Here is a 245,163-nt window from a genome sequence, read left to right on the forward strand (position 1 = left end):
TTGAGGGACATCGTATTTAAGCTTCTGTCTCATAGTTCAGTCTAACTCAGTCATTAGTGCTTATGGTAAAGGCGTTTCCCTCCAAATAGAAACATTCCCCCAGTGAGAAAGGCAGCAGGTAAGTTTGGGGGTGGCGGTGGGGCGCTCCGGAGCCTCAGGAGGTGAACAAAAGTCACATGTCTGGGGGAACACAAACTTGAAAGATTCTTGAGGGCCCCTCCACAGCAGTATAAAAAAAGGCAGCAAACAATGGCGGTGGGGGTAGGTGGCAGTTGGAGACTTTTAACCACAGAAGAGTGGAAGAGGGAGATTTGACTGGCGGAGGTGCATGCAGCTATGCCAAGGGCGACAGTGTGGCAGCTTTAATTGCTCCTCTGCCCTATCTCCAGCCCCCACCTCATTCTGTCCCTAAGCCACGCCCCCTGTTATGTGGCCTTTTCAGTGATGCGGTTGCTCATCCTGCTCCTTATAAGTAACCCTTCACCCATATTCCTGTTAGGAGAGCCAATAAGAACTCATTGGTTGACTAAGATGGACATTGGGGAAATTGTATGGATTGGTCTGGGTTCCCTTTCTGGGGTGTGTAGACGCGAGCTGCATTTCCCCACATAACCTGTCACACAACCCTGTTTTCTCTGAATCATCATCCTTCATTTTTCAAAGTTTTCTCCTCAAACTAATTTTTCCAATCATTTTGAAATATCTTCATCTAAAACTATTTAGAAACTTGAGGGAAGATAGTTTGAAAATTTTATGCAGTATTACAATATTATATTTTTTGACCTTTTGAATAGATTGAACTTCATTTTGTCTTTATGAACTTTGAATAATTTTCTGTAGGAGTGAGAGTGGAGAGACAGTATGGAGAAGCCATGAAGATGCAAACACAGTACATATCTGAGACAACTGCTTCTAAGATATTTATAGTGGCCTGCAGATACCAGGTCAGTGGTAGCACACAAGCCTAGTATGCATGAGGTCCTTGGGACCAAAAAATAACATCTGTGGAGTTTAAACAGCTCAAACCCAAAGAAGCAAACAAGGATAAGATATAGCTGTAAGCCGGGCGGTGGTGGCGCACGCCTTTAATCCCAGCACTTGGGAGGCAGAGGCAGGCGGATCTCTGTGAGTTCGAGACCAGCCTGGTCTACAAGATCTAGTTTCAGGACAGGCTCCAAAACCACAGAGAAACCCTGTCTCGAAAAACCAAATAAATAAATAAATAAATAAATAAATAAATAAATAATAAATAGTACAGCTGTAGCTTGAATAGGAGAAAAGAAGGAGGGTAAGAACCTGGGAGTGACGTGGAAATCTGCCCAGATTTGTGGGAGGCTTTGTAAGTCCACATAGTCAATGATAGTTAAACTGGCTTAATAGCAGTGGAGTCCAAGCATGCGGTGATACACCTTTCCTGGTGACATCATCTCCAGGGGTGGAGCCCAGCCATGTGGTGATAAACCTTTTTTGGTGACATCATCTCCAGGGGTGGAGCCCAGCCATGTGGTGATAAACCTTTCTTGGTGACATCATCTCCAGTGGTGGAGCCCAGCCATGGGTGATACACCTTTCCTGGGAATAGAGAGGAAGTATAAGGACCCCCAAGACTAAACTCTCAGCACAAAGTAGATTTATTTGCCCCAGAGGGACAGAGGGCAGGAAATAAGAGACAAAGACAGGAGATAGAGGATGGGGGAGAAGGGAATGAGGGGGAGGGGCAGGGATATTTGTCCTGAAGTGGGACAAAGGGCTGCCTCTGGATAGAGAGAGAAGATAGACATGGCCCACAGGGAAACCTCATGATAGGATGAGATGTTTAATAGGGAATATTAATTAGGGCAGCTAACAGTGGCTTTAGATTACTATCAATACTTTGATAGCTGGACCTTGGCAGTTGGCCTCAGAAGGAAGAATGTAGTGATATGAGCAGCAGACTGTGGCCCAGCTCCCAGCCACCTGGCTCCCAGCCACCTGGCTAGCTTATGCCCTGAAATAACAACACACAAATTGTATTCATTTAAACACTGCTTGGCCTATTATTTCCAGTCTCTTAATGGCTAATACTCACATCTTGATTAATCCATTTCTATTAATGTGTGTAGCACCACGAGATGGTGGCTTACCGGGAAGCATTCTAGCCTATGTCCATCTTAGGCCGGAGATTCATCACGTCTGCCTCACTTCTCTTCTTCACAGCCTTCTGTTCTGTCTTCCCCGCCTACCTGTGTTCTAACCTATCAGGCCAAGCAGTTTTCTTTATTAATTAACCAATGAAACAACAGATAGATAGATGACCCTCCTCCATCAGAAGAAGTGGTCTTATAACAGAATATATTTGGGGAGTTAGCGTAAGTAATGTATCCTAATAGTTTTTTGCAAGGCAGAGAGAATGGGGAGAAAGACAAGGCCTGCTACGGCTATGTTTGTCAGGCCCAGACTGACCAGAGTCCCTTCAGGAAGGTCACCTGTGCTTAGAGATGATTAAGAGAGGTAGATGAAGAAAATTCAAAGTTGACAGTAACTTTAAGTAACTTGATTGTCATAGTCAATCTATAATACCTGTAGATTAGTGCATCACTCAACCTTTGGCAGAGGAACTTTCACTTGCAACATATGGCGATAAACACAGAGACCCACAACTGCTCAAGGAGCAGAGAACGCTTAGCCCTGATTGGAACATCTACTGCACCCCCTACTCCCAAGGCTCAGGGACCAGAGGTAGAAGAATAATACAAGAAAACAGTGTCCACTGGACACAACAGGTCAACTCGACATACTAAATCACAGCAGCAGACAGAATGCACAAGCTCCCCAAGAGCTCAAGCCTCGTCAAGTATCCGCCTGGAGAGGGGAGGTAGACAGGAAGTCCCACCCCTAGCCAAGTAGCTCTTGCTAGCTTCTGAGAAAGGAAGTGGCCATTTTCCTTAAGAGTGTTTCCCATTGGTAGGTGGATCAGTGCTTCAATGGAAGGCCACACACCCATGATTATATAGGCAGCAAAAATGGACTTGATGTACAAGGAAAAAAGATACAAAGTTGGGTGGTAGGGAAAGGGGAGAGTCTTTGCCAGAGAAGACAGCTTAGACATGAGGTTAAGCCAATTGAAAGTCTTAGCTTTCAATTAGCTGGCCAGCAACTACACTGAGTGTTCAGGATCTTAGTAGCATTGAGTCTTTCTCAGGGTGAGCTTTTAAGTACAAAAGCCATGTTCTGGGCTGACATATTTCAGTTATCAAGGACAGTTAGCCAGAAGCAGAACTACAGAAGTCAAAACGTAAGGTTAATACATCTAGAGACTTTCTCAGAACTATGGACATTGATGGATTAAGCCTTTGCTTTTGTTTTGGCAGATAGTACTGTCTATGTGCTGATTTTATGGCCTGAATGGTATTTCCATCATGGAGTCAGTTATGCTAAGGTCTGGGAGCCTATTAAGGTCTAGAGCCCTGTTACAAGCCCAATTCCATCAGACACTTATTTAACAATTTGGTACAATATTGCAGAAAAGTTTCAGATACAAATGTAGTGATTAAAAACACAGAACAGCTGGGTGGTAGTGGCACACACTTTAATCCTAAAACTTGGAAGGCAGAGGCAGGCAGATCTCTGTGAGCCCCGAGGCTAGCCTGGCCTACAGAGCAAGTTCCAGGACAGCAATGGTTAACACAGAGAAAGCACTGTCTCAAAAATAAATAGATAGGTAGATAGGTAGATAGATAGATACATACATACATAAATAGATACATACATACATACATAGATACATAGATGAACAGATAGAAGCACCGGGCTTGAGTTCTGTTTACTGAGTCTACCTCCATGGCCTTGGGCAAGTATGACAGACTTTGAATCCCCCAGTTTCTTAATTTATAATCTAAAAATAACAGTATTTATTAATCAATAAATACTGATTGTATTGAGAATTAAAGGGGATAACTCAGCCAAAGGTGAAAATGTACAACTGTATTTCAGACAATTGGGGGGTGTGGATATAGGAGGATCGAGCGTTCAAGGCTAGCTTTGGCTACAAAGCAAGGCCAGCCTAGCCAGGTGAATGAGACTTTATCTCAGTAAATAAATGAATAAACAAAAAAGATAAACAGAACAATATGTGTAAATGCTTGGGACAATACTTGGCAACCAAAGAGAGCTCTTGAGAGATGTTAGCAATTTATACATAGGTAAGGTATGCATATTCATAAAATACATAGGAGGGCTAATTCATTTATAAGTGATTATGAATTCCTAGGAAAAGCTGAAAGATGCCGATGTTGCATCTTCAGAGAACAAACATGGAGGCAGAGTGACAGGAGACGCTAAACAGAATGGCAAGTCAGAGAATGGAGCCTTGGGTCCATGAGTTGAAAGGTGAAGCAATTCCAAGGGACAAGAAATCCAGAACAGTAATTCTCCCGAGTTTCTAGAACAGAGAACATGAAAAATCTCCTATTCAGAATTTCAGCCAGGTCTAAGCTTGGTTATCCCACACAGGACTGACTTGTGTATCTGACTGGCAATGACTTAACACCGTTTGGGGATTTCATTTTCTCTGTTCGCTTAGGGGCTCCGGAACTGCGGGTGTCAAAAACCCTTTTATGCTTTCAGTAGGCATGTGTGTATGTATGTGTGTGTGTGTACATAGACCGTCTACCCGTTCTCCAGGGTACTGGGGTATACCCTTGAGAACACCCCTGCTGTTTCAATACGGAAATAGGAAAACTCTTGTCAAGCCCAAGGCAATGCCATTGTGGCTGAGTCACCTAGCCCTTCACCTGGCTGTGAGTTATTTGATTCTACATGCAGAGCACCCTTCATTTACCTCACTAAGAGCTCAGAAGCTACCCGACGCTTGTTGGTATGAATTATACATGCTTATGGGGAAATGGTATTTATTACTAATTCAATGCATAGTGAGTTTTTCTTTCTTCTTACTCTGTGGATATAAGTGACTATTATAAGCATTGAAGTTGTTTAAAGTGTTTATAATGTACTGTTTCATTTAGTAATACGACACTAACATCCTTCCAAGCCAGTGTAAACATATCCACATCAGTTTCAAAGGTTATAGATTTCTTCCTTATTAGTAAAACTTGGGTTTAAGTTTTGATATAACCTTTAGTGAACATCTTTGTAGATAAATCTTTACTCATGTTTATAATTTTTTTCTTTGTGAATAACTAGGAATGGACTTTATGAGGCAGAATTTGTGTGTTATTTTCTTTCGTTGCTCCATCATCCATGGATGGCCTGATTCAGCCCAAAATAGATTGTATGTTATTATGAAAAAGTTACTTCTCCAAAAATGAGAGATCTGTACTGATTTGACTTCCTCATTCTGAAGCGGTCCATGTTTTCCACTACACACAGTGAGAAATTAGTCGAGTCACGCTGATGCGGCGTTGGTGTTCTTTGCAGCGTCTGACCTCAACCTCCTCCTGGAAACCTTCCATCTTCAGCTCAGTTTACATCCTGCCGCTCTGGACGTCATGCCGCAGCATCTCCTTCACTGGTGGGATTTATTTCCTTCACTGGTGGGATTTACCTTTGTGGTTGTCGTTCAGGTCCTGGTGAATAGCCCCGTGGCTTGTTTGATGGGTGCTTAATAAAAGGACTGTTGATAGACTTAGAATCTAGGGAACACAACCAACGGAGCACAGTATATTGCTTTGGACCAAGCAGCACTGAGAGCCCTGACCAGCCATGCACTAGAAGGAGCAGGTCCAGAAAGCTATGGCTGGGACTCAGCAAGGGTTTCTCTATGGAGAAAACAACCCCACAAGTCTGTGACCTTCACAGTCAGGCTGACAGGCCACCTAAGGGACTCAGCTTCCTAACCCATTCTTCCTAGTCCTCCCACCATAGATGCAAGTCATTGGCGTGAGTCGATGGGCAGAACAATGTGGGTGGGGGTGGGCCTGATAAGACAAATAGAGAAGTTCCAACTTACTCCACAATACTGGGTCTCAAAGCACTTTGTGCTCTTCTTAGGCCATTTCACATGGTCAGAATTACACTTGATTTGTGCAATATTTCACTTCCTCAAATATACTAACATCCCCATAAAGAGAGATCTGACAGTTTTCACGTGCATTATGAGAGGATCAAAAATATTTGTTGTGGATTTCTCTCAAAGGGACTCCCTAGGCCTAAGTGATAGCCCAATTGGTAAAGTGCTTGTTCTACAAGCATTAGAATTGTGAGCTCAATCCCCTAGGACTCACATAAAGACAAACAAGCAAACAAACAGAGCATGGTGGTGACTCTTCATTCCTGCTCTGGGCAGGGGTGGGGCAGAGGCAGCTGGATCCCTAGGGCTAGCTGCTTAGACAGCATAGACTTCTCTGCAGCTGTGAGCCAATGAGAGAGAGATCCTGTCTAAAAACACAAGGTGGATGAAGGGGACTTCTGAACACCTTCTGAACATCAGGGGCTTCCTCCTGAACTCTTGATTAGGCGCAAACCACACCCAGACACCTGTTTTCACAGAGAGATTCTTTATTAAACAGGAGAAAAGTGGCTGCTTTCTGACTCAGGCAGAAAAAGCAGCAAATGGCCTTGCAGGTGTAATTTCAGAGGAGAAGAAGGGGAGGTCTGTGTTAGGATGGGCTAGGATGCTGTAGTAAAGGAGATAGGGGATGAGGGAGAAGCGGGAGAAGACAAGAGAATACGGGATTTGTCCCAGAGGAACTAAGGACTGTCTCTGGATAGAGAGAAGACAGATGTGACACATGGGCAAATGGTGGTTTATAAAGGAAAACCCGATGTTAGGATGAGGTGTTTAATTTTACCTGGGCATGTTAATTAGATGAGACAAGAGGCTTCTATGGCTGGACTTTAATGCCTTGACAGTTGGACCTTGGAGGTCAGCCTCAGGAAAAGGAAGTGGCCTAATAAGGGAATAGACTTTGGTGGCTAGCTTTAGGAATATAATCTAAGAGTTTTTGGCAAGGCAGAGGGAATGAGAAGGGTAGAAGGGCAAGGCCTGCCAGAGCCACATGCTGGAGTGGGCTAGCATCCCTTCAGATAGTATCTAAAAAACCACGACTGGAGTAGTCCTCTGACCTTCATATACATGTACCATGTGAAACTTCACACACACACACACAGAGAGAGAGAGAGAGACAGACAGACAGACAGACAGACGGACGGACGAACACAGACAGAATCAGAGACAAAGACAGGGGAAAACTCTCTCAAGCTAGTTGAACCAAGTCCTTCCATTGATTCAGAAGTAATGCTAGAAAAGATAACTACCTCAACAATGGCCACTAGGTGTAACAGAAGGAGAATGAGATACCCAAGATGGTTGCCCACAGCCCTCTGTAAGCAGGCTGTGCATATCCTACTCAGGTTACACAGCATCCAGTTTGGGTCAAGGGATAACTGTTGGAGCCCACGACTATACAGTACATGTACAGCTGACAGACCAATAGGGACATCCGCGGGAAGTGTATATGTCCACGTCCACATGGAATAATGTGTTTTTTGCAGAGCTGCAGGAACACTTGTCTTTTGGAAAAGTCGCTGTCATATCTGTGGAAACCTTGTGAGGCCATGATTCTCCCTTCAAAATGGGATTCATTCCCAAAACATCTCAGTAGTGTGACTTCTCCTGCACGGGCAACAGGGCAACAGAATAACCTTTCCACTCGCCCCCACCATGAGGCCTTAGAGCGATTAACATTAACTCTTTGTTCTCACAGTCATAGAGTCTATTCCACAAAATTACCTGCTAACAAACCACATAGAAATTTCTAAAGAAGACAGGCACTGAGCAGGAAGGAAGCATGTCTCACCTTCGCTAACAAACAATTCTGGGTGTCCCTAAAGCTGGTTATCACAAAAGAGATTGGGTGAGGAGAATAGATGAATCCAGGATTCATGGACATTTGGTAACGTTATCTAATGGTTTGGGGTGGCAGGTATTTCCCCTTGGTTACTGGCTTTTTCCTGTGCCTCTTTTTCGGTGATGTCAGCTGATTTGGAGCACTGTCTTGCTAGGTTCTACCTGACCTTTTTGTGACTTTGATATACATATTACCATTGTCTTTGCCTACGGAATTTTCCACCTCATAAAGTTCACCCCTTATGCTTCTTCTTCTTTTCCTCGCTTCTTCTTCTTCTTCTTCTTCTTCTTCTTCTTCTTCTTCTTCTTCTTCTTCTTCTTCTTCTTCTTCTTCTTCTTCTTCTTCTCCTCCTCCTCCTCCTCCTCCTCCTCCTCCTCCTCCTCCTCCTCCTCCTCCTCTTTTCTTCTTGCTGTTTCTTCCTGCAAAGGAATAAAGAACATGTAGCAGTAACATACTTGATTTATTTATTTTTTTAACTCTCAGATCCTTGCTTGCCATAGGCATTCTATTTTGAGCTCTGAGGGGGTACTGAGAATGGTACTCAAGCCCCCCACCCATAGATAAAAATGGCAGTATCTCTCCAGATAGTTCTATCAGAAAATGCCTTTTTAATTTACGAAATATGATGCTATGGTTTCCTCATTTGCATGAACAAGAGTTTATGAGCATCCAGATAGATGAACATGCTGATCTAGCTTGAGCTGACTGGCGCAGAACTGAAATCCTAGCTCCAGTCCCAAACTGTTCTCAAGTCTAAGTGAACCAACGTCCTGCTACCTTATAGGAAGCCTTCACTGAAATTTTCTGGCACAAGTGAGAAGGAAATATGGAACACGCAACAAACCTGTCCAGGAGTTTATTAGTGGGGTGGATGTACAAGCCTGGGGAAGTCGCTGTGCAGAGAGAGGGCTTGAAGATGGGGCATCCAGCTTTTAAGGGTTGCTTAGCACATGTGCACAGGGGATGACATAGGTATGTCATACGCAGATGACAGAGTTTACGCATGTGCACAGGGGCTCACGCAGCTACATCAGACATAAGTGATGCTACCATGCTGCACGTGGGTTATGCAGGGTCCTTTAAGATCCCTGGGGCCATTAGGCACATCTGCCTGAGGGCTTGTCTGCTTGTGCTTGGCCCTAGAAAGTGTCAGCCATGCTGTGTGGCTGAATCATTGCATTGCAGAGGGTAACTGCAGACCGGAACAAAAGCTCTAGGGACTACAAAGGGATACTGAGTCTCAGCTGGAGTAATGGATTAAATAAAAATGTTACAGGTTCCCGAGTGGCTGCAGTGGGCCATGAGACCATGCCACAGGTCCCTGAGTGGGGACAGGCAGCAGGCAGCAGGCAGGGATCCAGGGAGCAGCCAATCCCAGACAGGGATGGCACAGTTCCCCCAAGTGGCTGCAGCAGGCCAGGAAGAGAGACAGGTGGGCATGCTATAAGGACCATGACTCAAGTCTCTGAAGGCAGCGGGTAAGAGACAGACAGATAGGCATGCTATGCAGAGTGAGGTTGGATATTTATTTAGTGGGTTATGGAGGGGGAAAGGAGAAAGGGAGAAGAGCAGAGAGGCAGAGAGAGAGAGAGAGAGAGAGAGAGAGAGAGAGAGAGAGAGAGAGAGAGGAGACAGGAGAGGGAGATGGAAGAGACTCAGGCAGCAAGCAGGAAGGAAGATCTGCCTGCCTCAGCAGATGTGGGAGGGAGTGGGAGGACTTGTCCCTTAAAGGGACAGGACAGATCATTACACTGGGGGCTCCCTGATATGAGGGACCTAATAATGATGTTGCCAAACTCTGAGTAAAATCCATTACTATAGAGTGCAATCTTCGCTACTCTGAAGAGGGCATAGAGAGCAGTGACCTGAAGGTGCCTAAGCCCTTGGGGCCTTAGATTCCTAGTACACAAACTCCCTATATATCAGGTTTGGGGCCAAGGGTAGTGAAAGGAAATCTAGAAAATTTGGAAAAAGAAAAGATGTCTAATAAAGGCATCCATTGAATAGTAGGGCTCCCAAGCACACAGTTCTCAAGGTAACCTATCTCACTAATCTGTACATCTAACTCTTTTAAAAAGAAGCAAATTGAAGTCAGAACTCCATCATTTCCTAGGTAGAACATCTCAAGCTTGATAACCTTGCCATGCGACTAACTTAGTCCCTCAGGAGAAAATGCAAGATGGCAAAGAATACCGTAACTGAATCACTGGAACGTTCTGAGTGCCATCAAGTGACTTCTCATTGTGTGCCTCAGTGTTCCCATCTGTAAAGTAAGAATGCATAATCAAGGTACCTGTCCCACACAATTTAGGTTTCCGTGTGTCTTCAAGCAGGTTCATTGATATGTGATGATACAATTGATCATTTCTTGGAAGTGAGATACAAGAGATTCAGATCATATAGTTCCAAGCATAGGCCAATAAAAGAAATACAGAAACACACAAAAGATGGCATAGCTGCCCAGAATTCATATCCTGAACTTTCCTTGCTGGTATCTATCAGTCTGCAGAGGCCTTACTGGGTGATAAAGGAGGCAAGCTATCAGAACACAGTCCTAAGTGAAAATGTAATATCAATGGTTCTCAGTATTTGCATGTATAAAATGAGCTTGATTCATTATTTCTAGACTACCTAGAAGCCTCATTAATAAAAACTCAAAGACAAAAATTGGCATTCAACTTTAAGACCAAAAAAGCAAAACAGCCAGACACTGGCTCTTACCTCTATCTCAGTACCAAATAGCATCCTGCTTCCAGGATTCTCAGAATGAGACTGTGTGAGAGCTGTTTCCTCCCATCTTATATTCCTTTCTAGGGCTAGGTATGTATCACTTTCCTGGTTTTGTTGGACTAGAAGTCCAAACGTCAGGGAGGAGTTGCTCCAGACACCACTCACATAACCACAATTGATGCAAAAGCAAGAGGATTTTTATTCTGTCATGACAGGGCCCTTCAGGTTCGGGATATAAAGGACAACTGATAGCTGTTACAGTCCATCTTTTAAAGCAAAAAGCCACAGAAACAAGGGGGTGATCTGTAGGTTGTTTTCCAACTTATTGGATTGGCTTATTCAAGGGTTACTAGCAGTGATTGGTATATTCCAGGGCAAGAGAATAGCTGTGTGATAAGGGAAACATCTGTGGGTTCTTTGCCTCAATTCCCAGAATGGAGTTATGTTTGAAGATTATTGAAGGACACAGGAGGATTAGCAGTCCAGCATGTGTGTGTGGGGACGACTGTCCCTTTTGTGAACTGCTGACATTCTAAGTTTGCCACATATGCGGACTACAGATATCCTGTTCTCCTAAGCAAATGGGATGTTCTCATGAGAGCAGGCCAGCTGCAGGTCCTGAGGGGGTCCTGAGGGTCTTCAAACGAACAAAATGCTCTCATGGGAACAGCTGGCTGCAGGTCCTGAAGGTCTTTCAAACAAAAAGGATGTTCTTACAAGAGCAGGCCAGCTGCAGGTTCTGAGGAGGGCCTGAGGGTCTTTCAGTTTCTATGGCGACTAGTGTGGTTACTGGAATTAAAGGTGTGTGTCACCACCGTCTGTTCTGTAAGGCTAGCCAATGTGGCTGTTTTACTTTTCTTATCCTCAGGCAAGCTTTATTTATTAAATTACAAATGAAATGCCACTATACTACCTTCTTTTTTAAAAAGTCTTATTTTTAATTTAAATTCTGTATGTGTCTGTGTGTGGGTAGGTAAGTACACTTAACCACCAAATCATCTCTCCAGCCCCTAAATTCCTTTTTTTTTTATTTAGGCTTTGATTCCTTGGGGAGAAATTCTTGAAAAAAGTTTCAACTCAGCCAGAAATGCTTATGGCAAAGTGACCACTATTGTAGGAATTTAGCAGAGTCACTGTACCTGGGGCAGATATTAGAATGAACAACCGTTTTTTGTTGTTCCTGTTGTTTGTTTGTTTTTATTTGTTTGTTTTGTTTTTGCAAATACTTTGACCTTGAAGAATCCTTGTGGAAAACAGTGATTGTTTTTGCTGAAGGAGCATTTCAGCCATCCCAAGACTTTGGTCACAAGATGCCTCAGGCACAGCAGAGTCTCTTGTATTATTGTGTATTGTACACAATACATAATAAAGAGCTAGAGTCATGGGAGTATACGAAGCTCTCCTTGAGTAAGACGTGCCAATTAGATTAGGATATAGCTTGAATAATAAAAACCCAGAGACAGATACTGGGGTTCAAGCTGAAGACCAGAAAAGTAAAGCAGCCAACCACTAGAGAGTCCTTTTACCTCTACCAAATCTTCAGATGGAAAGGGCAAGATTCTGTCTCCACAAATCCTCAGACTCCACACTCCACTTAGTTCCTGTCTCTTCCCCTTTATATTCCTCTCTCTGCCCAGCCATATCAGTCCTGTTTCCACCTCCCTAGTGCTGGGATTAAAGGTATATAACTCCCAAACACCTGGATTAAAGGTGTGAACCACCACCACCTGAATCTGTTTCTGGACTGATCTTGTATAGCCCAGCTAGCTGTGAACTCACAGAGATTCGACTGCCTCTATCTCTGAGTCCTGGAACTAAAGGTGTGTGCCACCACTCTCTGGCTCCTAGAGGCTTAACTTTGCACTCTGATCTTCAAGCAAGCTTTATTTATTAAAATACAAATGAAATACCACTACACTAGGGACCATAGTATGAGGAAACATTTTGTGTAACTTTCCATAAATGTTTCTTTGTATAACTGTTCAGGGTCTCTCAGAGAGGCTGAACCTTCCTGCTTCCACATAGGCCTTAAAATTTCACCTTGGAATGCCTTCTTTCTTTAACCAACTGGCGCTACATGGTGAACCCTGACAACCACTGATTGTGGGACCTGGCGCAGCATGGTCACACATGGGGCCCAGGCCATGTGGGACTCAGAGCAGCCTGGCCACACATGGGGTCCAGGGCAGCCTGGCCACACATGGGGCCCAGGCCTCACAGCTTCCATAGCAGGCAGCACTTGATTCCAGGAAAAGCCATAAACTGGCACCTCCCAGGAGCAGACCATCAAAAGGAAATTCCTAACATTCCAGCCATTGTAGATAGGATCACCTACCAGCACACACCCATCGCTTTTCACCAGGAGAACCCTAGACAAATGTCAGCCAATCAGGAGTCCTGAACCTTAGAAATCCCTCACCTCTACCTTTATTACTCTAAAAACCTAACCGCAACTGAGCTCGGGCTCTCCAACCACACCGATATGTTGGATACATGGAGAGTCCGAATTTTGCAAACTTGTGTAAGAAGAAGGCTCTTTGCTTTAACATACAGGACTTAGTCTCCTACTTTGTTTTGGGGGACTCTATGATGTGGACATAACACGAACTTTCTGTATGTTCAGATTTATAAATTTGTTTTGTTGGATATGTTTTAAAAATTTGTTAAAATTAAAATAAAACTAGTTAAAAGTTAATTAGTAACATCGAGAATTGATAACTTAAGATCTAGGCATTGGTAACTTTAAGGAAATCATCAGACATGATCCCATTTTGGGTTTTGGACTGCCATTTTGCTAGAGTTAAAAAGAATGGCCGGGAGGTGGTGGCGCACGCCTTTAATCCCAGCACTCGGGAGGCAGAGACAGGCAGATCTCTGTGAGTTCGAGACCAGTCTGGTCTACAAGAGCTAGTTCCAGGACAGGCTCCAAAACCACAGAGAAACCCTGTCTCAAAAAACCAAAAAAAAAAAAAAACCAAAAAAAAAGAATGGATGCTAAAATTACCTGGCACCAGTGAAAAGGAAACACAGAACACGCAACAAACTCACTTAGAAGTTTATTGGGGGAAGTGTACAGGCCTGATGAAGGTCCGTGTGCAGAGAGAGAGCTGAAGATGGCTCATCAAGCTATTAAGGGCTGCCTAGTGCATGCGCACGAGGGATGACATGGTTACATCATATGAAGGTGATGAAGGTAACACATGAATGCAAGGGCTCACGTAGCTGCGCCATATGTAGGTGATGTAACCATGCAGCATGTGAGTCATACCTGAGGGCTTGTCCGCACATGTGTGGCCCTGGAAACCAGAAGTGTCAGCCATATTGTGGCTGAATCATGACATTCCACCCTTTGGTTTATTATAAAAATTTGGGGCATTTGGGGTCTTTAATGGATGGGAATGGGACATTATAAGGTCTCTTGGGACTGCTTCCTGCTGATTTTGTGGGCATCGTCGGATCTCTCAAGACTACTTTTTGCTGATTTTGTGGGCATCGGAGAGCTGAGATGCTTGACCACGTCCTGCAGTGGCTGATCTGTGGAACAGCCTAGACCTCGCAAGATGTTGGAAAGGCAGAAAATTATGTCTGCAAAAAAATTTAGATACTAGTGTTTAAGGGAGGAGAGTTCCAAGATTGAAGATAGAAGGGTTTTTTTTTTTTAGAGGGGGGTGGATGAGAGAAATTCCCAGGGGTTCTCAAGACCAGGAATGATAAGAGAAGAATTAAATGATACTTATTCTGGGTGAGTCTGGTCCATTTAGGTGGGCCCAAATTGCTCCCTGGAGCTTATGAAAAAATGTTTGAAAATAAATAAATTTCAGACATATTAAAAGCTTATGATTATGATGGTATAGTGTTGGAATACAGACAGTGGGGAGTAGGGAAGAAAATAAGGAGAAATTATTAGAAAGGGGAATTATTAGACCCCTGAATATTTTACCTGAAGCAAATCTTAAGACTCTTGTTCTCTTAACATCAAGGAGACACTGCTGCAGTCAGTGATGAACCTGTTATGTTAAAGTCTGTTTTGTGAGTTTTTGGAGTCTGGGGCCATGAATGTCCCCAAACTCGTTATTGTTTCTTACCACCTGGACTTTTGGCAATCCTTGTACCCCCCAGCTCTATATTTAATGATAGTCCCTGCAATAGCAGCTGAGTGGTTAACTGGAAATTTAGGCATAACATTGGAGATATAGAGAAGTTGGTAAAGTAGATAGGAGAAAGAGGAAAAGGGAGAGTATATGGAGTTTATGGCACAGGAGAGTTGAATACATGATGGAGGAGGGTCATCTGTCTATGTGTTACTTTCATTGGTTAATAAAGAAACTGCCTTGGCCCTTTGATAGGACAGAAAATTAGGTAGGTGGAGTAAACAGAACAGGATGCTGGGTAGAAGGCAGTGAGGCAGCCACTATGGGGTCAGATGCCATGCATCTCCTCTCTGAGACGGATGCAGGTTAAGACCTTTCTCAGTAAGCCACCATCTCGTGGTGCTACACAGATTACTAAATTTGGGTTAAAGCAAGATGTGAGAATTAGCCAATACGAGGTGGAAACTAATCGGCCAAGCAGTGTTTAAAAGAATACAATTTGTGTGTTGTTATTTCGGGGCATAAGCTAGCCAGGCGGCTGGGAGCCAGGTGGCAGGAATGCAACCCACAGCTCCTTCTATAAGTATAGTGATGAAACTTTTCTTTTTCTGGAACTGGAGAAAAAGTGACTGATCTTGGTGTCCTCTGGAACTTAAGGGATCAGGTCCCTGTTTGAGTTACTATATATGAGCGGATATCTTGAGCTGGAAGGAGATAAGTGGATCCAATGAGAGAGTCCCTCGAGCTTGGCAGCTGTGGGAGTTACAAGAATTACTTTAAATGGCCCTGCCATTTAGGGGAAAGGGGATGATGAGCATTGGTCTGTGGGAGAGAATAATACCCGATCTCCTATTTTAATCAGCAGTGGGCATGAATTAAGATAATGAGTAGTTGGTAAAATCCTATAATAGGGAGCAAAGATGAGATAACAGTGGAATAAGCAGGTGATCAGGAAGGGGAGAGGTTTTAGGTGAGAGGCCGGGGTTTAAAACCGGCCACCTATACATGAGTTCAAAGGGCAAGATGGAAAGGAGGTTTGGGGGAAAGCCCTAAATTTAAGAAGGGCCAGAGGCAAAAGTTTTACCCAGTCAAGGTGAAGCTCCTGTGACATCTTAACAAGAACATTTTTTAAGGATCAGTTTGTTTATTCTACCTTCCCTGAAGACTGAGGATGGTATAGGATATGAAAGTGCCAGGGAATGTTAAGAGCCTTCAGTAAAGTTTGAGAAATCTGGGAAGTGCTGGGCCATATCTGACTGAAGAGGTTGGGATTCCAAACCAGGGGATGATTTCTCAGAGCAAAACATTGGGAGCTGTCTGGCTCCTCTTGTTAGTGGTGGAAAACACTTCAATCTACCCAGAAATTGTGTCCACCAAAACCAGGAGATATTTAACTCATCTGACTGTGGACATATAAATAAAATCAAGCTGCCAGTCAGTTTCTGGAAGGGAGCCCCTGGCCTGGTGGATGGGAAAAGGGAAGCTATGATATTTGGTCTTAAGAACCTGTTTTTGACAGATTTTATAAGAGGCAGTGATAGCTTTTAAGAACTCTAAGTCCTCAGGAGTGGGTTAGAGGTGAGCCTTGACAAAATGAAACAGAGCTTTGATATTAGGATGAAAGAGCTGATGTAGGTAGGACAGAATTTGCTGGATGTCAGGGGATATCTGCAAGTATGTGGGCAGTACTGTATGAACCCCCTGAGGTGATTGAGGTAGGTTTGGGCTCTGGAATGTTGTTGTTCTAGCTGCTTGGCCAACCCAGTTATTTTCCTTGGAAATAATAGAACTGTTTGATGAGACCGACAGTGAATAATTCCTATAGCTCTGGGGAGATGGAAGGCTTTTAACAAGTCCATAATGTAATTTGAGTTAGTTATGGATCCTCCTTTTGTTGTAAGAAGCCCATGCTCCTTCCAGATAGTTGCATGGGACAGGAGGATATGAAAGGCATATTTGGAGTCTGTGTAAACATTTAAAGATTGTCCCTTTGCTAACTGGAAGGCACAGGTAAGGGCTATTAACTCAGCCTACTGATTAGCGGTATGGACAGGGAGTGCCTGTGCCTCCATCACCCCAGTATCTGACACTATGGCATAGCCTGCTCTATGGGTCCCTTCACATAAAAAGGAGCTGCCATCTGTGTACCAGGTATAAGTGTCCTGGGACAGTTTGCCCTCCTGTATATGTGAGGGGTGGGGCAGTAGATCCTCTAAGGTTTCTATGCAGGAATGAGATGGAGAATAATTAATGTTAGGTTGAGGTAGGAGATTTGAGATATTAAGGGGTGGGCACCATTGGAAAGTGACTGTGGGCATCTTCTACTCGTGCCACCTACAGGGAAAAAACTTGGGAAGTGGGTAATGTTTGTAAGCCTTTGTAAGTTAAGAGATGGGACAGATTGTGGTGGGAGAAGACAGTGGTGGATGACCCAAAGGTTAGTTTCTTTGACTCACGAATAAGAAGCTCAGTGATTGCTAAAGCACATATGCAGGGTGCCCAGCCCTGAGTGGTGAGGTCCAGCTTCTTCGACAGGTATGCTACAGGTGCAAAAGAAGGTCCCAGCTGATGTCCTGGGACCCCAAGGGCATATTAATCCTTCTCTGTTACATAGAGTGAGAAGGGATGAGCTAAATCTGGGAGATGGAGAGCTGGAGCCTAGATAAGGGCCTGCTGGAGTCTCTGGAGGGTTTAGTAATAAGGTGGAGAAGGGACTTGTGCAGAGAGCTGAGAGCTGCCTTGTATAAGGGGTGGGCAAGGAGAGAAAAAGAGGGGATCCAGGAACTCAGGAAGCCAGCTATTCCTAGGAATGAAAAACACCCCTTCTTTTGTAGAAGCAACTGCAATGGACTGAATTAGCTTTTTTCTGTCTCGGGTAATAGCTTTTGGGGTTGGGGTAAAAGTTAATCCCAAGTAAATGTCCTGAGTGGTAGACAGCTGGGCCTTAGAAGGTAAGATTCTATAGCCCCTTTTGGACAGGAAATTTATTTTATTTATTTATTTATTTTTATTTATCATGTATACAATGTTCTGTCTGCATGTATGTCTGCAGGCCAGAAGAGGGCACTAGATCTCATTACAGATGGTTGTTAGCCATCATGTGGTTGCTGGGAATTGAACTCAGGACCTCTGGAAGAACAGCCAGTGCTTTTAACCTCTGAGCCATCTCTCCAGCCCCCTTGGACAGGAAATTTTAAAGAGTAGAGGTATCAGTTTTGTTGATCTCTAAGGATAGACTGAAAAGTAAAATATCATCTACATACTGAGTTTAGACTTAGGAGCAGCCAAAGCCTGACCAAACAGGTGTGGGCTGTCCAGGAATCCCTGGGAAAGGATGGTCCAGGTGAACTGTGTTTCGAGGTGAGTGTCAGGGTCAGTCAAGGTGAATGCAAAGATGTTTTGAGATTGAGAGCTGAGAGGAATAGGGGAAAAGCATCCTTGAGATCTAGAACTGAGAAGTAGGAGGTTCCTGGAAGGATAGTGGAAAGAAGTGTGTAAGGGTTAGGCACTACAGGATGAAGAGGAACCACTGCGGAGTTAATGAGCTGGAGGTCTTGAACCAGGTGATTAGGTTTTTTAACAGCAAGTATAGGGGTGTTAAAGGGAGAAGAGGTGAGGCAAAATAGCTTTTTTCTTAGAAAGTCAGAGATAAATAGGCTTAAGTCCCATAAGGCTCTGAAGAGAGAGGGGGTACTGAGCTTGGGTAATGTACTTTGTAGGGTCTTGTAATTGGATAATGATGGGGAAATGGCATTTAGTAACAGAGGGGTTTGGGGTGTCCTAGACTTGGGGGTCCACCTGGGAGGCTGGTAGAGGAAAAGACACATTGGAGCTGGGAGGGTGGGAGGCTAGAAGAAGGAGGAGGGGAGCTGCAGGTGAGTGTGGAGAAAGGTGAATGGAAGGAGCAAATGAAATGGAAGCTCCTACTTTTCCTTAAAAAAAAAATGTCTTCCCATAAGAGATACCGAGCAGGTTGGCATGACTAAAAATGAATGAGTGAGATAAATACCCCTAAAAACACAGTTAAGTTGTGGTATTTGCTGAGGTAGATAAGGCTGTCCCACTACCCCAACAATAGGGAAGCTAGAAAGAAAGGTAGGCCCTCAGAATTCCCTCGGTACCGAGTATGTGGCTCTGGTGTCCAAGAGAAAGGAGATGGGCCATTCTGATACTGTGATGTTTATCTGCGGCTCTGTTACAGATGATAGTTGTGGTTGGGTCAAAGGAGCCCAGGAAGCCTCACTTGTCTATGGCCAGACTTAGAATGTCAACTTGGGAATTTCCTGGGTTTGATGTCTCCATGCCACAATGTGCACGAGGACGATTAACTGCCCAATGTCCTTCCCTGTGGCATCTTGGACAAGGCCTGGCAGGACCAAGATGAGGATTAGGGCATGCTCTGGCCCAGTGACCAGTTCTACCATATTTGAAATGAAATACCACCCTGGAGGTTCTCGAGCCCCAGGGGGCAAGGAAGCAGCACAGACAGCACAGATTGGGCATTCTGTCACCTTGGTCAGTTGGAGGGCCATGGTTAGCACGTGAAAGTGATTGTGGGCTTTGTCATTCCTTGCATGGTATACCTTAAAAGCCAACTCTAAGACTTCTGCCTGTGGGTTCACAGGCCTTTTTCCAAACATCTAAGTTTAGCCTTAATGTCAGGGTAGGACTTAGGAAAAAATGAGTCATGAGTAACTGTCTGCCTTCTGTGGTTTCTGGATCTAAGTTAGTATCTTGTAATAGAGCTTTAGTGAGGCATTTCAAAAATGCAGAAGGATTTGCCTTTGTATCTTGAATGACCTCTGAGAGCTTATTATAGTTTACTGGCTCGAGTGCAGTTTTAAGGAGATCTGCCAGAAGGCAAGTCAAAAACCAGTCCCTAGCTAAAATTCTACCTGGGGTGTTATAGTCCCAGTGAGGTTCCTGTTCGGGGACTGACTCAGCCCCTGGAGGCTGTGTTGCATGTGTTTGGTGAATCTCATCTGCATGTAGTCTGGCCTGCTCCCAAACTCACCTGCACTCTTCAGGAAGTGGGTTATTAGATAGGATCATATAGATATCATGAAAGGTGAGATTATAGGATGGGGACATAGAGCTTAGATAGTAAAGGCTTGGATATAAGGAAACTCCTTCCATTTGCCTGTGCACTGACAGTAGTTAGAAAGCTCCCATAGAATATTGGGATCAAAAGTGCCATTAGGTGGTCACTTTAAATTGTTATTTAAATTGTAACAAGGCCATCCGAGTCACTGCACCTGACGCGAATGAGAAGGAAACAGAACACGCAACAAACTGGCTTAGGAGTTTATTGTGGGGGGGGGTGTATAGGCCTGGTGAAGATTGTTGTGCAGAGAAAGAGAGACAGAGCTGAAGATGGTGTGTCCAACTTTTAAGGGCTGCCTAGCACATGTGCACAGGGGGATGACGTGGTTATGTCATGCATAGATGACAGAGCTCACGCAAGTGTTCAAGGACTCACATAGCTGCGTCATACATAGGTGATTCAACCATGCCACACCACACATGGGTCACACCTGAGGTCTTGTCTGCAGATGTGAGGCCCTGGAACCTGGAAGTGTCAGCTATATTGTGGCTGAATCATAACAGATGTCACATGATTTCACCATCATCTTGATTAAAGGTGACCATGTAGAGTGGGCCTAACTACATGGCAACAACAGATCTCCAAGACAGTTTGGATTGAGAGAGATTTTTGTATGATGACTCATGTCCCATTCTAAAAACAAGGTTTAAAATATACATGTATATAACTAAATGATTTGAAGTATTAAAGCTTCACCTCAATGTTTTTATACTCAAAAATGTACCTTCTTCTGAAAGACAACTAGACTTTATTAATTTAATAACCACCCAGGTGACAATGGTATTCAAGACATAAAGGGATCCTAGGAAACAGCTGAGGTTTACAAATGTATGGCAGGACTAGAGCCCCAAAGAACATGCAGTTGCAAGTATGGACCTTAACAGTTTTAGAAATGTCAGTGCCAGGTGATAGTCACCAGAAGCACCAGCTACAGTGAAATGGAGCAGACTGAGTGTAATGGTAAAAATAAAATGTCCCGTTCCTTGAGAGGCGGCAGTGGGTGGTGTGCTACAAGGGGCAGCGGGTCCCAGGCAGAAAGCTGCATGGTGGGTGAGAGACTTCAGCAGGTCAGCCAATTCCATGAGGAGCCATGGCGGGTGAGAGACAGAGATAGATAGGCACTCCATGCAGAGAAAGTGGGTATTTATTTAGTGGGTTATGAAAGGGAAGAAGAAAGGGGAGAGGGAGGGAGAAGGTGGACAAGGAGAAAGGGAAACAGAAAGGGGGAAGAGGGAGAGAGAGAGAATGAGAGAGAGAGGAAGGAGCTAAGGCTAGAAGCTAAAGGGAGATCTGCTTGCCTTGGAGTACAGGGGGAGCTTGTCTCTTAAAGGGACAGGACAGACCATTACACTGAGATCTAAATGACAGGTTATATACATGCCATTGAAGGTGGGGCCAAAGAGGTACTTTATTTTTGATATTGTAGGAAGACATTTAAGAGATTTTAATTTTTTAAATAACAGTTAAAGCTATGGGATATTTGTGCATATAAAATGTTTATATTGTTAATGTTTGGACTTAAAATAAAAAGCTAAAAATTAGGGTCACAGCCATAAACACCAAAAGCTAACCAGAAACTGGGATGTTCATTTCTTGTAATACAGAAAGACAATGACTTAAGCAGTTTGATAGAGGGCTTGGAACACTGTCCAAGGCTATGGGTCTCAATCCTTTGGGGGTTGTAAAGGGGTAGCTTAGGACCATCTGCATGTCAAATGTTTAAATTGAGATTCATAACGTTGAAAAAACTGCAGTTGTAGAATAACAATGAAAACAATTTTGTAACGGGAGAATCACCACAACATAAAAAACTATTAAAAGGTCAAAGCATTAAAGACAAACGTATTTCCTTGCTCAAGGCCTATTCCGGTTTAAAAATGGATGTTTAGCCTCCTTGTCTTTGCTAACTTTGTTGGGCTTAAACTATTTGGATAAACTGAGTAACTGAGTCATATAATGTTTTTTTGTATTGATACTAAGAGGAACATCAATTAAAAATTGTTGTTTTCTAAGGCTTGTACTTAACACATAAAACTACAAAACCCTTTTCCCTCAGGGGGCTTGGAGAAAGTTCTCACTCCCTAAAAAGGGTCCTCTTTAACCTCTACCAAAAGGAACTCTGACCCTTCCCTAATGAGTGTTTATAGTGCCTTAGAATTTATTAAGGGCAATGCTAGCCCCTAGGCTTCCTCCTGTTCCCATTTCACCCTGGGACCTTTCCTGGCCTTCCCTGGAGACAGCATTAACAACTGGATGCAAACTTGTTCTGCTTTTATTACCCTTGGAATGACTAATTTAGTTTCTTTATTACCTTTAATTCAAAAATCATTATTTTTTAAGGCTAAACCTGCAAAATGTAAAGTTCTAGTCTTATGAAAGCTTCTAACTTATTATATACTGTTAGGAAATACAAGTTAGTCAGTAATCCTTTAAGTACTGATATAATTAGTTACAGGAATAAGCCTTATTTAGTTCCCCGTATATGTTTTCAAAGTCAAACTTAAAACAAGGAACTAGAAACAAAGTTTATCTAATCAGATGTACCTAGGCAGCCCTCATACTTCAGAGATCTGCAGAATATGGCATTTAAAATAAGGCTTAAAAAACTTACTATATTAGACAGAGACTCTGAGATCCTAGCAGTGACCCAAGGTCTCCAAAAATTATGGGACACCATGATGTCTCCACCTGGATTACGATGACACTGACCACTAGGCGAGGTACCCCAATGCAACACCTGCTGCCAGGACCCAGTACAGACTGTGAACAAACAGCAGGTCATTGGAGAATTAATTCCATCAGTTTTCCTAGACAAAATAAAGTCAGTCTTTTCCATGCCCCTCTTTCATAGGGGGAAAAAAATCAGCTTATGGGCCTGGCTAAAACTGCTGTTTGATATTTCTGCCTCCAATGCTCGAGAGACCTGGGTATGGCTAACTGTATATGGACTCTGGTCCCTTTATTAGATTTGGAAGCTGCTTGATCTCTACTCAGGTATAGTTTATTTATCCTTCTGGGATCTCTGATAGCATTGACGGCTAGGCCAGCTATAGTATTGTCAGTTTAGAAGCAACAGGAATCCAGATCCTTCCACAAAGCTATAGCCAGATTGTTAGCTCATTTTATAGATATAAAAATCAAGCCTTGCTTTTTTTTTAAAAGCTACTAGGTGTCTTAATCAAAAAAATGTTTTAGGATATATAAAGGTCTGAGGATTTAAAAGCTCATAAGCTTTGAGGGTCTAAAAAATGACTTAAGATGTAGATTCATGTTACAATGGTATAAATATATGATTAAGATATAAAAAATGTTCCTGATTTCTTTCCCCTTCAGCGGTATAGTTCTGATAAGCTGATAGAGCAATGACTACTTACTGTTGGGTCATTTATTTTGGTTGTCATCTAGGCGTAGACTTTAAGGTGTTTCTCATCCGGCCAAAGACATCTCTGTCCAATCCATACCTGGCTCTCTAGACAGAAAAATATACAAGTTTCTAACCAAAATCTGTAGTTTAAGCTAGGATTCAAAGGTATGAGTTTATTCCTGCTGTTTTACAGATATCCGTTATCTGCTTTTTTCTACAATATGGATTGAATATGGGCCTAAAAGTTTGAAATGTATTACTTTCCTTTAAGTACATAAATTATAACTTCTGTTTCTAGTTTAAACTTGTTTCAATAGGTTTTCACGTGCCTAGAAGACATATCTAAGCATCAGTCCTGACTACAACCTGCTACAGATGACTGTGAGCCCTGGCCTTGCTGAAAGCTGAAAGCTGATGTGGACCAGGGCAGCTGATGTGAATGCTCCCCATCTCTTCAACAGAGTCTGTGAACCAGATGCTTCTGATGAGTGTCCCATTGCATGAGTCCCCTCCTTAAGCCTTTAAGCCTTCTTGATCCCTGATAACAATGCCCCAATGTCAGCTAGAAGTAGTTACAGAAAAGAACACATTGTCCCATTCTCCCTCCCCAGAATAGGTTGAAATGCTGAGACAAGGGGGAACTCCCTGGCATGGGGGACAAAATGACTACCTATAGTGCCCATTGACATACCAGAAAAACAGGCCCCAAATTGTCAACTAATAGATTTATTAACAAAAATGGTTCTACAATAAGATAGTACTCTTGACCTTTTGATGCAGAAACAAAAAGGTATTATATGGTCTTTAAATACTATTATTTCTATATAAGTCATTCAGGATTATAATCTGGTTGTACTCAAAGATCAAAGCCACAGGGCTTTAAAATGGCAATAGATGCAAATGTCACTGCCCTAAAAAATCTGTAAGCTAATGAGTGGCACTGAGGTCCCAATAACACCACCTTGAGTCCCTAGGCAAGCAGGGAGTGAACAGAAACAGAACAAACAGAAGAATGAGACGTTTTGTGCACAAGTATGAGATGCCTAGCGGGGTGGGAGACTCATTTTATACACATGAAACAGAACCTTTAGAGGAAGGTAGATGCTCCCAGGTGAAGAGCGGATCCTGCCCTGAGACAGGCTAAGTCTTAGCCATGGTGAGAGGTGGCAGACAAAATTGAAAGCATGGATGGAGGGGAAGGGGGAATCTCTTTCCATCTGTTGGATCCCTGGCAGAAGTTGTGTAGGTCCTATGAAATATTGGTATATGTAGTGTCAGTAAGCAGCCGTTTGGCTGATAGCTAAGAGGTAAGAAGTAGTTCTTATGAGTTTGGTAGAGAGGAGGATCCAAAGGCCTGTAATTTCCAGCATCCCAGAAATTCAGGGAGGATCAGGTGAGAGGGCTGAGAGGGCTGCTCTGTGATTCATCAAACTTACAGAGCAGGGGTCAAGTCTCTAAGCCCAAAACATGTGGTCACCTGGTACCAGGACTTACAGGCAGGCTGAGAGACTAATTTGCACTCATGGGAACAGGGTTAGAATTGGGGAAGGCTTACTGATACTGCCAGTGTTGGATGAATGGGTACAGTGATGCTTTGGTTAGAAAAGTGACTCACAGTTGAGGGTTCTGACGTTCAGGGTGGGCACCAGAAGGGGCATGTCAAGTTTCATGGCACCAATGTTATAATTTAAAAAATGGTGAGAGAGAGAGAGAGAGAGAGAGAGAGAGAGAGAGAGAACAGATGCCAGAGCTTGCAGGTAGAGTTTTTATTGGGGGAGGGAAGGGAGAAGGGAAAGAGAAAGAAGAAAAAGAGAGAGACAGAGAGCCAGAGAGAGAGAGAGAAAGAGAGAGAGAGAGAGAGAGAGAGAGAGAGAGAGAGAGAGAGAGAGAGACCAGTGGGAAAGAGGAAGAGGAAGAAGAGAGTGAACAGGCGGGGTTCTGCCCATTTAAAAGGAATGGCACAGTACATGTGCACAGAGACCACACACACACAGCATGCCAACGTAAGAGCTTATCCATTGGGATGACACACGCTGCCATGTCTCCAGGGGCAGGCCAGGTGTATCTGAATGGTAACACTGTTCCTTGATATTTAATGCTGCACAGGTTTCTCAAACTTATACCAAAACATAACTCTTAATCTGTGTTCTTCCATCATCTAAAGCTCACTCCACTATACCTATTCCCATACCTCCAATGTCATCTAAGCAAGGAAAGCCAGCCTTGATTCTCCCTTTAGCTCACTACTCATGTCTAAGCCACTGACAATTGATGTCACTATTCCCTCTGAAATAATTCTAGCTTCAGCACTTTTTCTCCATGACCCTTGCAGCCATTAGCCACCACCCACCGTTCTTTCTTGTCTAGACTTCTGTAATGGATATCTTCAGTGTCCATGCTTGCAGTTGAAACTAGAGACTACTCTTTTGTTCCCAGGGGCCCAGACACGAATAACTACACAGAAACTATATTAATTACAACAATGTTTGGCCTATTAGCTCAGAGTTCTTATTAGCTAACTCTTACATCTCAAATTAACCCATTTCTATGAATTTATATTTAACCACAAGGCTCATGGTTTGTTACCTCTTGCTTCTTGGGCAGCTCCATGGTGTCTGCCTCCTTTGGCAGCTACATGGCATCTCCGTGACTCCACCTATTCTCTCTATACACCTCTTCCAGCCTGGCTATATTCTTCCATGCTATAGGCCAAAGCAGCTTTATTTATCAACCAATAAAAGCAGCACATATACAGAAGGACATCCCACATCATGCAGTCTCATCTCCCATCCATCTGTTCTCGAATTATCAGACAAAGTAACCTGTGAAGGGCATACAAGTTGTACCAAGTCATTTCATCCATTACTTTAAAACATTCAGAGGCCTGGCAGTGGTGGTGCACACCTTTAATCCTAGTACTTGGGAGGCAGAGGTAGGTGGACCTCTGGTCTATATATCTAGTTCCATGACAGCCAGGGCTACACAGAGAGACTCTGTCACAAAACAAAACAATCAAAAAAACAAAAAAAAAAAACCAATCCCCATTCCCTTCCCCCAAAAAATAGAAAAAGAAAAAAACCAAAAATACCTTACAGTGGACGCTCTTTCTAATAGGGGGAGAAATCCAAATTTGCAGACACACTGAACAGTCTAGCGCTTACCTGCCCTAAACACCTCACTCAGTCCACGTTCCAGAGCCAGTACCCTCCCTTTCTTTATTCCTCACACAAGCCAAGCCGTGCCCCGCTGTGTGGACTACACTTTCTAGCTCTTCAGTTCCTTATGTTCTCTGGATTTGCCAGGTCTCACCTCCCTGTTAGTCGGGGTTCTTCAGAGGGTCAGGATCAACACAGTGCAGAAGAAAGGGTTTATCAACTGGCTTCTGTGGTTAGGGGCACAGGAGTTCTGCAATGGCTACCTGTCAACTGGAGAGTTGAGGAAATCAGTAGGTATTCAGCCCAAGAGTCTGGAAACCTGGGCACAAGAGAGGCAATAATGCGGTCCTGACTTGTAAGCCCCCTGGAGTGCCATCAGTCTGCCTTCAAATGCTGGTGAATCTGGAGATTGCTGCCCTTGTGCTATGGCGGTAACAAAATGATGCATGTGCTCACAAAGGGGCTGTCAGCTGCGTGAGCCTGATGTAGGCATGGCATGCACGAGCTTCCCTCCAGGCCTTTAGCCTATTTGATGAGTCCATACTCAGCAACCATTTTATGCTTTCATTCTGCCGACTGACCCCCATGCTCTCTAGAATCACTCTCACTGATATAACTGAAGTGGGTTTGTCTTAGTTGAAAGGACCGAGAGAGAAGACGCCATCACAGGCTGCTCAGTCTTCTCTCAGTGATCAGGCCTCAGTTTCAGTTTCCTGAGACTGAACAAGCAGTTTCTGAAGAAGAGCCATGAATAAAGGACCATCAATCTCCAACAGCCCTGTCAGAAAGGACCAGAAGGTGTGGAACATGCAGTAATAGACCTGAGCCAACATCACAGGCAGTACCTACTAGGCCAGCCAGCCTCCACAGCAACTGAGGGACAGGACCTGGGCCTTGCCCCGATCTTTCAAAAAATAGAAACTGTAGCTCTAATCAACCCCTAACTTGCCCTACCAATAAGAATGTACTAATATGATTGCCACGTGCTTAAGCCAATCATAGATAAAAATGATGTAACTGTCTTAGGATCTTCCTGTGTCTGTGAGCTCCTAGGGGTCATCATCGTCATCTTGCATCCATAGGAGATGGCAGGCCCCAGGATGCTAGAATAATAGACGCTCTTGCTGATGGCATGTGTGGATGGTGGTCTTTTGTGGGACTTCTCCAGGACTCTAACACTAGTCAGTTTTTCATTGTTGGGATAAAATACTTGAGAGAAACAACTTAGACGAGGAAATGTTTGTTTTGGCTCTCATTCAGAGGATTCGGTCATGGTCAGCTGCATTGTTGCTACACCAGCCTGTGGTGAGGCACGACATCATGGCGAGGGACTGTGGCAGAAAGTGCAGTGGGGCTGCAGGGCAGAAGAGAGAACAAGGGAAGATGTTGGCATCAAGAAAGGTACCTTCTTCATGATGTGGTTCTTCCCACATAGCTACACATCCTCCTTTCCATCGTCTCCCAAGAATGCTACCAAAGTCTGAATCCAAATGCTAGAGAGATGACTCAGGGAACTAGACCCTGGACAGACAGGGTGAGAAGTTCAATTTGATCCCTGGGACTGGTATTTAAAAAGTTGGCATGACAGTACATGCTTGGCATGGCAGAAACAAAAAAGAATCTGGGCTGGCTGGCCAGTCAGGCTCACTGAATTGGCAAGCTTAAGAGTCAGTAAGAGACCTTGTCTCGAACAGAATAGATGGAGACAAAGGAATACACACACACACACACACACACACTATGAATCCATCATTGGATGAATCTACTGCTCAGGTTAGAGCCATCATAATCCAGCTATTTTCTAAGATATTATTTGCTGACAACCCACCTTTTAACATGGGCCCTTTTATATGCAAACATTGTAATAGCTCTTCACCTCTCTTCTAGGTGTTTCTCAATCAAGTTGACAACCAAATACAGTCATGACATCTGTTAGGTCTCAAACTCAGGACAAATGGCTGAGATGCCTATATAACATTTCAAAAGCGGACTCTGGCCCCTAGTCTCCTCCAGGTCCTATTGACTAGTCCCTGCTACAGAGTCATCCTGGCTGACATACCTGCCCCTACCCTAAACTCTCTAGCCCATGGGCATCCCTTCCCTCTGCATCTCTGACTCCTATATGGCTGTGTGTCCTGTTGGACTTCTTGGGTCCCTGCATGTCCTCTTGCCTTCTTGGCCTCTGGGTTGCCAGGTGGTCTATTTGTTCCTTCTCTCCTCTCTTTCCTTCTCCTCTCACTCCCCACCTCTCCTCATGGCCCAGCTCAGTCTGGACTCTTTCAGATGACTCTGGCTGTTTTCTCCCTCATATCTACAACAAACCTTCTCTTTAGTACGTACCTAGGATCATCATGGCCTTCATTTATTCATTCAACACCTTCTCAGTCTGATAATCCTCTCCCACTTTCTCTGCCTTTGCACGTTTGCTTATGGTAGTTGAAAAGTTGTAAATTTACATGTAAATGATTTTTCTTGTTCATTGTCTGTGCCCCACTGTCCCCCTTTCTGGACTGAAAGCTCAATTAAGTCAAGGCAAGGGTGCCTTATCTCTACCAGGCTGTTCCAGTCTTCTTTGTGTTGCTGTGCTACAATACTCATACCAAAAGCACTCCCTGGTCACAGTACACTGCTGAGGGAAGTCGGGGCAGGAACTCAAGGCAGGAACCTGAAGGTGGGACTGCTTGCCATCGATGCAGCATTACTTCCAACCAGGGAACTCAGCCACAGCCAAGGAAGGACAGCAGGAACCATGGACAATGCTGCCTGCCTGGTGCTCTCACCTTTTTTTTTTTTTTGAAAGCCCAGGACCACCTGCTTGGATTGGTGCCATCCACGAGGTCACTTCCTATATCAGTCTATAGCAAAGATAATCCCTCACAGTTATGTCCCACAGACAGCCTGATGAAGGCAACTCCTCAGTTGAGGCTTCTCTCAGATGACTCTAGGCTGTGCCAAGGTGGCAATTAAGGCTAACCAGAATGTTGGTCCAGCATAACCCCCAACATATATTGGAAGAACAATAGTAAGACTAATGGAAGGAAAGAAAGAAAAAAAGAAGGAAAGTGGAAGGAAAGAAGGAAGGGGAAATGTAGGGGAACTCCAGGAGAAGCGTTGTGTCGATGGTAAACATTGGGATGAAATAGCTGTTTACACTGTGTCTAGGGTTAACATCAGAATGAATCATTGTTTTCTAGAAGTACTTAGCCCAGGAAGAAATCATCCTAGAAAACAGTGATTGTTCTCTGTTGTTTCTGGAGCTGTTTTTCTGAGGCAGCACTATGGCCTTTGCATGACCCTGGTCCCAAGACAGACTGGAGCATCCTGCACTACTGGGCACTGCAAACATTAAGGACCAAAGTGGCTGGGGTGTGATGCTTTTCTTCACAAAACATATAGATTAGATCAGGGGCTTTGATATGAGAAGCTTGTTTTACCCATAAAATAACTTAAGTGTAACAATCAAACAACCAATCAAATGCCTTTGTACAGCTATTTGGGGTTCCGTTCCACAGAGCCTGAGTTCCATCTTGGAGTGACTCTCTTTCTTTGATCGTCCCCTGCAATACAGAACACCAACAGAAAAAATGAGAGAAGAAAAAAGAGAGGGAAGAAGACAGAGAGGGAAAGACAGAGAGATGGAGGTGTCCGAGATCAGCGGTACCGGAGACATGATAGATGTTTGGTTAGAGCAGAGGGGAGGAGGGGAAAGGAGGCCAGGAGAAAGCATCCAGAAATGTCCTATTTAAACATCTATCTTGCATCAAATGTTTTATAAATTACTTTGGCTATTTGTATTTAATAGCCAGAAGGGAAAAGATTAAGAATGTTTCCTTTTGACTGCAGTGGTGGCACAGGCCTTTAATCACAGAATTTATTCAGGAGGCAGAAGCAGGTGGATCTCTGTGAGTTCAGGACCAGCCTGGTCTACAAAGTGAGTTCCAGGACAGTGAGGGGAGGGGGGGAATACACAGAGAAAATCTGTCGCGAAAAATAAACAAACAAATAAATAAACAAAATACTTCCTTTGAGCAGTGAGCAAAAAAAAAAAAAAAAAAAACAACAACCCGAACCCCAGCAACATTAAGGAATTTCCTCAAGATCTCTTGCAGCTGGTTCTGAAGGTGAGGGGCCCCTGCTGTCCTAGTAATCCAAGGTGGGAAGACAGTCCCCAAGTCCCATGTGGCTACTAAGCAGCTGATCTGCTTTACAGTCTCTTGTGGGTTGTGAGCAGACAGCTGCTTTTCAATTTCAATTTGATTATCAAATGCTCTTAAAAGTCTACTGAGGACCATACCAGTTAAAACTAAAGTAGAAGATGAAATTCTTGAAGAGTTTGGATGAAAAGCAGAGAGGCAGGCCTGCTCACCAGACCCCAAGGACCTGGAAGCTGAGGCTCATTCTTAGCTTGCCTGGGGAGGAGGCGGGGTCAGTTTCCATGGAGCAAACAAACTAACACTCCAGCCAGCTAAGGTGGCCTGCAGCACAGGGCTCCCAGAAAAGACAGTAAGTATTTTTTATTTATTTATTTATTTATTTTTTATTTTTTATTTTTTGGTTTTTTTCGAGACAGGGTTTCTCTGTGGTTTTGGAGCCTGTCCTGGAACTAGCTCTGTAGACCAGGCTGGTCTCGAACTCACAGAGATCCGCCTGCCTCTACCTCCCAAGTGCTGGGATTAAAGGCATGCGCCACCACCGCCCGGCCGACAGTATTTTTAATCTTAGTTCTCAGTTTAATCTTTTTTTGTTAGGTAAATCCTACTTAACTCAAGTATGTACTACTGACTATTTTCTAAGTCAAGGTACATCTCCCTAGAGGACTGGGGTTCAGATTTACTTGATCAAATTCATAAACATTCATGCAAAGCAAAGTTTGCTAAATTTCAGTAGTTGGGTTAGTGAATTCAGACCAATTTGCATACCAAAAGACTGGGTGTGTTTAAAGCATCCAATTCGGTGGGTGTTAGGATTTCAGAGCTAGGAAACCATTGCTGCTGCAGTCTGATTTTCAAGGGTGATGCCCAGGTTTCTGGTCCCCAAATGAATTCATGGATTCTGATGCAAATTACATGAAGGTTTTTAATATACAAACTCGAGTTTGGACCACACCTCCAGCACACCAATATAGTGAGTGAGGGAAGAGCAGCCAGAGTCCAGGGAAGGGGAGAATTTTTAAAGGGGAAACCCTGTAATCAGGGGGACTCGTGTCCTGTGGTCTTGGGAATGGCTAAGGAGGGCATAGGATAAAGGAGTGTCTGAAACCATTGGTCAATTTTTGGGTACAAAAACCCGAACAAAGGGCCATTAATAACATCTTCAAGGACGGGATGCCTCCTAGGAACATCTGGACCTCATTAATGTTTACAGCCCTGCTCCCTGACTTTTTAATTGGCTATTTTCAGGGTTTCTGTTCAAATTCCTGCTATCGCTGCATGTTTCTGGGGCTGAGATGAGCCTCCACTCATTATATGAGTTAAGATGAAGCCCCTTCTTTAAATCCGAGTTTGCAAAATGGGGTCCTCACACAAGGAGTTCGCCATCCTACCCCCACATGAAATCCTGTGCTTTGCCGGCACTCACTGCTCACACCCACCTACCCCAAACTGATCCTAGGCAACTATTGATTTACAGTTGACTCCAGAGATTTGCCTGTGCCCATGGAAGCATGTACTATGTGTCTGACTTTGTTCACATAACATGCTTCATGACTCGTCCATAGAACATATCACTCTTCATTTGTTCTGTGTGTGTGTGAATGTGTGTGTGGTAGACAGAGAGAACAAGAACCTTGTGTCTTGTTCCTCGGGAGCCATGCACTGTGTTTCTTGAGACAGGGTGTCATTGGCCTATAGCTCACTGAGTAGGTCAGCCTGGTTGGCCAGGGAGCCACAGAGATCTGCCTGTTTCCCCTCTCCAGGTAGAATTAGAAGTGTGCTCCCACAGGGATGGAGGGTGGACACAGAAAGACTGGGAAAGGAATGGGGTTGCAATGTGTGATGTGAAATCCCCAAAGAATCAATTAAAAAATTATGTTGAAAACAAAGAATAGGCCGGGCGGTGGTGGTGCATGGCTTTAATCCCAGCACTTGGGAGACAGAGGCAGGTGTATCTCTGTGAGTTCAAGGCCAGCCTGGTCTACAGTGAGTTTTAGGATAGCCAGGGCTTCACAGGGAAACCTTGTCATACACACACACACACACACACAAATGTCAATTTATTGTTGGTCAAATCCTCTAGGGTAAGGGTTTCCTGTTAAAGTAAATGTCTATTTTTAAGTTTTAGTTAATTTTGTATATATGTATGTATGTCTGTGTGTTTGTGCACGTGTGTGAAGCAAAGGTCAGCGTTGGGTGTCTTCCTCAACTGCTCTCCACATGATCCTTTTGATCCAGGGTCTTCACTGAACTTCTGGTCATCTGTTCTTATTCACAGGCAGGAGGCAGAGAAGGGCTGAGGAGCAGGATGTGCATCCACCTTTGATGTAAACTCACTGCCCCAGTTGAGCAAACCAGACATCTGAAAATCTGCTAGCTAGGGACTCACAGAGAGCTTCAGCAGGGAGCCCGGAAGCTATCTGTGAAAGGAACTTCCTGTAAGTGTGGTGAATAGCAGTTTGCCGAGAGCATCTTTTTCATCGCCAGTTTTCTTTACCATCACCTTTACACCACAGGGTAAGTGACAGCAGAGTGGACAAGGCTGGTGACATTTTAATACTAAAATAAAAACCGTTTTCACTTCATAAGTCCCCTAAACTAAAAATCAGTGGCCTCTAAGGGTTTGTAGATTACAGTGTGAGCACTGGTGTTTCATGGCATAGGATTTTGTGTGTGTGTGCATGTCTGTGTGAGTGTGTGCAGGAGATCTGTGTGTGTGTGTGGATGTGTGGATATGTGTGAGGAAAGATGTGTGTGGATGTGTGCATGTGTATGAGTGTGTGGAAGAAGAGCTGTGTGTGTGTGTGTGTATGTGTGTGAGGAGAGCTGTGTGGGAGGAGAGCTGTGTGTGTGGGTGTGTGTGTGTGAGGAGAGCTGTGTGTGTGTGTGAGTGTGTGGGAGGAGAGCTGTGTTGTTTGCATGTGTGGGGTGTGTATGAGTGTGTGGGAGGTGAGCTGTGTGTATGAGCATGTGAGCGTGTGGGAGGAGAGGTGTGTGTGGTGTGTGCTTGTGTGTGTAGAGTTCAGAGGACAACTTTGGGGCCTGGTTCTCACATTCTCCCATCTTCTGTTTGAGATAGGGTCTCTCATTGACTGGAACATCACCACATAGTTCAGACCACCTGGGAAGAGGGCCTCGGAGACCCACCTGTTTCTCTTTCCCATGCTGGGATTACAACCATGAGCCACCACACCCAGCTTTTTATGTGGGTGCTGGGGACCTGAATTTAGGTTCTCATTCTTGAGAGCCTCTTCTAAGACACCTCATGGCATACCCCTCATACCTGTTTTTAGCTGTTTTATTTGTGTGTTGGCAAGCTGTACTCCTCAAGAGGTGCGGCAATAGCTTTTACTTTCCACGGAGCACTTATGACTTATGCTGGATCCAGTCACCCAGTCCAAACTGTTCATGCAGATTGTCGCTGTCCCCATAGCATCCTTGGAGCACCTATGACTTATGTTGAATCCAGTCACCCAGTCCAAACTGTTCATGCAGATTGTTGCTGTCCCCATAGCATCCTTGGAGCACTTATGACTTATGCTGAATCCAGTCACCCAGTCCAAACTGTTTATGCAGATTGTCGCTGTCCCCATAGCATCTCTGGATGCTTTCCACGCTAGAAAGACAGGATGCAGAACTCCACAACTGTTGTAGGATATTGTTTAAGGTGTGTTACTTTCATTTGTTTAACTCTGTGAAGCTGTGATTCTTTGTCTGTCTAAAACACCTGATGCTCTAATAAAGAACTGAATGACCAATAGCAAGGCAGAAACAGAAGGTGAGGGGGGCTGGCAGGCAAAGAACTGAGGAAGAAGAGGAGCCATGAGAACAAGGGGAGAGGACATCAGGGGCCAGCAACCCAGTTACACAGCAAGTCACGGAGAAAGAATTAAAGAAAGGCATACAGGAATAGAGAAAGATAAAAGCCCAGAGGTAAAAGGTAGATGGGTTAATTTGAGAAAAGCTGGCAAGAAACAAGCCAAGCTAAGGCCGGCTTAACTAAGAATAAGCCTCTGTGTGTGACTTATTTGGGAGCTGGGAGGTGGGCCCCTCAAAAAACCAAAAGAGTAAAACATCACACAACACAGAACCAACTCAAGGTAGCATAAAACTAAGAGATCTCTGAAGTAGGGGTAGGAAGTCACCCTGGAAGATGGATGGAGCGCACACTGTAAAGTACCAGAGATAATTCTGGGTACAGTGGAGGCCATCGGTAGTTTTGGGGTTGGAGAATGGTGGATCTTATCCACAGTTGCTGCTGTCCACAGTTGCTGAGAGTTAGGTACCCTCACAGCAGAACACACAACACACACACACGCACACACAAGTTTATATATGCAAATCCACAAAATAGGAAAGCAGAAACCTGTTTCTGAGTCAGAAATCCAGGGAGCCCTTACCAGGGGTGAAGGGCTGTGTGGACTCCCCTAAATGGCCTGTATCTCAGGCAGATTCTGTCATGGAATTGTCAAAAATGTCAGACATGACAAAGCTCCATCAGGCCGTGGCAGCAGGCGACTACAATTCAGTGAAGAAGATTTTGAAGAAAGGTCTCTGTGACCCAAACTACAAGGATGTGGACTGGAGCGACAGGACGCCACTCCACTGGGCGGCGATCAGAGGTGAGTAGACAATGCCTCTGCAGACCCTTTTTTCCTAGTCCACCTTCACGAGGCCCTCAGTCTGTGTCAGAGAGTGAAATGGACATTTCTTTAGTACTAGATGGATCGGTCCGACCCTGGAATTAACCCTTAGTAGTGATAGCATCTGGACCCTGTTATTTATTGCCTTGGGGGACTCATTCTTCTATATTATGGGGGAAGTAAGGCTGTACTGGAGTTCTTTGGTGTGGAATTCATTAATGTATACAATGATGAGACTGTAAATATGCTCTCAATTGGTCCTCTGTCATCATGACTTCATGAACAGAGTATCGAAGATAATCCATCCCCACCCCCTCCCAGCACATCCCGGTTATATGACAGGAAGTTAGTGACAAAGCTTCGTCTTTAGAAATTAGGGCTGGACAGATGGCTCAGCAGTTAGGAGTGCTCGCTGCTCTTGTAAGGACCAAGTTTGCTTCCTAGCACCCACACCTGCCTCGAACTTCAGCTGCAGGAGAACCAACAGCTTCTGCCTCTAGGGAGCCTACACACATGTGCATGAGAACATGGGCATACAAGCACACACATAAATTCAAATAAACTAAATTCTTTAAAGAAAAGTCTTTAGTGTTGGGTGGTGGTGGTGCACACCTTTAATCCCAGCACTTGCGAGGCAGAGGCAGGTGGATCTCCGAGTTCAAAGCCAGCCTGGTCTACAGAGTGAGTTCCAGGACAGACTCCAAAGCTACACAGAGAAACCCTGTCTCAACGCCCCCACAAAAAAAAGAAAAATCTTTACTAATAAACACCACAAAATGATGTTAAGCAAAGCAGTACTATAGGTAACTTTGGTTCCAATTATTTGCCTCTCTTGTGGGGAGAGGGATTAGGCAGAAAGTAAGACCAATGCAAACGGCTTTGCAAAAATCTATGTAGGGAGCATTGGTAATGATACCAGTTGACCACTGAGGGAACAATTGTGTGGTGGGCATTGTGCCGGGTGTTTCACGTCTGGGAATTTGTCTGTCCTCCTCAAGGATTCAGTGATATTAACGGTACACAGTCCTGATCTGCAAATGAGGGCACTGAGCATTGGTTTTACTTGTTAGTGAATCTGTCTGATTAGAAAACCTGTGTTCTTGAACTGTGTCAGCTGTATTCTAAAGGTGCTCAAATTACTAATTGTAATGAATTTTGCTAGTGTGTGTTTGTACATGATGTGTATTGGTAGAAGTGTGTGGATGTGTGTGTGATGGTGTGGAGGTCATATGGATGTCAGAGGACAATTTTCAGGCGTTGGATTTCTTCTACATTATGTAAGCTCTGGCTCAGGTCATCAGGCTTGAATGATGAGCTATCTCATTGACCCAAGTCTTAAAGTATTTTTTATTTAAAAAATTAATTTCTTTTTAATGCTTAATATTTTTTATTATTTAACTATATTTTGATCATATTATTCCTCTTCCCCAAGTCCTTCCATATCTTTCCTCCTTCCTCCTTTAATCCCAGCTCTTGGGAGGCAGAGGCAAACGAATATCTGACTTAAAGGTCTGTAGAGAGAGTTCCAGGACAGCCAGGGCTACACAGAGAAACCCTGCCTGGAAAAACAAACAAAACCAATACTACAATAATCCCAAAACCAAGAAAGCAAATACAACCACACCCAAAAAGAAAAAAATAAAAACACCAAACTTTTATTTTATTATACAAATAAAACACACACACACACAAACAAACAAAACAAAACAAAACAAAAACCTGTGGAGTCCCTTATATGTTGGTAAACCACTCCTGAACACGAGGCCTGTCCTGGAGTGGTTGATATACCCAGTATCACTCTTTTGGAGAAAATAGATTCTTCTCTCTTCCACAGGTATAAGTGACACTTGTTAACTTTTTTCTAGCTCCCTGGTTATTGGTCACCCAGGGTGTCTGGTATGGGTTCATTCTCATGGAGTGGGTCTGAAGTCAGATCAGTTAGTGGTTGGTTACTCCCACAAGCTTTGTGATACTGTTGCCTTAGCTTATCTTTCAGACAGGGCACCATTGTAGATAACAAGTTTGTGGCTGCCTTGGTGTTCATGTTTCTTTTTTGAGAGCATGAAGAGCACCTTCCTGTACCAAAGAGAATAGGGATGAAGGCTCTGTGTAGGCACTGGCTCCATGTCTCCATCTTCAATGAGTTGTGTAGGTGCTGTCTTTACCAATGGGGTCTTGCTGTCAGTTTGCAGAGAGCAACCTATAATCTTGGTAATAGCTTGGATTGTTTGGGAATTCCTGTGGACCCCCTTTGACCAACAACTCAATTAGATTAACCCAATACTGGTACTAAAAGCTTTGTCTGGTAATGAAATGGCCAATTTGAACTTTAAGCCCCCCTTCATTATTTAGCAATTTCATTTAGATCATCTTCATAGATGTATTTATTTTAGGAAATTTCTACCGTATTTAGGTTTTCATATGTGGTAGTTTAAATGAAAATGGCCCCATGGGCTCATAGGGAGAGGCGCTATTAGGAGTTGTGGTGTTGGAATAGGTATTTGTTGGAGGAAGTGGGTTACTGATGGGGGGCTTTAAAGTCTCAGGAGTTTAAGCCAGGCCTGGTGACTCAACCCTTGGTCTCTCAGCTCCCTCACCTGCGACATGTCTGCCTGCATGCCACCACAATTCCCACCATGATTATAAAGGACTAAACCTCTGAACTGTAAGCTAGACCCAACTAAATGGTTGTTGGTTTTTTTTTTAAAAGAGTGGATCATGCTGTGGTCACATCATTGCTGTGGTCACGGTGTCTCTTCGCAGCAATAACACCCAAACTAGACACCATTCTACCCCTTAAGTGCCCCTTAATTTTAGCTCTCTCTCACTGTGTTCCTCCCACAACCCTTTCTCCTCTGCCCTCCCCACTTGATCCTCCCATTCTAGCCCTCCATATCCATCCATCCATAACTGTCTATTTCCCTTTCCTAATGGGAGCTATCTGTTCCCTCTCGTCCCTTACTCTATAGCTAACCCCTGTGGTTCTATGGATTGTAGCTTGGTTATCACTAACTTCATAACTGATAACCACGTATAACTGAATATATGCCATATTCATCTTTGTGAGTCTGGGATCTCTCACTCGAGATGATTTTCTTCTAGTTTCATCCATGAACATTCCGTGATGGCATCTTTTAACAGCTGAGTAACATCCCATTGTGTAAACGTCTCACATTTCTTTTATCCATTCTTCTGTTGAGGGACATCTAGGTTGTTTCCGATGTTTGGCCATTTATGAATGGAACAGAACATTCAAGACCCATTTGGGGTACAGAATAAGTTCAAAGCCAGTCTCGCAACTTAACCTACTCTCTCTCAAAATAAAAAGTAAGGAGAGTTCTAAGGACTACAACTCAGTGATAGAGACCTTGTGTACGGCATGTGGGGACCTATTCAATCCCAGAAAAATATACAAAATAAATGATTAAAACAAACAAAGAATCTATTGTAGCTGTAGAAGCAGTGAGGTTTGCCAATGCGGAGATGAGAAGAACTCAAGTGAGACTTGGGATAGTAGACAGAAGGAAGGACTGTTCTAGAAAGAATACAGGAGGTTCTTAGAGGGCTCAGGTCTCCGTGGAAGGAGGATGGGAAACTGTCTCCCAGGAAGAAGGATGAAAAGGAAGGGGAATGTTGATAACAAGGCAGAGGTACCTCAAAGGCCCGCCTCCTCCTGCATCTGTACTGTAGGCTGCTCCTGGTCTCAGGCCACGGAGGACATTTGTATCTTAACTCCACATCCTTTCTCCATGGTGTGTCTAAGGGCAAATGGAGGTGCTACATCTCCTGATACAATATGGAGCCAGACCCTGCTTGGTAACTGACGTGGGCTGGACCGCAGCTCACTTTGCGGCTGAGTCCGGCCATCTGAACGTCCTCAAGACTCTCCACGCACTGCCCTCTGCCATTGATGCTGCCGACTTCTTCGGAGATACACCCAAGAGGATCGCACAGATCTACGGGCAGAAAGCCTGTGTGGACTTCCTGGAGAAGTGAGTACTGTTTCCCAGCTGTAGACAGGAGCCTGTGATCTGAGTTTTCATCAATTGACCAATCTCAGGTAAATGAAAACGAAACAAAAAGATCTAACCCAGTGGTTCTCAACCTTCCTAATGCTTTGATCCTTTAATACAGTCCCTCATGTTGTGGTGACCCCCAACCATAAAATTCTTCATTACTACTTCATAACTGTAACTTTGCAACTATTATAAACTGTAATATAAATATCTGATATGCAGGATCCGTGACCCCCAAAGAGTCACGATCTAGAGCTTGAGAATTACTGGACCAATTGACCGGTATCATAATCTTTTAGAAGATTATATACTTTTATGTGTATGAGTGTTTTGCCTGGATGTATGTATGTGTACTGTGTGAAGCCAAAAGAGGGTGCCAGATCCCCTGGAACTGGAGCTACCAACTGCTGTAAACAGCCATATGGGCTTCTAGAAGCACTGCTTTTAACAGGATGAGTTATCTTTCTAGTCCCTATAATAAGTTTCAAAATTGATTTTTTTTGATGATTTTGTAAGAATGACAACTTGAAAGTGAAAAGTACATTGATTTTTTTTGCTGTAGGTCATACAAAAATTATCTCTAATAAGGACTGGACTTAAGTCTGGGACACGGCCTAAGCTTCATGGCCACTCTCAGGTTTTTGAAAGGTACTCGAGCTAGCTGTGTGCTTCTGTAGAGATAAACCAGCCTCCTGACAATCAGTTTCTTCACACTGACAGTGCAGCAGGGGTTGTAGAGATGGTTCAGGTAGGAAGGTGCTTGCCACACAAACAAGAGGACCTGAGATCAGATCATCAGGAGCCAGGTAAAACTAGTCAAGGTGGCCTCATCAGTGGCTCCAGTGTGAGCATTCAGAGACTGAAGGATCCCAGGACAACCAATCTAAGCGGAACTGCAAACTGTAAACGTAGTGAGATGCCCTGTATCAAAACATCAGGAGACAATTCACTTCATTGGCCTCCTGCCTCTGTATGCACATGCACACACAAGCACACAAACACACACAGATATCACACACACACACATACACACACCATGAGGCAAATGAATCTACATTTCTGTTTTTTAACACCTATCTCCATTCATGCATGACTCCCCTGGCATGACTAGACCTTGCCAAACATTCATTCATTTATTTATTAAGTTAAGCAGTTGAATATAATTGAGTGCTAATTCTGTTCTCTGCAGTTACAGCCCTGAGAGGAATGGAAATGAGATGTATGAATCTATAATTTGGGTCAACAAGGGATTCATACAAGGAGACGTTGGATAGCCTGGTCTGACCATGGTTGCATGGGAAGGAGATGAGATGGACAGACGCCCTAGAAGTAATGCCAGTGTGTGGTAGAGAGCAGCGACAGTGGGCCGTCTCCTGTGAGCTTCAAATGCAGTTATTGTCAAAATGTTAAATTAGGACAGGGTGGTCGCTTAGGCCTACCGTGGCAGCTGCTCAAGAGGCTGAGCCACGGAAATTGCCAATGTGAGGCCTGCCTGAGCTACAGAGAGTTCAAGGTCCGTCTGAGCAAATTAGTGAGACTGTCTCAGAAGGAAAAGTAAAATAAGAGCTGGAGCATGAAGCTTAGTAGAGGAGTGCTCACTCAGCCCACGTGAGGCCCTGGGTTCAGTCCCCAACACTGCCATCCCCAAAAAGTTAAACTAATAAAACTGTTGCCTAAGATGAGATTGGAAATCCATAGAAATTCCTCAAGAGACCCTGCCTTGAAATTGTGTCACCATTTAAAAATATCACAAATCATAAATGAGGAGCTGGAAAGAGCAAGCTGAGGAGAGTCCTGTTCACAGACTCTTCTCCTCAGTTCGACGTGTCTTCTAGGTGTCATACTTGGGATCTCTGTGTTCCATGGCCCTGAAGCAGGCAAGCTTCACTGAGTTTCCTACAACTCTAATGCCTGCTGTGTGACACGGCTCCCTCCATCTTATTACTCCTCAGGTCCTCAAACAGGTGTCCGAACCTGAAACCTCTTGACATTCAACATTTTTCTTTCCCAACCTACCTCCTGTCTGCAGGGCTCACTAATTTCCGGGCCATCTGGATGGCATGGTATGGTATCCCCCACCTTCCTTGCCTCTATTCATGACTTTTAGACCCTTTGCTATCTGTACCTTATGACCTAGCATCCCCAACCATGGATGGATCTCTTGATTAAACCGGGTTTCAGCACCAGATCTACAAAGTGAGGACATGACCACTCCAAGGTATGGTTGGAGAGAAGGTTTTTATTGTGGATCTGAGCGAGAGTATAGCCAGAGGCATTCCAGTGCAAAGGAGTAGACTAATCATGGCCAGGAGAGTAGACTGGGCCATGAGAGGAAAATGAGAGAGGAAGAGAAGGGAGAGGAACAGTAAAGAGGAGAGAGGTTCAAGCGGACCAAGAGCCAGGAGTGAGCCAAGAGACACGGCTGGAATAGCAGGCTATATAGGAATGGGACACTGGGTGAAAGGATGCCCTTGAGCTAGAGAAGTTTAGGGTAGGGGTGGGGTGAGAAGGGCTGTGAAGCTCCAGAACACCAGCATTGTAACAAGTATTTATAATGTTGAGAGAGCCTGGAGGTCATGCTCTTTGGTATGCTGACCACAGTAAGCCATTTGTCCCAGTTTGGTTTTTTGTTTGTTTATTTTTTGTTTTGTTTTTCTTTGGGGGGGCTGCCATTTCTGCACTCTCCACTTCTGGGCTTTGACTCTCTACTCCTGGGCTTCACATAAATATTCAGAAACAAGTAAATGAGCATTGGCAGGGAACTAGAGACATATGCTTCTATCTAAGGCCACCTCAGCTGTCTCTGAGACATCAGGAAGGAGCAAGCTTTTTAACAGCTCCCCATCCTTGTACTTCAGGGTCCTACAAATCCCCACATCAGCTCACTCTGGCCTTCCCACCTTTCTGTGTCATGGTGTTCCTCCAGCTAGAGCAGTGATTCTTACCCTTCCTAATGCTGTGGCCTTTAAATGCTGCTCCTCATGTTGTGGTAACCCAACCATAAGATTATTTTTGTTGCTACTTCATAACTGTAATTTTGCTGCATTATGAATTATATGTAAATAAATATTTTAGGTCTTAGGCAACCCCTGTGAAAGGGTTGTTCGGCCCCTAAAGGGGTAACAACCCACAGATTGAGAACCACTGATCTAGAATCTTCACACCTTCTATAAGAAAGCCACCCCTGTGTTATTCTTTGCTTAATTGTCACTTCCTCCTGTATTGTTAGTTATATCTACCCCTTCCCCTCTCCTTTTTGGTCTGTGAAAACGTTTAAGTAGACTTTCTTAAACAAATTAACAGAGCTAGAGGACCCTCCCACTGCTTTTCTTCTCCCCTAGGGCCCTGAACTACTCCGGAGTTCATCTATGGAACCGGTCCTCCTTCCTCATCTCTCGCTCCTCCTTTGGAGATCTTCCCCATCTTTGTATGGATACATTTCTCATACAAGTAACCATAAAGGTCCTGTTGCTAACACAATATTCCCTTCTCCATTCGTAATCTTTCATGCATTTCCTTTCCTCTTCCTCCCTCCCTCCCTCCCTCTCTTCCTCCCTCTCTTCCTCCCTCAGCTCTCCTTTCTCCCTCCCCATCCCTCCCTCCCTTCCCTATTCCTCCCTCTCTCCCTCTCTCCCTTTCTCCCTCCCACCCTCCTTTCTTCCCTTCTTTTCTCCTTCCTCAGCTCCCCTTTCTCCCTCCCCTCTCCCTTCCATCTTGTCACAGCCTCCCTAAGCTTGGTGTCCCTTTCCCAGGAACTAGTATTACAGCCAGGCACCATCATGCCCAGGTTCTCGGTATTTATCCTTACGTGCCTTTCAAATGCTAGAATTCCCCAGAGTCTTGTCCTTGACTTTTTATGGATTTTTTTTCTGAGCAATCTTAGCCCCTCCTTAGTGACCAGATGCACATGACATTTGGTCCAGCATAATGAAAATACAGCGGGCACTGCCATGGACATCAGGCAGGCAATGCTGAGCAGACAAAAATGTCAGCTGTATTATTTGTGAATTCCATCTTCTCATCATTTCCCACCAGAAACTTACTCCCCTTCTCATGTTAGAGGAGTTAGAGGGAAGAATTCAGAATGTAGGTATACTTAGTCTGGTTGGTCCTGCAAATACACCAAAGCCCTGGCAGAGCGAGGAGAGAAAGCCTGCTGGGCTGGGTGCAGCTACCATGTTGGAAATGTGCATAGGTAGAGTGTGCTTGAGAAGAAGGGGAGGGAGTGTGGAGGGAGGAGTGCCCTGGCCGACTGGGTGATCACTGCCAGGACTTGCAGGCTAAAGCAGGCGGGCAGAGGACCATACTTGGGCAAGAAGCCAATGCTAAACTCATCGTGGGATCAATGAGCTGAAACACATGGGCTAGCAAAGTTGCTCACACAATAGAGCATGTGGCAGTGAGTATCTTGTAGTGGGATTAGAGGGTTAGTGGGATTAGACACCACCACTGGGTTCCTTCATAGTTCACATTGTGAGAAGGTATGCTCTTAGGTTATTTTTACTTAATTTACCTAGACAGACAGTCTATGCAATTAACATTTTTCTTCTTGCACATCCAATTTACTTGATTGATTGATTGATTGATTGATTGATTGAGACGGAGTTTAACTCTGAAGCCCGGACTGGCTTGGAACTCACTGTACAACAGAGGCTGGCCTTGAACCTGCAGCAATCCTGCTGCCTCATTCTCCTGGGTGCTGGAATTGCACATGTGCTGTTGGGAGCAGTGAGACCCCAGACCCTGAATTTCTTGTAAACAACTTGTTTTCCCCTGATCTGAGTGCCTACAGCTGCTCTGAGCACGAGACCTTCAGGAGTTCCTGATGGCAGGAGAGTGGTTTCTGGTGGGTTTGACTGGGGCGTGGCTATCTCTATATAATCTGTCCCTGAACACAATAAAGGGGGCATTCTTGGGGAATTCAAGGATGACCCGTGTCTCTGTCTCTCTGTCTGTGTGTTTGTGTATTTTAACCTCCAGCCCCCTTGCCCGAAGCTCGCGAACTGGATAATAGCGCACCGAATGCAGACGGAGGGGGGGGGGGCACCGTGACCGTGGGCGGCAACGTGCCAACCTACACTTTAAAATTTCAAACAATGAACGTGTGTGTGTTGCTTTTATAGTCGGAAAAGTAGAATTAAAAGAAACAGCTTTCCCGTGTCATGTAGACTGTTCTGGAAATGTGGGCACTTTTAACAGTGAGCAGCCCCTCCTCCCAGCTGTCTTTGAGTCGGAGATTCATCACACTCTGGCCATACCAACCTTTTCCATCTTCGGGTAGTTCCTCTGGGGTCTGAGACCCGAGCTTTAGAAGGTTTAGAATGTAGAGTGTGCACTTGGACATATGTGAGCTTGGCCTCCTTGTGTCTCAATTAGACAATGAATGGCCTGCTCTGTGTGTAGTGCTCAGGAAGAAGGGTCAGAGCCAACGCTAGCCGGGCTCCTTCTCCCACACTCACAGGCTGTTCTCTTTGTAGGGCAGAACGGGAATGCCGGGACCACCGCCAGAGAGGGCTGTTGCTTGATGAACAGGACCCAGACTGGGACCTCAAGAAAAGGGAGCTAGAGCTGTCTCTTCCGGCCCCGGATCCAAACACCAACAAAAAGAGTAAGAAAATCCGAGGCTCCACCAAGCTCAGCCATTCCAAGGCCTGGAGGTTATGAGAAGGGAAGCCTCAGGACAGACTCGGGCAGACCTAGGACCCAGCACGGAGCCAGAGTTGTTGCTAGGCTTCCTCGTCTTCACGGGATTTGACTCAGTCACCCTTACCCAGGCTTCTACAGAAAGTCACAGCGAACCATTCAGCTGGAAAGTCTGCAGTGTTCTATCAGAGCCAGTGTCTCTGTGCCAAAACCTGAAAGCGTAAAGCTAAACCCAGAAGTTTGACCCTGAGTGGACCTAGCAGCCTACAGCCAAAGGCTGCTTACATTTTGTTTTAGCGGAGTTTCAGCATGCTCCGCCCCTCACCTACCGACACATCCCACATAGTTACAGAATGTTCAAGATCAAAGAGTTCTTCCAATGTAATTGATTAGTCTGGGGCAGGAAAAAAAAGTGAAAAAGAAAGCAAAACAAAACTCTTAAAAACTTCCCAATATGATGGATTCAATCCATGAATAAAATTTGTTTGGGTCACAAAGACTAAGCAAGAGCAAATGCTTTCGCAATGTTCAGCTTTTTTTTTTCTTTCTTTTTTTGTGGGAGCCCACAGTGCCAGCATTGGCAAATTTTCCTATCATCCCACCCACCTAGGAGCAATGGTATGTGTGATGGACCCACTCAGTGTGAGACAACTGGAAAGCCTGGCATGAGGGACTCTGCCCCACCTAACTGAGCATTGGCAGAAAATGACAAAACATGGCTTTGTTGGTCTAGTTTTTCAGTTGTAGATTTTACAAAAGTTAGACTAGATATTTCCAAGAAAAGTATAGAATCTATCAAAGTTTTGAAGACAGTATAAGAAAAAGTTAATTAAGCTGGGCGGTGGTAGTGCACGCCTTTAATCCCAGCACTTGGGAGGCAGAGGCAGGCGAATCTCTGTGAGTTTGAGACCAGCCTGGTCTACAAGAGCTAGTTCCAGGACAGGCTCCAAAACCACAGAGAAACCCTGTCTTGAAAAACCAAAAAAATAAAATAAAATAAAATAAAAAAAAGAAAAAAAAGAAAAAGTTAATTGCCTTGTTATCAACTTTTAATAATGATTTGCTGAAATATATCAGATGTTTTAATGCTAAGTAAAGATACTATAACAATTTTACTATCTACTTTTTATTTTTATTTGTTTTTAAGTATGAGATTATTTGGTGTGTTGCGAGCCATTGGGTTTCAGCTCAAGGCTCTTTGCGAGCAGTGCTATGAGGACTCAGTGCCCTTCTCCCCAGAGAGTGATGAGCAACCACACCAAGCAAGAGAATTGTCTTTATAATGATTCTTTACTAGCAACTTCAATATCCAATGCATCAATGGACTTTACAATCTTAACACACAGGGGAGGACTGTGATAGGCAACACACAAGCAATTCAATATCACAGTTATCAATCCTACTAATCCTAATACATAAAACCAATTTCTAACTTCCATTTGACTTATCAATTATCTATAAAACACTTCTTAACCTCAATACAACTTATCAATTAACATTTCCTAATCTTATCAATTATCCATAAAATAAAATACTTCGTAACCTTAATACAACTTATCAATTAACAATTCCTAATCTTATCAATTATCCATAAACTATCTCTTAACATTTCACCCACTAAACACACGCATAACATTCTCTTAACACTCACACACACACATTAAATAGCATCATACAACCTGATATTCTTTTGTAGTCCTGAAAAGGACTTTTGGGTTTCTTCAGGCTGGATGCCCGATTGCACTCCCCTTAGTCTGCGTTCGGGAGATAAGGCATTCGATGTCCTGGTCTTAGGCTGGTATCGGGTGCTGGATCAACTCTTGACTGCATAGCCTGTGGTCTGGTGCTAGGAATGCACTCTGCTTTCGGTTGACAGAGTCTCGGGAGACAAGGCTTTTGTAGGATCTGCTATGAGGCTTCAGCAGTGTACCAGGGCCATCTTGATGGTGAGATGACTGTTTTTCTTTTGCCTCTCTTTTATATATACGTTAGTAAACAACTTGTTTACTTGACTTCCAATAGCCAGATGTCCTAGGCTATCGATATCGATTGGGCACAGAGGGGTGAGGTCCCCCTCAAGTCCATGTTTCTGGTAAACATGTTTACCCCAAGTCTGTATCGACTGGGTACAGAAGGGTGAGGCCCCTCTTGTGTCTTACTGAAAAACATGTTTACCTCAAAATGACAAGGGTGTTTTTCCTACATGCTTTTCTTAACATTTTCTCTTAGTAATTTTCCACACCACACACAAGAAGAAATGCTTTTACACTACACCAAGTTGCACTCGTTCTTATTCTATAAATTTCCTGCTCTATCTACACTACAGATTCCCCTCTTTATTTATTCATTCAGAGGAATCTGTTTCCATGCTCATTACAATGGTGGGTTTTTTTTGTTTTTTGTGGTTTTTTTTTTTTTGCATTTATCACATTGATTTTGGAGGGAGCATTGAACATGCGTGTGTGTGTGTGTGTGTGTGTGTGTGTGTGTGTGTGTGTACGCTCTTGGGTGCCAGAGAACAACTTGTGGGAGTCCATCGTCTCTCTCCAGTCTCTCCACTCTCCATCATCTGGGTCCTGGGAATTGTGGGGGCCAGCCATGATAAGCTAAGTCTGGGGAGGTCACCCCAAAAAAAGCTCTTTACTTCCAACCATTATCACCTGGGACTCTGCCACCAATGAATTTAAATGGAGTCTGGAGTCTCAATAGTTTACCCTGAGACAATGCCTGGCTGCAAGAGGAACCACAGACTGAGATTGCCTGACTCCCACCCAAGAGCAGAACATTCAAAGGAAATGCCAGGCATTCTAAGAGCTATAGCTAGAGACACCTCCCAGAGCACCTCAACAGGACAGCCCTAGACAAATGTCAACCAATCAGGGGCCCTAAACCTCAGAGACCCCTCACCCCCACCTCTACTACTATAAAACCCCTTTCTAATTGAGCTAGGGGCTCTCCAGATATTCCAGTATGTTGGACATGCAGAGAGACCAAGTTTGCAAACTTGATTAAAATAAAGGCTCTTTGCTTTTACATACAGGACTCTTGGTTTCTTTTGATGGCTTTTGTGGGGGACCCCATGGATTTGGGCATAACAGGAATCAAACTCAGTGGTCAGGCTTGGTGGCCAGCACTGTTACCCACAGTCACATTGTAGGACCCCACTGGTCTACCCCTTCTCTCGGGGTTCATGGTGAGGACAGTTTCTGGCCAGACTTCTTGTTGCAATTTCTGGCTAAACATCCTGTTTATTCCTGTGCTCCCTCTGCCACCCTGGTGGTTAGCTTTAGGGCCATTGTTTACTCCATTTTGGGTTGGGTAATTTCCCACCTGCCTGAGAGGAACCATTGTGTAGCTGCTAGGTATTTCAGGTTGTTCCTATACCCGAATAAACAGCACAAACTGTACCTTAGAAAGTAACACAGGCGTTACACACATCACCAACTCTGCCTTACTTTTTAAAGCTTATTGAGATGTTTTTACGGCCCAACAAACCTCTCCACCAACAGCAATAATCCAAATCAGATCAAATCAAACCAAATTAGAAAAAGCCCAGGTTTAATGGATGCCAGCGCTCTCAGGTGGCCTTCCAGGCCCCCCAGGGATTGAGGCAGGAAGGAAGACTGGAAAACCAGAGTGGGGGGAAAGAGAACCATAAATAGCCTGTGGTCATGGTCTTGACCCTCTCTGGGGAGGGGTCACTGTTTAACTGGCTTTCTCAGGAGTCTGGACTGAGCAAATCCCAAGGGGAGGAGGCTTAGGGTGGAATTTTCCACTCAATCATTCCAGACCCCTTGGGTATAAGAATGTCAGTGGCTGGGGTGAAGCTTCCATCCAAACATTTATGTCTACTAGAATGCTTAAAAATCCCTATGTGGCTCGCATTTAATTTCTGTTGGCACTACTATAGAATTCAGACATTTGCAGCTTTTCCTTAAGAGATAATGCTGGCATATTTTATACTAATGGCCAGCTTCACAGTCTTTTAGGTCAATTAATTTATTTGCATGAATCAGTCGCCTTAGCTATTCCTACACAATCTTCAGTTAATTTTTTATTGATTTGAGTCAGGATCGGTTTGAATTTTCCAAACTTAAAAAAGAAAGCTTCAGTCCTTTATAGGAAAGTGATGTAGCTATAGAAAAACTTACCCAGTGTTTTTGTCTCTGAAGAAAAGCGATGCCCCCCTAATGCCAGCAGTCATCAATTGGCAATGACTCCTCAGTTAGCGGTGAGACCTTCTCCCATCTGTGATGGAATGCTGACTAGCTTGATCTTGTGCCAGCCTTCTGCAGGTAACCATAGTTGCTATGAATTCATGACCACCATGTCTTGCAGACAGAACTTCAGTGGCACTCGTCCCCATCCTCTGGTTCTTATATCTTTTCTGCTCTCTCTTCCATGATGTTCCCTGAATAGTCTCTCTCTCTCTCTCTCTCTCTCTCTCTCTCTCTCTCTCTCTTTCTCTCTCTCTTTGTGTGTGTTGTCCGTTGTGTGTTGATATAAATGTTTCATTGAGGGCTAAGCGCTTAAGAGTTCATTTATTTCCAACACCTTGACACACTGTGAGTTTCTACATACATTTCTGTCCACTGCATGCTTCCCTAATCAAGGTTGAGAGCAGCACTAATCTTACATGTATAAACAGAAGTATTTAGAAAGCAGTTTGACAACATGTCCATTTGGCAACACAACCGTAGCAGGTTTGCCTCCTGGGGCCTATCGCCTGCTTAGCCATGGACTTTGGACCAGATTTATCGTACCAGGTAAGAATTCCTTCCTTTGCAGCATGCCTCAAATCAAATTAGAAAGCATTTTGTTATCCCCATAATAGTCATGCTACTATTGCACCATTGCCTGGCAGATCAGTATATTATCATGTGGGGGTCTACTGTTGGGAAGTCCATTGATGACTTTTCTCCCTCCGCAGCCTATCTAACACCTACTGGTGGCTCTAAGTAGCCAATAGGGAGAAGGCTCCTATTAAAAATAGCCAACAGGGAGAAGTCTGATTTCTCTACAACCTGCAAACAAAACATGCTATGTCTTCAACAATGGGTCTTACTGTCTAGCTATGGAAAACCAAGAACAATGACAATAGCCTATGTTTGTGTCAGAAGCCTCTGAACATCCCCAAACCAAAAGGTCATAGGGAATTATTTTATGTGTGGCAATGAAACTTTCATTTAATAACCCATGTGGTCTGGGGGAGGCATTCAGAGCACCACTCATCAATGTGTCTCTCCTTTTTCTTTAGTCTAGAACCACAGTCCATGGGATAGGCCATGCACACTCAGAGTGAACCTTCCTAAGTCTCTCTGGAAACACCCTCACATTCAGGCATAAAGCTGTGTCTCCCAGGTGATTCCAAATCCCGTCAAGTTGACAATGAAGACTAACCATCAAGTAACCCTCTGAAGTGCTGCTGATACCATGAATTTGAACCTCTGAAACTGAAGGGAAAAAAGAATATTTGGCTTAAGTGTTGTGGTAATTTGAATGTAAATATCTACCACAGTCTCAGGCATTTGAGACTATGTGCTCCTCACTTAGTGACACTGTTTGGGGAGGCATGGGGGTGTGGCCTTGCTAGGGGAAAGTAAATCACTGAGGCACACTTTGAGAATTAAAATGCTTGCACTATCCCCAGTGCACTCTCTCCACCTCCTTCTCCTGCCATCATTGCCTCTGCTCTACCATTGTGGACTCTATCTGGTACCATGAGCCTAATAGACTTTTCCTTCTAAAAGTTGCCTTGGTCATGGCATTCTATCACAATGGAAAAGTAACTAACACAGTGTCTTATATGTAGTGATTTATTATAACAGTCCTCAAAAACTAATTCAAAAGCCTTTAGATAGCAATATGTGTAATGGTCTGCTCTGTCCCTTTAAGAGACAAGCCACACCCACTCCCTCCCTCATCCACTGAGGCAAGCTGATCTTCAGCTTCCAGCCTGAGTCCCTTCTTTTCTGTCTCCCTCTCGCAGACAGCTTCTGTCTCTCCCTTCTCCCCAATTCTCCCCTTCTCCCCACTCTGTTTCTTTTTCTCTCTCTGCTCTTCCCCCTTCTCCCCTTCCCTTTCATAACCCACTAAATAAAAATCCAACTTTACTCTACATGGTGTGCCTATCCATGTCGCTGTCTCTTGTCCACCACGTGGCTCCCTGCCCAGGACCAGCTGCCTTCGGAGACCTGCAGCATGGTCTTGTGGAATGCCCATCCATCTGTCTCTCCTCATGGGACTGGCTGCCCTGTTGAGGTTTCTTACCCACCACAGGGCTCCATGCTTGGGACTGGCTGCTCTTGGGACCTGCTGCCTGCCACTGCTCAGGGACTCACTGCCGTTGCAGCCACTTGGGGATCCAATCCGTAGTATCCATTACAGAATGTGACAATCTCTGTTTATTTACTGTCACGTTAAGGAGTATATTAGAAAGACTTAGCAGATGCTTTTCCAACGATGCCATTTGGGCCCTATGACTCTTGAAGGGAGAATAAAAACTATATAACATAAGCCTGTTGGTTTCTGATTCAGATCTACATTCAAGACATCAAGAGGATATAATGTTTTGTGTATGTCCTGTTGTGTAGTATTTGTTTACAGTGTTTAAAGATGTGTCACTGTGATAGACTTAATAAAGAACTGACTGGCCAATATACAGGCAGGAGAGAGTAGGTGAGACTTCCAGGCAGAGAGAGGAACTCGGCTGAATCTAGGTGTGTGAGAGATGCCAGGAGAAACCAAAAAAGTCAGACGTACAGTACAGAGGAGAGGCAACTGAGCCACATGGAAGAATGTAGATTTATAAACGATGGTTAATTAACTTATAAGAGCTAGATGGGAAAAGCCTAAACTAAGGCCAAGTTTTCATAATTAACAATTAGTTTTTATGTCATTATTTGTGAGCTGGTGGCCCAAAGAAAAGTCTAACTGCAATGCCCACCACCCAAGGCATGGCTGATAGGGCCTGTTTTGGTCAACCACTGAATTAAATAGAAATCTGCCTTTAGTCATGTGTATTAGTTAGGGTTTCTATTGCTATGAAGAGACACCATGACCATAGCAACTCTTATAAAGGAAAACATTTAATTGGGGCTGACTTACAGTTCAGAGATTTAGTCCATTATCATCATGGTGAGAGCATGGTGTGGTGCAGGTGAAAGACCTGGATAAATCCAGACCCCTCTAGCAGGAAAAATAGACCCAAAAATCTAGCAGGAAGAGAAGAGCCAAAAATCTAGGTTAGCCGGTTCAGTGACTCTGTTTCAGGAACTAGCTGAAGATAAAGTTAGATTATAATCTTGAGAATAATCTTGAGAAACAGGGAGTTACCCCCTTGTGATTATCACTGCTATTTTCGGAATTTTTCAATGTCATTAGTATTTTCGGAATTTTCCAATGATGCCCTCCCTACCCCCTTTGGATGACTGGGTTGTGATTTCTTCCCTTAAATATCCCCTCTGCCAGCTACTCGGGTTCGAACTTTCTACCCCTGCGTGGAAAATGAGTTTTGGCCCCAGTGCACTGGTTCCTCTCCTGTCAATAAACCTCATGTGATTGCAGCAAGGACAGTCTCTTGTGAGTTCCTGGGGGGTCATGTTATCCCAAGACTTGAGTGAGAGTCTCCCCACTTCAGAGGTCTTTTACAGGTGCTGGAGAAGAAGCGGGAAAAGTTCTACATCTTGATCCACAGCCAAGAGGGAGAGACAGAGACACACTTCCTCCTATAATACCATACCCACTTCAATATGGCCACACCTCCTAATAGTGCCATTCTTGTGGAGGCCTGGAAATTTGAGTCTTTCTCCACATTGAACAAAGTTCAGAGAGTTTGGAACTTGCTTCTAGTTCCTTCAAGGTTATTGTGCTTCTATCTCAAAACAGAGGTCCCACCTAGATGTTGGGCAGAGAGTTCTGCTCTCTCAAGTTTATTGTCAACAGGTGTGGCTAATTGCCAGACTTTGTGCTCCAGGAATAGAGAAGTAGATCTGTTCCTATCTCAAAGAAAAGTCTAAGAATCCAACTGAGTTCCAATTCCCTTTATGGAAACAACTTGGGACTCCACCCAGGGAGTGGTTTGCCTACAGAATGCTTTGGTCTAGGGTGTAAGCATGACTTGTTTTGTTCTAGCAACAAAATGTTTAACTATGAATGTAGCCCATGACTTTCAATTGGTATGTTCATTTTCTTTGTATCATGTTAATGCAGTATTTTGTCTTACTACTACCTTTTGGGATCAATGGTATTTTAAGCAGTTGGAAATTAAACACAGGTGAATTTTCAGTACCCACAAAAATTCCCTCTTGATACTATCCTATATGTTTCTCTGTTTTATTATTTTCATTTGCATCTTCATATTCTTTACTATACTTCTAAATCCCCACACCCTTACCCTGGCGAGAAATATTTTTGTTGAGATTGGTACCCAACACATACCTTGTAGGTCAAACATTCAAACACGCAAGTCTATGGGGGCCATTTCTATTCAAACCACCGCAATGTGCATGTCCACATGTGGACAGTCTCGCCACTTTGTTTAGAGTCAGAGGACAACTTGAGGGATACTGGTCTCTCATTCTACAGCGTGGGTTCCTGGAATCAAACTCGGTCTTGGTGGCAACTGCTTTTACTCACTGTGACATCTCAATGACCCTTTAAATTGCTGCTTGCCTTTATAAATTCCATCCTTTTTGAGGGTTAGCCTGCCTCCAGGAGAAAGCTTCAGAGCACCAAGCCCACTCGACCGAGGTCTGCATCATTACCGTTTGATGATTCATTCAATTCACTAACACTGTGCTCTAAGTTAGGAGCCAAAGCCTCTGTATATATTCCTTTGGTTTCTCCAATTGTTGGAGGAAGGGGCCGCTTGTCGGTTCCTGGCTGCCCGGCTAGCTTAGACCTAAAATAGCCACAGAAAAACTGTATTAATTAAATCACTGCTTGGCCCATTAGCTCTAGCTTCTTATTGGCTCTTACATATTAATTTAACCCATTTCTATTAATCTGTGTATTGCAAAGAGGCTGTGGCTTACTGGGAAAAGTTCCAGCATCTATCTCAGGCGGGGCTACGTGGTGTCTCCTTGACTCTGCCTTTCTTTCTCCCAACATTCCATTTAGTTTTCCCTGCCTAGCTAAGTTCTACCCTGCTATAGGTCCAAAGCAATTTTTTTTATTCATTAATGGTAATCATAGCATACAGAGGAAAATCCCACATCACCTCTTCTTTTCTGTTTAAATAAAAAAGAAGGTTTTAACTTTAACATAGTAAAATTACACATTAAGATTACATATCTAGCAAGAATTACAGTTACAATATTTATATCTACTTTATCTTTTATAATAACTAAGGAAAACTATAAATATCACTATAAATTCTTCGACTCCATCAAAGACTCCAGAAGAATATAATATTACCTAAGTAAACAGGAAGTTCATTTTAAGCAACTTCCAAAACTCTAGAATTGACAGAGACATCTTGCTGCCTGAACAGTCACCCAAGGTTCTTCTGTACCATTGAGGCATCCATCTTCAGCCTACAGGCCCATAGTATCCAGCAGACTTTCATGAAGCAGGAAATCTCAAAGACAGTTTTGCCTATATTGGCAGTTTGTCAGTCACTTTTTTTGTCCTGTAGAATGTTTGTCAGACTCTTTCATGTATCAGGAGCCCTGAAAGATCATCTCACCTTTAGGCAAGTTCAACAGTCATTTCTCTGTGGGTCCCACATGTCCGGTTAAGCAGTCCAGGCAAGAGCAGTTTCTTGCCCAAATGGTTAGCAAACTCCATAAGGAGCCTCTTTGATGCCCATCTTCCTCTTGAAGTAAATTAGTGCTGTCAGGAGCAGATGTGTCTCACTGTTATGAAAAGTCCTAAATTCTTAAAACACTTTAAGTGCCATATTCTGTAGTCTTTGCAAAATTTAAAAAATCCCTATCCATCTGAAATACATCTCTGTACATCTAGAAAATCTAACTAACATGACTACAAACTTGACTATTAGAGATGACACTCTCTTTATCAATATTTCTTAATTATACATTACAGTTTTAAATGAGCTGTACAACCACAACACCTTAATCAAGAGCAGAAATATACATATAACAAAATTGACTTTAAATTTTTATCTATAATGCAAGATCCATACCAAAGTAACCATCTATAGCATATCCCCTTTAAATGTAAACAAACATTTATAGACAATATTTGGGAATATGGGCATAGTTCTGTCCAAACTTTTTCCTGATGTTTATTGGACGAAGTAATTTTTGAGAGTATTTAAAGCAACCTTTTAGGGGATCTTGGTCTGCCATGCCAGCACAGCAGCTGTCATTCTTCTGAGTGAGGGGTGTCGGGATTAACATGCAACACAACTTCAGGTTCTTCAGACAAGCCCTTTATTCCACTTTCTCACAAGTATATATAGCCCTCAGCAGGGGAGGCCAAACCAGCAAAAGCAGGAAGCTCATCACCGTAACTCAATGGCTTAGGGGTAAACATCCTTAGAAACATTGGTGAAAACAACAGATTGTTCCTGTTTTTGTTCCTGTTTTCAACCAACCTCAAGAGTGAAAAACAGATCAAGTGGGGGTGCGAAGGCCTGTCCTCTAGGGACCCAACATTGGTCCATTAAACCATATTAGTATGGAAGCAATCCACAGGTTCTCATCCTCTGTGAAAACAAAAGAAGAATCTCTTTTCCAAAACAACATATCCTTAGACTCAAATTTTGAAGTCAAGAACCCTTTAAAATATCTATGCTGATTTAGTTTAGCAACCCATATAATGAAATGTCTCTCTGTACTTTGCTCATTCACAGTTAAAAAATTCAAAGATAATACAATAATATACATAATACAGACTCTCTGTGAATTTTCCATTTTTACCTGGCTTATTTTTCTTTACTCCATTTATTCTATGACTATCTGTACTCTGTCTCTTTAAAGACTTTGTTTTATTTATTTATTTTACTTTTTGAGACAGATTGGACCTATTCTGGAACTAGCTCTTGTAGACCAGGCTGGCCTAGAACTCACAGAGATCCTTTTGCCTCTGCCTCCCGAGTGCTGGGATTAAAGGCATGTGCCATCACTGCCCAGCTGTTTTATTTATTTATTTATTTATTTATTTATTTATTTTTTTAAAAAAACATTTACTTCTTTTTATAACTCTCTGAATAAACAGTAGTGGTGTGGGAGAATTGTCTGTATTCTGTCAATCATGTTTTAAATAAACGCTGATTGGCCAGGCAGGAAGTATAGGTGGGAAAACCAGACAGGAAGTAGAAATGATACAATGAGAACAGGAGAATTCTGGGAAGGAGGAAGTTGATTCATCCCAGTCCTGCACAGACCACCAAGGAAGCAGGACGTGACCTGCCAGATGAAAAAGGTACCAAGCCATACGGCAAAAATAGATCAGAATAATGGGTTAATATAAGCTACATGAGTTAACAAGTAGCCTGAGCTAATGGGCCAATCAGCTTTATAACTTATAGAGATCCCTGTGTGATTTTTTGGGGGGCTTGCTGGCTGTGGGGTACCAGGCAGGACAGAAACCCCAATAAGCAGGCCCTGTTCATGTTACACAGTAGGAAAATGTTTGGACAGAACTACGCCCATATACCCAAATATTGTATATAAATGTTTCTTTACATCCAATAAGCCTTAGTGTGCACACATACACACATGTGTATACACACACACACACAGAGAGAAAGAGAGAGAGAGAGAGAGAGAGAGAGAGAGAGAGAGAGAGAGAGAGAGAGAGAACAGAATATATCCTGACAATCATAGGGTCACAAATGTTTTCTATACAAGGGAGAGGATTCCAATCCCACTAAAAATGGAAAAAAGAAAAAAGCAAGCATTCAAATAAACAGCAGCAAGAAAATCCTTCACAGGCTCTAAGCTGGCGTATGTCAGAAATTAGAAGCTGGTTTTTTTTTTGTTGTTTTTTTGTTTTTTGTTTTTTTTTTTTAACCATTCTCTCTCCAAGCCTGGTGTTTACAGGCAGGCACAAGGTGAATTCTAGCCCAAGTTACTGAGCTGGTTGCAATTGCAAATCCCAGGAGCTTCTGATTGTGGAGCCTTGGTTGCACACTAGGTATTCTGTGGCCTCTTCAGGATACTCTATTGACCCAGCAGACCTGGTGTTTTTATGCCTAAAGCTTAGTGAAGACATTTGCCTGAGATCAAACAATCAATATGTTCCTGTGCAGGGTTGCAGGACATGCCTCCTGTGCTGGACTTCCTGAGGGTACCCATTTATAGAATTTCAAGGCTGCTATTCTTTGGTATTTGCTGATGTTTCTGGCTCTCAATCTTTGTCCAGAATGTACCTGAGGAACTGTTTTGCCATCTTCCTCCATTCCCCCTCCCCTTCTCTCCCCTTTTTCTTCCTCACTTCCCCAAGGCTCCTCCCTTCTCTATTCTTGTTTCCTCTTTCTTCCTTCACAAAGAATGTAAATGCTTTGGGGGACACACTCCAAAAAGAGCAGCTGGCATACTGCTGACAGAAGAAGCACCTATTCGACAAAACCATTTACGATCCCAGTTGGCTCCTTTACAACTTGGTTCAAAGGCCCTGGTTTCTAAAACAGTTGTTATTATAAAAATATACAAAAATGCACCCTCAAACACTGGCACAAAACAAAGCAATAAACATGAAGCCACTGTGGGAGAGGAAGCCCAATTCAATCTCTGTTGTAGTTAGGTTTTATTGCTGTGATAAAACAACAACCAAAAGCAGTTTGGGGAAGAAAAGGTTTATTTCAGTTTATAGCTCTCAGGCCACACCCCATCACTGAGGGAAGTGAAGTCAGGAACTCAAGGAAGGACCTAGAGGCAGGAACTGGAGCAGAGGCCATGGAGGGGTGCTACTTGCTGGCTCACTCCCCGTGGCTGTGGTAAACTGTACACCACAACTCAGACCCATGAATGTGGTTCAGAGGGAAATGTGTGAATTCTTCCCCGGGGAAATATGAACGGTGTCACCGGGCGGTGGTGGCGCACGCCTTTAATCCCAGCACTCGGGAGGCAGAGGCAGGCGGATCTCTGTGAGTTCGAGACCAGCCTGGTCTACAATAGCTAGTTCCAGGACAGGCTCCAAAACCACAGAGAAACCCTGTCTCGAAAAACCAAAGAAAAAAAAATATGAACGGTGTCTGTGCATACCAGAAAGGATACTGACAGACCAAAGGAATGCTTCCATGCAAGTTTCACTTAGGGACACATGTGTTTTAAGTAGAATTACTTATAAGAGTATGACTAGGGGGCTGGAGAGATGGCTCAGAGGTTAAGAACATTGCCTGTTCTTCCAAAGGTCCTGAGTTCAGTTCCCAGAAACCACATGGTGGCTCACAACCATCTGTAATGAGATATGGTGCCCTCTTCTGGCCTTCAGGCATACACACAGGCAGAATATTGTATACATAATAAATAAATAAATAAATAAATAAATATTTTTTTTAAAAGTATGAGTAGGTGAGAGATTACCTCCAGGAACATGGGCCACCGAGGAGCTTCTGTCCTGCTGAGGAAAACCACCTTTTTGTCATCAGCTTTAACCATATATGAGTCCGTGAAGAGAGGTGAGACCATGGGAGCATGTCCTGCTCCGTGACAGAAAGTTAATGATCACGATCCAGTGGTATTGTCCTTCTGTTAATTATAGCTACCCAGAACTCAGCAGGACAACGGCCATGCCATGCCTGGAGGAGAGCGTTCTGCAGCAGAAGACTGAGGGCTTAGCTATAGGATGAGCAGACAGATATTTGGGGTGCGGTATGTCAGCTCCATTCATGGTCCTCGATTGTGTCTGATGACAAGTTGGTTCTGCAAAGGGAAGCGTCTGGCTGTGGTGCCAGAGGTGGCCCCTGGTAGGGGATGACTTTTCTGAATAGCTGTGCTGCTCCCAGGCTTCTGGAAAGTTATTCTTGCTTTACCCACCATCCTTTGCTTCTGTCTGTCAGTGAAACCAGCTTTTTTTCATGCTTCCCAACATTGTTTGTGAGGTCTCTATGGATGGTTAAACACCATGGACTCATTTCTTTATTTTATTTCTCCGGAGAACTGGACTGTTACGGACGGGTTCTACTTGACACACGTGATTCACACAGAGCTTAAGTCAACAGTTTAATGTGTAGAGCTGTGACGTTCACATCTTAAATGGAGCTAGAATGTTCCTGAGGCTGAAGAGTGTCCCCCTCCATTTGTCTTTCCAGTCAGTGCTAGGTCCTGCCCCGTCCTCCCCATATTCTTTTTTGATATCTGTCACTGTAGATTAGCCTGGGCTTTCTTGGGTTTTCTATGAAAAATTCCTTGTCAATGAATCCTTTTATGGGAGGTTTCTTCCATTCCATGTGTTTTGAGAGTCACAAGTTACTGACTGTGCCAGGATCTTATCCTCTGAATATACTACATGTCATTGAATGATTCACCAATTCATGGCTAGCTGGGTTGCTTTCCGTGTGAGGCCATTGGAATCAAACCTACAATGGCTGCTCATTGCTCTTTTACTCAAGTGTTTTTATTTCTCTCTGGTAAACACCTAGGAGTGGAATCATTCAGTCCCTGGTTGTGCAAATGTGGACCTTCACAAAAGCTTTTTCTTAAGTAGCCATGTGTAATGAAACACACAAGCGTCCAGCGAGGTCCTCTCACTAGGAAGGCAGGAGGATGACAATGGTGATGTTAATGACGGTGTGAGAATGACGACCACGGCAATGTTAGTGGGGGCAGGAGGAGAGCAACGATGATGACAGTGGTAACCGTGCTATTCCTGCAGGGCTTCTCTGTAGCTTCATACAAACACGTTCAAGACACTGAAGCCCAGCAACACTTACGTTCTTTAGGTCATGCAAACCCATATTAAAACATACTTCCTACCGTGCGACCTTCTGTAAGAACTGTTCCCTGAAGCTGCTGATTTACTCCCCTAAATGTAATGAAACACCGTTATCAACAGAAACGTGGGGGAGAAAAGGGATTATTTCACTCACAGGACATGCTCTTCACAGTCAGATGAGAATATGCTCTTATTTTTCTATATAACACTAAATGCCTATTTTATGCAATGATGGACTAGAATATTGTCGGTAACTGTTTAGCTTCATCTGTAATGGAATGTCTGATGGTGCCAGTTGATTTATCTTGCTTTGGAAGACCCTGGAAGCTCCTCATCGCTGTAACACGGAAGTCACATGTGCACATGGACACGTGTGTCGGTTGGAGTGACGAAACATGGCCACCTATAAAGTTCTTATTCAAGACTCAAGCAATGAAGTTATAAAGTGTTTTTTGGTTTATTTGTTTGCTCGTTTGTTTAAGACTCATAATTTTTTAAGTGAGTTTGTAATTTTGTGTTGGACCTAATTTATAGCTACCCCTGGGTGGCCTGCAGCCTGTGGGTTGTGAATTGGACCCTTGGATTTAGGTAGTGTTTCAAAATGTCTTTACTGTCTTTGCAGACTGTACATATTAGGAAGTATGACTATCAAGAAGGATATTGGTAATTTAAGGAATTAAGAGATTTCGATAGAGCTATCTGAACATCAAAGTCATATTTTATCTTTTTAGTACAGTGAACAAAAGTCACCTCACTTGCAGAGATAAACTTAAAAAGAAATCCGAAATCACTTGTAGTAAAAATTACCTTTCGAATCATTAAGTTAAAAAAGGTGCTCCCATTTCTTATAATCCTGCACCTGCAGCGATGACTTGGTGCCCTTTCTAGTTGCTGTGGTAGATGACCTAACCAAAGTTATTTAAGGAGGAAAGCCTGGTTTAGTTCACAGTTTAAGGGCCAGTCCATCACTTCCGGAAAATCAAGGCAACGGGTGCTTCAAGTAGCTGGTCGCGTGAAATCTACAGTCAGAAAAGAGCCAAATGAGTGTTTGTGTGCCCAAGCCCAGCTCCTTTCTCCCACTCTGCCTATAGTCCAGGATTCTCCACGCAGGAAACCGCCTTGCTTGCAGCTTAAGACGACTCTTCCCACGCATCATTTAACCTAGTCAAGGCAATTTCCCAGCGGCAAAGCGAGAGACTTGCCCTCAAGGTGACTCTAGAGTACAGCATGCAGGCAACACAAACCATCATAATCATCATAGTGGTTTTCCGGAAGCCTGAGAAAACGGTGTCTGTGAAGACACGGGTGTAATATTTAATTCCCTAAAACGTGGGCGCCCCCTGGTGGGCAATATACAAAACCGCAGACGGGCCTCTGTCCCAGCCTAGCCGCACTCATAAATGTAAGCCCGGAATCTCTAGAAGTGAATTTATTATAAAAGCAAATATTTATACAGAAAACCTTAGAATCCGAAAGTCACACCGTGGATGTATAACGACACCTCACAGTCCAGGAAAACAAAGCTTTAAAAGCTGATTGAACACGTGCAAGTGAAGCTGAAGGGACCAATGGTTTAATGGTGTAACTCAATGGAACTCACATCACAGCTTGCGCGATGAGATTTTTCTCCGTCTTTTGTTTGATTTTTGGTTTTTATTTTAAATTTGGGGGTGTGTTGCAAGAGCGGAGAGCAGATGCTGAAGTGCAGGGAGATGAATGGGATCACATGCATGATATAAAATCCGCAAAGAATCAATAAAAGTAAGAAAAAAAGGCCGATTTCCCTCGCCTCGTTAGATATTGAAATTTGGTGTTCTGCTTGAAACAGAATCCATTCATAAAGCCAGAATTAATATGGCGAGCACCTACAGCATCACAATTTTTAGTCTTTGTAAAGTTGAGAGAACTAAACAGGTATAATTTGGGCTGCGACACCAGTCAGAATTGAATTCAGATGCTGCCCGTGGCTTTCTGGTGGTCTGTGTAAATCGCCGGACTCCCTCGCATGTCTCCCCCGTGGTGTAGATTGGGGCGAAACCACATCCTGTTACATTGTTTGCTACGATAAAATAACAGTCACTTCTTTTGTGTTGCTCACCTTATACGAACCCCCAAACCACGGGGCTGGGACCTTGTAACCCTGTACTTGCTAAACTCTGAGGGACTCAGGGAAAAGAACCTTAGGGTGAGATGCCTTCAGAGGGCAAGGGGTTAGGGACTTTCTGTAAAAGGTTTCTTCTGGGTTCTTTGTGATATTTGTTCTAAGGCAATAACCCTCAGTGCCTAAGACTACAAATGCAAAGTTTTGCGTCCATTGTGGCATCACCCATGATAAACAAGATCGTGTGGAAATAGCCTCTGTACGCCTAGCACAGGCTCAGTTAGGTAAGCGTTGCATGTGCACTTAGGGAATTTATTGCTCACCGCTGCAAAGCACAATGCCCAAGAATAGCAATGTGGGGAAACATTTGCAAGTCAGGCTATAAGCCTAATGCACCGCAAGCTTTTATTCTATATGGTTCAATACATGAAAATCAGTCAATGTAATCCACCATATAAACAAACTGAAAGAAGAAAACCACATGATCATCTCATTAGATGCCAAAAAAGCTTTTGACAATATCCAACACCCCTTCTTGATAAAAAATCTTGGGATAAAAGGGGATAAAAGGGACACATCTCAACATTTTAAAAGGTCAATTTACAGGAAGTCTATAGCTAACATCAAATAAAGTGGAGAGAAACTCAAAGCAATTCCAGTAGAATCAGGAACGAGACGAGGCTGTCCGCTCTCTCCATATTTAGTCAACAGAGTACTCGAAGTTCTGGCTAGAGCAGTAAGACAACTAAGGGAGATGAAGGGGATACAGATTGGAAAGGGAGAAGTCAAAGTATCATTTGCAGATAATGTGATAGTATACATAATCGACTCCAAAAATTCTACCAAGGAACTCCTACAACTCCTAAACACCTTTATTGAAGTGACTGGATACACGATTAAATAAAAAAAAAAAAAAGTAGGCCTACTATATACAAATGACAGATGGACTGAGAAAGAGACCAGGGAAACAACACCCCTCCAATAGCCACAAACAACATAAACTATCTTGAGGTAACTCTAACCAAGCAAACGAAAGACTTGTATGACAAGAACTTCAAGTCTTTAAGATAGAAATTGCAGAATATATTAGAAGATGGAAAGATCTCCTGTGCTCAGGGATTGGTGGAATTACCATAGCAACAATAACATAACATCCTACCAAAAGTGACCTACAGATTCAACACAATCCCAACCAAAATTCTAAAACAATCCTTTAGGACAAGACTTAATTTCATATGGAAGAACCAAGATAGCCAAAGCAATCCTGACCCATAAAAGAACTCCTGGAGGTATCAATCCCTGACTTTAAGCTGCACTACAGAGCTATAGTAATAAAACCCTCATGGTATTTTCATAAAAACAGACATGTGGATCAATGGCATTGGATCAAAGACACAGACATAAATCCACACACCTATGGACACCTGATTTTTTGATAAAGAAGCCAGAAGCACAAAATGGAAAAAAGAAAATACCTTCAACAATTGGTGCTTGTCTAACTGGATGTCAGCATGTAGAAGAATGCAAATCGGCCCCTCTCTATCATCCTACACAACATAAATCCAGACGCACTGAACCTGATAGAAGAGAAAGGGGAAAATAATTTCAAATGCATTGATCCAAGAGACAACTTCCTGAACAGATCACCAAAGCACAGGCTCTAAGATCGACAGTTAATCCATGGGACCTCATGAAACTGAAAGGCTTCTGTAAGGCAAAGGACACCATCAAAACAACAACCTTCCAAATGGGAAAAGATTTTCACTAATTCCATATCTGATAGAGGGCTAATATACAGAATATATAAAGAATGTGAAAAACTAGACCTCAAAAAAAACCAAATAATCCAATCGAAAATGGGGGTACTGATCTAAACAGTGAATTCTCAACAGAGGAATCACAATGGCTGAGAAATACTTAAAGACATGCTCAACATCCTTAGCCATTAGGGAAATGCAAATCGAGACTACTCTAAGAGTTCATCTTATCCTATCAGAGTCTGTAAAATCGACAGTGGATGTGGTAGCTCATGCTGGCCAGGATGTGGAGTAGGGACCACTCCTCCACTGCTGGTGGGAGTGCAAACTTGTATAGCCACTTTGGAAATCTATGTGGTGCTTCCCCAGAAAACTGGGAATCGATCTACCTCAAGCCCACCTATACCATGCTTGGGCATATACCCAAAGGATGTTACCTTGTGTTAACAAGGGAAACAAAGGATCCATGATCTGTTGGAGAGGGGAGTTGGGGGAGGTGGCTGTGGTCAGGATGTATTGTATCAGAGAAGGATAAATAAAAAGAACACTGTGAACAAAGAGGAAAAAAATACCTTGGCCATGTGTGTGGTTTCCAGCACTGGGGGTGGAGTAAAATGAGCCTTTTCTGACTTTGCTTCCCAGTTTTCTTCATTCACCATCTCTGAAATGTGAACAGAGAGCTACTTAACATTGGTCTCTGTCCCTCTGATTTTCTGAGTTGAGACATTCATAGGCAGTGTTGTGGGCAGTACTCCCACACTCAGGTTTGTTCTTAAGAGTTGAATGCTGATGGGTACCCTCAAAAGGGATTATTTAGGAAAACTGGTGAGACCTCAGCCCTGAAACTCCCCCAAAGTCCTATTGGTCAGATTGGAACAGATCTGCATTTATATCATCTTAAAATATGTGGTCACAATGGTTTAAAACTGGATATGTACTCAGTGGGATTCATGCTTTTCTGATTTTTCTAAGATTTTTTTTTTAAAAAAATGACAGTTTTGCTTATTCTGTGAAAATGGCGTGCACGTATAAATGTATTTTGAGAGTCACCCTCCACTGTCCTCTTCAATTTTCCCCAACACATCTGCCCCTTAAGTTCACATCCTTTCTATTTCTAACCTATTTGGGTCTAGTTCGAGCTGTCTAGATGCACACGGGTGTTATCCACTGGAGTGTGGGCAGCCGTCAGTGGTCACTCCTGACACAGGAAAATAACATTTGCTCTTGTGTAGACAGCAGGGCTGGGGTGATGCACTCCTTTAACCCCAGCACCCAGGAGGCAGAGGCAGATGGATCTCTGAGTTTGAGGCTAGTCTGGTCTACAGAGCAAGTTCCAGGACAGCCAGCGCTACACAGAGAAACTTCTGTCTTGATAAACCAAAAACTAAAACAAAGCAAAAGATTAAAAATGTTCCACAGTGAACATTATGTTAGAGACATCTTTTCCCTTCCCAGTAAAGAAGCTGAGTTATCAGGAGGGAAACAGAAAGAAATATAAAGGCCTCGAGAACAAGACTGTGTAACATTCACCTTGGTTTACCCCTCGGCATTCAGCGTGGGCCCAAGTGCACGTGAAGGACCTTGTTAAATACTGGCTGTGGTTACCGTGGCAAGAGGGATTATCTGTAACTGTGCGCATTCCTTCTTCTTAGTGTGGAAAGGTTGGAATTTAGTGGCAATTTGAACTCTAGTTCAAATACAATCAAATAAAAAAATCATGGTGAAGAACTGCATTGAGTACTGAGAAATCACATTTTTGCTTTTTGGGGGGAACAGCCAGCACCGAGGTACTCGCTCACCAGGAGAATTGAGCAGCTTTTTCTAAACACAGCCCTAGCCGCTGTCACCAGCTCATTTTGTTCCATGACCACTGTGTGTCTTGCCCGCCACACCCAGCCACATAGAGGAAGGGGCTTATTAATTATTTCGGGATGTGTGGTCACTGGCAAAGACCTTCAAAAGACATTAGTTCCATCTGCTCAGCCAGTTGATGTCCCAGATTCGGAGCGGATGGGTGATTTTTCCCGAAGCATGCTGACCCGGGACCCAAGGCCTGGCTCAGATTCAGAAGCTGCTCCGTTTAGAAGGCAGTCATCAACAAAATGTTGTGAAAGTCCTCTAAGTGAACTCACTCAAGGCCTCTGAGAACCAGGATAAGGTGATAATCTGCGAAGGAATGGCCACGTCTCATTATTTACATGCCATCTAGAATGCGACGAAGCCTCACCTTGTGCCTGAGTCGTTGAAATCCTCTTCACTTCCTGAGAACCGTAGATTGCTGCTCACGGAACCCACAGAGTCTCCTGGGACCAGTGTCCTGCCGCGCTTTCTATCCTATCATATCACAGTTTATTATTCTGTTTATTACCTGAGTTCACCTCTATACTGGACTGTGCTGAAGTCTCATAGTCTGGCTGTTCACCGGTGTCCACGCTCCTTGAGGCAACACTGGTTCACGGTGAATTCTTCCTTGTCTCTGACTTTACCTCTGTCGCGGGGTGGTCCCTGATGACATTTTATGGATGAATGAACAAATGGTTGAGTGCGTGAGAGCAGCGAGGCCCCAAGGATGGAAAGAAAAGCCCACCATTAAATCATTTCTTTGTTTAGGGGTAGGGATGCAGCTCGGTCAGCAGAGTGCTTGCCCATCATGGACAAGATCCTGAGTTCCAGCCTTAGTGCTGAATAAACCGGGTGTGGAAGCCACTCCTGTAACACAGACAGGAGGGAGGGTCAGAAGTTCAGGGTCATCCTGGGCCACAGGAGGCCCGTTTTGTTAAATACCTGCTTATATTTCTTTATTTAGATATTTTTTAAGCACTATATTGTTGAAACTCTGGGCTTTTATTAAAGTAAAGAAACAGTTCTTACCTCATGTGACGGTTAGGAAGATCAAGAAAAATAGTTTATATAAAGTCACTGGAGTTTAGTGCGGTGGCTCATGCCCTTGGGAGTCAGAGTCAGGTGGAGCTCCGTGAGTTTGAGGCCAGCCTGGTCTAGGTCTATATACTGACTTTCTGGCTAGATAAAGCTGCATAGTGAAATTCTGTCTACAATTTTTAAAAAAAAAAAAGCAAGAAAGAAAAGAGAGAAAAAGCAAACTGCCATATGATTGGTGCCTCCCAAGTCACCAATGAGAAGTAACTCCGGTGAGCAACTTTACCAGGGGTTGGCAATCAGCTATTTCCAGAAAGTCAACTGGAAACCAATGTGTGACTACTTTTCTCCCTTGCTTAGTTTGTAAAGTCATTTAGCCCATCCATGCCAACACAGGCGTTAGAGACTGTCACCTACACGACTACACAAAACTGTCCTCTTTAGTGTGGGATGTGGTAGTGTTTTAGAAAGCAACTGGCCTGTCTCCTTCACCCTAGGTCATTAGATGGTGGAGTCGCCTTGAGCCTGGGGCTATAACGCAAGACATCTCCTTTCCTAATCTATCAGCTTGAACCAATTACCCAGAGAAACTTCCCATGCCTGCCCCTACCCCGGGGGCTTCCTTTACCTTCTCCTTGTTGCTTCTGATGGTGCTGATGGTGATGTTGTTGGGAATGAAGCCCTTGTCCACTTGCACAAAAGAGTTAGCTGGCTAGAAACCAGCGCCATGGTTTTCCAAGGCAATGGGATTCCAAATCCCATTTGTTTCTGAGAGGGCTGACCCCCCCTGTTCTCTGGATGAAGTTCTGTAGGGGACCTAGCCATCATTTTGCTTCCATTTAAGACTTCAAAGCTGAGTAACAATTCCTAGGACACGCATAAAAGAAAAACCCTCTAAACTCTACCCCACCCAATCTTTGTCCAACACCATCTTCTTCAGAGGGATTTCATCAGTCTCAGCCTTGCTGCCCATCGGTGGCCTTGAGACCAATTCTTGACTAATGCACAATTCCTCCTTCAGATGCTTTAAATCCGAGACTCCCCGGATGGCCAGGAATGTGCTTTAGCTGGAGTAATTAAATGTCCCTTATGCAATTGAGTTTGTTTCCTCCCGCTCCCACTTCTGAAGCAAGCGAAAAACAGACATCTCCTCCCTCAGAACCACATTTCTGACACAAGCCTGGCCCAGTTGTGCCTTTGCATTCTTCAAACGTCCCCATGTGTTTAGACACTTCTTCCAGAGACCCAGTCCAGTTGGGCCCCTGGCCCAGTCATTAGCGATGTGCAGAGGGACTTAATTTGAAGTGCTTTGCAAAGTCTGAATGTAACTCAAGTCTTTAGGACAAAAGCCAGTACAGTGGTAGTCCCAGCAAGCTAGGCTCAGCATCCATCCCAATATGCTAAATCAAATAAGGGCGATTACTACGATTGCTCAGTGCTGTGGGAGCGGTCCTGTCCTGGGCTGTGCTCCTGATTGAGTTCAGTGTGATGAACTCAAGCTCAGTGCGAGGGTCAGGGTAATGACACACCTCTGTGACTTTAGCCTTGAAGGGCTGTGAGAGAGATTAGGTAGGCAGGCACTCTTTGAATAAATAACAAGCTGGCTCGCAGAGGGAAGCAAGGGACCCAAAATAAAGAAGACAGATACAGATGAAAGGCAGAGATGCCAGACCTTGGGGGTATGTTCAATTACCTTGTTGACAATATTTTAAAAAGTCAAAATGAAGATGGTTGGCAAAAGATATAAAGAAGCTGCCTGACTGATTTCTCTGCTCACCGAGAAAGAATGAGAAAGTATGTTCTTTGTGTTTCACAAAGGTACAAACCTGAAATTCAATCTGTCAGCTGCTGCCCTGGATCAGGGGATGGCTCACCTGCGTTCTGCCCCTGCATGCCCTTACCCTCACCCATTGTATTGCTCCTTCACACCCTGCCTGCTGGGGTCTCACAACTTCCACACCAGATCCACGCCAGCATCTTAAATCTCAAGGAGTGAGTGGAATACACCCCAGGGACACCTGCAGTGTGGACTATAACTCTGATTCTTTTTTTTTAAACTTTTTATTGAGCTATCCATTTTTCTATGCTCCCCTCCCTTCCTCCCTTCTACCATTCTATCCTCTTCCATGACCCTCACGCTCCCAATTCTCTCAGAAGATCTTGTCTTTTCCTCCTTTCTATGTAAATCCATGCATGTCTCTCTTGGGGTTCTCTTTGTTGTCTAGGTTCTCTGAGGTTGTGAACTGTAGGCTGGTTTTTCCTTGCTTAGTGAGTACATATTATATTTGTCTTTCGGGTCTGGGTTATCTCACTCAATATGTTTTTTTTTCCCTAGATCCATCCATTTGCCTGCAAATGTCAAGATGTCATTATTTTTTATGGCTGAGTAGTACTCCATTGTGTAAATGTACCACATTTTCTTGTCCTTTCTAACTGATGAATACTCCAGGGTCTAAGACGCTGCTATAGTCTTGATTTTTTTTAATGAGAGAAAAACCAGAGGAAGCTCTCTAATAGTGGCCAACAGAAACATTTGTTGATGAAAATCTATAGAGTCCTGTTCATTAACATACAGTTCATAGAACCATGGGGATGACTATTACGAATTTGAATTCTCACCATGCTGAGGTCTGTGGCCCATGCTGCTGGTGGAAACAATGTTGAGGTTCAGAGTCCATAATGCCACTGACTGCTAGGGGCAAGAAGGCATCTTTTGCAGTGGTATCAATGACTGAAAATTCCTAACTGAAAGGGAGAGACATTGAAGGCTTTTTTGCCAACCCAACTCCATACCCCCCCCCAGAAACACTCTAGACAGGAAGTTATTGAAGAGAGTCCTTAAATATCTTGATAAAGACGCTGAAGTGTAGCTCTTCACAGTTGAAGGCTTCTGGCAAAGAGGGTGGGGTGGAGGAGGACTCAGCTATCTTTAAGGGGCTGGCCACTGAGGGTTTTACCATGCTCTAGTGAATATCTGGGCAACACAATTTGAACTTACAGTATTTTTTTCTTTTTGGGGGGAGGGCACAAGGGTAGGAGAGTAGACCTGAGAGGAATGGGAAGCAAGTGTGATCAGTGTGCACTGCATAAAATTCCCAAGTAATTAATAAAAATGTTATGTTGGGGGAAAATAATGTAGATTCCCAATTCTTACACTTGGAGTTGAATCAGATTTCCCAAATTCCAGGCTCAGAAATGCTTACTTAGTAAGCATTAGAGGGGACTTGTAAGGACTCAATATTGTGAAAAAGCTTTCTCTGGAGTTTAAATATTCCTGGAAAACTGAGGCCCCAAGCCTCCCAGCTTTAAGAGATGCATCCAGACTTTGCCATGGCCAGGGACTCTCTGCCCCAGGACTCTGGAGGGATGAAGTGTCTTGGAGCAAGAGAGTAGGGATGACTGAATGAAGAGACGCTGCGTGCTGCTTGCCCTCACTCTGGATGTCACTCTCTGTTCTGCTGTGGAGACTAAAGAGCAGCCGAGACATCCAGCTTTGTGGCTGAGCAGCTACTGGATTCTTGGCCTTCTGTATAAAGACAGCCATTGTTGGACTAGCAGGGTCATAGCCTGGAAACCATTCTAGTATATCTGTGTAAACGAGGATGTGCTTTTATTTCCTAGCTACCCAGACCCGAATAAAACTATATTAATTACCACACTGTTTGGCCAACGACTTAGGCATATTCCTAGCTAGTTCTTACATCTTAAATTAACCCATTCCTATTAATCTATGCATCACAATGAGGCTGTGGCTTACAGGTAATGTTCTGGCATCTTTCTCCTTTGGCGGCTACATGGTGTCTGCCTGACTCCTCCTTCTTTTTCCCTGCATTCTGTTTAGATTTTCCCACCTAGCTATATTCTGCCCTGCCATAGGCCAAAGCAGCTTCTTTATTAACCAATGCAATAAAATATATTCAGAGCATGCAGAGGGTAATCCTACATCAAATTACCTTTATTGCACAGATTTATTTGGACAGTTCTATTTCTCTAGAGAACCTTGGCGAAGAGGCTGCTCTTCCACAGCTTCCTCCTGCAGCACATGGGAGCAAATCTGGAGTCCCACAACAAGATGCTGTGCAGAGAGTGAGAGAGCTTGGAACACTCAGTCCTAAATGGGATGGCGCCATCAAATCTGCCCACTCACGCCTCGGGGAACTCTGTGGAAGAGGAGGTGGAAGGATTGTTAGGTCCTGTGGGGTTGTAAGACACCAAGTAAACAAAGCCTTCTAACACAACACATATGACTCACAGAGATGGTGACAGAGACGGTGACAGCACACACAGAACCTGCGTGCACAGATGGGGTCCCAGCACCGAGAGCAGAAGGGGACGCCAGGCTCCATCTCTCATCTAGAGGACACTTGCAATTGACAATCATTTGCAAAAGAAAAATTACAGTTTTCTCCTAGGGAGTCTCACTGGGTATACAAACCACATTTAAGAGCAGGCTCCATGTCCAGCAGAAAACGACCAACCCAAATGAACAGAAATGAGGGCACCAAATCTCATTATAGATGATGTGAGCCACCACACAGTTGCTAGGAATTGAACTCAGGACCTCTGGAAGAGCAGTCAGGGCTCTTAACCTCTGAGCCATCTTCCTAGCTCCTGCCTATTTGTTTTCTAATGAGATAGAGAAAGAAGAGGTGTGGGTTTGGGTTTGTTGGGAGGTGGGGAGGATCTGGGAGGAGTTGGGGAAGAGAAACTGATAAGTATATGTTGTATGAATAAAACTAACTTTCAATAGGAAACAAACCAAACCAACCAACCAACCAAACAAACAAACAGAAAACGTTACTCTTCTATCAGACCCAAATTAGGGTCCCAGTACCCACATCATGTGACTCACAGAGGCCTGTGTGTCAGCTCTAGGGAGATTCGAACCTTTTTTGCTGGCCTCTGAGGGCACCTGCACTTACATACACAAACACCCCCTACGGATGCCCATGTTTCTGAAAGCTGACGAGTCTCGCCCTGCACATGCCGGAGCCCCTGTCACTAAGTGGATCCTGATAGGAGCAGCTACCACATCTACTGTGTTAGAGCTGACAGTCAAAGTCAGAGCCCCGTTTGTGTGGCAGAAGGAACCCAGTGAGAAGAAGACGACAGCAGAGGTGGGACATGCCATCAACGAGCAGACGAAGGGGGAGGACTTACAAGTTTCCCAGCGCAGCCCCATGGGACCTGGCCTGGGCTGTAATGGATTAGGAGAGCGCTTGGCCGGAGTGGGTGGTTCAACACCTTCAGCTTCCCATTCCCTCAATCGCCACTCCTTACGCTCACTGACATCAGTGGAAGCTGTTCCATCCAACACTTTAAAGGAAGCTGTAATTTGCTCTTTTTCATGCAACAGGCTACCTCATTGCCTACTGTACAGCCGTCACTGGAGCGCACAGAAGAAAGCAAGGACTTTGCCCCCCCCAGCATTTGCATTTTACTGCAAAACCATAAACGCTTCTAAGCAAGGACTTCTGACTCCTGCTTCACTCTCTAGATGCTGGAGGATGATGAACGCACGGGGCTGCAAATAACTAGCAACTAATTAACATCTGCAATCCAGCTCTTAAAGGACTTGAGGAACTCTACACCTTTCCTGAATACTGACTTTTATTCAGTTATATGCAGTGTAAATTTCTTTCTCATATCTGGCTTGTCCTTTAATTATGTGAGATATTTGCCCAAAAGATCAACTTTTAAAAAAGAGTATCTCCCACCAGTATCAAAAGCAATCAGTAGCACCTTTAGCTGAGTCCTGCCTTCTGGCGGCACAGTGACAAGGCTGTGTCGGATGTGATATTTTTGTTAAAGCGATTCCTGCCTCGTTAAACTTTTTTTTCAACATTTTCTTATTTAATTATTGGAAGCTTGCTCTTTTGTGTAAATTTAAAAAGTAGCCTTCAACGCTCCATAAGAACCTTGGTAGGATCTTTACTGAAGTGGCATTGAACTTACAGACTGACATCAGACTTGTCATAGACATTTCATCTTTATAGAGGAGAGCAAGACTATGGAGAAAGAAATAGAGAAAATAAGCAGAGAGAAAAGATGTGAGCTGTGCATTCACGACCTGTCATAATTACAACTTGTAACAATTCCATAAACTCTTAGTTCATCTTTGACTGCCAGTATCTAAGATTATCACTTTGAAGATTATACTCATTTCTGTCACGAAGGGCGTGGTGAATGACTTGTTATCGTACATTTGTTTTACTACTAATTTTTCAAACTTTCTCCCAGTCTCTGGGTCCCAGGATTTTAGAGCAGGCTTCTTTGTACTCACCCACAAAAGTGTCATTCATTCCTGCGGACTGTATTTACCGGCAATACAGTACCTACAGAAGGGTCAAAGTTCCCACTGTGACAGTTAGAACAAGGTCCAGGTTTTTATGGCAAGGAGTCTTTGCTGCGTCTGGCTCATTTGCAACAATGCCTTGGACGAGAGCGGCCTGTGGTCTCTTCCTGATCTTGTTTTCTACCCACATAGCAGCCGTATCGGTAAGTAGGTGTCTCCTTCTATGGATATTTAGAGGCCTGGCTCTAGCCTGAGTCCCTCACTCTGTGTACGTTTATCTCCCTCCAGATTAAGCATCTTGTGAACGGACACGGTAAGAAACATTCCACATGCAATTTTCTGAGTCTTCCTCAACAAGATTAGTAACGTTTTCTTTCTATTTTGACAGACCATGATGCAGATGGTGAACAGAAGGATATTTCAGAGATCAACTTAGGTGAGCTCAGTTTCTGAAATATTGAGACCTTGAAATCCTTGAAAGCCCCCAGAGTCCCAGGGCTGCTGATGGACATCACCATGTCTATCTTTAAAGGATTTCAAGCCCAGTGATGGGATTACACTTTTGAGAGACAAGTTCATTGGTGTCTACTGGCGTCAGAAGTTTCTAGAGAATAACGATGCCTGAGAGAAAGGGGATTGTATGAGATTATGTGTCTGCTCATGTCAGTGTCTACACAGGCATGTGTGTGGAGGCCAGAAGTCAGTTTCTGTTATGGCTCATCAGGAACTGACCACCTTGCTTTTGGAGACAGGATCTCTTTGGCCTGTGTCTTGCCAAGTAAGTTAGACTGACTGGTCAGGGAGACCCAGGGATCCACATGCTTCTTCCTCTTTGGGGTCACAACCACTTCTGGGTTTTTACTTGGGTTCTAGGGCTTGAACCAGATCTTCATGCGTTCTCAGCGTTCGTTTTCCCAACTGAAAACAAACCCAGGCCCTAGGTTAGCTTTTTCTAAGACAACTAATGAGCTCTACTGGATCAAAGAATACAGAGCATGGGTTTTTCATTTATGGGGTTTTCATATTTTGTAGTTTCTAGTTTAAAATAAAAGGGAAGAGGAATGGGCAATTATTCTACTTGCTAAAAATTATAAAGAATAAGCAGATAGTTCTATTTAATGGAAGAAAGAGCCCAAGCCTGAACTGGCCAGTCATATGTACTAGTAACGAGATGACTGGTTGACCAGGCATGGAGAAATGAGTAAATGTATTTCTCTCTGGAGTGCTTGTTTAGAAATGTATTTATCGAGGAAACCCATGCTGTCATTCATGACTGAAAGGCGAGTGATCGAGGTGTCGCCTGTCTTGTTTCTGTGTTCTGCTTCTGGGGTTTCAGAGAAGCCTTTGCACCTTGACATCTTTGACTGGGACTGGTGCCAGCAGAGGGAGACCGGATCACCAACACCTTAGAGTCTGCAAAGACATTCATGTCCAGTGTCACCACCATCTTGTAGTGTTTCCTTTGCAGACGGGAAACTCCCATTAGAGAGCCCGTTCACAGTGCTGTATAGAGGTCACCTCTTCCTTAGTGTGCCCCTCCTCCACTTCCTGCTCCAGTCCAGGTGCCAGGAAATGCACATGTTTGCACACAACAGGCCCAGGGAGCAGTACGGCTCAATGAGCATGAAACACCCCTATGGAAAATCAATTCTAAATCTGTTCGTACTGACGCTGAGGTTGCAATGGCTTGGCAGTTGGTTGTTATTTAATTTTTGGTTACCATGTAACTGGGTTAGGATGGACTGGGTTGAGTACATCTGTGGAATGCATGCATACAGAAGGGGTAGAGCAGGCACAGCCTTTGTCCTGGGCAGGTGAGACCATGCCCTCTTCTATTACATGGCCCCTCGGAGGTGTCCTTTGTAAGAAACTATATGCTTTGTATAATAAGACTTCTGCTGCTACATAGGACTGCGGAGATTGTTCTCTCGATTGGTTTCCTAGTTGTAATCCAAGGGCTGTTCTCAGATTGCAGTGCAAGCCGATGATCCTGTCTGAAGATGTTTATGTTTTATAGGTAGTACTGATTGTCACATAGGTTATGAAAAGTGGAGCTATCAGGCTGGGGAAGTAACTCAGTAGGTTGGAGTTTGATCCTCAGCACCCCCATAATGGGTATTCACTCAGTATTACTATTGCTGTGAAGAGACACCATGACCACAGCGACTCTGATAAAGGAAAACATTTAACTGGGACTGGTTTACAGTTTCAGGGGTTTAGTCCATTATTGTCATGACGGGTGACATGGTGGTATGCAGGCTGACATGGTGCTGGAGAAGAAGCTGAGAGTTTTGCATCTTGATCCACAGACAATAGGAAATAAACTGTGTCTTAACCGAGTATAGCTTGAACATATGATACCTCAAAGTCCACCTCCACAGTGACACGCTTCCTACAACAAGACCATACCTACTCCAACAAGACCATACTTCCTAATAGTGCAGCTCCCTATGGGCCAAACACTCAAAAAGCATGAGTCTTTGGGGAACATGCTTATTCAAACCACCACAAGTAGGATGGCAAATGCTGTAACCCCAGAACTGGGGAGATGGAGGCAGGGAGATCTGAGTTCAAAGCCATCCTTGGCTATGCGAGCTATATGAGATTGTGTTTAAAAAACAAGAGTAGACAAAACTGTAACTCTAGTCACTTAGGGGGGAGAGTGTGGTGTATTGTCATCAATGTTGACATTTACTGATTATTGGGTATTTAATCGTATTGCTTTGATTTTCTTGGTGCTTGAAGACAGGGTTTCTATGTGTAGCCCTAGCTGCCCATGAATTTGCTTTGTAGATCAGGCTGGCCTTGAACTCACTGAGATCTACCTGCCTTTGCCGCACGAGTGCTGAGATTAAAACCCTGTTCCACCATGCCTGTCTGATTATTAGGCATTTTTGCTTGGAGCACATTTTAAAGCACTTTTATAGATAAGATCATTTAGTTCTCATAAGTCTATACATTTCAGAGTATTGTGGTTACTCTAAGTTAAGGAAACATCATGATAATAATTAATTCAAGACCAAGATTCAAACCCAGGCAGGCCTAGGTTGTGCTTTTGTTTGTTTGTTTGTTTTCTTTCTTTCTTTCTTTCGTTCTTTCTTTTTTTTTGTTTTGTTTTAAGATAGAGTTTCTCTGTGTAGCTTTGACGTCTGTCCTGGAACTTGCTCTGTAAATCAGGCTGGTCTCGAACTCATAGAGATCCGCCTGCCTCTACCTCTTGAGTGCTGGGATTAAAGTCATGCACCACTACCCCCCAGCTTAGATTGTGCATCTTTAATACTGTAAAATTAAACTAATTAACTAAGCATTATTTTAAAAGGTAAGTGATGTTCTTTAAATGCTTGGGAAGTGTTTTCCCATGATCTTTTCTTTTAACAACTGTCTTTTCAGAAGTCCTTTGAGGTCAGGATTAAGCAATTCAAGCAGTGTGTTGGGGTCCATTATGCTAAGGATCTGAAAAGCAGGGCTTGGAGATATCACCTTGAGTGGAACTGCACGTGATCCCTTGGTATCCGTCATTACAAGGGCGGAGTCACTGGTTTAGGTTCAAAGGCTGCCATCATCCCCACGGGAGGAAATCAACTCAGTGCATTTACTTAGGTGAAGGGACGGAACAAGAAGGCCTGGGATGGGACACCAGCTGTAATGCCACTTGGACAATGACCTCCGAGTTCATGGAGTCTCTAGGCTTCATTTCTTCCTTTGAAGAAGTGAAGGTTTAGAGTTCATGGTCAACATTATCACTTCTGATTAATCTTAGTTGTAAAGTTATTTTTAAAATATTATTGATTTATATGTATGGATGTTTAGACTACATGTTACAGTATGGATGTGCATGCCTGGTGTGCACAAAGGCCATAACAGCACACTGAACCCCTGGAACGGGCATTGCAGATGATAGGCAGCTGCCATGTAGGTGCTGGGTATTGAACCCAGGTCCACTGCAAGAACAACCAGTGTTCTTGACCACCATGTCATCTCTCCTGGCTCAGTTCTGAGGTTCTTGGAGAAGGACTTTCACTCCAAAATTGAAAAGAGGAGTGAACATGTAATACTTACTGGCTATTCACATGTACTCAGAGGAAAAAAAATCACAATTTCAAAAAAGAAACTACTGTACAGGATGAAAGATGTATAATAACAAAGACCAATTTTACTGTGGCATGTCTTTGATTAACGTTCTTTTCATATATCCTTTTGTTTTTAAATCCACCCCAGCGGCAGGCCTGAATCTCTTTCAAGGGGACATCCTTCTGCCGGTGAGTGCTACCAATGGTATGATACCGTGTCTCGGGAGTTGTGACCCCCTCCCTCCACCCCGGAGCCCAGCCTGTGCTCTGGGCTAGCTCCATGCTGGCCACCGTGGGAAGAAAGCAAACAGGCATATACAGTCTGTATCTATAAGGACTTCCACATAGTTGCTAGCAATAAAACATTAAAAAGCACAGAAAAATATACAATGATCAAATAGTTTATCCAATTCTCCCCAATAAAGAGAGAACAGGAAGTGCTCCAGTGTGTTTGAAGGTGTTGAGGCGGAGCTAGCAGTTACCTGACCCCTTTATTTTGTTCTGGATTCCCAAAAACTACCTCTAAGGAGTTCCCATTGCTTTTATAATGAGAAGACAAATGCCCTGAGTTAGTCCTGTGGAGTGTGTGGAGGGGGGTTAGGAAGGTAGTCTGGGCACTGGGTTTCTCAGACTTTTTGGTGTTGTTGTTTGTTCTCCATTTTTTGTATCAGCACTTAGTTTACAAAGGAGCTGTTTCCCTTATGTTTTTTTGGTTGGTTTTCCTTCCCACCCACGGCATTCCCATTCTCTCTGATCCCATCCATGTTTTCTCCCTCCATCCCCCGGTTCCCCTTTCTACTTCAAATCACCGGTATTCTATTAACCCACCCTCCCATCTTCCTTTCGGCCTTTTTTTTGTTTTCTCATGAGTCCCTTTCTAGTTTCCTAACCCCTGCTCAGACTCACTTCTACCAATACCAAGATATAAATATTAAGAACTAGAAGCCGCGACCTACCTATGGGAGAGAGCAGGCAGCGTTTTTCTTCCCACACGTGGGGAATGTGGCGCGTCAATACAGTGGAATTTTATCAGCTGCAAATGAAAATTAAGCCAGCAGGGAAAAGGATGGAACTGGACAACATTGTGTGCTCTTGTTTTTCATAGAGAACCAGAAATGCCCTGAGAGACCCGACAAGCAGATGGAAGTTCCCCATTCCGTACATCCTGGCTGACAATCTGGGTAATGGAAGTCGTTCTTAAGTGGAAACGGGTAAACTTTTCCCTCCCCTTTTCTCCTGTGCCTCGACTTCAGAGCAATATAGAGCCATGAAGGTTCTTTATCTCACGGGAAAGTCATGACGTTTCCTTACCCAGTCTGCAAGAGCATTAAAGAACAAGTCAGGGTTTGGACAGACAGGTGCCTCACAGGAGCATATGAGTTCAATTCCCAGCATCCAAGTAAAAATGTCTGGCACACTGACTCATGCTTGTAATCTCAGTGCTTGGAAAGTAGAGACAGGTAGGTCCCTGGGGGCCTGAGCTAACCTGGCCAGCCTGCTTGGTGAACTACAGAGGAGAGACCCTGCCTCAAAATAGAGTGAACTGCACCTGAGGAACATGAGCCACAATTGACTCCTACATGCTCAAACTCGTATATGGGTACCCACCTCAACACAAACATGCACACATGTGCACACACAGACACACATGCCCACACGTGTACACACACACACACACGCATGTACATGAGTATAACCAGAAGTTATAGCACATATTAAAACGTTAGTAAAATCAGGAACAACAGAAAGAACAAAATTGTGAGCTCAACCTTGACATCATAACGGTGACATTGTGCCCTTCAGTGACACAGGCTGAGCTGATTGGAGACTGAGGATGCCATTTCCGGCTTACTGAGTTCTTTGCGTTGTCAGAGCAACCTGCTTTGGAGAAATGGAAAAGCATATACTACCTATGTTCAAGTCGTATTTCCTCAACAGTATTATTTTTGACCTTTTCCTTTCTTTTAAGATAAAGATCTGTATAGCTTATGTTTTAGTCACTGATAGAAATATTAATTGGTAGCTAATGAATGACTGTTAGATGCCATGAACAGGTACTGGCTGATCCTCAAGTAACTGACCAGTAACTACCACAACAACTCCTTGCTATTCTTCATTGCTGCTCTCGACATATGTAGATTGTGTTCCAGTATTCTCCCGTCTCTGTTATCAGTGTTGTTTCTAAGACCTTTTCCAGTGAACAGACTGAAAAACATTGTTGTTCTCAGCTATTTATTGGGAAACTAAGTCATTTCCCCACATGTTTCTCTAGTGTACTTGTCAATTCAGAGTGTCCATATTTTCTGGCACATGATTAAAGAAACCACCTTAGAAGGAGTTTTTTGTTTTATGTTTTGATTTTTTTTTTCAAAGACAGGCTTTCTCTGTAGCTTTGGAGCCTGTCCTAGAACTAGATCTTGTAGACCAGGCTGGCCTCGAACTCACAGAGGTCCTCCTGCCTCTGCCTCCCAAGTGCTGGGATTAAAGGCATGCACCACCACTGCCAGGCTGGAAGGAATTCTTTTTTGTTCAATTACCATTTTTCTCTCACCTGCACCACCCCGTATGTGCCAAGCACAATGCCTTCACCTGACGGTTAACTGAGGCTGCTCTGTATCTAAGTGAAGTTTAAGACCAAGTTTTTTAACATGCATAAGATTCCTCTGAGCACTGAAAACCTAGCTTAGCTGGGAACAATTTGCCTAACCTTCATGAAGCACTGGACTGCGTCCTCAGAACCCCACAAAGCAGCATAGTGGGGAACACTCATAAACCCAGAACTTGATAGATGAAGGCATGACGATCCCAAGTTCAAGGTCAGGAAAAGTTCTTTGAATTCATCCTGTGATTCAGGCTTCTTAGATCTGTGAGGTAATATTTAAACAACCAATGTGAGAACTCTTTGGTCATTATTTCCTCAATATCCTTATGTGCTTCTCCTGTGTGCCGGAAACTACCTGCAAAGACTTTGGGCTTGTTGGTATTTTCTCCTTATCCTATTCCTAATTCTAATCCAAATAGAAACACTAACTGAGAAACAAGCATTTGAATGTGTGTGCCTATGGGAACCATTCTCATTCAAACCCCACACCCCACTGTTGTAATAAGAGCGGCAGGGCTGCGTCCCCAGCACCCAGCCGCCCACATGGCTAGTTTATGCCCCGAAATAATTACACAGAAACTGTATTCTTTTAATCACTGCCTGGCCCATTAGTTCCGGCCTCTTATTGGCTAGCTCTTACATATTGATCTAACCCATTTCTAATATTCTGTGTAGCCCCACGAGCTGGCTTACCAGGAAAGATCTTAACCTGTGTCTGTGTCTGGTGGGCGAATCATGGCGACCCCCTCACTCGGCTTCTTTCTCCCAGCATTCTGTCTGTTTACTCCACCCACCTAAGGGCTGGCCTATAAATGGGCCAAGGCAGTTTCTTTATTAAATGAAAGTAATTCCTCCATCACCCCACTTCCTGGCCCTTGTAGACTTGTAACCACATCATAAAGCAAAAGACATTTAATCCAACATTACTGCTTTTTTAAAAATATATTCTAGATAGTGATGTTTTGTCAGAGAAATAGTTTGACAGTTTTTAGGCTGATTCTTTGCTCTGACTTGATTCCTTGGTGGTGTGGAAGTTTCTTAGTTTGACATAACATCACATAGTTTTGCTTTTGATGATCTTGCTTTGGGGTTCTCAGCCAAAGTATACCACTGTCTATATAGGTGTGTTGAATTGATTCCCCTGTGCTGTCTTCTGGCAGCAATGTGGATATTCAGCTTCTCCAGCATCATTTATTGAGAGACTGTCTGTTCTCCAATGCACGTTTTGATGCAAAGGAAAATAATCCAGTGTCCAGAAATGATCCCATGAATTTTGCAGTCAACTGTTTTTAAAAAAACACTAAGGACTCACTCCCCCATCCCTTTCTCCCTCCCCTCCCCTAGACAGAATCTTACTCTGGTGCTGAGGTTGGCCTTGAACTCCACCAGTTCTCACAACTGCTGACATAATATACGTGCGCCACCCTGCCCAGCTAAGGACTTTTTCCTTAATGATGCCGCTATGGCCTTATGGTGCACACTGTGAACTCTCCAAAATGGTACTTTAGGAAATGAAAACCATGATATGATCATTTGGCAAAATGCCAAGGCTTATGTTTTTTTTTAAGTTAATGTCATAAAATGAAATGTGCAAACCCAAGGATTTCATTCCCTATGACTTGGATTAATTTTTAACTGAGCTCTCTCCTTCCAGTGAGTAGATGGTAAGGGAAAAGTGTAGATGAAGTGAAATATAATCTCAGTTCTCTGGGAGTTCATTCCTTTTCCGCCTATCCTTGCCATGGGTAGAACTGTACTGTACATGGTGCTGGCTGGTTGGTCTTCTTCCTACTGCTCTCACAGGGGAACAAAGTAACACCTCGTGTGCTTTTTTTTCTTCGAGAACCTTCACACTTCTTTAACCTGTGCTTTCCTCCATCTAAGGGGGATTTTTTGGAAAACAAAACAAAACAAAAAACCAATGTACCTTATTTAGCCCAGGTTGGCCTTGAACTCCCAATCCTTCTGCCTCCTCTTCCCAAGCGCTGAGATTAGAGGCATTAGCGTGTCTTGTTTACTTGTTTTCTTGGTGCTGAGGATGAACTCAAAGCCCTATGCATGGTAAACACTCTACCAGCTGAGCTGCATCCCCAGCCTGGGAGGATGCTATTTTAGTGTGGGGAAAGGATCCCTCTTTTCTGTCGCTTCTTTCCAAGGTACTTCACCCACGCATACAAAAGTCAGAGTGACTTGAAAGCTGTATCCGTTTCTTGCTCTTTCATGTGACTCTTCTCAGGAAAAGCTCTGGATGAAAGAAAGAAAAGAAGAAGAAAAAGGAAGATGTTGTTCTGTGGTTTAGGTTCACATGCGTGAGCTACTGCCCTGTGGTTGCATTTGCTTGATCAACTAAATTATGAGCCCGCACCATGTATGCAACTAACTCCAAATTCAGTTTCCAATGATTTGGGTTATTGCCCAAAAGAAAAAAAGTCTACATGGAACCTCTGTGTATTTCATATCTGTGGCACAGTCTTCTATAAACAATTATGTGTGTCATCCAAACTGAATAATGCCTGTCAATGTTTTACAGATCTGAATGCCAAAGGAGCCATCCTCAAGGCCTTTGAGATGTTCCGCCTCAAGTCCTGTGTAGACTTCAAGCCCTATGAAGGCGAGAGCTCGTATATCATCTTCCAGAAATTTTCTGGGTTAGTATGCAATATTAGAAAGTGGGAAAAGCATGTGTCCTTCAGTTTGTAAACTGTCACCCATCTGGTCGGAAAGCTGAAAGAAGTGATAAGAATCAGCAAAATCAGTTTTCTTAGCTTCTGAGGCATCTCTGTCGCCTCAACATTCATTCTTGTGCAAGTGGCATTTGAATTAGAATGCAAAGGTACCCAGTGCTAACACTCTCAGCAAGGGGAGTAGGCAGTGTGATCATTGCCAAGCGACTTACTATCCCTGTAACACTGAAATCGACCAACAAAACCCTTCATGTCAGTCCAAATTTCACAGCGCAAACCCAAAAGGAGGTCATTTGTGGAAAATTCTACGTTTGCTAGCGAGGACGGAAACTTAATTTATGAAAAAAGACAACAACAACAAAAGATTTTGGGAAAAAGAGGGTGAGTGACATTCCAGGTTAAACTTAGGGAGTCTGATAGGGTTCCCTAGTCCATCAGTTTCAGAGAACATTTGGGGTTCCTGGTGTTCCTTGGGGTTCCTTCAGAAGGCAGGTAGTCAGTGGGCTGGTGACTTAGTGCTGCCAGCAAGTTCCTAAAAGGAGGAAGGGTTTATTCTGGTTCGCACCATGAGGAGGAATGATGGTTTATAGCAGTGATGAAGGCATGGTGACAGGAGAGTAAGGTGGGGGACATTTCATCCTGAGTCAGGAAGTGGAAAGCAGATAGGAAGTGGAGCTGGGCTGGGAAATCCCATGGGAAGCACTTCTGCAGTAAGAGTCAGCCTCCTAATGCTGTGACCCTTTAAGGCAGTTCCTCGTGTTGTGGTAACCCCCAAACCATAAAATTATTTTGTTGCTACGTCGTATAATTTCCCTGCCATTAGGAATTGTACTGTAAATATCTGATGTACAGGATCCTTGGTATGCGACCCCTGAGAAAGGGTCGTTGACCCCACCCCTGATGGCTCACAACCCAGTGGTTGAAAGTCACTGTCCTAAAGTTTTCACGGCTTCCAAAACAGCTGGGGACAAACACGGAAGCCTAAAGGGTGCATTTCATGATCAACCACCCAGCAGAAGGCAGGGGCATTCCATGACGGAGAGATTCCCGGAATCTGCCAAGAGTTCCTTAGTCTGCTAGTCTCTTAGGGAAGTTTTGGGTTCTCCTTGCCCAGGATCCTTCAGTATGAGGTAGGCACTCTTCCCTGAGTGGTCAGACTCCATCCAGAGCTGTGAACTGCTATACTCGTTAGCTTGCTTTATCACAGCTTTTCGCAATCATGAAATTTGCCTCGGCTCCTTGTAGGGGATTTGGAAAATCCCTAGGGAGAAAATTTAAATCAGCCACAACCATCAATAAGTGACAGTATTTTAATCTAAAAGCAATGGTGTTCTTTGGAGTGCCTATGGTTTCACGAAGGGGAAGGCGAATACCAATTTTCTCTCCTTGATACCTTGTTATGGCAATAGTTTGCCTGAAGGAAATAGAGGCTTTTAAGATGGATTATCACTCTGAATTGGCATAAGAAAACACAGAGGTTGCTTGCTAAGAACATCCCACACTAAATTCTTGTCATTGAGCCGTCAGTACAGAGAAATGTTTTACTTTCTGTTCTTGAAAGTTCCTCTTTAAACATTTTGGTTTTAGTTGATCCAAGCACCCTGTACAGGGGCCATGCTTCCTACATGTATTCCTAGGCTGAGAAACTGGTCCTTAGGTACAAAGTTGTGGCTAGTTCAGAGAAGGAAGCTTTGATGCTCTGAAGGATGTAAACTAAATAGGGCTGACAGTATTGTGTTGGACATTTCCAAACAACAGAAGAGAGCGTTTTGAAGGAGTCTGTAGCCCCAGGTTTAGACATTCTAGAGTATGACTGGCTGGGTCGCTCTGGGATTCTGTCCCTGCCTTCCCAATTTAGGGATTATAGGATGCTCTCCCTCTCCTGGCTTTTTAACACACACTGGGAATTTGAGCTCTGGTCCTCATTCTTGCATAGCAAGTGCTCGACTAAGTAATTGCTCCAGTGCCCAATTAAAAAAGAATAATCAAGCCTAACTTTCTTCTTTTTGTTCTGGAATCTTATAAATTGTAACCATTTGAAATATATAAATTATATATAAATGTGTAGATTATATCTCTATGAAAACATCTTCCTCTCCTCCCTCTTTAAAGGTGCTGGTCTATGGTTGGTGATCAACACGTGGGACAGAACCTTTCTATTGGCTCGGGCTGTGACTATAAGGCCATCATTGAACATGAGCTCCTACACGCTCTGGGATTTTACCATGAGCAGTCAAGGACTGACCGGGATGATTATGTGACCATCCATTGGGATGAGATTCTTCCAGGTATGTATGACTCAGCACAGCCAAGAGACTGCTGTTGTCTTTCGGGCTTTCTGAGACCATCTGTGGGAGACCCAGACTGACTCTGTGGGCACAGGAGTTCTAGCCATTCCAGTGGAAAGAAGGGCTGCACGGAAGTAGCTGATTGAGGAGCTCTCCTCGGACTGTGCTGGTTTGCTCACGACTGGTCTCTGCATGGGAGGACGGGGTGACTCACTGTGGGGGTAAGTCTGTTTTCTTGTTCTAACGGGAAAAAGGAATTAGATTTCAGAGGATATAGGGCTGTTTTCTGCATGGCAGCTTTAGAAGGCTGAGGTGACTTTATGATGATGACCAGAGAATACACTCCAGAGGGTTTTGTGTATGTGTGCATATATCTGTGTGTTCATGTATGTATGTGTATATTTGCATGTATATGCATTTTATGCATGTATGTGTGTACATATATGTGTGTATCTCTGTGAATGTGTGTGTGTGTGAGTGTGTGTGTGCTGGCTAGTTTTTAATGCCAACTTCATACAACATAGGTTCACTTGGGAAGAAAGAATTTTAGTTGAGAATATGCCTCAATAGGACTGGCATATAGGCTAGTCTGTAGGGCATTTCCTTCATTTCCTTGATTGTGACAATTGACTGGGCTGAGCCTATTGTTAGTGCCACACCTGCGCAGATAGTCCTGGGTGTGTAAGAAATCAGGCTGAAGCCGGGCGGTGGTGGCGCACGCCTTTAATCCCAGCACTCGGGAGGCAGAGGCAGGCGGATCTCTGTGAGTTCGAGGCCAGCCTGGTCTACAAGAGCTAGTTCCAGGACAGGCTCCAAAACCACAGAGAAACCCTGTCTCGAAAAACCAAAAAAAAAAAAAAAAAAAAAAAGAAATCAGGCTGAGCAAGCCTTGGAGAGCAAGTCAGTAAGTACCCCTCCTCCATGGGTTCTGCTGCAGTTCCTGCCTCTGGATTCCTTTCGTGACTTCCTATGACAGGACTGTGATGTGGAAGTGTAAGCTGAGGTGAACCCTTCCCTCTCAGGTTGCTTTTGGTCATAATATTTTATCACATCAGTAGAAACCCAGCTAAGACAATGTATGTCTTATGTATGTATGAGTGCATGTCTGTCGATGTGTATATAAGTGCATGTACACATATGTATATTTTTATATGTGCATTGTGTATATGTGCTTTAATGTGTATGTATGCATGTATATGTGTATGCATATGTACACATATATATGTGTGTGTATGTGTAATAAGTGTGTGATAAGTGTATTGCCTGTGTGTATATATGTATATACATGCATATATGTATACATATACATGTGTATGTATATGTATACATATATGTATATGTATATACATATATACATATATGTATGTATGCATGCATGTTTTGAATGTGGGAGTTAGCTCAGTATGTGGAAAAGCATTCTTTCAGATCATAAGTAAATAGTGAAACTTCACTATGCTAGAAACAACTTCACTCAGCACACATAATGTTTTGAACAAATAATTTCCTTGCTCAGAAATTTTTATTTATACTCCACTTTATACATAGGTTCATATATGACTGTGTAGGCAATCATTTGACTTTTCAGGCTCATGAGAGCTGGCTAAGCTTTAATATTAAATTGGAATCCCAGCACAGCTCGTCTGGGGTAAAATGGGCAGTGGTCCTTACAAGACGATGGATAGTTCCCTCACGTATCTGACTTCCCTGTGTGGTTTCTCAGCCTGGGTCCCTCCAACCTATCATAGTCTAATAACTTAATGAAGGTGGAATAATGGAGAAAAAACAGGAAAGCTTTAAGTGTCACCAGCATGCGATACCTATGCTCACATGCGCGCACACACACACTCACACACACACGCACACGCACACACACACACACACACACACACACGCACACGTCAGCAAATCCTGCCATCTAAGCACTGAGGCCAAGTCATTGTCTTCGCAGAGGGTTCCGTAGGAATCTATTTCCCCAAAGATGAAATTTCAGATGATACTTTGCGTGTTTGGTTCTCAGGGTCGATAGTCCCATAACTGGGTGTGCAGGAAAAAGGGGGAATGGACTTGTAGGCTAATGTACTACATCACTGATGAGCCTTAGGGTTCTCTTAGACTCCACCTATATTTGCCTACAAGTCTGAATTTCTTACCTTCCTATACATACAGTTGGATTCGCTGAAAATTTCATTAGCAATAAAAAATGCCTGTTTGTAAGTCTTGAGGAAGATAAAACTCAACGACTTTGAAAGACAGTTTTAAAACAAACAATGTCCAATGAGCAACTCACGCTGGCCGGTGTAATCGGCAGAGTTGCTCAATGGTGGCTGAGTCACGTGGTTCAGCATACATAGAGATCTCCTATCCCTTTTTCCATCAATAAAATTCCGTATATCTAAATCACACCTGCAATCACTGAATAACTGCTCTCTAAGAGGACAGCAAACCCAATGAGCAACAAAAAAGCCAATCTGAGTTCCCAGAGTCACTTGCGCCTTTTATTGTACCTCAGTGCAGTCCCCGCAGCCTTGAGTTTAACCTGAGGCCACAGTGTTGACTATGGTGCAGTTTCTGCTTTTCTTCTCTGAATCAGAATGAGCATTTAGCCTTTTTTGCAAGGGAAAATATTCAACTTCTGAGGTCTAGCAGAGGCTGGCAAGCTATAGTCCCAAGAGATGTGTAGTTGCTTTTATAGTGTGAACAACCATGACCAAATGCATTGTGAGTGTATAATTTTTCTCTCTTCAAGGAGGATATTAAACATTTCCCAACCCTTCCTATCTGAGAAGCTGAAACAGAAAATAATTGGTCAATGACAGGACATTGATTCAGCTGTATAGTTCAGCTCGTCTTGTTGAAACCTATCTTATCTCCTTCTTACTAATCCAACCTCAATAAGTTACCTTTGATAGGAAGCTAGTTTTTTATTCCTATATTGTTTTTCCTTATATGTGTTCTTCCTAGACCAATGGGCATTCTGAACTATTCACCTTTTCCTTTGATTCTTGAATTTCTTTTTCCTAACACACACACACACACACGCACGGACACACACACACAAAACTGGTCTGTAGAAAGATGGACAGACCTGGTGATGGGTGTACTTTGTTATTAAGAAAATATATCTTAAGTATAATCCTGAATATTTTCCTTAATTCAAAAATTTCCTTCTTTTTGTTTATAATTCTTGCCTTGTACTTGCTAGTCTAAAAGAAACACATGTATACCACACTCTCATATATTGCGTGAAGTATTTGTAATGCATAATAATTAATATATAAATATGTATATTAATAGAAAATGGCTATTTTATTGTTGTTCTAACAATCTATTCATACTGTTTTTCAAAACACTGTATTATGGAGTCAATGGATTAATACTAATAATCAACAATGTTTATTCTTTTATATATTCTACTGTAAGATACATATATGTATACATTCGTATGTATTTTAACTAAAGATGCAATGTTTCCCTTCTTGAAATATCTGAGTATCTAAACAAAGAGGACAGTTTGGAGAGGATAACGTGGCTGAGTGGTACCTGAGGGTTCTCTCTCCAACAGACTATGAGCACAACTTCAACACTTACGATGACAACACCATCACAGACCTCAACACACCCTATGATTACGAGTCCGTGATGCACTATGCGCCGTTTTCATTTAACAAGAATGAAAGCATCCCGACCATCACCACCAAGATCCCCGAGTTTAACAGCGTCATTGGACAGCGCCTGGATTTCAGTGCCATTGACTTAGAGAGGCTGAATCGAATGTACAATTGCAGTGAGTACCTCTGGGCCTGAGGACTGGTTAAAGCGACTTTAAGGCCCTCAGCCTCCGTTACTTTTCTTGAATGCTCTGCACAACCTTAAGCAATCTCTCTTTAGAAAAAGATATCCTATAGAATGCTTGTGTTGTACGCACAGTTTATAAGGTACTGGGCAAATATAAGGAGCTGTTATTGCCTAGTTCCTCTGACTTCCTTTCAAAGCACAAACAATTATGGAAAAATCAAGATAGGCAATAGGTTTGAAAGTGTGCTGTGCCCTGCAAAACTCTCTTCTAGGGTTACCCTTAAAGTACTCTAAAGTTTTGAGATGGGGACATTTTCCAAGAGAGCTTTCTAAAGGTATACAGGGGCCTAGTGACTAAAGCCCATTGAGCTAGCTGCCTCATCCTTGGTCTTTACTTCATGTTGGCCTGTCTAGCGAGGAATGATCACAGGTCTTTATTCTGATTTTTCTGAGCTACATGTTTCTGTGTCTCCATTCTAAGAGTGAACCGATGACAGCAAGAACTCCATTTGGGAAAACTTTTGGGAAAATGAAAGGCCTGTGGTTTGGTTTGGTTTAAACAGTGGTGCTTTATTGGCTTAAGGCATTAACTATTTGGAATGAGATGCTTACATTTCTAACCATGTGTCAAAAATATCGTATATAGCCGCAACTCATACCCTGCTGGACCACTGTGCCTTTGAGAAGACAAACATCTGTGGAATGATCCAAGGGACCAGAGATGACGATGACTGGGTCCACGAGGACAGCAGTCGGCCTGGACAGGTGGACCACACCTTGGTGGGGCAGTGCAAAGGTTGGTGATGGTCAAAGGTCATCACCCCGAGGTGGTGAATGGTGTCTTTAGGTTATTGAGCTCATTATCAGACCTGAAAATCTGAACAAGGACAAAGATTAGTTCTCGAATCTTAATCATGAACTCAATAAAAAGTATCCAGGCTGTGGAGATGCAAAAGAACATTGTAGAAACTCCGCACCCCTGCATGCGGGCGACCTTACTTAGACTCAGTAGGCAACACAAAATAAATGACTTAAATAGAAGGAGAATGTGCTGGGAAGGAGTTTCACGGGAGTAGGCACAGGGACGTAGAGGGTACATATTATCAAAATGCATTGTATGCATATATGAAATTGCCAAGGAATACATTTTTATAATTAACAATAATATTTTGTATATCTCAAAGTAGTTGAATGAGTTTCAATGTTCTTAGCACAAGGAAAAAATAATTATTGAAGGTGAATATATGCTAATTACTTTGATTTGATAGTTGTGCTATGTATCTTTCTATATATTTGCATGAGCACATTGGATTTTATCTCACTTCTCTATTTTTATTAATTTTTTTTGTTCGTTTTACACCCCGACTGACATTTCTCCTCCTTCCTTCTCCTCCTGTTCCCTCCAGCCAAGGAATATATTTTGAAATACTTTAAATAAAAATAAAAAGAAAGCTCTGTATGTTTACCATGTCAAAACTGTTAAAAGCATGCCTCATTAATAACTTGACTTTCTAATGGGGGACAGTGTTTCCGGGTCAGTACCCACCAATGGAAACACCATGGTAACCGCATATATAATGCACAGCTTATAGTAGCCTCATAAAAGGCTAAAAGGAAACAGGTAAAAGTCATTTTGACTCAAAGTATTACTATTACTGTATTCAGCTAACATTAAAATGCCTATATGAGATACTTGCATGTTTTGTAGGAAGTCTCTACATTATTACTCTGAAATTTCAGCATTCTAGATGCTAAGCAAGGAGGATCATGAGTTCAAAACCAACCTTACCAATGTAGAGACTCTCCCCCAAAGTAAATCAATATAAATACAACAAAGAGATGCACAGAACGTTGGTGTTAGCTAGCTAGTAACTATGCCTATTGAGAAAGGATGTTTCTATTTCTATTCCTCAGAGACGTTTTAGCTTTGGGTGCCTGATAACAGTTATAGTTTGCTACTTCTCTTTGGGTAGAGGGTTCTGGGTCACAGAAGTCACAGAAGGCAGAGATGGGATGTTGGCTCCTCTCTCCACAGGTGCCGGTTACTTCATGTCCTTCAATACCAGCTCAGGGGTGACAGATGAAGTAGCCCTTCTGGAGTCGCGGATCCTTTACCCCAAGAGGAAGCAGCAGTGCCTGCAGTTTTTTTATAAGATGACAGGAAACCCCGCAGACAAACTCAGCATCTGGGTGAGAAGGGATGACGGCACGGACAACGTGCGCAAGCTGGTGAAGATACAGACCTTTCAAGGTACCTAGAACCTGCCTAAAGCACTGGCTTATGAAAACCTGGGGCCATGGTCCTCTCTATCCTGGGTCTCTCTCCTGTCATCTTTTTCATCCTTCTCTTGCCCTCTCCTTCTCCTTCCATCCTTCTTCAACTTCTTCCTCACCTTCCTCCATCTCCCTCAGACTTTTCTGAAAGCCCACCACAATCTCTGGCTTGTTTACCAGAGTGTTTTAAACATTTGAAAATTAAGGGCTTAAGGTGAGGCTTACAGATACTCTTAGAAGAGGCCATACAAATAGACAAATCCAAGAAAGGAGATGATTCAGAGGTGGAGACACAAAAGCGAAGAAATGCTAAACAGTTGGCCATAACTGGTTTTGGTCCTCTTTCAGGGAAAGAAATGACATCATCTTGAAGTCTCCTTCTTAGGACTTCCCAAGTAGGTTCCAGTTGCTTCAGCATTTACAATAGTGATAGGAACACAGGCCATTGAATTGGCCAACTCCACTGTGGCCATTTACATGCTGAGTGTGTTTCTGGAAGTCAAAATAAAAACCTTTGGCTACCAAGGTAGGCAGTGGGCTGTGAGGCCTAACTCCTTAAAGCTAAATATTAATAGTTATTGTTGTTGTTGTGAGTCTTTCGGAACAAACAAGGGAAACAAACTTTCTTTTTCCCCACCCAACAAAGAAGTCCTCAAAATAAACCCAGCAAGTAAATATCGTTTCCATTTTATTAAATAGACTGCTTTCATTAAAGGGAGAAAACTTCCTGAGATGTCTTTGGGAAGAGTGAGTGTCCAGTCACCTCTACCCACTCCATCATCAGCTGGCTGAGAACTCTGCAGTCATGGCTTTTTCTCCTTTTTGGCATCAGGGGAGAGTCAACTTTGCTGTGCCTGGCTGTAATTAATCAAAGCTACTATGGCGGAAAGATGTTGGCCATATGCTTTTTACTTTTATTTTAATAAATAAAACTTTAATGCAAAGAACTAGCATATAAAAAGCATTATACAGTGAGATCAGTCGGACCCATATAGCATTTTAAAGATGCCCTTTAAAAGTAAAGAATATTTAAAATGAAAATGTGTGGTAAATATAATGATATTGGTGGACTGGTTGATAACCATGTTCAGCTCACTCTGAAAACGTTACCCTGGAAGTGTGAAACGATTCCAAGTGGCATTTAGTTCCTTAACCTGATATGACTTCCCATAGGGAAGTAAATTTTCCCTAAAAATAAGGCATAAATGGATTTTGGAATCAGCCCATTCTTAGGTTGGTCTGTCCATGAAATTTTCTAATTGAATATGACTTGGTGTTTATGGGGTATTTGGCACAAGTTAGTTACAACCGTCTTGGTGTAGCTTGTATCTTTTTTGAAATGCCTATTTTAACCCAGATATTTTCATAAAAAAATGTGTCTATCAATATCTTATCAATATATAAGATAGGAGTCTGCAAGACTTTTATATATAAGCTTAACTACCAATGTTTACATACAAATGTATGACCACACATACACACACAGACATACACACACACACACACACACACCTACACATGTAGAACTTATGTTTATAGTGAGGCCAGGACCTTGAATAGATGACAATCTGAACTACCACGGATGAAATTCGTCTCAAACAATCATCTCAAACAATTGTATCAAATAATTGTGGTTGAATGAGGGAACGCTGTCACTTAGGTAAAATCTTAGGAATTTCATTTCAAAGTCCTCGATCACACGGCGTAGTCTCTAGTCTGCCACTACCCCACCCCACACTTCAGCCTCCTTTTCACAACCTGTATTTAAGACAAAAAATAAAATCGGAGCAGTTACTCAGTAGCAAGGAGGCAACTTCCAGTCTCTTGCCAGAATTCCCACCATCTGTAATCTGCTGGGTGCTTAGTTCACATCTATGTCCCCATTCTAGACTTTCAGTCACCCAGTGCATTTCCTGTCCATGTGTTCTAATGCAAGAGATGACAGCTACATAGATTCCCGTATTACTGGTGTGGTTCATGGACCTTCTCTGCCTCCTCAGTGTGTCTGAGCATGTGGCCAGTTCCACACAGGAGTGTCTCCATGGTCATTCTTAGAGGAACCCAAGAACCAAGAGAGATATGGATGCTCTTGGTTCAGGGAAGAGCTTAGCAATGGCTAGAAGATGCAGTAGCAGACAGAGGCCATCCCTAGGGTCTCCTCTCTACTTCATTTCCGACTGACTTTCTTTACCTGGGCTTGGCATACTGAGTCACTCTGTCTCTACCACTTCTCCGTATCATACTCTGGTTTTTCAACCCATGACCTCATATTCTAGATTGGTCCCTCTCGCCTCTTACTTCAGCTCTTTATCCAAACTTCCCGTTTCTAGTTCAGCCTCAGCAAAAGAGCAAGTAGATCCTGTCTGCTCTTAGACCCAGTCACTGGCTGCTGGTAACCCTAGATTCCCCAGGTCACCTCCATACAAGTGTTTCCAAATCTGTGAGGTAGTCTAGACCAGGAGATTTTAGCAACATGTCCCAGGCTGAGCCATAGGAAATCCATGCATTATTTGATTTTTTTACTCCTAAGATGTCTATTTTCTATGATTCAGATGAAGGCATGGGCATTTTAATGCTGCCGTAGAGGGCAACGTGCTGTGCTAACAGCAAGCTGGCTCAGGAGGAAATTGGTGCCTTTAAAAATAATGAAAAGCAAAACCGATTAAGATTTGAATATCGATTGGAAAATAAAGCCTGGTTTCGGGAAGAGGAGTAGGGAAGCAGGGGAAATCAGAACGAGCAGAAGGACATGCCTGTGAAGTTGCCGCAGTGAAGCCCACCGCTGTGGAGGCTGCCTTTAACTATCACGGTGCGTCTTTGGCAAAGATGTTTAATGTGCCTATGGTAGGATGCCCATGGTAGGAGCTGCCACGAAGAATGAATGAGGGGAGTAATATGCTAGGCTTATTAGTTGTTGACATCGACTGTCATAAACCTTTGTCCTCAGGAGAGTCTGACCACAACTGGAAAATCGCTCACGTGACACTCAGAGAAGAAAATAAATTTCGCTACCTTTTCCAGGGCACCAAAGGTGACCCTAAGAACTCATCTGGGGGTATTTTCCTGGATGATGTCACTCTGACAGAAACCCCCTGCCCGGCTGGAGTTTGGACAATACGGAACATCTCCCATCTCCTTGCAGACACAGTGCAAGGAGAGACGCGCTTGAGCCCTAGGTTCTACAGTTCTGAAGGCTACGGTATAGGGGTGACCCTGTACCCCAATGGTAGACTCACCAGTAATCCTGGCTATCTGGGACTCTCTTTCCACTTGTACAGTGGAGAGAACGATGCAATTCTGGAATGGCCAGTGGAAAATAGACAGGCCATAATGACCATATTGGACCAGGACCCCGATGTCAGGAACAGGATGTCCTTAAGCTTGATGTTTACTACCTCCAGGTCCCAAACATCTGCAGGTACGTACTTTGAGAAAACAACAATAACAACAAAAATGCCCCTTAGTGGATGGCCAGGATCCATGTTAAAGAAAACAGCATTCCCTCAGTTTCTCCTTGTGTATAGGAGTGACATAGGGATGTGAGTGTGGTGTTACAGGCTGTTGTGTGTGTGTGTGTGTGTGTGTGTGTGTGTGTGTGTGTGTATCGGTGTATATGTGGAGGACAGAGAACAATCTTCAGGCACCATTCAACTTTTTCAAAACATTTCTTCTTATTATTAGTAGTAAGTACATGTGTGTAGATGTATGTATCCATTTAAGCCCCGATGCTAGCAGAGGGTGGAGGCATCAGATCCCTGGGAATGAGAGTTACAAGAGGTTATGAGACAGACGCCTGATGGAGGTGTTGGGAAGTGAGCTTAGGTCCTCTGCAGGAGCAGTAACTGCATTCCTAACTGCCGAGCCCCCTCTCTCACATTCTTTTGACACAGGGTGTAGTCTAGAACCAGTAAAGTAGGCTAGAGCGGTGAGGCAGAGACCCCAGGGATCTGCCTGCCACCATTACCCCAGTGCTGGGGTGACAAGCAAATGCCACTGTGCTTAGGGGTTTTGTTGTTGCTGTTGTTTTAGTGTGGATTCTGGGGGTCAGACTCAGTTTCTCCGTTTGATGGTAGACTGAGTCACCTCTACAGTCCTATTATGGTTTTTCAGTGCCATTGTCCTTACTTTATCCTAATTTCCTCATATTTATCTATGCAAAGCTTATTCTGTAACAGACCCAGGGATGGAGACTCAGGCTCCAGGAACTCAAATGGCCCCCTTCAAATTGAACTCAATCTAACTGAGAAGGCAGATGATGTCTACCACAAAGTCAGGTGTCATAAGGCTTTCTATAGTATTGATGTGTTAAGTCTGAGACTGACTGGCATCAGTATATCCATGAGATAAACTAACATCAACAAAGAATAGGTTGCCTTTTTCTTTTTTCCCAAAAGAAACATAAGCCTTAGCGAAGAATCAGCAGTGGTCTCCTTGTGCCCGTTATTAAGGAAGCCACTTGGTAGAAGGCAAACAAGCTGGGCTGTGGTTCTCTGGCCTTCTCACCTCTCAATTTTGAATAAAATCCTAGGGAAAATGGAAAAAATCCCTTTATTTGTGTGTTTTTGGGGTGTGTGCATCTGTGTTTTAACAAACCCTTCATGTTCATTAAAGACAAAATTAGTATAAAAGCTAACGAAACTGTATGCCCCTCATCACTCTGCAGCTATAAATGGCTCTGTCATCTGGGACAGGCCATCCCAGGTAGGAGTCTATAATGAAGACTGTAACTGTTATAAAAGCATTGACTGGGGCTGGGGCCAGGCCATCTCCCACGAGCTGCTGAGGAGGAGACGCTTCCTTAAGGACGACACCCTCATCATCTTCGTAGACTTTGAAGGTACTTTGTTAAGCTTCCTGGGTCAACAGTTCTAGGCTCTGCGTGGCCTATTGATTCACCTTGCTTTTAAAGCAAGTCACGGAGGTGGGAATTCTTTTTGTTGTTGTTGTTGGATAAGGTTTGTTTGGTTTTTTTTTTTTAAAGGGCTGTGTTATAATAGCCACATTTTACTTGTTTGGTCAAAGATTCCTATTTTTGTATAATGTTTGCTTGACACATAAAGATCAGACATAGTCATACAGAGTATACCACGTGATACAGTGGACACATTTGTCTGTTATATGACTAACAACCCAGGGCAAGTATACCTAGCTTTCAAACACCTGTCATTTCTTTGTATTAAAAACTGTAATATTTAACTGTACCTGAAAGAAACCGAAATTCCGTCTTTCTAAAGTGTTGTCTTTGTGCTAGTTTATCGGTGAGCTGACTCAGGTTAGCCTCAATCTATGCTTCCTTCGGGAAACTCAGTCAGCAAACGTGAGGCGGAATAATTTTACAATAAAACAGCTGGCAGCGTGAGATAAGTCATTTTTCTATGTAACATCTGGCTTTGTGGAAGACAGGGGAGGCTCAGGGAACTTGCAGAGTGGGTGTCCATCACAGTCAGTTATTAATCTTGAATCCTCTCTCTGCTGTGGCCTGCTTCCTGAAGATCTCACCCACCTGAGTCAGACTGAAGTTCCAGTTCCAGCCCAAAGTGTCGTCTCCCGAGGCCTCCTTCTCCAAGGTCAGGAGCCTCCTGTCTTGAGAGAACGCTCCAGAAGAGCCATGTTGGAGAAAGCCCTGCCAAGCAGCCTGGACCAGGGACAACCCAACCGACAGAAGCGCTCAGTGAAGAATACTGGCCCCATGGAGGATCACAACTGGCCGCAGTACTTCAGAGACCCCTGTGACCCAAACCCATGCCAGAATGAAGGCATCTGCGTGAACGTGAAAGGCATGGCCAGCTGCAGGTAGGCTCCAAGGACAAGGGTGGCAAGGGGAGGATGAGGTAGCATATCTGAGTCAAACTTGCTGTTCAGAAATTCACAATGACGGGGCTGAGATGTGTCAGTTGGTAGTGTTAGCTGTGCAACCTGAGGACTTGAGTTTCGGTCTGTAGCACCCCACAAAACCAGAGCACAATGGCTCTGTTACGTCTTCTGGGACAAGTGAGACTACCATGTGACCTCTGAGGACCTCAGTGCTGGGAAGGTAGGGACAGGAGACTATATGGAGCTCACTGGCCTGACATCCCAGCTAAATTAGCCAGCTTCCGGTTCAGTGAGAGACCCTGTCTCAAAAAAGAAGGCAAAGAGAGACTGAAAAAGATAATCAGCGTCTTTCTCTGGCAACATGCACATGAACACACCATACACATGTGTTCACAGATAGACAGACAGACACACACACACACCACATAAAAGAACATTATACAAGATACTGTTTGCCTTGACTGTGGCACTAGGGCTCACAAACGACTTAAGGCTTTCTGCTCTGTGACCTCTACAGAGAATCAAGATCAAACTGAAATCTTCATGGACAGCATATGTCTTATTAGTTACCTATTAGTAGTAGCAGTAATAGTTTTTTGAATCCATCAACTCTGCTCTGTTATTATGTTTTCAGTAAGTGTAGAGAGACCGTGTGATTATCATCATATTTCTGCCTGCAGATATCATGTGTCCTCCTTAGCACTGTATGACACGTTCTGAGTTATCTTTTCTGTCCCTGAGACATGGTTCTTCTTACCGTTATCTAGTATATCAGGGAGATGAATGTACAAAAGGTAATTTGTCCCAAATTATCCAAATAATCAATACTGGAGTTGGGCCTTGCCTGTCTGTGCAATCTGTTGTGTAGGAGGGTTATTTTTCTAATATTTGCATAAAAACATAAAGAATATGTCATAAATGGATGTGTGGGGCAAGAGAGCCATCACCTGCAGCTGGCAGGATGAAAGCAGATGTAAGGGCCACACTGCATGCTATCCCCAACGCTTCTGCTTCCGTTCTTTCCTTTCAAGCTTTGACTTGGAAATGATCTTAGGCTTGGAGATACACAGCACACATACTACAAATTTCCCTGTGTCCTTAGAATGGCTTCCTGTCACATTTACAACCAGCAAAGGCCAGACACAACACCAACACAACTCCATGGACCAGACAGCAGACTTCATTCAGCTTCCAACAGCTGAATGTCCCCTTTCTGGTCCCAAACCCCACAATACATTTCGTTCCATGTCTCCTTAGTCTCTGTCAACTTGGAGCAATTCTTTTCTTTCATCACTTTGACATCTTTGAAGGGTGACACCATTACTGTGTAACATTTTCTTTACTTGTATTGACTCTGGATTTTTTTATGATTAGATTGAACTTATGCTTTAAATACCAGAGGCCAGTAGCACATTAATCTTATTATGTTCAGTGCTCCTGGGGACACATCAACAAATGTTCACTCTCCCCAGATAGGGCACCACCAGCAGATCAAAGACACAGGCCTGTACCTCTGCCTGAGGTCCTCAGATGCCACATCCCAGTAGGTCCCCCTGCTAGCCTCACTTGTCCCAGAAGAGAGGCCAGGATTGGCATGCATACTCCAAAGTATTCTTTTTCACAGTCCTGAATCTGGCCCTTTGTGGGATAAACTTGCTAAAAATCACTCAAGCTGGTGCCATTGGGTCAGAAGAAAGATGTGTCTGGTTGCTGTTATTAATATGTAAGAAGCAAATTCTCAAACTAGAGATGAATTCTTTAAAGATTTAAAAAGGGGGAGGGGGCAGATGAGGTGTCTTCTTTTTGTCATTCTGGCACTTGAGAGGCTGGTGCAAGAGGATCATGAGTTTGAAGCCAGCAGAAGCTACATGATGATTTCCAGGCTAGTCTGCGATGTCACAATACCACCCAATGGGGTATCTCAACACTCACCCAAGAACTAAGAAAATAAAACAACTCCCACGCTAATAGAAGGACTTCTAACTCATGAGCACCCCAACCTCATGAGCACCCCAACCTTATGAGCACCCCAACCTGCAGCAGAGATTCTTGGAACAAAGGCAGAATGGTCATTGTGGAAGCTAGGGCTCCTACAGAGCCCTTCCCCCAGTGATTGCTAGGTTAACATTTTCAAAAGAAAACAGTCCCCATGTTTAGCTGTTAGGCCTTTACTATGTGTCAACAGCCTTAACTGGTGTAGGATCTGTTTTTTGGCTTCAGGTGGTAAACACCAACCATGGGACTCAGAGTTATTTATCCTTCCTCGGCTTAAATAACAACAACGAGAAGGGCTGGATTAAAACCCCTACCACAAAATGCCATGGTGTGGCTAAATGAATTGATCCCTATAAAACCCATGAATAGGCCGGCAGTGGTCTGCGGCTGTTTGGTACTGTTATTGCTGTTACTGGTGGGTCGTGTTACTAGAACGCACCTGCAATCCAGGTAGTTTCCACTCTCTGTGCTCTGTTCCACAGGTGCGTCTCTGGACATGCCTTTTTCTACACGGGCGAGCGCTGCCAGGCCATGCAAGTACATGGCAGCGTGCTGGGCTTGGTCATTGGTGGCATCACTGGCTTGATCTTCGTGACCTTTTTCACCTTTACCAACACGTACCAAAAGCTGATACAGTGAGCCTATGCCTGTTGCTGACGTCCACCAGAACGCAGAAGTGTCTCTTCCACCCAGGCTTCCTTCCTGCGGTCAGTGTACTTTGGGATCTTTTTGTATCAAGCGTCTGTGAAAGGGGTCCCAACACCAAAGCCACTGGCCGCGTGTGCGGCTCTTACTCTTTCGTCTCTGCGCAGCTGTGTTAGCCTTCTATGAATTCCTGGGAAATTCTTACATCTTGAGACAGCAGCCATTATATTTTGTATAAATCTTTTGCTGACTTGACTCTCTCCCCTTTGACCACAAGCTCTAGTCAGGTCAGGGCATGTTGTCATAGGCTAGCGCGCTGGCCCTGGTGCTATAAACATACTTGGCAGGTGTATTGTGGGTGCTGAGTATGAAATGAACGAACCAACAAACGAGTGAGTAGCTGTGGCACTGTAGTCTTTTGTTTCTATTTCTAGTTCAGATCATAAAGAGATATATTTAAATTTAAATACAGCATAGATCATAAACAGATTAAATAGATCATAAATCTAAATGCAGGTGCTTTAAAGCAAATAGTTTTTACCACATAAAGTAGTCTTATTGCTCCTTTTATATCCTGTGAATTGCCTTCAAAGATCCCTCTGGTTGGCTTGGGTTTCCATGACCTGTACTTTCTTCTGCTCTGATTTTTAAAAGGCTTAACAAATCCAATAAAGATGGAGCGTGTGTACCCTGTGTCTCCATTTTGTGTGTGTATGTGTGCGTCTGCATGTGTATGTGTAGATGCCCAAAACCTCTTTTTTTTAGATTCTAAAATTACAGAGTTTATTTTTTATTGGATTTGTTTCTGAGCTTGTAGGATGTTTGCCTAGCAAGCATGAAGCCCAAGGTTGCTCCCCAGCCATGCACAACTTGGTAGACCTTGTCCGTAATCCATCATTCAGGAAGAGGAGGCCAGATGATCAAGGTCATCCTCAAGTACGAGTTCCAACCAGGGCTACCTATGTTATGTTGATGATGATGAATGGTATTTTCTATGGTATTCATGCATAATTGTGCTATGTTATTATTGTATTATGTTAACAGACCAAAGGCGTCAGGTACAACTGTAAAGATAAGTTCTTAGCTCTTTGACTTTCTGCAGCCTCGAGCTGGTAAGATGAAGTGCAACAGGGAAGTTCCAAGAGGGACCTAATGAAACGGAAAGCTTCGATTCCCTCCCTAGCCAGCAAAGAGTTGGCTCTTGATGACAGAAGAGTCCCAGCAACCTGAGTGGCCCAGGATTAGGTGACCAGACTTCGTAGGCATGTCATTGCATCTCCATGGAGTCAGCACGCAGTAGAAACACATGTGAGGGTGAAGGAGGGATCCCTTGCAAAAGCAGAAGACTAGCTTGCATGGAGCCACAAAAGGACCTCCAAGGACAGGCACTCTCTGACTGGAGACACAGAAGCCTCCCTGGGAGCAGTTGACACCCATGGCATAGCCCCTCTGCAGAGTTTCTGGTTTAATTAGGTCTTCGGTAGCCTGGTGATTTGTATTTCTAACAGGCTGCTGGGTGATGCCGCTGCTGCTGGCCTCCTCCACATACCTTAAGAAATTCTTTTGGACAGTGGTGATGCACGCCTTTAATTCCAGCAGAAGACACAGGGGGTTCTGTGAGTTCAAGGCCAGCCTGGTCTCCAGAGGAAGTTCCAGGACAGTTAGGGCTACCCAGAGAAACTCTGTCTCCAAGCAAGCAAACAAACAAAACAACAACAAAAGAGATACTGTTGGTCTAGCGACTAGGAGGTGGTCAGCAAGCCAGCATCCTGGATGTAAGCTTGGACCAATCAGCTGGCTAGCTGTGTGTTTATTATAAGAAATCACGCAAGCTGTTCTTGGGTTTAATTAGTCATCAGTTCCGTTCTGCTACGCAACCTCACAATCTCAAGGATGTGTAGTCATCAGAAAAATTCATCTGTGGTTCAGAACCAGTGCTCTGGCTGGATCAGCCAATGGAATCCTCTTCTGAGTGAGGGAGACAACTGCCAAATAGGATCTAGTTAAGTTGGCTACTCTGCACTGGCAATTCAGTGCAAAGGGCATGCCCAGTATTCTTTATGCATATAATGATTTCCCCCATACTGAGTTATTTGTTTTAAGTTATTTTCTTTCCCTCTCCCTCATCATCTCTTTTTCTTTCTTTCTTCGAATAAGAGCTTGCTATGTCGCCCAGGATAGCCTCAAACTCATGGTGATTCCCCGCCTCAGCTTCTCAAGTGCTTGGATTACATAACCATGCTTACCTTCATATTTCTCAAACTGTCGCTGTTGTTTTGAGATTTAAACATACTTCATGCGCTTTAACCTATGGTGGTTACCTTTTGAAATTGATTGCGAATGTCGTACATGCATATAGTATGTTTTGATCAGACCTACCCTCATCTCCTTCCCTCAACTTTCCATCCTCGACAGAATCCACCTAATGTTGCCAGTACTTGCCTGGGTGTGGAACTGTCCTCTGACGTGTGGACAAGCCTATCAGAGACACAGCTCTGAAGAAAATCGACTCCCTCTCCCATCAATTGCCAATGGCTCCTCATTTAAATGTGGGACTTTGTGAGCCCTTCCCTCTCCACACTGGAATTTGTCTGGCTTTTTCAGACTGTTGAGAAAGATCTTCAGACAATAACTTACAAGTATCAGAGTGACTGTTTCTCCTAGGAGCACCCCAGGTACCCCTTGACTTTAGTCATGGTGCATTTTGGCAGAACATTGCCTTTGGCCCATTTATAAGCAAACTGTAGTCTAATCCCTTTGTGTATGAGCCCCTCTTTTCTGCTGGGTTACACTGTCCTCCCTGTGACTTGACAGACTCTCAAGGACACCAAGCCCAGTGCCTGCATTGGAATAAACTGGGGGCAGGCTACAGAGAAGAGATGCAGTAGACAGGCCGCAGGTCACTTAAGGACAGAATCTACTCTCAATGGGTTTCCAAAAAAATTTAAGAAAACAGGCAGCTGTGAAGATGCTTTAAAATCAAGCTAATCTACGTCTGATACTACCTCGAGATCTTTTTCTCTTGTTTTTCTTCATTCCAGATACTGTCCTTTTTGTCTAACGAGTCATCTGTATTTCAACCTGTTTACAAACAGAGCTAAAACAGCTGTTCTTTTATCTTCAATGTTTTCTGAATATGTTTCTCCAAAATCTTTAGGCAAAATGAACTTTTAAAAAAATACATAGTGGGGCTGGAGAGATGGATCGGGGTTGAGAGTGCTTGTTGCAACTGCAGAAGACTGGAGTTAGGTTCCTAGCACCCGAGAAGTCCACAACTGTGCAACTCCAGCTCCAGGGGACCCCACAACAGCTCTCTTCCGGCCTCAGAGGATACCTATATGCACTTACACATACTCACACACGGACACAAAATATTATTTTTTTTTTAAAAGATGTACCATATTTGTTCTATAGTGAGAACTCTTTGACTGGAAAACACTGATGTTGGGGTGAGATACAGTGAGTATGATGCTGGGGGCTGACCTCTAAAAAACACAGATGCGCAAGACAACGACAGAAAAGATTTGCCAGCAGAAGACAGCCCAACAGGGTACTGATGTGAGAGATTTGACAGGGTCAGGCAGCTATACATGAGTGTGTACATGCACACGCACATGTGAGCATAAGAGCACATGTATGTGCTTGTAGGAGAGGGAGCTCAAAGTGAACTTGAAGTCTGGAGACAGTCACTGTCCTTCCCAGCTTTCTTCAGTGATGCCCAGGGTCAGTCCTGGATCCCAGAGTGGATGAGACCTAGATTCATTTGGGTCACAGTTTTCCTCAGGACCTAGACAAATTTAGGACAATTGGACCCACGTTTGACTCGCCAGCTCCTTGGAAAGTAGTAAACTAAAGCAGTGTTAAGATTTCTCTCCGCAAGAGAATGAAGAAAAGGAGAATCTACTCCGGTGTGGCAGTGCCTGAGAGACTCCCAGGGCTAAGGAGAGAGACAACCTGAGGGTCAGGGCTTCAGAGACTTAAGCTACAGAGTGAGTTTGAGTTTGAAGCCAGCATAAACTGTGTATGATCCAGTCTCAAAACAAACAAACAAACAAACAAACAAACAAACCAATAGTAAACAAAGCAGTCTAAAGAGTGAAGAGAGCTGGAAGCAGAGGCAGGTTTTTAGTCATAGGCAAATGGCCACCAGCAGAGTTCTCAGCAATAGAGACCCCCGAACCCAAGCCATCCACTCAGGTCTCCCAGAGCCGCTTCCATCCCCTCTTCCCTTTTGATTTAAGATATCATGGACTTGCAGTAGAAAGGGGTTCACGAGTCCCCATAGGGGAGAGCATGCCAGTTTCCTTTCCACACTTCAGGAGATGAGCACACACCCACAAGTATATGGGCATACACACTGGAGGCACAGTGCTAACAAAAGCAAACAAACAGAAATCAAGAAGACACAAAGTTGTGGGAGGTAGAGGTAGATCTGGGAAGAGTTACAGAGAGAAGTTGGGCATGCGACAAAATCTCCCTCAAATATCATCAAAGTACATTGTACAACATTCTCAATAAAGATATTTTTAAAAGAATAGAGTTATGTATCTTTGAAATTCTTTTAGTTCTTTCTTGTGTGTGATGCCCGCCTGTGTTCATGATCACGTGTGTATGTGTGTGGAAGCTGAAGGTCCATATTTGCTGTCTTCTTCACTCCGTCTCCATCTCTCAGGTGCTCCTGCTGGCTTGAGAAGCACCTTCCTGACTGAGCCATCTTCCCAGCCCCTGGGAGTCTCAAAGACTCCTAACCATAGATTAAATATGAAAGTGGTGAGGCTGTATATTTATTTCTCTGAATGGAGACTCTATATAAACCTCAGAATGTCCCCCAGGGAATGACTCAAAGTGACAATGGCTGACTTTATTCTGTCATGTCTAGGTTCTAGGTTCTAATCTCCTAGCTCTATAAGAATCACTCAGCAATTAGTAGGGATTGTGCCTTCATCATCTCCTTTTGCTTTGTGGAAACGGAGTCAGAGGGTTCCTTTTTTTTTTTCAGAGGGTTCCTTTTCCCAAGCCACCAGCATAAGTTGGCCATGCAAGGTGCATGTCATAGACTGACTTCCCTGCAGCGTGTTCAAGCACCTGCGTCAGCCACACCCCTGTCTACTCCTGCAAGTGAAGCCAGAATCCGATGATCCACACACCCACTGCTTCTGTCTTCATGTTCCAAGGAGAAGCATTGGGTTGCCAAGTCTATTAGGACAGTGTCTCAATCCTCCACACTCTGTGTTTTAGTGCTGCCTCCAAAGTTCACGCTTCATTTCTGGGAAATCACATTTTCCTCCTCTGTGGCAGTCACAACCCTCTGCTGGATAGATCTGTGCTGAGAATGAAACCATCTTCAGCATCAGAGCCGCACAGTTGTACTTGAATGGCAGCTAGGAGGTAAAATGGCAACCAGAGACCAAGATGCTGTGTCTGGGGGATCCACTTGGTGGCTAATCCCAGGACTACCATTTGAAGTGCAATTCTTTGTCATTCTCTCAGACTGACAAAGGAAGCTGAATTTGTTCCAAACATTGGTCACCTGCCCTTGCCTGAAAATAATGAAGTATGATTAAGCTTGAGTTAGATTTAACTTGGGGCTGCAGAGATGACTCAGCAGTTAAGACCACTTGAAAGGTTGGATTGCTACCAGCCACATGTAACACACTAACAACCACCTATAGTTCCAGTTCCAGAGGATCCACGCCCTTTTCTTGCCTCTGTGGACACCAGGCATGTGGTACACAGACATACATGCAGGCAACACACACGCACAACATACAAATTTTAAAAATAAAATAAATAAAAATAAGACTTAATCCTCTACTTTTCCTATCTTCCACAGTGTTCTCTCTCTCTCTCTCTCTCTCTCTCTCTCTCTCTCTCTCTCTCTCTCTCTCTCTCAATTTTGTGGTAACAAAGCAATCACAATAGGTTGGAATACAGTGAAGTTCCCACGTCTCCAGCTAGACACTGTATTTCATACTTACTCTAGAGGTCCATGGCTGTGTGAACTCAGGCAAGTTCTTAATGTATCTGTGTTTACTATGTTTTTAAAATCTGGAACATGAAGTGAAAAAAGGATATTTGCTTATGTCTTGCTTCACTTTCTATTGCTGTGATAAAGACCAGACCAAAGGCAAGTGGGGGATAAAGGGTTTATTTAGTTTATATGGCCTCATCACCGTCCATCACCTCAAGAGGCCAAGGCAGGACTTTGGAGGCAGGAACTGAAGCAGACACTTTGGATGGATGCAGCTTACTGGCTCCCCTCCCAGGCTCAAGTTCAGCTGCCTTTCTTATACCTCCCAGGACCACGGGGTGGGGGTGGCACTGCCCACAGAGGTTCCCTCATCAATCACTAATACAGAAATGCCCCCCCCCCAACAGGCCAATCCAGGAGAAGCATTTTCTTAATTGAGGTTCCCTTTTCCCAGGTGACCCCAGCTTGTAGCACGATGACAAGAACTGAACAGCACAATAGACCTTGTAAAACTGACGCAGGAGCACATCGTAACCAAACCCTGGCCTTCCCTTGTGGTTTATCCACAAGAGCTCATATTAATCTTATGGTGCCATTTTTTAAAGTCCCCTACTTCAACACTTTAAAAGAGTCTAAGTTCTTTTTAAAAGCTAATGTCTCAGCCAGGAGTGGTGGTATACACCTTTAATTCCAGCACGTGGGAGTCTGAGACAGACACCCGAGTTGAGGCCAGCCTGGTCTATACAGCCAGTTCTAATATAGCCAGAACTATACAGAGAAGCACTGTCTTGAAAACACCCCCTTCCAAAAAAGAAAAAAAAAAGAAACAAAACAAAAACCTAAATAAATAAATACATACATAAATAGAATCTAATGTCTCCTTGAAAGTCTGAAGTCTCTCAACTGTGGGTTCCTGTAAAACCAGAAACTAATGCTTATTCCAAGAGGGAAAAAGCAGGGCACAATAAAATCAAAGCAAAACCAATATCCAGCAGTATAAGTCAAATCCTTTAGTTCGATACACAACATCTGGGACTCATAATCTTCCGGGTTCAAGCAGATGCGGGCAGCTCCATTTCTCCATCTCTGCCTTCTGAAACCCAGTTTGTCTCATAGACTCAGGTGGGCTCCACTCAGCAGCTGCTGCTATCCTGGGTGATCATCCCATGGGCTTGGCACCTCCGATATGCTGATGTCATCCCTGCATCTGAGTCTGCACCTTTACCAATGGTCTCTTTTCCTCTATTCAGATACAACAACTGTGCCACAAGGTGCCAAGACTCAACCTCTTCCTGATCTCTTCAGTCCTGGGGCTTCCATTGCAAATAAGGTTGCACCTTCACCCTTGGCTTCTCCTGGACTCTTTTCAGGGACTCTAACCCTGCCACGCAGTGCCAAGTCCCCGCTGCTCCTATGACACCTTTAGCTTTGCAGTTTTTACTCCACCCAAACCAGTACGACCTGGGAAATGCTTACACATTAACAAGTTTATTGCCAGTATGAGATAACATGTCCTGGCCCCCTCTGGACCACAGCTCTGTGTGTTGGCCCCAAGGACATTGCCACGGTGATGTCCTTTTCAACAACAGCTGGTCTCTTAGCCCGAGCTAACCAGCATCAATTGTCTCAGTAAAGAAAGGGTTCACTTCAGAAATCCTGGTCCCTTGCTAGTGGTAGCTTACTGTTCAGGCACAGTTGACCAGAAATTATAGGTTTTTACATTGAAATATATCATACAAATGACCCTGAGTTAGGGTTTCTATTGGTATGATAAAAGACCCACGGCCATAAACAACCTGGGGAGGAGAGGGCTAAATTAATTTCATTTGTAAGCCTCAGGTCACGCTCCATTGCTGAGCTAAGTTGGGGCAGGATCTGGAGGCAGGAGTGGACAGAGTCCATGGAGGGGTGCTGCTTGATGCTTTCTATGCCTCATTTGTTTAGTTGGCTTTCTTACAGTACGCAAGCACCACTCACCATGGGCTGGGCCCTCCCACCAATTAAGACAATGCCCTTCAGGCTTGCCCTCAGCCAGATCTTTTGGAAGCATTTTTTTCAACTCAGAGTTCATCTTCCAAGATGACTCTGGCTGAGAAAAGACTAACGGCACAGGTCCTGAAGTGGAAGAAGTCTTTGCTTCCCTTTGGGGTGTCACAAACCAGGCCTCTGCCATCTGTGCTGTTGTCAGCGTCACGTTGCATGTTCCCACAGAGCAACCACGTAGCTTCAAATACTTAATGGCACTTCAGCTCCAGACATGTCCACAACCCCCTGAGCAATGCGGTCAGGTCTGATGCAACAATAGTCAGTTTTGGATTGCTAGAGACGATTGGTTGCAGACACAAAGAATCCGGTACACGGTACATAGTAAGGGATCAATAAGTTGGGATTGGAGGTCCCTCTCTCGCGCACCCAAATGACACCCTGAGGCTTAATACTAAATACAAACTGTTTGGTCGATGACTCAGGCTTATTATTAACTAGCTCTTACAACTTAATTTAACCCATTTCTATTAGTTTATGTTTGACCACAAGGCTCATGGCTTGTTACCTCACATCTTGCTTCTCCTGCAGCTGCTGGCGTCTCTCTCAACACTGTCTTCTTTCTCCCTGTATTTAGCTTGGCTTTCCTACCTAACTATATTCTGCTTGGCCACTGGCCAAATCAGCTTCTCTATTAACCAATGGTAATAATACATAGTCACAGCATACAGAAGGGCACCCCACAACAATAGATACCATTTAATATAGTAGTAGTTTTAGCAATCAATTCCATTTATGGTTCTTGTGTGCCTCTCTTAGGAAGACTTGCATATTAAGCAATACTTCTGATTGAGATTTTGCTATTTGGTGAAGAAATGTGTACCATAAGAGGAAAGATGTGAGATCTATGTGTGTGGGGGGTATGGGGGCAACATCTCAAGGTATATGATATCTCCCCCAGACACCGAGTAGCTATTATATAAAGCCAATTCAGTTTGTCCCTCTGCTCCTAGTACCAACCTTCTCAACAGCTGACCCTGTTTACTTCTCTTATTGGCTCATTCTCTGACAATGTGTGCCCAGAGGCCAGATGAGAAACTTACCATACGGCTCCAGCTGCTGGCTGGGCTAGAGACAATCCCTGAGAGATGAAGATTCAGTTGGATTGAAAATCTGTCCCAGCTAAGAAGATTCAATGAGCTAATTTAAAACAATTAATGTGTATTCATTGTACAAAGTGGTAAGTTTCATAATGACATTTTAAGATATTTTATCTTTTAAAAATATGCATATATGTGTATGTACATATGGGTACAGGTACTCACAGAGGCCAGAAGAGGGCGCTGTGTCCCTTGAAACTGGTGTTCTGGGTGCTTGGGAGTTGCTTGAAATGAGTCCTGGGAACTGGACTTGAGTTTTATGGAAGGGCAGTATGCTCTCTTACCTGCTGAGCCATTGCCTAGTCCCGATAATGACATTTAGACAAGCTATCATGCACTTTGGCCATATTCACCCCCATTGGCCTCTTCTTCCTCCCTACCTCTGCTCCCTGCTTCTCTCTTCTGTTAGTATTTAGGCATCTGCCCTTGGGGTCCTGACAGGTTATGTCCTCAGCTGCAGCCACAAGCGCACCTCCTGTGCACATTCCCTGTTTTCCCTTTTTAAAGGGCCCTGTCCACCTTCTATCCCTCTCCCTCTCCCTTTTTCTCTCCCTCCTTCCCTCCCTCCCTTCCTCTCTTTCCTTTTCTGTCGGAGACCAGCTTTGACAATATCACTTACCAGGGTAGGTTCATGTGGATTAAAAAATTAGTAAAGAGAACGAAGACGTGAGTGAAAATAACAAAACAGAAACACAGGCTAGCACTGGGAGGGAGTTTCAGTGAATACTGAAATCTGCCGGTGTTTAATTTCCCGTACACTTTTATTCCCCAATACAACAGGAGGAGAGAAGGCAAAAGACCGCTTTAACACAACGCAAAGGACAGATGATAGAATAGTTATTTTAACACGATGCAAAGGACAGATAGAATAGTTATTTGCTTCAATACTTTGAGACATCAAGTCATTAGCATTCTGTTGTTTAGGACCCACCCTAGACCAAGTATCCTGAAGGCAGCCACTCCCAAGGTCAAACCCTCCATCTCAAAAGGAGCAGGAGTGTGCTTGGATATCCTGACCATTGGTTTGGTGGAGTGGATCTACCTATATGGATCATCTTAATGCCAAAAAGACCAAGTAAGCACACCTTAGGTCGGGTGTGTAGCCACACTTGTTGATAACAACTTTGAACGAGCTAAAATTCTCTGACCTACAGGCAAGGTGGAAACAGGCTCACATTTTTGGGCCTCCACACTTTTCTTCTGTAGCTCCTGTCCCCAGAGATGGTCTCCTCTCCCCACTTTTTCCATTCACTTTCCCCCAATAGAAAACCCTCGCCGTGCGGTGGTGGCGCACACCTTTAATCCCAGCACTCGGGAGGCAGAGGCAGGTGGATCTCTGTGAGTTAGAGACCAGCCTGGTCTACAAGAGCTAGTTCCAGGACAGGCTCCAAAACCACAGAGAAACCCGTCTCGAAAAACCAAAAAACAAACAAACAAACAAACAAAAAACAAAAAAAACCCAAAACAAACAAACAAAAACACCCCAAAAAAACCCTCCACATGAGTTGTCTTGTGGAACCTTTCTCTCCCACAAAACTTTGTCAAAATTATAACACCTTCCTCTCCCCAAACAGCCTCCATTTTATTTACGTGTGTTTGTGCGCGCAGCGTGCATATGCTTGTTAAATCTAAATGTTTGTATTTTTTTGTGTGTATGTGTTAAAGCTTGGAGATGTTTGTCTTTTCCTGGGTCAAGCTTATCTTTCATAACAACCATCTCTAATTCCATCTACTTCCCTCAAATGACATAAATTACACTCTTCTTTAGGGCTGCATACAACTGTTCAATAGGCGAGAACATGAAAATGGAGAATCCAAAGCATTTTTTTTTTACAGCCTCACCCATGGAGAAAGTTTGTTCTCATGAAACAAGGAAGGCTCCCATTCTGCCTCCTTAAATACTTTCCAGAAGTCTGTTAGGATGCTAGGATGCCTGCTTGCCCAAGCTTAAGGGGATGAGGCAGAGTGGGTCATCACTTCCAGGATCACCTTTAGTTTTGATTGGTTACACAAATTAGCTTTCATTAGTGATGGAAGAAATGAAAGGCAGAAGGGAGACAGTCCTCACTGTATATATAAGAAGCGTCCTCCCACCTGCAAATTCCCTAAGTACAGTTCAAATGTCTGTGTCCACACTTCTGTTTCCTGACTCATCCCTGCCAAGATCATAGTGTCACGGTGAAAGGAGGTGGGATAGAGAGAGTGATTCATTCTGCAAGTCTGCAGCCTAGGACTTTACCCTGTTAAAGTGACCCAAGTTACATCACTGTGGGTTGTCCACCTGGGGACAGATCAGTCTCCTCACTGCAGCTTTGAGAATCACAGAGGAGGCACATTCACTAATGGCCACCAGGTGGCGATCAAGCTCCAGGAGACGCAAGCCGTGTCCTGGAGACCTCGCTATTGAGGCCAGCTGTCCCTCGTTAGCCCAGCTGGAGATGCCGGCGAGGATGCTGATTCAGACAGCTGTGAAACAGCTCCCGGGGCATGGGAAAACACTCACGGTTCCAGAAAAAACAGCAAATGGATGTAACAATTTTCCTCAGTTAATCAAAATCAAACACTTCTTTCCACAGCTACAGGGGTGGAAGGGGCGGGTGTTGATTGGCAGGAGGGGGACAGAACATGGGACTTATCAAAATTGCTCCCAAAGAGGTCACGCATGAAGACACACGTGGACTCTGCTGTCCAGTGCTGTCGGAAGTGGGCTGTGACAGCAATCTCCCCAGGCCTTGCCCAGTCAGTTCCTGTTGCCTTTCATGCTGAGAATAAGCCCCGCAGCCCTGCTAGATTACTGGGGTGGTTATGGTTATTCTATAATGGTTGCCAGCACACTCCACTTGGATCTGAGTTAACGAATAAAAGCCCTAGGATGGGAACTGGTTCCCGCAGCTCCTGCCCTTCCTGTTTGTGAAGGGGGTCCTGTCTTGGACACTCTTACTTCTCAGTTTACTTAGGGTGGCATTAGGAGTCAATAGAATTATTGGCTTCCTCAAATCCCTTTCAGCTGCCTGTCTGGAAGGAGTGGACTATGGCACTTCTGATTTTAGCTTACCATTGGTTCCATAAATAGGATTTTGATCGTGAGGAAAGAAGCCTACAACTGAGTCCACTCATGGCCACTGCAAAGCCTGCAATGGCCTTTGGAAAGAAACAGCCGGTGTCTGATCAGAGTGGACTTCAGCCATTGGGCGCATCTGCCCTCTTTTTGTGGCCTTTGCCCACTCCAGAGGCACAGGGAGTGGGAGCCTTCCCAACTTCAGCTCATTCTAGAATGTGCTAGAAGATATTTATAGGGCATGAGGGATCTAGCTTCAGCCAACTGAACCACACAGGTTGGAACAGACGTGAGCTGATTTGTGTCCTAGATACTTAGGTCCTGACGGCTTTGCCTCAAGGACACTGTTGGAACTCTCAGTATGGTGCTGGATGCTCACATTGTTCCTGGGAGTGTGGAAGGCGTGACAAAAGCTGCTGGCCCTGTCTAGCTCAGCTGCGAGCCTCTGGCATCCTCAGTGTCAGAAAATGGAAGTCCTCCCTGGGTGCTCAGGGAGTGGGATTGGGCTCTGGTTGGCATGGGAAACCTGAGGCGGCAGCAGCAGCAGCAGCAGCAGCAGCAGCAGCAGCAGCAGTAGCACCTGACCGACAAATGGACAACTTATACAAAGAAAACTCAGTGAATCATTAGCTATTTTATTACCAGGAAAGACAGCATCACTATACACTGACGTATTAGCAGGGCATGGTTTTAAACTCTGAGTCATAATTCTAGAAACCCATGGCATCTGATTGCCACAGAAATGCTATTTCTCTTGTCCTTAAAAATAAGTAAGAAATTGATGTCTGCTCTAGGCTCCTCCCTTGTGGATGCTCAAGGAACCAGGTTTCTATTGGCCTGGATCACTGGCTCTCTCTTTGGGGTGCAAGGGCCCCTTATCACGGCACTTCTACATGCCACCAATTAAACACTTTCTCCCTGCATAAACAGCTCATGTGATTTTCTTCTGTCTTCCTAGCTGGCTGCGACTTTCTGCTCCACTCGCCTGGGATTAGCCCCCTTCCCCGCCCCGTGTCTCCCTCCATGCTGACTGACTGCTGTATTCTTTCTTATCTCCGTGTACATTTCATTCTGACACAGACCTCTCTGGAGCGCCCCACACAAATTACAAGAGGCTCTGGCTTCCCATGGCGTTCCTTCATTTCCTCCTGAGCGATGCGGAGTGACACTTACAGCAGTCCCTGACAACATTGCTGTGTATTAACTGTGTGGTTCTGGATCCTCTAATTTCACAGCCCCTGAAACATTAGCACAGATCTTTTTGCAAGAAGCTGCCTTAATGGAAAGCCCATTATGGAAAGAAAGTTGGAGCCCAAGGAATTTACATTACACAATAAAAGACATGGAGAACGCGGGCAGGAGGGGGCGCTCTCTTAGCAAAGTGAACAGGCTTCACTTGGCGCCCAAGTCACTGCCCACTCCTCTGCCACAGTTCGTGCCCGCTGCTGCTGCAGAACTGGGTGCAGGCTCTGGCTTTCACGCAATACACAGACCCATGTGCTTCCATCTTTTGCAATTTTGGGTACTATGCTTACTTTGTAGTATTGCTTAGAAATGCCAGCGTGGGACCGTGAGCAGAAAACCACCAAGTGCACCTTCGGCGTTGGTCACATACATCTTCTGGAATTTATTTTTGAAACTTTAATTATGTGTAAACACGTGTGCCAGAGAGGGGGATAGGCACATGTAAGTGCCCCCCAAAGTCAAGAGGAGGGCAGCAGACTCCCTCCAGCTGGAATTACAAGTGGTGGGGAGCTGCCCAACGTGGGAGCTGGGAGCCAAACTTGAGATTCCTCTGTAAGAGCAGTACACATTCTCAACCACCGAGCCATATCTCCAGCCGGAATCCAATGCTGTGCCTTGTAAGACTGAGGGGGCTCCATGTGTGCTCAGGTTGGTGTGAATGCGTATGTGTGTGCTCAATGTTGGTGTGAATGTGTATATGTGTGCTCAGGTTGGTATGAATGTGTATGTGTGTGCTCAATGTTGGTGTGAATGTGTACATGTGTGCTCAGGTTGGTGTGAATATGTATGTGTGTTCTCAGGTTGGTGTGAATGTGTATGTGTGTGCTCATGTTGGCGTGAATGTGTACACGTTGGCTCAAAGATGAAAAGCCCCTGCTGAATCTTGCGTTTACATACTAACAAACTTCCTTTAGGGAATTCTGAGCCATTCAGTTGGGGCAGAGATGTGGCAGTTCTCACAAAAACATCTGTACAGGTGTGCCTGTGTGTTTGGGTGTTGCTGTGTGTCCATATGAGTGTGCAGGTGTGTGTGCATGTCTGTGCCTGCCTCTGTCAGAGTGTGGGGTCTGTGTATGAATTTGTGTGTCCGTTAGAGTCTGTGAGCATGCGTGCTGGCAACGGGGGAACGTGTCCCTGTGAATGAACGCGGGCAGAGGGCCAGAGCCACATCCTATGGAATTCAGCTGGAAGTTCCTGCTATAACACTGTTATAGAGGTTTTCTTCACAAGGTCAAATCCAATGGCTCCCAAGGGGCACCAGCGAAGTGGGCCAAAGTTCAGCGTTCCTCGGACTTCTGCACCTTGCCTGGTGCTGTGCCTCCCTGACGTCAAGGCTGCAGTGCCATGCTGTGCAGTAGCCCTGCTCAGAGCTGTATGCTGTGCAGTAGCCCTGCTCAGAGCTCCAAGGAGCTGAGTGAGTCCAAGCCGTTCTTTCTCTAACAACCGATTCTTTCTCTAACAACCGATTCTAAGCCAAAGGATGCCTTATTTAGTCTCTGTTTTCTCTCTACTGAACTCTGTCCTGCTTCAGAGACTCCCTGGAGAACCCGCGTTTGCATATCTACATTTGTTTCCTGGAAGGACTTTAAATAATGAGCCATTAGGTTGGGCCAGGCTTGTGGGGACAGATACCTGTGGCACTTGTATAGAGACAGAGCTCAACGGAAGGAATTTTGTCCCACATTTTCTGTCTCTGTGAAGAACAGAGAAGTAGAATTCAAGCTTAGAACTAAAAGGAAGAGATTTTAAAGTGTTTAAAATATTAAAAATAAAACTTTCAGAACCTAAGTCAATGGGCGACGGCCTGAGCTCAGATTCCTCTCGGCTGTCTTTCTCATGAAGGGCACACAGCGGCTCTCATCCCTTAAAAACCCCAACACTGCCCCCCCCCACCCCGAAGAGCCTGCTGTTTGTTGTTGAACGTGAAATGTCCCCTATGGCTCCTGTATTTGAACCCTTGCCCCGCCCCTCCCACCTCGTTGTTGGTGCTGTTTGGGAAGATTAGAAAACCTTTAGGAGGTGGAGCCTGGCTAGAGGAAGTGTGTCACTGGGGGAGGGCTGTGAGCAGTCACAGACTTGACCCACTTCCTGTTCTTTATTTCCCAACTGCCAAGGCAGTGTGGTAGGCTGGCTTCATGTCCCCCAATCAAGCTTTTTCCACCACAACGGACCGTGCTCTGAAAAGTAGAAGCCAAAACAAACCTCATCTCCCTGAAGTTCCTTTTGATACAGTGTCTTCCTACAGCAAGGAGAAATTCACGAAGACCCTGTCCTTACAGCTACTGTTCCTCTGCGATTCCCCTTGGACATGTATGAACATACATGTATGATTGCTCCGGGGTACTGAACGTGGTGTGTTCTAACATGGATGCAGTTTTAATAAATATCTGTATTTTTGAGAGACACACATACAAAAACCACACGGGCGTGAATTCATAAACTAATCCTTTGGGGGAAGTCTGCCATTTGCTTATCAAAGCAGAGTGTGGCTGGGGGCACAGAAGAGCCTCCTGTATGCTCGTCCTCCAGAAACCGTCCAAGTGGCTGTCATGAACCCAGAACAGACCAGAGGAGCTCTGAATGTGTATTGGCCTGGGCACTTAGAAGACTGGCAACCGATAGCACACAGCTAGCTGTACAGCACAGCAAGGGCCATCATCGCCACAGCCATGATGACATCACAACCGCAATCACAGAAATGTACATGCTACACAGTCATTAAAGTCTATTCTATAATGCACAGAAAGTACCTCGTTAAAGCTGTTACAGGTAAGACAGATACAGGAGTCTGAGTCCAGTGCAATACAACAAATTTGTCAATAACTGGTTATAATATATATATATACATATACATGTGTTGCCTTCGAAATGTCAAACAAAGTAACACACAGTGCTTTTCTGACAAACCATGAGAGTAAATCCTTACTTGAATCTCATAGAGTTGCTGTCATAGCTCCTACATGTGTTCATCCATCTTTGCTCGGGACTTGACATGCAAAGGTTCATATGCATGTCCTTGTCGTGAGGACATGTGTCTCCTTGGGTGCATTGCTTGTAGATAATACCATCCAGCCAGAAGCATCCTCGTGGCATGATGCCCTTCCCATTTCTCCTCTGTCTTGGATTCTACCCTTTTAACTAGGGAAATATCAAGAATGTGCTACTCTTGCCCCCATAACTTCACCTCATTGTCCACTTTTGAGCCATATATTTTCATCCTCAGTGCGTGACATCTGTGTGATCGTATTAGACCTTGATGTGGAAACCTTACAGTGTACTCCCTAATGTTCCCTTCGTTCCTTCGTTCCTTTGTTCCTTCGTTCCTTCCTTCCCTCCCTCCCTCCCTTCCCTTCCTCCTTCCTTCCTTCCTCCCTCCCACCTTTTCCTTCTTCCTCAAATCCACTGAACTCCTGAGTACTTGCTTTTATTTACAGCTCCAGTCAACACTGACCTTTGTAGTCAATGGGTGGGGTAGGGTAGGGTGGGCTGAAAAACTCTCTTCAAAATTCTATTTTACAATACATATAGAAAAGTTGGGCCTTGTGGGGTTTCTTTTAAATACTATACATAGTTGGCATTACACAACGGATGGGGGTGGGAACAAAAATAAACACGGCAATTGCTTTAGTCTGTCCTTACAGAGAAAGTGTCTTCTCTACTGAAAGACTCTCTTCAGTATCTGCTGCAGAAATCTGCAGAGAGAACACTTTACCCACAGATTTGGATGGGTCCCTTTTTCTCGGCACATGCCCCATTTCTGAGCAGTCCTGTGGATTTGGCTTTGTCTGGTCCTAGTTGAGCAGCGAATAAGCACTAGATGAGTTTTCCACAGAAGAACTGGTTGTTTCTGGGGTGGAAACGTTATATGTTCCTGCAACAAAAGGCAAAGCAGCATTTCAGCCTCCAAGACAAACTTCCATGCGCTTTGGCGTGCAAACATCTTCTGAGGAGACAGGATGAGCTCTCGCCCAGCAGCCATGCCTGGAATGGCTCAGGCCTGCCCTCCTCCCTAGCCCAGCGTGCCCGAGAACCAACGAGAGAGTGATGTCCTCAAGCATGCACGGCAGCCACCAAGCACTAACTACTCCACAGTACACCAGCAGCCAGGTTTCCACACAGAACAGCCAGACCTCAACGTGGGCAGCCTCTTCCTAAGCGCCCACATGCATGGCCCTGAGGGCTTCTACGTGAGGGGAACTTCCTGGTCCCCTTGTTTATCTTGACTTGGGGAAGTTCATAGGAAGGAGCTAACCGTTGAGCTGAAGGTTCATACATGGAAGAAAAGGGAAGAGAAGACTAACTCTAAGGGAGGAAGAGGCAGGGTGGGAAAAAGTGAGAGATACCAACAGAAGTACCAAGGACCAGCACAGCAGGAGGGCAGCTGGTGGAACTGCTCAGCCTTGTGTGGGTAGACGGCAGGCACTGTGCGCAGGGGACATACAGAACATACACTGGGCAAGGGAAGCGTCGAAGTGACTACCCTACCATCAGGATGATGGACTGCCACTGCTAACAGGGTTTCCAGCATTGCCTGGGGGGACCTTTGGGGCTGCTGACAACATAAATCAAAGTTACAGTAATTAGCCCCCCCCACCCAAAAAAAAAAACTTATCCAGAGTAGTTTTGTACTGATGGCCCACGCAAGAGTATCCAACAGCAGTGGCCGGGAATCTCAGGCCCTGACACCCCAGGAACAAAACCCACATTCCTAACTTTGGTCTGGATGGTTCGCAAATAAAGAGTGTATTCTATTGGCCTGATATTTTGCAAAGTTCAGATTCAGTAGATTACTTAACTTCTGCTCACTTCTTGGAAATGCTAAATGTTATGAAGTCCAATAGTTCTAGGATTTCCAAAGATTCTGTCTTCTCATGTGAGGTCAAATCAGTGCCATCCCAAGTAAAAAGGGACAGTTCTCTAGCTCTGGAACAGTTCCCCAATTCTCCACTATATCCAGAGACTTGGTCTCCATGGCCCTCTCAGAACCCTCAGATTCAGATATGTTTGATGGCAAATGTGTGACAGCCAGGGTCTGGACGTAGACACAGTCTACGGCTGCATCTGTGAAGTCTGTCTGGTTCTGAAGAGATGAACATGGGGCTGAGGGGCAGCTCAGTGGTAGACTGCTCGCTTGGCACAATTGAGAACCCGATCCCTCCCTAACACAACACTGAGAAGAGCAAAAATGAAAAGGAAAGCATTTGAGTGGCCATTTTCTTATAGGAGAGGCAGTGTGACAGGAATGTGCTCTGAGGGGCAGTGTAACGAGACTGCTCCATGGGGGTGGAGCGATGGGACGGTCCCTGTGGGGCAGACGTGTGATAGAACTGTCCCGTGGGGCATGACAGGACTGTTCCGGGTGGCAGACTGTGATGGACTGTCCCGTGGGGCAGACTGTGATGGACTGTCCCGTGGGGCAGACTGTGATGGACTGTCTTGTCAGGACATGATGGGACTGTGCTGTAGGAGGCAGGGTTTGGGACTGGATTTACATTCTGATTAGCTGAGACCAGTTCTGAAGTCATTAGCATTATTTATTCCCTATTTCCCAGGTAGAAGTTATGATTATCCAATAGAATATCCAGCTTGGACGATGCCTCACATATGTATACACAGTTTGTAAATGGCAATGCATAAAGTCAGTGTTCTCTGTGAGTGGGAGCAGCAACGCTGAGTTGAATCCTACAATCTGATTTTCCATGTTTAGTTTTCGTGTGATACAGAAAAGTAATGTGTCTATTTAATATGATAAAAAGAATTCTGTGTTACACAAAGCCCAGAAGTTGCAGACACTGCTCATATTGGATAGACAGACCTCTGAAGACTCTCAAGTTTCTGAAAACCTTCATGAATTTACATTCGTTGCCATTGAGAGTAGCTGCACTTCTTTAGCAAGCTCCTGGTCGCTTGTGAACATATAAGCAAATTCCTGAATTCAACCTCTCCCCTAAACATGGTTGTTCAGATCTGTGCCACGAAGTGGGGGTGGAAGTCGGGGTGCTAGATCAGGGCCAGTGTGATCTGGTCCACCTGGGAGAACCTGGTAAAATCACTACATACCTGTTTTACCAAAAAGATTATTAAATCTTCTGGATATCGGAGAACTCATAGAAAACACGGGTGTAGATGAACCCAGGGATGTTGACTAGGAGAAAGAGGGAAAAGACAGTCATCAAACAAGTCCTAGAGACCAGAGCTATTTGGCTCCCTTTGTGTGTGGGGGGGTCAACTTGCTGCCTTCTAGTGGTTACTTTCCTGGGTGTCTAATCCTATCCCTTCCTTAGGTCAAGCGGTACTTCCTGAACTGAATAAACAGTTTGCAAATATATATGAGTTAAGTTCTCACTCCTTCTTCCCCTTCTCTCCTTTCCTTCCTGCTTTTCCCCCTCCTTCCCTCCCTCTCTTTTTCTCTTTACCTGCTCCTCCTTCTTTCTTCCTTTTTCCCTCCCTTCCCTCTTTCTTGCATTCCTCCTTCTCTCCCCTCCCCCTTTCTCTCTCCCCCTTCCTCCCCCCCCCCACTTTAGTTTTCTTTGCTAAGGAACCAGTTTAGCTCTTTTTACACATGAATCACAAGCTAAGTTGTATCCTTGTTTAAACGCATGTCTTACTGTTTTGTGAACTTTTTTTTACTTTAACTTTACTATTAGTTTTTCTAGTATATTTTGACATAAAAAAGATAGCCAATCATATTGAAGGAGAACAGTTACAATCTAAAAGAATGAACCATAAAAAATTTCATTATTATTTCTTACATTGTTATCTTCTAATTCCTTGAATTCTGCCCAGAAGCTTCTCATTGAGAATTTGATTTTTCCTTAAAGAGCTCTATAATGTTGCTGTTGGTTTTGGGTCTCACTATGCAGACCTAGCTGCCCCAGAGTTACTTTCTCAGTAGCCCAGGCTAGCCTCCAGCTTATGGAGATCCTACTGAGTGCTGGAATTACAGTTATGAACCACTCTGGCTGAGATGCCACCTTCAGATGATCTGCCATCGAGAGCTGTGGAGTCACATCTTAAAGAGACATGCACGGCACACTGAACCAGAAGACTGGCAAGAAGCAGCAATCATTATATAATCTGTGCTGAAATTAGTCATGGAAGCAGAGGCTTTGCTTATATTTCACCCAGCTGATCATGATCCCAAGGCAATAGCTAGTCTCCTTTCTGGTATCGCACTGATGGAGTCCATGTATGAACCAGGAAGCCTCTTCAGGACCAGGCTTACCTTTGAGTGCTGAGAAGACCATCTTGACAATGAAAACTTATTCAGCAAAGCTTCCTGCACCTGCATGGTTTAAAAGACACCAGCGTCAATTCGATAGGCTGCATCTGGCAGGCTAGACATTGCCAGAAACAAGGGCTATCATTGTTCTTACCTTCTGATCCCAGAGGCAGCCAAAGAGTAAAATGAAGAGCCCCTGTGGGAAGGATTAAGGACTGATTTTAATGGCACATCATCACCCAGTTCCCCAGAAAACACTCAGAAGCAGGTGTTGAGTCGGCCCCCACCTTCTTCCCCATCTGAGTGGATGTGACGAGTCCAGGACATGAGGACATGAAGGGACACAGTAGTGACCCAGTGAGGAGCCTTAAATGATGGATACTAGGGCAATAATTCCTATTTTCCCTCCAACCGTGGACAGGACTATGCTAATACACTAATCTACATTATTCCTCATTTACACCCCTAGGTTGTAAAGACCATCGTGGGATGAGATATTTCTTTCCATGGAAGTATGACTTGAAAACCATTAGGTAAGAACCTTGTAGCCCACAACACATGATTGTTAGGTGTCGGGATTTGTATGGTTTTGCCACAAGCATCCAGGAGTAAGATGCTTCATGGCGTCCATCTTTCTCTTACAGCTCATCTAACAAACTGGCCTCCGCTGTAAGTGACTAGGTACCACAGGAAAGCAAAGAAATGTCTTCAGCTGAACAGAATAAAATAGATTGGTATGTACAGGGCGTTTAGTCTTCAACCTATCTTTCCTGAGGAACTATGTGGTACCCAGTATCTATTTCCTTTAACTGACTTTTGAGAATCGACCTTGGACCAAGGTCTTTATTAGACACGGAGATACAGTGACCCACAGGAAGCCTCAGCTCGCTGATGTGTGCAGAGACTAAATGGAGCCGTGACTTGACTTAGTGGCAGTGCCCTTCTTACTTAGGAGATAAGACTAGGGAAAGATTATCTTGAGTAAACAGCAACATCTAGTTTAGAACGATGACTCCCCTCCTAATTGTACTATGGGGACATTTGGGACCAAGTTATAATGTAGGTGATAAAAGGTTCAAGGTTCCATGGAGGCAGAGGATTGTGTCCCTTAGTCTCCCTGAGTGCTTGAAATTACTGCTTCTCAACACTTCGACCTCCTGTGTGTCCAAACCCTTCCCCATTCCTCCTCTTGTTTGTGTTTCTATCATTAGTTCATCCCACGAGAAAGGGCATTTCCTGAGATGCTGGTGCTTGGCTCTATGGCTTACCTGGAAGGCATTGAGCAGGGTGAAGATGATGTGGAACACGGCACTACTCCCCTGGATCACTGTGGCGAGACCAAAACCCCAAGTGAGCCCTAAGAGAGGCGTGAGGACCCCAATGCTCTTGCTGATCTGAAACAGGCTGCTCTTCTCCTGCTTGCCGGGCTTGTCTCCGACGGAAGGCCTCAGGATCTTGGTGATGACCACAACTGTGATACTCACGTTCACCACCACAATAACCAGTGCTGGGATGGCAAAAGCCAGGAGTGCTCTGGTGTCCTCCCAGTTGAGCCAGCATGCATTCTTCCTCATGTAGACTTCCTGGGGCTGCGTGACCCCCACTGTGATGGATGAGATAACGAGGGGGCAGCCATAGCCGAGGGAAAAGGCAATGGCTTTCTGGGTGGACTTGCTGGCGTCATGTAGAATGAAGATCAGACGGTAGAAGAGCATGAGGCCCAGCGTTAGCATCCAGAAGAAGACGCTGAGGTAGAAGAAGTGAATGAAGAAGGTGGCAGCCACGCAGGCGGTTTCATTGAGTGGGTAGTGACCATCGTGGATCGCACTAGCCACAATGAACCAGATGTCAGCAATCAGAAGGCAGAAGGCGATGTTGACTATGCACATGTGGCGCATATAGGAAGTTCGGTTCTTGGTCACTGATTTCCACACCATGGCTTCTACAACTATACAGGCCGCTAAGCTGAAGATGGAAAAGCCCAGCCCAATGTAAGAAATGATATCCAGAAGGACTTTTAGGAGAGATCCTGGATCTGGGGAGTCTGGGGACATGAGGATGGAGAATGATGTCAGGTGGGTACACTTGCAGAAGACCCTGTCCCTATTGTCCCTGCCATCATCCTCCATAGAACACCCACTGCTGTCCCAGCCCCCTGTGTAGTTGGCGAGGCTGAAGTTCCAGAAGACACACTGAGGCTTGCCACCTGAACGATGGTTGTTCTTGAAAGTCATGGAAATCCTAAAGGGCTTGAGGATGCTGTGGCTGACAGTAGTGGTCATCACCAAGCTGTTGGAAGATGCCTTTTCCTGTCCATCCTTGGCAAGGATGGCTTTGAGAGTCGGGAAGGCCACGGTGACAATAGATGAGTCTGGTTGCAAGTTTCCCAGCTGACACTCATCAATGGCGACGTCACCCCACAAGTCAGAGTCTGTGAAGACAAACTTCTGCTGGTAGATCTGAGGGTGGCCACGTCTTACTACCATGCTCTTCATCTGAACGTTAGGGTGGAAGAGGAACGGAGGGGTGTCGTCTCCCAACCGTAGCGCCTTGGTAAACCTTTCCACCGAATGCAGGAACTGGGAGCTCTGGTTGCTCTGTTGCTGCAGTAACCTCTCCCAGGACTTCAGGGTGGACTTGTCTAAGATGACATTAATGGTGGCAAGCACATCCTGCATGTGACACAGAAGGAGGGGTGGGGGGAACCAAACCATTTTTTCAAGATAAGAGACAAAATAACATTTTTCTGAGTACTGGTTGGGGTAGATAAGTAAGGGTGGGGAGCAGAGATTCTGATGTGCCACAAGCGCATGTGTTCCCTGCTTTCTCACAGCGGAACATGGCAGAGGCAGGGACCATAAGGCTGTGGGACTTTGCTGAGCATTTAGTAACAATGACTGTGAGAATCACCCCCTCACTACTAAGACCTACTTAGCTGGCTGGGTAGGATTTCCTTCTTTCCTTCCTCCCTCCCTCCCTTCCTCCCTCTCTCGATCCTTCCTCCCTCCCTCTCTTCCTTTCTTTCTTTGTTCTTTTATTTTTGTATATATATGCACGTTCATGTGTGTCTATGGGTGCACATATGCATGTGTACATGAAGGTACTGAGGTCAGAGATTAACACTGGGTCTCCTTCACATCTGTTACAGGGTTTCTCACTGAATGTGGAGCTCATTGGTTCAGTGCGGTTACATGGCTGGTATACTCCAAGGATCCTTCTGTTGCTTCCCCCGCACTGGGAGTCAAGCCCTGTGCCCAGCTTTTCAACAGAGGTTCTAGAGACTGAACTCAGACTCTCATGCTTGCTTAATAAATACTATACAAACATCTGCCCAGGCCCTTGACTAACATATATATATATATATATATATATATATATATATATATATATTGCATACAATATTCTGTCTGTGTGTATGTCTGCAGGCCAGAAGTCTGCAGGCCAGAAGAGGGCACAAGACCTCATTACAGATGGTTGTGAGCCACCATATGGTTGCCGGGAATTGAACCCAGGACCTTTGGAAGAGCAGGCAATGCTCTTAACCACTGAGCCATCTCTCCAGCCCCGTGACTTTTTTTTTTTTAAATCATAAACCTGTGAAGGCTTTATGGTAGGTGGCATGTCACCAGTACAAGAAAGTCTCAGAAGACATACTCCAGCCCTGAGCATCAAATGAACTATGTTGGGGCCCACAATTCCAGATCACAGCCTGCTGTGGCAGAGAAGTGCCAGTGGCAGGAGTTAGGAGAACTGGACACACACTATATCCATGGTCAAGATCAGAGTGCAATGGATTAACGCATGCATGCAAGGGATCGCTCACATCTTCTACTCCTATATAACCCAGGATCCCCAGCCTAGGGAATGATGCCACCCACAAATAATACGAAACTTCCTATATTAATTATTTTAATGAAAACAGTCTCATATACCTTCTCTGAAGCTGACCTTAACTTGGCCAATCTTTCACAAGTGTGCCAATTGTCCTGCCTCCTAGGTGCCGAGCTGACACCATCATACCCACCTTGCACATATTTTGTAGCCAGGCACACATTTTGTAACTGTTTTAATTCCTAGTATTCCTAAAAACTAGTAGGAATTCATTCTATTTAAATGAAGAAATGAAAACAGAGATTCTTTAAAGACATTGAGAACCCCCTGATCTAGAAGCCGCTAGCCTCCTAAGCAAATCAGTGCTCTTGAACATGCAGCTGCATGGGGAAGAAGGAATGCTTCTTGAACACAAGTCCAGAGGTGTGGGAAAGCAAGAACCCCCCAAACTCCCACAGGACTTAAGTACACTTACCCTCATCATGTCCGAATTCACTTGGGTTGGAACTGTTGAGAGCAAATCAAGGATGCTGATGACGGCTCCCAGGCTTCCTGGAGACGAGCGGATATCCCATTCCTCCTTCCCAGCACTAACGGAAAGGTCCCTCAGGTACGCAGGGAGCTTCTGGTCCTGGGAGGGGCTCTTGATCAAAGCCTAGTTGTTTGTTTGTTTTTTTTTTTAAAAAAAAAAAAGCAAAAAACGCCAGAACAAATGAAGATATTTTGATCTTGGTGATCTTGGAGTTGTGCTCTCCTTTCTTCTCAATGCCCATAATCAATAGTATATACTGTAAGTTAAAGCCTTCACCCCTTAAACTATCTGTGCATGCCTCTCAGATGGAAAAAGCTTAAGATAGCATGCACAGAGAGCCAAGGGCTAAACATATGCCACCTGAAATCCCAATAGAAACAAAGGAACAATATATGTGATTGCTTCAGAGTTAAAGTAAAATAAACTTGTTATTGTCCACATGGAAACACATCTACCGGACTTTTCCCCCTGTACTACTGATACTTCTGAGTATGAATATGATTGTCCTTCCTATTTCATTGTTCTATATCTGTTATCTCAATATAATTATTAAGAGTGCCCTCTTTTACTTTCATAGTCCTGAAATTTAAACAAAAGAAGTACATACAATGCAAGGTGCAAGGGAGTGAAGCCAACTGCAGTCTTATGTGAAGCCTATGGCCCTTAGAAGAGACCAAGATGGCAAGATGGTTGCAATAATGGCACTCCTATATTGACAGTAACCAATTATTATCTAATTGGAATGAAGGCTCATTCAATAGGAAGGAAATCGGAAATCATGCCTGCTGCTAGAAACCTAGTCAACTCCCTGGGGCTAGTGAGGTCATGGATCTTAGAGAAGAACCATAGACCACCACTTCACTAAACCACATAATTCCTAACTGCATTTTAAATTCTTACCCATATATCCACAGAAAAGTGTAATTTCCCAACCCTCACCAACAAAACTTCTCTTTGAAATAGACAGAAACCATCACAGAAGCCCACAACTGGCCAAAACACAGAGAATGACAGATCACGGGGCATCCAGCCCAGTAGATACATCTACAACACCACTCCTGTGCTCAAGGCTCAGGAAACACTGAGGAAGAAGAGACGGAAGGATTGCAAGAGCCAGGGGACTTGGAACTCAGCTGTGAGACTGTGTCTCCTAGAAAGGACAAAGGAAGCTTCACCCATGGTCCCTCAGTCACATGGCTGCCACAACAAGACCTGCACAAGGACAAGAGTAGACACGCTGACATGTAAAGGGGAAATCTCGTGGAGTTCCCAACCCTGGATAAAGAACCACAGGCAACTAAGAAACACTGAGCGTGGAGGAAGTAGTCTACCCCAAGGCATGAGTTTCCTAAACGGTCATCCAGTATCAAGGGGTCAGCCCTGAAGTCATACACACACAAGCAACAGTGAAGGGTGAGAAGGTTGCATGTATGTATGTGTGAATGCATAAACATATAAAGAGAAAAGGGGAATGTGAGGCATTGGGAAGAATTGGAGGAAGGAAAGGGAATGGGGCAGCATTTTGTGATTATATTTTAATAATAAAAATGCTATTATAAAATAAGAAAGAGTTGTCTCCTTTTATTCTTGGAGTATCTTGACTAAGATGACAGATTATATCATATCATCTATCTGTATACATCTGCTTTCTAACTATCTTTTTAACACTTTAAAAAGAGTGATTTGGGAAAAAAATCTGTCTCCTATAAGAAGCCTTTGATGAGTTTTTCTTCTGTGAACACACAGATATTTGTTTTACTTTAAATACTTTATGCTGGGACATCCCCATCAATGCCATTTATAGCTAATTTTCAATATTTTCCTAATTAGATTATTATTTATTGAACCTTATTTTTATATCATCCCTTTATGAAACTATTATAGCTATTCACTATCAGAGCTACTTAAAAGAGATCACTAAGGATGTATAATGTGTCACCCCTTGTAGATCTTGGACATGAGGAACTGAGCCGTTGAGGTCAGACATCAGGTGATCCTAGAACACAACACACACTTTGTTGCTGTCATATTAAAATGTAACTGGTTTTTAAAGCACTTCTAGGTTTCATTTTTTGAATGGTTAATCTTGATTGTCACCTTGCTGGGATTTAGAATAACCGTGGAAACAAACTTCTGGCATATCTAAGAGGGAGTTTCTAGACTGGGGTAAAGTGGGAGGGGCCACTGTAAAGGTGGATGCTACCATTCCCTGGGTCTGCGTCCTGGGCTGCATGAAAAGGTGAAAGCAGGTGAGCACCAGCATCTTCTGTCTCAGCCTCCTGACTGTGGATGCCATGTGACCAGCCTCCCTGTGCTCCTGCATCCATCCCTTCCCTGCCATGATGGACTTCACCCTCCAGTTGTGAGCTAAAACAACATTTCCTTCCTTAACTTACCTTTGTCATGTTTATGGTATAGCAGCTAGAAAAGTAGCCAAGACAGCATATTTGGGCCATGCATTTTGGAGAGGTGCATGGCCAACTTTCCTAAGCGCAAAGAACTCTGCTGGGCCAGAGGGATAGCCCTCCTCAGTGGCTTAGAGTCGAGGGTTGCAGGTTGCTCACCTTGGCTAACTGGAGCAAACTGTTGATTGGGGCTGAGATGCAGCCTCTTTTCTCCTCCTTCCACTGGGAGCCCACACATTTGTAAGTGACGATCCCACCGATGATCTGGCCAGGGCTTCTGGAAACTTTTGAGAATTGGCACAGCTTCTGAATGACCTTCCCAGGCTCTCCAATACCTATCACAGGATCCCGGCATGTGATATTCTCCCCTGTATCAGAGAGATGGAAACACAAGGGGCAGTCAGGGATTTCTGTCCGTCAAAAGAAGAACGAAGTTACATCGTTTGTGGGTAAATGGATGCAACTAGAGATGACCATACTAAGAACATTAAAGCCATTTCTTAGACAAGTACTGTGTATTGTCTCTCATTTGTGTTCCTAGATTGTATATAGAGTCATAAAATCATAAATTCATATATATATATATAATGCATGAATGCAGAGATGAAATAATCCAGGGGAACAGAAAGGACTATTCGGGGAGGGGAGAAGGAGGAGAGGAAGGAGGCCAAGAGTTGGGGTATACTCAGTATGCACTGCACACTTGTATGAAGCTATCCTCTTGTTATACAGTGCAGTGCACAGTGGAAACTTACAGTGACATTCAAAATAAAAAAGAAAATTCAAGACCAGTGGTTAGGGACTGTATGTGACTTTTAAAAAGAAGTTGACACTTTTAATTTGAAACTTTGAACCCCAAGTCACTCTGAATTCTGAATATTTCCAAGCACCAGCACAGAGCCATAGGTGGGCAGTCCCTGCTCAGAAACCCTTTCCAGCTGTAAAATCTGGCTGTAGGTTTGTTTCCCTGATGATTACTGCCTTGTGCATGTGAGGGAAAATGCTATCTCAGCTGCCGCGATCAACACAGAGCTACTGTGGATGGCAAGAGATCGCTTTACCTGCCTGCCCTGCCCCTGTCAAGATTATTAAAGATATGTATAAGGATTTTCAAAAGAGACAGTTTATAGGAACAAGGAAGAAGAAATCAGGATCAGGCTGCGCAGCTTTTGGTGCTAGAGTTCACACTGCCTTTGCTCCCAGTGGCCTGGCGAGAACTAAACACCTTCATTTTGTTCCTGGCTTTCCAAAGCCCCTTATTGCTTTCACCCCAAAGCCACTCTGCAATCGCTTTCCTCTGTGATCCGTGCCCACCTCTCATCCCCAGGACTCTCAATTTGGATGGAGATGAAATCTAAACCAATGGAAAACACCAAGAACTTAATGTATGCTCATCCAAATAAGAGACTACCCTGTCTGCCAAGGGCCTTAAGGTCATAATGCCTTCCTACTTTGATCAGCAGGTCCCAGCTACCAATAAGGGCAAGAATGTCCACGGGTATTTAGTAAACCAAACAACCCAGGTGGAAGAATTAGGGAGCCTTTGTCTATCAGGGATCCTGTTCCCAGGAAATCATCTTATCAGTCTGCCTCTCTGGTCACCCGGGTGACTTCTTCTACATGAGCTCACATAGAAACAGTCCCAAAGGACATGACCTTTCCCTTTGAGAATATGCCAGGTCACACTGACTCAGTGGTGACAGAGGATGGAGAAGGCAGGTACCTGTTCTTCCTTTCAAAGGGCTCTATCTCAGGAAAGGGGTGCTCATGAGGGCACACCCCCTTGACGTTATCCCCAAGGAATCTCAGTGAGACACAGGCACTGTCCACTCCAGTCTGCCTGCCTCACAAACCACTTAAGCTTCTGATCCAACCCCAGAATGACTTAATCTCCCAAGATGCCGTCCACTGTCAGCAGGAAAGTTCAACCAAGCAGCATCATTGGCCACCCAGAGTAGTTCTTTATGGTTGTCTCAGCAGCTTTGACCACACCTTTAATCATCTCTCTATCTCACCCCTAGGCCAGAGGCCAGAGAACATGGCCTCGACTTCTTTTAGTATTCCCTATGGTTTACCCAAGGCCCGCCACAGGGGATGTATTTTACTGACTATCCAAATGGAGGCAAGGAATGAGGAGTCCCTGGTCATGACTCTATGATTTTAGCATAATTGAAATGCACTTACCCCGAACAAGGGTGAGCTTCATTGAGGGGCTCCGGACCGAGGTGTTGGCCGCATTGGTAAAGTGGCAAAACACGTCAATGTTTTTGGGACACAGGAGTGAATTTGCTGGGAGGCTGTATTTGTAGCATGCTTGCCTGCCGTTGACTTCTCTCTCTAAAGACGGTGTTATTGAAAATGTGAATTCACAACATGAGTAGCCAAGACATACAGGTTGTCAAGATGTTCTGATATAAACAAACCTTCCCCAAACATCCCTAGGAATTTATGACATTTATTTTTAGGGTAGGTTCACATATTTATGTGAAAACAACCTCTGGCTATTAATATAAATTCCTCTTTGACTGAGTGCTAGCCACATGCTGCTCGGTATATTGATTGTCCCTGACTTCACAGTGATTTACAATTATCTCTTTATTTTATACTTGAAGATTTATTTAAAATTTTAAAAATTATGTGTACTCACGAGCGTCTGTGTGTGCGCTTGTTAGTGCAGTTACCTGCAGAGCCCAGAAGAGGGCACGAGACACCATGGAGCTGTAGCCACTGCTGGTTCTGAACAACCTAAGCCAGGTGATGTGAACTGAACTTAAACTTGGCTCCTCGGCAAGAACAGTGTATGCGTGGAACTAAGGCCTCTCTAGCCTGTGGGTCATTCTGTTGTACTAACCCAGAAGTGTCAGTAGAGACAGTCCCCAGTCTCATTTATCTTCATGTCTCCCAGGGCTTGTCTCAATATCTGGCACATGAAAAACGCCCAGTTTATGCATAATGGCATCAGAATATGGAAGTAATGGCATTCTTTAATATCTGGACAACTTCTCTGTCAGCCAGTAATGTAACATGGCCTTTTCTATCTAACTGGAGTCTTGCTTTTCTAAACTTTCAATGCCTTTTCAATCTGGCCTACTTATTTAGGATATTTAGTGTTATACGCATTCCATTTTATATAGCATGGGCCTTTCTAGATGTTAAAATAAATACCTAAATTATTTATTGTTATTATTATTAATTTACTTAAAATTTATGTGTGCCTGCTTGTCTGTATGTACACTGTGTACATGCAGGATCTCACAGATGCCAGAAGATGGTGCTAGATGCCCTGGAACTGGAGTTATATAGATGGCTATAAGATGCCCAATGTGGATGCTGAAAGCCAAACTCAGGTCCTCTGCAAGAGCAGTAAGGCCTTCAAATTGTAGGAGGCTTGTAGGTTTGTGTGTTCACAGATAAGCACTAGGGAACCAGGAATGTTAAATACACAGAGCTGTGCCTTTAAAGGAAGGGGTGCATAGCCTGTCATCCGCCCAGAAGGTTCGGAGCAGAGGTTAATGGCCTGGTGACCTTTGCACTATCTGAATGACCAAGACCACACTGAATCCCTTCCCAGGCCTTTATCATGAGTTCGTTTTTCTCAGTCAATCCATGGGACCTACCTTTATGGAAGGTGTCACGTGTACTTTAAAAAGATGTTTGATCTTTATTTAGCTTATTACAGCAGATGACATACTTTGTTCTTCACAGGAGATTTATAAATGCTTATTGAGCACATGGGATTAATTATCATCAGGGACGTTTTCACCAAATGGCACTGTTTAAATATGCCTTAAATAAACTACTTAGGGTCAGACTCCTGAAGTTTGAATCAACACCAGTTACTTAGTCGTGTTGTACCAAATTGCCTTCTGTCTCCAATGGCTCATTGCTCTGCTGGCCATGGTGGTTGCAGAGACCCCTACATTCAATTATTGAGTCATCTCTATGAGTCATCTAAAAAGGTCGCCTTTGTTCCCCTTTCTCCTTGCCTCTTATGCTCTCAGGCTGAGCAAATTCCCAAAGACAGTCATTGGAAGAATTAGTAAGCTGTGTGTATTTAAGATTTGGAGTTGTGGGACATTTTACAAGAGAGGATTTGAACTTTGTTTTATTCTGTTTTGCAAGACGATAACCAGTGAAGAGCTGGAAGCTAATTATTCCTCAACTTAGGGTTCCTGAATCCCACACAGTGCAAGAACAATGTCCAAAGGGGGGCAAGAGTAAGAAAGCAATACTGTTTCAAGAACTTGCGTGCACCCAGAGATGAAGCCAGACTTCTAATTATGATTAATGACTTTTGTTTTTCTGCCCTAGTTTCTACTGAGCATGGTACCTTTGACGATCCGGCCATTGTGCCAGGAGTGGGATGTGGCAGGCTCAGCCACCATTTAAAAAAGAGAGGCTGGGGCTGGAGAGATGGCTCAGTGATTAAGAGCATTGGCTGCTCTTTCAGACAACTTGGGTTTGGTTCCCAGACACCAATGGTGGCTCATAACCATCTATAACTCCAGTTTCGGGAGACTCAACACCCTCTTCTAACTTCCATAGGCTCTGTACAAATGTGATACACACACATACATACCGGTAAAAACACTTATACATATGAAGTAAAATAAAAAAAATGTTTAAAAATGGTTTGGTTGTTTGTTGTTGTTGTTTTGTTTGTTTGTTTGTTTTTTGAGACAGGCTTTTCCTGTGCAGCTCTGGCTGTCCTAGAACTCACTCTGCAGACCAGGCTGTCCTGGAACTCACTCTGCAGACCACACTGGCCTGGAACTCACTCTGTAGACCAGGCTGGCCTCATGTACCACCACCACCTGGCCTAAAAAACTGTTTTAAAGAGTAAGGTCTTCCTGAGCCCCAGAGTCTGCTCAAGGCTCTGGGATTCTGATAATGCCAAATTCCTTCAGGAAGCATAATTCTTGCTAGAGTGTGGGTCTTTCTTTCTTTTCTTCTGTGGTGCTTGGCTGTTCTTTGCTTTCTGGCCCAGTTATACATTTGGAAAGATTATTGGACCATTTTCTATCAAGTTCTCTTACAACATGGAAGGAGGGGTTATCAGAATATCTGCTCAACCACAATGAGAGAGTGGAGATGAATCTATGGCTCCACCCACAGCTGCTTCAACTAGTGAGTCATCAGTCATATACCACAGCAAGATAACAAAGAAGGCTCCATGATATTTCATCCCTGATAGTCTCTATCCAGTCCTGAGAACTGATCCCATGGTCCTCCCACATGCTGGGCAAGTGCTCTGAAGCAGAGATACATCCTCAGTCTCTTTTCATTTTTTGTTTTATTTTGATACAGAGCCTCACTAAGTTGCCTAGGTCATCTTTGAATTCCCTATGTTGCTTAGGCATTCCCTTTGCGCACAGACCCATCTGCATTAGTTTCCTGAGTAACAGGGATTACATTACATTATATCAAGTGTGGCTCCGTCTCCGGAAACTTTTCAATGTCTGTTTTAAGAATAAAACCTCGTGTCTATGAGCTAACGTGACCTAACCATGGACGGTCTGCGTCTCACCAGCAGGAAAAGCTGAGGAACCGATGTGGAAAGTGACGGAATACTCTTCCCCTTTGTCCTCTTCCACGCAGCACCTGAACTGATGGGAACTGGTGCACAGACCGCTGGCTTCCAAAGGATCCATCATGATATCTGACTCCAGAGGTAGTGGGTGGATGGTGACATCTTTGGTGGCGATACTGTATGAATTCTTGTATCTAAATATGCAGTGGTAGGTACCTGAGGGGAGGGAGCAAAAGGGAGACAGAGTGAAGTCTTCGCTCTTAAAGGGCATCACTGGCGAGAAAAAGAGTCTTAGCTCTCCTTCCCCAACTTGGGTAAGGACGCTGGGAAAGCTTGACTGACTTCCCTCCTAGGAACTTCCCATGTCGTAAGAACTAACCAATAACCTTCCTTCTTTCGCATATGCATTCACTCCAACCAATCAAATTAAATGACTTATCCAAGGGTAAGAGTGAAACTGGGTGCCAAACTTCCTGCTCCATGGTTCTCCCACAACCACGGAAAGAGTGGGAGTCTGGGGGTGTGCAGAGAAGAATGTTTGTGAAGATCTGGGACATGATGGAACCCTGTGGCACCATCACACCCACTTGTCTGTCTAAATGAGTGGTCTCTTAGGCTCCAGGACACCATGCCACCTGAGGACAAACCACCACTGAAGCAGCTGCCCTGAATATTTATATACTTATCACAGTAATTACTGTATCATAAAAGATCCGTGGATCAGCTGCTGCCACACAGGTCTACCAATTCCTTACCACTCTCCAAAACTTGTACTTCCTGGCAACACTAACAACATAGAGATATAAACAAGAAATACAAATACTTCTCTTATTAAAACCAGACATGTAAACACTTCCCAGAGTTTTCATAGTACAGCCGGGTAGTGTAGTACCAAACATCTAGTAAAGGTGTATTATTATTATTATTATTATTATTATTATTATTATTTGTGTGTGTGCATGGGAGTACATGTGTGTGCACATATGCATGTATATGTGTAAACACATACATGTGGAAATCAGAGAACAACCTCCAATGTGGTGTCTCCTAGGCACGTTCCGTTTTCTGTTGGAGACAGAGTCTCTCGTTGGACTAGAAGTTTGCCACGAAGGCTGGACTAGAAGTTTGCCACGAAGGCTGGACTAGCTGGTTAGCAAGCCTCCAGGGATTCGCCTGTTAGGACCACCTCCCCTCACCCCCTGCCAATCACTGCTGAGGTTGCAAGCAGTCACTACTGTGCTGGGCTTTTATGTGGCTTCTGGGGATCAAACTCAGGCCTTTCTTCTTGCAAGGTAAGTGCTCTACTGACCAAGCCGGTTCTCAGGCCCTAGTGAAGTTATTTAGAAACAACTCCTTCTGTCACGATGCAGGAGTGCAGGCTGTGGACCTATACCATCATGATTAATGTTGCATTTGATCATTGTATGCCACATCTATAAACGGGAGAATGCTATCTACCCCTAAAGGACTACCATATCACCCATAAAGAGCGATTAAGATAGTCATCATAGGCATGCCCCAATTCAGAGCCTTTGGAAGCAGCTGCAGCTTGCCATTGCACATTTGCAGGAGTCTAGACAACCTACTGCAGGGTCTGGCCCCTCCCTTACCATTCCACTCCCTGGTGGAGGTCTTCACCGTCAGCACCGACTTCGCTTGATCCCCATGCCTGCTCATGGTATAAAACCTTGGGTGGATTTTAATGCCAGCAGAAGTGTTCCAGTACACCTCATCATAGTTACTCACGTCGCTGCTGCATGAGATAGTGAAGCTTTGTCCCTCAGAAACAGAAATTGGGTCCGGGGTTATTGTTAGGTTGGCTGAAAGAAGGCAAACGGGACAGACAAGACAAAAGCGACAACAAATCCAATGTTTAGTTTTTCGGATGACATCGACACAGGAGTGAAAATTTAAGACAGAGACAGCAACACGGACCGTCCTGACGCTACTCGTGCCAACGCGGGATTGGTACCTTGCTGTTCCTGGGCTTTACTTGTTTCTAGGCTGTTGGCGGTGGTGCTCTGAACTGTACTCACTTCCATCACATGCCTTAGGACCTCGGGCACTTCCCCTTTGTAGCTGGAATTATCTCCTGATGATTAGCAGGGTAAAAGGTTGCAAACTTAGGGATGTTGGCTTCACCCAGGCTCCCCTCCCACCTCCTCTGCGACCCCTCAAGGGAAAGATAGAGGACTGAGTTCTCGCAACGCACATCAACTCTTTAGACATGTTCCCTCACAACACTGCATCACGTCTCAGAAGGGAGCTGTGCTTACCACTGTACCACCAACGTCACACCACTGTGACATGGTTTCACTTCTTTCTGCATCTGTCCCCAGTAAAAGACAGCCTTTAGCCCCTGTTGGTGTGTCCTTAGCATTTACTGATGGTCTAGTATATAGTTAGTGCTTCATAAACAAGAGTGAATTCTTGATCTAGTTTTTCCCTAGACAGATCATAAAGTTCACTATCCAAATAATTAGACTATCTCAGGCAGACTGGGATTGTTTATAGCTATTTGGTTTTAACTATATACAATATTATAACTGAAGTTATATACAGGCTGATGTCATGTTTACTGCTATTTTTGGCATTCTCTCACAGATTCATAAGACATTGTATGTTGACAATGTTGAGACCATTGTGGTTCTACATGCTGATATGAAAATCCCACAGTTTATTTTTCTATTGTTCTATTTCTTTTTCTTTTTCTCTGGGAGCATGTCATTCCCATGATTGACATCTCGAAATGGGCCCTTGCTTTGGCCATCCATGGAGGTGAACTGCTCATTCCTTGAGTCAACCACCACAAGCCTGCCTCTCCAATCAATATGAATCTTAATTTTAACGATGATCCAAAGAAGCCAGTGCTTTCCATAATGTCTTAGTCATAGTTCTCATGTGAGGACACATACAAAAGCGTGTCCCTCACTCTGCCCTCTCTTACCAGAGGGATCTGGAAATGGCTCTCTGAGGGCTAGCCATGTCTGAGCAGAAAGCAAAGCTTCACATGGACCCAGAAATCTGGTTCTCTGGTTCTCTTGTCCTCAGAAGAGGTCAGATGACCAGACCAGGGATTTTCAGCAAGGATTAACAGTGCCTCTACAATATGCCCCTGGGTTTCCAGATAAGAGCTAAGTCTCAGTGTGCCATCAGGAGAGGAACCAGGCACCTGCCCTAGAGGGACTCCTCGGGACTCTGGGAAATTGGCAGTGTTCTGTGGTGAAAACTGCCATGCCTGTGCACTCTTGTTCTAACTCAGAGAGCTGTGCTGTGGACGGGGCCCACACGAGCCTGTGCTGTTGTATAAACAGTGAGTTCCAATAGCAGAACACTCGCAGGAGACAAATAGTTATTGTTGTCATGACACTTCTCACAAAGGCTGCAAATGGTTCCTTTTCATAGGCTTGGTGGAAGGAAAGTTTTTCAGCGGTGGTGACTCTGTAATGCTAGCTGATTAATGGCGTCTTTATTATTTTGATTGGCGTATTATCAGCGCTGTGGTTTGGATGAGAAATGTCTCCCCTAGGCTTGTGTCTTTGGACACTTAGTTTCTAGTTGGCGATATTCTTTTGGGAAGGTTACAAAACCTTTAAGACGTGGAACTTGCCGAAGGAAGTATATCACTGTGGGTGAGCGCACAGGTTTTACAGCCTGCCAACACTTCCTGTTGTCTCTCTGATTCCTATGTGTGGATGTCAGGAGACATGATACTTTCAGAAACCTCACTAAGACTTTGCAGATTGAAACAAAGCTTTTTATTCTACCATAGGACAATGCCAAATGCTCAGATTGTCCTAACTCTCTGCAGTGCTGTTTCTAGAACAGGCAGACCGGGAGAGGAACTGAGGAACAGCGGGGAAGCGAGTGAGGATGTCGGAACTTAAGGAGGGGAACTGAATTGTGAAGGAAAAGGGTTAGCTGTCACGTGAATTCACTGACGACAGAACTAAGCTGGTGAGGACACTGCTCCCCCAGCCCCTCTGCTTTCTTTTTCAAAACTAGGGGATTAGTTTTTCATCACTCTTTCCCACTTGACCCTTCCCAAATTAAAATAGATTCCATCTGACTTGAAATGGCATAGAGGGGCATCCAACCTCCATCCCACTCCCAGGGAAGGCCCAGCTTTATTTAGTCCACTGGTGATCCCAGTTGATTGGCAAGGGCACTCTACATCTTTCTGAACCGTCTATGGCAGGAGTTCTTACCTACAGAGATGAACGTCACAGCTATGTTCTTACTGCCTCTGGCTCCGTAGGGACTGACGAACTCACACGTGTAGGTGACTGTTGTTCCAGAAGACCCGCTAGGACACTGGGTTCCATCTGCCTTGAGGGTGTAAGTGCTGCAGCTCGAGTCTAGGTCTGTTTCTGGGATCCCTGAAACGACACAAGCAGATCTGTTGACGTTACGGTTGTCTGACTCTGAATTAGTAGCAAGCTTTTTAGTGGAAACTTCAGTTTCATACGTTTTCAGTTGCTAGCAGCTTTATATTTCCAAAACCATCATTTCCATTCCCAGAAACAGCCCGCCCTCCAAATCATCTTCCCTGGGCTTCTAGAACAACTCTGTGTATGATTTTTCCCACTCCGGTCTCCATTTCCAACCTTCCCACTTCACCTGCAACTGCAGTCCCCAGACATTCCCTAGACGTTTACACTCTCCCAAAGTGAAGACACAGAGTAAGTTGATGGGTTAGTGTCCAAATAAATCCAGTCTTTCAGCTGTAGCTGGTCAGCTGTGCTGCGCTGGCTAGTTTTACGTCAATCAGACACAAGCGAGGGTCGTCAGAGAGGAGGGAGCCCCAGCTAAAAAAATGCCTTCATAAGATCTGGTGTCAAGCATTTTCTTAATTAGTGATCCATGTGGGAGGGCCAGCCCATTGTGGGTGGTACCATCCCTGGGCTGGTGGTCCTGGGTTCTATCTACATGAAAGCAGGCTGAGGAAGCCATGAGGAGCACCCCATTAAGCAGCACCCCTCCACGGTCTCTGCATCAGCTCCGGTCTCCAGGTTCCTGTCCTGCTTGAGTTCCTACCCTCACTGCTTTTGATGGTGAACTGTTATATGGAACTGTGAGCATAATAAACCCTTTCCTCCTGCAGGTGCTTAGGTCATGGAGTTTTATTACTCCAGCAGTCACCCTAGACAGACAGATGCCTTTATTATTTTGATTGACATATGACCAGTGTTGGGGTTTGAATGACAAATGTCCCCCATAGGACCATAAGTTTGAAGATTGAGTCCCCAGTTAGCACTGCTCTCTGGGAAGATTGCAGAACCTTTAGGATGTGGGAACTTGCTGAAGGAAGTACATTACTGTGGGCTGGTTCTAAGCTTTCACAGCCTGGCCACACTTCCTGTTCTCTCTGTGTGTGGATGAAACATGAGCACACCTGACCTCCAGGTCCTCCCTGTTCTGGTGGACTGTGTCTGCCCTGGAACTGTAAGACAGAAATAAGCCATGGCTTCTACATCTTGGTTTCTTCTCCGGTTATTCTAACAGAGAGGAGAAAAGCAGCTCCTACAACCATCTTTCTACCCAAGGGTCTGTTGGAGTAACTCCGCCCCTTCCCTCTCTCTTTCATGTTGACAAAATCACTTCTAATTCTCTAAAGACGTCCTCTCTCTGCCCGTCCTTTCTTGAGCTGAGTTCTCAGAAGAAAGCCACATCTGTATTAGGGTTCTACAAGGTTGACTGACTATAGAAATTTAAAACATTACCCTCAGACAAGAGTCAAATCATTGACCAAGTCTGCCCACGTGAAAGCCCCCCCCCCCCACTTCTCATGATGTTTCTGCATTTGTTATCCCTGGCTTCCCACTCCCACTTTACATCTTTGAAACTGACGTTTGTCACCCTCTGCTTTAGCAGAAGTATTTCCTGAAAACCAACAGGAGCATCCTCTTTCCTCCCTCCTGGCCTTTTCTCCATACAATCTGCACTGTGTCCTCCCCACTGCCAGCCACCTGCTGTGGCTGCTTGAGCCTTCGGGTCTGTCCTTTATCTTTTTTTTCCCTCGTCCTCCTGGATCTCCTTTCTAAGGCCCTATCCGAGCATCCTTCTCAAATGCATATCCCTGCTTTGTCCTTGGCCCAACCCCCTCCACCCCACCCCGCTCTTGCTCATTTTCTCTTCATTCCTTCAGCAGCATCACAGCTTTGGCTCCTGTCTTAATTGAGATTGGATGACTGCCCACACGACTCTAAGAGGAATGTCCTGCTTGGAAACTTCTGAGGCGAATTCCCAAGTGTTGATTTGACATCTCTGTTACCTTAAACTCAACACATGCGATTTATTTATTTTTCCCCAGACAAAACTCACACATCCAGTGCTTCCTCTTACTGATATTGGCAGAAACACAAATTAAAAATCTTAAAGGCCACTTTAATTACCTGCACTTCCTCACATTGTACTTCCACACACTTGTTTAAAAAAAAATGCTCTTTGAGCTTAAGCTCCTGAAACAAGGCTGTCTCCATCAAAGCAAGGTCACTCTCCCAGGCCCCGCTGTTTGTTGTCTGAACTTTGCAACTGATTACATCTGGGTCTCAATCCTCAGTTAATTCCGTCTTCAACTTACCCATTATGCCACCTGTAAGTTTCATTTTCTTTTTGTAGTTGTAAGACAAGGTCTCACTATATAAGTCAAGCTCGCTTTGAATTTGTTGTGTAGCTCAGGCTGGCCTTTGACTTGTGATTCTCCTGCCTCAGCCTCCTGAGCAACAAGTACACAGAGACACCAGGACGCCCGGGAATGCTTAGTTTTCTAAAGCCCTGATCATCTAATGTACTTGTGTGTATAGTAAAGTCAGATGTTCTTCTTGCAGTGTGTGGCGCTGTGGACTAGGAGTTAGACAGATCCCTAGTAGGCAGACAGATAGGAAGAGGACAAACAGACAATAGAGATGGCAAACTTGCCCGCCCTTCTTCCCTGAGACAAAAGTCTGGCATCTCAAAACAAAGACTTAGTGGGGTTTTTCCTCCCACTAGTTTTTCCGTCCCAACCAACGGACCAGCTCAACAAGTTCAGTGCTGGATTACAGCATAAATATATCTCCAGGCTTGTGAGTCTACCTGACCCCCCCCCCCCGTCTTCATTGCAAATGACAAGCCCTAAATTGAACAAGCAAAACCCCTCAAAGACCCTTAAAACCTCAGTGAGGAGAAACCTGGTTTTAGTCTCCTGAAACCCTCCTTTGCTTTGCAGAAGGTCTTTGTCTTGCTTTCTCTAGATGGGCCTTATTGAGTGTGCTTCTTCTCCCCTCATGAAAGCCTACTTCAGCTGCTGACTCTTCTGTCATACTGGAGATTTCTCCCATTGCTAGCCTTTGCCCTTGATACTTCTTTGCGCCTTTAAATTCTTTAATTGGCAGATGAGACAAACCTGATTCAGACCCCTCGATGGTAGCAACATTTATCACACACATGCCCTAATCTGCCCTTCTCCTTGGCACCTGCCTCTTCATCCTCTCAAAACCCAAACCACACCCTGGCTGCCAACACACCCTTCAGCCTCAGACCAGAGTTTACAGTCACACTTCCCCTTCCTCTTCCTGCTGAATGTAACTCATCCCTAAAAGTCCAGCCTTCTCACTCAACGGGCAAGGTAACGGACCATGCCCAGTGAGACGTGTATAGAAATAGAACAATAGGGATGTGTCAAGGACAGGTACCACAAAAGAAAATTCAGTACAGCAGGCAGGTTAAAAGTGTGGAGGGAGGTCATTTCATATGGGTGTCTACGAAGGCTATCAGAGGAGAGGAAGTTATTCTAAGCTTTAAAAGACAAGTGGGACTTTAATAGCAATCAGGGCTGTGGTGTGACTGAGGCTGTCAGTGTGTTGTGGGTACATAAACCAGCAATCCTCACTGTAGAACTTAGCACCCCATCAAGCTGCTTTGGGGGCCAGGGCTGGGGTCAGGGTGGGAGGATAACAAGCTATGCAGGAAATCCATTGTTGTGCAGGCTGGTCAACCTTGCTGGACTTAAGAAAGTCTGCAAAGGGGTCACCAGAGAGAGAGGTCCCTGAGCATCCCACTGCAGACTTCCTGGTTTCTCTGCCAGAGGGCGAGGTCTTGTCACCTTCTGGGTTGAAAGTTCCTCCACCAGAGCCATGGGAATTGTGCAAGGCCTCTCCTCCATCTGGCAGCGCCTTCAGGATGCCTGTGCCACCTTTTTCTTATAAACCAGGGAAGTGACTAAATGTCCCCTGCCGACAGTTTTCAGGTTTACCAGATGTCTTTCTCAGTCTTTGCCGGTCTAATCAGATGTGTAGGTGAAATGTACTTCACAATCTAGAGGTTCTCAGGAAAGTGTGGGTGGAGACTGACGTGTTCATATTAAACTAGTAATAAAAACACTGCTTAGTCTTAAGGGCAAAGACTTTGTAACATAAACATGTAGCACACTCTCAAAGTGTGTAGAGCTCCATTTTAGTTCAAAGATTTTTTTTCTTTAAATGTTCATACATAATATTATTGTTTGTTAAAAGAAGAGATGACTGTTTTCTCATATGGTCTCTAAATAGCAAATGGTGTTTTGTATCTAACCTGCTGGCAACTAGGTCCAAAGCCGGCTCACCGGATGGAGAAAGTGCTGGTCTCGTGAACTGAGATCACTGGAGAGTCCTAGTTCTTTTCTTTTCATATTGTGATAACCTTGGGAAAAGCAATTTAATTTGGATCCTAATTTCCTTATTTTCTCATTTGAGGTAAAACTACTAACTTCAAACTTGTGATCAAGTTTAGATGCGATCACTAGCAATCATTTTTAAGGGGCTAACATTTGTGCAAAACTGTTATAAAAAGTCACTATTTCTAGTTTAATTTTTTAAGAATTTATTTTATGTTATGTGTCTGAGTGTTTTGCCTGCATGTGCATCTGTGCACTACATGTGTACATGGTGCCCAAGGAGGTCAGTTATTAGAACTGGGGTTGCAAATGGTTGCAGTGTGGGTGCTGGAAACCAAACCCTGGTCCTCTGCAAGAACAACAAATGCTCTTGCTGACGGATGCATGACTTTAGACACCATTGCTGCTTTTCTTTACTATCTAGCATAAACTGGAGGGTGAGGAACTTCAGGTTAGATCTCGGTGCAAAACAAAAGCAGAATTGGGAAGATGGACCAGTGGGTAAAACACTTTCATATATGCGTGAGGACTGGTTAGATCCTCTATAGCCGTATAAATACAGCAACCTGCAAAATCCCAGCATGCAGAAGAAAGATGGGAGATCCCTGGATCAGTCAGCTAGCTATACTAGCAAAATTCCTGATCTGGGTTAAAGAAAGAGAAAGCGATCAAGGAGGAACCTCGGTGTCTGTCTCTGCCCTTTATACATGTGTATCCCCATACCGTATGGCCCAACACATGAAAACACATACGACATGCATACACATGCAAAAAAAATTAATGAGTAAGAACTGATACGTAATAAGTGAAAGAGAAATAAGTCTACAGAGAATGCAAGCAGGAATCAGAGACACGGAAAAAGCTGAAGGAAGTGTGTAAGGGAGTGAGTACACACAGGGACAAAGATGAAAAGCTCCGGTCAGGCCTCCTCCTCTGTAGCTTTCTGCTGAGGGTAGAAAGGAAAGGGAAGATGAGCCGTGCTATGGACCCAAGTCACTAGGGTCACTCCCTCTCACGTCTTGATCTGCCAGGATCTTGCCCACGACGCAAGCGTGATGTTTGCATGTAAGTATTTTTGGAGGTTTGTTTTAGAGTGTCTAGGCTGGTGCTGGAATCAAAACCTAGTTAATGTTTTTTTTTGTTTATGGTTCAGAATATCTCGGGTTTTTTGTTTGTTTTGTTTTTTTTTTTCCTTACTGAGAGGTAAGCAAAGAGCCCTCTTTGCAAAAGGTCTTGATCCGCCATGCTTACCTAGAATTTTTATTTTCCCTTCCTGCTTCCACTCAATCTTGCTCCAGTTTGCGATGTTCTCGCTGCAGCAGTTCAACGAGATAGGGTTGCTGTCGCACACCACCTTCCTCTCCTCCTTGGCCAGAATCCGGATGGGAGTGACATCTAGTCTTCTGGCGTCCCCGTATTCAAAAATATCCAATGTCAGCTTGCAGCGATATTCACCTGCAAAGAGTTCACAAGATTATGAATTATTATCACTCCTATGAATTTTTCTTAATAAAATCGAGCACCTCACATATCATGGCATCCCTGGCTTGATTCAAGGACACCCCTGAAGGAATATTCAGAAACTGTCAAGTCAATCAGGCATTTCTAATGGCATAAGGTAAAAAGTAGTAAAAGGTCTCCACCGCGGCATTCTCAGGACAAGTGTGGGAATATAAAACACAGGGAAACAAAATTGGTAAGTCTGAGAATTGGAGGACCATGGATAATTCTGGCATGCTATTTAATCCTGTGATAAAATGCAGGATCTGCACAGATGTGACAAGCGTTCATGCATGTATAGACCTCTTTATTGTTCGGAATTGGCACTACTGGTTCGGAAGAACAGAATTGGCCCCACTGACATCTGGTTTTAACTGGAGTTATTGAATACTAGAATGTGTTAGGCTCATTATTAATCTCTGAAATTTATGTTCCTGTGGGTGCAGGAAAGGCCAAAGGGAGTGATTACTTTAGGGAACAAGAGAATTTTGGGAGACTAGATGTATTTACCACCTTCATTTTGATGATGCCTTCTCAAGTGTATGTGTCCAAACCTAGTAAATTATATACTTAAAATATGTGCGGTATGTAATATGCCAATTTTATCTCAGTAAACTAAAATTTTATAGGTTAATTAAAATAAAACATCATAAGACTATACTATACACTAGTAAAATTCAAAATATATCAGTAGATTTTTCAGTGTCATTAAAAACATTATCGTGGGTCACTGGGAAGATGGTTCGTGGTCTGCTGTGCAGGCAGGAGGATCTGAGTTCAGACCCTGGAACCCACATCAAAAGATGGAAACGGTAGCGTGCATCTGTAACTCTAAAGGTGGAGACAGGTGGGCCACCAGATCTCACTGCTGAGCAGACTGTTGGGTGCTCTTCAGTGAGAGACCCTGTCTCCAACACCAAGGTGGGGCACAATGAAGAAAGACACTCTGAAGTCTGACCTCTTGTGGATATGTGGGGGTCCCCTTTCCTCAAGGCCTGTTGGCCACCAGTCCATGGGGACAAGGGGCAGAAACGATGACAGAGAACTCTGTACAGCCTGTGTGCACAATGAAGACAGCTCTCCAGGAGACAGCTTCGGTGGATCTGCTCAACTTTATTCCAGTACAGAGAATATGCAGGATTGGGGTTGATGGCTGGAGAATCACCGAGTTTGTATTTAACGGCACACTCCTACATTAAGCTCCCAGTAACCTTTAGTTATCCTCTGTGGAGCACAGCCCTATGGCAAGCCTCAGTGTCTAATGACCGTATAAGCGGAGGGAAAGCTTCTGCAGGGAACTGTGTCCAGGGTCATACTAGAGATAGCCAGGTATCCTGGCCTAGAGACGCTCTCCACATAAGGTCAGACCGAGAACAGGGCCAGGGGAAGGAGTTATCCACGTCATCCATGTTGCCCGAGCCTGGAGAGAGCTGCCAGACCGCCCGTGGTAGACTGCAACCTCCGACTGGCAGGGCATCCAGGCAGATATGCAAACACTCACACAACACTTGCATACACACAAATACACACACAGGAATGCCAGGGGACAACGTTTCCATTTTGGAACATGAGTCATCAGGTTTCTTGTGGACAGCTCGGCCCCATTCCCTGTGCTGTGGGCTGCTGCTCTGAGCACACCATTGAGTTCCTCCCCCAGTCTCAGGTAGGAAGCTCACCGGCATCGCGCTTCGTGAAGTTATAAATGGTGAGGCGGGAGACCAAGCTCATGTTGTTGAGGACCGAGGTGTGGATGGAGAATCTGCCGCCACTCTGGATCTCGGAGCGTTTCTCTCCGTAATACCAAGACGTGTTGGAAGACACGATTTCACTTTCACACTCCAGAACTACGCTGTCTCCCTCGAAGATGACTTCCGGTGTAACCGTGAACTTCGTTTCATCTGGAAATTCAAAGGAAAAGTGGGAGGGCTCCCCTTCAGTGAATGCGAACTGTGGAGCCGGCTCTCCAGACTATGCCTCTCCAGGATTCTTGAGGGCTCTTCTCAGCGTCTGCCAGTCACAATCCTGCCCACAGCCCCCCCTTAACACTCCTTGAGTAACGATGGTCCCACTGCCTGCTGATGAACCAAACAGAGTCCATGTCTGGACCCCACTGGAAGAGAGTATCTAAAGTCATGTATTTCCTACCACTGTTTTAAATGATCTAGAGCAGCAGTTCGGAAGCCTCCCCTTGCATCAGAACCACCCGGGGTTGAGACTTCGGTGAAATACAGATGGGTCTTTGTAGGGCTAGTGTGGTACAAACAAGCTCTAAGAACCACCCTCTAAATCAACAATGGACCCTACTTAGTGTCAGCATCTGCTGTGACTACGGCCCCCATCACTGCGGGGTTAGCCTTGCATTTATGGATATTTTGAATATCTAAACATAGGAAACTCACAGAATTTCTATCATAAATCCCTGTTCCCATCTCCTTGACTCTACGGCTTTTGTATGTTTGTCAAAAGGGGGCAGATGTCACCCAGTGCTCCAGGCCTCCGTCATAAGAAATATCACCATGATTTCCTGGGCCTTCATCCTCTCCCTCTTTTTTTATTTTTATTTATTTTTATTTTTTTTTTGTATACATAGTAGTCTATTTCATTATAGCACTTTTTTTGTTTGTTTGGCTTCATAGAGAAACCCTGTCTTGACACTCGCTCTGTAGACCAGGCTGGCCTTGAACTCACAGAGATTCTCCTGCCTCTGCCTCCTGAGTGCTGGGATTAAAAGCGTGCACCACCATGTCTGGTCTGTTACAACATTTTAGCAATAATTTATTTTGTTCCATCTCCTCTTCCGAACCTCCCTCTCACCCACCACTTCCACCCTGGGAGCTCCCTTTTGCTATCTTGTCACACAGTAACATAGAAGAGGGAACATGACATGCAGTTTTTGTTTTTCTGAGTGGGGTTCACCTGACTTCGTATTTTCTAGACTCATCTATTGTCCTAGAATTTTCATAATTTTATCTTTCTTGACAGCCTAGGAAAGTTCCGTTGTACGAGCTTTCATTACCTGCTTATTTGTTGACACAACCACTCCCTTGATGTTGTGAAGAGCGTGGCGGCACACACCGCCATGCGAGAACCTCTGCCCTGGCTCTAATCAACCATCACCATGCCTACCCCAGATGAACATGTGTGAGGATGAAGCACATTCCACTTACTGCTCGGCGTTCCTTGGAAGGAGCTGTAGTCCATTCTGTAGGTCTGGTTGAGGTTCTGTGTGACATGCTCGTTGGCTTTGTGAATTGATCCGGGCAGTGGTGACGATTTAAACTGGGCCTCGAAGTTCACAATCACACTGCCTTTGCTGCACAGAGACCACTCAGTTCAGTGAAGCAGTATCTGAGCTAGGTGGGGTCTAGATCCTTGTGGCTCTTTGCATGGAAAAGCAAAAGAGCAGAAGCCAATAGTACTATTATCTGCAAGGAATCACTAAAATAAGCCTGTCTTCAAACGTTAATCGGTAGCCCAAGGCAAGACTTACCAGGAATACAAATAAGAAAAGTGACCAGATGGGGAACAGTGAGCTGAACCCACAAGGTTTCTAGGCTCCAGGCGCACCAGAAAACCCTGCAATCCTGTCTGCCTAGCACAATCTTCTAGCAGTGTCTTTAACAATGCTATCCGATATGATTCCGCTTTGACATTTCCAACTCTCAGAACTACAGATGTATTTCTGTCTGCAAAATGCTTGCATGCATGAAACGAGCACACCTTTGTGCTTCCTTGCTGCTAAGGAGATCCATCCCTAAAGGATGCGCCACCGTATTCTCACCTCTATCAAGCTGCTCCTGCCGAGCACCCCCCAATGATAGCCCGAGGATGTTTGATTTTCTTCCCCGGTGGATTGGTTTCTGCCCTCATAGAAAAATGAATAAATGACATCGTTCTTACGTGAAGTGTGTCACAGTCACCGATCTAAATCCTGGCAAAGTCTTGTAACCCTCTCGGAACTAGAAAATAAAACAAGAGAAAGGTCATGTATCAAAGACTAGTGAACAATACCAAGGCTTACACACACTCATGATCAACCTGGGTCCGACTTTATTTTATGTATCTTGTTAGTGGTGGTATTGTCAGGGCCTTGAAGTAGTTTCTAATAATTTATATCAGTTATTAGAGAAGGAAACAGTAGATTAAGTGCACAAAAAGGTACTCAGAAAATTAGGACAGAAGGTAGAGGGGCTGTGAGGGAAGAGAGAGAGATTGAACGATTGCAGCTGGGAGACAGTTACCACTCGCAAAGACTTCTCTGTCTTTAGCTCAGTAACTATAAACTGTGCCCATTGACTTCCAGGGGTAGAGAAGTTGGAAACTCTGAGTTCGAAGTTGGACTTCAGGCTTGAAGCCTTGAGTTGCCCTTCCCAGGGAGGATCCTTATCTATGTAGGAAATCCCTGCCCACTTGGGAGACAGTGCCATCCACTAGGCAGAGTGTTCTGAGCTAAACGAGACAGGAGAATTCTAGAATGCCTGAAGAACAGACCTGAGCTACCTACCTACCTCTCCTGGACCAGGCTCCTAAGCCTCCCAAGAATTGATTTTGGTGAAGTGATATCACCAAATCTTATCTGAATTGTTTTTACTCGGGGAAGAGGGTCAATTGATAGGCCAAGGTGATGCCCTGTCCTCTGAATGCTATTGGATTTGAATACTTCTCAATTTCCCTTCTCAGGTGGGTTTGCATAACTTCACTTACACCTAGATTACACGCATGTAAGCACCCTGTCCACTGGAATGGGCTTGTCTTGTTCCACCTAAACACTTCCTTGGGTAAACAACTCCAGCAGCTCAAACCTACCGCTCTTTCCAGGTCAGTCTTGTAGGACCTATAGAGGGCAGAGGACGAATTCTTGAGGTCTTCTTGAAATCCTATGTTCAGTCTGACTTTGATTTTTAAGGTAATATATGCTGAAAAACACAGGACAAAATGTAACTGTCTCATTGGTGTTTGAATACAGACAATACAAAGAGACATTTGCTTGAGGTAAAGTTGAATACCCATTTAACAGATATTTAAAGAACAATTGCATACCATCAGAGAGCTGGCAGAAAGGTCCCTGGGGAGGAAGTCCTTTCAGACAACTGCAGGAGCGGCCTGACAGGACACCGCCATGCTCTTGACAAGTTAGATTGTGGAGACACCTTTCCCGGGGCCACACATAGCCTTTCTCGCAGGAGCACAAGAGGTCGTTTCCAGCAGGTGTGCAGACTGCCGTCAACCAAAAGAGGAGAGACAAGACGGTCACTGCCCTTACATTTGTAGATTGCAACTGCCTATACTTGCAGGAAATCTTAGCTCAATTCCACATTGACCTTCTGGAGAGTTCAATGAACCTCTCATGAGGTTCTAGAAGGCATATATGCATCACGAAACCATTAGGTGATGTCATCTGAAAGGTGCCGCTTGAGTGGCTTCAGACTAGCAAATCCTTTATTTTTGGATAGACATGTTTTATATGACACGGCCACTAGGTATCTATGGTGAGTGGATGCCATGATGTAGAGCAGTGGTTCTCAACCTCTAGCTCCAAATTTAAAAAAAAAAAAAACATTACAATTCATAACAGTAGCAAAATTACAGTTATGAAGTAGCAACAAAAATAATTTGATGGTTGGGAGTCACTACAACATAAGGCACTGTATTAAAGGGTTGCAGCATTAGGAAGGTTAAGAATCGTTGGTACAGAGGAAGGAGCAGTCAGCTTCCAAGGTGACCATGAGCACCTCTGCCTCTAGGAATTCACAGCCTTTTGTGACACCCACTTATAAACATGGTGAAAGTGATAGTGTCATTTAGCATATTCTTTCTCTCCCCACTCCTTCTCCTTCCCTCTCTGTATTTTCCTCTGGAGAAGTTGACTGCATGGTGCCAAGACCTGTCAGGAAGAGACCACGTGGTAAAGAATTAAGGTCTCTAAACAGTAGTTACTTGGGAACTATAGTTGGCCAAAAAGCACCTGGTGAACTAGAAAGTGGATTTTACAGCCCAATAGGGGCTTTAGATCAGAGTTCCTAAGCTAGAACCATCCACCCCAGCTCCTGCTCCAAGATGTCAGACCCTCAGAAACTTTAAGATAGTGCGTGTCTGTTGTTCTATAGGGCTGAAAGCAATCTGTTACATTGAAATAAATACCAAATGTGGAATGCAAATAAATGCCTTTTACATTTCAAGTCATTAAAACAACCCAAATGGACTCTGATATCACTGGAGACATTTAAGAAGGGAAGAAAACAAAAGTTCTGAAAACAGAGACCCTGAATCAGTGTCTAAAGTAGGAACAAAGAGATTCTTTGGAAGACGCTCTGCAGATGGGTGCCAATGGGATGCTACTCAGAGAAAAGTCACTAAATGGTTACCAAGTTACCATAGTGCTTTCCAATCAACAGAACTATTATAGGACACATGGCAGCCTCATCTATGGGACACGGGTTCTTTGGGGATGGTCCCCTGAGACAAATGAAGAACAGTTTCAAAACAGTAGGGAGTCCTCAAACACAAAGTCAAATCATGACCTGGGAGAATTTTGCTTAAGGTCTTGCTTCTGATTCAGGTATGTGCCTGGCTCCTATTTCCTGACCTATGATACCCCAAAGAAAAGAAGTCACTACTTATAATGTACTGAGACCCTCCCTGCTACACCTACACATTGTTCAAAGGGAAAGGACCCAGTAATTTGTCCGGAAGGGTCTGTCCATACGTTGGGGGTCACTTTATCGCAACCACCAAGGAAATCTCTGGTCATCATTTAAAATAAGGTGATGACTGACTGGGAAATTTACTGCTAGCAAGTTCATTCTGGGAGGTAGGGGGTCATAAAGTCACACAGTCATTATACTTGGCTCCCATGTTTTACTTGATTTAGAGGACAGCAGTCTGCCTTTCTCACAATATGCCCAGCCATCTGGTCTCAAGCAATGTGTGTCTGGCTCACCTGTTGTCATTGCCATGCTCATGATATCCGTGGCTGGGTCCGTGCCATTTCCTTGAATTGGAAAACTGAGGCTGTTCAAGTGAGCTTTGACAGACTCCAGGAAGGAGATGTTTTCAAAACTAATCTCAACTTCCACGGTGTATTCTTCCTCCACGGGACCACCCACTGCAACTGAAACAAAAGTTTCACGAAGACTATGAGCGTTCGTGGAGGCAGGAGAGAGAGCCTGGTGGACACCACAGCAATGAAAGCTAGTGACACATTCTTATAGATACTGGGCACGTCAGCCCATTAGAATTACTAATGGATCCTTTGAGAGAAAAATAAAACTTTGTCTACGTTACTCGCTACTCGTTCCTGACTACTACCCTTAACCTTGATGTCCAAGGTCAAAGACCCTGCATAGAGAACAAAATATGCCTGGGGCAAGACTAGTCATAGCAGGCTGGAAGGAAGGCTCTCACACCTGTGCAACACACCTGTGCAGTGAGTCAGAGTTGTGATCTCCACCTGCAGGAATGAGTTGTGAACTTTATAATATTGTGTAGTTAGTTTGCACACACTCTAACTGCTCAACAGGCATGCACACATGCTTGAAAAACTTCTAGCATTACCCATCCTTTTTAAGTTTCCTTGGCCTTAGCTTGTACACAGGCACACAGTGGGTTCTTTATGTTGCTTCACATCCCCAGGATCCCGAACTTGAATGGCAGTCAGCAAAAGTTTGGTGACATGAAAAATGACATGCAACAGATTCCCAGGTCTTCGTTGCTTTTTCAGATTGTCTCCAGGTGATCAAATGCCAGCTCTCCAAATAAATGTGCTACACACACACACACACACACACGCACGCACACCAGCAGGCTACAGATATGTTATCTAACCTTTGAATGGTTCTTCTCCAGGTTCCAAAGCCACATCATATCCTGACCACCAATTGTAAGCTTCTGGGACAGAAACTGATTCCTTCCTTTCTGGTGACCTTACTCATCTGTCCTGGAGCACACCATAAGGCAAACATGTGCCCGATCACTTTTTACTAAACCTGGCCCCAACACCAAGTCGTATGTTTGCTCCACTGGGCTGACTATTGCTCTAGTCTATTGGAATACACTCCTAGGGCTGAAGGTATAGGCTCAGTTACTACCTCACGAAAAAGTTTGAAGGATAAGATTTTTTTTTTCACACAGAGGTATGGAAAATATTTTAAAAAGAAATGAATGAATACTTTAAAACCATTCTTTAAAATGGAAGTGAAATCACGTAACATGATCTGTATTTTAACATGAAGTTAGAAGTCTGTGTCTTCTACCTAAAGACAATTGCTTTCCTGTGAATCAGAACGTTTATTTCAACCACCCCGAGGACCATTGCTGGGAAACACTGAGACAGTTCAGAATAGAAAACTCCAGTGTTAAATATCTCCTGCTGGAAGCTAGAATGGATGTTTCTTTGGAGGAATAAAGTCCCTTGGTCTTAGGATAAAGCCTTGCTGGAAGTTATTACTTTTGGCGTCACTCTGCCTGCTGCAATGAAACCGCTATTCCTTTAAAGAACTGTGCTGCACGTGTTTTAGGAACGTATTCAATGGTGTATTTCCTCCTTTTACAAACAGAATCAGATGGGGTTTAAGTTGGCTGTGGTGACATGAGATTGTCATCCTACTGCCTAGGCAGTGGAGGCAGCAGGATCATGAGTTCAATACCACCTTCAAATACACAGTGAGTTTGAGGTCCATCTGGGATTTGTGAGACCTTGTCTCAAAATCTAAACTAAACTAAAATTTTAAAAACTAAAATTTAAAAGTTACTTGTAAAATCTTATATTATCTAGTCTTGTATATCATGACATAATAATACTGTCTCAAGTTTCCTGGGTTTTTTTTGTTTGTTTGCTTGTTTTTTGATTCTCGAATGTTCTGTGATGAAATAAGCTGGAGGAGCAGCTAATCTTAACTCCAGACACCATCTTGCCCACTAGGAACATTTCCACTAGGGCAGCTGCACAGTATTTACATCTGCCTTCCAGAACATTCTTTTTTCTGAAAAGTCATATGACCATGTTTATTCTGATGGCAAACAGGCACCTCCTTGCTAACTTTGCTTAGCCTCTTGCATTTTTATGACTTATTTCTATCTACTTAAACCTGAATATCCCAAGGACAGGCAGGGCCCTTGGAGACCAGAAGTGGAAGTCAGATCCTGCAGGGGAGTTACAGGCAGTTGTGAGCTGTGTAATGTGGGTGCTGGGAATGGAAGCGAGGTCCTCCTGCAGAGCAACAAGCATTATTAACTTCTCCAACTCCCTGTCTACCCAATTTTACCTCAATAGAGCGGACACGGGCTTCCTCCTGCCATTCAGAGATAGCAGCTGAAGGAGGAGATGGTACAGTAGCAATGGCAGTGGCCATTTGCCCTTGTCTGGCAGGGTAAAGGGCCATGACGGCGCCATGCTTACCTCTACTGCTCTGTGTGGCAAACCTGGGGCACAGAGAGCTGAAATCCTGCAGTCATTTCTGAGCTAAGATTAAAAAGGACAGTTTGCTGGCTCCAAAGTCCATTTTCTCACGTTTAATCACACCCTGCTGCAACTCTAATAGATGACAAGAAAAGCAATCATTTTACAAAGCCCTACAGCACTATAAAAATATATTATTATTAAATACAGACTTGTAATAAATCAATATTCTTAATTATTTTAAAGTCAAGTTCAAAGCCAAAATTATTAATTATAAATGAGCCAGTCTTGAAAACTTTCTCCAAGTCTGTCAGCACCATAAATGTCTTAGAAATCCAAACTCAGAACAAGGGCATTTGACCACCAGCCTTGCAGGCGTTATATGTGTCTGTTCCTTGACTTACTGATTTTCCTGCAGCTTTACCATTCACTGGGTACCTGTTTCCAAGCACTGTGCTAGAAGCCCCAGTAAGATCTCCTGAGTAAATTGGGAGCATGGGACAGTGAGAGAGGGTTGAAGGGGAGGGGAGAGGCAGGGAGGAGAGCAGAGAAAAATGTAGAGCTCAATAAAAAATTATAAAAAGAAGCAAAGTCCTGGCCTCCTTTCCCCCCTCAGCTGATCAGTTTGTATCTTAATATCAGACTGTTCTGCATGAGGTAGAAGAAGGAGGCGGAGGTAACAGGATGATGATGATGGTGATGATGATGATGGTTGATGGTGATGAAGAAGATGATGATGATGGACAGCTGGGAAATACCTCTTTTAAAGCTTCATGCATGGAATAGAGACTTGAATGAGGAGAAAAAGGCACGAGAAAGCCATCGGAAAAACATTGCTCTGGGAAGAACAAACCACCACGGCTGCTCTGAGTGAGCTGCAGACCTGTTGGCTTCCTAGATGAACATAAAACTCCCTCTCAGGCCATTCCTTCTCCACAGATCTAAGGATGGCATGAAGGCTCCAGGAAGCCGGGCAAATACGACATCTCACCCAGCAGCCCAGGTATCAGTATGATATCTTCTTGCTTCCCTCAGGCAGATGGAATGCCTTGGGTTAGGAATGTCAAACTTGAGGGTCTGGAGATGACTCAGGAGTTAGGAGCATTCGCTGCCCCTGCCGAGGACCTGGGTTTGGATCCCGGCACCCACATGATTGTTCACATCCATTTGTAACTACGTTCCAGGCATCTCATGCTCTCTTCTGACCTCTGCAGGCTCCAGTACACGTGTGAAGTGTACATGCATAAAGAAAAAACACTTAGGCATGTAAAAATAAACAAATAAATCTAAAAACAATTTTAAACAGAAAAAAGAAAGGCCAAACTCTGCCTTTCTGTCCCCTCATGAACCCGAAGACTTCAGAGCCTGGGAAAGTGACATTCTTTGTCCTGCTCTTGGCTACAAGGGACTCCGGAGGGTCAGACCGCAGCCCCCCTCCTTCCGTGTGTGTATCTTTGATGACCCTCACCCTTCTCTGCCATCTGAACCAGCTGCCTCCTGACAGCTCCCTGTATTTTCTTTGTCTCCATCTCCTTCACCCTTTGTGTTGTTTGTCTGCCTTTTTCTGGCTCACACTGCCCTGAGTGGAAGGTAACACATTCCAGGTGTCACTGGTGTCAGACGATGCCCATCCGCTGGCCCGGGAGACACTAACTAACCAGGATTTCCCCTCTCCTTTCCCACAAGTCACTGCCAGCCTTGAAGCACTTATCTGAAAGAGACATTTCTGGAAAGTTGGCCACCAACTGCCACAAGCACTGCTGGGTCTTAATCGCATCTGTTTAAGCAAACAATACTATTTTTGCCTAGCAACTGATGGGAACTAAGGCTTCTCAGCAACAGCACTTAAGTAGATGCATGAATGAATCTCCTGCCTGCAAAAGGACACCTGCCAACCTCATCCAGGAGAAGGGAGCTTGTGTGGCAGGGCAGTGATTCTTCATTGCTGATGACTTCACACACACACACACATGCATACACACATGCACACAAGCATACATATATACACACACACGCACACACACACACGCACACACACACACGTGCACACACGAACACATGCACGCACATGCACATATACACACATACACATACGCACGTATACACATATACACACACATGCACACACATACACACGAACACACGCGCACATGCATATATACACACATGCACACACACATAATGATATGTATCAGTAGTAAAAATAAAATTCACCTTTATTTGACCATATCTGACCCTTTAAATGTTCAAAAAAAAAAACCTCAGAATTTTCAAAAAGAAAACAAAAACAAAGTCAGAACACAAATTATAGTCAATGCTGAGTCAAAAACTGAACCATGCCCTACATCAACCCCCCACATCAGGCAGAGAGAACCCAGCCCTTTCTCACCCCATCACCAATCTACTCACAGCACACAGCACATTATCCCAGAGTGCAGGTCTGAGCCCCCAGGCTCCGTGCTACAGACTCAGAAGTGCTCACTATGTTCTGATCCCAGGTCACAAAGGGCCCATGCACCCAACCTGCCATGACTATAATAAGTCAGGATTTCCTCACAGGCAGCCAGAGACCTGCCCACTCCAGTAAGGGCTTTACTCTGGATGGAAGGTGTGAGGACGCTGCCATGCCCAGCAGCTCCACGCATGCGGGTTCCTCCCTCCCTGCCCTTCCAGTTCCCACAAGTCAGATGATCTCTTTATCTAGTAATTCAGCAAAGACCACCCGGATCATTGACCCTTTCAGCAGTTTTCATCCGTCATTTCTTGATGCCAGCCTCCAGCTGTCCTGGACCCTACTTCCTGACGTGATAGCGACACAATCCTGTGTGTTTTCACCCATTCTTGCCCCTCTTTCTCTCTTAAGCCACACTTTGCTCTCTCAAGGAGCCCCAACCATATTCTTGCCTCTGTTCTTGGGTTCTGTGCAGACTCCTCACCAACTGCATGGAAAGCGTTTTCCTAAAATGCCAGCTAGCATGTCATTGCATCACACTCATGCCTTCGGGCCATCCTCTGGGACTGGTGCCAACTGAGTGCCCTTTCTGTGCTGGGTACATCAGGTCCCTTCAAACAGAGGATTTTGTGTGTGTGTGTGTGTGTTTGTGTATGTATGTGAGCACGTTCATGTATGTGTTCATGTATGTATGCAGGTGTGAGAATGTGAGAATGTCATGCATGTGTTCATGCATGCATGTATGCGTGTGGATGTGAGCATGATCATGCATGTATGTATATGTGTGAGTATGTTCATGTATGTGTGTGTTCATGCATGTATGAGCATGTATATAAGCATGTTTATGTATGTGTGTATGTACATATGGAAGCCAGAGGTCAGCCTTGGGGGTCATTCCTTGGGATTCTGTCCACTTTGTTTTCAGAGACAATGTCTCTCACAGGGACCCGGGATTTACCCAGCTAGGCTGGCAGGCTGGTGAATCCCATGGATCCTCCAGTGCTGGGATTACAAGGGGCCCCAGTCAACCTGGCTTTCTATATGGATGCTGGGGCTCAAACTCAGGTCACATGACTGTGTGGTGACACTTTACCAACTGAGCTGTCTTGTTAGCTCCATGTCTTACAAGTTCTTCAATCATCTTAAAGCCCTTGAAATATAATAACTCTGATCCATGTATAAAGTATATGATGATACATGCATGTGATGTGTGATATATAGGTATATGTGTACATACACACAAATACACATCTCAGGAGGACAATGAGCCTGGGCATCTGACTTGTCACATATGTAGACATCTGTAATGTCCTGAGAATAAATAGGAATATTGATTCAGCCATTAATAATGGATTGAGGAGTGAGGCACGAATGTGATATATATGTGTGTGTGTGTGTGTGTATGTGTATGAAAGATGATTTGTATGCCAAGTTTTAAAGATGTGGTCCAGTGATGCAGATGGAAACTTTATGGCCAGTTTTATTTCTTCTAGAACCTTCATACCTTCTGCTCTCATGGCCTCAGCAAGGGAGGCACACATGTACCAGAACAGGTTTGCTGTCCTGACAACCTAACGCCCACCCGAACTCCTCCCTCAAAGAGCACAGCAGGCCAGGCTCAGGCAGCCGCTGGGTACGGCCGCCTGTAAAGCTCCACCGCCTGCTTCCTTCACTCAGCTGGAGACTCCCATTCTCATCGCAACTTACAGTTCTACCATCGAGGCCCCAGCAGCTGAACTTTCTATGATTATTTCTTACTTTGGTGGTTCTGTAAAAGTACCAAGGCAAATCTATCATCTGCGGAGGACGGGTTGATTCTTTAATACTCCCATTGACGCTAGGGGCCCGAGAACACAGGGCACCGTGGATAATAAACGGAAAACATGTGTTCATGGTGACTTATCATTGTCATGATTGTTTTGAGTGAAAACATGCCTGGAAAAATTTTGGAATGTTCAAATCCCTAGATGTGCGAGTATTTCCTGCCCCGGAACTACCTCCTTGTGTGGCTCACAGGAGTGATAGACAGCCAGGCTCAGAAGAGCTGGGAGACCAACTGCTCCCGGGGGAGCCGGGGGCTGGAGCCCTGGCAGACCTTGGTAGAAACCCAGAGCTGGGACTCCTCCACGCCTGGCTCCATTTCAAACCATGAAAGTCTTCCACAGTACAAATGGACACAGCTCTGACTCAGTGCCTGTCCCAGGGGAGTCCACAGGGTTGAGGGGATGAGGGAGACATTGCGCTTGTTTACAAACACACAGCTAGAGGCTGGCTTCAGGGGAGGAAGCAGAAGGGACATCAGAGTCCATTGGGAGAATGAAGTGAGGACAAAACTGGAGGAGAAATGAAGAAGAGAGCGAGAGGGAGATGGAGGAGAGGAAAGGGAAAGACAGACAAGGGGAGGAACAGGGAGGGCAGGTGGTGTAAAAGCAGGTGAGGATGGAGCTGTGGAGGGAGGTGGTGCTGGAGGGCAACTGGAGAGAGTGACAGGAGGCTGAGAGGGTGGTGATGGGAAGAAAGGGGTGACAAGGTGTCTCTGTGGCCACTTAACACCGTTTGAGAAAGTTGAAAATGGGGTTTCTTATAGTTACTTTTAGCAAAGGAAAAAGACTGTTCCCATGAGTTCCTGGGAGACTGAATCATAAAGAACACAATGTTTTTAAAAAGTTGCCCCATAGTCTAATTTGGAGGCCTGGAATCCCAGCCACTTAGAAGGTTGAGGCAGGAGGATCCCAAGTTCAAGACCAACATGAGCAATTTAGCAAGAATCTCTCTATAAATTACAAACAAACACACACAAACGTTGGTGTGGAGGTGTGAGTGCAAACAGCCCCCATAGGCCTACAGAGAATGGCACTATTAAGAGGTGTGGCCTTGTTGGAGGAAATTTGTCACTGGGGGTGGGCTTTGAGTTGTCAGACGCTTAAGCCAGGCCCCGTGTCTCTTTCTGCATGCTGCCTGCGGATCTGGCCATAGAATGCTCAGATATTCTCCAGCCTCTGGTCTGCCTGTGTGACACCATGTTTCTCGCCATGTTGACAAAGGAGTAAACCTCTAAAGTATAAGTCAGCCCCAATTAATCCTTTTCCTTTATAAGAGTTGCCATGGTTATGGTGTCTCTTCACATTGATAGAACTTGGACTAAAACAGTTGGAAGTAAAGTACTTTCCTTAGCGTAAGCTTTAGGACCTGAGTTCCATCCCCGGGACCCACGTTTACAAACCTGGACATGGTGCTATCACACATTGCTGTCCTAGTGCTCTAGAGGGAAAATTAGGTGGACCTCTGGGGCTCTGGCTGGCCAGCCAGCCTAGCCTGCTGAGGGCTGGGGGTGGAGTGCTTCCTGACCAGTAAGAAACGCTGTCTTGCCGGGCGGTGGTGGTGCACGCCTTTAATCCCAGCACTCGGGAGGCAGAGGCAGGCGACTCTCTGTGAGTTCAAGGCCAGCCTGGTCTACAAGAGCTAGTTCCAGGACAGGAACCAAAAAGCTACGGAGAAACCCTGTCTCAAAAAAAAAAAAAAAAAAAAAGAAAGAAACGCTGTCTCAACAAACAAGGTGGATAGCTCCTGATGGCCAGCACCTCTAACCTACACATACACACGCATGCATACATACATTAAACAAACAAACAAACACATAACAAAAGGGATGGAGATAGTGTGTTTGCCTGGTGACATCAGGCCCATACCCTATATGAGAGACAGGGAGGATCAATTGTAGAGCTACAGCAAATGCCATTTGGTTGGTTTATAAAGGACTCCACCCAAGAAGCGCACAAACCTGCTCGTTTCTGCCTCACTGCTTCTTCCCCGGCTAGGTCATGTTCGTGGAGAATCTGGAAGAACAATTGGAAACACGTTAATGGACACTGGGGAACTCTCTCCCCTTGGTTTCCCACTCACAGTCCGCTCACCATCACACCTGAGCACAGGTGCAGATCTGGGGAGAGAACACAGGTGTGTGTATACACCAGACCCTAGATCCAGCAGCAGAAGAGCTCACCGCTTCTGCGCCTCTTGGCATCTCCGGTCTGTGAGCCCTGTCTGGAACCAGACACCAGACTCCTCTGATCTGTGCTCTCTATCTGAGACATGGGCCCCGAATTGGGCCAATAACCTGAGTCCATCTCCCTACCTCTTCCCAGCATTCCGCCTGGCTGGCTGCAGTATTTCTACTGCTGTTCAGCCTGCTTAACCACCGCCTACTTAGACATGACAGTCCCCTCCGAGGCCCCGTCCTCCTAGACTCCAGATGGCTTCTGTGATCAGACCATGTGAATATGTGCCTAGGCCTCTTTCTAGCTTTGCTGCTGTAAGGAAGTTACTGATACTCAGTGGACCTCAGTTTCCTTTTCTGTGGGAAATAAGGACAGTGTCAATATCATAGGACCGCTACAAGGCTTAAGTGAACCCCCAAATGGTATGGGGTTCTAAGCAAATCTGAGTTATTATGATGTACATTGGTTAAAAGCAAAGACTTGGACAGGGAAGATGGCTTAATAGGTGTAATGGCCACTCTTGGTTGAGGGCTATGGGCGTGATGATTGCTGGTTGACGTAGGAGGTCTGAGCCCACTATGGGTGGGACCATCGCTAGGCAGTCAGTCTGTGCTATATAAGAAAGGCAGCTGAGCGAGCAAGCAGAGGGAGCAAGGCAGGAAGCGGTGTTCCTCCTGGCTTCAGTTTCTACTTGAAGTTCCTGCCTTGGCTTCTCTGGATGGTGGACTGTAAACTGTAAGATGAAATAAACCTGCTCCTCTACAAGTGGCTTTTGGAAACAAACCAGAACAGTGGATAGAAGAAATTGCTGTGCAAGCATGCAAACATGCAAGCATGCAAGTGTGCAAGCATGATAACCTGAGTTAAAATACCAGAACCCCAGTAAAAAGTTGGTAACCTCACACACTTACAACCCCAGTAGAGAGGAAAGCAGAGAGAGGAGGGGAGCTGGAATTTGCTGGCTCCCAGCCTAGTTTTTAATTGAGAAGTTCAGCGAGAGCTTCTCTCTCAAGGGAATAAGACAGAGAGTGACTGAGCAGGGCACCAAACATCCTCCTCTGGCCTCCACACACACAGTCCCATGCACACACTCATGCACATGCCCCTCCCCCCAAAACAAAGACTCCACTGATGCTAAGCTCCAGTCTGAGTTCCACCATCAGATAGCGGTGTGGCCTCAAACAAGTTATTGAACCTCTATGGCTCTCTCCATCAGGACCATGGGGATAAATGTAGGTCATTGCAAAGGTCAAATGGTTACTATGCATATGGAAGAGAAAGCTTTGGTAGCATGTAAGCACTGTCTAGAATCAGATGCCACACTGTTGTGGGATACTTCTCCCCTGTCTGTACAGTGCTACCTGGTTCTTCTCAAGTCCGCCCTTTCTACCACTTATCTATGGTGAATAGTCCATTTTGTGCACGGGATCAGTTTCCACTCAGTAGCTAGTAACAAGCCTTCCCCTTGCCTTGAACTAACATGGCTTTTCTCTTTCCCATTGCTTCCTGCCTGCAGGGAGACTCCTGGGATATCACACAAAGCAAGCTCCCCAAGAGGCTCAGTGAACAAGCTTCGTTTCTTTGATATTTTCCCAGATGGACCCTGCACACAAGGAGTGTCCTTTCCTATGATCGCCCAGACACCTCTGAATACCATACAATGTTAAGCATGTCCGTATCGACTGGGTGACCTGCTGTGACTGTCTAGTTCGCTTGCTGTCACTCAACTCTGAGGAAGACTTGATTGGGGGAGGGGGGGAAATGGGAGGTGGTGGCGGGGAAGAGGCAGAAATCTTTAATTAAATAAATTAATTAATTAATAATAAAAAAAATTCCTAAGATGCATCACACACTATACAGCAGGACAATCCAGGGAGCTATGACTATCCACATCTCACCAATAACGAAGCATTGGTAGAGGAGATCAAATATGTTGCCTAAGATCATTGTGTTTCCAGACCTAGAATCCGAACTTAGCTAGCCTGACTCCGGTGGGCTTAGGAGACACACTGGGAGACCCATAGGACTCCTCTCAGGGAGTCAGTCTTCCCTTGTCATCACTCCCTGCCCTAATGTCTCTTCCTCCTTGTTCTCCCCTTCTCCTTTTCTTTCTCCTTTCTCCTTTTTTTTTTTAATTTTTATTTTTCTCCGGACAGTGTTTCTCTGTGTACCCCTAGCAGTGCTGGAACTCACTCTATAGACCACGATGGCCTCTAACTTGGAGATCCGCCTGCCTCTGCCTCTGAGCACTGGGATTAAAGGTGTGTGCGCCACCTCGCCCTGCTCCCTTTCTCCTTCTCGAGAAACAGTTTCCATGGCCGGTCTCGCACCTCTTTCTAAGCTACAATTCTGGGAAATTATCCACTGCTTTGTGTGTTCCCCACCTTGAAGTCCATAAGAAACACTGACTGGGAACATTACAATGTGTAGGAACTGGGGCTGCGGAGGGAACGTGCACCTGAGAGTTCACAAATGTTCTTGAAGAAACAGACATGATGGATAGTGACTGGAATTTCAAAAGCCTGACTGCTGCTTCCTCTGCAGTGAGGTTGTTGCAGAGGAATGTAAGCGCACAGGAACTGAAGTCACGGGGGCAATGTATAGGGTGGTTCCCGACAGTTTCCCCTGCTGCCGGCTTGGCCCTGTGCCCAGGCAGAAGAAAGCGTCTACCCTGCAGTCCTGTTTCCATCCTCTGTGGGGGCTGGGGTGAGGTTAGACACCTATCTGAGTCCTGAGACGTGTTTGCAGGACTCAGACAAACAAGAGGAGGCAGTCTCAAAAAGCCACCTTTGGGCAGCTCCCCTGGATCAAGCCTTCATGCTTCCTGCTTCCTGGTGGGGCTCCCAAATCATTGCTGCCTGAGGTGTGTTAAAACATCAAGGTGCATTTTACTTCTAATGCAGAGGATCTCAAGCCTTTTTAGTCTGACTGGGCACAACTCCAGGGCCTTGGTGACCAGTACCTCCCACAGGTGAAGGTGTCTTTAAGGAATCACAACTTTCTTAACTCTGCACAGTAACCATCTGGAACTTTCTGAACACATCTTTGTAAGGTACTGTTCCCACATCTTGTCCCCACCCACTCTGCTGTATAACACTGCATAGAACTGGGCTGTTAGGTGCTAGGACCTTGATTTGAACAGGCAAAGGCTAGGATCGCATCACGAGCTGACTCCCACTGCTCCCTCATACTATCAGCTGGAAAAGTCATCCGCTCCTTCTAAGTCCCCATTCCTACATTTGAAACCATAGCCTGTGCAAGGGGCTATGAAGTGCCTGATGCGGCCTGTGACGGTGGTATGCGCTCATGTGTCCTGCTGCCCTGGGCTCCCTGGGACCATCCTTGCCATCCTTAGTCCTCAGAAGGTTCTAGTTGGTTAACTGGGAGACTCCAACAATTGAGTTTTCGACTCAATTTTGCTGTCTGGCTGGAATAGCTAAGGAGGGAAAATTGGTCCAGAGGATCACTCAGCTCTGAATTGTTGTCAGGTTAGACAGCACAGACCCCCCCCGGATCAAAGGATCACACAGCTCAGGTGGTTGTCAGGTTAGACACAACAGCTCCCCCTTGGATCTGTCTCCATTCTCTATGCAGAGCATAGACCTGCAGACCAGGCTCTGAGCCACAAGTGCGTCCACTGGGGATTTCCTGATGGCAGAGCTTCAGCTGGAAGAGACCGGGCCACCAATTCCAGGAAGAGCCCCACCTTTCATACAAGAAGACTTTCTAAATAATTCTTGAGGAAGCGGGGAGACCTGGAGAAGGTAATCAGTCAGGAATGAGAGGTGGTGCCGTGTGTGTGTGTGCGTGTGTGTGTGTATGTGTACACTCATGTGTTTGTGTGTGTGTGTGTGTGTACACATGTGGATGCCAGAGGTTAACTTTGGATGCCTTCCTCAGTTACTCTATACCTTCAGTTTTGATATAGGACTTTTCTTTTTTACCTGAGCTCATCACTTTGGCTAGGCCAGCTCGAGGTGAGTGACAGGGATCCTCCTGTCCACCCTTCCCCAGGGTGCAATGGCCAGCCTGCACTGCTACATGTTCTGGCTTTTCCACACGGATGCTGGGGACCAAACCTGGCTTCTCATTCCTGCCCAGCTTGAAAAATAAGAATGAAAAAATCTAAAGAAGGCAAACAGGATGTTCACGAGAGTCCAGGTACCCCACTTCTCAGACCCTATCACCAGAGCGGGCCACTCACTCCCTTCGCTAGCCTAGCATGCCAGTCTTATCCTTGCTTCCAAGTTGAGTAACTTGGACCTACCTTACCAAGATTCCTCAGAGAATACTAGCAACACCCATCGACTCCAAGGACCAATTCAGAAGCCCTTGGCCTCTGAACTAGCAAAGACGCATATGTCTCAGCCTTACAAGCCAGAGAAAGCAATACTGCTTATTCTCATTTTAGACAGAGGGTGTGAGGTCAAAGATACAAGGAAAGTTAACGAACTCTCTAAAGCTTATGGGGTCGGAGCTGGACTTCAATCCACATGCTATGCCAGGGCCAGACATGCACAGCTTGTCACTGTGAACGTGATCATTGGGATTACTTCCGAAAGAGAGTTTAGGCTAACCTTAATGTGGAATCACCTCAAGTTCTCGCTTGACACACCACATCTTCTGAGTAACCAGTGCTGTACAGGCACAAATGTTCCCTCCTCAATTTAATGAGCGGGCTGTCTCATCCCTGCCTTGGTTACACCGCACAAAAGCTGGCTCATCTCCCACCTTGGTTGTACCCCACAAAGGCTGGCTTACCTCCCTCTTCGGTTGCACCCCACAAAGCCTGGCTCACCTCCCACTTTGTTTGCACCCCACAAAGGTTGGCTCATCTCCCGCCTCAATTGCACCCCACAAAGGCTGGATCATCTCCTGCCCAGGTGACACCCCACAAACTGGGGTTTTGGAGAAGAGACATATGTGCATCGCTCAAGTCATTAGAAAAAGACAAAGGAGACAAAGAAAACATAGACCAAAATAAAGACCCTAAAATGAGGAAAGGGAGCAAGCATATAAAATCATCGAGATGATGGCTCTTCATTGTTAACTTCCTGGATCAAGGATCACCGCAGAGGCGTTTCCAGAGAGGCTTGCCTGAGAGCAGACCCACCATGGAGTGGTTGGCATCACCCCTATGCTAGGGGGCAGTGGGAGTGGGCAGGAAGGGGAAAGAAGAAAAGCAGCCAGACAGCAGCATTCTCTTTCCTAGGTGTCACGGCTGCTGTGGCGCACATTCTGTGGTCTGCTGTGCCATTCCACCGCCAACTAAAGTCTCTAGAGCTGCGAGCCATCACAAAAGCCTTCGTCTTTGTCTTGTCTATGTCAGGTAATTGTTACAGCCTCAAGAAAGTTATCAAGAAAACCAATAAACACCGTGATGAAAGAAAACGCTGAAACCAAGATCGAAGACTCAAAACACACTGTGAATAAATTATGCTCCCTGTACCAAATTCCAGTCTCCTCAGATTAAGTTCAATACAAGAAGAAAATCTCAAAGACAAGTTTTTACTTACCGGGGAATTATTAAAACTTCAACGATAATGACACCCAGACTATAACAGAATATGCTTATGCCTGTTATAAACGTAAACTAATTTAACTCTCATAACAATCATAGGAAATTGGTACTACTATTAGCATGATTCTGTACATGAAGAGAAGAAGATAGGTATTGCACGTCTCTCCTCCCCATCAGCAATGGGCCTTGCCTCTAGCGTAAGAAGTGGGATAAAGAATCCCACGTGGAGCAATCTACCCATCCCTCCCTTTACTTAGATGAATGCCTCCCCACCTTCCAAAGACAAATGACCTGCATCCTTCCTGGGGAAGAGTCTTAGCGCTACCCATGGTCCCTTGGCCACTCTCACCGTTTGCTGTGACACACACAGAGATTAAAGGCTTTAGAACTGTACTGCAGTATGATGCTCAGGTAAAGTCCTCAGCTTTTCAAATCTGCTTCATCACTGCCAGCCTCAATGTGATGCCTCAGCCTAGCGTCTCCAGACTCTCTGAGATGGCAACATGACATCTCACCTACAGAGTTTACCACCAAGAACCATGCCATCGAGTTGCTCGGTTTTTAAATTGGACTGTTTTAAGCAAATTCACAATTTCGGATTATTTTGTATTTATAGCTTTCCTTGAATGCACAAAGCCCACTGTGGGGAGTGGAGATGGCTGGGCTGAGCCATCTCCTGACACTAGCACCTATTTCAGATGGCAGAAAGTTGCAGTCCAGTAAATAAATCAAGGACTAGTTACATTCCTGTACAGAAGAACACCTCAAACTCCCCTCCTATACCGCTTTTTAAAAGAATTGGTTTCTGATTTCCACCTTCCCAGGAAATCAAAGGACGGGAAATCACTGTGGATGTGGACTGACTCACCAAGGGCTGAGCAAGGGGATGAATGCTCTCGCTCAACGTTGCTTCTGAAGAACACGTCACAATAAGCACGAAGCAGAAGGCAACTGTCCTTGGCAATTTCATTTCTTCAGATTCGAGTTGTTTTGCCTGAAATGGAAATATGAGCCCTTAGAGACATGGTGATTGATTTATGAAACAAGCAAAGAATTGCTAACCCCCGTCTTGAAAGCCACACCACACATGACTTTTTCATGGAAGGGAAGGGCATGGATGATCAAAGTATGAAACAGGCATTGTCTCAGTGGGGATATAAACACGTCAGGGAGACTGAGGAGGGGAGGGTGTTTAGGAGTGTTAATGCAAGTAAGTAAAACAAAGGAAGCAAGTTTGGGGGTTCAGTTCCTGCATACATGAAGAAGGGTAGGATGAATGAAAGGGAAAAGAAAATGAGGCTGAAGAAAGAAAACGAGAAAAAGAGATGGACAGTTTTCTAAGAGATACTATTGGGCCTGGGAGATGGTACGGTGCTCCAAGTGCACACTGCACAAACACAAGAGCGGGATTTTGCATCCCCAACACCCAGGATGGTCCAGGCGAGGTGGACCCATCTATAAACCCAGCGCTGCTGTGGACAGATGTGAAATGAAATGAACAGTTCCCGGAAGCTCCTAGCCAGCTAGCCTGGTGTATGCAGCAGAGAACATTAAAGAGGCCCCGCCTCAAACAAGGGAAGGCTGGACACTTGAGTTGTCCTCCAGTCTCCACGCATGCAGCAAGGCATGTGCACACTCCGCATACATAGATATGCACAGAGAGATGGGGAATCTCTTTATTGTAAGCCACTATACAGACCGCACCATTCAGAGAACCCGCCCCACGTTTGCTACACTCGCTGCACTTGGACATTCTCATGTCTACCCTAGTCTATCTCAACCTTTCTTTTGTTTGTTTTAATTCTGTAAGCATTCAGTTGACCCTTTGACCATATTAACTGACTAAACCTTGTTAGTGTTTAGTTATAAAAACACCAGTTTTACTTTATTAGCACCATATCATGGTACAAAACATACATGATGTTAATGTCGTAAAGTATCCTATGAGACAAACTAATTTTTAAACTCTTTATATAATACTGGTTATGTATACAGGAGCCTTCCTATAACCAAATTAATCATTGTTGTATTTGAAAATCAGAACAATATACTCAAACCAAGTACATTCAGGAACCAAGAAAAATGAATTGGTATAGATGGCTTCTTTTCTGTCTTTGTGTGATTGCACAGTACATGCGCAGGTTGGCTCGCCTATGCTTGCACGTGAGGAGGCCAGAGGTCAACGTCGGGAATTTTCCTCTGGAGTGCTTTACCCTATTTTGAGGCAGGTCTTTCACTGAACCTAGAGCTCATCGGCTGACTCAACTGGCTGGCCGTCAAGGCCGAGGACCTGCCTGTCTACCTCCGCAGTGCTGAGATTACGGATGCTCAAGACAGTACTGGGCTTCAATGTGGCTGCTTGGGACTGAATGACATGGTAATACAGCAGGTACATTATCCACTGAGCCATCTGCCTGACCCTCTGACATGATGCGTGCCCGTGAAAAGAGTCACTGATTGAGATGGGAGATCTGGATTAGGGTCTAGGATTAGGGGCATTATTGTGACCTGTATCCTTGATTAAATCTTCTATGTGTTTTGATCCCAATACTTCACCTGCAAAGTATGGGTCATTATACTTCCTCCCTTAATTCTCTCAGAATTTCCTGAGACGCAACTGAGATTTAAAGCCAGGAAAAGCGCCTGAGAAAAGAATTTGGAAATATCTAAGCGCAGCGAACATGACAATGGTTATCAGCCCAATGATCAGTGAAGGGCAGAGGGCAGCCATGAGGGACCTGCAGACAGCACCGGAGGCTCGGGATCAGGATGCCACACTGATGAGGGCCAAGAAGCACCTGTCAGGAAGAACTGCATGTCAGTCGTCAAGAGCCAACTGCCTTTTCCGCCTCCCCAGTGAGAAAGGGAAAGGCATGGCTCTGAGAAATGTTTCAGTTTGCACATCTGACAATCAGTGCATTTTTAAAATTCTTTGGCTCAGTGATTTTAGGGCAATGCTTCGCAATTCCAGTTATGGGGGAAGATGCCACAGGCCAGATGCATCTGCTGCAGGAAACCAGAGGGACACATTAATTGGTCTTTATGTACGTGTTTGATATAGGCATAGGCTGATGAAGGCTGCTGATAGCAGCTATCGCTAAGATGAATAAAGTCCATCTTATATCTCCAAAGGATACTCACTCAGAAGGCAAATCGATCTTCTTAGGTCACAACAGAGTACACTGTATACTGGTCGGCATCACAGTGAGGCAATTAATCAAGGGTGTGGGAAATAAGAGACGAGAAAGAGAGCTTAGGGAGGAACTCAGACACCGGGGACACCAGAGCAAACCTCAGATCTGTACTATCCAAATGTTCCAGTGAAGCTTTCTGTTCATTTGGGTTAGAGTCATGAGGAATTATAAAGTCCCTAAACTGTCACCATGGATGTACTGGCATATAGGTCAGTGGCCAACACAGTCCCATTTCTCTGCCTCTAGCCTCCTTTGAGACTATTCTTGGTAAAGTAGACATTCTTCTGTCTGTTGAGACATTTGGGAAAAAACACAACGATACATTGTTTAACTCGTGTGTGTGTGTGTGTGTGTGTGTGAGAGAGAGAGAGAGAGAGAGAGAGAGAGAGAGAGAGAGAGAGAAAGAGAGAGAGAGAGAGAGACAAACAGACAGACAGACAGACAGACAGGACCCTATCCTACGAATATTCTCTGGTTGTTTGGAAGGAGGAAATCAGGACTCAGAAGGGGAAGCAATATTCTAAATAACTGGCAACTAGTGTGGCGGGGGCTTGGTCAAAGGGAACACAGTGCCAGCTGAAGTTCCCTTCAGCTACTGAGGCTCCTGCTTCATCAGGGAAGAAGTGTGAAGCTGAAATTTCTCCCTGCTTTGCCCCTGATCTTAACGTATCTGTCCTCCAGCTCACAGACATGCTCACCTATGCAGAAACCAGAAGGGGCTTTGCAACTTAGTTAATGAGAAAAATATCCATGCTGGTCTAGTTGAGATCTGGAGCTGCCTCCCGCATTCAAGGCCTTGCATGGTCACAGGGGCCTTAAGTTGGCACGCCCCTAAAAAGACATATCGCTTCTCATATTCCTGGAGCAAAGTCCAAATACTAAAAGACCCAGAGAAAAGAAGAAAACCATCTGCTATCATTCCCGATCCTTCTCTTAAGGAATTAAAGTACTAAACAGTCTCCTATAAGGTACCTGTTGTGGGAGTTGACCAATCATGAGAACAACAGCCGGGAAATGTGGTCTAGCTCCCAGGATTAACCCCACCATGCTGAGAAACTTCCTGATCAACTCAGACACAGTCTTCCTGTCTATGAAGTTTTAAGAGGCAGAATAAGGAAAGTGTGACACATTCCAGGAATAAATCAGGGCTATTCTCAGCAATGCTTGGACCACGTCATGTCTGACTCCTCAGCTGTCAATCAATAGTGATGGGTTCTTCCAGAGTGACTGTGCACCAGAAAAGGCACAGCGAAAATCCAGCCCATTCGTCCAAAACTGAGACCCCCCTACATTGAATCCCAGCAGCGGTCCAGGCTAACTCTGATTTTATTAGAGATGAGGAAGTGGCAAGGGAGAAGAAAACAGAAAGAGGTCTCTTGCAGAGTTCAACTCCTGATCATAAATTGTCACATCTAGGTTGTCTGATGATTCTGTGAACTATTCCAAGGATGCAGGATGTTCTGAACTGAGCCACTGTGGGATGCTTTTTGAAATGATTGGTTTGGTAAACTCCATACTGCCCAGTCTTCCCACGTTCTCTCATCTGCCCCTCACCAAATACACTCAGCCATCTTGGTTTTCAGATGAGGATGCTAAAGCTAGGGCTGACTTTATCTCACAGCTAGCTAGGTGTGGAGATAGTCAGAACCTTAGAAGTTACTTAAATGCCAGCTAATCATATTTTCCTACAGCCTGGTGAGCCACGATTATAGGAATTTGGATAATTGCAGCTGGTGACAGGGCTGATACTCCCTAACCACGAGGGTAGCATACCACAGCCCAGCCTCTGTTAAGGTCTCTGTAAGGGTGATGCTCTCTGGGCACAGAGTACAAGCCTTCCAGTACTCAGGAAATAGAGGGAGGAAGATCATGAGTTTAAAGGTAGCCTCGGCTACACAGTGAGATATCATCTTTAAAACTAAGAGGATTGTCTCATTCAACCCTCTCCATGGTCCTCAACTCTGAGGGACTACTGAACTATTCCTACTTACTGTCCGCATATCGAAATGGGAGCTTTGTTCAGGGCTCAGAGCCATGCTGCTAGTACCTGATAGTGGAAAAACGGATTACCTAGAGACCTATACCACCAGAGAAAGGGCACTGAAGCCGAGAGAGTTTCTTGGTGAAATAGAAATAATAAATGGAGAATTCTCTCAAAATTAACCAGGAAGCTGAAACAGGAATTCTAGCCGCACATTGCCAGCAGTTATCCCTGGGATATGGTGTAGGCCACTTTATCTTCCAAGCCAGAGTTTTCTTATGAACTAAGACAAGGACTTGACAGAACTCAATGACAGCAAGTTCAGTGACAGCAGTTGGCCTTGGAGTGTCTCGGTGACTGCTCGAAACATTTACAACTCCTTACATGCTCTGCATCTCAGATTCAAACTTGCAGATTAACTTCTAAAACCATCTCCATCTGACATGAGTCCTGGCCAAGGCCTCCCTGCCCTACCAGTGTACTCTAGCAACAGTACCATAGCAACAGTACCACAGCAACAGTAGCTTTGTCTTTGGCCATCTCTTCAGAAAGATGAGTCTTTCTGGAGCACCTTTCTCTCTAGTCCTTCCCTGCTGCCCTTATTCTTAATGATTTTCAAACTAAAAGCACTTTCACTGGTACCCAAGGTCCCCCATGACCTGGCTTTTATTTTTAATAATGTGTTTAATAAGCTTTCCCCTCCTGATGTTGGCTGATACAGAGGTATCTAAGTAGTGCAAAAAGTTTTCCAGAGTTCATACAAAAGGAAAAGGGCAAACAAAAAAACATTCTTGAGGGTGGAGAGTAACAATTATCAGCAAACTATTTTTAGGTATTTTACAAACTCAGATAATCCTGCCGTTTACTTGGCTCATTAATCTTCATCTCAGAGGCCTAGCAGTCGCTGTGCATTCAAAATTTACCCACCCGTCATGTCCAGGAAAAGGCTGCCTTCCAACGCTAGTTCCTTGATGCCGCTATAAGTAGCCCTCGACCCGGAACACCTACACACACCCTTGCAGGCCCTGGGCTTCCCTGTCCCATGAGTCCCTCTCCCGTCTATTCATGGGTCCATTTATTAGGTCTTGACAAGTGCCAGGTGTTCTGCTGGGCTCAAGGAAGTGGCAGTCACAAAGACAGTCCTCTCTCCAAAGAGCTTGGAGGCTAATGAAGCAGACAGACATCATTAAAGAATCAATTACTCAAGGCCCTGGAGGATGAGCAGTTCTTGAGCAGTTGCTATGTACCCAATGCTGAGAGCCAACTCTATTTAATCGCTTCATCTTTATAACAGTCCCACTGAAGTGTTTCAGGCATGCTTTTTAATTAACAGCACGATCTAAAATTTACTGAGTCACATAGCGCTTAAACAACTTTGAGAAAGAATTTAAATGTAAGAAGCCTAAATCCAGTGTGGATCATTTTATCAGTATGCTGAACTTTCTGGAAAACAACAACAATGACAAAAAACAAACAAACAAAAAAAAAAACTGTAAGAGGGAGCTGAGCCAGTCTTGGGTTTGTGAAAGGTGTCCCAGGCACAGTGTTCAAATAATCTGAACCGGAAGCATACATTTCAACTATCTTTAGGGGGAGGGAATTAGAAAAGGCCCTGAGGTAGGCGAAATCACAGTCCATTTAAGGAGCTATAAATGGGTCAGAGTGCCTGGACATCAAGACAGCAGAAGACAGGGATTCTGTGAGGTGAACAGAAGCCAGGATAGGCAGACCTGACAATTTTGACAGCAAGATTAGCCAAGATTTAATAAAGAGTCAGGTGGGAGAGGAGGCTGGAACCAAATCCAACAGAATTGCAAACAGTGAGGTCCAGGCCGAGAGGATGATTGCATGCAGTTATTTAGGAATGAGACTTGAGCAGCAGGAAGGGAAAGAGGCCAGCCATGTCGACGCATGCGTATAATTCCAGTGCTTTTGAAGCTGAGGCACAAGGATCTTGTGCTCAAGGCCAGCCTGAGCTATATGTGAGACTGTTTCCAAAAACAAACATAGAAAACTAAAGGACAAAAGCTAGCAGGGAATGATGTAAGCTAGGAAGGTTTGACATTAAGAAGGAGGGGCTGGGCGGTGGTGGCGCACACCTTTAATCCCAGCACTCAAGAGGCAGAGGCAGGTGAATCCCTGTGAGTTTGAGGCTAGCCTGGTCTACAAGAGCTAGTTCCAGCAGAGCTAGGACTGTTAAACAGGGAAACCATGTCTTGGAAAAATAAAAAAGAAGGATGTAGTCACAATATCCATTCTGAGAGGTGCATGAAGAAGGGCTGAGGGTATTCACTGGACCTTCAGACAGGGTAGCGAGGTGGCAATCACCTTGGGAAGAGCTGGAGACTGTGTAGGAGGTAAGGAATTGGAGATGGCACACACAGGACTCCAGAATTTGTTCACAATGGTCTCAAGGGAGTGATGGTCCTTCAGTGTGCACCACCTACTTGGATGATGCTGCACCCACAGTTTTTTTTTTTTTTTTTTAATAAATGGAACAAATTATATTTCACACTAGGGTGATTTCAAGGGAAGTCCTGCCTCTGACTTAACTTGGCTGGGCTCACTAAGGAGACATGCCATTGTCCCCTTTAGAAGTAGTTGAGTAGCTATCTCTTTATATCCCTTACCTCCTTGTCCGAGGGTAGAGACTAGGTTCTTTCTGAAAACATATCCTTACCAAAATCAAGACTTAGACTACAAACAGTATGTTCACTTATGACCGGACCAAAAGAGAATAATGCCAAGCAAAGCTCCTTGCCTAGACGATGGTGCCTCGTTTCAGGAGCAGCTTCACACACTGAGATTATTTCTTTGTTTATTGGGGATGTAGCTCAATGTTAGAGCAGTTGCCTACCTGACAAAGACTTGAGTTTGGACCCCAGAGCTGCAAGAAAGCAAACAAAGAGAAAACAACTCTGGGGCTGGGGGGACGGCTGGATGGGCAAAGTGATTGCTGTGCAAGTGTCAAAGCCAAGTTGCGATCTCTAGCACCTATGTAAGAAAACTCAGCATGTTGTGCGTACCTATAATCCCAGCTCTGGGGAGGTAGAGACAGCAGCTTCCCTGGGGCACACTGGCGGTTAGCCAGTCTAGCCAGCCGATTTGAGAGCTCCATGGTCAGTGAGTCAAAAACAATCCAAAAGGTAGGGAGCTATGGAAACAGACGACCAGTGTTGACCTCTGGCCTCTATATACATGAGGGTGTGCACCTGCACATATGTGTGAAAGTGCATGCACACACACACACAGGAAACAAAAATAAATGGATAGGTAAATAAATAAATAAATAGATAAATAAATAAATAAGTTTTCGTTCATCTGCATGATGGTTGAGAATCTGGTAAGGATAGGGTGCTGTCCATATATAATCTCCCTCCAGAACTACAGAAGCGCAGACTCAAAATCCTAAGTGTAGCTTTAAGAGGCTCCCAACAGACCCGTATTTACCATGGCAGAGTCGATAAGACTTATCTTCGTTGACCTTATTTAATTCAATGACTCATCCCTGGCACATGCAGGATTATAAAGTCAATATTTATTCAACACAAACACAAAACACAATGCCAATTAAAAAATTCTATTGAAGAACATTTTTTTTTCCTATTTAATTTTCCTTTGCCTTGAAATAAGCTTCTGTGGCAGCATTGTGTCCCAGGAGCTCGGAGACCATCTGATTATAGAGCAGCGCTTGTTTGTCCACAATAGGATGGAGTTTTCCAAAACACACGACACATGTGTTGATGCTTGATAACCCTTCGGCTTTCTTGCCTCCTTGTAAGCCACTGGGGGATTTTAACCTTTCAGCGGAGATTGTCATCTTTAAGAAAACATGAAGTTCCTAGCTGGAGTCTTATCTATTCTATCTCATAGCTTCAGTGTTTCACAGAAAGGGTTTCCCTGCATCAGGGAGAACAATATCAAGCAGACATTCCAACTGCAGACAGGGGTAGCTTTGTGGCTGGCCACAGGACCAGATTGAGAAGAAGTAGGTTTCGGTTTTCCAGTCCTGTGGGTTTTCCTGCTGGTGGGTGAGGAGGCAAATAACACTAGTGGCCACCTGCAGCCTGGGGTCTCTGCTGGGCCAGACCTTAACTATTTCATTGCTGTATGTTGGGCTGGGGAGCTGGCCAATTTGGTAAAGTGTTTGATGGGCAAATAAGAGCACCTAAGTTCAATCCCACAGCATCACATAACAAAGCCAGGCTCAGCAATAAACATCTGTAAGACCCTGTGGAGCTGGAGGATCCCTGCAACTTGCTGGCCAGCCAGTCTAGCTGAAGTGGTGACTTCCAGGCTTAGTGAGAGAATCCTGTCTCAAAAGATAAGGTGGGGGGTGATTGAGGAAGACACAGAGAGGTAGAGATCCACCCTCAACACACACTTTCATACATGCATAGACACGCTTCCAGGAATGCATGAACACACACACACACACACACAAATAAAATACTCCAGCATACACATAGTTACAAAGTTATCTTAGCCTTCTGAAGTTGCTCCTTCCAGCCCTGGCCACATCACCTTCTTGCAATGTGGTGTGGCTATCCTTGGTCGTCAACTTAATTCTCTTCAATTTTTATTTCTCCCATGAGGAGAAATTTTTGTTTTGTTTTTGTTTTTTGAGACAAGGTTTCTCTGTAGCTTTGAAGCCTGTCCTGGAACTAGCTGTTGTAGACCAGGCTGGCCTCAAACTCACAGAGATCCTCTTGCCTCTGCTCTGCCTCCCGGGTTTAAAGGCGTGCACCACCAGCGCCCAGCCCACGAGGAGAATGTTAACAATAGGACTATGCCACACAAACTGGGAAAAGAAGACCATAATTATTTCATTTTCTCTCCAGATGTAACTGCAAGACCTTAATGCTCCAAGATGTCTTCACTGGGACCATGAGACTTTAGAGTTTATTATAAGAAGTATCTTACAGAAAAGAACTGACGCTGTGTCTCACCAGAGCTCCCTCTGGTTCCTCACCTTGTCCCCTCTGTGACCTCCCTTCTTCCTCCCCTGTTCCCCTGCTTCTCTGCTCTTCTCATCCACCATAACCACGGTAGCCAGAGTCTCGACAAATGCCTCTCCTTCCATTTCGGCATTCTTCCTTGACATCTTTGCTCTTGGGGAGGTTGTCTAGCTCCACAGTTTGAACAGTCATCTTAGGTGAGAATACTCCAAGCTTTATTTCTGCCCTGGCACATAATTCCAGCTGTACTATTTCCATCTGGGTCTAAATTGGACTCAGCTAGAATCAAATTCGTTGTCTTCTGTGTGACCACTGTCTTTCCTAAAAACCATCTCTTCCCGACCTTGCTTCCTGCCCATTTGCTCTCCAGACATGCAAGCCCACAGACCTACTGTTATTCTTGGGCACAGGAAGCAGATAAGGCTAGGGAGTGACAGCCCACCAACCAGGTAACTGGGACACTCTTGGGTGTCACCCAGTCACATCTGGATGGTGGCTGTGCTCTCCTGAATGCCCCTCCCCCCTTTCCCTGTCCACACAGCCTACACAGCAGCAACTGGTAAGTTTTTTCTGGCTGACCTCTCCTCTAGCTCACCACTGTGTCTAACGCAAGCACGTCAAGCATTTTCAGATGGCCAGAGGGTGGATGCCTAGGCAACCCCTGACAAACCACCGCAATCTAACACCAAACCAGCTCAGCCAAAGTCATCTCCATAATATTTAGATACAGAAAGATCTCACACGCTTTCACAAAAGACGCCACAGACATTAACAGTAGACACGGCTCAGGTGGATTGCCACCTCTGAGTGTCTCCTTGTACTTGACTACTGCCAAGTTTGTTTCTTCCTTTTTGAGTTTTGAGCATTGTTTTGTACACCCCCTCCTTGCCTTTTTTTTAAACTCGATCACAGTGACTGCTATCTTTTATCGAGCATGTCTACAGACTAAGTTTAAGGCTTTAGCCACACATATTAGGCTTACTTACTCTTAATGATCCTATCTTATGAAAAGCACCATTATCCCCCCTCATATGATGGGAAAACCAAAGCCTCGCTGAATCACACAATAAACCCAGGTCACATAGGAAGTGGTAGTGTCTGTTGCCAAACCCCACGCCCTTAAACTCTGTAGCATGCCGTCTCTCATCTCTTCTTTGTAAGATGCCGTCTCTCATCTTCGGGTGTGCATCCTTCCTTGAAATACACACCTGAATTTCTCTACCTGGCTGCTTTTCTGGCCCAGCCTTGTGGATCTCTTGGCACCACTCTTGTGGTTTCTGGAGTGTGGTACAATAATTAGGTTCGTGAACTCTGAAGTCAGACTGCCTGGGATGTAATTACGACTCTATCACCCTCTAGTCTTTCTCTTTAAGCAATTGACTTAACCTTTGTACATTTTCTCTTCTACAAAATCAGGATTATAATAATACAGGCCTGTTGGCACAACTGAAAAAGAGCAGTCTTTACAAGACACTGGGCGTGGTGCTTGGAGCACAGTAAGCACTCAGTAAACATAAGTCCCTCCAATTCTCAATACGGGACAAGAGTGCCTGCATTTTTAACTCCGTGAAACCCAGCAGGCCGCTCAGCAACATCTGATTCCAGTAAGCTGGGGTTTTTAAAGTCTTGATTTGTATGATTATCTTCTAGGAAGTAAGCAAGATTTCAGTTCTTTTGAGGGTGCTGGCCTGAGCCAAACAGCGTGAACTGAAACGCAGGACCGGCAAATCCCTTGTGCACTTACCATGTGCCCACGGCTGGTTCACGCACTTAACTGAGCATATCCTGTTTACTGGGACATCTAATCAGACTCCGTAAGATCTGTAAGTAGCGGGAGTTGATGCATCTGTGTCAAGCCAGTGGGGTCATTTCAGTTTAAACGGGAAAGACAATGCCGCTGTGGGTGGGGACAGGAATGTCCTCTCCATCCTTGCCTGCCAGGATTCTAACTCATAACACTCACAGCCAGGCACAGCCCCAGCTTTTCAGAATCACAACCAGGTAATGGTCTGTATCTCACTTTGACCCCTCCACCCTTCACAGCCCGGATTGCCACTCTCAGCCTTGGGAGCATAATGGAACCCCTGGGGAGATTGAAAGCAAACAACACACTGCATAGGTCCCTTCAACCACAACAGGGAAGTGTGTGGCCCTTGCACCGGCGTTGGGAAGCTCGTGGGCCAACAGCAGGTATCCTAGTCTGCAAATATCCAGATGATGCAATGACTTGATACACTTTTAGGATCCCCAGCAAAGCATGCTGCAGAGCTACCCTGCTCAAGATAATCTAGTCAATTGTTTCTTATCTTTTATCTTCACATTCCTGGCTAAGAAGGGGGCTGAAGAGCTGAAAAGAAATCTGAATTCTCATCTCTGAGCCCCGCAGGAGAGTAGCTGTGTAAAGCTGGACAAATCGTTAGCTTCATTTTTGTATTCCACAAAATGTGAGTGCACTTCTCCGCTTTTATTCAACAAAAACAAGAATCAGACAGAGGGCGGCTTTCCCTGTGGCACACTGAAAGAAGAGGTGCGGGTGTCTTCTGAGGGTGCAGAGGTTATTTATGAGACTGGACTGAGACCTACTGGAGGCAGATCAGCCTTACCACTCAGAAGACGGCAGCCTGCGTGAGCGTCACTGCCCTGACGTGCCAGAGTATGACTACATTCTCCTGCAGCACTGGACTGCCCGGTGTGCCCCTGGGTCAATACAGCGGGTGAGAGCTCTGACGGGTGGGGTGGGGAAGACAGGACTGTGAAACCAAGTTGAGCCAGGTGGTCAGACCCAGCAACCCCAAGTGACCCTCGGTTTCGAGGTGCAGAAGTCTTGGACACGTCAAGAGAATACAAACGAACAACTGAGCAAGGTGTTTTCCAGGTTTCCCTGTCTGCTTCTTCTTTCTGAAGACCCCTCTTGTGCTCTGTGACTCATGAGGAATTGTTCACTGCGATTTTTTTCTTACTCCTTTATCTTTTTACAACACAGAGAGTGGGGACAAAGAGAGAAGGCTGCCTTTTTACAGAAGATTAAAATATTTGGAAGATGACCCATCAAGTAAAAATCAAACGTCCTCTGCCTTCACCCAGTACTCCCTTGGTCAACCACTTAGCTATTGAACGACTGATAGATCTGCGTAGCCAGTTGATCTCTTTATCGTTTCCTCATTTTATTTCTAGAATAAGGCTAACTCTGATGTCCTTCAAAGGCAATGCCCAAACCACTAACTGTCAAAATTTCATCCTTAAGAAGTTATTAATATCGTTAAGTATTATTAAGTACCAAAAGCACCACAAAATAGAAAAATAGTAAAAAGAAATGGCATTTTTTTTCATACTTTCTACGTTCTAGTGAGTTATGCACACCCTTCACGTGTCACGTTATCCCTGGAGAAGGATATAATAAGTGTCATCACAGGATTCTGATCTTGGGAACGTGTGAGACCCCATCCTGGCTCATTCTAAAAACCAGGAGATACAAAAAAAAATAAGCCTTTAACTGGTACCACAGAGAATACTTGGTGGTATAATGGAGGGTGGAGAGAAAACATGCATTGAGGTGGTATGATTTAAAACTGTCAAGAGCTAGTCTTCTACAGTAGGAATGTAGTCCTTTACAATTAGAAAAAAAAATGACTCAATTCTGTCTTCCCAGTGCTCTGGACATAGAGGCAGGAGGATCACAAGTCTGGGGCTAGCCTGGTCCACATAGTAAGTTCCAGGTCAACCAGGGCTATGTAGCAAGACACAAGATCCTGTCTCAAAAACTAGAAAAACAAACAAACAAAACAACAACAACACTGTATTGGGCCCCTTAGAAAGGACAAAGTTATAGTGGAATTGCACAGCTTGGCTTTCTTTAAAAAAAAAAAGGAAAGAAAATAAATTGGAAGCATGGGGATCATGGGAGAAGGAAGAAGGGGAGGGGAGGGGGAACAGAGAAAAAATATATATATAGCTCAATAAAAACTAAAAAAAAGATACAAGCAAAACATCACTTTACCCAGAGATCATTGCCGTTGCCTTTCCTCTGAGCTGCATACTGCATTCTTTTTTATATACTATATATAAATATTCATATTTAATTTAAAAAGGAAAGAAAATAAAACCATACACCACAGAGATTTTTCCTACTTTCTACAACCTTCAAAGCAAGTCTGACTGGTTCTGAGTCCCACACACTCTTACTGAGCAACAGACAAGCTCCTTTCTCCTCAGCCGTGGCCTGGGGGTCTCTGCACCCCACCCAAGCAGCTAAGGGCTGGAGGTCTCTGCACCCCACCCAAGCAGCTAAGGGCTGGAGGTCTCTGCACCTCACCCAAGCAGCTAAGGGCTGGAGGTCTCTGCACCCCACCCAAGCCCTGTCTCAGGACTCCTCCCCCTACTCAAGGGCAACCTCCTCTTGCCCCAGACCACCACCACAGCCCATGGCTACCAGAACAGTACTAGTTCACCAATCCTCCTGACAAGTTTGGGATGGTTCAGGAAATTAATCCCTACTAAAGAGAAAACCCTAAAGAATCCTAGGGAGGCCGGGCGATGGTGGCGCACGCCTTTAATCCCAGCACTTGGGAGGCAGAGGCAGGCGGATCTCTGTGAGTTCGAGACCAGCCTGGTCTACAGAGCTAGTTCCAGGACAGGCTCCAAAGCCACAGAGAAACCCTGTCTCGAAAAACCAAAAAAAAAAAAAAAAAAAAAGAATCCTAGGGAACTGGAGGAAGACCCCGTGAGCAGACCTCACTGGGAACTTCCAACAGTTCCAACAGTGCAATGATCTTGCGCAATCTAAGTTACCAGGATCTGGACAATGCATAAAAAGAATGTCAAAATGCCTCAGGTTGCCAGAGGTCTTGCTACAAAGGGACACGACTACAGAAAGAAGAATAAAAAAGAAAGAAATCCTTACCTGTCCACCACTGCTGTCTCCAGGCGCCTATTCTCAACAGATATCTAGAAACTTCTCTGTTTTTCACTACAGGGCCATTGGCCCACAGCCTTCTAGGGGGGCCTTACAGACAATCAGGGGACTGCGGGACAGGCTTCATTGGGAACAGGACTGGCCACTCCTTTGCTCAGGTTTATCTCCCCCAAGCTGCACTCCTCCTAGTCTCAAGGAGCCATCCGCCAGAGCCTCTCTGCTGTTTGAAAAACAAGAAGCGATTTCCTGGTCCACTTCCCCGGATGGCGTGTGCAATTTCCCTCACGCCCATAGGAAGTCCTTCAGGTCCTCCTATTGAGAAGCCGCTCCAGCTAGTGGACAGACTTGTTTGAGCAATGCCCCTTGTTCTTGCTTTCCTTTCTCCAAAGGAGGGTAAAAAAAAAATTTTTTTTAATACAAATAGTGCAAACCAAAAATGGGTCAGCACCTAGGAGTGTGTGGTGCAGGACACCTGATTTAAACCCTCAAGGTATGACCGTGAACCTAGACTACGTATGGAAAATTAAAATTACCCACCAACCCCTTATCTCCAGCAGGACCAAGAAGTCAGAAGTAAAAAATATCCCAGAAGATGGAGACCTGACTAAGAGCTTTAGGGAAACCTGAGCTTCAAACATGTCACAGTAGGGGATGTCTAGTTCCCAGGGAAACCGAACACTCTAGATCCAGTGATACTCATTCAGGGACACTCCAACATCTTCGCAGCAACAACGGCATTTGACGATAAGGAAACATGGAGAGGGATAGCCAGTAAGCTCCCAGTACAGTTTAGGAGTAAATTGTAATCACAGTCACAGTTTCTGAACGGAAAATAATCCTGCCTGCCCATACTTTAAAGGGGAAGACACCGGAGCTCAAGGAGAAGCTGCGACTTGCCGTGGCTAAAATAAAGATGGGACGTGGTATATTGTCACTAATTAAACTTTTTTTTCGTGGGAAATGCTGCTCAATTCCTGAAACTCTGTCCACACAAAGTTTGAAAAAAGTCCTGCCTGTGAGGGCCCAGGAACCTATGTGGGAAGAAAGCAACCCCAGATGGTCCCAAGTATTAATGAAAACTGTGTACTGTCAGGCCAAGGACCCCAGAGTCCGACTGCAAGGATTCAAACCAGAGCCCACCAATGTCTGTTCACACAGTCCCATGTATATGACTTGATGGTATTGGAACTTAGGTTTACTGTGTGGAACTCTGATAAAACCATATAGAATTCATAGGCTTTGCTGTAGAACCTTTGGAAGAGCTAAAGTCCTAGGCTGGACAAGTCAGGGAGATGAATCAGCATGTAAAAGCTCTTGTCACACAAGCCTAAAGATGTGAGTTCGATCTCTGGAGTGCATGTAAAGGTAAATAGAGAAAATCAACTCCATAAAACTATCCTCTGACCTCTACACACGCGCCCTGGCACACACAGGTGCACCCCTCCCCAAAATGAATTGATAAATAAAAAGTTTAGAAGCCTAGGCTGGAGACGTGGAGCCCACTTCCTCTATCTAGTCTCTCCCCCGTTCCACTCTGTCCTCTTTCTCTCTGTACACCTTGTCTGTTGACCATGCTACCTCTGCAGGACAAATGGTGATGGTAATCAGACTAGAGACAAAAGCTAGGTGACACTCCAAAGTCACAGAGAAACCCTGTCTCGAAAAACAAAACAAAACAAAACAAAAACAAAACAAAACAAAAAAAAGCTAGGTGACATCACTCTTCAGGGATCAGTCCTGGGAGTCCCAGAAGATTGTAAAATCTAAAGAAAGATGCTCAAGATTTATTTTATATATAAAATAGTGTAGCATTCACTCATAACCTATATGTGTATTCCCACATACATTAAACTACCTATATTACTTCTGATAGCCAGTGTAATATAACTGCTACATATTGATTTTGTATAGTTCAGAAAAGAATAGCAAACAAAAAGGGGCTGTACACATTCAACACAGATGGAATTTTCCAAACATGTTCAATCCAAGGTTGGTTGAATTCAAGTATATGAAACAAAAAATATAGAAAACTGTTTGGGCAAAAAGAGGATGAGCCCTATAGTTAGTGTTATTCCACATCTATGCTCTCGCGTGAACTGGGTATATTTTTTTTGCCTGAAGAAAGAGTGTAGACTACTGTGAGATCCTTCTTCTCTCTTTCCTTCCTTTATTCTTCCTTTCTTCTTTCTTACAATGCTCACCTGCTTTAGTGGCGGTATTGCAGTTTGCTCTCTGATGTGAAACGGGAATTGACGACAAAGTGACTTTCCCTTTCCTCCCCTTGCCCACAGCCTCCTGTTGTCACCGGGAACACTCTGTGCTCACTACACACTGTGCAGGGAACACAAAGCCTGGTGGGAAATGGGCCTGCCATATGGTCTCGGCTGAGGCTCAGAGTTGGCTGTGATAGAGCACCTTGCCTTGCTGTGGCTGCAGGTGGCTTTGACTGTCCCAGACACCTTTCTCTTTAATTCTCGAATGTTGCAGTTGCTAGCAAGTAGAACTCAAACTTCTGCAAGCAAACACAATCCATCCGCTGTGTTAGCCATGCCCGTTAACAGAAGAGCCTTACGTGCCAGGTGTGACCATAAAGAGAGAGACCTCCTGCTCTCCCGGGTAAGGTTTCAGAGGCCATCAACATGCATTGTCCAACTTGGATCCAGACATTTTAATCTTCTCTTCTCCCCTTCCTCACAAAATGTTACTTTCTCTCTCTCTAAGTTTAAGGGTCTTATTTTCTCCAAAGACCCTCTTGACTCTCCTACCCTAAGCCAAGTGCCTCCCCCACCCCGCTCCCCAGCTCCACCCATCTCATGCTGTGTCAAAGGAGTCTTTGCTGCTGCTATTCTGTAGCCAGATGATTCGTTGACTGCAGTGACTGTAAGTGCTTCGCGGGCAGGGACTAGTATGATTTATTTATTCGTTGACTGCACTGACTATAAGAGCTTCACGGGCAGGGACTAGTATGATTTATTTATTCATTGACTGCACTGACTGTAAGTGCTTCGCGGGCAGGGACTAGTATGATTTATTTCACGGGCAGGGACTAGTATGATTTATTTTATACCCAGGTCCTATTTTAGAAGTGAGATGCAGTAGATGATCAAGAAGAAGAAGAAGCTGCCGAAATTACATGGGGCCATGTCAGTTCTCACAGCTGGCTCCTCCTCGCAGCAAAGTGCCCCATGACTTCAACTTTGGAATGATTCTCTGTGGACGTGTATCCTGAGGCGATCTCCACTTTGGCTTAAATGTCTGTATAATGACTCACAGATACCTGTCTCTACTATGGACCTGCAACTCTGACCCATATTACCCAACTGCTGATGTACCATTTCCAGCTGAGAACTCAGCAAGACCTCAGGCTGTGTGTGTCCAGAATGAAATCCCTGACCTTCCCTCCAAATGAGCTGTCTCAGGGGTCTTGGTCATCTCCATCCTCCGCCTAACCAACACCCAAACCCTAACAGCTTTGCTGGTATCTCTGGTTACCTTTCTTCTGTCAGAAAATAGGGACCCCAAAAGAAAAAAATGATAACCACTAATTCCATGGAGAAGACCATTAATATTTGAACATAATACACCACCACAAATCACAGCCCAAAGCAGTAAACCCAAAAAAGTCCATGTAAAATCGACTGGGAAAACATTCCCACTTCCACTTCTTGGCTGGCTCAGCCCCCTTTTTTTTCCCAATCCATAAGCAGGTGTTGGCAAGCCTTTTGACCAAAGTGGCCCAGGGTCAGTTCTGTTTTGCTATCTTCACGTCTCTGCCGCTGACCTTTCTCTGTGTGAGGAAGGCAAGGGCAAACAGCTAAGCTATTTTATAACATACAGATGGCTTTGTTGCTATCTGCAGTATGCAGAGCCTGGCAGAGTCTGCACTAAAAGCACCGGACACGCCTGTGCTCAGCGGCCGCCTCCAAGGCTGTGGTCACACTCACTGCGAACACACCCCTTCTTCTAAGGGTCTGCTACTGTAAATCTCTCAGAGAGTGGTGGCCATCGCAGATCCCTTGCCTTCCATCTTATAAGACAGCTGACCAGCTGATGCTTCTTCCCACTACCTTGTGCCTCCGCTAAACCCCAGCCTCTGCCAGAAATCCCAAACACTCTTCAAGTAGAAACCTGCGCTGAATAATGTTACCTTCCTGGCCTGTTCCTGGGAGAGGGAAAGATGAGGTGTGGCTCTGGACAGTTGCCAGCAGTAACCCTCACTTGACTCTTATTGACCTCTACTTTGGGGAAGCCCACATGAACCCTCAAACACAATTTCCGGTTCTCTAAGGTGACATCATTCCTGGAGGGGAAAAAATTGCTGATTGGTCCTATGGCATGACATGTGTCACACACATACTTCAGGTGTGATGCACATGGCATCAGAGTTATTGGCCACTCACTACGTTTGTCACCGACCCTTCCATTCGTTACTTCCTCCCCTAGTATCGTGAGAGCAGGGTCTCTCACATGAAGAAGTTGTGGGTCTCTTGGCCTGGAAAGGAAGCTGTACTTTCCTTCTTGAGGTCTACAAGCTTTTTTTTTTTTTTAATTTTGTTTTGCTTTTTTTTTATGGAAACGGTTTTATTTGGCTTACATGTCCCAATTCACAGTCCATTGAGGGAAACCAAGAAGCAAGAACTCAAAGTGAGTGGGAATCTGGAGGCAGCAGCTGATGCAAAGGCCAGGGAGGCGTGCTGCTTACTGACTTGCTCCTCATGATTTGCTCAGCCTGCTTGCTTATAGAACCCAGGACCACCAGCCCAGGGTGGTACCACTCAAAATGGGTTGGGCCCTACCATATCTATCACTAATTAAGAAAATGCCCTACAGGTTTGCCTACAGCTCAATCTTATGGATGCCCTTTTCTCAACTGAAGTTCCCTCCTCTCAGATGACTACAGCTTCTGTCACGCTGACAAAGAACTAGCCAGCACCATGGACCCTTGTCAGCTTGACACACAAACACACCGCTGTTAAAACATGGCCTTCCCTTTCTTGTTCAATCCCAAGATCACACATTCCTATCAACATTACAATATAAAACATTTTATCCTCTTAAAATGTCTCATAGCCTTACACATTCAAATGCTTTAAAAAGCTGCCTCTTTTAAAATATCCAGTCTCTTTCTAAATACAAAATTTCTGTAAAGCTCCAAAATCTCTTCAAAAGTTTCAAGTCTCTCAACTTAGGGCTCCAGCAAAATCAAAAACAAATATTTTCTTATTCTAAGAGGGCAGAATCTGGACACAGCCACAATCAGATTGAAACCAAATCGAACTCGGCTAGTGTAAATAAATCAGTGTTCAATGTGTGGGGAGGTACACATGTTAATGCCTGTGCACACTGGCCATGCACCTTGGTGCTTTTGTGGTGCATGTTGGGGCAGGTGCTGTGCATCCGCAGATGATGGACAGTGACTGACAGTGGGTGCAGTGTGCAAACACTGGGCTCCAGGTTCTAGACGCACTTAGAAGTGTGTCTCCTGTGCCCATTCCAATATTCTCAGTTCTTTACAGCGCCTTGTCATTTCCCATGAACCACACATCCACAAAAAACAAAAACAGTCTTTTATGATAGGAATTAATTTCCTTCAAATTTACTAAGATGATTAGCATGACTACTGAACAGCCCATTGCCAAGCTACCAGACAAATAGGAGCCAAAGATTCATGTATGGCAAGAGAAAAATCAAAATCAAAAAAGATTAAGGAAGCCAAGGTAGCCAAGTTTCGTTTCTGCCACTGTGATAAAAACACTCTGTCAAAAAAAACGATGAAAAGAGGTTTATATGGCTTACAGTTTCAGGTCATAGACTATCATTTTGGAGGAAGTCAATGGAGGAATTAAAGCAGCTAGCCAAATCGCATCCACAGTCAACCATAGTGATAAACCAAAACACTCTTGATACCTGCTTGCTTACTAGTATTCTTTACGTAATAAGAGTTCGAGCCCAGCCTAGGGAATGATACCACCAATAGTAGGATGATCTTCCTACATCAATTAACATTCAAAACAACCCCACAGAGACACCCACAAGTCAACCTGACCTAAACAATTTCTCATTAAGACTCTTCCAAGTGACTGTCAACTTGACAATGAAAACTAAACATCAGGTGACTGTCCCAACTATCTGTGTTATAGGGAAGCTAAAAGGCTTAACCGAGGTGACAGTCCCTTGTTAGTGTCAGAGCTAGAACAGAATTAGCTCTTCTGTCTTTCCGTGCAGTTCTATTAACTTTATATCCCAGTGGTATTCCCTTCGATCATATTCCCTCATCCTTAATTTCCATGGAAAGGGAAGCAGTTAACAGTGAGTCACAGAGGTAAAGTCATATGACAACTCTGGCCTACAGAGGACAATGGAGTATTTGCCAACATGCATCCCTTCTCTGTTTACTAATACAGACAGTGACATTCTCTATACATGTTCAAACCACAGTTCCCTTAATAACGTCATTTCTGCTGCCAGAAAGCACCAGGGACTCATTTCCTCCTTCTTCGCCAGCTCCTAATCACACACATCACCCAGGTCTCAGCCTCTCTCGAGTTCTCAGAGCAGCAGCACCGTAGAGATAAAGACAGAAAATTCTTTCTCAGACAATGTCCACAACTAAACCTTTCTCATTAGCATGTCAGCCAGCCAGCTTTGTCCCAGAAAGAGCTCCATCGATACAACCTAAGATTAAGAGCAGATAATGCTGTGGGGTTGCCTGGTCCTCCCTGGATAACCCGCGCCTATAGTGGCTCTGTTGCTTCCAGTAGGCTCGCACCGATTCTAACTAGAATGATGCCAGATAGTGGGTGAGCATCACAAGAGCGTGTGAAGTAGAAAGCTGGCCCACACCAGAGTGGATTCTAGAACCAAGCAGAACCAAGACATTAGGAGCCATCCTCGGATGCCTGTGAACCCCTAAAAGCATGGATATTCTCCTGGGCTACTCAACCCAAAGAATCCCCACTCCCCACATCAGTTGTGCCTGTGTTAACTAACTCCGTGCAAAGGAAAATGGAAGTAAAGGAAACAAAGAAATGGGTTTGTGAATTCTGTGGAACACATACAGGAAATGTGAGTGTGACCAGTAAGGGGTCAGGGAGTGATTGAAGATGTATTTATAGAACATGCTTGGAGTGACACCGCCCTGGCAGGGTTTCCATCAGCGCTCCAGTGGATGGCTCTGTGGGCTCACCACCCTTGGTCCAGAGGACCAGTCTCCTCTTCCTTCCCAAACACGACCCTTTCATCAGCTCTTCGTTCTTTGGGATAACAACATTCTATTCTCTATTCCACTAATAAAAACTCCACATTCTCCTCGGACGTCTCAGGGATCTGTCGCTTCAGTTCTCTCTCAAGGACACTGTTAACATCCCTTTATCTCTTGCTGCTGAGTTGCAATATTTCTACATAGATGCAGATAGTCACCCATAAGTGATATCTGAGATGGAAGGGCCATTTATGAATACCGAAAGAGGTGATGCCAAGCTTAGATTAGTCCTCGTCTTTTCTTTATGATTTGTCCTAACTTTTTGTTTTACTTATTTATGTATTTTTAATTGAGAAGGGGTCATGGTACATAACTCAAGCTGGCCTCAATTTCATGGGAATTCTGTCCCAGTCTCTTGGCTGTTAGGATGACAAGCATGAGGCACAGTGCCTGGATTCTTGACTTAATTAGAGCCAATCAATATTATTAATAATAACAGACACATTAAATAAACTGGACAGCTCTTCCCAGAGCCTGCATCCTCCCATGGGAGGATGCTGAGCAGATTTTAGCACGTTGTAATACCACTGACCTGAAACTGTAGTGACCGGCACAATAGTGGTCTGAACTACATGGCGCCATGTGACAGCAGAGCAGAAATGGTCACTTCTGTTACAAGAGTGTGTGTGTGCTTGTACAAATCAGAGGTCAACATAAGGTGTCATCCTTAGTACCTTCTCACCTTAGTTTGTGAGACAGCATCTCTTCCTCAACCTAAAGTTTGCTGATTCAGCTAAACTGGGCTGGCCAGTGAGCCATAGGAATTCACTTGTTCCTACCCAGGACAGGGGTTAAAGATGCCTAGTAGGGTGCCTGGCTTTTATGTGTGTTGGGGGTGAAAAGTCATTGCACCCACCGAGCCATTTTCTCAGCCTTTCAGTGGCAGGATTTGAAGCAAACAGAGAAACCTATGTCCACTGCCTCTCCATATCTGAAACTGTACTTTCAGAAGCAAGTGGTTTTACATGGAAGAAGATCTTGTCCTCTGACCCACAGTTTTGAAGGACTGACCTGTTGTCCATTTTATTACCCATAGGTTGCATATTAATGTGAATTAGTGTAGGTTTGGAATTTATTTTATATAAAAGAACCTTAAGGGACAGAGGGTAAAGAGAAACAAGCAGGTCAGGAGGCAGGAGTTTGAAAAGTGCCTGAGGGCCGCATGGCATTTGCACACACATTCACCCACTTCCTGCTAACTCTCTGTGAAATCTCTGCAGTCACATATCCAAGCCATTCTGTAACTGATGCTGTTTTTCAAACTGGCCACCGCACAGCCCCCACCTCACTCTTAGCAGCCGACTTGAGAAAAGTCAGTTAAATAGAACAGTCCCTTGTTGCTTCACTTGGGTTTTTTTTTTTTTCCCTGTTGTTTAGGACGAAAATGCTCCCACTTCTCCTGATAGCTTCCTTCCTCCTCCATGCTCTGGTCTCACTGCCTTTTTCTCTAGGTGCGAGGATCAGGCCCAACAGTGTGCTCTACAATGGCCTTTCGAACTTTTCCTTTGGCACAGCCCTTTCCTCTCCCCTGACTCACGGCAACGCTCCTCTGTTACTGTCACAGCAACTACCTCTTCTCCAGCTCCATCACCAGTCACCAAAAGAAAAAGTAAGGGTTAGGGAGCTAGCTCAGTTGGTAGAGCTCTGGCTTAATATATTGGTCAGGGTTCTCTAGAGTTACAGGCTTATAAAATGAATCTCTCTCTCTTTCCAGCTCTCTCTTTTATATGTAATATATTATATAAATATAAATAAACATATAGAGATTCATTTTACAAATAATATATAATACACATATATATACATATATACGTATATATGGAGAGAGACAGAGAGAGAATGGGGATTTATTAGAATGACTTCTAGGTTGCAATCTGGTTAATCAAACAATGGCTGGCTGTGAACGGAAAGACCAAGAATCCAGTAGCTGTTCCACCCAGAAGGCTGGATGTCTCAGCTGGTCTGCCAACATATGCTGGAATTCCAAAGGAATAGATTATTGTTCTAGGAAAGGAATGGATGTCCTAACAAGGTGAGGACAAGCAGGCAAAAAGGAAAACTCCTTTCCATGTCCTTCCGGCAGAAGGTGTAACTCAGACTGAAGGCATGATTCTTCCCACCTCAAGATCTGGATTAGAAGTTGATCTTCCTACTTCAAATGGAGCAAATAATCCTTCGGTGATATGCCCTCCATTTTTGGATTTAATTAATTCCAGATGTAGCCAAGGTGACAACCAAGAGTAGCCATCACAGCTAAAATGCACAAAGCCACAGGTTCAATCCCAGCACCACAAACTAGAAGTGGTGTCGCACACCCGTTACCCCAGCACTAGGGATGGGGAGGCAGGATAATTAGAAATTCAAGGTCATCTTTGGCTACACAATGGTTCAATACCAGTCTGGGATATAAGAGAGCTCGTATATAAAATGAAAAGAAGAATCTTGAAGAAAAACTCATTTGCAAACAAGTGTATGGACCAGAATTTGGATCCTTAGAATCCATGTAAATGCCAGGTGTGCATGGTGGCCTGCCTGTAATTTCAACCTCTGAAGGTGGAGACAGGGGATTCCTACATCAAACTGACTAGTTTGGTGATCTATGTCTGAGTTGTCCTCTGACCTTCACATGCTATGGCACATGTTGTAGCTCATGGAGGAACAAAGAAGGAGAGAAAAGAAAAGGTGGTTCAAGATGCTTAGCAACTATTAAAAAGAAGGTGTTCAATTAATGTTTTCCAAAGAAATGAATGAGTGTAACTGGAGATGACCCTTTCATTTTCTGGCTGCCCAGATCTGAATAATCACACAGAAACTATACTAATTACAACACTGCTTGGTCTATTAGCTCAGATTTCTTATTAACTAACTCTTATATCTTAAATTAACCCATTTCTACTCATCTGTGTATCACCACGAGATTGTAGCCTACTGTAAGGTTTGGGCAGCGTCTTTCTCCTTAAGCAGCTACATAGCATCGCTCTGACTCCCCCTACTCTCTCTATATATCTCTGTTCATATTTCCCACCTGACTTTATTCTGCCCTGCTCTTGGCCCAAATAGCTCTTTATTCATCAACCAATAAAAGCAACATATATACAGAAGGACCTCCCACATCAAATGAGTGAATCAAAGGCACGCTTTCTTTTACCTCATCAGTTTTCAGCTTTTTAGGACACCTGCTGTTAGCATAATTCAATACAATCAGGGTGTATTGTAATTGTAATGTCAGGGTGGGACTTGGTGGCTGACTGTCTTAGTTACTGTGGTGTTGCTGATAATAGACACTGACAAAAGCAGCTTAAGTAAGGGAAGCTTCCTTTTGGTTCATAGTGATCATGATGGAGACGTCAAGGCAGCAGTTTGAAGCAGCTGGTCATATTGAGTCTTCGGTCAGGAAGCAGAGAACAAACATTGCTTATGCTCAACTGGCCTTCTCCTTTATATACAACCCAGAATCCTAGCCAAGGTAACGGTGTCGTCCACAGCAAGCAGGTTTTCTTTCCTTAATTAATCCAATAACGATAATCCTTCTTAAGCATCTCTCAGATCAGATAGATCATTGAGATTAACCATCACAATAACATAGCCACACAAGGTTTTTTATGACATTAAAACCCCAATGAAACCCCTATTATTAGAAGAATGACCAACTCTCTATACACAAAGAAGTATACTACCATGTTCTACACACTATTTGGGTGAAGTTAAATTTTTCCTGGGGGAAAGCTCAAACCATAAGCTTTCCAAAATGTACAACACAAGGGTAGCAATAAAAAGTCAGCATAGACTTTGGTCAACCATAAAAGGGTTTCCCAGTAGTAACAATTGCCACCCCACCCACCTACCTAAGGTTTGGCTCCAGGGTCTCTATCTTTGTGTTCTACAGGCACGGTCCTTTACTAACTCATCTCTCAATTCCACGAAGATGATACAGTCTTTCTAAAAAGCTGCTTCAAGAATACATCACATGTGAGGCACCGTGAATATGCTTGCTTGAGACTGAAATATGGGAAGAATTGGCCAAGCACCACTTATATCTATGAAGAACTGCAATGGCTCCAAAATTCAGGGGCCAAAATTAGGCTGACTGAGGAGAAGCCCAAAGTTGTTGTTGGGGGTAGCAGTGGTGAAGATGGAACTCAAAGCACAAATGAAAATCAAACTTTCTGAAGTTTGACTGACTCCTTGTGCTTTTTAAAAGGTCTGGAGATGCCGGGCAATTGTGGCACACTGCTTTAATACCAACACTCAGGAGGCAGAGGCAGGTGGATCTCTGTGAGTTCAAGCCCAGCCTGACTTACAGAACTAGTTCCAGAACAGCTACGGCTGTTACACAGAGAAACCCTATCTTTAAAAAAAAAAAAAAGTTTAAATATTATGAAGAAGAATCTAAAGCCTAGAGATGAGGAAGGCTAAAAATCGAGGACCCACGAGTATACCTTGAGGAAACAGTAAGAAAGGTCCACGGGGAGCAAGGACCCCCCCTTTTTCATTATCTCTTGGGAATCATTTAAGAGATGTGAGGTCATAATTTCTATACTCTATGTTAGTGGCTCACTCGTGTTCAGAACTTGTTGGTTTTCACACTGGGGAAAAGCATTAGTTACTAGTGGCTTGCCTAAAATCCTTTGCCTCCTCAGACCTAAGTCATGGGGATACCCCTGCTTACATGGGCACGGCATACAGGGATGGTGCCTTCTTTGTTCACTGGTACGGGGACCTCCAATGCAGGAAATGACCTTGCGGTTGCCCTCCTAATCAAGTTGGTGACCATGAAGGTGAACTGTCTTTGGGTTCTAGCCCGACGCTGTTTTCCAGGCAGGGCAAGAAGTTAAAGGGAAAGGTGTTTGTGGTGGCTGCTACTGTTCTTTGAAATGTGACCTAGCATTGTGCAAACTGGTGCCTTGCCCTGTGGAGTCTGCCCATCCTGCCACAGTTCTGATGACATACCCCAACACAAGGAAGGGCCTACGTCTCCAAGTTCAAGACTTTTCCTAATTACTTTGACTTTGGTTTATCAGTGTTTGCCTCTCAGGACCAAGAAGCTATTTTTAGACTTGAAGGTTAGTACACAATTATATGACTATTCCAGGCCCACACCCCTCCAGCTTGCCTCATCTGACCTGGAATGCTGATATGGGAAAGCCATTTAGATTTTTAGTCTAGCCACACAAATACATACATGAAGGTACAGATATATGTGTGTGTGTATGTGTGTGTGTGTGTGCTCATGCACACCTGGATCTCACACACAGTCAAATTTCACACTGTAGTTGGAATGAAGGAGGCAGCAGATACACACCTGACTATGGACCACCGAGGATTGTAGTATATTTAACAACCAGACCATATCTTTACCTAAATTCTTCTCTTTTCATTGAGCTAGTCTCCCCTCTCCCCCAAGTGCTAGGGATTGAACCCAGAAATACACGTCATTTAAGTTCTTTAGCACGGTTATATCTTCTGTGATACTCCCTTACTTTTATTTGAAAGAATAATTTTTTTCTTTTTTTCTTTTCTTTCTTTCTTATTTTTTTGAGACAGGGTTTTTCTGTATTTTTGGTTCCTGTCCTGGAACTAGCTCTTGTAGACCAGGCTGGCCTCAAACTCACAGAGATCCACCTGTCTCTGCCTCCCGAGTGCTGGGATTAAAGGCATGTGCCACCATGGACCGGCCAAAACCATAATTTTCTTGGTTAAATTGAAAATTATTAACTAAGATGAAAAAAATTTCTTGTCATAAATGTTATTAATCCAGTGAAATATTTAAGTATGAACTAAAATTTGTACTTATCAAATTTTAAACACAAACAGAAACTCTCACAGTCACAGGGTTTTTGAACTGGAGTGATTCCTGCCCAGTTTCTTTGTCTTTCCAACCCCTTGCTAGTGTAGCTAGCTATTGTTTCTGAAAGAGCCACAGGTAGCCTACCCTGGCCTTGAATACGCTGTGTAGTTAGAGATGATCTTGAACTTCTGGTCTTCCTGCCTCTGCTCCCCAAAAGCTGGGATGGAGGCCACCATACTGGATTTATTTAATGCTGGGGATGGAGCCCTTGGTTCATGTTAAGACAGTGTTCTGTGTTCCTAGCCCCAGAGCTCACTTTAAAGAGGATCTATACTTCCAGGTCCAGGTCCTCTGGAAGAGCAGCAAGTGTTCCTAACTGCTGAGCCATCTGCGTTACCCCGGGACTGTAGGATTAAAAGCAACAGAGTAGCTGAGTCTTTCTGTGCCAGGAGCCATTATATGAATGAAAGCTGTCTGAATTAACTCTAGTGTTGCATACATGCCTTTTTCTTCCCTTGACACAAGGTCTCACTGTGGAGCCCTGGGAGGCCTATGTAGATCAGGCTAAGCTCAAACTCACAGAAATCCTCATGCTTCAGCCTCCTGAGTATTAGGATTAAAGACCTATGCCACCACCCCAGGCTAGAATAAACTTTAAACAAAAAGGCACAGCTACACTAACCAGAAGCTTAGGTAATACTGCTGAACTCTGCTGTGAGCAATTCTTCAGAACTTAGAATAGCAAAGGCTTTATTTGTTTTTAGCACCGTCAAGAAGTGCTACCATGTGCTGATCACCTTTTTCAGACTTTGGTCCCCCTTTCATTCATTTTAAATACTCTGTATCCTCCCCTCTGGACTCCAGGGTCACGGAGCCTCTGAAGGATCTCTTCACAGGAGCAAAGGGACCGACTTTAAAGGTCATCCAGTAGTCTTAATTAGCGTCCTTCTTGAATCCTTTCGGGACTCATATACAAAGGTGGATGGAAGACAGACTTGTTAATGCCAAGTAGGAATGGGGAGAGAGCTCACAGAACAGGAAGGCTATGTGAATCCCAAGACTCACCAGGGTCTACCGTCTTCAGAAGAAGCTAATCCTACCTCTTTCTTTCCCCAGCACGCCCCCCCCCCCCCCACTTCCCCTGACTGGCTCCATCTGGAAACATCTTCCTAACTAAGAGGAAGGAAAGCATCAAAATTCTCAGTTCCAAGCCCCCTGGGCCACTTTTTAAAAAGCGAGGTCTGCAGAGCCTGGAGGCAAACAAGCTTCGACTCCACCTGACCCCGAAGGAAGGAAGCAGGAAGTCTTGCTGGGGAACAGGGGTGAAGGGCCCAGAAGGACAGGCTGTTTCTTACCTCCTGACCCGGTCTCTAATCATGAGTGTGCAATGACCGCCCCAGAGCAGAAGGCAGTGCCTCTGGCAACATTTGGCAACACCTCTCTCACAGTCAGAGGACGGATTTTGTGTGAGAAACAGACCACTCATTGGGAGCTGCAGTTGCCTCTACAAGACCTGCATAAGACCAAGCCAGGAAGCATTCTAGTGTAGAGGGGAGAGGGGCTCACAGCTCCCTCCTCCCCTCCTGCTGCCCCCCTCCTTGCCTCAGGCAGTTGATGGCTCCTGAGGAAGGGAGAGACAGTTTTCTTTGAGGGTGTTGTCCCTGGTAGTTAGATCACGCTGCAGTACATGGCTCCACCCACGAGTATAGCACAAATTGGACTCAAAAACAACAAAAAAGTGATTCGAGGTTGGGAAGGGTGGGAGAGTGGTGGGGGTAAGATATGGGCGGAGTTAGGGAGGAGGAATGGGGTTGAATATAACCAAAGTACATCGCATACATATGAAATTCTCCAAAAGTAATATATTAATTTCATCAATAGATTAATTTATTAATAAATTATTGTACTTATAAAAGATGAAGAAACAGCCCCAGCGGTTGCTACTGCCCTTGTTTACCTTGCCCGTCACAGCGTCAGGTTCCCAACGACCCTCAGATCCTGAGGATGGACCATGTGCATCTTCATTTTATAGATGAGAAAACTCAGTCTCAGCAAGGTAAGGGTGGAACCCTGAGCTTCCTCCTATCCAAGCGGGTGGGGGTCAGCTATGGCTAAATTGTCTCATGTGCCTAGCACAGCAGATATCAGAGCACCAACACCTGGGTGCACGTTCAGGTTCACTGATGCTTTCTTGGCTGGGGACCTTGTTCGGAGTTAGCAAAGTGCAGATGCTCACGCAGTACACTTAGACAGGAAAGCAAAGGTCTGAGAGACTCAATACAGGCACTGGGTCATCTAGATTCCAATCCATCCCTCGTTTCTTCCTTCTACGTCTGTCTGTAGTACTAACCCCAACCAAGATCTGAATGAGTTGAGTTGAGGTCCAGAAACCAAGGAGAAGCGGTAACTATAGCAACAGAAGAGTACTGGTTAGTCTCAGCTTCCCCTTCAGGTCCTTCTTTGTCTTTTTGTGTCCTGTTGAGTGCCCTATTCTATACTACCATGTCCTCAGAAGACATTGCTATAGAACAGGGATGAAGCAACTCTCAGGGAAGGCTCCCCTGCTCCCTGCTGATCCTGGGGAGTATAAGGAAGGATCCCAGAGAGAGAGATTGCAGAATTTACTTCTCTTCTCTCTGACCAGGCTTCAGTTCAGTAAATGATTGCCCACAGCTTCTGAGCCAGAGCAAACCATTTGCCTACAGCCATAGATCTTGCCAAGTTCTTATGACACTCCTCATCCTCCCACTTCCTTGCCATTTTTTGCCCAAGAAGAACAACCATGTGGGCAGTTTTCCCATGCTTCAAGTCGCCTATAGAGTTAGCCGCCTCTTCCGTTAATTTGTCAGAGTGGCATTCATTTTCCCTTTTAAGATCTGACTGAAAGAGCAATGCAGACAAGTAAAAAGGCAATCTCTGTAATTTGATGAGCAAGGACTGTGTGAAGACCACAGAGGAGTGTGAGTGTATGCATCTGAGTGTTGGTGGAGGCATGAGCCGCTCCTTCTTCCCCTCGTGAAACCCACCTCCTGCTCCTTACTCCTCCATCCCTGCTCAGGCCTCTTTGTGTTTTCTAAGACAGGTTCTCCTATATCCGAGGCTGACCTTAAACTGGTTGTGTAGCCAAGGACAACCTTGACTTTCTGATCCTTCCATTTCTAGCCCCAAAGACTAGGATGTCAGGCATGTGTTCCCATGACTGGTGCCACCAGAATTTTCTTAGCTACGTTAAACAGTTTCACCCACTAAAGTGTCTGCTTCCCATGTGCGTCTTGGAGCCTCGCAGCAAAGGGTCCTCAAGGACTGACTGCTCTACTTCCAACGTAATAGTAACTATCTTGAGGACCAGAAAGGTTCCCTACCAAGAGCCGCTTTGAGGAAAGACAATTTTCCATTGAATTTGTGTGTTTGGGAAACATGGACACCCTTAAACCTAGAAAGCCTGTAAAACCAGTTCAAACACCATGTAAATGCTCTGTTAGCCAAATGACTGCATTCTGATGGCTTTGAAAGTGGCATCCCTTTGGGGTTTGGGTCTCTACTTCTATCATGCCAAACTGAGCCATCTTGACAACCCCAACATTCCCCTTTAAATCTGAAGTATAAAAGATTTCAGTTGTTCTTCTGTGGCGTCTGGGGTCCTGACCTGCAACTGAGATATTTGGGAGGGCTTCAGCACCCCCTCTACCCCAACCCCTGTAAACAAAGTCAGGGGAAGGTAAAGGAACACACAGATTTCTCCCCATCCATTCTTCCAATCCTTTCTTGTCAGTGATCTTGGTTTCCTAGCTCTTCCTGCCTTATCTATCCAGGAGGAAAAAACAGCCCTTGGGATATATTCTGTCTCTGCTAGCAGAGCACGCTCAGAGACAGGACACAGACCTCTTGTTTTCACCTCCACGGTCCAGGCCACAAAGACTCCGTTTCAAACTCTCCTGGATTATTATGGAAAGTTGCTTAAACGCTGCAGCGTGAAAGTCCTCCAAAGGAACCGATTGCTTGATTCAAGTGTTTGTTCTGGGCAACAATTGACTTCCTGCTTTGCAAACAGAGGTTTCAAAGGACCAATTCTTAAAATTCCTAAGAACCCTAGAAGTCACCATATTTTGACCCCTTACAGACCAAAATGAACTAGAATATCAGAAATATTCTGGATTTGGGTTTTATTTAATTACAGAAATGTTTAAAAATAAAAGAGGCATTTACCACAAAGAAGAGATTTAGTGGCCTTCCTCTGAGGACATTTCTAAGTAATAAGACCCAAGGATGATCCAAACGATTTTGTGAGGTTCCTGCCTTCACATGAGAGAGAGGGACCAGAACCCACAGAACAGTGGTTCTAGCATGTGGGTGTCAAATGGTGGATTCCATCAGGTAGTGTTGCAAAATCCTGGGGGCCACCCCAGACTTTACAACATAGACCAGCAGTGGGGCTTGGCAACTAGCCGTCTACCAAGCTCCGCGGTGGTTCCAGGGCACACGGGAATTTAATGGTTATGGAGAGGCAGAGGATTGCCTTCTCTAGTTTCTCACTCTTGAGAAGGTGCTGAGGCTGCTTGGCTCCCAGCCTTGAGTGAGACGATCAGGGCCTTGAGAGAAACTCTGGCAGATAGAGGTGCTCTTGAGTTAATTCACAGAGCATCTCTCCTTTCTTCCCTGACATATATGCACGCACCGCAACACGTATGCAATTACCCACACCAGCACACACACACACACGCACACGCACACACACGCACACTTAACTCCAGCTAATAATACCCTTAGTAATTAGAACTTCTGTTTCCACATCCAGCTTTGTCTCCTCCTGTGCTTTGCCAATCCTACCCAGTTTTATCGAGACACAGCTGACAAGAGTTAAACATTTCTGACAGACAAAACGATGACTTCATACATGAATGCCTCCTCCCTTTGCTCTTACCCAAGAGCCCTGCAGCTAATGCGATCCCCTGGCCTAAGGATGGCCTGTGTCTCTGTTGCTTTGGCTTGCCCTGTCCTTTAGGGGCCGGTTCAAGGTTACTGTCGGAATCCTCTCCAGTTGCGAGCACACCCGACTTCCTTCTGTCAGAACACTAACTGAGCTGCTTTGCAAAAGATCTATTTTTAGGCTCTCCGCCTCCCTGCGCCATTCCTACCCTGTCGGTGTTTGCCTACTTTTCAGGCCCAGCACCTTGTAGTATGCGGTCCAGAGAAGTGGATGCTCATTCATGTTTGTGAATGATCCTTGAGGTGGCGTATTATTAGAATCCTAGAAAAAGCAAGAACTTGGCCTGTGGTGCCATGCTGCTGGATTAAAAGCCTAGGTTCTACCACTTATTAACTAAGGAGGCCAGGGAAGTTATTTAACCTCTCCAGTCCTCGGTTTTCTCACCTGTGAAATGGAGATATTAAATGGTATTATGCCCAGGAAGTGCTGAGAGCTAAGCCTGGTAAGTGTTAGGGCTTCCTTGCTAGCAAGGAAAGTTCCAGAAAGACCTAAGATGCTTCTTTGCTTAGATACCTGCACATGTACAGTTGGATTCACACTCTTTTGCCCTTCCTCTCTCTCCTCTCTCTCTCCAAACAATCTCAGTTTTTTCTAGGTCACTAATATTTTTCCTCCTTTCTCCTCTATCTCTGGTACAAATGATGCCTTGCAATCCCGCAGCAAAGACCCCCACATACATAACTACCATAAATTTTTAGCATGTATCTCCATGAATGTATAAGTATATCCATTTACAGATGCTCAAGCTTGATGGGTTAGCTTTTGAGGCTAAAATGGAACCAAGCAATCTCAATCAGCTAGAAATATTAGCCAAATTCTTAATAATGGCTGTGTGTGTTAATTTTGAAGGCTAATCTATCACAATAAATAAGTAAATGTATCATCAAAATTACCATTTATGAAAGCATTTATTTAATGTGGACTTCAAATAAAACAATTCTCTGGTTTAAAAACTTTTAAGTCAGCTATTTGATTTGAACATACAGAAGGCTGAATTGCTGCTAAACTGAGGAGAAGGTACAGACAACACGTGGACTTTTATAGATGCTCTTTCCAAGTGACTGAGTGTCCGGCTGCAATCTCTGTTCACAGGCAGGTTATCTAAGTAGATTAGATTGATTTAATTGTATTTTCTAACTATGCATATGTGCATGTGTGTTTTTATGTGGCTATGTACACAGAAGTGCAGGCTCCTGATAAGGCCAGAACAAGGCATCAGATCTCAGGAACTGGAGTGGCAAAGTGTGGGAGTCTCCAGATGTGGATGATGGGAACTCAGCTTGGGTCCTCTGCCAAGAGGATCAAGTGCTCTCAACTGCTGAGCCATCTCTCTAGCCCCCTATATTCTTAGTTTGTTTTTGAGACAGTCTCACTGAATAGCCCAGCATAGTCTCTAACTTCTATGTAGCGCAGGTTGGACTCCAACTTGCAGTGATCCTCCTATTTCAATGCCTACCCACCCACCCAAGAGCTCAGATTACACACTAAAGCCCCACCCACCCAAGAGCTCAGATTACAAACTAAAGCCCCACCCACCCAAGAGCTCAGATTATAAACTAAAGCCCCACCCACCCAAAGAGCTCAGATTACACACTAAAGCCCCACCCACCCTAAGAGCTCAGATTACAAACTAAAGCCCCACCCATCCCAAGTGCTCAGAGTGCAAATTAAAGCCCCACCCACCCCAATTGCTTACTTAGATAACAAACTAAAGCTCCACCCACCCAAATTTTTCAGATTACAAACTAAAGCCCTACCCACCCCAAGAGCTCAAATTACAAACTAAAGCCCACCCACCCCAAGAGCTCAGATTACAAACTAAAGCCCCACCCACCCCAAGAGTTTAGATTACAAACTAAAGCCCCACCCACCCCAAGAGTTTAGATTACAAACTAAAGCCCCACCCACCCCAAGAGTTTAGAATACAAACTAAAGCCCCACTCACCCCAAGTGTTCAGATTACAAACTAAAGCCACACCCACCCCAAGAGCAGATTACAAACTAAAGCCCCACCCCCCAACTGCTCAGATTACAAACTAAAGCCCCACCCCCCCAACTGCTCAGATTACAAACTAAAGCCCCACCCTCCCCAACTGCTCAGATTACAAACTAAAGCTACGATTTCGGATTCTTGGCAGACATTTATTATTTTTTTAAATCCTACCCTTTTCTCAGTATGGGCATTCACATCAGGGAGTAACATTAATTTGCTGGCTAAACAGAACTGAGTATTTTCTTTTTTCTCTTTGTTTTCAGTCTTTAATTCCCCCTCCCATATTAACAATCAAATGTAGGGCTTTTTTACAAGTTAAGCATGTATTCTACCACCAAATTATTACCATAACATAGAATATTGTATTAATGCTTTAAGAAAGAACCCATCCACAGGTTACAGGTTTCCTAAAATTACAGACTTTCCTGCTGGTGGAGGTGTTACTAGTGATTCCTGTCTCTACTTGGGAACAAATCTCATCATAAGCGTGTTCTGAGCACTTTTGATAAAGCTTTATGTACTTTGTCATTTAACTTTCATAATATTGTATAAATTAGTAAACTATTTCTGTTATGGTTTCCTGTCTCTTTAAGAGACAAGCCACGCCCACTCCCACTACCTCTGACCTTCTGCCGCCATCTTGCTCTCTTCTCTTTCTGTTCTCTTGGGGTGCACATGGATTTTTGTCTCTCTCTCTCTCTCTCTCTCTCTCTCTCTCTCTCTCTCTCTCTCTCTCTCTGACTGATAAAAACAAAGCAACTTTTCAAGGCTTAAGACAAAACACAAAATTACATGGACTGAAAAATCAAACATATTGAAAAAGCTCAGGCAGAATCTGAGCCCCAAATCCAGTTCTCTCTGCTACATTCTATTGTGTTCCAAGACACAAAAGTGCTGAGATGCAAACAACAGAAGGGTAAATGCAATATTACAAAAGAGGAAACAGAAGAAGGTAGAGTTTCCAAATGGTGCCTCAAACCAGGGATACACATTCAGCAGGGTAAATGTTCTAGTAAAGATGAGCCTAGAGTGAAAATCGTGAAGCTAATGTTAAAGTTTCATTTCTGTGTTGAAATATCTGGAGCAGTGGAGGGGGATTTAGGCAAGAAAGAGATTTATTTCCATTTACAATTACAGTTTATAGTCGAGAACAGACAGGAATAAATGTGTGTGTGTTTGCTTGAGTAGCTGCCTGGGCTCAGTTTGATTCCTCGACTCCTCTATGACCACAGCTCCTTGCCTAGGGAATGGGGCTGCCCATAGTAGGCTGAGTCTTCCCACAGTTTGCACAGACATGCTCACAAGGTCAACCCAATGTAGACAGTCCCTTATCCAGCCTCTCTTCCCAGGTGATGCTAGATTGTGTCAAGTTTACAAGCTAACCATCACACCTATCCCAAAGAACATGTGAAGGGGCCCTTATGCCACCACTGTAAACTGTCTGCTAAACCAACATTGGGAGAATTTTCTAGACAACGGTTCTTACACACGAGTAATGTGTGTCAGACTTTGGGGGTACCATAAAAGATGCTACTTGGAAAATGTGCAACTGGCAGCATGTTTTCCTTTCCTGCCTCTCACCCCTACACGCCTATATACATGGTCTGGTTTCAAGGGTCCAGAGGACCTGGGAATCTGCTTTCTGTCCACCACTCTACCCACATCTTATCATACCTGTATTCCCCTTGCCTGGCATCTCTGGTCCTTTGTCATTTACAGTTCTCCTGCACTGCTGCATTGCAAAAACAGAAAGCACGGGCTGGGAGTTGGCTCAGCTAGCACAATATGACTAAAAGTATCAGGACCCACGTTCGGATCCCCAGAGACTATGCAAAAGTCTGGGTGCTGCAGTGCACAGCTGTAATCCCAGAGCTGATTACAGAGAGAGGACAGAGACGGGGCAATCCAGAGATCCAGTTGACTAGACAGTCGAGATGCATTACAGGAAGCTCCAGGTTCAGTGATAGGCCTTGTCTCCAAAGGTAAGGTGGAGAGAGATGGGGGAAGACACTCAATATCAAGCTCTAGATTCCACACACACGCACACACATGTGCCTGCACACATGCATGCACCTATGCACACACAAGCACACACATGCGCCTGCACACACACACATGCACCTATGCACACACGAGCACGCACCCAATAAATACTGTAAAGGGATTAGGTTTATTAAGAACAAACAGCAGTGCAATACTTCCTGCTGACAGCCCAGCAGAGGCTGTGGGATCCCATCCACAACCCATAGCTGGGAGAGCGTGCATCCTTTCAGGCGGTTTTCCATTCCTTCGACTCCTAGGAGAAAGGAGGTCAGGCAGCTGCTGCGCTGACACAATGCACACACTCTATCTCCACAGTCGCCATGGTTCCCCCTCAGACATCCTCTACAAACCACTCTCTGGGCTTTGAGAGGAGAGTAAACAAGCGGCAGAATTCACGCTCAAACGCTCTCGGGATGAAAACTGAAATAGTATGATAGCCATGCTGTCAGTCACTTCGACTGTGTAGAAAATGGAGACTCGGAGAGGAAATGACCAGAACTGTGATTTTAATTAGAGCTAGGAACAAGGGACTGTTTCAAGCCTTCCTCCTAAGGGGGCAAAGTGTGCTTGCACACATGTGTACAAAAATGGGGGAGGGCATGTGGGCACTCACTGTCCTGGTACTTAGAGAATTCCAGACGGTGTTTCTAGAGAACACAGAAGAGTCTCAGGCAAGATGAGAACTCAAGGCCTTCTTCTAATCCTTCCTGTTCTTAGCCTAGATAATTATCTGACATCTTTGCACCCTCACCATGCATGAAAGTGTGTGCCTGCACATGTGTGTATCATATGCTCTAGAATTTTCTAGAACTTTTGCATTTCCTTTGTGCTTAACAGTATTGCAGAAGTATGTTCAATAAATCATTGTAATCCTATGAAAAGGTTTTTCAGTTTGCCATGCCTCTGCTTTAGTCAATAAGTACACTATAAGGTGTGGAACTCGACTCTTATTTGAGAAAGAACTGACACTGAATTAGTGCATATACATGTGTATACACACAAGCACCCAGAATTGCATGCTCGTGAACAGGCATGTTGCAAGAGCACACATGCAGTTGAAATGCATAAATCTTTTACTCTCCAGTGTGTGTGTGTGTGTGTGTGTGTGTGTGTTTTCAGCTATGAGGAGCCACAAGGCAGCAGCAAGGGAGGGTTAAGTGGGGATCTCTAGTAATGCCTCCACTTGTTCTTTGAGGAACAACAAAGACAGGAAGCACGGCCTCTATGGAAGGAAATTCCCAGGCCTCACACGGACCTTTGCAAACTGCCCTGTGAACCCCTGAGGGGTGTCTGATAATAAACACTCAGCCAACAAAACAACCCAGAAAGGCATTTTTACCAGCATTCTTGTATTCTCACTGTGGGGCTGGCAAACGGTTTTCTGCATCTGGGGACCTGGAAGGGACCCGGAAGGGCCACCTGCTGACAAGGCCCAGGGATAGTGGCTTCCACTGACCTGCTCTTTCTACACACAGGTCCCCTTTGCTCCCTGAGGCTTTGACTGTGTTGGGGTTGGGGCTGGGCCTTGAGCTCCTGGAATCATGATCACAGATGGCAGGGGAGGTGTGGAATGCGGCGTGTAGACGTGAGACCCACCTTTTCCTCCCATGAGACCCTCAGACACCAGCCAGGGCACTGAGCCCTGAAACAATGCTGCACAGACCTCCCTTGGAATGTGCAGGGTGATTAAAATACAACGGGCCATCAAGTAAAATAAGTTTTTGGTTTTATTTCAGAGTTTGAGTGTGTGGCTGCGTGCACGCGCACACGTACTTCAGTGAGCGTGCATGCAGTAGGCAGAGGGCAAGTTCGCCTGCCATTCCTCAAAGGCCGTCCACCTTGTTTTTTCACATAGAGTCTTTTATTTGCCTGGAGTCTACCAAGTAGGCTGGGCTGGAGGACCAGCGGAGCATCAAAGACCTGTCTGCCTTTGCCGTCTCAGTCCTCGGGCCAGACAGGCTCCACCGTACCCATCTTTTTACAGGCACTCTATGGACTGAACTGGTGTTCTCACATTGTGAGGCAAGCACATCACTTATCTCAGCACAGCCAGGGTTTAGGAGGTTTTGAGAAAAGATCATTCCATGTAGCTCAGGGTATCCTAGAACTCTCTGTGTAGCCCAGGCTGACTTTGAACTTGGAGAGCTACTCCTGCCTCAGCCTCCCTAGCACTAATATTAGAAGTGTGTGCCCCCATACCGAGCTTAACTGGCATTCTGGGCTTTTTTGCCTACAGTAGTGGAAGCTGGTTGTTAAATACTTTCATAGGAACGACTTATAAGGAACTTTTAGCAAAATAGAACCATACTGTAGAACCTTAAGTGAAACTCTAGTTAAGATCTGATAGCTTGTAATATAGTAGCTTATTTATCTCCAAACTAATAAAATGTGAGACCTTTTATATTTATCTTAAAGATGAACAAATCCAAGCCTACAATAATTACAAAATTCTGGGTGATTCAAGGACCTGTGCTTACATTAGCAAGTACCTATGCATGCGTGTTGGGGCTGTGTGTATGCTCTTATGGCTTTCTTTCTACAGTAATATGCTTAAAAACCCCTTTGTTATAAAATTTAACCTGTTTCCTCAAACGCCACCCCATATCAAAACTCCACCAGATCCAGCATCCAACACTGGTGAGGGGTACATCCTTTGCCGGAAATAGAAAGCAGACCTTTATTGTTGAATTGCCATCACCGCTGTCTGAGATATTTTTAGACGAAATAATCAAACCTATCTCCTCATTTGCATTTGCCCAGAGTGGAGGTTGACCTCCATCTTGACCCCCTGCACTGGGGATCACATTGACTGAAGGGGATGACAGCCTCCATGTTTCCCTCTAGGTGGGGTTAACAAGATCCCCACTCAAGCCTCCTTCTGCCCTTTGTACTGCAACAATGGACGGAAGCACAGCCTTGTTGGAGGAAATTCCCAGGGCCACATTGTGGATGTTAGACAGTTAGCTGCTTTGCTATGCGGCGTAGCCAAAGTGCATCTATAAATAAACACATCGCTCTGCAAAGGTTCTATATTGTGGCCCTGCACTGCTGATTATATTTCAAAGGGAATTTTTATTGCATAGCTGTCTTTAAGAAAACCTGTAGAATAAACTGTGTTGCATCTCTGTTTCTGCAAGACAAACTGCCGCCTTTGTTGGTTCTCTTTTCTGTAGAAGGGACGGTTGCTGTTCTTTTTCCTACCCCTGGGATCTCATTGTGTGAGACTTTAGGAAGCAAAGGCATGCTGGAATACAGCCCAGCATCCTCAGAAGGATGTGAGGGTCCTAAACAGACTGCAAGCAGAGCCAGTTCTCCTGAGTCTATGGAGAATTGAGTATTAGCCAGAAGTTCAGACAGCCTGAGCCCACTTAAGCTGATTCTTAGATCTCTGGGAAACTCCAAGTTACCAGTTCGCAGAGGCTATGATCAATGTGGTCATCTTTATAAGAAGAAAGGGTGTGTAGAAAGCTGGAGAACTTGACGTTAGAGAAGGCAGCTCACCCCAGCTAGCTTTCTTCTCTCCTCAAAGGTAAGACACCAGAATCACGGCATCAGAAAAGCATGGAACAATTTAGCCTCAATATGTCTCAGTCAGATCTCTGAGTGGCTAAAAAGTCTTAGCCTACATGTACACCCACAAAGGACTCCTGTTTCATAGCTGGAGAATGAGCTTGTGACAGTTGCCTGATTCTATGTTGACTGAAAATGGCACCAAACTCGGCAGTTCCCTAACAAATAAGAACAAATAAGAATGTGTTTGTAATGCAAGGGCCAAGACCAAGACACAGTCAAGTTCCCGAGTGACCCCAGTGGTCTCATTTCTTTTTTTGCACCTTTTTCCTGGAAGTCCCACTAGTCTATTGTTGCAAAGGTCCTATTTTTAAATTATTGCAGTCAAAAAATACGGCTAGCAAGTGAGAAGTCAGCTCACGTCACTCCAGGCTAGTGATTTTTTTTTTTTTTTTTTTTTTTTTTTTTTTTTTTTTTTTTTTTTTTTTTTTTTTTATCTGGTGGCTTGGATTAGGGCACTGATGTCATGAGATTCTCAAGAGCGGGAAGGGACCTTCAATGTCATCGCGCAGACCCCACCCAGCCAGGCATCCCTTTGGGAACACCCTGGTCGCTGGTCTCCTGGGGTGCTGGAACGCTGCCCAGGACAGGGTGTTCCCCACCCCCGCAGGACAACTCACCCATTTTTAGACAATTCTAATGGTGGGTAAATCCTTCCACAAACTGAGTTGAAATCTTTTACCCTATAATTTCTACTCCATAATCTGGTGGCTTTCTCTTTTTCCTTACCGGAGACCTTTGAGTAACTGAAGTCAATCTTTACATTTTACACGGTGTAGCTCTTCCTTCAAACACCTGCGTGTCCTTCAGCTATTTATTTTATGGGTGATCCTATCCTCACTCTTACCATCTTAGCCTCTTTTAAGCACTCTTTTAGTCTGTGTGACTCGGTGTGACTGGGTATACACACTTGCACACCATATATGTCAGAGGTGGGCTTCGGGGTGCCCCTCTGTTGTTCTCCGCCTTATTTTTTGAGACGGTCTCCTCACCAAACCTGGAGCTCATTGATTAGGTTGGATTAGGGAGCAGAAAGCTCTGGAGAGCCACTTGTCTCTGTGCCTCTCCTTCCCTGCAGAGCTAAGATTACAGATGTGCACTGCCACATCTGGCTATACGAACTCAGGTTCGCAAGTCTTCCAGGCAAGCATTTTAGCCCTTGACCCATCTCCCCAGCTCTGCTGGTATAGTTCAGCCAAGCAGCTTGTTACATACATTAGCCGGTTCATCTTCTCTTCACCGTGTGTGTTAGCACAAATTTTCAGAAACAGAATTGAGGTTTAGCAAGGTACAACTACTTAGTTAAGGAAGGAAGCAACAACAAGAGATTTAAAACTGGCTTTACCTCTTTTTACCCCACAGGTAAAAGGCTGCAATTAAAAGAAAGAAATGGTCAGCCAGGTGAGGTGCTGCTCAGCTGGAATCCCAGCACTTAGAGGCAGGAAGACCAAGAGTTTAAGGCTCTTCCCTCCTGGTCTATTTATTAAGACGGAGCCCAGCCTGGGCAGCATACAGCTCAGAAAGGGTGGTAGTGGAGAAGGAAGAAAGAAAACAAAGGGGCACAAAAGGGAGAAGGCAGAGAGAGAGAGAGAGAGAGAGAGAGAGAGATCGTAATATATAAACCAATCTATGTACGGTCATTCATTAGAACCCTCCCATGTAGCATAACATCCTTTTATGACTAGCGCTATTGCCTGTTATTTATAGAGAAGAGTGCAAATTTGAGTAGTTGGGAAACGAGCTGAAGGGCTGTTGTACAAAGGTGCAGTAAGTGAGAGGCAAAGAGGTGTGAGCAACAGGAAGCAAGCAAGAGTTCTGAACGTCCAGGAGGTTTTTATGAGAAAACGTCAGTGGTAGAGGATCAGGAAAAAGAGAGTTAAATGACAGAGAGAGAAGTCACTCGAGAAGGTCAGAGTGGCTTGGGTCACCCCAAGTCTAGCGGTTGGGTCTGAGTATACGTAGAAAGTCTCGTTTTCCTGCAAGCTCCCTTGGAGCTGCTGCTATGCAGTGCCTTAGGAAAGGGCACCAAAGGGCAACATGGACACCTATGGCTGGGGCTAAAGCCAGAGCAAGAAGGACTCTCTTAGGGTCTCTTTGAGACTTTGCCTCGGAGAACTGCAGCTCACTGCCCTTCAGATTATAGTGAGAGGTGAGGGGTAACTCAGTTAGTAGTGACCTTGCTTCACATGGTTCCCGGGTTCCAGCTCCAGTATAGTCTAAACTGGGTGTGATAAAGGCAGACATGAGAACCCAAGACTTGAAGGTGGAAGCAGGGGCATCAGAAGTTCAAGATCATTTCTGGCTACATAGTTCAAGGCTAGCCTGGGATACATGAGATCCTCTCTCAAAACAATTATCATTAGCCAATCTGAGAACGGAGGTACCCCAACCTCTGTACAACTGGACACCAATGCTTCCCTGTCCACCACCGCACAAAACCAAGGCTTAGAGAAAGGTTGTAGACCCAAAGTCACCAGGCAAGACAGCCACAGGTGCAGGAGTTTCAGCCAGACACCCCAGAACACAATGGGAGTCTTTCTGCTCTATGTCATCTTAAAGCTCTCGAGGCCCTTACCTGCATATGTTAACATTTGTGATCTCTTTTTTTTTCTCAGTTTCTTTTCTTTCTTTTCTTTAGAGGGCAGAGGGAAGAGAAGGAGGGAGGACACTGAAAGGTCCCTTGCTCAGGGTCACATCGATTCATTTGCTACCATGCTCCTATTGCACCATCAGCCGCCTGAGAGCAGAAGGTGTTCCGTACACACGGCTGAGAGAGTAAATCTCTGAGTTGGTGTGGTAAAGCATGGTGAGAAGGGATTAGCAAGTGCCTAACCAGAGACGTTAGCTATCCAGGGAGATGTAGAGAATTTAAAAAAAAAAAAAAAAAAACTCATGGCACACAGTATATCCTCAAAATACTTGGTGGATAATTGAGTCCAGCAAAGTCTCAGATCAAAGGAGTACGGGAAGATGCTACAGACACTTCCAGCCTTCTAAGCTTCTAACTGTACATCTCATTCTGACCATTAATTGAAATTATTATAGTAGTTCACGCTTTATTTTTTATTTTTTATTCCTTCCTTCATTCATTAAAAAACTCAGATAATACTGATTGACACGAGTGATATGCCAGATGTTGTTTTGAGTGCACCAGAGTCTAGTCAAGGATGAGAAAACCCATAGCAACCATACTTTGTGTGCCATAAAATCTGCAGGCACAGGGTGCTTAGTCGGGGGTGGACTGAATGTGGGGGGCATGAGAGTAAAACACGGCTGTAGTGGGTAATCGAGGGGGACAACGAAGAGAGGTATCCATGCAGAGACAAAAGCACACCGCGTCATAGGTGGGCAGCAGAGGGATCACATGACGAGGGGTGTGGCACTCGGCACAGTTGGGAAGTCAGGAGGTGAGAGGGGAGGCTGGCAGGATGTTATGGAGCAGCCCTTGAAAGAGTCATCTGCCCTCCCTGCAGGCAGGACCTGGCAAGATTTACTACACATGTCACCCACCCAGGAGTGTGGATGAAACACAGACTCAGTCTAGTGAAGAGATGGGTGTCTGCATTTCTAAGGAGCCCTTAAGCGATCCCTGATGCAAACGTTCCCTGTGCCCCTTAGGCAGTAGAGCTGTAGGCAGCGGGGTGTATATATTAGACACAGTTCAGAAGGAGAACCACAAAGGCAGAATTACGTTTGTCAAGAACTCTGTCGCAGGAGACAGGGGATGGGTGAAGAAAGGTAATGCCAAAGCTAAGTATGCAGTGGCAAAAACATAAACAAATGAGGCATCTTAATCAAGGAAGAGAAGGGAAAGAGTTGAGCCCATTGGATGATAGTCTTTGGAATTAGGGCAAATCTCTCTCCTCAAGGAAAGGCTGCTGATGAGGGGGACGTGAAACAATGAAGTATGAGCGCACCCCACCCAAATCAGAACTCCATGAACTGAATCTGCCACGCCTTCCCTGGGACTCGGCTGCACGGTCGTGAACCTCACTGACACCCAGCCGAAGTGGCCAGGTAAAGGACAAGCATCAATCATGCCTGCATAGGATTTCCACACCAAATAGGTAAAGCCGGGCTTTGTAGCTCTCGCTAAACATGTGGCTAAGGGATTCTCAGGAAAAGCAAGAAAGTTGTGGAAGACAACACAGATGTCCACTAAATCCCTGAACAACACTGAACAACATGTCTATTTCAAAAATAAAAACAATATTAAAAGCACGGTTGTGTCAGCGAAAACCACCTATACTGTTGCTAGCACCCTCTCTATCTACCTTGTATATTCTTAACTTGAAAACTAGTTAAAACACTTGTGGTAAAGGTCTGCACAGCAGGGAAAAGGCAAGTCAGAGCACAAATATGTCCCCTTCATCACACAGAAGCCAAAACACACCACCCCCAATGAAATACTCCTCCAAAGAAAACAAGGGTCACGCTTTGTGTCTCATGTTCTTTGCTGGATCACTATTCTCCAGCAAAGACACGCGAACTCAAAACAACCAACCAGAATACCCTCTGGCCACCACTATTTACCCACACAATCTTTAACCCAACGAATCTCCACAGGGCACACAAGTTGAGAACAGGCAGCCACGGCAGAGTGCTGGGTCAACAGGCACCCGTCCATCTGCTTTAGAGTAGCTAGCCTCACATCCAAGGAGACAAAAATCCCGCATGAGCACCTACCTTCCTCTTCAGCAGTGGGAAGCCTCTTCACATCTGCTCCGATATAGAAGCTCTGCCCCCAGACCTCTGAGTGGAGGTGTAACTTAAGGGCGGTCCATTCATTCAGGTAACCTGAGGAGGGTTGAGTTTCTCCAGATCAGTCTTCAGATACTCCCAGGCTTCCAGAACTCAGGGCAGAGGTGAACTGTGAGCTGTCCCTCAGTGCAGGAAGAAACTGGGAGGCACCGTGTGGCTGGAGGTGGAGGCGGAGGCTCAGGAAGGGAAGTAATCTGGGGACTGTAATAAACTAGAAATTCTCTCCACATGATTTCCTGTATTCAGTGCCTCTTGCCTCTCTCAGGCTCCCCAGAGGAAATCAGAAATTTTAAACTTGTCCTTTGGCCACTGAGAGAAGAGAGAATAAACATGCTAAGAACCATGAAAACAAGGAGAAGCAGGCTAACAGGCAAGGAGCTCACAGGCCAGCCGCTTTTATCTTTAGCCTAATCCTTTCTACCTCAAGTTTCTCCAAGTGTTTAACTTTGCAAAAGTCAAGAGTGCCTTCGTCCTCTTCCATGCAGCTTCTGGCCATAGTCCAGATGTTGTGTGGCAGAGCAGCCAGTGAGAAGCGTGCCAGCATGGGCTCAGGAAGAGGGTCTCCCTGCCCTGTTCTGTTTATGGAAAGGCTCATGGTGGTCTTTATTAATCATGAAAAAAAAAATCTAGTAATTCCCAAGCCATTCTTGTGCCAGGGCTTGAAGAATTACTGGTGATCTACTACCCATAAATTGCTGCAAGCAGAGCCCTCTCTACACGAAGTGTGAAGCTCTCACTGTAAGCTAAGAACGAAAGCCATTCATTCAAAAGTGTAAAAATTCAACATGGTGACAGCAGAGGACTCATCTAAGGACAAAGGGAGGCTCTGTGAGCGCAGGGCTCAATAAAGCTGCATGGGGTAAGCCACCTAGCTGATCCCAGCCATAGGAAAATGTTGGGAATGCCAAAAGAGTTAACTTCAAGAGGCTTAGACTCCCCTATTTTGCTTTGTGGGGTGATGTATAATAGAAGCAGGTGCATGGAGGGAAACGTTGAACTGGGCATGTGAAAAGATACATGTATTCGGATCTTTCTTTGGGCCGCCAGTTCATAAATAACAACACAGAGGCTTCTTATTAATATTGAAAGCTCGGCCTATAGCTTTGGCTGGGTCCTAACTAACTCTTATGATTTATTTTAATCTGTTCTATAATGTGGAGTTTATCTCTCTTCTATCTTGCTCCTCCTGTTTCTTCTCCATGTTTGGCTGGCAAAGCTATCTTTCTTTTTTTCCAGAGTTCTCTCTGTCCCCAGAAGTCCTGCCTAACTTCTTCCTGCCTAGCTGCTGGTCATCCGGCTCTTTATTAAACCAGTCACAGTGACACATCTTCACACAGTGTACAAATACCCCACCACAGACACAGACTACAAAGTGTCACTTAAAATCATCAGGTGACTCCTTGCCAATATCTCCCTTTCTTCTTCTAGCTATGAGGGAAATTGTCCTCAAATACATGCTCCATGATATGCTTCCCATGATTAAAATCTTGTACTACCTTAAGCAGAAAAGCCCAACACTCCACCATGACACAGAACAACATCTCCTGCTTTATCTCAAGGATTCCTTCTGTGAGCCTCCTTCTTCCTCCCTCCTTCCCTCTCTCTCTTCACCGATGAGTTACTCCATGCAGACTCCTTGCTCCATGTCCTTTGACTCTCACAGTCCCCAGAGCAGGTTCTCTAACAACTCAACTCCTGGCATTGTTCCCTACAAACTATGATCATTGTCCTCACAACTCCAAAAGCCAGGAAACCTCCCTCCACCCCGGTCCCCCACTGCCGCCATCTCTGTCGCTTTCAGATGTATGGATCATATCCCCAAGACCTACAACTCAGAAATATTTGGTTTCTATAAGTTGAGTTTACTGGGAAGAATATTTATAAATTACCATCACATACAATCTTTGTGAAAGAATGAGAAAGAGAAAGAGAAAATGCAAGAATCAGAAGAAAACACACAATTGCTGTTAGGGTTTTACAGCTTAAACTCTGGCCGAAGGAGTGCAGTTTCTTCATGGGAAACATTACTGGTTTTTCATGTTTACTAAAATGCTATGGTTTGTCATGTCCTTGCAGACTGTGTTATGAGTAGCTGATGGCTAGTCATCAGAAAATGATTCTTTAGGAGTTATATATACTGGGGTTGGAGAGATGACTCAGTAGTTGAGAGCACTGCCTTCTCTTTCAGAAGACACTGGTTCAATTCCAAGCACCCACTTGTTGGTTCACAATGGTTTTTAACTACAGTCCCAAGAAGTTTGACACCTTTTTCTTACTTCTGTGGAGAGACCAGGCATACACATGATGCACAAACATGTATGCAGGCAAAACACCCATGCAAAAATAAATAAATAAATAAATAAATAAATAAATAAATAAATAAATAAATAAAAGTTGAAAGTTAGCTATGCCTCTCAGTAACATGATACTCACATGTTTTACCTTCTACCCTCAACCCAGTTTAACTGACAAGGTGAACACATTTGAGCTGGCTTGGGGAGAAGAGGAAACTATGTTACAAAAGGAAATGTCTTGCGATTATCCCAATTTTCATCTAAAGGAAAAGGAAGAAACAGCATTTCTTGAAACACAAGCCCAGCCATTTTTTTTCCAGGTCTGAGGGAAAAAACAGATAGGGTTCAAGTTCTGAGGATTCCAGAGGGGACTTTTCAGATCCTTTCTTGTAACTTAGCCTGCAAAAAAGAAAAGGTTATAGAGCCAGAGCGAAGGATCTGGCAACTAAGAACACTCGCTGTTCTCCCTGAGTACCTGAGTTTGGCACCCACATGAAGTGACTCACAACCACCTTGTAACTCTAGTTCCACACTCTTTTGGCCTCCTCAGGTCCCTCCGCACTTGCGGCTCACGTGTACATAAATAAAAGTAAATACAAATCTTTAAAATGTTTAAAATGTTAAAAACATTTTAAAGATTCATCTTAAAGATGCTCACAAGGAAAGGGACTAAAGTTAGCTAGGGTGAGGGGAGGCACGGGTCATTAAAACATAAAGAGAGAAGCAGGAAGGAGGAAATGGCAGCGGGAGACTGGGAGAGAAACAATCGGTAAACAAAGGGAAGGAGGCAGGACGAAGATGGGGAAGGCGGGAAGAAGCATGGGGTGAGAAAAGGTTAGAAAACATTACCAGGAGACAGGAAATCAGAGCCCGTCACACACCAGCGTTTCCTGTAGGGGCAGCATCAGGACAGGCTTTCTGCACTTCCGCTTCCGGCTTTACTCCTTCAGAGGCGAAGGGAGACCTGGAACACACCACAGGGGCTGCCGCCTTTTTCTTAGACCGGGACTTTAGTAAAGCCATACAATCATGGGTCTCTTTGTGGTTTAGAACACATCCATGACGGCCACCACTGGAATTTTTAAGCATGTAAATTTGGGTTCCTTCCCTTGGCTCTCCAGGATCAAGAGGCTGCATTGTCTGTTTACAAAGGCTGTTCTTAGCTGAGAAGCTTCACTCGGGGCTGCCTGACTAAAGCACAAGCAAGGCCAGCTCGTGCAAAGACAGTTAGGTCATGCGCACTCCGAGTAGCCAGTTTTGTGCTCAGAATTGGAAAATTTTAAAGTTTTTTGTTGGTTGTTGTTTTAATTTGTGTGTGTGTCTGGGGAGGGGGGTGCACATGCACATGTTGGGAGCCTTGCTGGAGAGGCCAGAAGAAGGGTCAGATCTCCTGGAGCTGGAGTTACAGGCTGTCGTGAGCTCTCCAATGTGAATGCTGGATTTACATTTGGGTCCTCTTGGAGAGCGGAAAACATTTTGAACTGCTGAGCCATCTCTCCAGCCCCGTACACACATATCTAAAATCAAGTAAAGGCATTGGCTAAGTGAGTTATTTGCATTTTTCTTAGCCACTCCTAAGTTTGGCTCCTAGTCAGTGAGTACTATTCACGTTAAAAATGGGAGCCTCAGGAAACACAGTGGAAAACGTTAAAGGAGAAACAAAAACAGGATCATCTTGTCAGCAGAATGTTGAGCGGCCCTAGGAGACCTTTTGGTGAGAAGGTAGGATTCTATAGGGGCCTATCTTTTTTTATTATCTTTCACCATTTTATAATTATTTTTATAGAAACTAGTGGTACAGTAAATAATTCTCATCTTAGAAACAGAGATTCGTTTTGTTTGGTGGAGTTCAGTGTAGTTGATGTTCTCGGCACAAACACTTATTCTGAGTATTATATTTTTGTTCATTATAGGATACTGTCCAGTCGTGCATGCATTAGCAAATCCAGTTGAGCCTTTCTGATTATCTATTATAAATATACCTGTTCTTCAGATTTCCCTTGTGAAAATTTTAATCCCTTACATCCCCTTTTATTAATTCACAAGATAGAGGCAACTCTGTTGTGCATTTATTTTATATTAAGGTAAGAATTCTGATTTTGCTGTTCTGAAAATGATCTTTGGAAGAAGGCAGATGTTAACCTGGCTGACGGTGTGTTGTCCCAACAGTTTCCGATGGCAGGCTCTTTCCTGCAGTGTTCTGGCTGGTTTTTGATGGTCCCTGACTATCTAAACTAAAAGCAGAGAACAAACAAAGCATGTTGACCATTAAAGTAAGATGACAGGCAGACAAGTGGCCAAATGGGAACACCTCGCTCTCACCTGCTTGGGCACAGAGAACCAAAGCAACAGGTGGCATGTTGAGGTCAGTGACTGTGGGCAAGGCCTGGAGATCAGCAAGAGAGGGACTGGAACCTTGTAAAGGGTACAGAGCTGCGATGACAGCAGTGGAAGAAGAGAAATACCCAGCATCTGCCACGCAGGCTCCACACCTCCGGGAGATGCTCTTGTGTGGGCAGGTAGAGAATTCCAGAAAGGTCCGCTAGGGTAGATGTTGGCAGTGCTAGCTGCAAGAAAGCATCATAATTTCCCCAGGATTATAACCCACTAGGTAAGTATCCTGATCTGCACAGGCTCTGAAATCATCATCTCCTGGTGAACGCCAGGGTGTTGTGACAAGGATTGATCTCCCCATTTTATTTTATGTGCATGAGTGTTATGCCTGAATGTATGGCTTTACATTAAGGGGGTGCAGTACCTTCAGAGACCAGAAGAGGACATTGGATTCCCCTGGGACAAGAGTCACTCACAAATGGTTGTGAGCTTCCATGTGAGTGCTGAGAATTGAACCTACATCCTCTTGCAAGAGCAGTCAGTGAGCTCTCCCTCTCCCTCTCCCCCTCCCCTCCAGGGCTTTGCTTTGTAACCTTGGCTGCCCTATAACTCACTATGTAGATGAGGCTGGCCTCAAACTCACAGAGATTCGCATGCCTCTGCCTCCCAAATGCTGGGATTAAAGGTGTGTACCATCACCTCCCTGCTCAGCCAGTGCTCTAACAGCTGAATTACCTCTCTATCCCCATAGGGAGTGATCATGAAAAGAGAGGAAAGAGAGCCTGGATGGGTTCAAAGATGAGTTCATATGATTTTTTTTCCATGCTTCGAAATGACCCCAACGTCATAAACATTCAAGTAAACACTGTCAACTGAGCCATACATCAGCGTTTGCTGTTGGATTTTTGCAGACTTTTAAAGAGGTTGATCCCAGTTCTTCTCAAGCTGTTCCATAAAATGGAGATAAAAGGAACTCTTCCAAATTCATTCTGAGGCCAGCATTACCCCGTTACTAAAACAAGACAAGGATACAATAACAACAAACTATATACTAATATCCCTGAGGAGCATTGATGCAAAATTTCTCAAGCAAAATACTTGCAATTCAAACTAAATAGTATATAAAAATGTCTTTCAGCACGGTCAAGTTGGTGTCTTTCCAGGCATGCAAGGCTGATTAGACATATGCAAGCCAATAAGAGTAACATAATGCATTAAAACAACAGATAAAGATTACTGTATTCTCAATAGATATAAAATGTCATTCAATAAAATCCAGTATCAAGAGACTGAGGATGTGGCTCAATGTATGCTGTGCAAACCTTGGGACTTGAGTTTGATTCCCAGCACCCAAGTAAAGACTTGGTTGTGGTGGCCTGTGTACACCTGTTATCCCAGAAGTGGAAAACAGAGAAAGGTGAAACCTGAGGCCTTGCCGACCAGTCATTCTAGCCAACTCTTCATTGACAGTGACTTCATCTGAATAAAAAACCAATGGAGAAAATGAGAGCGTATGATACTTAATGTGGAACTGTGGCCTCTAGATGAACACACATGGCCATTCATACTTGCATATACATATTCATACATGCCCCATACACATTAGGATTAAAGTTCTGAAATAAGTATAGAAGTCCTTCAACATAGCAAAGATTATAGATGATGAATTCAAAGCCAACACCATAAGAAAGATGAAAAGATCAAAGCATTTCTTCCGAGATTATAATGACAGAGGGATTTCCACTCCTGACACCTTTATTCTACACAGTACTAGACTATTTAGCCAGAGCCATTGGGCAAGAGAGTGAAATTAAAACCATCCAGTTAGGAAGGAAGTCAGTTTATCCCTACAGGCAGAAGAGATGAAGGTACATATACAATAACTTTTATCAGAACTTCAACCAAACAATTACTAATTCAGTAAAGTAAAAGAATGTAAAATCAGCACACAAAGCCCAATAGGTTTTGTACATACCGACAGTAAATTTACTGAGAAGGAAATCAGTAAATCAATCTCATTTACAACAAATGCAAAAATAAATAAATAAAACAACAAGAATAAATGTAACCAAGGAAGACTTCTATAATAGAAATTTTGAAACACTGAAAAAGGAAATTGCAAACCAAAAATGAAGTACCACCCATGTTTCTGGATCAGAAGGATTAATATTTTACAATGGCTACTGCAGGTAGAGTCTGTTCGTAGGTTTCCTGGCCACCCAAATTAGAAATATCACACAGAAGCGGTATTAATTACAATCCTATTTGTCAATAGCTTATGCATATTTCTAACTAACTCTTACATCATAAATTATCTCATTCCTATTATTTTATATTTTACCATAAGGCTCATGGTTTACCCATAAGGTTCCAGCTGCTGTACAGCATCTCTCTGACTCTGCCTTCTTTCTCCCAGCATTTAATTTAGTTTACCCATCTAGCTCTATTCTGCCCTGCCATAGGTCAAAGCAACTTCTTTATTAACCAATGGTAATAAAACATATTCACAGGATACAGAGGGGATCATCCTCTGTCTACATTCAAGGTCATCCACAAATTCAATGCAATGCTTTTATTCATAAATCCTAGAATTCATATGGAAGCACAAAAGACCCTGAATAACCATAGCAATCTTGACCAAAAAGAATAAAGCTGTAAACATCCAGATATCTTCTTTCAAGATATACTAGAGAGCCACAGTGACCAGAATAGCGTGGTACTAGGCACAGAGGCAGAAATGCAGAAAAATTGAACAATCATAAATTTAGGAATAAGTGTGTCAATCCTTGGTCACCTGACTCTTAACAGTGCTACCAGAGGCTTATGCTAAAGAAAGGGCAGCATGCAACCAATGTTGCAGGGAAGACTGGGCATTCACACAGGGAGGTTTGAAGCTCGACCCCATACCTCACCCCATATAAGCATCAGTTCAAGATGGATAGAAGAATTTAATGCATAAGACCTGAAACACAGAACAGAGGAAACACTTAAGGCCATTGGTGAAAGCACTGATTTTTCTGGAAAGAATCTTGAAAGTTCAGGAAAGGAAAACAAACAAATAAACAAAAGGTGGGGACTATGGGGGGGAGAGAGAGAGAGAGAGAGAGAGAGAGAGAGAGAGAGAGAGAGAGAGAGAGAGAGCTTTCTTTCAGCAAAGAAAACTTTGCCTGAAGAGACAACTGGAGAATGGGAAAATGCACCTGCCACTCAAAACTCAAATAACACAAAACAAAAACCTACTTTTAAAAAATGGGCAAATTGACAATACTCTAAAGAAGAAACAACCAACACTGTGTGAAAATTTTATATATATATATATATATATATATATATATATATATATCATGAACTGTCAAGGAGATGTCAATCAAAACTATGATGAGTAACATCTTACCCCAGTGACAGTGACTATTATCAAAAGGGCAAAAAGCAAAAAAAGAAGAAAGGAAAGAAAGAGAGAGGGGGAATGAGGAAGGGAGGAGGGGATGGAAGGGAGGAAGGAAAAAGAGACTGGTAAGGATGTAGGGAAACCAGAGCTCTTACATACGTTAGTAGAATATAAATTGGTACAGCTACTGTGGAAAGCAGGTGTTGAGTCCTTGGAAAACTAAAAATAGATCTGGTATGTAACTCAGGTAGCTCACCTCTGGTTACATACACAGAGAAAAGCAAACCAGCAAAACAGAGATGCCTGTGTGCCCATGTTTATTGTAGCACAGATCACAACTAGGATACGCAATCAGGCTGGCTGTCCAGCAAAAGAAGAATGGGGAAGAAAACTAAGGCTATTACATACATTGGTGCTTTGTGCTATTACACTTAACACTGACACCTGGACTTTTGTAGTAAAATGGATGATATTTATGTTAAGTAACACAAACCCAATATAGGAAGACAAGTTCCCATGCTTTGTTTTGTTCTGTTTCTAGTGTATGGAAGCTGAGAAAAGTTCCTCTTAAAAGATGTGGTGGTCTGAAGAAGAATGCCCCCAATAGCCTCACATATGTGAATGTTTGATCCCTAACATTTGGAACTGTTTCGGGAAGGATTAGAGGTGTGGCCTTGTTGGAGGAGGTGTGCACTGGGGATCAAACCACACCATTCCCGGTCATCCCAGTCCTCTGCCACCAGTGTGTGGATAAGATGTAAGCACTCAGCTCCTGCTGCAGCTCCACACCTGTGTGCCTGCTTCCAAGCTCCCCACCATGATGGTAAAAGATTCACCCTCTGAACCTGTAGGCAAGTCCTCAGCTAAATGGTTTCTCTTAGAAATTGCCTTGGTCATGGTGTTTCTTTGCAGCAACAGAAAAGTGACTAAGACAAGGGGGCAGTCATGATCACTAAGAAGTAGGAAGGGAATGAAGAGGTATGTGCAGGGCCAGCAAGGTCACACCGTGGATAGGGACACTTGCAACCATGCCTGACAACCTGACTTCAACCCCAAGATCCACATGGTAGAAGGAGAGAACCAATTCCCACAAATTGCCCTCTGGCCTCTATATGTGCATTGCATGTGCATGCGAGTACACACACACACACACACACCACTAACAAATACATTATAAATATAAAAAAACAATTTAAGAAGTAGGTGTGGGTCGAAATATCATATTGAAATCAGCTCATGTATAGATAAAATATGTGCCAACAGAAAAAGCACATGGTAGAACTGTCAGCTGGACCACTAGGTGGTTCAGTAGGGACAGATGGCAAAGCATAAAGCAGGACTACATAAGACAAGAGAACAGGAATTTACCAGATCTGGGCGAAGAGGTCCAGGTTTGAACCAAATGACCTTGATAAGATAAGGGCATTTGTTTCACGTGGGCAGGGGTTCTTAAAAGCGGAATTAATAGGCATTCTAGCCATGCAGACAACTATATGGAGATGTCCTACTGACAAGTGGTCATGGCATGCCCAACGACAAAGGAAAACAAGGTTTTTAACCTAATAAACACTTTATTGACTGATGTATCTCCCTGGTCTTTTGTCTTACATTCTAGATCTTTGACTTTATAGCCCATTTATTCAAATAACAAAAATAACAGTACCAAAGATTAGTTAAGACCTTACTGCATGCCATCAGCAGAGGTTAACTGGACTAATTCTCCCTAAATGCAGAGCTCATGGAAGCTTGCAGCGCTTCCTCTCCTCAACAGCCCGTGTCAATCGTACAGAACAACGGATGGGGTTCGTGACAACATTTGCGTTACATGTATATAATGTACTTTGATCACAGCCATCCTATTACCCTCATTTCTGTCACCATTCACTTTTCTTTAGTAGATCTACCTTCCTGAGCAAAGCCCTAACCCACACCCAGATCACACATATGAGAAATATGTACTTGTTTTTCTGAGTCTGGCTTATCATACTATCTCCAATTCTATCAATTTTCTGGCAAGTGATAAAATTTTGTTCTTGTGTATGACCAAATAGCTCTTCTTTAACGTAGAATGAAAATGGCTGGTTGAAGTTCTAACCACTTCTCTCATGGAAAATCTGCCAGGTCCCATATCTCTCAATCCTCTGGGAGAAGGGAGAGTCGCATTCTTCAGTGCCAATCAGCATGGAACCCTAATGAATGACTCACCACATAGCTGTGGTTCTTGGTTTCTGCAACCAAACCCCACAATCTCCCACTTCCCCAAACCCAGTTTGAGTGGAACAGATTTCTACTAAATGTCAGAGAAAGGAGAAAAGGATTGCAAGGTCACACCCCAGAAAACTTTCTCAGTGCTCACTGGTCGCCCATGTCCTAAAGTCCCAGGAAATGGTTATGGCAGGGGCCCTCCTCATGTCTCTGTCCATGTGCTGTGACTGGGGATGATTATGGTGGCCCTCTCCTCAAGCCTCTGTCTGTGGGCTGTGATTGGGTTCCTCTTCCTTTCCCAGGGCTTCCAAGCATCTTTTCTTTCTTTCTTTTTTTTTTTTTTTTTTTTTTTTTTTTTTTTTTTTTTTTTTTTGGTTTTTCGAGACAGGGTTTCTCTGTGGTTTTGGAGCCTGTCCTGGAACTAGCTCTTGTAGACCAGGCTGGTCTCGAACTCACAGAGATCCGCCTGCCTCTGCCTCCCAAGTCAAGCATCTTTTCTTTCTCCCTGTCTGGTCCCATCTGTCACTACTATCTAAAGTGCTAAGTTCTCAAAATCCACAGCAATTCAGTGTCTTTCTGTCCATCCATCCATGCAAGTGTTCAGCGGGTGCCAGTTTTGACCTCTATCCAACCTCAATAGGGTACCTTCTAAAATAAGCATCCATCCGGGGTTGTGCGTTTTAACTTCCTGGTGTGTGCATGTCTTGTCTACATCCTAAGCATCTTGTCCCACACAGTGGTATGTATATTTATGAATGACTGTGGATGCTGGCAGGCATGCGGCCATCAGGTAGACAGGATAGACGAGAAGACGGGAGACTGACTAGTTTCTATTACTGGCTGAAAAACCAAGAAGGCCTCATTTGTAGTCACTGGTGACTCAATGCTGACATATAGAAAAATGCAAACAAGCAATACTGGCAAGGTCTCGAAGTTCCACTCACTTTCCAGAATGTTCTGCTTCTTTGTTTTGGGTCTTGGTTACTAAGTGTTTTCTATAAATACTAAGCAACTTAGGAAACCATTTCCCCCCCCAGTCCTTGATCTTCCGGACTGACAAGTGTTCCGGAATGTCTGCCTTCAGGGTCTCCGTGGGCTGAGCACTCTCTCCAGGATGTGGGCTGCCCTCAGATGGGAAACCACGTCGTGGGATTTGCCATTGTTGGACTCACCCTCACGCTTCACAGGGGACTCACTTATCCTTCACAGGGATGACGCCTCTGCTCTTGGTCTCAATGATCCATCATTTCTTCTCACAGAAACAGTTCTTTCTCAGCTCTTCACTCTTCAGGATCAACAGGAACTTGTTTTACGCTCTTTATTCATGTTTGTGCTGGTTACTTGTTAAGTGTCAACATGCCGCAGTATACATTCACCTGAGCAGAGACTCACAAAGCCATTTCTTAGATCAGGTTTGCCTGCGCATCTCTCTGTGGGTGATTGTCTTGATTGTTAGTTAATGTAGGAAGACCCCGCCAACTGTGGGTCATCCCATTCCCTAGGAGGGGCTTCTGTGCTATGAGAGGGAAGCTAGAAGCAGAAGCGGACAACATGAGTGCATGGCTCTCCAGTGGCTCTCCATCTTGACTATGGCACGACTTGCTGTCTGAAGTCCTGCCTTCACTTCCCTCCAACCCAGGATTAGCCTGGAAGTGTAAGCATAGCAAGTCCTACCCCCTTCTACGTTGCTTTTCCTTTGGATTGTTTTATCACAGCCACAAAATGAAACTAGGGCACGATCTCGGGATTCCAAGGACTCCTCTCTTTAGATGGCTTTCTCTCCCAATGCCTCCAATCCTATCCCCCTCTATGCTGGGTCCTATAGCACCATTAGAAACAAGCAGGACACATCCTGAGCCCAAGCACTTCACAGTTTCAGCCTTTAAATTGTTTCATAACTACACAGATTTAAAAGCACTTTAACTCTAGTGTGCCGACCTTATTAAGATTTTTTTCATGCAACTTGATAATATATCATTTGCAGAGAATTTCTGTCTATTGCTGTCTTAATCACACCCCTCCCAGTTCACATCTGATAGAAATTGGGGAACTAGAGATGCAGATCAAAGACAGAGCAGTTGTGTAAGATGCTGAGGCCCCGAGGCCCTAGGTTTGATCCCCAGATCTAAAAACAAAAACAAAATGAAAAGAAATGAAAGGGATGTAAAGAAAATAAGGGTGGGGTTGTGGCTGAGGATAAGACAATTTAGCCATCATTTCTTTTTCTTTTTCCTTTTATTTTAATTCATGGACCAAGGAGGTGGCTCAGCATATAGAGGGGCTGGTCAATAAGTTTAATGCCCTGAGTTCAATCCTTGATTCCACACATGGTAGAAGGGAAGAAGCAACTCCCAGGAGCTGTCGCCTGACCTCTGCAAACACACACACACACACACACACACACACAGAGAGAGAGAGAGAGAGAGAGAGAGAGAGAGAGAGAGAGAGAGAGGGAGGAATTGGAGAGCCCAATCATATCTTAGGAAATGCAGAGCACATTTTCCATAAATTTCAAACTAAGTTCATTTCTTGAAGAATAATCAATACCATTGCTTATGTGTTGTGTTAAGGACACTTAGCTAGAGTGGATGCTGTGACTTCGCTCAATCCTGAGGACGAGGATGTCCTTTGAAGGAAACAAAAATCAGAGATTATGTATATGGCTCTAGCTGTACTTTAGGAACCTGTGCACTGACTTTTGGATTTCTTTGGGTTAGCAACCACAGAGTAAGAGAAGGAAAGAGTGATCTAAGAGTGAATCAAGGAGTTCCCAAAGAAATCAAATGCCTTTTTAGTTTCCCTAGGCAGCAAAAATTAAACACAGAAAAGTCATTATAATCTTAGTAATAAACTAGTTTTAAAATTAAAATTAAAAAAAAAATCAATCAGCTCAGAGAAGTAGCTACCTCGATTGAAGTAGGATGTCTAAAGGTCCCAATGTGCACAGAGGAAATGAGCAATTTGGGGAGTTACCATGGGTCATGAATTTGCCCTAATTTCACAGGAAACCTGAATTTGCTTCCCGCTAGATGGTGTAACTCCTTACTGGTTTCATCCTGCCCTTCGATTGTCCTCTGTGGTGAAGAGAACCAAGTCTGATTACAGGTGGCAGGGACTTGAGGGTTGTGAATTTGTGAGTCTAGTTTCACATAGCTTTTCTAATGTTACCGTCAAGCTTCCCAAAGCTGGGATGGAAGAAGACAGAAAATGGCAATGTATCTGGCATTTCTTCAAACTGCTAATCAATGGACCCCACCCTCTACATCTTTCGTGACCAGAAAAGCCTGATAAAATTTTTCTCTCAGGAAATCTTTTATTTTTATTGGAATTCCATTTTGTGTCTTATGTAGTATTTCTTACTGAAAATTGGAAAGAAAAAAGCTAGGCATGATGGTGCTGTCTCAAGAAGTGGAGGCAAGAGGATCCCAGAGCCGTCCTTACCTACACAGTGAGATTGAGCTCAGCTTGCGTTAAGTGGGATCATGTCTAAACACATTTAAAAAAACAACTAGAATCTTTTTACATATAAAATAATAAAACATAGATTTTTTTATTTTTGTAATATTTTTAACAGAGCATATGAAAACAACATACAATCCATCTGTCCATTCTAAATAAAATGTGGACAACTCGTGTTCAGATTCCTGCAGCATTTTGCTGGTTGCCATAGACTGCTGTTTGCCTGAAACCTTTGTTGTTTTAGGGCTCTCTGGGGTACATCTGATTACTTGTCTACATTAAATCTAAACTAGGTGTGGTGTCTCACACTTGTAACCCCGGCACGAGAGAAGCTGAAACATGTTTACCATGAGCCTACAAAATTGGGCTAGAGTTCAGTTTCAACATAAAATAAAACAAATTAAAATTTCTTTGGTGGCTTTCATCCCTTGTTGTCACGCTATGTCTGTGAGTGATTACATGACCAAATTGGGCGTTACATTTGCTTTGTAGCCCAGTATGGCTGCAATCTCATCATCCTCCTGCCTCAGTCTTCCATGATGCCAAATTTCATATATGCGACCATTCTCTTACCTGGTTTAGTTTCTTATTCTTCCAACTTTTGGTGGCTGCAAGCAATATATTGTGTTGTCTTTGAATCGTCCCACAGTACTGTGTGCTTGAATTCAGAGTCCATCTCCTGATAACCAACTCAAATCATGTTGAGGGCCAGGGATATAGTTCAGTGTTAGAGTGCTTGCCTAGCATGCATAAGACATTGGGTGCAGGCCCTAGCACTACAGAAACATAAACTGTTGAACATCCATCCTAGCACATTTCTTTTTCTTCAGAAAGCCCCTGAGCTGCATTCTCAACAGACTTTTAAACCAGGGCCTAAAAAGCTAAGCTGAGCTTTCAACTTTTCTAAGATCTGAAACTTACTTCCTAACAGCAGATACAAATCCCAGGAAGCATTTGTAAGTTTTTACTTTCTTGTTTTTTCTACTGGAAGGTTTGTTTTCTACCACGTTGTAGGTGCACAGTTAAGGATGACATTATTTAGTTGGTCATTAACTTTTATGCAGTAGATGTTTTTATTTCAGTAGCTATTATTAACTCTGCCCTTGTAAAAATTCTGAATCTAGGTATGATGATTATTTCTAAACCTAATTTAATGTGTTTGGCTAGTTTAACATCAAATTTCAAAAACATTTCCAGTTAATCTGCAAATTTTTCATTATTTTCTGTAAATATTGCCTTTTGTTGCCACAAAAACATCATTCTGGTTGGGTAAACACTGGGCATGGGGCTGTTCTTCTCAAACTGTCACCTAATGTTCAAAGTTCTATTTCAGTGTTTTCTGTTTATCCAGCTTTTGTTTTTCAGATCCACGAGTTACTGTTTGATGTTTCACATTTGTCCTCCGTGTTCTCTTTCTTGAGAGCCTTCCAGTAGCAAGCATTTTCCCCTACAGCCAACTTTGGGAAGTTGACTCCCAGTAACTTACAGTAGCACATACTCTGTCTTTGAAGTAGAATATATAAACCCATCAGCTACAAATTGATTTTTTTCAAAGATAAGACTTTAATTTATTTATGTTGATTTATTTAGTGTTCCTTGAAAGTTATAATTTTTCATGGATATCATTAATTAAGTATCTTAAGATCCACTCCAGAATTTAGATGTGTACATAATTTTATTCATAGACAAAAGCCATGTTAAGAAACCATTCCGATTATCAAGAAAAATGAAGGCAAAAGTTCTTGACTTTTTCAGGGCAAGTTGACTTTCTTAGACCATGAAAAGTTCTTTCAGAATTACATTCCCTGAGATGCCTATTCTAGTGTTAAGGAAGCCATGTTCCCTGGTACAGCATTCTGTAAACAGGGCCATATCTCCTGTCCTTTGTGCCAGGAATTTAATGTAAGCTCCAACTTCTTCCTGTCCTCTTTATGACTATTGCCAGTTGTCATGTCCAGATGTTTGCATCTTGGTGGTGCCCTTCCTGTTTTTCCTCTACACTCTGCCATCTGTGAATTTCCTAGTGTGAGCCATCCATATACCCCATGTGCAGACTCTGGCAGGGGTTCCCCACTGGGGTGCACTCTCTTCTTCCAAGGTTAAACACTGGTCCACCCCCATTCTCAAGCATCTCAGCTTCGCTTTAGCTCTGGAGTAGCCTGCTCAGTCTTCAAAATCAAGCTTAGGGCTTCCACTTCCAACAATCATTACCCAATCCTCCTGTCTGTCTGGGGAGACTCTTCTCATCTGGCCGCATCCTGATGCAGTCTCCGTGCCCCTCACAAAGACCCTGCATCCGTAGCCTGAGATAACACGAACAAGGCAGTATCACTGAGTTTGCTGAAGTAAAATTACGTGCATAAAAATCAAAACAAAACAAAAACCTTGCTCTAAGACTCCCAATATTCAGAGATCTTCCCTGTACAAGAAATGACTTATAACGCTCTGGGCGTGTGGCCAGACCCTTCCAAGTCACGTGGAAGTGGGTAATTGTCAGGTGGGAAAACATCAGACAGTGGCAGTGACTCGGCTCTGCCCTTCCTTCAGCCTTACAAAAAGGAGAAAGAAAAGGAAAATAAATGCCACTGTTTCCCTGTCAACACGTTCCTGGTCCCCCCAGCCTGAGGGACCTGGCGATAAAGTAGCAATGCCTGGTAGTTATGTCTCATTTAAGGACCCTCAAAGCATTCCTTTACACAATGCACAACACTCATAGAATTGGTTGGTTATTTCAACCGGGCTTTTAAACTGCTCATTTTCAGGAGATAAAGTAGATTGGCAAATGGGAAATTAAGGATCCTATCCATCTACTCATTGAATGAGAATTTTTTTTATTTCCTCACTTTAGATACTATTTCTTGAATTAAATTATAAAATACACTTAATTTTGTCTCAACAACACACACACACAGAGAGAGAGAGAGAGAGAGAGAGAGAGAGAGATCCCCAAATAGAATCCCTTAGATTTTATCTACTTGTGGACACACACGTGGGTTACATTGGAGATACCCAAGGTTTACTCAACTGGATACAGCTTGGTAGTATTTAATTGAGAAGGATTTTATTCCTGATTTACTGAGTGGGAACGTGTACAATGGGTCAGATATGCCTGCTATGCATACAGGCATGGAGGGGGCAGCTCACATTCCAGCACAAGCTCACCTCTCTTGTCTAATGACTAAGTAACGACCTCAGAACGTTCCCCTGGCTGTCTTTTAGACACATGTCTCAGTTCGGATAACAACTAGAGCTCCATGAGGCTCATACTCACACACATACCCACAGCCATGACCCGGTCTCTGCTCTGGGGAGACAGAGTCCTGGAGAACATTTACACTTAACTGAGAATTCTGGAACCGTCCTTTCCATCGCAACGACTGCTACGTAGAATTGAGAGATTATGAAACATACTTGTTTTCCAAACTTCTGTTTGAAAATTTTCAGTGGGAACCACAGTACTGGACAAGAGAACCTCTAAGCACGTTTATTCCTGTTTATTATAATGAAAACATCCTAAGGTTTTGGTTACACAGCTCCCTGTTTCTAGACTGAACGACATTGTGTCCTCAGGAAGGAGGAAAAGAACAAAGCTTGTGCCTGGGAAAAGTGGAAGTAACCTTTTTCCCTAAAGTTAATCTTTTTTGCACAGCCATAAATATGACATAATGTTAATAGAAGGTAATTAATTTTCTCCTCATAGACACAAGCCTTAGCCACTATGATAGGTATTTTCTATTATAGTCTCATACCCAGCTCTGAAGGGCAGACACCTCCAGACAGACTAGAGACTGGCAAGGAAACGCAGAGGGTCCTATCTTGAGAAGGCGAAGGTTTTGAAATTTCCCAGGAAATTTATAATGAAGATAAATGATCCATTTATCCCAACACTCTGCTCATGTCTTCTGAAGCAGTAAGGCAAATATTGACCCAGTCCATCAGGAAATATGACTGTGAGCAACATAAAATTGATTTTTCACTTACATATCAGCTTCTGGTGTAAGTTGTAAAAAAGAGACCGGCGAGTACACGGAGAACTTGATAAACACTGGGAATGGAAAGTCATTCTTTAGTAAGCACAGCAACATTCTTGGTTTGAAAGAAGGGGATTTTTGAACATCAGGGTATAGACTTTGAACAGTAAGCGACAGAGTTTGCTTGTCTAGAGTTATGGCTGTGGTGTGATTTACACACGACTCCATCCCACAGTGTTCTGACTCAACCCCAAATGTTTGTAGAAACAACCATACAATGCACCTGTAAAGGGCAGAGAAGGTGAGCACATACCCTTGAGCTGCACTTCATCCTTGACTGCTTTGGTTATCGCCAGGGGGTCAGCATGACTCTTCTGAGCACCCCTGGCTCCAGCTGTGCCAGACTTTGAGCATCAGTTCAGGTTCTTTCTCTGGTCAGGAAGTTGAAGTGGGAATGAAAAGGAGGGAGGGAGGGAGGGAGGGAGGGAGAGGGAGGGAGGGAGAGAGAGAGAGAGAGAGAGAGAGAGAGAGAGAGAGAGAGAGAGAGAAACTTTTTAAAAGAAGTTTGTAGGAAGGTACCCTGTATGGCTGGGGAAAGGTGTTATCAGGCAGGAGTGGTGGGTCATTAAACAAGGTCTCCAGTTCCAGAGGTGGGGCCCTCCTTACAAGCTGTTGGGAAAGGGACCCCAGGAACCTGAAGAAGTATTCTGAAGGTGAAAAGGATGTAATTGTGACAGAATATGGTAGATTTGGGGAAAGCAAGGAGTTGATGATACTACCCAATACCAGGACTACTGGTAGGTCAGAGGAGCCACTGGACGAGGACAGCTGCTGAGATAGAGAATTTGGTGGATAGGTGTGTTTGGGGAGTGAGTGCAAGTGTGCAGTGCTCATACACATGAGTACATGTATGCATATGGAGGCCAGAGAACAACTTTTGGTGTCCCTCTCCAGGAGACCTCTGCTGTGTTTGTCGAGACATCAACTCTGTCTCTCTTTCTCTCACCAACAAGAACTTGGCAAGTAGACTGGTGAGTCCTGGGGTCTGCCCCTTTCTGGCTATGCTTCCAAGTATGTGCTGCCACGCTCAGCATGGTTTCCTTGAGATTATACTCATGTCCTCTCACAAGCACTTAGCAATCAGCATTGGCATGCCTCTCAGCTATTTAGCCCCCTCATGGCTTCTCAGCTCCTCTCTCTATCAGCTTTCTTAGGAGCCACCTCCATAAGAGCTGCTCTGCTGTGAAATTTGCAGATCCCAGTGAAGAATAAAACATAAGTCCCTTTCTTAAGAAGTTAAGAATTTCTGGACAAGGGCAACACAGAATTAAACCAAGTGTGAGCCCTTCTGAATGTGGAACCCTGTGGGGCTTGCAAGTGCCCATGAAGGTGGCCTGCTAGGAACACACAATATTCTCAGGGCTATGTTGGAGTCAGAGTGACAAGGGTCCTATATGCTTGTTCATGGATTGAACTGTCCAATTTCTTGAGTTCTTTGTATATTTTGGAGAAATTGGTCATCAAAAGAACAAATAAAAAAAAATGGAGTACAGACCTAAACAGAGAACTCTCAACAGAGGAATCTAAAATGGCTGAAAGACACTTAAGAAAATGTTCAACATTCTTAGTCGTCAGATAAATGCAAATCAAAACAACTCTGAGATTCCATCTTACACCTGTAAGAATGGCCAAGATCAAAAACACTGATGACAACTTATGCTGGAGAGGTTGTGGGGTAAAGGGAACACTCCTGCATTGCTGGTGGGAGTGCAAGCTGGTACAGCCCCTTTGGATGTCAGTGTGGTGATTTCTCAAAAAATTAGGAAACAACCTTTCTCAAGACCCAGTAATACCACTTTTGGATATATATCCAAAAGATTCTCAATCGTGCCACAAGGACATGTGCTCAACTAGGTTCATAACAGCATTGTTCATCATAGCCAAAACTTGGAAACAACCTAAATTCATTTGACCAAAGAATGAATAAGGAAAATGTGGTACATTTACACAATGGAGTACTAAACAGCAGAAAAAAATGACAGCTTGAATTTTGCAGGCAAATGGATGGAGCTGGAAAACAACATTTTGAGTGAGGTAATCCAGACCCCGAAAGACAATTATCACATGTACACACTCATAAGTGGTTTTTTAAACATAAAGCAAAGAAAACCAGCCCACAAATCACAATCCCATAGAACTTAGACAACAATAAGAACCCTAAGAGAGAAATATATAGATCTAATCTATATGGGAAGTAGAAAAAAACAAGATCTCCTGAGTAAATTGGGAGCATGGGGACCTTGGGAGAGGGTTGAAGGGTAGGGAAGAGGCAAGGAGGGGAGCAGAGAAAAATGTAGAGCTCAATAAACATCATTTTTTTAAAAAACTGTCAAAAGCCACACATCTATTTTCCTTTCTTTGCTTAGAGGAACATTCTCTCTTGATATACAGCAACTTCCATTAATCATTCCAAAATATCTATACAAATCCTTCGGTGTTTCATATTTGAATACTTTATCCCTTTAGAAAGTGCCCATTTCCTCCAATAGTAGACCTTTGGGTTTAACCTTCAGATGATAGAATGACAAGGTAATAGCATCCCTTCACCCGCGCATCCATCACCCTTCATTTACCCTCTGACACCGCATTTATCATATCTGTCGTGCACATGAGTTTTTGGTGACAGCTGGGGAGCTACTTGGAAGTTCCCATTGTATGAATTAAGGTACTTTAAAGGCATTAATTATTTTTTTGTTTTTCATAGTAAATCCCAATAATATTTCAAGATTTGTATAAGAACTTTAAAAACACTGTTCATGTGTGTGTGTGTGTGTGTGTGTGTGTCTGTGTGTGTGTAGGGGGGCAGAGTGCCTTTGCCTGCTGAGCCATCTTGCTGGCATGGAGCATCATCATCATCATCATCATCATCATCATCATCATCATTCAGAGCTGTATGTAACCCAGACTGACCTCAAATGTACTATGTACTCAAAGACAGTCTTCAACTTCTCATTCTTGTCTGCTGTCTCCTGAGTGCTGAGGCTATATGAACAGACCCCATGGCTCCTGGCTTCATGTAGTACCAGGAATTGAACACAGGGCTTTGTGCATACTAGACAATAACTCTACCAAGTGAGCTATGTCCACCTACAGTGCTGTGTAAGAACTCTCAAGTTCTTGCAATTCTAATAAGTATCTTTGTAACAGAGAGACCGGATTCTGCCCACAGGGTACATGTGTATTGTCCTACCTGGTTCGTCTGAGTGCTTGGGAATGGCTAACTTTCAAAGTTGGCCTTTTCAGTTATTTTGTGTTTTACATTTTATTTATTTGTTTTGTGTGCATGTGCTTCTGCACATGTGTGAGTGCATGAGTATCACAGCACACTGTGGAACTGGAGGACAATGTATGGGACTTAGCTATCTCCTTGCACCATGTTGGTTCTGGGAATCGAACCAAGGCTGTTAGTCTTAGCTGTAGAGCCGTCCCACCGGCTCCTGGGTTATTCACAAGGCTGAGCTCCCTGAATATCAGCAGCAGCAGCTAGCCTCTCAGGAGACCGGGAATCTCAGTACTTCCTAGCTCGCAGACTTGTGAGCATCTTGGATGATTCAAGGTCAAGTGACAGGTACCTTCTAACTTCATTCCCCTCCGCTGCTCACACATCTGTGCGTTGGTTTATCCTGGCTCATTCGTCCACAGAACCTTAAGACAATCACTCTCTCTCTTTTCTCTTCCTGCATTTGCCCTGCTCTTCAGTCCTCCTGAGGAGCCCCTCCCTCAACTCTCCTCAGGAGGACTGAAGAGCAGGGCAAATGCAGCAAGAAAGAAGAGCAAAACAATAGCAAAACAATCTAGAAAATAAATGAATCAATGAAGAGACTCATTTAATCCCTTTACTCTTCCTAAGGCATCTTACAAATAAGATATGCTTAATGTAATTTCATTGCTTCCAAAAGTTATTATTTTAAATCAGTGTCTCACTTTAAAATCATTAAGAACTTGTAACAAAGTAAATATTGACATTGTTTTCCCACCAAATCTATCAAAATCCAACGAATAACTTTCACGTTGACGCCAACTGTAAAGACTAAAGAGCGCCAAGATCATTTTGGGTTCCTACTAGCTATCAGGAGGAGTTGCCAGATTCACGCAGGAAGCATTGGTGTTCATGGAGACAGTTTATTACGATGAGAAGATGGACAGATGGATGCTGGGTGTGATGGCGCATCCTCTAATTCTAGCACTCGGCTAGCAGTTGGGCACAGATGCAGGTGGGCTGGGAGTTCAGACCAGTTTAAGCTATGTGAGACTGTGTGTGTGTGTGTGTGTGTGTGTGTGTGTGTGTGTGTGTGTGTGTGTGTGTAGATTAAAGACAATATGCTGCCAGGCAAAGTCAGAATCAATGAACATTCTAAATGCTTCCATTTGACTTTTGGCCAAAGACTAGGATGCTTAGTCTCCCTGGCAAGTACCTATGGAAATCACTGCACATCCTCAGCCAGCGAGACAGCTGAATTCACGAGTACCCGGAGATTTTAGGGAAGATCAATCATGCAGTCTAAGTGAGCCTCGTGGATGACCCTTGATCTTCAGTCCCTCTGCACATCAAACTAATGAACTTGGTCTCCTGCCCTCTAAATCGTATTGTTAGACTCTTCAGCATGGCCCATGTAAACAAAAATGTTCCTAGACAGGACAAGTGCATGGGGTGTGGAGGAGGTGGGTACAGAACATCTCCCAGGAGCCAAAGGCAAGACAGACAGCTCTTAAGGTCGGATTAGTTATCAATGGGGACACTTGGGTCACTTTCCTGATTTGTGATGCCAATTATCTTCTTTCTTTCTGTTTCATCTGGATTTTGACCATTCATTCACCTTTCAGCCTTATGTTCAGAGACATGCCCCATTTGTATAGAATGGTAGGACAGCCATCCCAGTGGGCCCCAGATGTCTACAGTGACTTTACAGTGGCTTCCCAAGCACCAATTCTGCAAATATCACCTGTTGTAGTTACGGTAAGATATGAGTCATATTTGTTTCGCACCAAATGCAGATGTTTACTTGAAAGAATAAATCCTGCACATTGCTGCGTATTTACATGTACATACACATGCTCCCAAGGTGGAAAGTGCATGAAAGCATTGGGACACAACCTGCAGCAACATGGAAACAAGCCATTGTGTTGTCACAGAAGCAGATCTGGGGGTCTGGGATGCAGATGTTGAAGTCTCCAGTTTCCTCTGCCTTTTTGCCATGAGTAGTACAGAGCTCCGTGCATGGTTACGGGAGAGGGGATGATTTTGCTATGGGGCAGACAGAATGGGGCCTGGAGGTATGCCATGCCTCCTCCCCTGTGCCTTGGCCCGAAAAGGTGTGGTCCCCAAGGACCTTTTAATTTAAGAAACTAATAATTTTCAATTTTAATTACAATATAAATACATCTTTTCCTCTTTCTATTTTTTCCCTCCAATTCCTCTGAAATCTCCTTTCTCCAGTTCCTCCTATGTGCCTCCACCCCTCTCAAATTCATGATCTCCTTTTCTTTGACTATTGTTATTGTACATGTATATGCATAAATACATAAATACAACAGGTTAAATCCATTTAGTGTTGATGTGTGTGTGTATGTGTGTGTGTGTTATTTCGGGGCTGAATGCTTGGTATTGAATGAATCATTAGGAGGCTCATCCGTGGGAAAGACTAATTCTCCCCCTCTCACCTGTCATTAATTATCTGTCATTCTTTGTCTAGGAACCCCATGAGACTTCTCCCCTTCTATGATAGCACATCTGTTGGTGTTATTGATCAGGTCTTGCCTAAGCATCCATATTGTTGAAGTATCATGGGGAGTTTCCCTGTTATTTCTAGAAGACATAATCCCAAAAGATTTCCTGGAAAGTAGCAACTTTTCCCAGGTCTGTAGAGAGCTGCGTGGAGCCGCACCTTAAAGATGGCGCTGGCTTCCGCCTTCCGCGATCCCGAAAGTGAGGGCTCTCTGCGGAAAAACAACTCCATATATGGCAAAGGCCAGACTCTTGCGATCATCACTCCATGATCGTAAGCTGCCTGCATATGCGTGGACCTATGAATGGTGCACACGTGGCTATCCAGGGTTGGTAGCCCAGGCCTATTTAAGGGCTGGGAGATGTTTTGCCTGGGGAGAGAGAGAGAGATTTTACAATTGTTAACAAGGTCCTGAATAAACTGCTCAGCAAGAAGAGCTCCAGTGTTGCGTCTTCCTTGCTGGACGAGGCGGCCGTGACACAGGTCCCTATAATGCAGGCTTTTCTGAGCATGCTCCCTTGACTGAATGAAGCTGAGGTAGAGACTAAGGGCTGCCAGTCTCAACCCCCTCCCTCCGCTGCTACTTGACTATGTCAGTCTTTGGAATTTTTTTCCATTGTTTTTCTGCCTCAATATCCTGTGGACGAGAACAGATAAGATGCCGCCTGTCATAAGAACACATCTGTTGAGAGAGAGAAGGAAAACAGAAAACAAAAATACGTCATTTAAGTTGGCATGGAGTTCAGACGTGTCAGTGAGAAGCCGGTATATGTTGGCAAGGGTGGCCAGAGAAAGAATAAGGAAGTCTAAGGGACCAGAAAAAGGCATGCTTAGCATCTCTTCCAAAAGTGAGAGACAGAAAAAATAAAAGGAGAAAGTCACACTTTTTCTGCCTTGGGAGCCAGAAGGTTGGGAGACCCAGCGGCCCCTCATGGGGATGGGCTGGCTGCAGGGACTGCAATAAGGAGTGGAAAGCCTGGGAAGGAGACATGCAGCATCTCAAGAAAGCGATAGCTAGTCCACCCATCTCCTTAGCATGGCTTACTGTGCATCTGGAACAGGGGTCCTTGGCCAAATAATTGATTTGGCCCAACTGAGATGTCAGGCTTCCACCCAGGCCAGAGGTCCTGATCTCTTGACTGGAAGGGGCTTTTTCCTTAAGGGGCCTTAGTGTTTGACCTCCATATATGCACGGTGGCATGCGCAAATGTATATGCACATGCATGTATGTACACTCACTCATACACCCAATAAACACAAACGAGTAAAGAAAAATTAAACAGACCGCATTTTTATCTCATTTTATTCAAAGGAATATAGGTGCACTTCAAGTTGAATATTAATGAGAGCATATTTGCATTTCAAATTGTAGTTAGAAATTGGCTGCATGAGCCTTGAAAAGATAACATTTGTTTGTGCAAGTAATTGGGTTTTCTGTCAGGGGAAATAACGGTAAATAACAAGTTTTCTTTTAGACTGGAACCATAAAAGCATGAACATACTGAGCAATCCATGGGCAGACCCTGTGTATTCCAAATCAAGCAACAACAACAACAACAAAAGAAATAGCTCTTTGCAAGATGGCTGAGGTTAAGAGAAAGCAAGGAAAGACTCATCAGACAGGGTTAATAGCTGTTGACATGTGCTGGGTGACACAGCTTACTATCACATGGATATGGGACTAGTGACAAATAGAATCCTTCATGGTTGTGATCTCATCTCCCTTATACATCTTGTTACCCCTTTGTTCCTAAGGCCAGAGTGTAATGGTCTGTCCTGTCCCTTTAAGAGATAAGCCCTGCCCACTCCCCAACCCCCCTCACACACCCCCATCCACCACTGAGGCAAATGGATCTTCCTTCTGCTTTTAGTCTGAGTCCCTTCCCTTTCCATCTCTCTCTCTTTTTTCCCCATTTCTCTCCTTTCTCACCTCTCTCTTTATCTCTCTTTTCTCTCTCTCTTTGTCTCTCTCTCTCTTTCTCTCCCTCTTTCTTCTCGTTCCTCTTCTCTCTCCCTCTCCTCATTCCCCTTCCCTTCCATAACCCACTAAATAAATATCCAACCTCACTCTGCCTGAGTGCCTATCCATTTCCGTCTCTCACCTGTCACGTGGCTCCCTGCCTGGGACTTGCTGCTTCTCATGGCCCGCTGCCTGCTGCTGCTACTCAGGGACCTGTGGCATTTTATTTTTACCATAACACAGAGAAGTGCCTAACTCAGAAAATATTCAACCAACTTTGTAAAATAAATGAGTAAGTGAGTCGTTGTCTTAAGGTTTCTATTGCTGTGATGAACACCATGACTGAAAGGAACTTGGAGGGGATAAAGGTTTGTTGTTTTTCTTACACTTCCCTATCACTGAAGGAAGCCAGGGCAGGAACTCATACAGGGTAGGAACCTGGAGGCAGGAACTGAGTGGTGCTGCTTATAGTCTTGCTTTTCACAGCTTGCTGTGTCTGTTTTGTTTTTTTTTATAGAAGCCAGGACCACCAGCCCAGGGGTAGCATCACCCAAAGTAGATTAGGACCTCCCATATCTTTTAGAGGAATGCTCCATGGGTGTGCCTGCAGGCTGCTCTGAGGAAGGCATGTTCTCAGTGTGCCTCTCTCTTCTCAGATAACTACACAGCACAGTCCTTGGATGCTGTATTTAAGGCTCAATTCGGTGTCCAGTCCATACACACCTAAGGGAACCATTCTAGAAAAAGGAGTTAATGGTGTCTACTTTTCCATTTTGTCATAAGAGTAAAGCTGAAGGAACTCAAGAATGTTCTCCTTTCAGAAGTACATGAATGTGGACATCACCTCCAAGCTTAGCTCCTCCCTGCCTAAGCCTTGAAGTGTATATGTTGATAGTTGACCCCAATGTTTACAGGAATGACATTTAAAAAGGCCACGAGAATGCTTACCACTTTACAAACAAGCCAGATATCTTGACTATCTCGTGTGTGCAGCTTAAGCCACAGAGGAAAGCTGATCAAGAGCAGAGTGAATTCAGATGTAGTTAAATCCACCAATACACCTCTAGCTAAATGCGGAGAAAAGACGTGGCCCCTTATTAAGGATAGATTCGTAAGAAGAAAATGTCCCAACTAAGAACACAGGAAGTTGAGATATCATTTTTTTCATAAGCTAAAACAAGAGGGCTGTGTGTGTCACTCAGTGGTAGATGTCAGCGTTTAAGAGGCCTTGGGTTTGGTTCCCAGCAACTGACAGGTGTAGACTGTGTTTTATTTTCTTATCCTAGTACTGCTTGATGCCTGGAATATCTGCCACATTCTGCATGGCTGTGTCTTCCCGCCCAAGTGCTGACCCAGCCCTAGCTCCCACCCAAGTGCTGACCCAGCCCTCGCAGGAAGAGCTAACAACTGTGAGGCCTGCAGAGGGCACCCAGCGGTTAAGGGCTTGCACTACTCTTTCAGACTGTTAGGTCCCAAGCAATTCCTTTCCCCAAAGTCTGGCATTTAGACAAAGACCAGCACTCCCTCGGGGACTTAAGAAGATAATTCCTATTTGCGAATGGGAGTCACTCCCCTTCTCTCTGGCAAAAGGGACGTGTGCACAAATGACTCTTCCTGTTAGCACGCCTGTTAGCTTGTCAAGGTCTGTGCTAGCCTCTAGCTTCCCTCAGTTCTTCCTCACGAGTACCTGTTACAGAACCATCCCAGATGGCACACTCTGCCCCCTACACTGAGTTCATCCCCTTCTCATCCTCTCTTCATCTCCCGTCCTCCCCTCTCTTCTCTTCTTCTCTTGTGTGGTTTAAAAGAAAACAGCCCCCAAAGGGAGTGGCACAATTAGGAGGTGTGGCCTTGCTGGAGGAAGTGTGTCACTGCTGGGGCGGGCTTTGAGGTCTCTTTTGCTCAGTTTACCCTCAGTGTGACTGTCAGTCAGCTTCCTGTTGCCTGCAGGATGTAGCCCTCTCAGCTCCAGCACCACATCTGAGGGCATGCCGTCATGTTCCCCAGTAAGTTCCCCGGTCCAGATGCCTCTGACTGTTCTCTACCTCACATCAACAACCTCCTTCTCAGACACTCCTAGGAGCAGTCATGTCTTCGTTTCCCTTCACAGATAACTTGAGTCCAGGTCCCAGCACCATGTTTGGTGGCTCATGTTGCCTGTAATTCCATCTCCAGGGGATCTGATGCCCTCCTCTGACCTCTGCTTGCACCTTCAGTTCTTTCTGTCTCTGTCTGTCTGTCTGTCTGTCTGTCTGTCTATTCATCTCTTTCTCTCTCTCTCTCTCTCTCTCTCTCTCTCTCTCTCACACACACACACACACACACACACACACATTAAGTAATTAGAGCTTGATAGTTCAGCTTTTCTCTCTCCTTCCCTGATCTCTTCCTTCTGACAGATAGAAGAAGCCACAGAGGTCTTCTATCTGTCAAGTAAACAAGGACCCACAGGCTGCAGTCTCTATGTCTGCACTTGTGAACAAGGACCTGTAGGCTGTAGTCTCTGTCTGCACTTGTGAACAAGGACCTGTAGGCTGTAGTCTCTATGTCTGCACTTGTGAACAAGGATCCACAGGCTGCAGTCTCTGTCTGCACTTGTGAATAAGGACCCACAGGCTGCAGTCTCTATGTCTGCTCTTGTGAACAAGGACCCTCAGGCCGCAGTCTCTATGTCTGCTCTTGTGAACAAGGACCCGCAGGCTGCAGTCTCTGTCTGCACTTGTGAACAAGGACCCGCAGGCTGCAGCCTCTAAGCCTGCATTGGCTTTTCTTTGGAAGACTAGAATTGGCCTTTACATCAGACTCAGTTTCAGCAGCAATAAAAATATCTTTTCTCTTTGGTTAATTTCTCTTCCTCACATGATCCCAACATCCAACACCCGTGGATTATTTAAGCTTCTTTGACTGTGAGAAGGGTCTCCCCTCTCTGCTCCCACCTCCCCGGGGGACACACTAGGAATAAATGTGGTAACTGCTTCTGCTATGAGCTTCCCACTGGGGAAAGAGAGTGCCTTCCCATTAGGAAGTCCAGCCTGGAAGCCCGGCTTCCTGGGGTGTGTCTGTAAGCTGGCTGAAGACCTTGTGCTCTCTTGTTGACATTATTGTCTGTTTTCAGGTCCTAGCAGTTAAAATTAAGAAGGTAAGAATCAGAACTTCTGACAGCCCGAGTAGTTGCTGGGCTACAAAGAATATGAGCTGACCCGGAAACTCAACTCTCAACCACAACCCAAGACTAGCATGGGTTTACTTACCACTAAGCATCAAGGTTTTGTTTTGTTTTCCGCTTGTTTGTTTGTTGCCAGAGCTATATTAGTGGTTTAAAAGAAAAGCATTAGCTGAGGAGAAGCTGAGGAGCCCCAGAAATCTCCCTGGCATTCCTGATTGAGAAGGAGAAGAAAAACTGGAATGAGGGCATCTTGAGTTTGGATCCTGTTTTTGTCACTTTCGAGATGAACCAAGTCTGTTTCCGCATCTATAGGATTGAGTTTGCTATGCTGGACACATACATACATACATACATACATACGAACAGACTGTGGAGCCATAATGGACCCCAAAGGCTGGGGCGAGAGCTTAGCTGTTAAGGTCTTACTGCACAAACCTGAAGTTCTGAGTTTGATCCCAGACGTCATGTGGAAAAGCTGGGTATTGAGGTGTATTTGTAGTCTCAAAACTGAGGAATCAGAAAGAGACGGATCTTTGGGGCTTACTGGTAATGCAGCCTAGCCTGCTTGGAGAGTTCCAGACAATAAGAAACCTATCTTACAAACAAGGTGGATGATTCCTAAGGAACAACTCCCAGGGTCAGTTTTGGCCTTCACACACATGTACACCCACAGAAACACATGAGGGTGTGCACACACCTCCACACACACATACATACACATGCAAACAGACACACATGCACACACACACACACTCAAGAAAACATACAGACATGCACACACTCATGGAAACATACAGGCATGCACACACACTCATGTAAACATGCAGACATGCACACGCTTGCATGCATGCACACACACATAAACATGCAAACATACACACACGAATAGACACCCATGCAAATATGCACACATACATACACACACATATACATACACACACATATATACATACACATGCACACACACACACACTCCTGCAAATACACAGACATACACACACACTGTAGTGCCTTTGCGTTCACCCAGTAAAAGCATTCCAAAAGGAAAAGTGGGGGTTGTATAAGGCTGTCCATCCTTACTTCTTGCTTATAGAAGTTGTTGCCTTGTGCCAGGGTACTGACTGCATCAAGTCTAGATGCCCCTTGCCCAGGTCTGTGTCCTCTGTGTGTTGCTAAATACAGAGCAGCAGCTGATTGGTTGCACTGCCGAGAGAGGTTGGAGTCATCTTTGACTTGGAATTTGGCTTGGCAGGGAAGCTGTGGGGCCTGGTGAGCAGAGCCCAAAGCCAGGGAAATGTGGAGGGAAGCCGAGCAAACACGAGCTTCCCTTGAGTTACCCTCAGGGTCGAGGCCGCACTCTTTACCATCGGTTAATGCTGACATCACTGATTCTTACAAATCAGCAGCTTTGACAGGGGCTTGAACTTTTTTTATTTTGTTTCATTTTGTTGCTTTGGCTACCTTTAAACTCACAGAAATCCACGTGCCTCTGATTCCCCATTGTTAGAATTAAAGGGATGTCCTATCATGACTGGCCCAGGAGTGTGAATATATATATGCATGTGTGTGTATATTGCTAGTAGGGTTTTATTTATTTTACAAAGATTTTATTTTTATTCACTTGTGTGTGGGAGGGTTGTGTTTGTGTAAGTATACACAAGAATGTATATACAGATGCTTATGGAGGCCAGAAGTGGGTGTCAAATTCTGAATTATGGGCAGTTATGAGCTGCCAGACATGCGTGCTGGGACCTCAGGTCCTCTGCAAGAGTCATCTCTCAGCCCAGTCTTGAAAAAGCTGATCTGAACTTTCAAGGTTGTGTCTTGGCAGGTTGAATAGGATGGGGAACTTAGGAAGGGGAGTCTAACAGGGAAAGGAAATTCTGCTGTCTTCTATGCAGTTTTACACTAATAATTAAACGGATGTTAATAGCTAACATATGCTGAGCACTGAATGTGTTTCAGGGATTTTGCTAAATGCACTATTGATTGAATTCTCACAGCAACCCTTAGACAGGCCCTGGGCTCTTCTTATATCGCAGCTGAGGACCTGAAGCTGTGGAGAGATTAATTACCGGAGGATGTAAGTGTAAAAGATGCGGTAGCTAAGGAGCTCAACCACCTGTGCTCTGGAGACGTCCTGAGCTTCCTCAGATGAACAAATAAACAAAAGCAAAATTCCTTTGGGAAGAAAGAGTCCATCCCCCTGCCTCATAGTCACACCTCCTGTGCGTCCTCTGATTATACTCCGGATGGAAGCTATGTTTCACTCCGACACTCAAGCAGACATATATTACCGCCCCGCATGGGCGCTCCCTGCACCTGCAAGGCCAGTATAAGAAAAATACATTCCCATATGGTCTGGAGGAGGGGGAGGCCGGAAAAGGGCTCATGCTGGCATCTGGGCCTCCTTAGAGCAGAAAAAAAAAAGGCAGGGAGAGAGCTGGGTTAGGAAGAAACTTCAATAGATACCTGAGAAACCAGCACATACTTGAAGAGGTCCTAAACCAGTGGTTCTCGACCTGTGGGTTGCAACCCCTTTGAGGGGGTCACCTAAGATCATCAGAAAACACAGGTATTTACCTTACAATTCATAAAAAAAATTACAGCTATGAAATAGCAACAAAATAATTGTATAGTTGGGGTCAGCACAACATGAGGGACTGTATTAAAGGGTCGCAACATTAGGAGGGTTGGAAGCACTATCTTAAATAGAAGTCTTCTTTCCTTCCAACCTTCCTTCCCTCTTTCATCCCCCCTTCCTTTCTTTCTCTCTTTCTCTCCCCCTTCCTTCCTTCCTTCCTTCCTTCCTTCCTTCCTTCCTTCCTTTCTTTCTTTCTTTCTTTCTTATTTATTTGTGTATTTATTTTAAGTGTGTGGTTATGTGTGGACAGAGTATGTGTCCATGCACGCACGCCGCAGACCCATCTGGAGGTCAGAGGACAATTTCAGGAATTGGTCTCTCCTTCCACCGTGTGGATCTTGAGAATTGAACTTGGTCATCAAGCTTGACAGTGGTCACTTTACCTGCCGAGCCACCTCGTCAGCCCTAAAACGTCTGTCTTGTGTTAACAAAGGGGAAAAAAGAACTAGAAAAATTCTCTTGGTTTGTAATTCTTCGGTTTTATTTCTTTTGGCAGACTTCTTTTGCTACTTTAATTTTTACCTGATGAGGGGCCATCAATGTTTTCTATAGAATAACAAACAAGGAATGGTAATATATTTCTTATTCTCGGCCTTTCCCACAGACCTCCCTTCTAGCTTTTAAAATCAGGACTGATTTTGTTTTTTTATGTGTATTTGTACCATGTGTGTGCAGAAGTCCACGGAGGCCAGAAGATGTCAGATCCCCATAACTGAAATTGCGACTGTGAGCCTCCACATGGATGCAAGGAACTGAACCTAGGTACTTGATAGAGCCCTGAACTAACTCCAGCCCTAGCTTTAGGCAGGCATTTTTCATGAATAGAATGCCCGTGTGTGTGTGTGTGTGTGTGTGTGTGTGTGTGAAGCAATTTATTTGGTGTGACCACCATGGAAAGAGAAATAGTTAACAGGGCCCAGTGTAAGGAGACCCCAAATCTATCTTTGGGGTACTGACAGGAGCTTCAGGAAGGCTAGGAGGGAGGGAGAAGGGATGCATAATTCCAAAGTCCTGATCCTGGCGTGGTCCAGGATGTTTAATAGACATTACATTGTCCTTGCGTGCTTGAATACCTGAGTTTGCTCCCCCCACGGAAGCAGACGGTGAAAAGCTGAGGTGCTGTTTAATAATCTGCAGTGCTTCCAGTACCAAACAACTGCTCTATCTACTTCTCCATCTAAGCTTCCCAAGGACCCAGCAAGGTCATTGTCGTCTTTCCCATTTTACAGCTCACGGTACAACAGTCTGCCCAAGGACGTCAGTGGCAGAAAAGAGGCTTGAGTGTGCATTGTCCTCTCAATGATGCCTTTCCTTTAGCCATACCGAGTTACACTAACAACAGAACCGTGTAACATTCTTCCCTCGCTGCCCCTGCTCCCGTTAGTGACATTAATAAGAGCTGCCACTTGTCAGGAGCTCAGCAAGTAACAGGAAGTCTATGAAGAATGTTAAGCGTGTAGGCACCCATGGCTCGGGCCGTGGAATGCAGGCCTCTAGCAGCTCTCCTGCTCTCACAGATACTGACAGGGTCTACACTGAGGCATCTCCTGAGGATATACACCCAGCAGGTTGCTAGGTACTAGGGTTTACATCCAAGAAGGGGTTGATAGTCACACTATGAAAACCCCAGTTCTCAGAAAGGTCTAAGAAAGACTCCGCTTCTGCCCTGTGAGCCCCATTTCCTTCTCTTCAGAGTCCCAGCCATGCTGTCTGTGTGGAGCTTGAACTTGCCTCAAAGCCCCTGTCATGCTGCTGTCTATCTGTCTGTCTGCCCATGGCACTGATAACTCCTCTAAGAAATGTCTTAACTTCAAAAATCCACCCTCATGTCCCTCTTGAACCCTCACCATAGACCTCTTAAAGAACTTCAGGCTTCCCTCCCGTACTCCCATCCAGAAGCTTCCTTAGGATAATGTGCCCAAGGCTTGGCAAGGTAACCGAGTTAGTTCAGGTTCGTAAAGGAGCCAGGCCTCCCATCTGTTTCATCCTTAACACTCATATTACATTGCCTGGAAAACCTCCATGCAGTATCTTGACTCAGATCGTTCCCAACATTCTCTTGACTGTTGAAGCTCAGAGAAATGTCAGCGATGGTAGAAAATCAATCAGAAAGAATGGCTCATACAACTACTACCCCCCCTTACATAGAGGCTTCAGATCCTCCCTTGGGGCCTAATCATGTCTCAGTCTCTAACAGCCTCCTCTAGAGTTTTCAGATTAGTGTCTCTGACCCTGAGGAGGCAGCAATTACTTGAACAGTGTGTGGAAAGGCAGGTCCCTGGTGTCTGCGTTTCATTTTATTTTGCGTGTGTATCTCGGTGCTGGTGTGAATACAGGCGCATATGCCTATGTGTGCAGATGCCAGAGGTAGTATCTAGTCTTTCTCGGTTGTTTTCTTGTTTGTTTGTTTGTTTGTTTGAGACAAAGTCTCACTAAGGAGACGAGGCTGCCCTCAAAGTCACTGCTTCTGCCTCCTGAATGCTGAGATTAAACTTGTGTGCCATCATGGCCTGCTCCACCTTAGTTTCTGAGGCCAGATCTCTCACTGAAACCGGAACTCTCTGAATAGGCTCACTGGTTGGATCGTCTTGTCTCTGCCTGCCCAGCATAGGAATTCCCAGCATACACTACTGTACCAGAAGTTTTTACATGGATTCAGGGAAATCCAGTTTGGGTCCTTACATATTCATGACAAGCAATTTACCCACAGAGTCGTCTCCCCAGCCTACACATGACATTTCTAACAGGTGCTTGATGGTATGGGTGTTGCTGGTCCGACTGAGACCTGGAGAATCATCTTCTAGTCTAAGAGAAATCAGGTCATGAACAAGTCATAGATATATTTTTTTTGCAGACTTTAATATATAAACAATGGTCTAAACAAATTCCAGCTGTGCCTCTGAGGATGTAATTTCTTATTTTTCCTTTCAACATCGGTGGCAAGAGTGGATGCTTCATGGCATTCCCTTCGTCTGATAAAACAGACGGCAGATGGGCTAGTTCTCTGGCCCAGCCAACTCCGGGAACACAGTCACATTATTGCCAGTACCGAGTGAAGCTCTGAGCCAGCACAGTTATCCTTGGCAGTGCCTGGTAGTGTGCTGTTATGGAACTCACAAGCTGCCTTCCCCAGGTCCTGGTGAGGGATGGGGCTGAGATCTGAGAACCAGGAAGCCTTATCCAAAAAACCAATGTGTCCCTTGGCAGCACATCATAGCAAGGAGCTTCTCTGCTGTGGATCAGAGCGTCAGGTCAGAATTCCAATCGGGTGTCACGTCCCATGCAGTTGGCATATAACGTAGCTGTTGGCAGTGCTTGTATCGATGGTCCCTACCCAGCAAGATAAGGCCTTGGCAAACCCACTTGGGCTGGCAGTCTGTGGCGATAAATTTCTCTTCTCCCAGGGTGTTAACTGTGAAGGGACACAGGACCATACAAAGGCGGGAATCCAAGGGACCTTTGAGGTTATCTGTTGAATGCAGGTTTGCAGTTTCACAGACAAGAAACTGAACTGGGAAAACAATAGAGAAAGCTGGGTGTGGGTCTCCCAGGGTTTCCCTGACCCGGAGAAAATCCTCCACCTCACCTCACTGGAGTCGATCTACGAACCGGAATCCTGGCTCATTTAGCGAGGTTCAGACCAGGGGAATTGTGGACCTCCTACAGAGTGAGCGGTAGTGACTGAGGTGCGAGACTCTTCCTATATTTTTCTCCTGATCCAGCTCTCTTTCCACCCGGCCCCAGTTTTCAGGAGAATCTGAATAGGATGCAGCTCTGTTGGTAGAAGGCTTGCCTAGCAAACATGAAGACCCGCGTTCGTTTCTCAGCACAGGAGAGACCAGCAGGCTGTGGTCCCAGTAAGTCAAGCATTTAGGACATAGAACGATCTTCAGTTACATGGAGATGTTATGGCCAGTATGGGATAAATGAGATTCTGTCTAAAAAGTCTGGGGGGAGAGGAGGATATATACTTTGATGGTAGTGTGGTAACATGCTTCTCTGGCATGGGTGGGACCACTGGCTCAATTCAAAGCACACATACGCATGCAAGCTCATACACACAGAATCTGGTGGGGGCGCGGGGTTACCCCATGATTTGGTGTTAGAAATGGCATGCTTTTGCTGTTTGAGCTAGGGTCTTCCTGTGTAGCTTAGATTTGCCTCAAGTTCATGAGCCTCCTGCTCCAGCCTCAAGAGAGCTGAGCAATAACAGGCACTTGTCACCACACCCATAGCAAGAAAGAAATCTTTTCAAAGAGAACCTCCGTGTTCAGTTTTAGCCCAAAAAGACTAAGCTGCATGGTCTTTGCTGCTTCTCTGAGGCAAAGCTGAGCAGGAAGAAGAAGAGAGATCAAGTACAGCCATAGCTGTAGGGTGGTGGGTGGGAAAGATTGAGGTGGGATTCAGGCAACATCATCTTTACTCACCAGAGTATTTATACACAAGAATGTGCGCAATGAAATCTCCCTGGGAACACAGTTAAAGACCTAATACCATTTCCATGGGCATGTGTATGTGTGCTCTACACAGTAGGCAGTCTAGCTATGGGGCACAGGGCCGGAAGGCATTGGGAGATTGATTGTGACTCAACAATCGCAGAGATGGGGGGTGGGATCTGTTGACCATCTCCTGCCCCTGGGGTGAGCCTGAGACCCAGGACAGAGGCCTGAAGAGCGGTCATAAAGCAGCTTAGTTTTCTTGTCAACTTGACACAAACTAAGGTCATCTGGGAAGAGGGACCTCAATTGAGACAATGTCCCCATCAGGTTGGCAGGCTTCTGGTGCATTTTCTTGATGAATGATTGATACAGGAGGGCTCATCCTCAGTGACTAGTGCTACCCCAGTGCAGGTGGTCCTGGATCGTACAAAAGAAGCAAGTTAGCAAGCCGTGACAGCAAGCCGGTAAATTTATTACCTACAGGTTCCTGCCACACATGAATTCAGGCCTTGACTCCCCTTAGTGTTGGGGACTGGGGTAGGGATGGGTAAACCAAATAATCCCTCTTCCCCCCACGTCACTTTTGGTCATGGTCTTTACCATAGCAATAGAAAGCGAAGTCAGACAGGCATTAATGGTCAGCAGCTCTGCTCTCTCTCTCAGGCAGTGCTTGAATTAGAAATCTCTGTTTATACTGCAAATCTTCTGTTTATACTTGTTTGGCCTTAGGAACAGTTAAGTTGGGAGCGTAGCCCCAGCCCCTGGCCTGGGAGTTGCTTTGCTCTGGACTCCAAATCCCAGCATGCCAAGTCCTGACCCCTCCCTGGGTGGGGGTGGGGGG

The 245,163-nt window shown here is 44.4% G+C and overlaps 3 protein-coding genes and 1 non-coding gene across 7 annotated transcripts; 3 read left to right on the forward strand and 1 right to left on the reverse strand.

Annotated features, from left to right (window-relative positions):
- The first annotated feature begins 32,929 nt into the window (after window positions 1-32,929).
- Ankrd66 (ankyrin repeat domain 66) lies at window positions 32,930-45,029 on the forward strand. The gene is made up of 4 exons (XM_057751846.1): window positions 32,930-32,959; window positions 34,890-35,064; window positions 38,849-39,077; window positions 44,579-45,029. Exons 2-4 carry the CDS (start codon window positions 34,902-34,904, stop codon window positions 44,763-44,765), a joined length of 579 nt encoding a protein of 192 aa, XP_057607829.1. The 5' UTR covers window positions 32,930-32,959; window positions 34,890-34,901; the 3' UTR covers window positions 44,766-45,029.
- A 27,720-nt stretch (window positions 45,030-72,749) lies between these two features.
- Mep1a (meprin A subunit alpha) lies at window positions 72,750-98,782 on the forward strand. Its single transcript, XM_057751892.1, has 14 exons — window positions 72,750-72,824; window positions 72,910-72,934; window positions 73,010-73,057; window positions 76,840-76,880; window positions 77,797-77,872; window positions 81,824-81,941; window positions 84,090-84,265; window positions 87,828-88,049; window positions 88,707-88,856; window positions 90,096-90,311; window positions 93,282-93,752; window positions 94,998-95,171; window positions 95,827-96,127; window positions 98,626-98,782. The coding sequence occupies exons 1-14, from the start codon at window positions 72,756-72,758 to the stop codon at window positions 98,780-98,782; spliced, it is 2,244 nt and encodes a 747-aa protein (XP_057607875.1). The 5' UTR covers window positions 72,750-72,755.
- A 16,796-nt stretch (window positions 98,783-115,578) lies between these two features.
- Adgrf5 (adhesion G protein-coupled receptor F5) lies at window positions 115,579-208,840 on the reverse strand. 4 transcript variants are annotated; one of them, XM_057751218.1, is made up of 22 exons: window positions 208,602-208,840; window positions 164,097-164,222; window positions 157,491-157,545; window positions 148,801-148,971; window positions 146,901-147,077; window positions 146,667-146,776; window positions 145,761-145,819; window positions 145,028-145,173; window positions 143,537-143,758; window positions 141,612-141,815; window positions 135,934-136,104; window positions 133,698-133,817; window positions 133,336-133,545; window positions 131,723-131,941; window positions 128,380-128,532; window positions 126,355-126,563; window positions 123,734-123,913; window positions 120,696-122,099; window positions 119,582-119,623; window positions 119,431-119,490; window positions 118,266-118,350; window positions 115,579-116,076 (listed from the first exon to the last, which is right to left on the reverse strand). In XM_057751218.1, the coding sequence occupies exons 2-22, from the start codon at window positions 164,196-164,198 to the stop codon at window positions 115,997-115,999; spliced, it is 4,179 nt and encodes a 1,392-aa protein (XP_057607201.1). In that variant the 5' UTR covers window positions 164,199-164,222; window positions 208,602-208,840; the 3' UTR covers window positions 115,579-115,996. The 4 variants fall into 4 exon arrangements, with proteins under 4 accessions (XP_057607201.1, XP_057607203.1, XP_057607202.1 ...); XM_057751220.1 differs by lacking the exon at window positions 208,602-208,840 and adding an exon at window positions 192,678-192,696; XM_057751219.1 differs by lacking the exon at window positions 208,602-208,840 and adding an exon at window positions 178,262-178,482.
- Window positions 208,841-211,088: 2,248 nt separating this feature from the next.
- On the forward strand, window positions 211,089-211,215 carry LOC130862482 (small nucleolar RNA SNORD22). The gene has a single exon (XR_009055651.1). It is a non-coding gene; the product is annotated as a small nucleolar RNA SNORD22 (small nucleolar RNA).
- Window positions 211,216-245,163: the final 33,948 nt, after the last annotated feature.

This window comes from Chionomys nivalis, chromosome 19, assembly GCF_950005125.1.
Source record: "Chionomys nivalis chromosome 19, mChiNiv1.1, whole genome shotgun sequence".
Classification (NCBI taxonomy): domain Eukaryota; kingdom Metazoa; phylum Chordata; class Mammalia; order Rodentia; family Cricetidae; genus Chionomys; species Chionomys nivalis.

What these genes read in the sequence shown, in the direction of transcription:
- Adgrf5 (XM_057751218.1), bottom strand. Translation starts at nt 164,198, where the DNA reads ATGAAATTGCCAAGGACAGTTGCCTTCTGCTTCGTGCTTATTGTGACG. An exon ending in AGACTGACCTGGAAAGAGCG is followed by an intron (nt 145,820 to 146,666) that starts GTAGGTTTGAGC and finishes TTTATTTTCTAG; the next exon opens with TTCCGAGAGGGTTACAAGAC. An exon ending in TTCCTCAGCTTTTCCTGCTG is followed by an intron (nt 128,533 to 131,722) that starts GTGAGACGCAGA and finishes CACCGTCTTTAG; the next exon opens with AGAGAGAAGTCAACGGCAGG.
- Mep1a (XM_057751892.1), top strand. Translation starts at nt 72,756, where the DNA reads ATGCCTTGGACGAGAGCGGCCTGTGGTCTCTTCCTGATCTTGTTTTCT. An exon ending in GCATCTTGTGAACGGACACG is followed by an intron (nt 72,935 to 73,009) that starts GTAAGAAACATT and finishes CTATTTTGACAG; the next exon opens with ACCATGATGCAGATGGTGAA. An exon ending in GAAGATACAGACCTTTCAAG is followed by an intron (nt 90,312 to 93,281) that starts GTACCTAGAACC and finishes CTTTGTCCTCAG; the next exon opens with GAGAGTCTGACCACAACTGG.
- Ankrd66 (XM_057751846.1), top strand. Translation starts at nt 34,902, where the DNA reads ATGGAATTGTCAAAAATGTCAGACATGACAAAGCTCCATCAGGCCGTG. An exon ending in CCACTGGGCGGCGATCAGAG is followed by an intron (nt 35,065 to 38,848) that starts GTGAGTAGACAA and finishes GGTGTGTCTAAG; the next exon opens with GGCAAATGGAGGTGCTACAT. An exon ending in TGTGTGGACTTCCTGGAGAA is followed by an intron (nt 39,078 to 44,578) that starts GTGAGTACTGTT and finishes TTCTCTTTGTAG; the next exon opens with GGCAGAACGGGAATGCCGGG.